Source organism: Venturia canescens, chromosome 11 (genome assembly GCF_019457755.1).
Source record: "Venturia canescens isolate UGA chromosome 11, ASM1945775v1, whole genome shotgun sequence".
In the NCBI taxonomy this organism is placed as follows: Eukaryota; Metazoa; Arthropoda; class Insecta; order Hymenoptera; family Ichneumonidae; genus Venturia; species Venturia canescens.
This window is the reverse complement of record NC_057431.1, coordinates 6058281-6344216: the sequence shown is the minus strand read 5'-3', so window position 1 is coordinate 6344216 and position 285936 is coordinate 6058281. Positions and strand designations below refer to the sequence as shown.

The 285936-nt window shown below is 44.7% G+C and overlaps 9 protein-coding genes and 1 non-coding gene across 20 annotated transcripts in view; 5 read left to right on the top strand and 5 right to left on the bottom strand.

The window, feature by feature from the left end:
• The window catches only part of LOC122418397 (coiled-coil domain-containing protein 13-like), a 4896-nt gene extending 620 nt beyond the window's left edge, over positions 1-4276 (bottom strand). Inside the window, exons 1-7 of the mRNA XM_043432570.1 lie at positions 4019-4276; positions 3499-3677; positions 3134-3371; positions 1501-1679; positions 1185-1434; positions 265-455; positions 27-161 (exon numbers count right to left, since the gene is read on the bottom strand). Of these exons, the coding sequence (XP_043288505.1) occupies positions 27-161; positions 265-455; positions 1185-1434; positions 1501-1679; positions 3134-3371; positions 3499-3677; positions 4019-4276 (1430 nt within the window). The remainder of the gene's footprint in view (positions 1-26; positions 162-264; positions 456-1184; positions 1435-1500; positions 1680-3133; positions 3372-3498; positions 3678-4018) is intronic.
• Positions 4277-5277: 1001 nt separating this feature from the next.
• Positions 5278-5350, top strand: TRNAR-CCU (transfer RNA arginine (anticodon CCU)). The gene has a single exon. It is a non-coding gene; the product is annotated as a tRNA-Arg (tRNA).
• An 809-nt stretch (positions 5351-6159) lies between these two features.
• Positions 6160-8929, bottom strand: LOC122417833 (glutamic acid-rich protein-like). The gene is made up of 4 exons (XM_043431650.1): positions 8772-8929; positions 6973-8105; positions 6744-6882; positions 6160-6627 (listed from the first exon to the last, which is right to left on the bottom strand). Exons 2-4 carry the CDS (start codon positions 8088-8090, stop codon positions 6427-6429), a joined length of 1458 nt encoding a protein of 485 aa, XP_043287585.1. The 5' UTR covers positions 8091-8105; positions 8772-8929; the 3' UTR covers positions 6160-6426.
• Positions 8930-9473: 544 nt separating this feature from the next.
• Positions 9474-89520, bottom strand: Hr3 (Hormone receptor 3). 5 transcript variants are annotated; one of them, XM_043431647.1, is made up of 10 exons: positions 52466-53222; positions 48395-48829; positions 25869-26096; positions 23057-23222; positions 22127-22353; positions 20138-20554; positions 18631-18903; positions 18312-18536; positions 17441-17779; positions 9474-15423 (listed from the first exon to the last, which is right to left on the bottom strand). In XM_043431647.1, exons 2-9 carry the CDS (start codon positions 48516-48518, stop codon positions 17520-17522), a joined length of 1920 nt encoding a protein of 639 aa, XP_043287582.1. In that variant the 5' UTR covers positions 48519-48829; positions 52466-53222; the 3' UTR covers positions 9474-15423; positions 17441-17519. The 5 variants fall into 5 exon arrangements, with proteins under 5 accessions (XP_043287582.1, XP_043287583.1, XP_043287580.1 ...); XM_043431648.1 differs by lacking the exons at positions 48395-48829; positions 52466-53222 and adding an exon at positions 88609-89520; XM_043431645.1 differs by lacking the exons at positions 48395-48829; positions 52466-53222 and adding an exon at positions 67772-69843.
• A 15486-nt stretch (positions 89521-105006) lies between these two features.
• Hdc (histidine decarboxylase) lies at positions 105007-116606 on the top strand. Of its 3 annotated transcripts, none has more exons than XM_043432672.1 (15): positions 105007-105101; positions 106697-106729; positions 108165-108451; positions 109023-109277; positions 109356-109499; positions 112804-112870; positions 112951-113113; positions 113459-113529; positions 113935-113954; positions 114075-114173; positions 114261-114481; positions 114722-114831; positions 114945-115115; positions 115466-115666; positions 116018-116606. In XM_043432672.1, exons 2-15 carry the CDS (start codon positions 106702-106704, stop codon positions 116341-116343), a joined length of 2163 nt encoding a protein of 720 aa, XP_043288607.1. In that variant the 5' UTR covers positions 105007-105101; positions 106697-106701; the 3' UTR covers positions 116344-116606. The 3 variants fall into 3 exon arrangements, with proteins under 3 accessions (XP_043288607.1, XP_043288606.1, XP_043288605.1); XM_043432671.1 differs by lacking the exon at positions 105007-105101 and adding an exon at positions 106290-106462; XM_043432670.1 differs by lacking the exon at positions 105007-105101 and adding an exon at positions 106290-106590.
• A 678-nt stretch (positions 116607-117284) lies between these two features.
• qvr (protein quiver) lies at positions 117285-138632 on the bottom strand. Of its 4 annotated transcripts, none has more exons than XM_043432676.1 (6): positions 124191-124592; positions 123622-123842; positions 123138-123264; positions 122192-122239; positions 121960-122106; positions 117285-121200 (listed from the first exon to the last, which is right to left on the bottom strand). In XM_043432676.1, exons 3-6 carry the CDS (start codon positions 123160-123162, stop codon positions 120989-120991), a joined length of 432 nt encoding a protein of 143 aa, XP_043288611.1. In that variant the 5' UTR covers positions 123163-123264; positions 123622-123842; positions 124191-124592; the 3' UTR covers positions 117285-120988. The 4 variants fall into 4 exon arrangements, with proteins under 4 accessions (XP_043288611.1, XP_043288612.1, XP_043288610.1 ...); XM_043432677.1 differs by having other exon boundaries at positions 124195-124592; XM_043432675.1 differs by having other exon boundaries at positions 124216-124592.
• On the top strand, positions 130008-133356 carry LOC122418448 (uncharacterized). Its single transcript, XM_043432674.1, has 5 exons — positions 130008-130800; positions 130873-130980; positions 131053-131418; positions 131496-131630; positions 132805-133356. The coding sequence occupies exons 1-5, from the start codon at positions 130071-130073 to the stop codon at positions 133194-133196; spliced, it is 1731 nt and encodes a 576-aa protein (XP_043288609.1). The 5' UTR covers positions 130008-130070; the 3' UTR covers positions 133197-133356.
• Positions 138507-146449, top strand: pdgy (pudgy). Its single transcript, XM_043432673.1, has 7 exons — positions 138507-138749; positions 140546-140753; positions 141357-141526; positions 142798-142984; positions 143432-143586; positions 144557-145262; positions 145338-146449. The coding sequence occupies exons 1-7, from the start codon at positions 138507-138509 to the stop codon at positions 145421-145423; spliced, it is 1755 nt and encodes a 584-aa protein (XP_043288608.1). The 3' UTR covers positions 145424-146449.
• Positions 146450-150639: 4190 nt separating this feature from the next.
• Positions 150640-235708, top strand: LOC122418047 (uncharacterized). Of its 2 annotated transcripts, XM_043432048.1 has the most exons (8): positions 151130-151145; positions 188416-188542; positions 189203-189299; positions 205240-205352; positions 214250-214363; positions 229247-229317; positions 232990-233283; positions 233474-235708. In XM_043432048.1, exons 2-8 carry the CDS (start codon positions 188536-188538, stop codon positions 233588-233590), a joined length of 813 nt encoding a protein of 270 aa, XP_043287983.1. In that variant the 5' UTR covers positions 151130-151145; positions 188416-188535; the 3' UTR covers positions 233591-235708. The 2 variants fall into 2 exon arrangements, with proteins under 2 accessions (XP_043287984.1, XP_043287983.1); XM_043432049.1 differs by lacking the exons at positions 188416-188542; positions 189203-189299 and having other exon boundaries at positions 150640-151145.
• An 8302-nt stretch (positions 235709-244010) lies between these two features.
• On the bottom strand, positions 244011-267386 carry LOC122418265 (zinc finger protein 628-like). The gene is made up of 5 exons (XM_043432399.1): positions 266605-267386; positions 263213-263311; positions 259062-259804; positions 255496-255772; positions 244011-244876 (listed from the first exon to the last, which is right to left on the bottom strand). The coding sequence occupies exons 1-5, from the start codon at positions 266819-266821 to the stop codon at positions 244623-244625; spliced, it is 1590 nt and encodes a 529-aa protein (XP_043288334.1). The 5' UTR covers positions 266822-267386; the 3' UTR covers positions 244011-244622.
• Positions 267387-285936: the final 18550 nt, after the last annotated feature.

Here is a 285936-nt window from a genome sequence, read left to right as displayed (position 1 = left end):
GAAACCCAATTTTGAGAAAAAGCAACCTGAAAGCTTGCTGGAACGTGGCTCGGGCCTGCTGCAACATTTTCTTGTAGATCTCCAAGTCCGTGGCTTTGTCGCGCTCGATCGTCGCCAACCTGCCTTTCAGCGTGAGACACTCTTCCTCGAGAAGCTCCACCCTGTTCGGACCGAGTTTTCCGCCATTTTTATTACCCCTCGAAGCCTCCAAGCGCCGAATTTTTCATTTGAAGTTTAGTTTCAACGATTTTATTGATTGCCCACCTTAACCGAAGCTTTTCAGGGTCACCGACTTCGCGTTTGGAACCCAAGTTCACCGAAGACTTGAAGCTTCTCGATCTGCAGCTGTAACCGGCCTCGAATCTTCCCGCTCCGATTCCGACTCTTTCCATCTCGAGTCTCTGCAATTTCGTCTCGAGCTTGGCACTCTTCGAACGTTCCTGGCGTAACAGCCCCTGAAATCGTCGAAAAAAACTTGAAATTCGAGTTTTTCACGACAGTTTACCGTTGAATTTCTTTTTTGTGGACTCCACGTGATTGGCCGGAAAATTCTACCCCAAAATCACCTACTCATGTCTGAATTTCGGATTTTATTTTCACCACGGAATCATCAGTTGAGTCAATTAAATTCCAACTCGCACTCATGTGCGGTTCGGAAGGGCTCGGATAAGTGGAAGATTTGAGGGCTGCTTAAATATTTTGGTCTACAGAAATGGAGTTTGTTCCATCACGACTCGATTGCCCATACGATTCTACCCCAAAAACGTATACTTATATCTCAACATTAAATATTATTTCATCTTGAAAACGCGGGTTGAAGTAATCCAAGTCCACTTCGCACTTGTGTACAGTTTGCAGGTGCCAGTGTACGGTTTACCCGTTGAGTTAATATTTTCGTTGGAAAAATTATTATGTGTCCCGTCACAAGGTGATTGGTCAGAGAATTTGACCCCGAAATCACCTACTTATGTTTGAATTTTGGATTTCATTTGACCTCGAAAATTTCAGTTAAAAAAAATGAAATTTGAGTCAGCACTTATGTACGGTCCGAAGGTGCTTCGTTCGAGTGTACATTCTGAGGGTTGATTCACTCCATTGATTTCCTTGATTTTCTATCATTCGAAGACTGAATTTTTGGAATTTCAATGGTGGAATAAAAAAATTGAAAATTCGGAATATTTAACTGTAACTCGATCGACTTCCGCTCGCTCTTTGTCGACTCGCCCGTTCAGCAGACCGACGAGTTCGAAGAGTCGCTGTCGTTCGGCTTCAGCGGCGAGGCTCAAAGTCACGTATTCGTTGGGCGAGGAATTTATCGTTTTTTGGGAGTCCCTGGGACTGTGGATCGCTGGAGGATCGTTGACGTTCGGGGGCCCGGAACCGACTTCGGCGGGATCGGCGGTTCCTCGGCGTTTTGGCTCCTCGGAACGGTTCCTGGATTTAAAAAACCAGGGAAAATTGCTCATTCGAATAGATCGGGGGATCTGGGCGGGGTCGAACCTCAAGTTTGAAATTTCGGTTTCTCGCTCCGCGAGTTTCAGTCTGAGAAGATCGAGCTGAGATTTAAGGCCTGCCAACTCGTTTTTCAGATCCTTGCACGATTCCTCGGCTTTGTTTTTCTCGTTCCTCGCGAGGCGTTCGCGCTCGCGGTACTTTTCCTCGACGGCTCCGAGCTGGGCCTGTTAAGGGGGTTTTCTGTAGTTTTTCGTATATCTGTACCGTTTCAGTATTTTAGCCAGGGACGAATGAAATTTCGGGTTCAGTCAGTGGTGGATCCTTCGCCAAAAAGTAAGTTGAAAAAATGTATTTACAATTTTTAATTAATAACTCTGACATTAATTTAGTGTGATATCTTTAAGGTATAACTAGATGGATAGCTCGACTAAAAATTATATCTGATTGGAATTTCCGTACTTCGTGATGCAATAAAAATCTGAAAAAAATTCAACAACATTTGGAAAGCTATGAACAACAATTATCAATAATAATATTGCCCAAAAGTTAATAACAAATTGTTTAAACAATTAATTATTCAATAATTTTACGGTGACGGTTTACGATTTTACGGTTTTTTTTTACGAATCAAATGTGTGTATTTTTCCGAATGCTCGTGAATTTTTTCAAAATTTTCGTGGATTTTGAAATTTCTTGAAAAAATTTTGAAAAAAATTTTGAAAAATTTGAATTTTGGATATGTTTTAGAAGACATATTCATCATCAGTTTTGAAAAGTCTCAAAGTTACTGGATCAAAAGTGTACAAATAGAGCCACTTAAAAAATTTAAAAAAGGGAATTTCAAAAATCCACGAAAATTCGGCAAAAAATGATGAGCATTCAGAAAAATGGGCACATTCGATTCGTAAAAAAAAAACAAGGGTTTACTGTAAAATTGTTAAAAAATTATTTATTTAAACAATTTATTAATAACTTTTGGGCAATATTATTATTGATAATTGTAGTTCATAACTTTCCAAATGTTGCTGAATTTTTTCATATTTTTATTGCATCACGAAGTACGGAAATTCCGATCAGGTACAATTTATCGGCTGGGCTATCCATCCAGTAATACTTTAATTAGGAAGTAAAAAATTTGCAAATTGCTTCTTCAAGAAGGTCAAAGCTTACTCTATGAGGTGCTATATTTTTCATTTTGGCTTCCTCATGGAGGAAGCTTTAAGCATTGTTCTTAAAGCTTGAGAAAGTAATTTGTTACTTTTAATTTTTTTTTACATAAAATTTTAACTCTTTTATCGACTTTTAACTTTTCCAAATTAATTTCCACAAATTAAAGCGGATTTTTCGAAAAACTCATAATTTCGTAAAATTCCTAAAATCATCAAATTTAAACCGCTCAACCGATATTTCCCAAATTCAATACCAACCTTCCTATTATGATAATCTATTTATAAAAAAAAAAATTAGTAATAAATCTTTAAATTTCCGGAAGTTAGAGCGTCGACACCCTTTTTTTAAAAATTTCAAAATTGAAAACTGGAAAAAAAAATTTTTCATCGTCACATAGCTTCCTCTATGAGGCAATTTAGACGCCCATAAAATACGATCTCACAAGCATGAACTACCTTAACGGGTTAAGGGGGTTAGTTGATAAAAAATGTCAAATTTCGATGCGTACGTTAAGGGCCTCGATGAGCCGATCGTCGTGCATTATTTTTTCGTTCAAAAGCGTAAAAGTCGTTCGAGCTTTGTTAAGGTCATTTTCCAAGATTTTAATCCTCGCCCTGGCGGCCTGGAGTTGTTTCTCGCTTTTCTGGAGCGCGAGTTCCGCTCGCCCGAGTTCCAGGCTCCGCTCTTCGATCGTCCGGCGTCTCTCCTTCTCAAGATTTCGCAAATGGACCAAATTCCTCTGTTCGCTACTCGCTGATTCCTTTGACAATGTTTTTTTTTATTTTTTTCATCCTTCTCATCGTCTCGATGAGCTTCCGAAAAAGCGATTTTCGAGTCTATTTTTTCTTACCCGTCCAATTCGACAGCGTAGACGATCCCAAAGACTGGCAACTTTGCCGATCCCCCAATTTCTCGCGCAGCTCCCCCACCGTTTGCTCCAATCGAAGAATCTGCTGCGCTCGACCTCGCCAACCCCCCCCCTCGCTCCCTCCGCGGCTCGACAACAAACTCGCGATCGTTGTCGCGCTCTCACCTAATTCGCTTCGCAGCACCTGCCTCGGACCAAAATTTCAGCTACTTTCGATCAAAGATGAAATTTATTTGTTTAAATCCAAAAAATTTGAATTTAAATTAATTTTTATTATTTTTTAACGAAAAAAAAAATATTTTTTATTAATTTTTCAAATTTTTGAAACTTGATTTGTCAAAATGTTTCATTTTTTTCAATTTTTTCGATTTCATCGAAGATTTTTAGTGCGAGGCGATATCAAGAATGATTTTTCGGTCCATGTTAAGTTTGGGGGCAAAAAAAAATAATTTTGAGCTCAAAAAAATAATTTCAAGTTTGAAAGTCGATTGAAGGAAAAATTTTCGACTTTTCTGTCGTTCGGACCTTTTGGGCTTTGTTAAGTTCCTGTCGTAAGTGCGTGCAATTGTTTTTCGTTTCGCACAGCTTCGCGTTCGCCTGTTGGAGCTTTTCCTTCAACGTTTTCATTCGATCCTCGTCTTGGGAATGATTTTCCGTCAAAGTGCTCGCGTCCGTTTGATCAACATTGGCCTCGATCGAGACGCTCTTCCGGCCTTTTTTCGACGATTCCAACGCCCTTTTCTCCTCCGCAAGTCCACTCAGCTCTGCCGATTTCGACGCCATTTCTTCTTCCCTTTTTTTTCTATCCTCCGCCCAAGCCTCTCTCGCTTCTTCCAATTCTTGACGCAAGTGTCCATTTTCGGACTCCAAATTCTGCAGGTTTTAATCAAATTTTCCTTTCGATACTGACGAAACGAAAATTCTCAAAAAAAATTCGAATCGACAAATTTGTTGCTCCTAGAAAAATTATTTTCTAAAATTTCAAAAAAATGTTTAGCATTTTTTATCGCTGGGAGCAAAAAAATATTCAATCGAATCTGCTGCTCGGTCAACAGGCTCGAAAAATAAATTGAAATTCCTGAATTTTTGAAAAAAAAACGTTCGAAGCAATTTTGTTGAAATAATCAGAGGGATTTTTAATGAAAATAGTGAATAATTTTTCAAAATTCAATGAAAACTGCAAATCGGAGTGAATTTTCGAATTTCAAGGTCGAAGCAACGTTCGAACTGGAGAATTTGAACTTTTCCATTTTTTCATTATTTATTATTAAAAAAAAAGGTCGGACCTGAATGCGATCGCGAAGGTCGATTTCGCCAGGAGATTTTGCGCCGGTGTACGGATCAGGAGCATCGAAAGTTTCCTAGTGCGAATGGGAAAGTGATAAAATCGTTAAAAGTCATAGAAAAGTGAAAAAATTTGTTTCGCACTTGAAAATATTCTCGAAACTCAATTTCCTCGTGGAGCTCCAACGAGGCAGTATTTGGAGAGTTTTTTTTCGTGGTTAAATTTTGTGCCACGCTGCCAGACATTTCCGAGAAGCGGCTGACTGCAGTCCGCGCATGCGCGCGCCACGGAAAACAGTCGAGAAGCGCCGAGACCACCGAGACGAGGAGTGGCAGCTCGCAGCTCCTCTCAAACGATAGAAAACACATTGTTTTTACTCAATTTCTTGGAAATATTTTTTTCACGAGATTTTTCAAGGGTTTTCGTCCATCCCTCAACGCTTCTTCGACTCCAGTCGAAATAACGTTATTTCAGACTTTTTATCTCTACCGATTAAATAGCCCCTGTGGCCTAATGGATAAGGCATCGGTCTCCTAAACCGGGGATTGTGGGTTCGAGTCCCACCAGGGGTAACGCACTTTTTTTCTCGTTCTGGCATTTTTTTTCTTCATCGACGAGAAATATATTTCGATGGACGATTTTCCGGTGGATTTGAAATCGATTTTCCTCGAATTTTCATGGCTCGCGAATGTTGCTGCAATCGTAAAACGCTGGGGAAATGGAAACGTTTGTGGAAGGAGTATTTTTCAGTGAAAATTTTTTTCGTCGTTTGACGCCTCGAGGGAACGTCACTGTAAAAAAATTTCTATGGTTTTTGTCTCTCTGCAGTGTATGCGCCTAGAATATTACGTTGGAAGACCATTGTCATAGCGAAAGTTGGCAATATTCGAGCCACCGCACCTCGTTTTGTGACGAGAAAACTCGAAGCTCCCTAAACCGAGTGAAAATCTTCACTCGGTTTAACGGTGAACGAGTTGGGAGTTGCCGATTTTTCAAAACTTGTATAATCAACGGTGTGCGAACTAAAATTTCGTTTTTTATTACGATTTTCCATGTATTAAACGTCAAAACCCACCGAGCCCTTTGGTAGTTGTCACAAAACTGTAAAAACGTGATTCGTGACTGAACATTTTCATTCAAGTATTTTGAGGAAGAACAAAGAATAATTGAACTGGAAAAATTCACTGAGTAAATTGAATAAAAAAGTTATGCACGAACAATTGGGTATTTGAGCCTCGATCTGAGAATCGAAAAATAAAAAGTCGTCAAACCCTCATTTTCTTTGCTAAAGTAGCGGATGTTTTCTCTAATGAACGTTGTTTATCGAAGTTTGTACGGAGAGCAGAAAGAGATTGGGGGGAGGTAATAAAAAAATCTGGAATCGAGTGCGATACAATTTCGTATCAATTTATTACCTACAAATGTGATTGCAACAGATTGTTAACAGTAATAATAATCGTTGGTGAGTCAAGGGATCGAGTACGATAATATTCGTGAAGATGAAAAAAAAACATCAATGAAAATTCAGCAACCGACAGTCCTTCACTCACAGCTTTCGTTTTCTTTCTTTCTTCGATTCTCGTGTACCTTCATGTAGTCTGTAAATGCAAAATTATTTGCCGAGGGTAGTGAGCGACGTAGAGAGCTGCTACGTCCGTTTTTGTTTTTGCCGACGCTCGTTCCGATTGTCACGTTTCCCGGCGAACATTCCGCTTTTCCTCATGGCGTGTAATTTCTTGTTTTTCGAAACAATTTCCGACCTTTTGCCCACGGATTTGGAGCCTCCTTGTGTGTACTCGACGTTTATTCTACGACCGTTTATCGTCGTATTGTGGAGTCCCAGTCCTTTCTGTTAATAAAAAAAGGAAAGTAAAATTTGATTTAATGATCGGTTGGTTCGAAAACAGAGTCCGAAGCTCCAAGAAAGCTTCTCCTCAGTTTCGATAGAATTTCTTGTTTACTGACCTGATAGTCGGTCTCGTTGGTCAACTCGACGTAGGCGATTCCCCGTGGGGTTTTACTCCCCGGTTTCATTGGAATCCTGACGTTCTCAACGGCTCCAACTTTAGTCAAAAAATGTTTTCTAACATCGTCCTCGGTAGCTCTGGAATTGAAATGTTAGAAAATAAAATTAACGCTGGATTCCTGAGGGCTTTTGGAGACAGAAAGCAAATTGATTTCTGTGCATACTCACTGGTAAGAAAGATTTCCCACGAAGAGAACAAATCGCTTTTTCTGCCCCGTCTCTTTCGCTGCTTCTGGACGGGCTTGTTTCTTCGCTGGGGGCTCAATCTTTTTTTCTTTTTTCGTGTTCTTTTGAACCGGGGGCTTTGATTCTTCTTCTTCGTCTTCTTCTTCTTCTTCCTCTTCCTCTTCTTCTTCCTCATCATCATCTTCTTCCTCTTCCTCTTCCTCCTCCTCTTCTTCTTCGTCGTCATCTTCTTCTTCGGATGCATTGGTAGCTTGGGATAGATCCATTTCTTCGTCGCTGTCCTCCTCTTCTTCAGCTTCTTCGACATCTTCTTCCTCCTCGTCATCACTTTGCTCTGGCTCTGCTTGTTTGACCATCACTTTTCTTTTGTCACCAGCTTTCTGTGATTTTTTTTTGTTTATTTTCGTTTCTGCGACTAAATTTTTGGGTTTTTCGGATACGTTTTTCTTGGGAAAATCTTTGGCTCTGCCGTTGCTGGTTTTTTTAGCAGCTTCTAACCTGACCTTTTCTTCTAACTTTTTAGACACGACGTTTTGAGAAGCGGCTTTGAGTTTACTTTGAGTTTGGGAGTGAGGTTGGTAAGTACCCTCCAAAATAGCCAGCTTTTTGACCAACACTCCCAATTTTCTCTTTGCTGTTTTTGTCAAGCTCTCGCGTGCCCTCATTACTTTAATTCTTTGCTGTATTTCTTCTGCTGTCAAATTTATATTCTCTGCTTTGAACTGTCCCTGCTGTTTACGCGCCTCTTGCCGATTTTCTTTCTTCTTCATGAACTTTGCTGCTTTCTTAGCAGCATTCGACGACGCTTCAGTCTTCTCCGACTTTGGCACAAGCTTGGACTCCGACTGCTTCTCCAGTTTCATTTGTTTTGCCTCTTTCTTAATTTTTTTTTTCTTTTCACCACCATTTTGAGATTTGGCTGCTCCTGCCGGAGCAGTCTCCTCTAATTTTTTCACAGGCTTCGCCTCCGACTGCTTTTCTAGTTTTATTTTTTTCACCTGTTTCTCTAGTTTCTTCAATCGCTCGCCCCCGTTTTGAGACTTTTCGGCTCCCGCTGTTCCAGTCTCCTCCACAGAACGCTTCTGCTTCTTTATCGCCATTGTTTCTCAAGTTTTCTGCAACGATTCAAACGATTCAGAAGCCTTGCAACGGCACAACATAGTTGAAAACCATTATTTTAGAGCAAAACTCATTTTCTCTCTTAAAAGTTGAAAAAAGATTTTTGCGACGCATACACATGCAAAATTCTTCATTCAAAAATCAAGCTCCGACTATCTAGTTTTCCAAATACTGTAATCGTCTCAGATTTTCCGATTTATTGACAGAGTATTGCTACAGGAACTTTGATCTACTAAATTACTTCTAAGAACAATTTTCACAATCCTGAATGTCATGGGAGTCAATATTAAGTAATCAAATTATAGCCCAGACTTGTAGTCCTTCAATACAGTAAAATTGTTTCGAATTATTCGATGTTTCGTGTAAAAAATCGAGGGTTAAACACGGAAAGGAAATCCAGAGAGGGAGTCGTTAAATTGTCAATTAAATGATGTTGGATTTGAGGATCCTTGATTGGGACGAAGATGATTGTGAGGCGAGTGGATACACGGATTTGTTTACGACACGTGTGGGAGGTTAGAAAAGTGTGGTACTTTGACTCGCGGCCAAGAAGCTCAAAAACACTGATGCGTAAAAAAAGTGCCGCCAAATAGCGTTGGAAAGTATTGTGCATTCGACAGGAAGAAAAACTATTAAAGTGGCAGAATTATAATAAAAATTACCGGGACAGTTGTCGAAGCACGTGTTAGCAGCAGCGGCAGCGTTGTTCCGGCGTCGATGATTCCTCTTCGAGCAATTGAGAGAGCAATGAGAGAATTTTGGAGGTTAAGTTCGTGTCGTGGCGTGCGGTGCGCGGCATTCACGGAGTTCGAAGAAAGCTGAGATGCGCGCGCCAGCGGTCGCTAAAATTTTATTCCATTTGTTTCCGACGGATTTCGTTAGATGGCAGGTCAGCGTCGCAAAACCGCGCGCGCTATTTCGTGCTTTGCGCCCTGCCAATAATTTCCCTCTAATTCACAAAGAAAGCATTGTTTGCTCGAACGTCTATGAATCGAATTCTTCCGTTTATTCAAAAGTCTAAATCTTTTTTCCCAATAATTAAATAATATCCATTCCATCGTCACCGCAAAGTTTAGTCTTCCAACGTTCTTATATCAAGCCTCCCCCAAAAGAAAGCCACGCGATTTCAATCGAACCATAAACTTTCACAATTCGTTTTCCCTGAATCGAACCTAAAATCCCGTGCTAAAATAAATCGTCCGTAAAATTTGAGTGTAGCTAAATTACACAGATGTGCGGTTGTGTTTTGTGTAAACATTTTTCTCAGGCTCGCATAAAATCATGTCATAATTTTGTTCCGCGTAATGGAGGTTAAGCACTAAAAAAAACGAGTGAATAGTCATAATAAAACACAAGTTTGTAACTGCATTTAAAAAACTGTATTTAATCGTTTTTTTTTGTTTCCAAGTGTCGACGTTACATGTGGTTATCTATTTAAACTTTAGATTATTTCTTCAATTAAATATATATATATTATGTATATATATATATATATATATATATTTATGTATGTATATATATATATATATATATATATACCGCATCGAACTCGTCGTGATATTTCGACACGCGCGGCACGTCGCGAGAGTTTCTTTTTTTCTTTATTTATTTAATTTTTTTTTCGCTAAAGGTACTTATAGTGTAAATTTTATCATCTTTTTTCTTCTTTTTTTTTTTTTCATTTCCTTGTCTCGTATGAATATTATGTTGTTTCTTTTCGTCTTTATTTTATTTTATTTAATTTTTTTGCGTATTTTTTTGTCTTCTTTTCGTTATTTTTCGTTTTTCGTCTACGTGTGTGTAGCTGCTGCACCTTGGCCTATTTACAACAAACAAATTTGAATAATCGATATCTCGATGAATAAATCCGATGATGTATATAATAATTAATAATTATAACAATAACGGGAAAAATAAAGAATAATTCATAATTAACTATTTATATTATTTAGTTGTTGTTTTGTTTGTTTATAATAATAATGATAATAATAGTAATAATAAGATAAAGTTTGACGATGCGCGACGCGACAAAACTGCCATTTTGTTTATTTTTCTTATAACGCCGGCTCAACTAGTAGAACGCGAGAGAGAGAGAGATGAAAATTCGAACGGCCGAGTCGACCGGCTCGTGTCGTGTTAGTTTTTTCTTTCTTTTTTTATTCTTGAAATTATTTATTCATTTATCGTCTACGTTCGTTTGTTCGAGATACGATTCCTCTCTCGTAATTCATTCTGGTTTTATTTTATTTTTGTGTATTTTTTTCTTCTCCTTCTTCGTTATTTAATATTATTTAAAACGAAAGCGCTTTATCCGGGAAAAAAATGCACACGCAGGCACGCAGGTACGGAGGGACACGCAGGCACGTTATCGCAACATTTTTTTCTCGAGCATCACACACGCCGCGCACGCGGCGCGCTGATGAAGGAAATAAATGGAAAATGGGAAAAGGCGGGGGAAATATTGCGCACCGATTATCTCACTCGTAATTTTCATGAAATCCCAACACCCTACGCGTTCTTCCCCCACTTTCTAATGCGCTACAGCAACAATACCCTTTTTTTCTACGATCGCCTATTTCCAATCACACCGCATTCTCACTTCCGCCGATAAAATCCCTTGTCGCGGCTCATTCCCCTGTTACTTTTGTTTTTTCTCGTTTTTTTTTATTATTATTTATTACCTTTCTTAATAATATCACAATGAGTCTGAAAATATTAGCGCTCACGCGCATCACTCGCGACCTTCATACTCGATTTTATCATTTATTTATCGAAAATTCGCACTCGCCACTATATTAATTATATTTTTATCGTTACGTTCGCTACTTCCTCTATAAATCAACATAAAAACCGTTACGCGATTATCACGCGTTCGCTAAGACAGATTTTTGCTCTCTCGCCCCCTCCCCTCTCCCCACCCTTCCTCCTACCGCGCTCCGCCGCCGTTTGTTAGTCGAACTACAACAAAAGTTGTGTCACATCCGTTTCGTATGTATTTCTCGTCCCGTCTTTTCGTCGCTGTCCTTTCGAACAAGTTCGATCCCCAAATATGCGTTGCTCTTAACAATGAATTCGAGTATGATTTTTAGAAAAAACGTTCGTAATTAGAGCGATGAAAATATGAAGTGAAGAGCGTCGTTAATTCGAGAAGTTTGTATCGAAATTTTGGAGGTTAGCTGCGAGAAAAATTCTCTCGCGGCAAGCACATTTCCAGTTGAAAAAATGTCTCGACATTCGTTCTGTCGAGAAATTTCGATAAAGTGAATTCGTTTGATGATTATGCGTGGTGTTCGTCTGGCGCGTACTTTTCTAAGTGTCTTGTTTTACAATACTGTTTTTTTTTTTTTTTTATCAATTTTCTCTTTTTTAAATATTAACTCGTGTATATAAAATTAAATATTAACATATACATGAGAATTCATGTATGTCGCTATAAAGGAGAGAAAAATCTCTAAGGCGAAAGACACGAAATAGTCGAAACGATCGAATACCACTCGTAAGAGGCAAACCCTCATTTGACTCCCTCTAGCTCACCGTCTCCTTTCCTCTTTAAATTCTATGCCTTATTGAAAATTGATTACGTATAATCAGTCCGAGAGTCGGCGAACGCAGCCGCGAAAGTGTGTTTATCCAAACGCTAAGTACGCTAAATATTAATTGATTCGCAATAATTCGCATTAACCTGTCGCGAGAGCGAACCGAGTCAATAATTTTCGGCCGACATTTTGCGAACGACCTTCCGAGCTCGGCTTGCTCGCTCTCGTTGGCGTCGAAGTTTTGTGTCAGTTTCGCGAGTGTAAATGGAGCTCCCGTAGATTTTCCGCTCTCCATCGTCTCTCGTTTCGCCAATATTTCTCCGTCATTTTTATTTCTTCGAGCCTCTGTTCATTTATCTCGTGTGTCAAAACGCGTGTTGTGTGCGTGCGTGCGTGCTTGCGTGGTCCTGCTGAAGGAGGCGTGGCTTCGCTGCGGCGGTTCGAAAAATATACAAGTCGAAATTTAGAATCTCGGTACAAAAGGCCATCATCCGCGCTACATTCACCACGCACTGTATTTTCCTCGATTTATCGATAAATCGCTTGTAACTCGACCTCCTCATTTTTCGACGATCCAATAAAAACCTTTTCACGCATATTATTTTACGACGCACTTTGTATTTCCTTACACCTTGTGTTCTCATTATCTCCGTCGCCGCCATTACCAACTTTCGCACATTCACTCGACATCGCTCTCGCGCTCCAACTCACACTCGTTATTTCAGCCCCTAAGATTTTTTATTTTATCTATTACGCGGATATAATATCTTCGTTATTTATGCAAGAAATAAATTTTCTTTTTCCATCTCTTTTACGTGTGTCATCTTGTCTCTTCGCTCGTCCTTACATATTTTTCATTAATTTTCGTCATTTTTTGTTTTTCGCATTCGTTTTTTTTTATAATCGATAGATCTCGCTACGCTTTGTTCTCTTCGTTTTTAAATTCCTCTCTGATTCTCTGTTTCTCATTTATTATACTTTTTTTTATTACAATTTATTAACGCCTATGTATTACGTCGCTTCGTGTGTTACTTTGTCGTTATTTATATTTTTATGTTAATATTATTATTATTATCATTATTATAACGCAACGGAGGGGGAGAGAGGAAGAGAGAGAGTGAGAGACTCGTGAGTTTTTCTGCCTACAGGGCTCGCGGCTGTCGGCTGTCGTCCAAGCGTGTGGTGTGTGTGCGTGTGGGTTCTGTTTCTGTTCGCAGTGTTTACTTCTGATTCTTCGGTGTTCAACCCCCGTTTTCGACGATCGAACATCTCCAGGCTCGCCGACAGTGGCCCGCATCCATTTTTTGTGTAAATTGTCGTTTTTTTTTTTTAAATATTATCTTAACATATTCGTTCGATCGGAATCGTCTCGCTCTCGCTTCGGTTCGTTTAATGCCCGCTGCGGCTCCTCGCGCAGCTCTGACAGGTACGTGTTTTGCCATTTTTCATAGTTTTCGTGTTTTCTACCGCGCTCGCACCAACACCAAATTCCGAAAACACAATTCTGCGGCGATCGATTTTTAGAAAAGGCTTTTCACTTTTTTGCATGGTCACTTAGATTTTTGGGCGAAAACAAATTTCCCCGGCATGACGCTCATGCGAGGAGACACTTTTTTTTGTTTCGAGGAAATTCGACAAAAACGACGAAGTATTCCGATCGCAGATTTGTGTCTTCGCAATCACGATTTCAATCACGAAATATAAACTTTTTCTTCTATTTTTCTACGGAGGCTGGTCAAAATTTGCGAGCTTTTTCGTTCCGATACAACTTCCCGGCGTTCGATCCACTCGCGCTTCACACGGCGAGACCACCGCGGTGATCGTTTCCCAGTTTTTATTACGTTCGTCGAATCACCTTCGACGTCTTGGTTTTTATACTTTTTTATGAGGACATTTTCGCCCGGAAAATGGCCTATTTACAATCAAAATTCGGCTCTTTTCGGAGGCACGATTTCGCGAATGTTTTTTTTAAGTGGAAAGGAAAAGGAGTGGGGGGGGCGTGCAAGGAACGTGAAATTTTGTCCGAGTGTTCGACGCTCCTCGAATAATCAGCATTCAAACAAACGCCGTATTATCCGTCAACGTTTTTAAATTCTTTATTTTTTATTTTTTATTCATATATATATATTTATATATATTATTATATAAAATGTAACTCGAAATTGTGACAATAATTTTCCTATTCGAAACGTGTGTATCGTAGAGTGTGTGTTTTTTCGTAATTTTTATTTTATTTATTTTTTCATTCGTAGAAATGAATCCCCCGTTGGTCAGTCGCGCTAATTCGTATTCCATCGTATTTTCTTATCTCGGTCGCAGCAGAAAGTGTCTCCGCGAGTGGGCGAGGCTGATAATGTAGCGTGTGTCGTTTCTACAGTTTGTGTGTTTCTCACTAATAACAAATGAATTCTATTCGTTAATGCGTTAATCGATGAAAGTTTGACACTTATTCGCGCTCGGTTGTTTCAACGGTTTCCTCATCATTCTTCGATGCTCGGAGTGTCCTTGATTTTAGTGTGTGGCGTGTGTCTGCGGTTTTCAAGTGTCAACAATAGTTTAACGGTATTTAGCGCACTCCCCGACGCGTCCTTCGCCGTCCCTTGCCGCGTGCTTTAGCCCCCCATATTTCGATCGAAATAAATCCTTCACCTTTCGTTTCTGTCCGCTTAAGCTATTTACGTCTTCGTTTATTTCTTTTATAATTTTTAATATTTTTACGTCCGTTTCTTCGTTTGTATATTTGTACGCGAGTGCAAAACATCACTTCCGGTTGTTCGGGCTCGTCTTCGTCTCCTCGCGTTTTCCTCTCGCATTCCACGATAGTATCACAAAACCTCCGGTCCTTAAAATTTCGTGGTAAAAACACAAATAATAACGATCCTCGTAAGCCTCTTTTTGAGCCGAAAAACCTCGAGGAATTTGCCCAGCAAGCTCGATTTTACGTCATTTTTTTATAACCTCCGTTGCGTTTGTGTGTCCGAACCGCGAGTGTGCCGCCAGAGTTTCGTCGTCAGTCTTCGTGAGCCTCGGGAGCAGGGCGAAGAAGGCGGGAGGGGGGGAGAATGGGAACGCTGTCGCGCGCGCGAGAAATATTTACGTATTTTTTAAGCGTGTCCGTTCCTTTTGAGGTTATGAACCTTCCTTACGTTCGTTCCTGTCGCGATATCTCCGTTTACGTCTCTCTCTTTTTAGCCCCATCTCTTTTTATATCACTATATCCAAATAAAAGCTTCGAACTAATATCTCGCCCCGCGGAGAAACACACGCACTTGCAACAGCCTCGAACAAAAACAACAGTCACGTGTCCCACGAGCAAACTTCGACGAATTCTTCGAGAACGACGATTCTGCCAATTCCTCAACGCTCCCATCATCTCGCTCCACACTCGAGACGCTTTTTCTTTTTTTATCCACTTCCTACATCTTTCTCCCCATTCCACGTACTCCCCCGGTCCTCTCCCCCTCTCTCAACCTTAATTAGTCAATAATATACTTTGTGTATGTATCATAACAACCGATAGCTCATCTATATATATACATACACACGTACCATTGTGTTTTCTCGTGTATACATATATAGATATATTAATCTTAAATTAATATATATGTGTACATATACATATACATATATATACATAAATAAATATATATTATTGTATATATATTTATATATGTATGTGTTTATATACACTTTATGTTGCTTCTCATGTATATATACTTTATATATAACAATGTTATGTTTATTTAAGGCCCAATATGTTCAATACGAAGGAAATAATCTGAAACAGAGAGAGAGATTTTGAGGTTAGGCGAGTGGTAAGTTTGAAGCTTTATTTCGATCGGTTTTCTTGTTTTTTTTTTTATACTTTTACGTACGGGGGGGAAAAAAAATTGTAAAAAATTGTATAATAACTCGTAGACATGACACGTCCTTTAAGGAGCTTCGGTACAGAAGTATAAAAACCGCCAAAATTTCCTTAGGGAAAAACAAGGTTGGGACAAGTACATTGATGCTTCCGTGTTTCCTGATCATATCACGAAAAATTTAATAAAAATTTTATTAAAAAAATGATTAAGCCAACTGTAAATAATTTCAGATATTTAAGTATTGAAAAAAAAAAACAGTACATTAAAAACAATACAAATCTGTAATTCTTTTGTATAAAAAGTAAAATAAATTCTTTTGTATAAAGTAAAGTAAAATGAAATGAAACGATGCCCCATTTTTCTTATCTTATTCTAACTAAATCAATTTTAGAAAAAATTCCATCCAAGTTACTTACAGCATTAAAATTAATGATATCAATTCGAGGCCAAGTATTTTCTAATAGAAAAAAGTTACTACTTCAGTTACTTTATTAAGAAATTGATCAAATTTGGTGATAATGTTCTTCAACATCAAGTGCGAAAACACAATTTTTTTCAAAATTTTCTTCTACATAGTTATCGAGTAATTACGTATTAAAGCAGATTTCTTATGCCCTGAATGTATACCTCAATTTGTGGAAACGCTATGCTTATAGACGTGAACTTTAGTGATCAATTACTCGATAACTGTGTAGAAGAAAAATCTTAAAAAATTTGTATTGTCAAATTTGGCACTAAAGAATATGTTGACGAAATTTTATAAAATTGTGAACTTTTTGAAATTTGTTATGTTTTTAGCATGGTTTAGCATGGCAAAATTGTATCGCCTGTACCGAAACTTCTTAAGGTCACACACTCACGAGACTGGTGCAAATTTGCAGTTCGACTTTGAAAAACTTATCAGTTTGTTCATGAATTAATGGAATTAATCTTACGAGACTTTTTGGGGGTAAAAATTCCTTAGCTATGGATTAGAATCATTGAAAAATGGAAAAATCAAGTTTTTATGTAGAAAAATGGGCAAATTGAGGAAAGGGATTTTGAAGTTTTAGACAGTTGGAATTTTCGTGGGTGTACATTTACGAGTGTGCTGTCTACGGGATAATATTGTGCAATATTATTGCACAGTGTTATTCTAGGGGCATGGAGCGCATATATAATTTAAACTCGCTCAAACTTGTGTTCAATCATTGCCCAATGTTTCAATACTATCTTTACACGCTCTTTGGTTTAAACTTTGTTATTTTTTCTGCGTAGAGGAAACCGAGGAAACTGTGCTGACTCGACGATGAAAGTAGGATTATTAATGCTCTTTTGCTACGGTTAATGCTGTTTTCATAATCGAAATTCACAACGTAGTTAAATCGAAAACGCTCGAATACAAGCGTTTGGAAATTTACTATGGTACACAGTAAAATTTGGACAGTGCCGGATTTTATTGAAAATGAGCCCATTCTGAGGGCTCCAACAAGTTTTTTAGTTTTAAGTAATAAAAATGAGTGTTTTCGATATTTTTTAAGCATGTACTTGAAAAGTAATGGACTGTTTGGATATTTTTTCAGGTTCTCGCCAGAACTGGGATCAAGATTGCGGGAACTGAGACAGCTTTGGAGATTTGATGAGAAATTTTGTGACTGGAAGTTTAAAACTTGGGGTTTTTGGGGTCGCTGATTACGAATATGCACTCAAACTGGCTGAGATCTGGCATAAAAATGAGTCTCTGAGGTTTTATTAATGAATGAAAATTCAGATAGTGGAAAAGGGAGCGTTTGCTAATATCGTAGGAACGTTAGGAAGCAGAAATTCTCGTATTTGCCAGTAGAGAAGCTGTTGGGTAACTAAAAATTGAATAGAAAAGGGGTCACCGAGGAAACGATTAAGGAGGAAAAGCTCCGATCGAATTAGGGGCTAATAAATTTGAGTGATAACCTTGACAGAGCAAGGCCCCGTATCAGTCGCGTTCCGCGTCGTCCGGGAGCGTCGGGTCGCCCTGCGCCCCGTCGGTAGTTCAGCTGTCGACGCTGAATAGCTCTTTGTGAAGGGCCGGAAATTCGAGATGCGGCTGCGATCTCTTGAACTTGGCCAGTGCGTCCATGTGCAGCTGGGATATTTCCCGAAGCTGCGGTATTTTTGCGAGCATTGCGTCACATACTGTTACGTCACCCTTTATCGGCGCTACGTGGTTGCGATCCAACTCCCACCTCAACGCTTTTATCACCGCTTGCGACAGCCTCGTTATGTCCGCCAGTCCTTTCAGTCCCGGCCGATCTGTTATAACAAGAAATCCAAAAAGACTAAAGTTTTCTCTTCTCCACATCACTTGGGATGAAATTGAGAGTTGCATTATGCACTTTATTTCAGGAACCAATTCTCGAGCTAAAAGTTAATGGAGCTAAAGTTAATGAGGCTGAAGGTTCTTTTGAGGCAGATACTGCGAAAACCGTTGGAGATAGAGCTCAGGCCCATGGGACCAAATTTGTAAACGATGAAATTTTCTAGAAAAAAGTCCCCGGCGGTTTTTTTCTATCCTCAGTACTTCAGCCTTAAAAGTTGGTCGAAGTACCTGACTTCGAAGTTTCGTGGAAACATGGCTTTCGAGGTGGTTTTCGGCTTGAATTACTGAAGATAGAAAAGCGAGGTGAAGAGCTTTTTTGTTGGAAATTTCATGCTGCACGTATTGAGTCTAATGGTCTTTTGCTCTATCTCGAGTAGTTTCATTCTTAGAGCCAATTGAAAATATGCGAATCCGATAAAAAGTAGTTTGAAAATGATAATTATTCGATTCAATCGTAATACAAACCTGGACTGAGGAGCACAGCGGCGCTGTATAACGAGAGTTCGGTCTCTGTGAGTTTGAGCTCGGCGACGTTTCTCGCAAGCTCAAAAACGCACGAAACGAGTTTCATTTCGGCGGTGTCGGTGGTATAAAACGCGTCTTGTGGTAGCATCGTGTCACCGTAAAGAACGCAGTTTTGTTGGAGATCGAGGTACCTGCTCATTCGTAAGACAGCCAATTCGAACGAACCTACAGAAGGTGTTGGTGGCGTGATTATTCGGAGTTTCGAAAATGAAGCAATAAAATTGGCTTTCTTCTTTTCACTGGGAGTGCCAAAACTTACCGGCTTTTAGAAGAACTATCTGATCGTCCTGTGTGAGCTTAAGAAAGCCCGGTACCATTTTAGCAAATTCGATAATTTGCTGAATGACCGTCGTCAATTTTTGAGCGCACTCGAGCCAGAGTTGTTCGTGCGCCATGTTTTTGTAGTAAATGAGCTTAGTGAGATCGTGAGGTCTGCGAAACGACTCTTGAATCTCGTCCGTTTTCAGCAGGCAGGTCCTCAAGTGAGCGTCTTCTATCGTCTTCGATAACAATTCGTTGAGTTCCGCCGGATCTGTAGAAATCGTTTCAATCGATCACTCATCAAAATACAATTATTCGGCAATGTCTCGCTCGCCCCTCCGCCTTTCTCCAACGAACGAACCGAATAAAAATAAGACATGGACATCGATATATTCATGATCATTATGATTATTGAGCCAAGAAGTGAATTCTAACGCGCTAAACCGCGACGACAGCCGGAAGAGAAAACGTTGTCCCTTTTCGCGCCTTTTTCGCTCGCTACGTACTTCGCAACGTTCAAAACTCAACGATAACATGTTAGTAAACAATTTGCATATAAATAGCGCACAGATATTGACAAACGTGCAAGAATTATTGCGTTCGTGTATTTTTTTGTGCTATGGTGCAGCGCAAATAGCATGGGATTAGTTGATGCGAGTATGTGCAAGGAACAAAGTGCGGTGCTGTGAAGAAGAGGCCGAGCTACGGGGCTGCGAGGTGAATGGAAAAAAAAAATTACGACTTTGCTCGAACAAGATTGTGTGCGATTTCAAGAAGCACGAGCCGACAATAAAACGAGTCACAACAAACAATAGAATCGAAAAAGCTTGTGATAATGAGACTTGGTACGGAGATAAGGGCTGAGATTATTTACGAGAATATCGTACACAGTTACGGAGTGTCGTGATCGATGGTGTTGAGTGTAAACTGGAGTGTGGACCAAATGATCAAGTGAAAAAGTCTCAGGACGTTTGTTCATCCGGTTTTCTATTAATAGGTGATAAATTGTTGAACTCGCAAGTACCAGAGAGCTGGTTGGAAGTGCAGCAAAAAGGATAAGAACCACTATTGTGGATGGGAAGTTTCCAAAAGTCCGAAGAAACGAATGCGTTGTTTCCATCGCCTCCCCCGTCCGAACTACTGAAGCTAGAGGAGTGGCGCGGGGGACTTTTTTCACGGGAATTTGATCCTCTACAAGATTGGTCCTATGGGTTTTTGCTCCATCTCCCACCGTTTTAGCAGAATTCGCGAAAAACTCGCTAACCGGAAGCTCTCATGAGAGCGCAAGTTCTTCAAGGCCTTTTGCTAGTATTTTGGACTCTCATTGTTAAAGATCCCCATTGATGGTCAACTCCCGACCCAAGATTGTTTATTTAAGCAAAAAATCGCAGCTCCCGGCCAGAGGAAAAAGGTGGGAAATAGTATCGCGGGGTTTCGTCCGCACAAAGAAGAGATGATAGAAGAAGTCATGCACGTGCAAGAGGGACACAAACGTATAATCTCACATCTCGCATGGGACATACTGGGCAGACTAGGGACATCATCGTCCTCGGTTGGGTTGTCGAGCCTCTGATGTTGACCACTGAGAAAGGTCGTAGAGTCGACGATCGTGTACGAGCCATGAGCGAGGCTCGCGAGTTCGAGGGTCGTCGTCGCCGTGTTGCTCTCTTGTTTAACCGCGACGATTCCACCGCCGCTAAGCGAAGAGCCGCTACCGGCGCCTCCCGCTGCATTCAGGCTCCCGTTATTCGAGCTACTTCCGCTTGAACCGCCGCTTCCGCTATTTCCACTACCTCCGATACCACCACCTGTTCCACCACTATTACCCCCACCCCCGCCACCACCACCACTACCCCCGTTATTATTACCCCCTCCGCCGGTACTCGTTCCGCTTCCGGTCGTCGAAGCGGACAGCGATTTTCCTAATTTCGTCGGGAGGGCACACAATTCTCATGTAGTACAACACACGCCAGGCATCGCATCCCATCATCGATACACTCGAATCAAGACATTTACTCATCGAACAAAGTGCCATTCGGTCGGACGAGAAAATCCTCGATACAATTTCTTTTCTTCATTTTAATCGTCTTCGAGCATTAAAAAAACATGAATCCACCATTTTCTCGTCCAACTACATGGACTTTGCACGATGAGCCACTGTTTTTTTTATCAGTGTCTCCTATAATCGTGGCAAACGCTCGTCGGAGAGAATCAAAATGTTATTTTTACCGTGGATTCACACTAATGTGACAGCCAGTTGAAAAAACACATTTATCCGGAAGCATTTTGCGTTGTGGATCCGAATAAAAGCTTGTCATATAAAAATGATATTAATGTTGACGCTTCAGGCAACGTTCTGCTAATTTCAACACCCTCAAATTTACTGCAACAATCATTCAAAATGGCCGATAATCCGAATTCGATAAGCCTGGATATCAAAGTTGATTGGATACTCCGAATAAATAATAAGAATGATAATAATTATCTAAAAAATTGCAGATTTTTATATCACCATTATTATTGGACGGTAATCTCAACATCTGAATTCTCTCCACGTGCTTAATCACCGTTTTGTTTTGTTTTTTCTTTTTAATCGCTGAGTTTACGTTCGATATTCTTCGCTACGATTGCTTGCAGTGCCCGAATTCATTATCGCGAAAAAAAAATAATAGAAATTAAAAGTTTGGCGCTTATGGCATTGATCGACACGCTCGCGGGTCGTGTTTTAAGATTTTTCATTCGCGACACGTGGACCGGACGGACGTGACTCGAACAGGGACAAACAACTTTCGCGGGATAACGCAATGACAAATGTTTTGTGAGATTCCGAGGAAAGCCGGGCAAAGCGGGCTACGCGAGGATGGATTTAGTGGAGTTTTAAAAAAATTTCAATCTCTTTCGTTTACACGGCGATTTGGAGTTGAAATTGAAAACTTTGGATTCAGCGGGAAATTTTGTAATGAGAAAACAAATTTATAGTCCACTTTGCTCCGGTTTTTTCGTCTGGCAGTGATGTCCAGCCGTGACCAGAAGTAGTTGGCACGCGCAGTTGCCTCGTGTTTTTTCAACGGAGTTAAAGAAATTTTGAGTTTTTTGCGAAACCTTGAAATATGCACTGGGCAAAAAGTTAGCACGGCTGTTCGCACTTTCAATTGATCTAAAAGCCTTGGAAATTTTCCATCCAGTTTCGAATACTTTTGGCCAGAGCTGCTGCAAAAAATGCTGGTTATTGGAGCAGCAGGGAACGACGAATGTTCAACGCGGTACGTCGAATGCTCGAAATATTTTGAATAAAATAAAAAATTGAAATTAGAGAAGCTGAGTGATGAGAAACAATACGAAATTAGATTTTTTTTGCGGCAGGGCATACGCGAGTGCGTTAATGAAAATTTCGGAACCGCGCGGCACTAAAGGCCCAAGTTTTTTTTTGGATCCGCGTTTGTGTAATTTTGTCAAGTCGATGTTAAAAGAGAGAAAATAAAAATATAAATTACCCGTGGTGACGACGCTCGGCAGTACACCGGCGGTGGGAGTTACGTTTGGCGTGTCCGGTGCAACAGCGTCGACCTGCGTCTGATTCGGTCGCGGGTCGTAGGCTGTCGTACTGTCGACGTAATCGGCGCTCAGCTCGTAATTCGTCATTGCCTGGTGATTGTAATAACCACCCGAGCCACCTGTGCCCGCTCCTGGCGACGAGTATTCGCTTCCACCGTACGTATAGCTGATGAACAAATTTATGGAGCCAGAGAATATAGAAAATCACCGTTTCGTTGTTTCGTTCATTCGTCATTCGTTGGACAATCGATGTACGAGTACGTCGGAATGACGAATTGAGAAAAAATGGTTGGACGTGTAAGTATATAAAGACGCGGTAGCGACTTGACGCCAAGTATTAAAAAGAAAAAGTTTGACGAGGTAGCAACGGTTCCCGATACTCAACGCTGAAACGGTCCGAGTTAGAGAAAAACTTCACAGGACCAATATCGTAGAGGACAAAATTTCGCAAAAAAAAGTTATACGAAGTATTTTTCTATCTCGATAACTGCAGCTTTGAGAGCTGAAAGCGTCATCGGACTCTTGAAATCCAATCATTTTTGCTATCAACTCCCACGCTTTAAATATCCAAGATAGAAAGGTGTCGCCGGGAAGTTATTTTTCCAAAATTTCATCCTCTACTAAATTGGTCCTGTGGACTTTTCACGTATCTCGAACCGTTTAGGCAGAAAGTCTTCTCAAACCGGAGCCGGATTTTCCAGGTTTGGAAGCTGCCCCGCGTGTAAGACGTGAGGAGACCTTTTGACGTGGGATTTGCTACTGAATTCAAATCCACACGAGTAAACTCGAGTATTCGTAACCAAATAAGCTCGGATTCAGTGGCTACAAAGAGAATAATTGTTCGGCCGTTAAATCCGGCGAATACTGACCCGCCGTTGTACGAATGATGTTGGTCGGAGCTGCTTGGAGTCTGGTGTTCAAAGACGCTGCTGTCAGGTGCAGTTTCGGACGCAGCTCTCATCTGCGCCCTGTGAAATCTGACTTCGTCCTCGACCTTTTCCCGCTGCTTCTTCGACATTCGTCCGAATTTAACGGCTGTAAGAAGAAAATGAAAATGATGAGAAGCCTTATTTCCCGGCCTCGACGATGGCTCGGTGAGTGCGAAACGAAGTTTTGCGAGCAGCGAATTTGAGCGGGAAGTTGGTGATCCGGGGGAAGGAACGAGTCCGTCGAAGAGCGAAGGGAATCGTTCGAAGGGCGCGCATAATCGCGCGAGTTCCTGTGAAAGTCTCTGGGCGCGTGGTCCATCGTCGTGTGTTGTCGTTGCGCGCGCGATCCCCCGTCGATCGGAGGAGAGAAAAGGGCGCGCATGCGCCGGCGTTCCCGAGCGCGCGCGAGACGCGGGGGAACGCGGAAGCGTTGGCTCGGTGCGAGTGACGTCAGGCGCATACGTCACGAGGGTACGAACCGCTGGTAGACGCGGCTCTGTACCGTCGTCTACCATGCGACGTGGCGCGTGAGTGTGTGTACGTGTTCCCTACAGCGCTAGTCGAAGCGACGTTGGTATCGTCGACAAGAAGAAGTGCGTTAAGGGGAGGAGTGGGAAGGTGGCTGGGGGAGACGGCAAACTCGGCCATGTGACGTCGGGTCAGCTGCGAGAGCAGCGGCAGCAGCCGCGAGAGCTTTTGTTTTGTTCCTCTTATACCGGGCTTCACAACGAATCCGGCCTCGTCTCTCTGTTTGTTTTCATTCTTCGTTTATGCGATATTGAGAGCGGAATTTACTGATTTTCCCGCAAATAAAGGTCTTCGGGAAGCTCGCCAAAGCGGCCGATCATAATCGAGAAAATATTCGTCATGTGCTGCTTCACGAAGACGCGAAGAAACAAACGAACAAACGAAAAGATGGAACGTCCAGAGGGCGTTGTAGGAAGAGAGAACAACCAGCGAGAGGCAAACGCAGCGCCTTCACGAGACACAATGGGCATGCAAAGAGAGGAGGCGAGGAAGGCGCGCGAGGAGCGACCGAGGCGAAGGGTGATCGACCGAGAGTCGAGAGAAAGAGAAACGGGCAGAGCGACAGAGAACTCGATACGACGGTATAGTGTACTACGTAAACACGCATACACACGTCCCCCCCCATGTGTGTGTGTATAAAGTTTCGGCCCCGAGAGCATGCCAGCGACGACGAGGAGCGACACCAGGAAGAGAATTGTCCGCGAGTGAGAAACAAGCTTGAGCTGCATTTTCTACATTTTTTAGTGTAACCTCGCGCGCCCCTTGCTCCTCGGAGTAAGAAGAAACTTCGGTTCGTGAAAATTTCTTCGATCGCGAACCAAGGAAAATGGTTTGTGAGAAGAAACACGCGATGCGGTTTTTCACCAATTGAAGAACTCGGCAAAGACGAGAGTCTCCGGTAAAATTAGTTTTGTAAGCTCTTCGACTAACAGAAATAACAGTTTGATATGAAGCGACCGCAAAGCAGCCAAATTCATAAACCCTTTCGGCTCTTTTCAGAACGAACACTGCTCGCTTAACGCCCAGGGAATACGAGCCCGTTAGTCGCGGTCGACGACCGAGGAACGGAGAGAGACCGAGAGCGCGGAACCTCGCCGCCGGTCCTCTTCTGTTGTACCGTTACATTCACGAAAATTTCGTGCTGCAGCACGGAGGGGAGCCGTTCAATTTTTTTCGTTCTCTGACGGATTCTCGTTAGTGCTGTCGGGCGTAATGCCAATAAGGAACATCGCGATACGAATGTACGGGCTTTGTTTTCCTTCGCCTGAGGCGAGATCCACGATAATGCGAATGAGGAAACAGATTTAGTGAGCTTAATTCGTTTTTAAGGCGTTTTTCGTTGTTTTTTGATTTTTTATTGTTACTTTTTCGTGCGTTTCAACGTTTCGAACACTTCGGCTGATATTTATCGTTGATACGTCAATCGAGGGGAACTATTTTGATGAATAATGAAGTATTTCATCAACTAACGAGAACCGAACGATTTTCATGGATATCTGGCATTCGACACCTTCCCTCGTACACTCGTCGCCCGCGATTAATCGTCCGAATGTAAAATTCAGTTCGGGATCCAGATTCAGAGCGAAAAAGTCTATCAGCGTCTTGTTGAGGGCCAATTTCGTAGAGTGTGAAATTCTTGACACGAGAGCTCGAGACAGAAAATTTTGATTTCCACAATGAAATTTGAACAGCTCGGAGTAATAGTATTTGTGCAAACTCCGGGCAGCGTTTTCCCGAGGCCTTTTTAGAGCTGAATTACCGGAGACAGAAAAGATTCTCCAGGACCTTTTTCGCAGGAAATTTGATCCTCTAAAAAATCGGTTCTATGAGTTTTTGCTCTATTTCTAACCGTTTCGGAGGTAAGTCGAAAAACATAATGGAACTTTTCGTATCGGTGTTGAATCTCAACTGAAGTTTAATTCTTTGCCACCCTATATAGGCGCGGAGATGCAAATATGTGTACAAGCGCGTATGGGGAAGCGAGGAAGATCGGAGAGAGCTCGTTCCGATAAGAACGGGTCCGAGGAAAGGGACTCGAGGCTGATAAGGGGTCGTGCACCCCGCCGGCTGCTTCCAGCATGCAGCCTGTTCTCGTCGCCGGATCGCGTTCACGCTCTTTTCCTTCGTACCGATATTTAATCGGTGTCAATAAACCGGGGCTTCTGGCCCTTCAAATGTTCCCCAGGAGGAGGTGCAATCGTTTTGAAAACGTTGAAGAACTCACCATCTCTGGACATGCCAAGCCGAAGGCACTTTTGGAGCCGGCAGTACTGACACCGGTTCCGATTGACACGATCGACCACGCAGTTCTTGTTCCTCGGACATTGATAGTTCACGACCGCGGACTGTGACCTCCTGAAGAAACCCTTGCAGCCCTCGCACGTGATAACTCCATAATGGACGCCGCTGCTCTTGTCTCCGCAAACCTTACACGGGATTATCTCGATCTGGGCTGAAAAACATTGAAAAACAACAAAACGTCAATTTTCGTCCAGATCCACACAGCCAACAAAATACACGCGAATTTACAGCAAAACTATTGAAAGACGCGGCAGCGTCTCGACGCCAAGTATTAAAAAAGCAAGTCAAGATGTGCAGCGTATCTATACTCGAGATTGCTCGATTTTCCCTGACTCGTGAATTCCACCCATTCCTCGAGAATGGGCTCGACGAACAAAACGAAATTCCCACAAGCAATGGGATTAATGCGCCCCCGACAATTTTTCCCTCCGACTTCCGGGAATCGTTTAATTTATAGTCGTTAAAACAAGGGGTTTTGAACGAACGATTGAAAATTTGCGATAGAATAAGTTGCGAGGCCGATCAGGCCGGAGAGAGATTCCTCGAATCGGAGGGTTTCCGATTCTCAAGAATCGAGTTTCGGTTTCCCAGTCGTTTCTCTCCCCGTCCCGTGTCGCCTAGACCGCGTGTGCTCTCGTCGTTGGCATCCGCGTGAACGATGATAAGTGGGAGCGATATATAGAGATAATCGAGCGGGGGGGGGGGGGGGGTATCGGGAGCGCACAATCGGAATCGGAGGCGCGGAAGGGGTGCTGGCGACGAGGTCACGCGGAGTTTTTCTGAACCGCGGGGTTTCCATCGTTAGCGCCAGCTGATCAGGGTCTGTCGTTAGTTATTGAAGGTTCATTGGGAAGCTGGGCTGTCGGGGGCTACCTCGTATAGAGTTGACCTGAACTCTCCTGTCGTCGAGTAGGATCGTGGTCGTGTTAGGGCCTCCGGGCGGCTCGGTCTGGATGGTAAGACGTCCGGTTCTCGGTTCGTTTCGTTGAGGGCTTGTGCTGTCAGCTCCCCATGTAGGTCCGTCGAACACGGACAGATTTCCCTCCATTTACGCTGATGAATGATCAGCAGGTCGTTGCATTGCGGTCTGGACTGTTGGTTGCTCCGAGCATGCGGCATATTCCGTGGGCTTCTCGTACGACGATATTTTCTTTCTTCTTTGTATATATCTCGCCTCGCTTAATATACCTTAATTCAGAGGCTTTTTTCCTCCCACCACAAGCTTCGACGACTATCGAGGGAGTTTCTTTATTTAACCGAAACGAAGCTGGTGCTCATTGACCGAACAAACTTTCGTATCTAACGCATCGATCTTTCCTCACGATAAACTTGCTGACGTCACTTTTACGGAGACGTTTTCGATGTCGTTGACCTTTGCCTCGGCCCTCCCTCTCCCTCGGTTCTTTCCTAATCGATTCCGTTTGAAATCAGCCTCGTAGATTCAGCCTTTTCAGCCAGGACGCTTTACCGCGTCACTCGTCGTAGATTACTCAATGAAATATCTATTTTCGCTAATCTATTCTAATCCGATGTCAAATATAGTCACGCGAGGCACGCGCCCGCACGCTCAATGGATCAGGCATCGAATTCCGGTGGATTTATCTAATGAATTATTCCTCCTCGTTCCTTTTATTCTTTACCGCGTTGTTCTCCGAAGCTTCGCGCGTACTACGTCCGACTTTTTTTTTGTATTCAAATTGTCAGCAGGTGTCGAATCGTCTTACGACGAGAGTCTTTCAGTCTAATTGGATCGCATTACTTTTCGTCTCGTGTTAGACGAGTTAGCAGTCGAATGTTTTATCGAGAGAGCTCGCAGTTGGATCGAAAGGAATGAAAAGTCATCGGTTGCATGTTTGCTCAGCCGATCGAGAGCGACTCGACGCGGTTTATCGCGCCTCGAGAGCTGCTTATTCGCTTCACTCGTTTCGCCAACTCATTTTTCCTCCAATGTTTATATTCCCTCGCGTTAAATATACCGGCTGCGTTCTCACTCGCGATCGTCCCTGCACTCGAGAATCCCAGAATCACTGTTTTCCTCCGGTAACCGAGAATCGAAGCTTTTTCACGCGTTTACCTCCGTCGGTAGCAGCGTCCCCGCGGCCTATAAGCTTCCCCGTCACCCTGCTCGTTTCCCTGATTTTCTGAAGCGGAATAAATAATTGACGATTAACGCCAGTAAATACAGTGCTTTCGGGGCGACGCGCAATCCCGACGGTCTCACTCCGAAAACGGCGGCGGCGCTCCTCGCTCCCGGCTCTCTCGACGCTCCGATAGCCCGAAGAGAGGAGGCGCTTGCACCGTATAGTCAAACATTACATAACCGCGAACGATGAACCCGGAGTACAGTCAGCGAAGCCGCGGAACGCGTGCGCACGCTCGCTCCCTCTCTCTCAGACGCGCGCGCGAGCTACAGACCCGGTGGCACATCTTCCCGGCACGTTTGACAGCGTTATCGCTTGTAATCGCGTTATACCGAGCAGCCGCGATACACGCTGCTGCAGCTGCATGAAATTATGTTTTCATAATTTAGAAATTAGGAATGAGGGAGGCCGAGATAAAGAGAGCGAGAGGGAGCGAGGTCGATCCAAAATCATTATTCGTAATCCGAAAGTGTCGAGAAGCTAATTCGACGAGGCGATTAACCGGATTTCGGGAGAATCTTTGCGCCCGGGGAGCTTGGGGAATTTTTTAGTATCTCGAGGTTTCCTATTCTTCAACGTCGCGGAGCCTGTTGCCGCGGCAACGTTGCCGCTTCCCAGGGTCAGACGGTGGAAGGCGACTTTTAAGGGGGTTTTCGTCCAGATTTTTCTCATTCCGTTGGATCGATGCTCGGGAGATCGCGGGGAGCGAGGAACCCGGAAGCTCGGCTCCCGCCAGGATCACGAATCCTCCCCGAGCACGAGCAGGCTCGCGAGTTGCCGAGACGGTAACGGGACTCGGAGGAAGCCGCGAGATCTCCGAGCTCGGCAACGTCCGCGAATCCCTCCTGCGCGACGGAGCGGACTTTTGAAGAAGTAAAACGACACGGATGGGGAAGCGGGCGGGAATGAGGGTCAGAGAAAAGTTGGAGCTCCTCGGATTTGTGTGCGCGGGTGCCACTTCCGACTCGACACGCGATAACGTGAACGCGAACCTCGCGCGTCCGGCTCCGGGAAAGTTTATGAAATCGAAGCGCGCAGCAGCGGCGTCGAGTGCCTTTGAGGAAACTTTTCGGGGGCTCCGCGTGTCCCGAATCTTCGAAATTCATTCCAAGGACGCGCGACTGCCGCTCTAATTGACGTTTGTTTCAACGAACCTCGAATCTCCCTCGGTCCCTCAACGAAAAATTTCACTCTCGGCTCGCGCACTCGACACTCCGAGTGCCTCGATCGGAGCTGCTTTTCGGCCAGCTGGAAAACACTCCTCGCTTTCCCTCCCTCAACGATCGCCCAGAGTTTCGAGCTCTTTTTATATCTCGCCGGTACGAAAGGCGGCGAGGATCGTTAAGGGGTCCTCCGAGTCGGAGAAACCGAGGAAGAGGCCTCGAGTCCCAGCACTTCGTATATTTAGACGCGCCCGCAGTGTTCGAGGAGCGATCACTCACACGTCACATTCGCATTGTCAGCCGCGAGAGCGAAAATGCGTTTCGGAGGGAGCCCCCGAGGCTCAAGAGAGTGCGAATCGCTCGGAGAAAGCTCCGAGATGAAGAAGCAGCGACGGTGGAACGAGGGAGCGTCGAAGAGCGAGAACGAGCGAGAAAACCGATAACAAAATCGTCCCTCGACCGTACACTTCGTTGAATGATCGATAGATCCTCCAGATACGTGAGTTTCGTTGCAAAGGGGGCCGGGGGGGTCCGAATCGAGGTCCCGAAGCGAAAGAAGCTCTCGACCCTCACCCCGAGGATTCCGGAGTACGAAGAAGCATATATCGGTGGCCCACTCTGATCTAAGAATTCACACAATTTCCCGAGCGATCTTCGTAAACACTGAATCCGCCTGCCGTTCACGTTTCTGGGGACCGCGAAAGCGTTTCGCGGGTTTTTCCGTCGTTATAAGTGCGCGTAGCCGAGCGTCGGAGAGCCGGGAGTTTGGCTAATTTGTTCCGTTTTTAAAAGACCGTCGGAACGGCGCGTAGCCCGAAGATCGGGCGTCCCATCGAGCTTTTTCCGCCTTAGTTTTAAGCGCCGAGAAGAAAATGGTTTTTTCTCTTTTCCGGAGGATTATGACGGCGGTACACAACGAGGGAGAGAGAGGAGAGCGCCAGTTCGCCCGCTCTGGCATCTCGCGATATGTCAGAGTGAAAAAATCCCCACCGCTCAACACGACGCTTCGTGGCAGGTCACTGAACTGTGCGCCACCGTCGATGATGGCCGAGTGCCTCGAATCCCCTTCCCCCTCGGCCTCCTCGCCCACCCCCCCCGGCCGGGCTCTCTCTCTCTCTCTCTTTACCCACACGATTTCTTGCCCCCAGCTTCTACGAGATACAAGCGTGTTCCCACATGTGTTAACTCCTCGTACGTGCGCGAGCGAGCACGCACACCCCCGTGCGATCCCCGATGGTGCCCGAGAGGCCACGAACCTCGCCGAGCACGTGGCGAGGCGCGCTTTTTTCAACGCGAGTTTCAATCTCTCAATAATTCCTCGACCAGACGCCTGCGGAGGGCGCTTTCGAAGTTTGGCGGTTCTACTGCAAACCTTCCGCGGGTAAGCTGACCCCCGGAGCCCGGAAATGCAGTCCGAGGCGAACCCCCGCGTCTTCCAAGGGGTCGCTTTCCACGCGGAGAAAAAAGCTTCAGGAAAAATTTTGCTCCCAGCCCCCGAATTCGACAGCGCTGGGAACCGCCCCGGACGCCTGGTCCCCTCGGCGATTTTCTCCCGAGTCGGAGTCGCAGCCTCCTGGCCGGTGGCACACGTGACACGAAGCGCGATTTTCCTTGCTTTTAATTCGCATTGAAAAATTCTCAGTGAAATATCTCACTCGAAGTTTCAATCGAACGCGAGCCTCTCCCGAGGTTTTTTATCCTCCAGCTTTTCTAGCATCTCGCTCCCGCAGTGACGCGAGGCGAATGCTCACTGCGTGGCTACTCCGACCTCCCCCCGCCCTCGCTCCCCCTCGTTGCATAACTCGCCTCTCGGACTCTCCGAGGTTGGCAACCTGCGCTCGCGTAATACTCTATAAATATAGTATTGTCATGAGGAATAAATAATTGTGCAGATCTCTCGAGCACCGACGACGACGACGTCGTGCGTGCGTGCCTCCTGCAGCAGACCGGCACGCTGCGACACCTCATTGCGAGGCCCTCGAAACTCCGCTCGCCGCGTACCCATCGCGAAGGATTGACATTGGAGCAAATGGCGAGAAAAATCGAATTTTTTGGAATTTTTTTTATTCGAATTGTACCTTAAACATTTTGGGGCTGGGTGGATTGGAATTTTAGGGGATCTCGGGAATCGCTTGGAACGAGAACAATCTTTTGATTCAGGATCAACTCGCCGGGGCTCTTCGCTTCGAAGCTTCTGAATTTCGAGTGCGCAGGGAAGCGACAGTTTTTAGTGAAAACGCACCTTTCTTTCGACCTCAACCGATCGCAAGCGCGTCCCTCATTCCCGAAACTCTCGACGCTTTCTCGATGATTTTTTTTCATTTTGGAAATGAAATTCTCGAGCGGGAGAAAGCTGGCTAGCGATACGCGCGTGCACGGCCGGGGGCAGCCGGGCCACGAGAAGTTCAGACGAGAGGGAAAGTACCGCACAATCGAATTGTGCGAACACACATTCTCGCAGGTTCGTCGCGTTACATATTCGAGTCGCGTTACTCCTCCGGTCGTCAAATGAATCATTCCTTTTCGTCTCGTACTCACAATAATTTCATTCCGTAAAAATTCGTTAAAGTCAAGCGACAAACTTGAAAAACTTTCGTCGTTGGTTTTATCAAATTTTGGCTTTTTTTCCCAATTGTAATGACAAAAAATTTGAATGTTTGCCTCGAAGAAATAAGGAATTCGGAGATTATTGAAAAACCAGGAAAGCCGAAGTACCACCGAAGCAAAATAAAGTTTCAATTCGGTAGAGGAAACAACTTTTACAACAATTTCAATGAAAAGGACGAAAAATATTGAGAATCGAGAATACTCGAGCGTGCTACTCGAGAGGAAACTGAACATTTTTATTTTATTCAAACGTAGACTGGAATCTGACACACTTTCATGGAAAATCGAACAAATCAGAAGCCGAGATACAATCAATAATAATATTTAGTCCTCCAGAGTGAGAATGATGAATCCAAATGTTTTCGAAAACCCTCAAAATCAGTTTCTTCACTAATAAAATATAGGCAGCATTCCGGACATTGCAAGTTCGCACATTTTTTTGTTTATTATCTTTCTATCGATCGTGACCTCTCGGAACTCTGCAGCAAAAAAAATCGTGGTTTTTTTCATGAATTTCGATATAGAAAATCGCGCGTCATTGAATCCCGGAGGAATTAAATAATTTTTTCCAAATCTGTGGCTCTGGGTAGCTACGAAAATTCACGTTAGTTTTCTCCTATCCACAAATAAAATAAACTCGTCACGCGGTCGCTAATAAACGAGACTCGAATTATTCATGGGAAAATCGATACAATAATAATCGATACAGAGTGTGTCAAATAATGCGAAGTTTTGGGGAACCATTACCGTGGTCCAGAGTAAATAACGCGCTGCCCTACATCAAAACTGGACACCGAGCAAATGGTGAAATGATTTGAGTTTGAGTTTATTTATTTAAAGCCTTGGTTTGCACCGTAAGGCAAGTTTGTATAAATTACATAATTTGTGTTATTGTTTACATTAATATATAAGTATAAGTTTATGCTCCTCTCTTTTGAATCAAACATAAATATGATTTAGGTTTCGTAGGATAGAAAACAAGATTGTTCTTTTGTACTTATAGCTAGTATGACAATAAGAATAAGGTCTATGCCTTAGTTTCGTATTACTGCTAGTTGAGTAATTGAAATATATCTATACATAAATTTATATAAAATTAAACTGGATTTAAAATAAGCTAGATCATTGATTTGCTGAAAATTAAGGAGACAACGTATAGCAGTCGTTTCTCTGTGCAATACGAAAAATTGTATATTTTCCTTTTTACCGCACTGAATTTTCCTCAATAACATAGCGAAAATTAACTCGTGGCACGCAGTAAAATTTCGAGCAGTCGTTTCGAGCAAATCTTTGTCGAGAAGATTTACTTTTTTTCGGACGGTGGACCTCAAGAATAAAAAAATTTGAGCAATTTCCCCGGTTCGTCGAAGCCAATTTTGGTTGTCCTACGTAGCAAAATTTGAGAGAGCTTTTCTCGGCATAAAAACTACTGTGTGCTTTAGTGAAATGTAATAAAATGGCGACACAGGCGAGCGCTGCTCCGTATAAAAGCAAATATTTCTATCAATTTATCCCAAAAATTAATAAAGTCTCTGCGTGAGAATCTGAAGAGAAGTTGTTCGGTGGGAAAAGATGGTGAGGCCGGCGAGCAGCAGCGGTGCATGGGTTTGTTGGTGTGTTTATATGCACTCGAGAAAATGTGGGTCACGGGGCTCCCGCTCGGTGACTCGTTTCTCGATCGAAGTGGGTGACTGCCGATCGATAATGTAACGTGACAACAATGGTTGTTGGTTGGTCCGAGGATCGTTGGTGACGCGTGCACGGTTAACGCTCCTTTTTCGTGTTTCCAAACATTTCGGGATCGAAAATGAGAAGAGGATGGGTGGGGGGAGGTCGATCCTTGAATCGCGATTTCTTCGAAACGAAGAGAACGGTGATTTCATTGGCGTTGGATCAGCCGCGATTTGACGCGTACTCGGCGGTGTTGGCTGCGCGGCGAGCAACAAGCGCGTGCATAAATCGCGCGGCGCGTTGTTCGGTTTCCTTAAGAGGCAACCGCGGGAATTCCCCTCGCGAGGATGTCGTAACAGTTTTGCAATAGGATCGAGTGAGAGCGAGTATTACGCGGCAGCTCTTACCGAGAGCGAAACGTTCTCGAGGCTGCTCTGCTCCCGGCTCGCCAAGATCGAGAGCTCCCCAGAAGGCCGGATTTCCTCGGGTTGAAAAAACCTTTGAATTTTCCTCGGAGCCAGCACCCGGGAGGGTTCGATCCTTCGGACAACCGCCGGAGGCTGGTTCCTCGCGAATTTTCTAGCCTAGGAAAGAGCCTACGTTTTCCTGGTGGTCAATACACGCCGCGGGTCCCGGTGTGTTTGGCGCGTCGCCGAGCGTGCATCGCCGGAAGGTTAGTAACTCTGCGAAAGACGACGGTGAACGACCGGGAGGATTTTTGCGCATGCGTCTCGCCGTACGCGCGCGGCTGACCCAGATGCACCAACGTGATTGCACCTCGGACGTTTCCGTGGAGCCTCGGCTACTTCGTTCCTTTTTTTATTCCCTTTTCTTATTACTTTTCTCTCATTCTCTCGCGGTGCACCAACGTCTACGCTGCAACATTCGTAGCCGCGCGCTCCTCTACGTATATGCAGAGGAGTTTAGGAGGAAGAGCCGCGTCGGTAGACGGGCGCCTCGCGGCTGACCCACATCGGCTCTTACCACTCGCGCTAAGCCGCCTGCCAACGCGACGCGGGGGTTGGTTAGAACGAGCGTGCACCCGCCGCTGCCACACTTTTCTCCGTTCTCTTCGTCCCCGCGAGCTCTTTCATCGCGGGGGGGGGAATTTCGTTTGAGGGAAAATGCGTTTCCGGGAGGCGCCGAGGCCTCAGGAAAGTCGATCGGTAGGAATTCATGTACCGGGGGATTTCGATCGTGGTTGGAATTTCGGTGGAGACCGCGGTGAAATTTTAGAAAGCCTGGGAGCCAAGTCTTGCGCGTTGGCGGGGCGATTATTTGGAGAATCTTGGGGAGAAAATCGGTGGAAAAAGTCGCGAGAGCGACTTTTTCGATCGAGGGCTCGGCGCGACGTTGAGGCGAGCGAGCGATCGCGTCGTTACGAAAGTTCCGCGGGAGAGTTATGCCAGGATCCCGAGGCTCTTCTGCGCGGCTCTCTTCTCCGCGTGAATTAAGGAGAAGTTGGGAGAGCGAGAAAGAGCGACGAACGCCCGAGGATCGTTGAGGAAAGTGCGGCTCGGGGGGAGCGCTCTCGCTTAGCGGAATGACAATCGCGCCCGGCGAGCGCGACACGCTGCTGTTGCGCAAGAGACGCGCAATCGAGCAAATACAAACGAGAATAAATCGAGCGGGAGGCGAATGATTCATGGTCGTTGAGGAGCGAGCCGCGTCGTCGTCGTGAAATTTCAATTTCTCTTGATAAAGTAAGGCTCCGTGGGCCAGCGGCGCGGAGGGGCTCGGCCATTCCGAGAGAAAAGTAGTTTGGCCCGGGGGAGCCTCTGCGAGAGTTTCGGAGCGAATTGCGAAACGCGTCATCGTCCTTGTCCAATTTCTAAACGTCCGCGAACATGCGCGCGCGAGTTCTTCCAATATTTTTCTCCCCGTTCGCTCGTTTGTTGTTCTTTAAGGGGTCATCGAACCCCCGGGGTCTCGCGCGGGCCGAAAGTGTCAAAACTCCGAAGCCCGCTTCGGAACTTTCGAGTCGAGAAACTCCGGCGAGGATTCTCAATAGGAGCGACTTCACCTGCGCGCCGCGTCGATGATCGCACTCAGCTCGCTGCGCTCCAAATTCTTATCGCTGTGCCAACAACGCTCATCGATCTATCGCTCGCCTTATCACCGCCTTCCTTATCGTCGCATTCACTTATCGAGGCATTTCTCCTGCTGCTTTTCCTGCTTTTCTTCAAGCGTGGAAATTCGAGCTTCCGAGTAAACGGAGCCGGCGGGCTCGCGGCTCGTTAATTCGTTAAGGCCCCAAGTTTCGCTCGCTCATTTCGAGCCGATTTCACGGGGGCCCGGGGCCCTTGAAGGGGCTTTTCGGCGCGCGGCTCCCCGCGCGCGCCACTTTCACATTTCGCGCGTGATCGTTCAAGTATCCGCGTATTGTGGCGCGCGCCCGTTTATTACGTCAACGTTCGAGCGACGCGACGACACTCCAAAACATTTTTATACGCCGCGCGCGAGCGGCGTATAAAACGTTTTTTTAAACTTTCATAAATAAACGAATCGTGCGCGTTTATTTTATCGATGATTTCGCCGATTTTAGTATGTTAAGGATATTTGGCACGGGCTTACAATGTTGCCATGCTAAGCCATGCTAAAAACATAAAAAATTTCAAAAAGTTCAGAATTTTATAAAATTTCGTCAACATATTATTTAGTGCCAAATTTGACAATACAAATTTTTTAAGATTTTTCTTCTACACAGTTATCGAGTAATTGATCACTAAAGTTCGCGTCTATAAGCATAGCCTTTCCACAAATTTAGGTATACATTCAGGGCATAAGAAATCTGCTTTAACGCGTAATTACTCGATAACTAGGAAGAAGAAAATTTTGAAAAAAATTGTGTTTTCGCACTTGATGTTGAAGAACATTATCACCAAATTTCATCAATTTCTAATTATTTAGACTTTTGTACCTCGTTAATCATGCATTGTCTTGGTATTAACGACATTTTTTATTTACATTAAATATGCATTTTTTATAAACCTGAAATACATTTTTTTTCAATTTCCAATATTTTTTACATGAAAAGTACTATAATAATCGTTTGGCAATACGTTTTTTTTTAATATGAAATATCAAGAGATTCGGCAGAGTCTCGGGACAAGTACATTGACAGGTTTATCTATATTTTATTGTATTAAAATTACATTTTCATTGCACTGAACATCTTGTGTCAAATATGAATGATTATTGTATGGAAAAATGTTTTTTTGACGTTTCTATGCTATTTCGAGGTGATGTTTTGACGTCGTGAGGTTATCTTAAAATTTTCGAAATAACATTTATTGATGAAAAATGTATATTTAATATAAAAAAAATATATTTTTTGTACACGCGGTTTTTGTACTTTTCACACAATACTACACATATTTAAAATATGAATTCTTCTCATGGAGGACCCCCCGTTGATTAAACTCGCTTGGCGTAATCCTCTCGCGTACAGCCTTCGTCTCATTACGCATTCCCGAGCTCTCTCTCTCGCGTTTCTACATACGCGCGAGCGCGCATTATTTTTATCTGAAAATATGCTGTTTCGTCGCCTCGTCGCTCCTCGCCACCGGGATTCGTGCACCGGGTTTTCATTCCTTCACAATCGCGTTAAATTTAACGCGCTTACGATTTATCGCGAATAATTCGACAACGGGAATCGTATCTCGTCTCGTACTCGTGGGAACTTAAACTTGGAAATCTCCAAATGTTGACTCTCGATCCGAAATTCCGAATTTTTGGGCAATTTTGGGCCATTTTTTCAGCAATTTTAACGCCGGAATCAACGCCCCTGCATTCGTTTTGTTTCCGATCCCAAATTTTTAAATCAATCCCTTGAAAATTCGAGGTTTCTGGTCGCGGAGGAGGAAAATTTTGAAAAAGGACGAAAAACGACTGTTTTGGGGCCCAGCCCAAGGAAATTCGCTCTCGGTCAAAGGAATCGACGATTTTTCAGTGTTTTCGAGTAAAAGTTCCTTAAAAATCGTTATCGAATCACGGCGATCGAAGTTTTGCAGCGTTTGTTTATAAATTGAAAAAAAACCTTGAAAAAAGATTTTTCCATGGTTCAACTGTTCAACGGCCGACGAAAAAAACTTTTTTAGCCTTTTCAGGTGAAAGTTTACGGCCCCGAGGATTAGGTGAGGCGAAAAATCCGTAGTCCGAGCCTCGCACTCCGCGGAGAGTTTCGTCGTGGCTGTTGACGTGGAGAGAGAGAGAGAGAGACTGTCGCGTTGGTAAATCTGGCAGCTGTGCCAAACGAAGAGTATCAAGAAAATTGAGCGCGTGCGCGAATTTTTTAAGGCGAGTTGCAAGGAGAGCGAGCGCACGAGGCTCATCGCGAAGCAGGAGAAAAAAGTGCGAAGAAGGTGCGTCGACAGCGAGAGAGAAATTCGGTGAAAATAATTAAAATGCGAGAAAACGAAACGAGCGATCTCCGGCTCGAGGCGGCGTGCGCGATAATTCCCAATTGGCGGCTCCCCCCGCGGGGACGTGGGGCGAGGGATCGGCTGAGCGGGAGACGCGATACGCTCACATTGCACATGGACCGCGCTCTCTCGAGGGGGATCGCGATGCTGGTTCCCGCTGGTTACGACCAAACAAGAGTCGATACGGCTAAACTCGCACTCGCTCTTGCTCTGTCCCTCTTTCATTATCTCGACACAAAAGGACGCACGAGCTAGGAAAATTCTCGTGAAAATGCATGCTCCAGCTCGTTCAGGGTTTCTCGCAGGCACGAAAAGTGCGGAATAAAATATTTGTTAATAAATACACAGAAATATTTGCCATCTTACGAAGCAGCGCTGCTCTGTGTCGCCGTTCTATTACATCTCACTAAAGTACATAGTAATTTTGATGCCGAGAGCAGGTCTCTCAAGGACAGTCAAAATTTGGGTCTGCGACGCTCTTACATCGAACGATGTATCGATGTGTGAATGCCACTCGTGCCTTTGAGGAAGTGCTCAAAATTGGTGAATTGGCTTCGACAAACTGGGGAAACGGCTCAAATTTTTGTATTCTTGAGGTCCACTGTCCGAAAAAAAGTAAATCTTTTCGACAAAGATTTACTTCTTTGCGGACAGTCCACCTTAATAATACTAAAACTTGAAACATTCCCGAACACAAGGTCCGCTCGTAAATTAAACGACTGCTTGAAATTTTACTTCGTGCCACTGGTTAATCTTCGTCTTTGTACACGGAGAGAAAAAAATAGTAAGAATTACTATGCTGCCACGGTATTGGGATTCTGTATCGCCCATTTTGAAGGTTTTTACCAAAAATATTGTCATTTCCAAGTAAATTCTGAATGAAGATTTTTAAATTGCGTATTTTCCTGTGACAAAGGTTTAAACTGTGCTATTTTTCCTAACATAGATCACCGAGGAAACGTTGTAAAATTTATGTTGACTCGACGATGAACTGGTAAGTGGAATTATTATGCCGTTTTGCTGTACTTGGTACTGTTTTCACAATTGAAATTTGCAGTTGGACATGGTCAAATTTGAGGAGCTCGAACACAAGCATCGATCATACGCCAAAGTGTTTAGAAATTTACTATGGTAAATAACAGAATTTCATTCGCGATTGTACGATAATATACCGGTATACGTGTATACCGATGTATTTATTTTGACATCACTCGTCAATTTTCATCGAGTCGCATCACAAAAAATTACTACGTATGTTCGAAAGAATTAATAAATATTACCGATGTAGAACCCTACTTCTATGGGACCATAGTAGTTTTTCGTATTTCAAATTTTTCATATTTTCGTATTTTCAATTTTTCGTATTGCACAGAGAAACGATTTTAAATCAATATTTGTTCGGTGTCCATTTTTGACGTAGCACAGCGCGTTATTTACTATGGACTGTGGTAATGGTTTCCCATACTTTTGCATTGTTTGACACACTCTGTATTGATTATTATTGTAATATCGGTATGGTCGACGTTACTATAAAAAAAAAGTAATTTTTCGTACAAGAGTCTCTCCGCGTGGAATATTGAACGAAAAAACGATCAAGTTTATCGTCCAAAGCATCGAAAATCATATGAAATTGAGTTTTTCTTGAGGAAGCTCTCCAAGAATCTACGAATCGCAAATTTTTACGACGCTGAACTCTGCAACGTTTAACGAAACGATAATAAAAAACATTCAATTTTCCAATTTTTCGTTCTACGAGCCATTTGCCTTTGGAAAACTCCAAAACGCAAATAACACCAAAATTGTAGAATTACGAATGTTTTCGTTCATCTCGTCGTATTTCCAGTTTTTGGTACTTTGCATCAAGACGCTGTTGCAGGATCTCCAGAGCGATGCTGACTCCAAAAATAAGAAAATTTTCGATATCCTTTCAATTTCATTTTCCACGAAGCGTTTGCTTTCGCTGTTTCGTTGAATCGTGCCAATGACGCATGAGCGAAGATTTTCTCATTCGATAGTCTCGCGAAGCGCGGTTGCACCTGCTGACTTTTCATCGCGGTGCGGTTTCCATTGGGGGGGGGGGGGGGGGGGGGGCTAAGAATCGCAATCAAGAGATTGGAGTTAGGGTTCGAGCGGGTGGTTTTTTCGGATCGTTAAAGGCTTATGTGATTAAATAAAATCCACTTATATTTCGGATGAAAAAAGTGTTCATTTATTTTTGATTGGGGGCCAGGTGCGCCGGTCGGTGTGCGAGACATTGATAGGCCGGGCGAAAGCCGTCGCGGCGCGTATGCGTCCCGCGTGTTTATCGAGCTACGCGGCGGCCGGGCACACGGACACGTCGAGAGCGTTTGTTGCGCGCCGGTTTGAGAGTGTGCGCGAGTGTGTGCGAGTGCATCGATGTGCGATGTATAAAATGAGGCTCTCGCTCGCTCGCTTCTGGCACACACTGCGGCGGGCCATAGCGAGAGCGCTGTCCCCGTCGTTTTTCTCGATCTCTCTCTTTCTGGCTTGCTTCAAAGCGAGTCGAGCTCGCGAGAGGCTTCGTCGATGTGCGTGTGTGTGTGTGTGTGTGCATCGCGGCGCATACTGCACACACATTCGAGCGCGCTCGCGCTCCCGCTCAAGAGAGAGAGACGAGAGGGTGTGGGTGAGTAGCGCTTGGTTCGCGTGCGCTTGTGTTGGCGCGAGCGTGTAACTGGGTCGCGGGTTCGACAACTTCAGCCAAGGCTGCAACAGCCAGTGGCTCTCCGTTCCTACGTTTTTAAACCTCCGCGGCGCGCTATCTTTTTCTCTTGCTCTCTTGCGGGCGAGTTACTCGCGGGACCGTAGGCTATGTAACAGCTTTTTACGCCACCGACGTTCACGCTCTTTTTTCTCTTGGCGTCCCCCCGCCCGGCTGCCTCCTTCCCGATTTCTTTCTTATTTATTCATATTCTTGCTGTCTCGGATTTAACGGCTCGGCGGCGTAGAGCCGGCACGACGTCGTTTTCCCTCGAGTCTCTCTCGCTCTGCGCGCACACACACACACACACGCACACACACAATCTCGATCCTCGTTATTTTCGTTCGATCCTCGCGCAACTCCCTTTAACGAGAGTTACTCGCTAGTGCGAATACGAGAGCTCGAGTTAGAAGTTTGTTATCAGCGAGAACGCAGTCGAGTCGTTTCTTTCTCGAGTCCCGAAGCGAGGAATTTCATTTTTTTCAAATTCTCCCTCGCAGGAGGATCTCCAATTTTGGAGATTTTGGGGAGGGGACCTCGTAACCGAATGCGGAAATTTTCTGGTTTCGTCACCGCCGCCCCGTTCCGGCCGCGGCACAAACCGAGTCGGTGCACGCGCGCATTCGGGCTTGAGTTTTTTTATTTTTCTCGTCTCGCAGCAGCCGGCCGGCGTCAATAATTTTTCCCGATGTCTCTTGATCTCTCTCGACCAGGAGAGGGAAGCTCGTTCGACGCGCGAGCGCAGCGCTTAAAAATAGCTGCAAACTGAAATTTAATAGCCGACTTAGTCGACGAGTGACGCGCCCTGCTCGCGCCTCTTCACGAGCTTCTTCAATCTTCGATAAGAAACGAAGCGAGCGAGCCACTCCGAGCGCAGCTTTTCCAAATTCCTCCTACGGAAACTCGAATCAGCCGCTCTCGCCTCTCGCGCTCCAACCCCCCCGCCCCGCGCGATCGATTTCATAATCGTTATATTAATACGAGAACATACCCCCGTCCCGCGGTTCATTCATGAGCCACGTTCTCCGCAACTGCTGCGTTTACGTTACGAAGCGTGTGCACTGGTCCCGTGGCGCGCCGCGCCGCGCCACGCCGCGACTCCCTATCTGTGTCACTCCGATCGATGCACACCGACGAACCGCTAAATGCGAGTATCGATTCGTCTCGACCCATCTCAACACAAATTTTCTCCGCCCCCACCCCAACCTTTCTCGTTTTTTTCGTCTGCCCACTGCGTATTCGCAATTTTTTTCATCTCCCCCCCCCCCCCATTTCACCCCCTTAAGGGTGTCGAAATTGGGTCGATTTTGACTTCCTAATTGAAGATATTATCACTCTAAATTAATGTCTGAGGCATTAATTCAACATTTTTTCAACCTATTTTTTGGCGATTGAAATTACGAGCCATGCATCAATTAAACGGGGATCCATCACTGGCTGAAACCCAAATTTCATTCGTCCCTGGCTAAAATACTGCGGTTTTTTTATGTCAAAACGCTTTAGAGAGCGCAATCGATCGAGAAAAAAGTGTTAATAAAGAGGCAGAAGGCTGTGACAGGAATGGGCTGAGCCAGGAAGAAACAAAATGCTAAAACAAGCAAATGTGAGGTGACGAGTCCTCACTACCAATTTCGTTCACTCTTTAACGTAATGCGGCTTAACTTCGTAAGAAGCGTTCATTCGTTATGTGGAAAGATAAAAGATTTTTTACACATGGTCTCTATAACTCCTGTGTGTTTTTCTTCATATTTAAACACATTTATCTGAGTAGCCAATAGAACGAACCCCTTAAAATTTGATATGGGTGTCGGCCGACTATCCATTTAAACTCTGTGAATTTCAAGACTTTCTTAAGAAAATCGTTTCGTGCATGAGCTACCTTAAAATCCCTCAAAACCTTTTTTTGACGGTTTACTCTCGTTTGCGTCGAGACAAAATTTTCTTGGTTCAGTGAGCAACCGAATGAAGCTGATAATGAGAAAAATTGATATAATTTAAATAATAATAATAATAATAAAGCAATTGAGTGATGACGATTGTCAATAATTTTTCCTAGTCCCATGGCCTGATGCAAAATAAGCTCAGAAATGAATTTCCTCCATTCGAATACTTCAATTTTTATAATGAGAATTCCATTTTTTGATTTTTTATTAAAAGTTTCATAAAAATTCAACGAGCACGTTTGTTGAGTTACAAAAAAATGAAAAAATCGTGGCACGTTGAAACGAATCGTCGCTCATTGTTGTTTCGAGGGATTGAAGGTGTTTCTGAGAGAATTCATGAGCTGCTGTCCGTCCTTAAAGAAAATTCGTATTTTCAGTAAGAATCTTGATGGTACCTTTCGTAACTGCAATTTTGATGCACATCGAAGTGCAATTTGTGTGTAAGAATGAAGAAAGCACTCGAACGCAAATTTTGAGTTGCAGGAAACAAAAAATTTTTTCATCCAAAGATCCAAGGATTGTGTTGAGATATGAAAAGATTTTTGGCGGGATTCGTGCGCCAGGATTTTACGGGGATCGGATTCGTTTGCCCAAATTTCCTTTGTTTTGTTCGAACTCCGCAAAGAATTTTTCAAAGACGAAAGATGAGCTTGGACGAGGCGCTCTCATTTTCTTTTCGTCGGCGTACGCGACGACGAGATCTCGCCTAACGTAACTAACATCGTGACGCAAATGCTTCTAAATGGATACGTCTAAATTAACGAACGGTGGTAATGAGCCAAGAAGGTAGCGCACGCACGCAAATGTACGCGTGTATGCACCGCGCGACGTAACGCTTTGTTTTGCTTTTTTTCCTCTGTTCTTTCCTTCCTACCCGCGAGCTAAGCTTTTCCCTCTCGCACGCTCTCTCCTTCTCGTTCTTTCTCGGGGAGGTCTCTAAACCCGATGGCCTACATACTCGATCGATGGGCCCTCCTTCGCCGGCATTGTTCGTACGCGAAGAGCTTCTTTCCAAACAGAACTAAAATATACTCGGAATCCTAAAACGAATATCGAGATAAATGAATGAAAAAAATCCCGATTACGATCGATTGAGTTTTAAAAAGAGGTTTCGTCAATGGTAAAGTTTTGGTTCCACCAGAATTTTGGCCCCTCTTGGTTCCTGAAATGAGACCCAAAAAATATCGAATTGGGACTCCAGACTTGGGGCTTGAGTCGACAAGTGCAGCTTAGAAGTCCCAACCGGGTTTTTTTTTGTACAAACTGAGTTTAAATCGACTTGAAGGGTCCTAATTGGGTCTGTGAGTCCCAATGTAGAACCTGTGACCAGTCGCATTGAATTCTCGAATGAAAAAAGTCCCATTGGGCCCTAATATGAATCTCGCTTATCCCCTTGACTCCCGAGTTCCAAATTGGGACTTTTGCTGACCCTTTAAGGTAGTTTTGCGCCTCGGCAAGCCCAAGATTGTGTTGTTTTCAAAGTAAATTGTATTTAAACAGAAATAATGGGGCTGTGGGACGTCTCTGCTCGCCCCTGACGCGGTTAGTGGGGCGTCCGGAAGTAGCGTGAGTTCCGTTTTCCCCGAGATATCGACATATCTTGCTTTAAGCGAGTCCTTGTGTGTTCCTTCTTGGTGTGTGTGTGTGTGTGTGTGTATGTGTGTGAAGAACGGAGTTTCATAAGTGAGAGAATGCGCCCGAAGAAAACGTCGTCGTCGTCGTCTTGTGTATGCGCGGGGTGAGGTCGGCCGGAAAGGGCTCCCACCGTCGGCGTGTGCATCTTCGCAATTTCAGAAACGAGCCTATCAGCTCTCACCCTCTCGCTTCTCCCCTCGTACTCGCAGCATCGAGCCAAACTCTCGCCACATGCATCAAAATATGTGGATTTCCGTGTCTGTGTGCGTGTTTGTATGTGTGTGCGTCTCTCTCTGTGTACTCGCTCTTCGCATCGATCTTCACTCGCTAGCACAGAGCAACGAGAGCTGCGACACACTCAGGAGCGCCAGAAACGCTCGCTGGCTCTTCTCAACGAGGACTCTCGTCCACATTAAAATCCGAGCGCGCATATTCACATTAAAGAAAAAAAACTGCGGACCGAGCAAAAATTTCATTTTTTTCAGTTTTCTGCTCAAAAAATTTGTCAATTTGATTCAGTGGCCGAAAACCTTCTTCGAACTGGCGAGGTGATTCTGGTCGAAAACCGAAACATTTTTCCTCACTTTTTTGTTAAGTCGTCCAAGTAACGAATTTCCTCGAGCCTCGCGTTCCGAATCATTTTTTGGCTTCTCATCCAGCGATACAGGTAAGAATTTCAGTTAAAGTGTACTCTAACAACGTTCGATCTAAGAGCTTCGATCTAATAAAAATTTTATTGTTCAGGTCGTTTTGGGCGAACTGGCCACTAGGAAAATTTTATTCACACAATTCTGTCGATGTAATGAACAAAAAAAGTGAATAAACCAAATAAATATTTATTTCCAAAGCCCTTTCCATCCCTCCTGAAGAGAAACAACGAAGAGCTTGAAAAAGAAATTCTCATCCTTTCGTCGCCCTTTCCCGGGTCACCGCAGCTTGAGTCAAGCTGAGTGCATTCCTTTCTTCAACCCCATTCCATTTCCATGTTGCCCAATCGTTTGGATCTTTTGATTGAGGGGCGAAAATTCCGGTTAGTATAAAAAGGAATTCCCAGTAATTTCCACCTTCTTCAAGGGTTCGAGACCGAATTCGATGATAAGTTAGTTTGATAAGAATGCTTCCAAGTCACCGTACGAGTTTAAGGGGGTCGTAGCGACAATAGCGGCGCACGTAGGGAGGTGCTTTTAGGTTCTCGTGAATGGAAGGAATTGGTGAATGGTTTCCGGCCGCGCGCACGGGGTCACGTGACCCCGTACGCGACGGAAAGCGTTTCGTTAGTATCGCGTGGGCGTGAGGAGGCCGCGCACGAGGGCAAAATTGTCGAGGGAAACCCTTTGTAAGTGTGAGCCGTACTTTAATTGAATATTGTTGGCAAGTGCGGGTGCGCGGGAAGCGTTAAATCCACGGTCAAAGGGAGTCGAAGCCGCGTGAGTTGCGGTCGCGGTGTGAGGTTAAGGGGGCGGGTCGATGAGATCGATTTTTAATTTCCTTATTCGTGGAGACCGCGCGGGTTCGGACATTTGCGGTGGTTTAGAATCGGCGTTGAAGGGGAGAGGCTGCCGTTAATTAAGGCGTTTCACCCGACCGGCTGCGGGGAAGCTTCGAAATAATTTTCCCACTGCAGGGAGCTTGCACAGGAATGCAGCGGCGAGTTTGTCGCTCGTTCGCGCTTACAAATTCCGTGCAGATCGTGCCCCCACCGCCGCGCGATGCACTCTCCCTACGCGAGATGCTGTTTTCTGCAGACGTTTCGTGCCTCGGGATCGATATTCAAGCTCATGCTTGCACCCCGCGAGCCCTTCCGACGACGTATTTTCCTACGCGTACAAATTAATCGAAGGGAGTGGCTTTTCCAAGCGGCGAATTCGGAAATCCTGAGTCTCCGATGAAGCCCAAAGCGTCGGCCTTCCGTTCAGAACTTTTCTCGGGTTTTCGTGTCCCTAGATATTAAGCACTAAAGTCCAAACGCTGGAACGCCACACACAAAGGGCGATCTCGCTCCCTGCTGTGCGGTCGACTCATATTGATGTCTCGACGACGACGATGACGACGACGACGATGTCCCCGGCGACACACGAGGCTTTACTTCGCCAGTTGCACACGTTCTATCGATCTACAGAGAGAGAAAGAGAGGCAGAGACAGAGAGAAGCTGATGCAAGCCAGACCGAGAGAAACCCACGCTATAGCGTGCCTTTTCCCTTCCCCTCGCCCTTCCCACATTGACGTTCAACCACCCACCCCTCCTCCAGCACCCTCACTATGGAATGAAGGAGGAAGCAGGCAAGAGAGAGAGAGAGAGAGAGAGAGTTTTAGCCTACGCCTCCCCCCCCCCCAGTCCGAAGTGCAAACCACCCTTCGAAGCTTCCTACCCTGCAGCACCCTTCCTCGCATATCTACACGGTCTTTGTCGACTCTCTTGCCTCTTGCCTCTCCCCTCGGCCGTCAAGACTTTTCAACCCTCTCTCGATCTTCATCCAACCCCGACGAAACCATTCTCTTCAACGTTCCCCTCTCTTCTCTCTCTCTCTCTCTCGAGCAGCCTTCGTGGAAATATCACGCGTATAGATGAAAATGCCTCGAAAAATGCCCGGAGCTTTAATCCTGCTCGAACCTTTCCATCTCCTCGCTCGAGTTCCTCACCGGAATGATGGATTTTCTCAGTCTTCGAAATTCTCCGACAGCTTCGCACACCGAAGCGCAGCAGGTTTTAACTTAATTAACGCGGCGCAAATTGCCGCTTTTTTAATAATCGCGATCGAAGCTACAGCGGAGCTTTGTCGCTTCGGACTCGTTCGAGGCTCTTTGTCGGGGCGTCAAGCTTTGAGTAACTTTTTTAAAGGACGAAATCCAACATTTGAATCCTGGCAGGATTCAAATTTGCAGGGAAAGCCCGAAGAACGGCTCCGCGGGGACGCTGAACGCGATCCGCAGCAGATCCGATTCCGACGAGCAACGTCGCGAGCGGCACGAAGCCGATAATTAAACTGTCAGTCGCCGTTAGCGTCAGGAGCAGCCTGATCGGCAATTCCTGCTGCGCAATTTCCGGCGGAGTTTGCGAAACCGCGAGGCGAGACGGGAGTGGAATCACTCGGACTTCCCTCCGGCTCCGCGCGTCGACGGCGTTTCAATTTTCGCCCATTTCGCGCCATCTTTTTTCGACTCGAAATGCCGAGATTCTCGAGGCCCGTCGCCGTCGCATCGTATTCTGGCTTTTGTCGCGGGTGAAAGCGCGATTTTATATGCACCGCTGAGGCAACATCGCAGCAAAAGCAGAGTTCATTGGAACCGTAAATTTTGGCTCGGGAGCGCGAACCCCTCGAATTGTGGCAACCGCGACGGAGACCGAAAGAGCGAATTCGCGGCGCCAAAGGCGAAGAAAATTCTTACGAAATTCGACGCAGCAGCAGCGCCGCGCGATATTCACATCGAAAAATCGCCACCGCGAACGCTCGTAATCCCGGAAAAAAAAAAAACCCCGAAATCTGAAGGCTCCCACATTCCGTAAAAACTCGAGTCAAAAACGAATTTTTACTCGCGCCAATCATCCGGAATCTCGCCATCCCCTTCCTCGTGCTAAAACTCACGGAAAACATTTTCACTGTGAAATTTGCAGGATGCGCGCGCGAATCGTCAACCGGTTCAGTGGGCTCTGAACCCAGCACGGTTCTCGTGCCAACTCTGCTTCGTTGTTGCTCGTTCCAGCTCTCTTGGGATTCGCTATTTTCCAGATTTTCGTATTTTCAAAATTTTCTCATTTTTAATGTTTCAGTTATTGGTTATTTTGATTTTTCCATTATTTATAATTCAAATTATTCAATTTTTATTTAAATTTTAAATTCTTTCGCATTTATAATATTTCAATTCGATATAATATTTCAATTTTTTTGAGATCCAGTCGTTAAATACTTTAATTTCTGGGTACTCCAATTCTTCAATTATTCCATTCTCCACGTTTCAATGCTCGAATTCGTAAAATTATAATCCGCAATCCATCAGTTTTTTATTTATGAATATTAAAGTGTTAAAAATAAAAATGTTTATTTGAAAAAATAGAAAATTATTCGAACTTTGCCTAATGAAATTCTCGATACTCTCTCGCAAGCCGTGATCGAAAAATCTCGTCGTTTCGCACAAATGTTTACCTTTGATGCTGCCCGAGGAGGTGTGAGGCGTTTGTGGCGTGTGTGAGGTCAGTGGTAGCGGGGATCCGGAGGAGTTCGCGGAGTGTTCCAGCTTGGAACTCACCGCGCTCCACATTTCGAACATGTTGAACGCCGTGATGACGTTCGTACTTTTCTCCTGTTAGGTTCCTGCGGGAGCAGCATGCACCTTATCCGCCTGCGTCCGTCGTCGAACATAAATAAAGTGAAACGAAACGATTTGGAGTCCGGGTGACGAGCGATTGGGTGGAGCGACACCGGAACATTTGCCAGTCGTTGTGGCGCCCGGTGCGAAGCCTCCTCGGCGTTGTTTTGTTCTCTCTCTTATTCTCTCGATTTAATTGCGCAACGCTTTCGATCTTTCGTCCACTAGGCGATTTCTGCGTTATCCGACGTTCACCGTACTTCTGGGTGGACCTGAAATTGACGTTTCCCCTTAAAAAAGTCACCCGGGAAGCTCCTCGTTCGCCATTATCGCTCGGCCCCATTTCCCTGTGTCCGCGTTACGATTTTTCCCGACGGAATTTTATCGGAAGGAAGATCGGGATGGCGGCGGGCACGCAGCGGCTCCGAAAGTTATCGAGGGCCGAAAAAAATGAGCGAAAATCGAGTCAAATCGCGAGCCATTTTCCTAAACCTTTTTCTCCCGCGTTTGAAGGTTTTTCGCGAGCAAGAAATACCTCAATGTGTGGGCTCTCGCGAGGGAGAGCGCGGAGGAGTGGGGGGCTGCGGCGAGAGTGCAAATCGCGCGGGCGAGGGGAAATAAAAAGTGGAGCGACCAAGAGCCTGCGGCGTTTTTTCGAGTGTGTGATCCGCCGTTCCCCGAGAGCGTATCGCGCGCGGGGCCCACTCGAGATTCTCGTTTACGACTCTCCCTCTCGTCGCAAGGTGCTCGAAAGATTTTCTCAGACTTGAAAAGTCCTTAATCGCAGCAATTTTTTTTGGAGAATCGAGGGGAAAAAAAAACAACAACAACAAAAAAAAAACATTTGTCGGAGCCTCGATTGCTCGCGACAAAATTCCGTGTGTTTTCAATTGTCATTTCTCCTTCATTTCCCTTCCAATCGAATCGCAGACTCTTGCATTTTATAATCGAATTCATTCCTCGTGAGCGAACGACGTCGCGCGCGTTTTGAGAGCAAAGCATAGCCCCGAGCTACGACTCGAGCCTGTTCGCGTGCGAGCCGCGCTCAGCAACGCGCGATCGTCGTCGTTCTCGAGTCCGCGATGTTACAACCATTTCGAGAGTGAAAAAAATCCGTCGAGATCCAAAGGATCGGCGATGGAAGGACAAACTCGGACGTGCGATTGTCGCTGCTCTCGGAGTCGTTTTTTTCGTGAGTCGAGGATCACGAAAATTGAACAGCTCCCTGTCGTTTGTGGCGAATTCTGTGAGAACGGTTGGAGATAGCGTAGAAAGTAATAGGACCGATATTGTAGGGAATTAAATTTCCTACAAAAAAGTCCGAATCAACATTTTTCTATCTCCGATAGTTTGTTCCTGAGAGCGCTTCGAATTTCCTTGAAAGCAGCGAAACGTTCGCAAGTTTTTTCGCCGGCGTTTCGCCACCGCGAATACCGCTTTCGGGTGGTTGCTCCTCTTTAAAGGCCGCAGTAGTATAGCTACGACAGCGTTGCAAGCTCGCGAAAGCCTGTCGCGAGACGCGCGCGGGGGGAACTGCGCTCGGCTATCGAGCGAGCCTGCTCCGAGAGCAGCACGGAAAAGGGAGAAGCGAGAGGAAGCGCGCTGGAGTTCGCATCGAGCGAGAGTTCGTTGAAAACTCTTCTACGGTTGAAACAGCCTGCTGGATCCTCACCATTCGAGGGGAGCTGCATCGTTTCTTCGCTTTTTTTATCCACCAATTCTTTGTCCCATTCTAAAATCTTTCATTTCCAATGACGTGCAATTTCTAAATACGCGGATCGATCAAATTGCCAAAATTCGCGCGCAAAATGACTGCAAAACATCCCCCCCCCCCCCCCCGCCACGTGGTTTTCTGTTTTTTATTTTTCATTTTTTCTCAATATTTTCAAAAAGACTTAACTTTTTCTTTCAATCTCTAATAACGAAATAAAAAATTATTTATTCGCCATTTTTTTGTTGGCGAAATAATTCATTTTTCAGTTATTTATGGAAAAAATTGGTAGCAATTTTGTTTGATATTTGTTTAAAACGATTTTTCGTTTGATTTTTTGATTTTTCATGGGAAATGAATTTTTTTTTTTGGACACATTTTCTGATGACATCATGAAGAATGCATTCCTCGTGAATATTCGACGAGAAAATGTGAGAAAAAGGGTCTCGAAGCTGATGAAGTTTCGAGTCGCTTAGCTTTCGCGTATTCGAAGGATTGTTTTGAAAAAAAGAGGGTCCACGGAGGGTGAAAAGCTTCGAAAAGTGGAGTATAACGTCGAGTGTAAATTCATCGCGGCAAGGGGGAGGGGTTCAGTCGGCGGTGTTGCACGTACGGACGACCCAGTTTAAAGTGGAGAGAATCGTGTTGTTTTCGAGGCAATTTCGGTTGGGCTCGCGCGAGCGGCACCTCGTGGCGAATGATTTTGCAGCGAGCGGGTAAAGCGGGTAAATAATAGGATGAAAATAGTGCGAGTTTAGTGCGATTTTTTAGCATTTACGAATTCGCATTGAATCGCGAAAAATATAAAAATTAGTAGGCTTTTGCCAACACAAAGCCGAGGGAGTTTAGAGAAAATTAGGAACTCGCGGATCCGTAAATAGGTGAGAATTCGAGGCGGCAAAATGTGGCCATCTGCCCGAGATCCGGAGGAATCGAATCGACGCTCGAGTGCGGCCGGGACGAGAAGGGGGATCGTGATTGCGAGAGCGCGGAAGCGCAACGCCGGCGATTCTCGTGCATCGCGGTACTCTCGCACTGCTCCGCGAGCGCGCTCGGTCCCCCCGCGCTTCGCGGTGGTTCGGATCGCGCGCGCAGTTGTCGCGTATGAATTATTTTCGCCGTGGGGGCATCGCATCTTATTTAGGTCGTGTACACGTACTGGCTTTCCTCGCGGCGTCGACACATCGCCCGCTCAGCGAGCCGCTGGTGCTGAGCGCGCGCTCGCTGCGATAGCGCGGCTCGTGTTTGCCTCGAGTTTAGCGAGGAGGAGCAGCAGGAGGCGGCAAATTTTCTAGCAGATTCGCAGCGTTCTTCTCGGATCACGGAAATAACTGGAGGCGAGGAGCGAGCCGGTGTGCGCGAGCGTCCACCCTCGAGCGGTCCGTCTCGCTCGCTCGCTCGCTCCGCGGAGCTTCAACCCTCGCTTTTGCTTGGCGGACTTTCTGGCGGAGAGTGCGACGGAGAAAGAGAGACGCTGCGATCGATCCGCCGGGAAAATATGTGCCAGCGGAGTCTCTCGTAGTGCCTTAACGCTCCCTCGGTTTGCGACGTGACACGTCGCCCGCGAGGATAAAAACAAGGGGAAATTTCGCTGGCGGAGATTCGACGATCGGTCCGAAGTCGAGGAGGAATTCCGACTCCGAAGAGACCGAAAATCGGCAAATTCGGATCCCCGCTTTCGGAAGTCTCGGGACGAGGACGACTCGGGGCAGCGAATCCTCGTGGGTTTTTTATCGATCGGACTCCCCGGTTGAGAACCCGCATTTTCTCGTTCACGTGCGTCGCGTATGCGCGCTCGCGCGCGCTCGCCTCGCTTATTCTGATGCGAGGGAGCCCGCGAGAGGGAAAGAGAGAAATCGAGCGAGCGAATAGGGCGCGCGATGTGTTTTTCTAGCGCGCTTTGAATGCACGAGGATAACGCCGAGTCTGCGTGGCTCGCGGGGCGCGGGTTCGGGCTCGCGGTTCTTTCGGATCGCCGAAAAGCTCCGAAGGGAGTCGCGCTTCGTTGGCGTCACGCCGGGAAAATCGGTAGGGAAAATCGGCAAGTTCCCGGTTGTTTCGGCGCGCGCGTTGGGCTTTCTCGATTTCGGGAAACGCGGAGCGAGGAAAGTGGCGCCGAGCGAGTGGCCCGCGAGCAGGACGTTTTTCCACGATCTTCCATCCGATTTCCGCCTCCTCAAGGCGATCGGAGACCAACCATAATTTCCACTGTCTTCGTCGATTCGCCGAGTTTCGCGGCACTCCGAAGGACGTCACCCTTAATAGCACTTTCCGAATCGGCAGGCCCACTCGGGACCGATCACGCGAGCGTGATTCCGCGCGCACTGTGCACACACTCCGGCGTTGAGATCCGCAATGATCCTCGGTATGCCACGAATCACCGAGCGAGGCGCGATCTCCCTGGTCTCAGGAGATCGAAAAAAAACACCACCTTAAAGATAAACCTCGTAGGAGGCCACGCGGTGGGATTGTCGCAGCAATTTAATCGCGTTTCGTGATCCAGTCACGTAAAACTGGCCGATTGCTGGGCCTTATCCGCCCGGGACACTGAAAACCGTGAACTCACAATCGCTCTCATAATCACCGACCAAACAAGCGACTAAAACGTGCACCAAGAATTCACAAATTCCGCACTTTCCACAACCTCACAAAATCCTCGACGATGATCACGTTAATCCAGAGTCTCCTTGCGAGCTATAAAAATCGGTACCGCCACGGGGCGATCGCGATCGTCAGGGGGCCCCCTTAAGTGGTCCCCGAGCTGCCTCGTTCCCGGAAAGCCCGCGCCGTCGCCAGGGGGTAGTTTATCAGAAAGGGAAAACGAGGAGCGGGCTTTGGGCCTTAAAAATCGGTTTCCGCGAGGCCTCCGAATCCGTCGTCCTCTGCGGGACACACGCGTGCACAGACCGGCCGCGTAACTCGTTCGTACCGTACTGGGGGCTAGAGAGGTAGCCGAGGGAGCGAACTCGTGCTCGACACGGTGCGGGGGTTCTTGCGCGACGCTCGCTCTGGCTTGACTGGTGCGCGCCGCGCAACACCACGGAGCCCCACCATCGCCGTCCATTTTCCCGAGAGCAGCGCGGCGTGGCCCGCCGCTCCTCGCCCTGCTCTCCGTCCAACATAGACACTCGCCCCTCTTTCCTCCTTCGAGTGTATCTTGTTCTGTTGGACGTAAAAATCGGTTGGAGGGGGCCAGGAGGGGAGCGTGCAGGAGGATGGAGTGAGAGTGAGTTGCGCTCTGTACGTAGGAGCCTCCGATTAGTGAGTGTCTTTCGAAGGTGCTCGCCGATTTGGAGGGAGAGAAAAAAAGTATAAAAAAATCGAGTCGGAGACGATTTTTCGAGCCCCCGGAACGGGGGCGGGGGCTCCGAGAGGGTTTCAAGGGGCCGGGAGGAGTGAGTCTGTGACTTGGGGTAGGTCCGGAGGGAGGGAAACCTCCTCCGGAGGTTTCTCTTCGATGGAGAAAAAAGGGGGCGACAGACACTCGCTCAGGTCTGGTGGGGGAGCGTCCAGGGGAGGAAAGTCGGGTGCTTGAATGGAGCATGGCGTATATACGAGTTGGGGAGTCAGCTCTCTGCTCCAGAGACACCATGACACACCGCCGAGGAGCCCGGACCTGTGGCGACGCGTTTAAACCACCCCCGCTACGCTGGCCAGCTACCCTCGAGGATCTTCATTCACGAGAATTTCGAACGCTCCTACGGCGGGGGCGGAAGTGCTGGAGGGGGGTGAAAAACTCTTCGCGACCCCCTCGTCGCGGGGAGGACAGCTACGGTGGCTCACTCCCGATCGCACACGGCTCGAACCAACCCTTCGTCGCCTCAATCGTGAATTATGACTGGGATCGAGCCTGGCAAAAGGATGGGAATATTGTTCGCAACGCTGGAGAGGATTCTTGCGAGTTTTTCTCCAATTCACAAACCCCTCGGTCCGCACTGTTTCGGGCTTATGTGACCAGAGGCCGGTCCGCACTTGGCTTGTTTATGGTACCCTCCACCAAGCGGTTTCCACGCACATTTTTCTACCCCGGACTCTCCCTCGCTATCGAAACACCCAGTTTTATTGGCCTCTCACTTTCTCGCTCTGGCGCTCTCTCTCTCTCTCTCTCTCTCTCTCTCGCTGCTTTCCCTAACGATTCACTCCGCAGAGCCTGGTGGCTGCTCGGGCCAGAGGTTTTCAGTGGGCTTCGAACTCTCGTGCAAATCAAATTTCGTGCCAATGCGAGCAGCGACTAGATTTTTCGAGTTTTCCCCGATCCTCAATTATTTTTGACAAGCTCTACGATATTTAGATTTTCTTTTCTTTTCATATACAAAGACGAAAATTCGTTCAGCTGAGCAATGCTTCGTTATTCAAGTAAACAAAAATTACAACTTTTTTTTTCCATTTTCATATATTTTCCTTCCACGTGAACCTATAAAAATCGGTTGAAATTGCGAAATTCTATATTTTTAGGGAGCTTGAAAAAAATGTTTCCAAAAAAGACGAAACCAGCGTCCTGTAAATATAGAACTTCGCAATTTTTTCAGGCTTCCAGAGGCTCCTATGGAAGGAAAACAAACGAAGATGGACCCATCCTTAAATTAAATATTCACATAATTTGATGTAATCAAACACGAAATTTAATAAAATAATTCGATCGAATATTCACACAATATTTCATGAAATGAATTTTGCAACCTAAAATTCTAAAAAAATATTTTCATTGATTTTCAGTGTTCAGCATTATAATTGAATCTAATATTTATGTCCTCAAACGCAATCAAATAGAAAAAAAAAACCAAAATAGAACAAAATAATAAAACCAAGATGAAAAATCTTGACATAAAATAGCAAAAAATAGACTTTATTCCTTCAAATTTTAATTTCATTTCAAATACTCGGGTTCGTCAAAGAGTCTGGGAGTCCGCAAACCGTTTGGTCTCGAATAAAAAGTGCGTTGCCATCGAACCGGACATTTATTGGCTAATAGGAACAAAAAATTGAGTACAACACAAAATTCGATGTAGTTGAACGTGGAATTTTTAAATCCACCGTCCCAGGGCGGCGTACGCGCGAGAGCACGCGGTGATCGATATCTCGGGTCGCGATCGATAGGCGGGAGGGGCTCTTATATATTGAAGTAGGAGTGCTGGTGCGGATAATATTGAACGAGGGGGTGGAGGAGCGTCCCGAGGAAGAGCCTGCTACCTGCTGGCTTGCGGTGGTGCATGCTCTCGCCTCACGGGAATATAAAGAGTCCCTTCGACAATGCCGATCCGAGGTGTTCCGGCTCTCTCTCTCTCTCTCTCTCTCTGCGTGTTTCTCTCTCGGAGTGGTACAATGAGAGCACCAGCAGCGAGCAGCCCCACCCTCTGGCTCGACAATGCCGACGTCGTCATCGTCGGGGGCGCGGGGGATGAAGAAGCGAGAGGTCGCGATAAAGAGATGCGTTTGAAAAATAATTTCCGAGTGTTTTTTGGGATCGAGACGTTTCTGGGGACAATTTGGGTGCAAAAGTGCCGAAATATCGGTTGCTAACGGCAGCTCTGGGGATATTGATTCGTGGAGAAAAACGAGGAATTCGTGGCTCTCTCACACTCTCTTGATTCGTCACGGAACGCTCAGTAACAGCGAACAGGCGTTTTCCTACCTCGTCAATAAAGAGCTGCTAGCGGTAAAAATGACCGTCACCCGATAGCGTACCGTTAGGTCTCCGGGTCTTTTGTGAATCGTCGATATACACGCGCGCGCGTTCGATCTCCGGATCGATCGAGAGGAATATCAAAAGCGTGGGAGACGTGCGAGAACGTTGCCCCCGCGGGCGGGGATTCGCTTCCGTAACCAGTTTTATTCTGTCGCTCGTTTTTTCTCGAAGGTTTTGTGTTTTTGTTGGTTTTTTGAGGAATTTCATTGAGGCGTGGTCGAGGTGGAATTTTCGGGGAAAATTATGGCAATCGAGTGAGATTCGGGACAAGGGAGATCGACGTTTCGTCCCGAATGGCACTTTTTTTTTATCGATTGGGACTAAAAGTGAGGTCGTCAGTCCCCAATTGGGCCCCGGTCTCCCTCTAGGGCCTTGGGACACTTTTCGGACCCGGCTTGGACCGAACTTGGGACTGAGGCAGGGGGACACAGTCCCAGTTGGGACTTGGTTTGGGTGTCGACTGTCCCGATGAGTTACGAGTCTTGGGAGCGAATCGCGACTTTTCGGAGGTCGCTGGGACCGTTTGGGACACTTTGGGATTCTTTTTGGAATTCTTTTTGGAGCGTTATAAAAAGCTCGAGAGAGCTTTGGGACTATTCGGGACACTTTGGAACCCTTTTAGGATACTTTCCGTATTTTTCTAATCAGAACAAGCTGATCCGTTAGGAATTGCTGGAAAACAGTAAAAAATGCTGAGCCAAGCGACATTCGCTGTGAAACGGTACTAAAATATTGAGTCATTGACTCGTCTCGTCACGAGCGATGACGATCGTCCGTTGGAAAACGTTGCTTTTTTTTTAACATCAGTTTCTCAACCGAGACGAATCGTCTCCGTTCTTTTCGTCTCCATCTCTCTCTCTATCTCAGCATGAGGCTACCGCGTCGTTTGTCCCCGGGTCTTTGGTCATCGCGGGTCGTTAGAACGAGCGGTGAGACGTTGGGAAAGGTGGGTCATTGACAGGGAGACCGCGCTCGCGAGCACGTCCTCGTCCATACTAACGCACGATTCTCTCGTAGATAACTGTAATCTGCCGAAAAAACGGACACGCCGTTGCGAGTCTCTTGACGAATATTTCAAGGCAGGCAGGCAGGCGCGTGTCTCCGAGGTTCTTGCGGTTTTTCTCGGAACATTGAACCGCTCGTCGTTGATCCTCTCCCATTTTCCATGTTTCTCTTAGCCTCTTTCTTTCTTTCCGTTTGACCAGCCTCGCGCAAGCACAGAAAAATCGTGTCAACGGCGTTGCCTCTCGACGTTCCCGGGGCCGATCGCGACGCGCTCCATTCTCCGGGCTCCTCCGGATCGTCGGCAAAACTGCAATTCCCGATGAATTTATTGTTTCTCCTCCGGCGAGAGCATTTTCGAGCGATAATTGGCTCTCGTCAGCAGTCTCTCGGTCCAATCAATCAACGCGCGGGCGCAAGCTCGTGCGGAATCGCACCTTTTTTCTTCTCATCTCGCGGGCGCCTCGAAAACCTTCGCGGTTGGGAATCATTTTTGGTGAAGGACAAAGCGGATCGCGAGCTCGGCGGGCCGAATTTGCTCAATTTTTAATCGGGCCGAGAGCACACTTTTTTCGGGACTGTCGCATTCGGGTTTGCGTTGGAAACTCGCCGGGGTCGTTAACCCACGAAACAGTTAGAGGCGCGCTCGGTTCTAACGCTTTTGTAGAAACGGCTGCTTCGTCAGCGGGCCGTTCACGGCTCGTGTGTGGATCGAGTGATTCGACCGGAAGTGGAAACCGGGCCCCCGAAGGGGGGCCCGGTTCCAAGACAAATACTCGAATCCAACGCGATTTATTCCAGCCAACGAATAGTTCGACCGATAGTCCAAACGGTGAATAATAAAAAATTGAATAAACCCCGCTATCTCGGGCCGTGGAAGGCGCGAGCGGGAGTTTATAAAGTGGGAATTCGATCGCACAAGCGGCGGGGGTCGTTGCCATTACTCGCAATATCGCCGCGCACCGCGACGCCAATCTTTCTTCTTACATTCTCGGGAGTGTCGTCGCCGTACACCCAACAGTTCGGGGTCGACGATCCAAACTGCGGAAACATCGCGCCACCGCGCGCGTAGCGCGTACTCGAGATACGCGTTTATAAACAGTCCGGATCGATGAATCACCGCGCCCGAGAATTCGCATTTAACGCTGCCAAGTTTCATAGAAAAATAGAACGATCGAGCGCGAAACTTCGGTTTCTGCGCTCCTTATCGCACCCCGGAAAAGCCCCTCGCGCCGGGGGGCATCGATGAGTCACTCAATCCAGTCCATTTTCCAATCAATTCCCTCCCTGCCCCTTCGTGTTTACTGCAATTAACGTTTCTTTCTTCTTAGCCGCTGCTTCAATCGTCGACGCTTCCTCATCCACGATTCGAAGCCCCGAGCGCGCAATTACCAAATTACTGATGCCCGATCCAGGCTCCTTAACGGCTTTTATCGAAAAAACCGAAGGCTGACTGCCTTAAGAATCGTATTTTTTTTACTTCCTAATTAAAGTTATTATCACTCTAAATTAAATAATTATTCATTCAAAATTGTAAATACATTTTTTCAACTTATCTTTTGGCTAACGAAATTACAAGCCCTTAATTAATCGGCAATTCATTGCTGACGAACCCCAAATTTCATTCGTCCCTGCCTAAAATACTGTTGTTTTTTACGTTAAAAAAACTCAAGGGGAAGTGGACCAAGAAAAAAGTTTTAATAAAAAGACAGAAGACTGTGACGGGACAGGCCAAGCCAAGAAGAAACAAAGTGCTGAGATAAGCAAATGTGAGGTTGCGAGTGCTCATTACCAATTTCGTTCAATCCTTAACGTCCCTATATTGTGTTTTTTCTTCATATTTAAGCACGTTTATCTGAATAACCAATAAGACGGACCCCTTAAAATTTGATATGCGTGTCGATCGACTACTCATTTAAACTATGAGTAAATTTCAAGACTTTGTTAAGAAAATCGTTTCGTGCCATGAGCTGCCTTAAAAAAGAGGATCCGAGCAGTTTCGTCTTGTTTCACCTCACAAACTCTCGAAACATTCCACCTCTTTATTAGAGTCCAAATCCCTTTGAATTAGTGAGAATTTAGTTGAATGAGCCAACGCTTCGTAGGGGGACGTGGAAATAATAATTTTGCCATCCAAAAAATTCTTTAGTTGCGCAATTTTTCTTTATTCCATCAAATAAATTTATTGAGTCGACAGTAAATTTTGGCGTCTTGGATTTAGGTGAATCAACATTTTTTGTTTCTTGAACTAAAAAATGAATTATTATTTTTTAATTTTCATTATTATTCATCATAGTTAAAGTTTATTCTATAAAACGAATTAAAAATTGGACCGCATCTCACGTCGCTGATTCAACTTTCGTTGTTTCTCGACTGCTCGATACGAGCATTTGGCCATGTCGTACCGTGCCCTCACTAATTGTCAGTCGAGCCGGTTTCTTTGTTACCGAATATCAATATTTTTTGACTACGATGAATTTTGCTGTACAATATTTTTGAACTAATCGATTCGCAGCGGTAATAATTTCTATGAGGAAATGAACAGTGCGTTGTTTCGAAATTTTTCTCGCTCCCTTGGCCTTTCACGAAAAAATCAACCTTGCAAGAGACTGGCCAGCTTGTGAGTGTTACAACTGAAAGGAAAATCAGGAATGACGATCATCGAGTGTCATAACCCACGTGAATATTTCAAATCGATAAATTGTCTCGATTCGTTTCTCCCGTGATATTTTGAAAGGAATTATCGGAGACAGAGTCTCCACGAAATGGTTTTTTTAGTGGAAAAACTTTGAGGATGAATTAACCGAAATTCTTGCGAATGGCGTTGGTTGTTTTTTGAATGTTTTTTTAAAAAACATTGATAAAATGTAACGTCGCACGGTCTCTGGGGCTGAACGAGCGGCCGACGAATCTTCCGAGCGTTTATGTTCGTCTAGTTCTGTTTCATAGTTCGGGGGAAAATACGAGTTTTCCCAAGACGCGGGGAGCGCCGGGCGGGTCTGTCTCTCTTGACGTCTGATGGGGGGTCGTTCAACCTGGCACATGCACGAGGCGAATCGATAAAGGCACGCGCCTCCTCGCTCTCTCTTTCTCTATTTCTGTTGGATCCGTTTTTCCCCTCGGTTTGTCGTGCGAGCGTAGTCGAAAAAGCGCGTCGTCGATGCCGCCGGATCCGGAGCCACGCGGGCTGGGGGATTCGCTCGTGGCTTTTGTTTTCAGTTTTTTTCGGCTTCGAGATTTCGTCGTTGCTGATTTGGTTGATTCCAAGGATCGATATTTTCGCTGCGTTCATTTTCTATTCGTTCGTCCGAATTGACGCTCGTTTTTTTCTTCGCCGATAAAACGTCATCGGAGTCCGCTGACGCGGCAGCACTCGGGCTCCGGAGCCTCGCCGCGGGTCAATGTACCGATAAAATTCTCGATTCTGCGACGTTCGATTGCGATTCGCCTGTAAACTTTGCTGCAAATCGGCCGGGAGTTTGGATGCGATTTTCTTGGGGTTAGAAATTCGGACCGTTCGGCGACTGGTTCCTCGCTTCGGCGCCGGTTTTACCATTACTTTTGCCGCGATTCCCGCAGGCATTTTCCCCCCGAGGTTGGTCCACTTGTGGTTTTTCGAATCCGCCGAATTTTAAGGGGCTTCCGCGTCCTCCGAGTTTCGGCGCGGATCTTCGCCGAATTTTCTTGCCCCGATTCCCGATTTTCCGAGTGGTAATTTCGCGGTGGTAAATTGTCGTGGCTGCTCGATTTTTTGCCTCCGTTGAAGCGACAGCTACGAGCGCTCGGGGCCCGGCGGTCGTAAATTAAATGGTCGGCAGTGACCCCGACAACTCTGACCGCGAGTAAATGCGGCAACCCGTTGCTCTAGGATTTTACCGTTTTTCCTGGATCGCGCGGGCTGCTCGTCGGCCTCTCGTCACGCGTCTCGGGCTCTTTCCTCTTTCTCTGTCCCCGCTGGCTCTCTTTTCTCTCCCGCGGCCGTACGGAGTGAGTTTTTATGCCTCCATTCACGCGTTCGTTAACCGTTTACAACGGGATTTTCGTGCGGCGTACGGGGAGCGATGTGTCGAAACAGGTTTGCTTTTGCTGTCGTTTGGAGAGGCTTCCGCGGCTCCAAAATCGCTCCGAATTTTCCCGAGCGTTTTCACCTCCGATTTTCCGTCTCCGGGACGGCGATCGAGCGGATTCCGGAGGCAGGAAGCTTCCCGAGCCTCTCCGATCGCTTCCTGGACCGAGCGACGCCCGAGTCTGGATAAAAGCGTTCGAGGACGATGGTGCCGCCTCCCCCGGAGGAAACTCTCAGCCTGTTTATCGGCACAAAGAGTTTCATTTTGTAACAGCCCGGAATACGGAGCTCTTCGCATCCCGCGTATCCGCCCTCGGGCCGTTCAATTGCTCCAAAGAAGCGTCTTCTCAGTTCACAGGATACACACGAAACTAACCGGAAGCGTGTGCTTCCCTCGGAGAGTTTAACCGCTCGTGAAAGCAGGGCGTTAAAAAAGCGTAGTATTTTTTCGTCTTTTGTCAGAACAAGTTCGCCAAGCGAGTAGTCTCGTGGGTCCCGAGTGTTCTCGTTCTCCTAAGAAACTCGAGCGAGTCCAGTCCGATTTCCTCGGGGAGTAAAAAGCCCCGAAAAATTTCGAAACCTTAAAAGCCTCCTGCCACTTTTTCTTATCTCAGTACCAAGCTAATTGCGCAAAAATCCGGCGTCGTGCGACCCCTTGTCACGACACGGCGATCTCGCGGTCTCGCCTCCAAGTAAGGATCGCTCTCGGCCGTTCTCTCGTTGCGGCCTCTCCGCGGTGCGCGAGGCTGCTGGACCTTCCGATTGCGACAGAATTTACCGAGCGTTTGTTGCTCGGTAGAAAGCGCGGGCCTTTTACAACGTCGTATTCTCTGCTCGCTGAGCCGCGCAACTCGCTCCCAAACATGGAAAATAAAGACGCGCGAGACAGAGACGGAGGCGAACAAAAACTGATGAAAGAGGAGAGCAAAAACGACGTTTTTTTAAGCACCTTTGGCCGGGAGTGAAAAAAAAATGTGACGGAGAAGCCGCAGTGGAAAACAATGGTGCGGGGGGGGGGGGGGGGGATGGGAGGGCAGGGAGGGAGGAGAGGAAAAAAGATGAACGTGATAAGAGCACAAATCGACGTCCTTAACTTCCAAATACGTATATATAACCCGACGACGGAGAACACTTTCCATCCTGACCTACATTCTCGCGGCGTATCGTTCCATCTCCCTCCTTGGATCGCCGGCGTGGATACTCTCTGCAGCGGAGCTGAGGTCTTTCTCGCTCTCTTGTTTTTTCCTTTTCCTCTCGTCGAGCTCGATGATCCTCCTTTTTCTTGAGCTCGGGGCCTGTTGCTCCTTTTGCAAACTGTGCAATGTGTTTCTTCATTTTTCCTCTTTTTTCGGTTGTTTTGTTTTGTTTTGTTTTTTTTTTTTTCTTCTTTTTTTCTTTCAGAGACAATAAGTTTGGAGGAAAAGAAAAAAAATAAGATGATTGTGTGAGATTCGGTTGGTGCATCGCGAGGAAGATCGGGGCACCGTGACTGCTACGGCGGAAGGAAAAATGATGAATGACCCGAATTCTTGTATCGGGAGATCGCGAAAACGCGATTGCCGGAGTGGACGTTGCGATATGTTCTCGGTGGCGTGGATCGTTGCGTGTTAGCAACTCGCTGCCATTCATGATTCGCTTCTTTGAAATGTAAACTTGTTTTCTATTGTGCTTTACTCGGTTTTATGGGGGAACGGAAACTCGGGACGGGGGCCATGCCAGGTCCTGTCACCAGGGTCCAACGTGTTGGTGGAAACTCTTCAGGGATCATTCTTTAGCGAAAGAGATTCGATCATTCGCTACTCGCTACTCGCTACGCCCAACTCACTCGCTACTCGCAACACGCTACTCGTTCACTCGCTACTCTCAACTCGCTACTCGCTCACTCGCTTACTCGCTACTCGCTTACTCGCTACTCGCTTACTCGCTACTCGCTTACTCGCTACTCGCTTACTCGCTTACTCGCTACTCGCTTACTCGCTACTCGCTTACTCGCTACTCGCTTACTCGCTACTCGCTTACTCGCTACTCGCTACTCGCTTACTCGCTACTCGCTTACTCGCTACTCGCTACTCGATTACTCGCTACTCGCTTACTCGCTACTCGTTTATTCGCTATTCGCTACTCGTTTACTCGCTACTCGTTTACTCGCTACTCGTTTACTCGCTACTCATTTACTCGCTACTCGTTTATTCGTTATTCGCTACTCGTTTACCCGTTACTCGTCCACTCGTCACTCACTACTCGCTACTCGCTCGTCCATTTTTCGCTGCACGCTCCCAGTTTCGGTGGAGATAAACCGGTAAAAAACAACACCAACAACAACCATAACGCAATCGCGAATGCGATTGTTGTCGGCAGTGTAAGCGTGTCGTAATGGGAAGTCTCTGTTCTCTCGCAACCGTACAATACATAACGCTGTGCATACCCGGTGTGTCGTTTCGCTCCGACGAGTCTCGAGGCCTCGAGTACAGCCCAGTGATAATTCCGCGGTCGCTGACACCTCGTGTACACAAACTCGATCTCGATTCGTTCAAGCCTTCAAATCGCCCGCTCGGACAATAAAATTTCTTCAATTTAACCAAAACAATATCAAAAACGATCGCAAAAAATCGTCGATTTTAATAACAATGAGAATTCAACACTCATCGACAGCTCCCATATTCCCACGGTTGAGAATCCCTGCTGCGGGGCGAGCTGGGGCAGGCGGGGGGGGGGGGGGGGGGGCGGCGGAGTCGTGGCTATACCGGGCGGCAAAAGTACACACGACACCGTTCTTCCTCCCGTTCTATTAATATTATTTCTCTTCTGCACTCTCTCCCTCCCGATTCCTCTTTCGCTCTCCTTCTCCTGACCGTTCGCTCGCTCGCTCGGTTGAACGTTCGGTCTGTTATATATAAACCTGAATATCTCTATATACGACGATAATAATCGGAGAAGCGAAGAAGAGTTTCGCGGTGGAGGAGGAGGAGGGTGAGTGAGGGAGACTCTCGCGCTGAGGAGTCGATGTCTCGTTACGAAATGCTTCGTACGCGTATATATATAGGCGGGGGAGGTCACGTGATCGTTGCTGCTTCGCTCGGAGAGTGCGTGACGAAGGAGAAAATGCGAGAGGGCGAGAGAAACCGGAGAAGAATTAATAGATCGAGGGGGAGAGATCGACGGGATTTCCGAGTCCAGCGTGCTCCGTTAGCGAGTTCTGCCATGCCGAGGGAGCTCCGGATGAACCGTGGGTAAAACAGTTTTCCCGCCGAAAGCTCCCGCCCGGAGCCCGCGCTGCGCCATCTCCCGTGGCGTCCTCGAACTCCCAGCTGCTGGCAAGCGAGCGAACCGCGGCTCTTTGCTCCCCCTCCCCCCCGCTCCACGCCGTCCTTGCAAGGCTGCGGGCCATCGAACTCTTGGCCTACTGCCTCCCAGCCCGCTGCGTACCCTCCCCGCCGGCCCCTCGGCCGCTCATCCGGAGCGACTGAGACGGAAAACTTGAACGCAACGCCCTCCGAGGATTCGAACCCGCACTCGGGGCACGAGCTGAGCGAAAAATCGACGTTTTTTTTCCTCGCGTGAGATTATCCCTGCGTCGCTCACAGCCCTGTGAAAAATTAACCTGCCTCTTCAACCCTTCCAGGATTCGAGGGCTCCCGGAATAACGCTACGGACCCGAGCCCGAGGAAAAGCCACTTTTTTCTACTAAATAAATCTCCGAGTAATGGAATTTTATGAAATATCGCTCGAAATACGACTCGAGGACAGGCTCCGCGACCAATCGGTACTCCGGAGCCGCCGCGCGGCCCTTGGAACGGGTGAAAATATAATTAACAAATGTTTTTTAAGGCTAGTCTCCCTCCCACGAAGACAAGGCAAGCGCAGCGAACCACGTGAGTGCATTCGAGATGGGGCTTCTCCCTGTCAGCAGGCACGCTTTTTCCGCTTTAAGCTTCTTAAATAACGAGAGACATCGCACGGCTCGACGATGCTCACCCTCGTGAAAAAAAATAAAAGACAATAAAACAAGCAAGTTTCACGCGATCGAAGATACTGAGGAATTTATACAAATCTTTTTTTTTAAGGTAGATCATGCCCGAAGGATCGTATTTCAGGGGGTTGAAATTCGCTCGATTTTTACTTCCCAATTAAAGATATTATTACTCTGAATTAATGTCAGAGTTATTCGTGCAAAATTGTAAATACATTTTTTCGAGTTATCTTTTGGCCGACGTAATTACAAGCCATTCGTTGAACGGGGATCCACCACTGACTCAACCCAATATTTCATTCGTCCCTAGTTAAAATTCTGCACTTTTTCATCTTTAAAATCGCTCCAGAGAGCGCAAAGGGAAACGGATCAAGATAAAAGTGTTAATAAAAAGACGGGAGGCTGGGCCAAGCCAAGAAGCAACGAAATGACGAAATAAGCAAATGTTATTGTGTACGATTTTCATAAACTTCGTAACAAGCGTTTATTCGTTAAATGGAAAAATAAACGATTTTTTAAGCACAGCACCAACAACCCTGAGTATTTTTCTTCATATTTAAGCACGTTTATCTGAATAATCAATAAATTAATATATTTTATAATAATAACGTGCGTGAGCTACCTTAAAAATGTTCCATTTCATTTCGTATTGATTGAGTTTTATTTTCAATTATTTAAATTCTGAATTTTTATTCATCATCGTCGTTATTCTTATTGAATTTGTAAAATTGATTAAAACATTTTAATAAAAAATTTAATAATTGAAGTGTCTTGCTAGTTAATTATTTCGAATAATGTTTATTTTCATGACTCGCCTTTGTGTGGAAAAACGTTTGATTCGTCTCAAGAGATTAATCCTTGAAAAATATTGTCGATTCACAAAGGAAACGGGGAGATCCCAAATGGATTTAATTCTCGGCGACGACTAACCGTAAGTGCACCGTAACGGAGAGACTCTTAATCCCCGTCATACACCGTTTCGGGGCTAATTAAAACGGCGTATCGCCCTCTCGTCCCCTCCCCTAGCCCGCGCGTTATCACGAGAACTCGTTATTACGACGCTATTACGTTCTCATCTTCGCGAGCTTATTCTTTATTCGTAGTTTCTCGAGGCTCTGCGATGGTGGAAGGAATCGACGAATTGTCAGATTGCAAAGAAAGCACTCGGAAAGTGGCCCAAAAGGGTGTTTTGGAGCACCTCAAAAATACTCCAAATGCAATAATGTTTTTTCGTGTTTTTTATTCTGTTTTTGAAGGACTTGAGAAAAAACTGGGATCCGGAGAATTTTTTTCCCCAATTTCTCACCAATAAATTGTGTTTCGATCATTTTTTCATTTTTTTCGAAAGTCTGATGCAGCGCCACAAATCTTTTTAGCTCACTTCGGCTTTTCTTGGACCGGACACCAAAAAGTTGCGCTCCGAAGTCTTCGGGGCTTTCCGCAATCACGCAATATAATGATCGAATAAAATAATTAAAGTCAAAGTAATGAAAAAAATGAAAATGAAAAAAATATTTAAAAAAATAAATAAATCGTGTAACTGAACAGTTTGTCGAACGAAATAATTCCCTTCCGGCGTATTTCCCGAGGCCCTGAGCCCAACAAAACTTCTCCTCACCCCGCGTTTCTCTGCTCTGATGTGAAATCGATGAAATCTCAATTTTACTTGAAGCTGTTTTTCCCTTCCGATTTAAAAGCCTTCTAAAATCGTCCGAAAAGAGCAAAAATTTCTGTAAAGAAAATTTCTTTGCGCGCCTTCACCGAGAGTTTGATGATTTCCGGTAAAGAAAAAACTCGAAATTTTGATATTTTTGTGTCTACTCGAAAGTCTGTGAATTGAACCCTCGCAGGAGTTTCTCCAGAGCGGAGGCTCGCTGCCACGTGGGAAGTTGTGAAGCATCGGGGATTCGTGTGGGTGCGAAGACAACGCAACATTGGATCGGCGCGTTCCCCGCTCGTCGCCCTTATTATTTAACTGTTGGGCGCGCATCAACGACGTCGGAGTGTCGGAGGGGCCCGGGGGGCGTGGGGGGGTTACGCCGGGATCGGGATAACGGTGTCGGTAACCGCGCGCCTCGGAGTACTGCGATGCTCGCTCTTCGTAGCTCGTTCGTGTTCATAGCGGTACTCTGGCACAGCCGGGAACCCGTTACTTGACCGAGAGATCCGCTACAGTGCGAGGCGGCGGCGGGGAGCCGCACCGTAATCCCCTTTTTCTGCGGCTCTCCTCGTACAATCGGCTTTTTATTCATGCGAGCCCGCACACTTTTTCATCGCGCGAAGGCACACCAATCGCTGCTTCAGGATGGATTATTGAAAACGAGCGAGACGTGGAATGAGAAAATTTATCGGATGCGTCGAGAAAGGCCTTAAAAGTCATCGGCAAAAGTCCTCGACGGCGTAGAATTGGAAAGAAAGGCTGGGCGAACGCTCAAAAGCCCATGGCGAAAGCCAGGAGCTGATAAAATAGTTTGCGAAGCCCCCGAATGAAAATTTCTCGAGGGAAGTACCTTAAAAAAGGAACCGAACGTCTGTAAATACGATAAATTGTTGGTAACCTTCCCAAAGTACTCGGCGACTGCCAGCAAGTGAGAAAATACTGTGCGAAAGCCTCGACTGACGACCCCTCGACTAGAGCACTCAAAAAAGTACCTTAAAGTGTCTAAAGGGGCACGCAAAATGTGAAATTTCTCCAACGACTCTCAGGAGTTGGCGGATTCGCTGTAAACTGTCAAAAGCCTGTAAAGTTTGCCAGTCTCAAGGATTTAAGGCATCGTACCTGTGCCAGTGATCGGAGGAGAAGCGAGTTGCGAGCTAGTGATGTCCGGGGGCTGTTGATTCTGAGTGCTAGTTGACGTTTGGCTCTGCTGTTGCTGAGCCGGTGATTGTTGTTGCGAGGACTGTTGTTGCTGGGGGCTGTTGGCAGCGACCACCGCAACCGGACTCGCCGCGCTCTCTGCCATATTTCGTTTATTTTCGTTGGCCCCCCTTAATACACCCCCACCCCTCGAGTTTCGTGCTCCTCGGAGCAGCACGGCGGGCGGTTTGTGATCACGAAGCTCGCTGCGCGATGATATCACACAGCTGCAGTGAGCGTGGTAATCGCCGGCATCTCCTGGCGCTGCTGGGGCTGCTTATCCGAGCGATATCTCGGCTTGTCCGAGTCGAGCATTTATAGAGGGACTGGAATCGTGTGCGAGGCTCGAGATCGATTGGCACGGAGCAACGGAACAGCGGATTCGAGATGGCCAATTAATCGAGCCCCGACGAGCCGAAAAAATTGATTTATTTTACAACAAATTTGACTAAAGCGATAACGACAATTCGACTAGATTACGGCGATCACGGCTCGGTTAACGCGTCGTTAATTAACGTCGATTTTCGTTTCGGCGTCTCGTGGACTCGCGCATCCCCCCACCGAATCTTTTCCCCCAATCATTTTCACGACTCCAGATCCCTTCTGAGGATTGCTCATAGTTTTACGGCTCCGAATTCGATTATCGCACGCTTCCCGAGCCCTTTTTTGTCGCTCGTTGTTGCACGTGTTGGTTGAACGTTGACAGAGGCCAGCCGTGGGAGGACTCAACGAGATTGAGACTCTTTCGAGGGGGTTTTTGGCTTGCAGAACCGAATTTATCGCCGAGCCGATTTTCGTATATAATTCGGATCCGTAATTTCGGACGATTCGATATTTCGGACAACTTTTTTCCTCGATTTTTGATATTTTTGTTGCGGAACCGAAGTCCGTGACGAATGTTGATGCTCGGTGAAAAATTTTCGAGTTTTGTTTTTTCATTCAAAAACGAAAATTCGCCATGTTACTTTCGAGGGATAATAAAAGAGTCGGGCTCCCCCCTCGCGGTTCGGTGGGATCGGGTTGGCTGAAACGACGAGTGAGGCGCCTCGAGCCTCCGCGGTTGGGTACTCGACCTTAGAGCTGAACGTACGCGCCGTACCGCGGCAGGGTGGCGAAACGACGGGACCAGGCTAGAGAGTCAATAGGTCAGTGGGGCTTGTCTATCGTCACACGGCGCTGGCAACAACCCTCCTCGCACTCCTCGTACTCCTGCTCGTTCGACAGGGAATCCCGTATTCGTATGTTCTGACTGGAGTGGATTTGAGATGAGGAGCGAGAGGGAGGCACGTGGAAAGTTCGGGCTGTTCGCGACGAAACGAAGATTGTTTTGTTTGTCAATCGATCGCTTTCCACTTTCCTCCCAGTGAGTAGGAGCAGCCTCTGTAAAAGGGATCGTGGCTGAATCGCGTTCGGGAGAGCTCGAGTCTTAAGGGAAGCTTCCGACAGGAAAAATCGATCAATAAACGGCCGTTTTTTGAGTTCGGAAAGCTCCGAATTATTTCGGCGCACTGTAAACTTTTTAAATCCTCGTTAAATATCTTTTCAGCCAGTCTTTTCACTTTTCCTTGGTCTCTCGCGTCCCGCACTCCACTAACCGCCCGCGCCCGCCCGTTTTTACCGTCCCGATACTCCCAGCCCTTTTCGTCCGACGAATTCGTCCGATTTTCACTGATTTTCGGCTACTTTTCGCGGCCCCTGTTATCGCACAGTGGAAATACTGTACAAAACGAAAAGCACAGAGAAACAGGCCGAGTTTTCGTCGCTCCTCTCCACTCGACGGAGCGATCCGCACCAATTTAACCCCCGACGAGGACTCGACGCGCACAGACACACACCCCGAAGCTCCGATTAAAACCTCCCTAGCCTCTCCCTTCTACGGACAACTATTCACCCCGAAAATTCACTCCTTTTTCTCACAACTATTTGGGAAATACCGAGGCGGGCGGAACTGACGTTTCCGTTGACGGTTCTCGCCTCCACTTACGGGGGTGTACGTTTTCGTTTTGACGCCGCTTCGTCAACCAGACCCGAGATGGCGCACCGCTACGCCCGGCGCACCGATACAACCCCCACCGCGCCCCTTCGACTTCATCCCCTCGCCTAACCCTCGACAAGGACATCTTACACTTGATCCTCCTCGAGCTGCTTTTTCCTATTCCCGAACGAGACTATCCCGTTCTCTCATTTTTTCATACAAACTTTGTCGACAGGTTTGCCATCGCCTTATTTTCTTAGAATTTTCATCCAAATTTTTCATTTTCTTATTTCAACATTTTTTCATCATTTTTCTTATTTCAGTTTCCGTGCGATTTTATAGAAAATCTTCCCCCTGCTTCTCCCCTGATTTTGCCAGTTTTTCGAACTAAATTGTTTTTCAACCCTCAATGAGATTTTTTTCAAAATTTGTTCATCTTTGCACAGCAAAATTTCAATGATTTTGATTAGAGTTATTTAAATTTTCCACATTTAAAAAACTTTTCATTTCGATTAACATTTTTTAAATTTCATTCAATTTGAGCTATTTTTTGAAATTGTACATTATGCTCAGGAGGAATCATCAAATTCTCTAAACTCAATTCAATTTTTCCAATTGAATTATATTTTTGTGGTTAAATAGAAATTTCTCAAGTTTTCAAGTCTCTATAAAAATCATCAAAATTTTCAAATTTGACGTCAACTTTTTGAATTCAAATATTTCTTCCTCGATTTGAGTTATTTTTTGAAAATTCCGCCAGCCAGGAATGATAAAAATAAGAATTTTCTTTTAATTACCACAACTGCAACGAAAATTTTCATCGTCAATTTATCCGGCGTGATTCGCTGAGGGAGTTTGAGTTCTCGATCGAATGAAAATCATTGAAATTAAACTTCGAATTTCTCATTACCGGAGTGATTTCCTTGAAGAGTTGGAAGCCGACGAGGAACGGAGAGTTTGAAAAAGCTCGGTTGCTCATCTCGTGGGAGTTGTCGGGAAGCCTCGAGATTCGGAGTGTTTTGAGTTCCTTTATATTGTGGAGCTTCGAATAAAAATGAAATCGACATGGTTTCGAGTCTAATGGACGATGAGAGAGCGAGAGCGTTGAGTGGATGGAGCTTTTGTAAATGTTGGACTCTCTTCGAGTGCTGCTTTGTTTGGATTCGTCGTGGTCGGATCTCAAAGGCGTCCTAAAAACCTAGAAAGGCTTTCCGAAAGGGATTCGTTCTGTATTTTCATTGGTCTCCACATCCGCGGAGTGGATAAAAGCTTTTTGGTTTGTCGTGAGTTTTTCGGCGTTCCGAGGTTGTTCGGTGCCTTTGGATCTTAAGGGGGAACGCAGTGAGGGTGTGTGAAAGCCTCAATTTGAGTGAAGGCGGATCCGAATCGGTCCGTCAGACTTTTCGGACTCGAAGCTCTCGTCCGAAATCTCCGTTCCGATTTCCAGCTCGTCCGTACCCGAAGGAGTGTTCTCGAGGGTGCGGACGCTTCGGATTCGTCGCTAGGTGGATTCGCCGGTTGTAAAAAGGAGCGGAAAGTGCGAGAGTGTTTCTCGGGGGCTCGGGGAACTTGACCCAGTGTGGATAAAGGCGCGTGGGGGCGGGGGGCTGCGTCCTGCTTTTATTCGTTAAGGTAGCAGGCCCCACGTGTGAGTAGTACACACCGAGGGCGATATTAGGTTTGAGTGACCTTGCGGAGAAGGTGTTCGAAGGTAGCGGCGTTCCGAGGCGATGGCGGCGTCCGCGGTGATGCTCGAGCCCTTGTGTGCGTCGTTCGGGGCGCGCGAGGCCAGCAGCTCCGCGAGCTTTTCCGGCAAGTGTAATCGCGCCTCGGTATAGTAATAAAGCAACGAGAAATTGGCGCATGCGCGCGGGGAACTCGGAGTCTTACTCCTTCGATCCGTGGAGCTCGCTATAGGACGCACCCACCCCGACGCCGGCACCCTTAGCGCTTGGGGGTTGCGCGCTGCGTGCCTTCGCCCCGACCCCCCCGCCGCGGTCGGCTCTCTCACCCACCGGCTAGAGCGCCGAATGATTTTTCGGCTTTTTCTTCATTCTTTGGCTCGAAATACAAACCCCCCTCTTGGCTCGGCGTCGATCGCTCATTATTTTACGAACTTATGCGTCCCGGAGACGGGGAAGACTCGAATGAGAAGGAAAATAAATGAAGTTGGTTGGAAGCGGCGTCCGAGGCCCGCTCGACCGTTACTTTTTCCACGCTCAGGCTCCCCGAGCTCCGACGTGGTCCGGCTCCGACGGAGAGTCGATTCGCCGCGGAGGAGCGTATCAAATAATTCAGCCGGTGGCTCTCTCCTCAGGCAACAACTTCTCAAGTGTGCACACATGTTTTCACCTCTGGGAGCGCGGCGGGCCGCGGCGTGTGTTGCCGAAACGGTACTTTTAACTGTACACCGAGTATGCGAGGAGCCTGCGGATCCGCGAGCGCTGCTCCGAGTCCTCGATTCGCCTGCGCTAGTGTTTTCGGCATCCGGGAGTTGGCCAGCGTCGTCAGCTTCCAGGAGCTCAAGGATTTCGGTCCCCGAGGCTCGCCGAACGCCGATTTCGGACGCCGAACGGAGCTGCATCAATGAAAGTACGGAGGCTCGCCGAACGGTGGTTTGGCGCGCGGGCACAAAGAAGAGGTACGAATGCGGAGAGGAGCGTCGCGTGAAAAGAAAGAAAATAAGGAGCGAGGGGAGGGGAAGCGCGGGAAAAGATAGCGGTGCCTGTTCTAGGGGAGCGTGCGTGCGAGCGAGCGATCACGTAATGTAGGCTCCTCGGCGAATGTACCGCAATACGCGCGAGCGATGCGGCGGCGTCGTTACGTCACGCAAACCGCGCGAGCGAGCTCTTTTCTTCCTCCGGTTGGATGTCGCGTACCCGAGGAGTTGCGCGCTCGCGCTTCTCTGGCCGCGGCGGCCCCGGGAGAGGGCAAGCCGAAGGCAAAAACCGGGAGAAGCGGGACGAAGAAGGACGAGAGCGGAACAAGCGGCTCGCTCGTCATCGCGAGTCGCTCTCGTCACCGCGGGGAGGGGGAAGAAGCAACGGAGGGACCGACTCGGATAACCGTTCGACGGAGAGCGAGAGAGAGAGAAAGCGCGTCGAGCCAGGCACCGTTGAAGCCGGGAAAGGACAGCCGCGTACGCCGGCTCGCGTGCAACTTCGCCTGCCCCTGAGCGCGCGCTCGTCGAGGAAACTCTGGGTCACCCGGTCGCCGGGAGTTCGTCTACCTCCGCTATCCCGACGAACATAAACATCGAAACTTCCCTTCCTAATCCCAACTTCGAGGGAGTCGCGCCTCCGCGCCTCTCTCCCGAGAAGTTTCCCTTCGCTTGTCCCGCTCCAGGAAGCGGTCTCGCAACAGACGCTCCGAGAGCAAATACCGTTACGCCGAATCCTGCCCCCACGCATGCGCGATAAGACGCTCGCTCTCGAGCGCAGCCTCTTGCCGTCGCATTTTCCTTCTTCGCCTTCTTCGCCAGCCTCCCAACAATTCCGCAAATATAAATTTGATAAAGCTCCTTCCCTGTCGACTCGCCCACAATCATTCTTCCGCGGCCACCAACAAAAAAACCCTCATCCAGCCCGAGGCTACTTCCACTCAAACTTCTTTCTCCCGCCCCCTTAAACAGCGACGTTTGTCTCGCGATAATACTCGTAGCGGTAAATCGCCTTATGGGCCAGTGCCTCCCCCGGCCCCGCGCCAGCTCCCCCTCCCCGCCGCTCACTCACGACCACACTCTCGCGCGCATGCGCACTGGCACAGCCGGCCGCGAGAGGCCTTAGCCTCCGGAGCATCGCGTCCGGGTTCAGGGCCACTCGAATCAACTCTTTATTTGCCCGTATTTACGCAATTTTTTGCTTCAACGCCAGCGCCCCCCCCGCCAATGGACTCGCGAGTGTGGCGGCCGAGTTATGAACTAGCGCCGAGGACCCCAGCGCCCTCTCAGGGCTTTTTGGGAAGCTGCGCAGTCCCGAGAGCCTTGGAGTCGCTGAGGGTTTGACCTTGTTTACAAAAAAATTGTGTTTATGGAAAAATTGATGAAATTTAGACGAAATGGGGTCGGAGACCCTGGCTGAGTCTCGGCCCCACTTTAAGCCCCTTCGGAACTATTTTCCGAGCAACAAAATCCCGAAACTACTCACTTTCGAATCCTCTATCGATGGACATGCTTAGTTTCAAGAAACTAGAAAAATATGGGATCGAATTTTTTCTGTGACATTTCAACTAAGACCAAGTCGTGAGGTTCGATTATTTTTTCAAGGCTTTTTGAGTTTCATATTAAAAATAGTGCTTAAAGCAGCTGACAATAGGGCCCGCTGGGTTACATTTTACTGAGCAGTTTTAAGGTAGGTTTATTTTCTTAGGAAACTTAATTTTTAAAATCTCAATTCTCTGGTTCACTGGCCAGGTTCAGGAGTTGTAGGGAATTCGATAAAAGAATTAACTCGCGAGGGGTTAAGGTCTGGGGCTTTGGGTCTCGGGGGTGAGTAGAGGTCGTCGACCTTAGTTGGCCTTCCTTTATGTGAAGGTAGTTTCTCCTCTTTCGCTAGTTTAAGGGTTAACGATCTCCGGGGCTATTCGGTCACGAGAACTTCGCATTTGTTCGCAAGTTCAATGGCGATTACGAGGACGTCGCTGGCTCCGTTCTCACTCGGCTGAATCGCCTCGAAATCCTTCGTTCTAATCTCAATGACTGTTAGCTCGTTCGAGTCGAAGTTGCTTCGCAAGGATGAGAAGGATTAGAAAAGTGCGTCGAAGCCGGCCGGCGGGTCCTTGACTCTTAAATCGCGTCTAGCGAACAGCGGAAGGGGCTCGGGCGGGCTCATATTAAGGCGGTGTTTCGTCGCGCGGTGCTATAAATACTCGCGTAGAAGAAAAAACGTGTCCGCAGGTATAAAAAGGCTCCGAAAGTTGGTTCGAGTTCGGCGGGCGATGGTGCGAGCAGCGTCGTGGCCAGCACACGCGGCCCGGGTCATTGTCCTCGGAGAGCCCTTGCCCAAAGCTCCAAGGCGAGTGTTCTCGCGTGTGCACGATTCCGCCGGAGCTGACTCGCAACTCATTGCTGCCTTTCCTGCGCGGACTCCCTGAATTTCAGAGTTTTCGGGATTCTCATCTCGCTGGAGGTCCAGAAAAATGTGAGGCATCAAGGCCTCGGGTGCACTTGCGGCGCCCGCAAAAACGTGATTTTCTTCATTTTTTTTCGACAAGAAAATAAATGTTTATTGAAAAGCTGTGAGCGACCTTCATTAGCACGTACGTTCGTGTACGCGTACGATTTTTTTCATCGGTAAATTGCCCAAAATGGCCCAGCTCCAGCTGTATTCGTGCAGAACTTTTTTTAAGCACTAGTGGACGCGATAACTAAAAAACTATCGATCCGATCCCTACGAAATTTATATCACTCATTTATTATGATAGAAGCTTGTGCCTGGACGGAAGATTCGTAAAAATGTTGATTTTATAAAAAATCGCGACAGTTTTAACAAACAACATTTTTTTCGAGCTCCTAAATTTTCGGTATTTTGCTACTATTTTTGTTTTTTACAACGAAATACGAAATCCTTCGTTCAGGCCCTAGCTACTGGCCTTCGTTTGGGATACCCATAGCTACGAACCTGATGCTCCGATGAATATTCTTCAGACATTGTACTTGATCTAATAAAAAACAATTTTCGATTTTTCCGCCCATCGCAAGTGTACTTAAGGCCTTAAGGAGGGCGGATCATCGCGACGATACAATGTTGCCATGCTAGACAACGTTAAAAATATGAAGAAATTCAAAATTATAGGATTTTTAAAAAATTTTATAAATCTATTCTTTCAAAATATATGAGACGATATGAATTTTTTTAGATTTTTTTACCACGTAGCTCTCGAGCAATTGAGCACTCAAGTTCACGTGTATAAGCATAGAGTTAACACAAATATCGGAGTTTCAACAATATCAAAACGGGAAAGGAAAATATTTTTAAATTGTTCCCAAGTTATTCCAGCGGAACTGATTTCAGGAAACCACAATGCAGCAGATATCCTTTCATTGCTTTGCTTCCTTGAAGCTCTTTCTCTTGCATGCAGAGATTAGCTGTCAAACACCAAGCCCGAACATTTACAATACCTTTGTCAGGATTAAATTCGGGTAGAATAATTTCTGGAGAATCAAAGGGAGGGTTTTGAATGGATTGAATTAACTCCATCGTGTTCTTATTTTTATTTTCGAACAAAATTTTCCATTGATATTCGAAAGAATTTTCATTCTGTTGAGAAGTCTGATTTTGAAAAGATACTTGAGAGGTTGATGGTTCTACGTCCCTCGGTAATCCCACTTCTGATGTAGGAGAAGAACGTAAATTCATACGATCTTGTAGAGTTTTGCGTGAGGGACGCATCATTAAACTTTTATTATTTTATAATATAAATGTAATTAAAGTAATATAGATTTTTTATGTCAAGTCTCTTCGCCATCTTTTCATTGACTGCTCTTTCCTTCTTCATCTGTCTTCTTGATCGATTCTCAAAAATAATAGAAAACCTCATCTCTCCGCCAAGATCATGCGTCCCTCACGCAAAACTCTACAATATCGTATGAATTTACGTTCTTCTCCGACACTTATACATCTCGTGCACGGAGAGAAAATTTCATTAAAAACTACTACGGTGCCATAGAAGTAGGGTTCTATATCGGTAATATTTATTAATTCTTACGAACATACGTAGTAATTTTTTGTGAAGCGACTCGATGAAAATTGACGAGTGATGTCAAAATAAATACATCGGTACACACGTATACCGGTATATTATCGTACAATCGCGAATGAAATTCTGTTATTTACCATAGTAAATTTCTAAACATTTGGCGTGTGATCGATGCTCGTGTTCGAGCTCCTCAAATTTGACCATGTTCAACTGTAAATTTCAATTGTGAAGACAGTACCAAGAATATCAAAACGGCACAATAATTCTACTTTCCAGTTCATCGTCGAGTCAGCATAAATTTTACAACGTTTACTCGGTGAACTATGTTAGAAAAAAATAGAGCACAGTTTAAACCTTTTTGTCACAGGAAAATACGCAATTAAAAAATTTTCATTCAGAATTTACTTGGAAATGACAAAATTTTTGGTAAAAACTTTCAAAATGGGCGACATAGAACCCCAATACCATGCCAGCATATAATAATCCTTACTATTTTGTTTTCTCTCCGTGTGCATAAGAAGTTCGATTGAACGCTCAATCTTTCGATAACGACGTGGTAAAAAAATTTGAAAAAAATTGTATTTGTATACTCGATGCCAAAGAACGTTATCACCAAATTTTATCAAATTCTCATTATTTTGATTTTGTTAACCGCCCTCCTCAACCGGACTGTTAAGGATATATTGCACAGGCGATACAATGTTGCCATGCTAAACCATGCTAAAAACATAAAAAAATTCAAAATGATCAGAATTTTATAAAATTTGGTGAACATATTCTTTAGTGCCAAATTTGACAATACAAATTTTTTAAGATTTTTCTTCTGTACAGTTATCGAGTAATTGATCACTAAAGTTCACGTGTATAAGCATAGCGTTTCCATATATATAGGTATACATTCCGGGCATAAGAAATCTGCTTTAATGCGTAATTACTTGATAACTAAACAGAAGAAAATTTTGAAAAAATTTGTGTTTTCGCACTTGATGTTGAAGAACATAATCACCAAATTTGATCAATTTCTAATTATTTCGACTTTTGTATAATTCACCCTTAATCATGCGAATCTATCGGTCGATACTCCCCCCCCCCCCCCCGTCGCTGAGGGAAGCGGGGGCGAATAACAGGACGTTGGAAGAAAAAATCATTAGGAAAGCGAGCGAGGTTATTAGACTGGGAATTTCTCACGTAACTGCGCCGCGATGATAATTAATGGGTGCCCCACCGCGCGTAGAAAAAAAAACAAGCGAACGGCTAACGAGCGTGACTATCAATGACCCTCGCGCGCGCTCCTCGCTAATTATTATTCAATATGCGCAGCGTGCTGCGATCAGTAGCGTGCTCGCTCGCGATATTCGTGATACAAATGAGCGCAGTTATGATCGTATTTCTGTTATTATCGTCGAGGAGGCTTTACGTTTTATCGCAAATTCATTTCGAAGAACGTTACAAGCTGCTTTTGCTTCACGTTCGAGGGAGCTCAACCTTCCGCTGCTCTCTCGCTTCCGCTAAATTTTTATTATTAACTCGTGATCGCGCGCACGTTGACCGTGAATTTTCGACGATTCGTCATCGAACGTGCGAACGCCCGGAGTCTAGGGACTCCACGAGGGCCCTGTCCATCTTCCCTGGGAGCAACGTCCTCGCATTATCGAAATGCGATATCCTTCTGGTTCCCTTGCCGATCTCCCGGGCTCTTTCACGCCCTCGGCTCGGATCCTCTCCCTCTCTCTTTCTTTTTTCTCTCACTCTCTCTTTTCGTTCCTTTATTCTCTTTTCGAGTCTCTTTTCTTCTCTTCCTGAGTCTCTCTCTCTCTGTCTCATCGCCCGCTCTTGTTTCCTTTACTGCATTTTAACTTACGTTTTGGCTCATTTTTCATTTTATTTTACTCAACTTTGTTTTATAATTTTTAATATTTTATTTTATTTTCTTATACTCTCTTTGTCAATGGCTCCATTGCTTGAACTTCATACCGAAAGAAATTTATCTTATCAATTCAAAATCTCCCTCTTTTCCCAGTTATATTTCATTTTATTTTCTTTCTATTTTGTTAAAGAGTTTCGGTACAGGCAATACAATGTTGCCATGCTAAACCATGCTAAAAACATAAAAAATTTCAAAAAGTTTAGAATTTTATAAAATTTGGTGAACATATTCTTTAGTGCCAAATTTGGCAATACAAATTTTTTAAGATTTTTCTTCTACACAGTTATCGAGTAATTGATCACTAAAGTTCACGTGTATAAGCATAGCGTTTTCATATATATAGGTATACATTCCGGGCATAAGAAATCTGCTTTAATGCGTAATTACTCGATAACTAAGTAGAAGAAAATTTTGAAAAAAATTGTGTTTTTGCACTTGATGTTGAACAACATTATCACCAAGTTTGATCAATTTCTTAATATTTAGACTTTTGTACCGAAACTCCTTAAGGATATATTGCACAGGCGATACAATGTTGCCATGCTAAACCATGCTAAAAACATAAAAAAATTCAAAATGATCAGAATTTTATAAAATTTGGTGAACATATTCTTTAGTGCCAAATTTGACAATACAAATTTTTTAAGATTTTTCTTCTGTACAGTTATCGAGTAATTGATCACTAAAGTTCACGTGTATAAGCATAGCGTTTCCATATATATAGGTATACATTCCGGGCATAAGAAATCTGCTTTAATGCGTAATTACTCGATAACTAAACAGAAGAAAATTTTGAAAAAATTTGTGTTTTCGCACTTGATGTTGAAGAACATTATCACCAAATTTGATCAATTTCTAATTATTTCGACTTTTGTATGATTCACCCTTAATATCGTATCGATCTCTCACTAGAATACTCCAAACTCTGTTCTCTGTCTTTACTCTCAGTTGGTATTTTGACTATTTTATTTGTGTCTTACACTGTATAATGCTCCACTTTACTGAGCTTCTTTGCTCACGTCTGCGCTCTATTTTTATTCCTAGTTACATTTTATTTATTTATATTTTAGTTTATTTTTCTTTCTATTTTGTTTGTATCGTAAAAAAATGCCACTGCATTATTCTTTCGTCTTGCGGCCTTTAGCGTGCTTAAACGAAAATATACAATCAATCAATCAATCTTTTTCTCTCTTAGCTACACTTGGGGCTGTGTTATCAAGCAAGTGTATGAAACATAAATTCTATTATTGCATTTATTTTATGATTTATTATTATTTTACCCTTAATTGTATTTCGATAGTTGCTAAGAGTTTGGTTGATTTGGAATGGACTGTACGATTCTATGATTTTCGATTTTGTATGATTTCGTACGTCTCATTATTTCCTTCCGTTTGGATTTTCATTTATGATTGTCTATTTTCATTTAATGTTCGTTGTAAATGGCTTGGTTGCCTAAAAGTCGATACTGAGGCAAATACTTGTTATCAAATTTCAAAAAAAATAATCTCTCTCTCTTAATTACTTGAATTTGTGTATCATTAGCGGTTCAGCGAGCACGATTGCAGTACCAGCGTATGAGACGTTCGAGACTCGATTATTATTTCATTATTTTATGATTTAGTGTAATTTACTCCTATTTTGTATTTCGGTAGTTAGCTAATCGTATGATTTCGTATGATTTCGTTCGACTCATCACCTGCTTTTGTTTATTTCATTGTATTTTGAGCCATCTCTGTATTATTTTTCATTCGATTTACTTTATTTTGTTACGATTTATCGTATTTAATGTGATTTTGAAAAATTTTCTTAGCAAATGGCTCAATCACTTAGAACTTGATACCAAGGCAAATATCTTATCAAATCCCTCTTTCTCTCTTCTCGTTTCTTTGTCTCCCCTTCTCGTGTCTTTTCTCATCGTTTCTCTCAGTCCTCTCGTACGGTGACTTTGAGTCGTACAGAGGAGGCGGTAAGGTGAGGATTTCTCCGAGGCAAGGACGCTCTCGTCCGAAGCTTAAGAGTCTCTCGTAGAAGCTAGAAAAGTTTGTATGCACAGAGAGAGAGAGAGAGAGAGAAGGAAAGCATCAATGGAAACTGAAATCCCGTGAGAAAAGGGCCCAGGAAGAGGTCTGCTGGGCAGAAGGGAGCTAAGAAAAGTTGGGAGGCGGGCGGGCTCGGTGATGTATTTTTTGGTAAAGCCTCTCTCGCTGGTTCGGTTTTCAACGCAGGCCAAGAGAGAGAGCGAGAGAGAAGATGCGCGAGTCTCGGAGCTGGCATAAGACGACGAAGGCACCTGCGGTCGACGACCCTCGGAGAGAGCGAGAGCTCCTATCGAATACCTCGGGGGCACACGGGAGGCTCCGAGCGCAGGGAGCAGCGCGAGCGTTCAACGAGGCGACAATGCTCCTCGCACCCGGTCCGAATATCCCGCGCGTCGGCGATGGCACGAGAAAAAGGATGATCAAGAGTTTTACGAGGGGCCTGCGATCTCCCGGCTGCCAGGAGTTACCGGGGGGACGCTAATGCGGGGGAAACCTCGCGCTTTCCTGGAGCCCGACGACCGTAAAAATCGGATTGTTTGATCCGAAATATTCGGATGTTAATTTTGGTCAAATTCGATTGGAAATGTTTATTGGAAACTTGGGGAACTTGCAAAGGCCCGAAGCTCGAGAATTCCCGTCGATGCGAGCCTGTGGTCCACGGGGACGCGTCACACAGCAGGCCCCCGCACCACCCTCTTCGTGACTTCAATGAGCGTTAAGCGAGAGCTGCTTACGGCACTCTCGGCGCGTCTCTCTACCTCTCTCACATCCAGAGATCGACTCTCCTCGTCCGTGTAGATTGAAACGTGCGCGAGAGCACGTACCGGGACGCGCGGGGAGACGAAGATGCACGAGCGCCGCCAGCGCTCGCGAGATTAACAAGCCCGGAGAATCCTCAAGCCCGAACACGAGAATGAGAAAATGAGAGACGGAGCGAGAGACGACGGCCAACCGGCGGCCGATCACTGAGCAAAGACTCACCTCCCGAGACAGAAAACAGCTGGTAAGTTGAACCAGCCACGAGTTCAATGACTGCGAGGGATCGCTAGCGAGCCTCGATATGCACACAACGCTCTTGTGAGACGCGAGCGCTTGTCCGGCGAGCGAGGGCTCGTCATCGTGTCATTTTCGTCTTTTTCCCTCTCCCTTTGTCCCCCTCTGGCCCCCTCTTTCTTTCTCTCCCTCGGTTTCATTAAGGGCTCTACCTTAATTGGACGCCCAAGAAAAAAACTATTTTCGCGATTTTTTTTCAACGGTGTAAATTATTAAAATTGATATTAAAAGTGTTGGGCTTGAAAAATGCACTCTTAGAATACACTAAGGATTTATTTTATTTTTATTTCACTCAGATTTCGTACAGAAAAACGGGGGAGAAGATGGGCCCATAAAACATGGGCGCCGTTGATAAATCTCTGGAACGGATGATCGGAGGAAAAGAAAATTGGTTTTGGATTTAGGAGGTAGCGCGGGTCATACGATTTTTTATTATTTCTGGACAAATTTTCGAAATTCGTAGGACATGCGCTGCAGCTGCGGTCACATAGAACACGTGGTAAAGTACACTTGAATGGCTCGGATTGTTATGAAATTTTAGTATGATATTTTGAAGTATGAATACTCTCGAAAAATGCGATAAAGAAAAAATCGATTTTTTGAAAATTCTGTTAGGGTAGACCCCTTAAAAGGTAATTACGTGAGTTATTGACACCGAGGAAATATTTGGAATGGAATTTTTTTCTTGTGATTAGACTGGATGAAAAATCATTGAAAATCGACGAAAAATAGTCGGTTGATGAATCGCGTTGGGCAGTTTTACGACAGCGCGATACGAGCAACCACTTAAAATCTCCGTGACTCGCAATTATTGTTCGGGAAACTCGTGTTAAAAGGTGCTTGCGCAGCGCTGACTCTGGACTATCGTCCAAGCGTGAGCTCTCGCACCTTCTTCGACTCGCTTGTAATAAACGGAAGGCGAAACTCTTAAGGAGACGGGGAGCAGGCAGAATGGTCGGAAAATCAATTTTGTTTGGTGAATCCAAATAAATGGAGAATCGATGAAAAAATTTTGGAAAAATCGATTTTTTATTCGGGATTCGAGGCAGGAAAATTTGTACGTGGAAACGAGCTCTGTGCCTCGACGACGTTGTGAAGCTTTAGAATAGTTTGACTCGAAACACGTTTTTGGGTGAAATTCGTACGGAATTTCCGATCAGTTCGTTAAAACATTTTTTATCGACGCCCTTTTGCTGTCAAAAATCGAACCTTTCTGTCCAAACACTCGCCAATGATGAAAATAAAGATTTTTCAAAATCCTGACGAACTTCACGAGCTACGAGTGTCTGAAATAAGAATTTTTTTTTCGTCAAAAACTTGTCGGAAAATGATTATTTTATAAAATTTCCTTCGACACGAAAAAAATTATGGAAAAATTAATTTTCTGGGGCTGTTATAACCCCTTAAGGTTTGAAGGTGGTTCGAACCCCTTAAAGCCGATCGCTAAGGTTTTTTTCCTCGCCGACAGACCTGGCACGAGGCTTCTGTACAAAAAGCCAACAATTTCGCGTGGAAGTTTGCCAGGTCGGTTTCTGGGCTTCGATGGCTTTAGCGCGATCCAACATTTCGCAGGAGTGGCTTGGTTCAGTGGCGTTAATTAGGTTGAAAGGAAGCTAAGCGAGAGGAGTACAGGTTCACACACAGTTGCGAAATCGTTTTCCGACGATCTCGTGAGTATTAACGGACTCGCGGGTTAACGGGTACGTCGCGGTTGCCTCTCGAATGCGCCTAATTCTGACGCGAAGCTCCGGAGCCGCATCAAGTTGAAGGTGGGGGACAAAATTTTCGAAAAACTCGAAAGTTGCACTCGAGAAATCATCGGCAGAAATAAAGCCCTTGAAAAGAAGGCTTTTGATGAGCGAATTTGATAAATGTGTTCGATGAACCAAGAAAATTCATCGAACGAAGAAATCGAACCAAGAAAATCTACCGACGAAGAAATCGAACCGAGAAAATTCATGGAAACAAGAAAATTCATCGAACGAAGAAATCGAACCAAGAAAATCCATCGAACCAAGAAAATTCATCGAACGAAGAAATCGAACCAAGAAAATCCACCGACGAAGAAATCGAACCAAGAAAATGCATCGAACGAAGAAATCGAACCAAGAAAATTCATCAAACGAAGAAATCGAACCAAGAAAATCCATCGAACCAAGAAAATCCACCGAACGAAGAAATCGAATCAAGAAAATGCATCGAACGAAGAAATCGAACCAAGAAAACTCATCGAACGAAGAAATCGAACCAAGAAAACCCATCGAACGAAGAAATCGAACCAAGAAATCCGTCGGATGTGAAAAATGAAAAATAAAAAAAAAGAAAATCCATCGAACCCGCTAATCGGATTCGTAACGGTAAAAAGTGCGATCGAACCTCGCGACGCAGCGACGAGTCCCACTACGAGCTCGTTATTTGGGTATCTTTGCTCACGAACTTCCGGCAGCGAAGCGAAGGATAGTTCGAGCTCGAGTCGTTGGAGCGTGAACCAAGGAGGCTTGTCTCAGTGTAAGGACTCGGCGTAATGCAAGAGTATCGCTATACAGATATAGAACCGGTCCTCGTACGAACCACCAAAATCCAATCTTGTGAGCCGTCACGCTGAGCTACCAAGTAATCTCGCAGTGCCGACAGAGAAGTTCACGTGGAGTTTCCCGACCCCTCGCGTGACATTCGACGAAATGAATAATTGAGGGACGATCTTTCTCCATTTCTTACTACATCAAGCCAAGAAATGTACAACGATTTGCAATTTTCAAAAAACAAATTGGACAATTCTCAAAAATTTGTTATTTTTTTTCACTGCGATTCCAATCCAATGCCCTTTGACCGCATTTTTAAGAACATCGGTCAAAACGTTTGGATGAAAAAAGAGAAAACATCAATTACGAAAGAATTTTGTTTTTTATCTCTCAATTTTTGGAAAAAAATTAAAAAATGAATAAAAAACGAAGTTCCCCGGTCCAAATTTTTTTAATGAGGCAGCCAAAATACTCGGGTGAAAGAAACATCAATTAAGAGGCTCGGAAAATGTTTGGATGAGAAAATAAAAAAATCAATTGCAAATGAATTTCGTATCTTTTCTCCATTTTTGAAAAAAAAAAATTGAAAAAACAATGAAGTATGCCGTTCCATCTCGGTACCTGCGACGTTCATCGAAAAAAATTGTGAGAAAAGCCCTCGAGGTTCGATTACCCCGCCAAAGAGTGAAAAAAGGCGAAGAAAACATGGCCGAATTTGAGTTAATAAAATTCGGATCCGTAAACTGTGCGTTTCGGCAGGCCCTGAGAACGGGGTGGGGGGTGAGGTGGTGTCTTGTAAAAAGCTCCCAATCTCGGTGTCCCCGAGCCCCATAAATCGGGGGTGTGTCTAGCAAGGGATTTGGCGGATCATAAAGCCAGCGGATTTGCTAAAGGTCACGGGGGGTCATTGGCGTTCTCCAGCGTCGCCTTATCTCACGCCACATCTTTATGCGTTCGACAAACGCGCGGAGAGAGATAGAGAGAGAGAGAGGGAACGCGAGATACGCGATGTGATTGTTCGGAGAGGACTGCGCGGCTCATATCCTGGACGCGGATTAAGCAGCGAGATCCGCAGCGATTTGAAACTCAATCTGCGCCCGAGGGAGAGACTCGCGGGGCCTGCGGAAGGGGGATGATTCGGTGGGAGGCCGAAAGAGTGTAGTCTTTAGTTGATTATTACGGTCGCGAGGTTTCGTCGGAGGCAAAAAAAAAAGAAGGAAAGGGAAGAAGCTCGAACAAAGGGGGGCCCCGGCTACGGGGGGAGGGGGGGGGGGGGGGTCAGTGAGTTCCGTACCGGTTTTCGGAGCTCTTTTCTCTTATTCCGGGATGCTGCCAGCGGACTTTCACCTCCGCTCATGAGAATAACAATGGCAATGAAATTAAGGATGAAAAACGTCAGGGGCGGGGGCGCGGTGGAGAGGCGTGGAGGGGGGGGGGGGGGGAGGAAAGTGGAAGGAGCACAGGTACGTTGACGAAAACACAATCGTCGTCGTTTCCTTATGAGGGGAGCCGAAATAATTGAGTGGGCAGAGAATTGCAGGGATCCGAAATGCGAAATTCGGCGCCGAATTATGTCTCCCAGGTAACTGCGGGCCTCGTTCGCGACCTTCGACGACGGGAAGTGAAATTCTCGCAGATTTTCTCGGAGCCGATCCCACGTGGGGGGACTTCCGGGACGGGGGAACCGAGCACGTGGCCTCCGAAACTCTCCTGGGACGAGATTTCTAAGGCTCTCCACCAACCAACGAACTCTTCCCCCCGCAAATCTTTCTGCTCGCACTCCCGAGAGGCTTTTTAGCTCAGAATGCTTTTCCTCAGCGTAAGAGACGGGAAAAATGTGGTTGTCGCTACTCTAGATTCCTCGCTTATTTACCTGCGGGCCGTCCACGCGCACGCACCCAATCAAACGTCCGTACAAACGCGGTGAGCTCGGTGCGCGCGAGTGTGTTTCTCCTCGTGTGTGGATACGGAACCCGGGTTCGTTGACCCCGGTCTTTTGTTCGTGGCCGAACCGGGAAGCCGCGAGAGAGACTCTCGCGCTCTGCCGGGCTCTCGCTCCGACGCTGGCTTCTCCCTTTCTCTCTCTTTTTCTCGCTCCTTTTCGGGGGGAGAGAGAGAGAGAGAAAGAGCGCTCAACATTTGTGAGGCTCGCTCGTATCGTGCGGCAAAAGCCTCGAAAAACCGGCGCTCCCCCCGCTCCCCCCCCCCCTCCCTCCCTCCTTCTCTGGAAGGAACCGAAACTTACTCGGTTGGGTAATCGATCGTAACGCACCAAGGTCTTTGCCACCTGCCAGAAAGGCCCCGGCTCTGTATCGGCACGCCACACGCTTCCGCGGGAACGCATACCTCACAAAAGGGCGTTATTTTCGAGGGATCGGACACTCACGAATGTCAATCGTCGAAATGATTTTTTTATGAGAAGAACAATAAATCTGGGAAGCTCGCTCGGTTAGCGACGAGGTTTTCATCATTTTTCACGAATTCCGGCACGCTCGGGTGCTCTCACAAATACAACTTTGAACGATCGAACCAAAGTAATTAAGAGAATTCGGATATTTTACTTGCGGTTTTCGGTTATAAAATTCTAGCAAGCTTTTACAACTTTTATAATCAATTCGAGTGAGTCCCTAGAGAAGCTTAGCTTCGAATCGTCGAGCAAGGTTCCCACTGTGGGTTTTTCGCCATATCTTGAAAAAGGGTTTTCAGTTTTTTAACAATAACTCGCCTCCCCTTTGAGATACGGGAATTTTGAAGAGGCACTTTCTTCTCGCTTTTTTGACGCTCCACAATTAAGGTCTCTTGCGTTTTTGACCCATCGCTCATCCCCTCCGAGATATCGGTCGAGAAACGAGTCCCTTCCGCTTTGCGGATCAGATTCGAGGCTCCGGGGTGGACGCACGGCCACAGTTAGTCTTTCGGCCAAGCCGGCCTCCGACAAAAGCTGTCCCAGCTCATCCTCGTCCTCCGATACTCGCGGATACGGAATTATCGCAGCTGTCCACCTTCGGTGTGTTACTGACCCCGAGTGACCCTGCGATCGCGATCCACCGCAGCTCTTTACGTCGCCGCGTTACTCCCCGTGCATATGGAACGGGGGCTCGGGGAAGCCGCGAAGCAGAAGGGCGCATCGCTGCTATTACCTTCCGCAAAAATTTATTTATTCAAACGTGTGGCGAGCGAGTAGAGCCGCGAGTCTCTCTTTATACTTGAGCGCCCCACGCCAACGACCTTTCTCGCTGGATCGATGCTCGCTCGATTCGAACACGACGACGCCAATCCCGAGGGCCGAGGAACCATTTTTTTACCGATTTTTTCAACCCCTCCATTTTTTAACGACGCTTTATTTCATCGACGACGAATTTTGCTCCTCCGAGCTCCTCCAGCAGCTCCGCAATCTTCCATTATCGCGGGGCGACTCCGCAGGACAGAAGGAAAAAAATAACGAGCTCGGTGAGTCGCCCGAGCAGCCTCTAACGGAAGATCGTCTGCAAACCCGTTCCTTTTCGCGACGCTCGAGTGCACGCTCAGAACGGTAAAAACAAAACGCTCCTAACGACCATTTAACGAGGAGAACGATCGAAGACGGCCGCACCGGACACGAACCTCGGAATCGATTTTTTTACGAAGTCATCCTTTTCTCCGATTTTTCGACCACCGAGCCTCCTTAACGGGATTAACGTCGAGAGCTTTCGTTTGGAGAAATTTCACAAACTGACGAATTTCTCCACTTTCCTGCTCGTGACGTGCCAAAACACACTCGATTTGGCGTCGATGCTTACAAGGAAATTGGCTCCTGACATTCAAATAATTTTTCATTGTTTCATAGTTTTCGAGCAAACGGATGAATACAATTTTTATTTATTTGCTTCTATTCGTTTGTTTATTTATTCAATATTTATTGTGAATCTTGATACTTGGAACTTATTGTGCGAACAAATATTTGATTGTCATTCGTCGTTTGACGATTTTTCTGGCAACGCGATCGTGTGGCCTCGCGCCGTTGAAAATTGTTTTTTTAATATTTTATTTTGAAAAGTTTCAATATTTATCGATTATTAAACTTTTCAGAATCCTAAGTTTCAACGTTTTCCTCCATTTTTAAAATTCCTTTCAAGAATTTCCAAACCCTCCGAAAAATATGAAAATTTCTACGCTTCGAATCGGCAACATTCGGAATTACCGAAATCTAAAAACTAGTCAAGCCAAAAATTCCGAAATAAAAATTCTCCAACTTTTAAAAACCGCAAGTTCCAATTTTTCCCCATTTTTCGAATTTCTTCCAATACATTCGCCCTCCTCCAAGTGTCAAACCCTGAAAATTCAAGGAAACCGTTCAACATTGTCACCGTTTTCAAGCCTCCGCAAACCCTGCGACAAAACTCCACTAAAAAATCGATTCCGACTCCATCAGGAGTCCCCATCTCGGTACGACGTCGCATCGCCTTAAAGGGGTCGGGCCCAGTCTCAAAAAGTATCGAGAAGCCCACAAATTAGTCGACTCCCTCCAAAAAAAAGCTCCAGAAAAAAACGAGCTTGAGTGGACTCACCTCTAATAGTGCTGGGCATGATGTCCGCAATCGCATATCCTGGTATCCACTAAAATCAGCTGCAACACTCTTGCACATTCGTCACGATAAAACCCACGTACGAATGCATGCAATTAAAATCATGAAATCGATGAAAAAAAGGCCTTCGAAAGGTGGTTGTAAAAAAGGTCGAAGGGCACACAGCACTTGGTATTAAGTCGAGAGGTCGAAGGAGGCGAAGGGCTTGCCCGAGAGCTTTTCTCAGTCAGAGGCGCTTCCACCGCATTTTGAATGGGCTGTGGAGGGTGTTTGTGAGGCAAAAAATCATGGGCGAGGGTTCGAGGGTGATTTTCGAGGTGGAGGAAGACGAGGATCGAGGAGGTTGGGGTCGCGGTTGTTTAGAGGGTGAGGAGAGAGTGGCTGGGAGTTAAGGAGGTTCGGGGGCCCGTTGACATGGCTCGTTTTCGCGGTCACTCGCGCACTCGCACTGTCACTTCGCGTGGGTATTTTTGCTGGTGAGGAGGCGAAAGAAAATGGTCGAATTTTCAAAACCCCTGGTGGAATTTCGAGCGTTTGTCACAGTGTCAAAAAGCTGGGTTGTAAGTAAGTAAGGGGGGGGGGGGACTTTCCACTTTTTCTTTGCGGACGTTCGAGCGGAGCAGAGTCACGAGGAGCCACGTGCTTGCGTCAAAGCCCTCGGGCTTTTCCCCTCCTCAAAATGCCACGACAGATTGAATTTTTTTGAAAATCCACATCGAGGCCCCTGGTCACAACGAAAAAATCCTTTTCACGAAACTTCTCCAGGAGAGGTAACAGCGACGACACGCCCGATGAAAAATTCACAAGAGAAATGAGGATTTTAGTGCTTTCTCAGAGTCCGCGGCCCGAGGAGAGACAACGCAACGCGCGCGGCGGCTCTCTCGCGAGAGTTTCGGAGGTCCGGTGGTGGTGGTCGGTGAGTGACTCTACCGTGGCTCACGGTAAAGAGATCTACAGGTGCTCGTCCCTCTTCCGTCGCCCTTTCCCCTCCCCAGGCTTCCTCCTCCTTCTCCGGCCCCCTCCCTCGCTCTCTCGCTTTTTCTCTCTCGTCAACCCTCTCGGGCTACCCGGTGCAACTAGTCCGACGTCCCCCCGTCCTGGCGTGCTTGGCTACTATTTCAACTCGACGGCGCGCGCGAGTCTATCGCGGGTTTGTCCCTCAGCTTTGAAAAAGCCTCGACAGTTAAGGCAGTTCATGGGGGAAGCAATTTTTCTGTCAAATTTTAAGGGGTTCCTCTCATTGCTTCTTGAGATAAACGTGCTTAAGGAGGGTGGATCGCGACGATACAGTGTTGCCATGCTAAACCATGTTGAATACATTAAAAATTTAAAAATTATAAGAATTTCATAAAATTTGGTAAATATATTCTTTGAAAGGATATAAAAAAATATACATTTTTTTAGATTTTTCTACCACATAGCTCTCGAGTAATTCAACACTAAAGTTCACGTGTATAAGCATAGAGTTTACATATGTACAGTCATACATCTCGTGCATAAGAACTTGGATTTAACGCTCAATTATTCGATAACCATGTGGTAAAAAAATTTGAAAAAAATTGTATTTGTATACTTGATGCCAAAGAATGTTAACACCAAATTTTATCAAATTCTGATTATTTTCATTTCGTGATCCACCCTCCTTAAATATGAGGAAAAATACACAGGGTTTTAGGGACTGTGCTTATGAGGATGCAAAAGCGGTTCGTACTAGTCAATGGAGAGCCTTTGACGGAAAAATCGATTTTTTTTTTATTATCTTATTGCAACATCTCGAGAGTTCTTTACTTTATGGCCAGGAATCTACGATTCGATGTAAGTTAGAAAAAAACATTTTTTTTCCAGTTTTATTGTTACTCAAAACTGAGACCGCGTTTTTCTCGAAACTGTGTTTTCAAAGTCGGTTGTCAAAAGTTCTCGAAAACTACTCGCAACCGATCTTGATGAAATTTTACACAGGTCTTCGAAATACAATTAACGAGGACTTGGACGAAGGATTATCTTTTTTTCAATCACAACTGTTAAAAAAACAAAATGCTGAGCAAATTTTACCAAAATTCGCATTTTTTTGTAAAAAGGTCTGCCAAAAATCCAATTTTCACTTTTTTTCCTTCGTCCAAATTCCAGTTTATGGTCTTGATTAAAACACAAATTTTTTTTTTCACTTCACATGATCCTGTCGCGAGTTCTACTGTCAACGCGGACGCACCTTTTTTCCGAGGGGCCACCGGAAATGACGTCACAATGCCGGAGTTTTTAATATTTTCCTTTGAAAATTTCAGAATTTTTTCTTCAAACGCATATCTTAAAAACAGTAAAAAGTTTGAATAAAATATTTCATTTTTCATATTAAAAAGAAATTGTTGAAAATAGACCTTTTTTCCCCCCGATTAAACCCATGTAACCCCTTAAGAAATCTTGTAATGATTTTTCAATGGTAAATAATATTCAAGTTCACTTCATTACGAAAAGAATTTTATGCAGAGTTATTGACACGACTCGCGGTAGTGCAGTGTGAAAAAAAGTCCCATAGAGCATTGTACAAATGTTTACATTTATAATAATAATAAACGTTTTTTATGATTAACGTCTGATATAAAAATACATGAAATTTTCAGTTATACAGGCTTCGTTGAAATTTCACAGAGATTAAGTTTCAAGCTTGGTCAATATAATATACAAAAAAATTAGAGTGCCATCTGAAATGGAGCCTAGTGCTTATACATCCTTAACAAATCGTTTATTTTTCCATGTAACGAATAAACCCTTCTTACGAAGATAAGAAAACGCACACGATAACATTGAAGTATGTAACGAAGGTCTGGGAAAAAATTCGAGACGATTGTCTTAACAGTGACAAAGATGTATTACCTTAAGGGGGTTGGATCACGAAATCAAAATAGTCAGAATGTGATGAAATTTGGTGATAACATTCTTTGGCATCAACATATACACGTGAACTTTAATGTTCAGTTACTCGAGAGCTAGAAAAATCTAAAAAAATTATATTGTCATATATATTTTTAAAGACTACATTTACCAAATTTTATGAAATTCTTATAATTTTGAAATTTTTTATGTTTTTAACATGGTTTAACATGACAGCATTGTATCGTCGTGATCCAACCTCCTTAAAAATTGAATAAAATTGGTGATGGGGACTCGTGAGCTCGCATTTGCTGATTTCAGCATTTTGTTTCTTCTGGGCTTGGCCCATTCGTGTCACAGTCTTCTGTCTTTTTATTAACACTTTTTTTCTTGATCCATTTCCCTTTTCGCTCTCCAAAGCGATTTTTGAGATGAAAAACTGCAGTATTTTAGCCAGGGACGAATAAAATGTTGCGTTGAGTCAGTGATGGATCCCGGCTTAACAAATGGCTTGTAATTTCATTCGCCAAAAAATAAGTTGAAAAAATGTATTTACAATTTTGAATGAATAACTCTGACATTAATTTAGAGTGATAAAAGCTTTAATTAGGAAGTAAAAATCGAGCCAATTTAGACACCCTTAAAATACGATCCTGCGGGCATGAACTACCTCAATGAGTTTGCTCGAAAATTGGTCGACAGAAGCTTCTTCGTAGTCAAATTCCAATTTCTCCAAATGTTTATTCAGCCAAGTAAAAAGTGCTCGCTCGATAACAGCGAGTCAAGAGAAACCCCCTGGCGACACGGTTGTTCGCGATCTTCGAAAAATTGACGCTCCGCGCTGCAACGAATCGGTGAGCTCGGCATCAAGAAAACATCGGAACTATATAAAATTCAATAAAATTCAATAAATTGTTAACAAAAACGAAAAAAATAAAAAAATAAAAAAAAATGAAAAAAAAATGAAATTAAACGATAAAATTCGTTCAGTTAACCGAATGTCAACGTCGTGAGCGCGTCAGTATAAAAGATGAGGTAGGCGGCGTGGACGTTTGAGTGTGCAAAGCGGGTCGTTGACCGCAGGAGAGCAGGAGTCCGAAAAGCTTGCAGCGAGTCGGTATTGGCCGGGTCCTTGGCCAAGTATTTTCGGCAGTTTGATTAGCGCGGACTAATCGGGAGGGAAGGGCACGTTTGGAATGGGCGAGTGGGGATGAAAGACAATGCGATGGAGGCTGAGTGACATTGACCCGGTTGGGGCTGGCGAAGCGGTCCGGAAGATTGGCAAGGGGGTCTGCGGAGGCGAAACGATTCTGAGGACGAATCGTCGGTGTTTGGATGTTGAGGCTAAGAATAAAGTGGTTGTGAGAGGTCGAACCGAGCTCGGCGGAGGGCGCTCGGGGCAGGATTAAAAATGTCTTTTTAGTTCGATTTCTTCAACGCATTCGTGAATGCGTTGACGTTTCCTAGGCGCTGTGCGTTTCGCGTCCCGTCCCCCGAACCTTTTCTGGCGTACACGCACGCGTTTTATGCTCGTACGTGCGAGCGAGCGAGCGGCGCTCGCTCGCGGCAATTTCGGAGATTGTTGACCCCGGCGTTCCCGCTCGAGCGGTGGATTCTCGCCGAGGAGCGGGGGCGCTTTAACCTCCCGAATTTCCAACCTGACTCAAGCCGTTTTTCAGCGAGATTCCACCGCGCAGGCACAGCGTCACTTGGCCTATGAATAACTGTGAAAAAAACGCTGCGATCCTCGTTCAGAGCCCATTTTCGAGCAGTTCAATAAAGCGGCATTTCCAGCGATGCGTGTAAGGTCCCACCGGCTCTCAAAACCTCCCATCAAAGCCTCCAAGGTCAACGAACTCTCGTCGCGTTATCGCCCCGTCATCGCTATTGGAACATCGCGTACGCACCTCGCCCGGGCCCCCACAATCCAATCGATCGGCTATGAGAAAAACTATCGACTGCGACCAACTATCGGAATCGAGCGTTCTCCATCTTCCTTGGAAGGAAGAGGAAGCAAAGAGTCGTCAGAGGCAAAAACTTCTCACTCGATTATATTTTATCCTCGCCAGGTTACGAGTGTGCTAACTTTAATACAAATTCCATTTCGAATTAACTGAAGTTCAATTAACGGTTATAAATCAAATTTTTAATGTAAATATAAATACGAAATATTCATTAGAAAATTAAACAAAAATTCATTTTATTCGTTTTTTTTCTTTTTCGTTTCATTTCGAAATTTTTTAAAACTCAAATTGGAAATATAACAACGAAGTATCAATAAAAAAGTTAAACGAAAATTAATTTTATTCATTTTTTTCGTTTCTTTTCGAATTTTTTAAAAATAAAATTCAAATGGAAATATAAAAACGAAACATTCATTTAAAAATTCAGCAAAGATTAGCTTTTTTTTCGTTCTTTTTTGCTTCTTTGTTTCTTTTCAAAATTTTTACAAAATCAAAATAAACATCTGAATACGAAAATGAAATATTGATTAAAAAATTCAACAAAAATGATTTTTCTTTTTCTTTATTTCTAATTCCGAGAGAAACTCAGAAGACACAAATTGAATAATTATTCTGTATTTTTTATGCGAAGGTTACGATCATTTTGCAAAGTTCACGTCAATCAGTCACGAAAATAAGCAAAGTTTGTTTCCTCGGAAGAGATTTGTTTTTCCATCGATATTATTCATGCCCCAGGAATAACCAATGAAAAAAAAAAAAATAAAAAAAAAAACAAAGCGAATACAATGAAATAAAATAAATGTGAAGAAAAAATAAAAATGAATCAGACGAGAAACAGATTTTTATGAAATTCTCATTTATTTAAGCCCCGGAAAATAAAAATAATGAAGAGAGCAGCACAAATGAAAATAAATATAAATTTAAATAAAGATAAAAAAATAAAATAAATTAGAGGGAGCGAGACAGCAGGACGAGGGGCGAGGAGTGGGGGGAAACGGGCCCCTCGAAGAGAGCTCACGGCCAAACGTGAATATTCCGATGGTCGTTGACCCCTCGGGTTCGGTCTTTGGCGCCAAACTGTGCGCCATCATCATCTTTATTTCCCGACATCTCAGCACTTTGCGCGCACCTCGTACTTGGCCTTTCGTTTTTCCTTGGTTCGCTCCCCCCCTCCTTCCTCCCTAATTTATTTTTATTTCTTTATTTTAATAACAAAAATATTCGTATTTAAGGTGGCTCCAGGGCCTCAGGTATTTATAGACCTCGAAACCCGAGCGCGGGCTTCTTTGCCTAGGCTTTTGACACTTTTGTGCATTTTCGAGGAAACGTTGAACCCGGCGAGTCGTCCGTGGGCATTTAAACTCACTCGTCATCTTCCACTGGGTTGTCAGACTGCCTCTGACGTTTCTCAACGTCTCATCAGTCCCACCCGACCGAGATTGACGAACCTCCCTTTTGCTGGGATTCAAGGGAAATTGGAAGTTTGAATCTAGCGAAAAGTACTCGAGGCAACCGGATATCCAGGGTGCTTTGGACTCGCAGCGTTTTTTCGTCGACTCAACGCTGCGGTTCGAGCAAGCTTCGATATGTCGAACAACCAAATTGTGAAATTAAAAAAATTGGTTTTTCGGTTGGAGAATAATAAAATATTCGAAATTCTTATTTCCGATCGAGGATTTAACAGATTATGGGATTAAGGTATCTTGTCGTTTATTTCTCTTTTAAGCATTCGGTAACCCTGTTTTTGGTCTTTTTATTATTTTAATTCTCTATTAAATGTTCGATAACCTGACCTGAAGTATCGCCAACCTATTCGCATGCACTTTGACTCAACTGTTATTTAAAATTAGTTATTTGTAAAGTATTCGGGTTCGTGAAAGGAACACCTTAACCGAATATTCCTTCTTTGAATTCGCATCAACTCGAAAATACATATTTCGATAGTTATCACTTCGAATGGAATTTTAACAGACCATCCGAGTGTCAAAAGTTCATATTTTCCAGTGCAAAATGGAGTTCGATTTTCGAGTTGAAAATCGAGGTTGTTTTATACAGACAGACCAGAATTTAGAGTATGAAAAAATCGAAAGTGAGTTTTTCGAGTCTATAAAACTTGGATACGCAGAATAGGCGATGGCTCGAAACGGCGAAAGTCAAAATGGCGATGTTTGAAATTGGAGATCACCGGTCTGAGTGAGTGAGTGATTGAGACGCCTGTTTTTTCAGCCCCGCTGCATTTCTTTATTTTGGTCCCTCTTTCAGTATTTCAGCCTCTCAGTAATATTCCCTCTTTCGTTATAATATTTTCGAATAGTGACTATTCACAATATTGCTGTAGTAATTTATTAAAATGGAAAGAGTGATAGTCGAATTTTCGGAAAATCGATATTCCAGTCGTTAAGGAGTTTCGGTACAGGCGATACAATGTTGCCATGCTAATCCATGCTAAAAAAATTTAAAAATTCAAAAAGTTCAGAATTTTATAAAATTTGGTGAACATATTCTTTAGTGCCAAATTTAACGACACAAATTTTTTAAGATTTTTCTTCTACACAGTTATCGAGTAATTGATCACTAAAGTTTACGTGTATAAGCATAGTGTTTCCATATACATAGGTATACATTCCGGGCATGAGAAATCTGCTTTAATGCGTAATTACTCGATAACTAAGTAGAAGAAAATTTTGAAAAAATTTGAGTTTTCGCACTTGATGTTGAAGAACATTATCACCAAATTTGATCAATTTCTTAATATTTTGACTTCTGTACCGAAACTCCTTAAGGAGGGTGGACCGCGACGATACAATGCTGCCATGCTAAACCACGTTAAAAATATGAAGAATTTCATAAAATTTGGTAAATCTATTCTTTCCAAATCTATGAGACAATATACATTTTATTAAATTTTTCTACCACATAGCTCTCGAGTAATTGAACACTAAAGTTCACGTGTATAAGCACAGAGTTTACATCAGTTGTACATCTCGTGGATAAGAACTTCGATTTAAGGAGTTTCGGTACAGAAGTCTAAATATTAAGAAATTGATGAAATTTGGTGATAATATTCTTCAACATCAAGTGCTCGAAAACACGAATTTTTTCAAAATTTTCTTCTACTCAGTTATCGAGTAATTACGCATTAAAGCAGATTTCTTATGTACGGAATGTATACCTATATATATGGAAACGCTATGCTTATCCACGTCAACTTTAGTGATCAATAACTGGATAACTGTGTAGAAGAAAAACCTTAAAAAATTAGTATTGTCAAATTTGGCACTAAACAATATGTTGACGAAATTTTATAAAATTGTGAACTTTTTGAAATTTTTTATGTTTTTAGCATGGTTTAGCGCGGCAAGATTGTATCGCCTGTACCGAAACGCCTTAACGCTCAATTATTCGATAACCGCGTGGTAAAAAAATTTGAAAAAAATTGTATTTGTGTACACTCGATGGCAAAGAATGTTACGAGCAAATTTGATAGAATTCTGATCATTTTGATTTCGTGCTCGACCCTCCTTGAGGGCGTTACATATTATTTTCGATGTAAAAGTGCCTCGAACCTTGTCGTTTCTACTTTATTTATGAGCGGCATTAAAAGCTCTCCGGAATTGATTTGTCTCCGTATGATATACTTCGAGCTTTATAAGCTCGAGATTTGAGCTGTTTTCGTCGTTCTAAAATAGCGCGAGTCAAAATTTCGATATTTGCGTGATTCTAAAATTTGATCCCGGCCCTCCGAGCGAGTGAGGCAGCTTGTGTGTGGCCTCTCAGGCTGCCCGAGGTTCTCGTTCGTATATCTCATATACGGTGTGCATAGCGCATATAAAATGTTGGTGAACGCGTCCCAGCGCCGTTAACTTTGATATAGCAGGCTCGCGGCCGGACTGGCCACAAGGTGAATGAACTTTGATCGATTCGATCGCGCCTGCAGAGAGTTTCGTTCGCTCTCATCGAGAGGTCGTCCGAGCCGGGGAGGGGGGAGGCCACGAGGGCTCGGAAAGGCTCGGAAAAGTGTTTTTCAGTGGTTTTTCGATTCGTTGGAGTCGGACTTGGCCGCGGAGAAAATTGGCCTCGGCCAGGGCGCCCGGGCGCCCTGGACCGAGGCAACGAGAGCGCGCCCTAGCGGCGAAGAAACTTGCAGCCCGCCTCGAGGCAGCTTCCGATCGCCGGGGCTGGAGCAGAGTCAAGAACCTCTCGGTCCGACGAGTGTCGATCGGGCGCTCAAGGATGGTTGAACGAACTGATGCTCGCGCGAGGAGACTCCGGAGCTCCGCTCAAGGGGACTCGAGCCCGGAATCCTTCGCCGCGCGCCGGCGGAGCGCGCGCGGGGAAACCGGCATCCTCCGCAGCCCCACTCGAGTCCCGCTCCCTTCATCGCCGACTCGAAACGACCACGAGAAAAGCAGGGACCACGGACAACGGTAAAATCTTGTACCGCTTCGTACTGGCTCGCGAACTGGGCTATTGCGAAACTCACGACACCGCGGAGCGATTCTACTCGCCTGGTGACGGAGAACTCAAGAACCGAGACAAAGCGCGAGCCTGCACTCGGGCTTAGCTGTAAATAAAACTCCCTGGGATGGGCATCCCCCTTAAATTTATTGCTACCGAACTCTGCTGAGGAACCTGCTTTCTCTCTCTCTCTCTCTCTCTCTCTCTCTCTCTCTCTCTCTCTCTCTCTCTCTCTCTCTCTCTCTCTCTCTCTCTCTCTCTAAGTGTTATTGTTTAAGTGCTAGTTTAAGTTTAGTTTAAGTCCATTTTTTGTTCATTTTATGTTATCTTATTTCGTTCAAATTACTTTGTTTTTTCACTCTATTTTAAGTTTATTCTTATTTTATATCGCCTGCATTTTGTATTTTTCGTTCAAAGCATCTACGGCCAATAATGTGGCACCACTATTTTTTTTTTTCTACTATTTAGCCCTATGGATTACTTTCCGCGGCTTAATAAACTAATCAATCAATCAATCAATCTCTCTCTGTCGCGATTTGTCCATTACTTCTCTCAGAAATAATAATATTCCTCCTTCAATTAACATTGCGAGCTTAATGCTAACTCCTTATTAGCGCACATAGACTTAGTTAAAGCTAATACTACTGTCAATTTTTATCACATTATCGCTGTTTGTGAAACATGGCTTCATCCTCTTGTATCTAATGATCTTATCAACCTCGAAAATGAGTATCCCTCACTTATTTTTCTCAGCATTTGTCTCTGTACAGGACATTCTTTGGCTTTTCTTGCGTCAGTAGTGCTTTTGCGTTTTTTGTGCCTTAAGCTGCAAATCATTGTTCCAACACTGATTCTTTTGTATTTTCATTTATTATTTTTTTCCTTTTTTTTATTGTTTATCTTTTTTGCTTGCTTATTGCTACACTCTTTCTATAATTTGTTTTGAACTGCGTTATTCGTTTATTTATTTTTGTTTATTTCATATGATTTATAATATTTTATTTTGTTACTCTTCTTCTGAGTTTATTTTAAGTTTATCTTAAGTTTGTTTTTAAGTTTATTGTACTTGTAGCCTTTTGTCACTTTTTGTGTTTTGTTTGCCTTCCGTAGGCATTCTGCTTTGTTATTTTTTGCCCAATGGTTCTTCCGTGGCATAATAAAATTCTCAATCAATCAATCAATCAATCTCTTCTTTTTTTCAATATGAGATGACTCGTGCTCACTTGTATTGATTTTAGAATTTTCCATTCTTACAATTACAGCAGCCTCTTTCGTTGTTTTGGTTATTTTATATACGAAGAGACCTTAATACGAATACTTCGGATGAATTTGCTAGAAAAATTTGCTGTTTTGTAGCAGCGCTGTTCTACATCGCCATTCTATTACATTTCACCAAATTGCATATTGTAATTTTGATGCCGAAAGCAGTTATCTCTTATTCTATTATGTACGAGAGGCTAAATTTAGGTCTGCGACATTCTTACATCGAACGATGTGCATCGATATCTGAATGTCACACGGAGTAGTAAGAATTACTAGTTTTTACCAAAAATATTGTCATTTCCAAGTGAATTCTGAATAAACATTTTTAAATTGCGTACTTTTCTGTGACAAAGGTTTAAACTGTGCTCTATTTTTTCCTAACATAGTTCACCAAGGAAACGTTGTAAAATTTATGTTGACTCGATGGTGAACTGTCAAGTTGAATTATTATCCCGTTTTGCTATACTTGGTACTGTTTTCACAATTGAAATTCACAGTTGAACATAGTCAAATTTGAGGAGCTCGAACACAAGCATCGATCATACGCCAAAGTGTTTAGAAATTTATTATGGCAAATAACAGAATTTCATTCGCGATTGTACGATAATATACCGGTATACACGTGTACCGATGTATTTATTTTGACATCACTCGTCAATTTTCATCGAGTCGCTTCACAAAAAATTACTACGTATGTTCGTAAGAATTAATAAATATTACCGATATAGAGCCCTGCTTCTATGGCACCGTAGTAGTTTTTAGTGAAATTTTCTCTGCGTGCACTCGTAATTGGACTGAACAAATGGCTTTGAAATTTTGCTATGTTATTGAGCAAAATTCAGTGCGGTAAATGGGAAAATATGAAACTATGCAATTATTCGTATAGCAGAGATAAACGACTGCTATGTTATCTCCTAAATTTTCATCAAATCATTTCATTATTTACTATGTTTTTAATCAAAATTCGCTCGGTGTCCATTTTTGATATAGTACAATGCGTTATTTACTACGAATTGTGGTAATGGTTCCCCAAAATTTTTCATTATTTAACAGACTCTGTAGCGATTATTATTATAATATCGATGTGGTCCGACTTTACTATAAAAACATAGAAATTTTTTCTATAAAAGTCTCTCCGTGTACGACTTACTTCGCTTGCATTTCGTTTATTACATTTTTTACTTATAAGTTTTGTTTATTTTATTAACAGAGATTAAGAGAAGAAGCTTAACTATATTTTTGTGGTTAAAATTCTATTTTTTATTAAACTTTTATTTTCTTTTGTTTTTCTTTTCTTTTTTGTCTTTCATCCATGTATACTTGCGCAGAATTTGCGATAATTATTTTGTTATTTTTATTTTTGTACTATTATTTTTGTTATCATTTATGGGTTCACAGCTGTGTTCACCTCTTTTTTCATTATTTATCATTAAGTTCTAACTGCCTCAGAGACACCTTCTAAGGCATGAATATATCAATCAATCTCTCTTTCTCTCTCTCTCGCTAAAATCTTTCTGTTTTTGTTTCGAACCGTGCTTATTTGTTTATTTGTTTATTTATTTATATTTTTTACATGATTTTCACATTTTATTTTCGTTTTCTTGTTATTTCTCTTGAGTTTATTTTTATTTTAGTTTTTAAGTATATTGCTTTATATAGATTAATTTGATTCTCTGTTTTGCGTTTGTTTGCCTTACGTTGGCCTCTTGTTTTGTTATATTTTTTGGCCAATAGTTTTTCCGTGGCACAACAAAGATTCTCATTGATTAATTCATGAATTCTCGGTGGCTTTTCAATCGATACAATATTCGCCGAGTGTGGCGCTCCGCTTTGGCCAGATTGAGGAATTTTGGGGGAGTTGCCGGACGATTTTTTGGGAAAATCGTCGGGACAAAATTGAAGCGAAATTTTTGAGGGGATTTTCAGGAATGTCGGGGAGCAAATTTCAGGCGAAGGGGACAAATTGAGGCGAAATTTTCGGGCAAATTTTCAGGCGATTTTTTGACGCGGAGCAGTTTAGGGCTCCAAACACCGGGCGAGGCTCCCACGAGGTTCGATCCCAACCGCGCGTATTTACGCTCGCACGTTTTAGCACCGCTTTCGTATTTTCGAGTCCCGTGTAATTGGCACTTAACACCAGCTCGAGTAGCGGTACGCGCGCGCGGCCCTGCTCAGCCTCGTGCCCGAAACTCCCGACAGGCGATCGGGGCACGCTTGCGTTCCTTCCAATTCTAATATTAATTAATTTCGAATTTAATTCAAATTTTAATTCACCCCATTCGATCCCCAGCTCCCGAAAATCCGCGCTCCGAAAAACCATTCTTTTCTCGATCCTCGAACGAGTCTTGACTCGAGCCTGCGAAGCCGCTCGCCGGTGCAGCCGAGAGGTGGAAATAATCCGCGGCGAGCCCCCGCGGCCATTAACGGTACATCCGCATAACGCGCCGTAACGTATGAACATAACGTTAAATCTCTGACGAGTCGAGTTTTATTCACACTATTATTGAAAAAACATTGGAATTTTATTGAACTTCGGAATTTTTCTTCCTTCAATTAAACTTCGGGTAAGCAGGCGTCCTCTGCTTTAGGAAGTCAAAAATATCGATTCGGCAATGTTTTTAGGATGGACGGAAACGACTCACGGTAGCGAACTTTTCGGTATAGTTTTAAGGATATTTCAAGAGCACGCGGAAACATTTTTTTCGTGTGAGAAATACTCATTTGTAGACGGCTTAAGCGTGCACTCTGATCGTCCAAGTTTCTTAGCTGCGTACAATGTGGAGATCGCAAATGTGTGAAACGAAAATCCCGAATTTTTATTCCATTTTTTTACGTTTTCGTCTTTCCACATGAACCTAGAAAAAACCGGAAAAATTGCGAAATTCTATATTTTTAAGGAGTTTGAAAAAAAAACGCTTCTAAAAAAGAGTTTCACTTCGACCCGTAAATATAAAATTTCGCAATTTTTTCGGGTTCTTATACGTTCACGTGGAAGAAAAATACATGAAAATGGGGAAAAAGTGTGAATTTTTGTTGCAGACAAAATTACTTTTCCGAAAGCAATCGATTTTTTCGGCTTTCTAAAGCAGGACCCCCTTAATTGAAATTCCGAAATTTTCTTCCTCCCATTAAATTTCGCTTAAACGACTCAATTCTCCCTCTTTTTTTCCACCTTTTTGATAATAAAATTAGTTTTATTAGAAAAATATGTGCCTGGAGCCTGCTCCTCGCTCGAGCGCTGATGCAGGAACCGCGGAATGTTGACGGGCTCGTCGGGGGTGTACGGTAAATCGTGCTGCTCCCGCCTCGCCGACGTAACAGATTGCGCGACTCGCTTTGCTCCCCTCGTTCTTTATCCCGTGACCGTGGCCGCGTACGACATTCGAATACGGATTTTATGCCCAATTGAATAAACGTTGAAGATTGATGAGCGTTAAAATTTGGTAAAAATTTTTAATTTTCTCAAATTAGTAAAATTTTTCTTGTCTAGTGATCTCGAGTCGAAATTCTTGGCTCGCGGGACACTTTTGACTCGATATTTCAACGAATTTAACGTCAAGAAACCGCGAAACATTTATTCGTGTTTGAAAAAAATTCGATTTTCATGATTTCGAGGATTTAGAAAAATTTTACAATTCATTTTCTTCGATTCACTGGAAACGTAAAAATTTTTACGAAGCAACCATTTTTTTCCTCCATTTAGCACGAATTTGGCAAGATTTTCTTACCGGTTTACTGAAAATCAGAAGATTTTCAAAAATTTCAAATTTTTTTGTATTTTTCCATCAATTTTTTTCTGCTAACGCGAAATCGATTCCGAATTCACAGTTGCGCACGTGCGCTGCATATCGAGCTGGCTTATTCGAACGAGACGCATCATTTATTCTGCAGCAATAATGCGGTACTTTTATAAACGTCAGATATAGACGAGATCGTCAGGTTCAGTCGAGTTCCGAAGAGCCTCGGCAGGCGACGCCACGAAGCGGCTGTAGCGAGTGGCGCCATCGCTCGGGCGAAATTTTTGATCAACTTTTCTTATTTTTCACATTTTTTGAAAATTCAACTAACCAGAATGACTTTTTCTGGAAATTTTCCTTACATTTTCAGGCGTCTCTAAACTGTCCCTGTAACTGGTCCTTGCCTCGATGCTATTTTTCAGGAATCGCCAAAATTTTGGAAATTTTCATTCATATGCAAATTTTGTAGCCAAAATCGAATGCTAGAATTGTGTTTTTGTGCCTCTTATGGATTCGCTACTTTGTAATTCAGGTGCTCGATCAGTTGCTTCCGTAAAAGTGTAATTACTATTAAAACTATCAAATAATTTAAAAAATTACAGTGACCTCGAAAATTATGACCGTTATCGATTTTTATTGGTTTTTATTAATTTTTTTTTATTATCCGTTGATTGAACAAAAAATCAATTGTAGGAAAATATTATTTTAGTTATAGGGGATAAAGTAGAATTTCACGTGTCGTATTTTGTGCGCTGATTTCTCAATGCACTGGAATACGTTTCAATGCCCCGAAGCTTAAAAAATTACCATCATCCAATAAAATTATACATTATTGTGGCGTTCTATTATAATTTTATTATTAATTTAAATTCATTAAATTATTTTTTATCTAAAATTTTTAAATTATTTAAATTGAATTATTATGTAAAAAAGAATTGAATCATCAGTTAAATAAGTCATGTAAATTATTTAATTGAAATTAATATTACGTTAATATTTTTTTATTTTTAATAAAAGTTGTCAATCTGGCAACTTACCAACGACAGTGAAGTAGTGGAGGCAATAAAATAAGCATTTCAATGTAAAGAAAAGGAATTTAAATTCAAAATGTTAATTTTAAGAATTGAAATTGAAATATTTTAAAATTATTCATTTTTCTTGGGTAGAAAAGAATTTTGGTAAAAATGTTTCTGGTAAAGATGCAAGTGTGCTGGTGGAAACGAGCGAGAGAGTGCGCCACGCGGACCCGTCGGTCGATGGTGCCACCTTCCGGAGTGTTTGCGGACTTCCCAGTCGAAAATCGAACCGCACCGACGTTCGAGCGAGACCAAAATTTGTAAAAAACTTGAAAAAAAAAAATAGTCAAAGAAAATATTGAAAAGCCTTCAGTCACTTTTAACTGCAAGTAAAAAAACTCGCTCGGACACGAAGCCGGGAACGAAAGTAGCGAAATCCAGAGTTACCGCGCCGGAGACAAAGAGCCTGCAATTATTTGCGGAAGAGACTGAATGCAGTGAATTTATTTTCATGAGCAGGAGAATATTCTCAGGAGCGTTTTCAATCAAGGAGAAGAATGAGGCTGGTGTGGAGCGAGGGATTTTCTCCTTTTTATTTAGGTTAAGAAGTACGCCGGAAGATTGAAGAAATATTTCGGTTTTCGGATCAATAAAAAGGTCCTTTTAAGGGGGATTGTTCGATCGGGAGGGTGTTTGGAAGTCATTAGATCCGAAAGGAGGTGACACGAGCCACTGTTTGTCTCCGACTGAATACCTCTTTCTTTCAATTTCAATCGCATCCCCGTAAATCTTGATTGAAGCGAGTTAAGGAAGGCCGAACAGCCGAGAACTCGGTCTCCCCCCCCCCGCCGGTGAGTGCGCTCCGGCGATGTCTTCCGACGTCCTTTCTCGTGCTCGATTCCCATGGGATCGTAAAACGCTCGCAGTGCCCCGCGCGATATTCTCCTCCGGGAATCTCAGCCGGGAGAGGGAACGCTTGCGCGCGACAAATTCTCCACCCCCGTCCTCGGGGATGATGTTCGGAGTATATAAAAGACGCCACTTGTTGAGCGGTGCCTTCGTACCGTGACAACACCGTAGGTATCACTGCAAGCCCACGCAGCACCGTCCAAACGAGCCGAGACACCTGTGCGAGGTCCTCCGATCAACGGTTTCAAGCCCCGAAACAGGTGAGCAAAGTTTGAACGATTTCGGACCACTTTTCGGACGATTCGGCGACTTCGGATGCCGAAATTTCGACAAATTTTTCGAGAAAATTCGCAATAAAAGGGCGGGCTAATTCCGCGAGTGTTTCGAGCACTCTTAAGGCAGGTGCTCTGACGCGAGAGCTCGCGGGGACGGAGCCAGGGGGAAGGAAATAAAAATACTCGTCGATGAGCCGCGGTGAAAGTAAGCCGCGGAAATTAGAAAAGTCGGAAGCGGATGGGGACGGACGTCGCTGAGCTTTTAATAATATCGACAGTCCCCTTCTTATTTTCGAGATCCGCGTCCGCGGCGTGTTCGAAGCTTCCGGAATGTGCGAGTCCCCCGATACTCGGGGATTTCATAGTCGGCGTGTTTTTTTTCTCATCCTCGTTAAGCGGCTCGATAAAAGTGTTGATGAGAAAGCTCGGGGAGTTTCTTCGGAAACGTCGTTCGGGGTGCTGCGTGGGTGGCTCGCGGGCGGGCGCGGGCAAACGCGTGTCTCTGTCAGCGGGAGTAATGCGCCGGGAAAATCGCTCCGAACTTTGCCGGGGGTTGTTAACCGCTAGGAGGATTTCGGTGTTTCGGCAAAATTCACTTTGCAACTTCGGAGTTTCCGCGTCCGCGCTAGTTACCCCGCTCCTTCCGGCTCTTCGCGGAAACCGGAAGAGTGTCGGGGCCACTCTCCTCAAAATTTTGCCGCCCTTGGAGTCGCCGTTGGCGGAAAAAAATTCGGCATTTCGGCGTCCGATTTCAAACCCCGAAACCGTTCGATTACACCCTCCTCTGGCAATCGGATTCGGTACGACGCTCAAAACGCGACCCGAAGAAGGTCGAAAATCCGCTCTCCCTGTGCACTCCCCAATCCTGTTAAGCGTCTTTGCCAAACGAAGCGAAATCGTAGCGCACCTCCGGGTCAAGTTGCCTCCCAACACGAGCTCCCCACCGATCCACGTTTTCTCGCGAGGGAGCGGAAAAAATCGCGACTCGTTAATCCGGGGGGCGAGGCAGAAGCTATTTGGTTCTAGGCCATTACGAGCCTTGTCACACTAGCCTAATAAGCCATACAAAGAAAGAGGGAGAAAGAGAGAGCAAAGGAACGAGATATGACGGACGATCGATGCGTGAAGCCTTAAAAAACGAGCGTCGCTTGACCGAACGTTGGAGCGAGTTTCTCGCGAGCGGGAGGCGAGTCCCGAGTTCGTCCCCGCGTCAAAGTGCCTCGGTTCTCCAGCGCTAGGTCACCGGATCGAGGGCTCCTGGGCCAGTTCTTCAAGGGCTTTGCGGTTTCCGTACTTTTCCCGTTTTTCGACCTCCTGAGGACCGCGGCCCACATGCGAATCAAAAGGTGCGACCGAAACTTCGAAATTTGGCTGCTGTGAGTCCGGGAAAAGGGGCGAGAGCGAGCGCGCGCGATCATCCGAATTGTAGTCGAGCGAGCGAATTTCGGAACCGAATTGGCTCGACGGTCATCACGTGAGCGTCCGAATTTTTCCGCCTCCCCGCCCCCCGCTTCGCCGGCAACTCATTTCCCCCTAAAACTCCGGAGACTGATAAATTTTTGTTTTTTTTTCTGTTCCAGCGAACATGGATCTCGAGGATTATCGCCGACACGGTAAGTCCGAACGCACTCGCTCCATTCGCTATTTCGGCGACAAAAATACTCGCAAATTTGCTTTTTACGGGCGCGGATCGAGGGCGCGATCCAACCTCGTTTCGACCCTTTTTTCCCCACCGACTCGGTGATTTCTCCAGCTTTTATTCACGCAGAAAAAAAACTCTTTAAGGACCGACACACATTTCAGAGCGAAATTGACAGTAAAGCTCGTTACAGTAAATTCGAATATAAATTCTTGCGTTTGCTTCTCATCGGAAGAGATGAAATTCGTTCCGGTAAGGAAATCACGTTTATCCTCGTGCGGCCCCGTCCAGTTTATCGAACACGGGGCAACCCCGCCTCAATTTGTCCAACTTTACACGAGGATAAACGAGACATGGAAGAACTTTCGAAGCGGCGCGCGAGCCCCTGTTAACGCTCCCGGAACATTCTCGCCTCTCGCTTTATCCTTAACGCGATAAAATAAACGAGCCCGATGAACAAAACTGTTCGATCTCCTGCTTTTCAACCCCGCTTTATGGCGCTTGTTTCGGGTCGCCCCTCCTGCTGGGGAACAATTTACATTTGAGACTTTGATCGAATGGCTCGTTGAAATAAAAAATCTGGGCATCCCATCAAATCCGGTTAAACGAAAATGTTGTCAAATCAATTATTTTTTTATTGAATTGTAAATTATTTTATTATTTGAATTAAATGATTTATTCTCATCGAAAAACCCACTGGATCAACGGAGCCGAATAATATTTTTTCGAACTGATTTTAATGGACGAACTAAACGCATTCGAGTGGACGATATTTTTGTGGGAACAACAATTTGTTTAACAAAATTATCAAAATTCCTCGTAGAAACGACAATTTTGGACAGACAATTTCAAGTCCACAGTTTCAACTGAGGCGAACAGAATCTGAGCATTTATTTTGTGAAATGAAATGAAAATCTTCATTATTTTTGCATTTTGAATGAAAAAGTCAAGAATTTTTGACCTCTTTTTTTTCAAATCGATTTTCTTTAATGTTTCTGCACTTGGATAAGCAGATTATCGCTAGTAGAGGTGTCCTCATTATCTGAACTTTTCAGAACACTGGTTATGAACTCTTTTCTTCCTCTAAGTTTTTCCAAGATGGCGGTTTTTGAAAACAGCATGATGTAAACTTCCATGATTTTTTTCTCGAAAAGTATCAACTTGACAAAAGAATTTTATACGACGAAAAGTGTTTAGAATCATGCGAAGAATGCGTGTAAAATTTTTCAGAATTTTTGAAATTTTTCAAAAAAAAAAGTAAAATTTGAAAAATTTAAAAATAGCTAGAAAAATTTTGAAAAAAAGCCACACGAAAAATCGGCGAAAAATTCGATCATTTTCTCTTTTTTTTTCTCATTTTTCACAACTTATTTGAGCGTCCTGACAATGATCCCGATTTGGCGATGCAGGAAAGGAAATGGTCGATTACATCGCCGACTATCTTTCGACGATAAGAACGCGGCGCGTTTACCCGGCCGTGTCGCCTGGATACTTGAGAAACATGATGCCGATTTCGGCCCCCGTCGAAGGCGAACCTTGGGAAAACATTTTCGAGGACATCGAGAGATGCATTATGCCCGGCGTCACCCACTGGCAGAGCCCTCACATGCACGCTTATTTTCCGGCCCTCAATTCCCCGGCGAGTCTCCTCGCTGACATGCTCGCCGACGCGATCAACTGTTTGGGCTTTACTTGGGTAATTTAAGGCTCCAAACACTCGGTTTTTCGATTTTTATTGAAAAAAGTGAAAAAGAAGGAAAATGAAGGAAAAGTCGAGAAAAAATTTCTTAAATTCTCACACTCCGTTGCTCCGAACTCTTTTGTTTTTTTAACCTACGAAAAAAGCTTCGAGTCCTGCTTACATTGAGCTGCAAACGCTCATTTTTTGAATTTTCACTAAAGAATAAAAAAACCAATGAGAAATGACGGAAAATCCGAAAAAAAATCGTTAAATATCAAATTTTGTTGTTTCGAGTACAGCTGTGATTTGATTTTTGGATTTTCATTGAGAAAAGTAAAAAAAAAAGGAAAATGAAGGAAAAATCGAGAAAAAATTTCTTAAATTCTCACACTTCGTTGCTCCAAATTCTTCAGTTCTTTTTTAACCTACGAAAAATGCTTCGAGTCCTGCCTGCATTGAGCTGCAAAAGCTAATTTTTCAAATTTTTCCCAAAAAATAAAAAAACCAATGAAAAATGGAGAAAAAATGGTAAAATCTCAAATTTTGTTCTCTCAAATTCAAACTTTTGTGAATGGACGCGTAAAAGGCATCGAGTCCCGCGTGCACCGAACTGGAGACGATCGTGATGAATTGGCTGGGCAAAATGATCGGTTTGCCGGAGGATTTTTTGCACCGTTCCGAGGGCTGCGGGGGCGGCGTGATCCAGACGACGGCGAGCGAGGCAACGCTCGTTTGTTTGCTGGCTGCGAGGACCCGGGCGATCAGAGACATTCAGCAGAACGAGCCGGAAGCTTTGCCGACTGAAATCAACTCTCGGCTGGTCGCCTACTGCTCCGACCAGGTGATTTGACCGGCGGTCACCCTTAAAAAGCCCTTTCCCTTGCTGAAGCTACGAAAAGCTCAAAATTTTCGTTTCCAGGCCCATTCGAGCGTGGAAAAAGCTGGTTTGATCGGCCTCGTCCGCATGAGGTACATCGAGTCCGACGAGGACTTGAGCATGCGAGGGGAAACGCTGGTCGAGGCCTTGGCCCGGGACCGGGAGGACGGCCTCGTGCCCTTCTTCGTGAGTGAATCAATTTTTCCATTTTACGACGCTATTTCCCCTCATTTAAGGGGTTTACGCTAATTATGGACGGCCAAAAAAAATACTGTTTTCACGAATTTTTTTGAACGGTATAAACTACAAAAATGGATATAAAAAGTGTTGGGCTTAAAAAATACACTCTTAAGATACACAAAAAAATTTTTTTCATTTTTATTTCACTCGGTTCTCGTACAGAAAAGTGGGCCAGAAGACAGGTTCGAAAAACATCGGTGTACGCCGATGATTAATTCTCTGGAACGGATGATCGGAGAAAAATAAAATTGGTTTTGGATTTAGGAGGCAAATGGCCGTAGCGCGGGCTGCACACGATTTTTAATTTTTTCAAAAATGACAAAGTTTCGTAGTTTTTGGAAAAAACTACGGAAAGCACGTTTTTTCAATTGTTTTTTGCAGAAGAAAAATAATTCTGCTCGATATTTCAAAATTCGGGGATTTTGGATTTTGAGATTTTATCAAGGAGCCGTCGAAAAACGTAATTTTTAGAGAAACACGTTTAAACAAAGGCAGATGAAATTTCTTTATGAAATTTTAAAAAATGCAATAAACAAGAAATGGATTTTTCAAATATTCTAATTAGGGCAGAGCCCTTAAAAATGAAGGCACGAGCGAGCTCGAAGAAAGCTCCGAAGCCACGAGCATCTGGCCGAGCTTTCTTTATGAGCTTCTTTTCAAATAAATTGATGACGAGACACAAGTCCGCGGGGGAGAAATAAAATCAAATACCCATGAGAAAAGAAACGCGGAACATCCCCGCCAATCGTCTTAGCTGTCGACTCGTAAATTCCCAATTTACTTCGTCCCTCAAGATTTTCTCGTATTTTTACTTTTAATTATTGTTCAAGCTTCCCCCTTAAAAGCCGATTAAATTGGCTCCCTCGTAACGCATTCTCGTGCTTCAAACTTCCCACTTTTATTTATCCACATTCACGATACACTGAAATTCATTGAAAAACCGTGAAGCAGCCTTCCTCATTTAATTCTCTGATTAAGGGGCACTGCAACAACCTCAAAAAAATAATTTTTTCCTACATTTTTTTCTGCTCAACAAGAGCTCAGAAAATAATGATTTTCCGGGGAGTCTTCAACCTTAAATTTTAAGTAGTTCGATCGTTCTATGACTAGTCAAGTCAACTACTTTATGTTGATTAATTTCAAGTCTAAATTATTAATCAAATAAATAAACACTTGCATTCAGAATATTTTTATGACAAAATTGTAATATAAAATGCTTCAAAAATATCATAAAAGGTCAAATATAAATTTGAGCAACTTCAACGTGCCTAGTTAATGATCGAGTCGCTACCAGTGACACTTTGGATGCACAAAACCTAGGCAACATTTTTATTGTGCAAAAGAATGTTTATCTCGTGTAATGCCACCGAGAAAAAGGAATGTTCAATTCGTTGAAAAAAGCGAAGTTACTAGACGAATGAAAGCACGTGAGTCAGTCTAAAAAATAAATTTTTTGAAATTCCCGCGATTCCCGAATTTTCCCCAAGTTCAAGTTTTTTCATGTTTTCTTTGTTAGAAAATGTTTTTCTTCTAAAGAAACGGAATCTGTGATAAATTTTCTTGACGATACGAACTTTTCCGGAGCTCGAGCACCGTACAATTTTTTCGCAATTAATATTATTGCGAGTTCCCCCTTAAGGTGCGGTGTTAAAAACTCAAAAACACTAACGGTCAAAATAAGAGTGATAAAAAACATTTAAGGTAACTCCTGTACTGCATGCTAGTCAAATGAATGCTAAATTTTTAAAACGCTTTTAGACCAAGTTCAACGTACCGATTAAACTTATTGTCAGTAGATATGTATTCAAGCATGTTTTGTTAACGTGAAAAGATATTTAAAATGATAGTTTTGCAAAACTATCAACTGACAGATGCAAATTTCCATGATGACACATTTTCACAGGTTTTTTTCAAAGAATCATCTGTATTTTTTAACCGATTTTATTATTTAATCAAGTCTCAATTTGTTTCTCAACTGATCCTTTACGAATTCACCGCTTAGATTTTCCTTTAAGGGGTTTCGGTACAGAAGTCTAAATATTAAGGATTTGATCAAATTTGATGATAATGTTCTTCAACATCAAGTGCGAAAACACGAATTTTTTCAAAATTTTCTTCTACTCAGTTATCGAGTAATTACGCATTAAAGCAGATTTCTTATGCCCTGTATGTATACCTAAATTTGTGAAAAGGCTATGCTTATAGACGTCAACTTTAGTGATCAATAACACGATAACTGTGTAGAAGAAAAATCTTAAAAAATTAGTATTGTCAAATTTGGCACTAAAGAATATGTTGACGAAATTTTATAAAATTGTGAACTTTTGAAATTTTTTATGTTTTTAGCATGGTTTAGCATGGCAACATTGTATCGCCTGTACCGAAACTCCTTAAACTCATTCCTTCAGAAATTATGAATGAACAAGTTTTTTCACTCAATTAACAATTAGCTGCAACAGTGAAACGATCGAGTTAAAAAAAACAACTACATGGTGAATTCACAGAGGACTAGTTGATGAACAAAATAATACTTGTTGCAATAAAATCGATGAAAAAAGGGAGATAATTATTTGAAAAATACCAGTGAAAATATGTCAGCGTGGAAATTCGCATTAATCAGTTGATGCTTTTGCAAACCTAGCGTTTTTTATATTTTTACATCTTAAGGAGGGTGGAGAGCGACGATACAATGTTGCCATGCTAAACCATGTTAAATACATAAAAAATTTCAAAATAATAAGAATTTAATAAAATTTGGTCAACACATTCTTTAGTGCCAAATTCGACAATACAAATTTTTTAAGATTTTTCTTCTGTACAGTTATCGAGTAATTGCATCACTAAAGTTCACGTGTACAAGCATAGCGTTTCCATATACATAGATATACATTCCGGGCATAAGAAATCTGCTTTAATGCGTAATTACTCGATAACTAAGCAAAAGAAAATTTTGAAAAAAATGGTGTCTTCGCACACTTGACGTTGAAGAACATTATCACGAAATTTGATCAATTTCTTATAATTTTGACCAATGTAGCCACCCTCCTTGATAAAATATGCTGTAATACAAATCCACTAACAATAAATTTAATCGGTACGTTAATTTTGGTCTAAAAAGGTTTTGAAAATTTTGGCAATCATTTGACTAGCATGCAGTACACGAGTTAGCTTAAGAATGACGTAACCATTGCTCCGAAGTCCTCCATTGAATCGAAGCGAGAAGTATCGTGAGCTCCAAACGTGTTTTCAGGTGTGCGCGACCCTGGGAACGACCGGGGCTTGTTCCTTCGACAACCTGCAGGAGATAGGTCCAATTTGTAAGCCTGAAAAATTGCTCTTGTACGAGTCGTCAGGCAGCCGCTCGGTTGGTCTTCCAATTTGTTGTTTCTTTGCTCAGGTGAGAGGAACGGTCTTTGGTTGCACATCGACGCCGCTTACGCCGGAAGCGCGTTCGTCTGTCCGGAGTTTCGGGGCTGGTTGCAGGGCGTCGAGTTCGCTGATTCGTTGGCCTTCAATCCGAGCAAGTGGCTCATGGTTCATTTCGATTGTACGGCCATGTGGTGAGAATTCGTGGAAAAATTTTCCAGTCAAAAGTAGAAGAAAAAAACACTTTTGTCTTTAAAATCCTCGGAGCATCGCGACTCCTCGCTTCCCCCATTTTCTCCGCCATTTTTCTTACCCCCTCCTCCTTCTTATTCTAATTTCCGACGAAGAAAATTGGCTAACTCGTCACTGGCTTTGAGTCGCGATCGATCTCGATCCTGCAGCAATCGATCTGCAGCGATTCATCGCCTCCTCCCCCCTCCGGATATTATTTCCGTCGTCGTTGTCATCGTAGGAAATCCGTTTATCCGACCTCCTCGAAATATCGAATGAGCCACCGCTTGAGAGCAATCTCTTTTCAGGGTGAGGAACAGCCAGTCCCTCCATCGGACCTTCAACGTTGATCCTCTCTACTTGAAACACGAGAACTCAGGTGAGAGATTTTTTCTCATTTTTTATATTTTTTCGTACTCGATATTCGCGACTGCCAATTCTTCGGCGAGTCGGGCTCCTTTGAGGCGTTTTGTACACTTGGAATCGCCGAAAAAACCCGATTTTCTTGACTTTTTTTCGACAAGGGAATAAATGTTTATTGAAATTTTATTTCGAGTTCAATTTTATTTTAAGAAAGTTTACTTTTGTTACATAATTCTTTTATCCAACGAAATACGAAATCCTTCGTCCAGGCTCTGGCTATTATTGTAATAAATAAGGGGTTAAACATCGTATGCATCGGATTAGTTAAGTTTTTTAGTCATGATTCAACAATTTTCAACAAAAAAGAATTTTCGTTTTTTCCCCCATCATAAGGCCTTAAAATCGTAACCTTTGTTTTCAGGTCTTGCTATCGACTACATGGTGAGAAAATATTTTTGGAAATTTCCATCGATTTTTAAATGGAAGAAAAAAATGATTTTTTTGAGCCTTCGACTGCTGGGGGGAGTCGAAAATTCATAAAAAATTTGCCAACCTTTTCAGCACTGGCAAATCCCGCTTTCCAAGAGATTTCGTGCCCTCAAGCTCTGGTTCGTCATCAGAAATTACGGAATCACGGGCCTCCAGAAACACATACGCGAGGTGAGTAAAAACCGACTGGACAGCAGCCAAATCGAATGGTTTTTCAACCACTTTTTGGACCTTTTATTTTTTCATTTTTACTCGAAGGGCGTCAGACTCGCTCAGAAGTTCGAAGCCCTCGTCCTCGGGGACGCCAGGTTCGAGATACCCGCGACGAGACACCTCGGCATGGTCGTTTTTCGACTCAGAGGCGACAATTCGCTCACCGAAAAATTACTGAAAAAAATGAACACTCGCGGACGCGTTCACTGCGTACCCGCTGCTCTTCATGGAAAATACGTCATCAGATTCACCGTCACCTCCACGCAGTAAGCGAAATCTGAAAAAATTGTACGAGCTTCTCCCAACACCAGTTTCCATGGAGTTTGAACCTTCAAAAGATTCTAAAAAATCGAAATTTTTGAAGAATTTTGAAAAAAATGGATTTTTTGAAAAAAATTTGAAATAAAAATTGAATTTTTTGGGCTTGAAATTTTTTTCTCGGGGCCCGAACACTGGGGGCGGGCGATCAATATTTTCGGTCTCACAATCCTTTGAATGATTCGCAGTACGACGAACGAGGACATTTTGCGCGACTGGGCGGAAATACGGAACACGGCGAGTGAGATTCTCGCTGACACGAGCGGATCCCCGATAAGAGTAAAAGTCTCGTTAGCAGGTTAATTATCAATCGAAAAATGAAATTTCGTTTTCCGACGCTAAAGTTTCACGTTTTCATCGACATTTGGGAAAACGATTTTTTTTTTAATTTTCAAACCTTTTTCATTCAAGAGACTCGCCAGAAGAACGAAAACTTCGGATCGAGTCTGCTCCTAGCGAATTCTCCGATGTCTCCGAAAATCGTGAATGGCAGTTTTGCCGCGATTTACGACACGGCCGACGTCTTCAACGACTGCATGAAAACTTTTGGCCAACTTCGCCTCGAGGCCCGAGACAGTCCAGGTTTTGAAATTTTCCATTTTTTCAGCCCCCGAGCCCGCCCTGGGTCTGGAGACCCCGATTGTTGCAACGAACACCGAGAAATTGTCTAATCCGGGGTTCCGGAAAATCGACTTCTTGGGGATTTCTTTTCGGCCTTTTTGTCCTTTAATTTCTGTCGCTTTCGTCGCGATTCCGTCAACTGGAACTTTCGATGAATTTTCTAATTATTCGGAACCGATTCCAACCGATTTTTTCCTGTAAAATCTGGCTCGATTTTCCCCTGGCTCGGAGATTGAAAAATGAGGAAATGAGAATGAGAAAATGCATTTTCCGTGGAAAACCCAAAAAGTTACTTTTTCAAACGTTTTCAGCAATGAGGCGACGCATCCGGGGTATTCTCATGTCAGGAAAACAATTTTCCCTCGATTCTCGGATGGATCTAGTTCAGGGTTACGTTTCTTGTGCTCGGCCGCTTTCCGAGCCGGCGAGCACCTTGCCGCTCATGAAAGAGGACGAAGATTTTTGTCCCGGGACCGAGTCAAGTTTGAGCCTCGACACGGACACGACGATCGGTGAGTGGGGAGTTTCGTTTTCACAACACGTTATCGCAATTTTCTAAATTTTATTAATTTTTCAATTTTTCTTCAAAATATTCACTTCTGCGATTTTTCGACGGCCAATTTTTTCACATTATCAATTCTCCGTTCCTCCGAATCGTCGATTGTTTTGAAATTTTTACTTAACATTTTTGTCCACGCTTCCAAACACTTTTCGAATAAATTTTCCAACAAAACTCCGTTCTTCGTTCCCCCACGTGGGAACAAATTCAAGCATGTTTTCCGATTCCTCGGAGTCGAAATGCCACCAAAATTCGCTCCGTTCGAGAGCGACGTTCGGGCCAATAAATCGAGTTTTTTTTTCAGGGGACTCGACGACAAGTTTGACGGGGCATTCTGAGTCGATGGTCGACGACGGGGTCGTTGAAAAGGTCGGCCAAACGTCTCGGAAGGTAAACACACCGACGGAAAACAACGTCGTGAACGGTTTGATCGGCGAGAGGGATTTTCCTCCGGAAAGGCCGATAATTTCGAAGAGCGAGACGATCGGAGCGATAAGCAGTTTGTCGAGCGAACCACCTGCGGGCCAGCGGGCCGAGGAGCCGATCGACTCCGAGCTGAGCAAGAGCGAGCTGTTTAAGGAGAACGGCGGCAGCATGTGTCGGAAGTGCGGACACTACAAACAGCAGTAATGCGATTTTTTCGTTGGAAATTCCTCACGGGCTTACTTACCTTATCCAACCAGACGTTTATTGTTGACCTAACAGAAGAGAGAGAACTAAACAAAATAAAGAAACAAGACACTCGACTCGATGCTCGTTCCAGGTCTTAGGTGTGTAGAACACGAAATCTCTTGATTATACTCGACGATGTTATTCTCTGAGAAAAACTAATGTCGGAGGGGGAGCTAATGTAATTAAATTAAAATGAGAATAAACGTTACGAGAGACTCGTTTATGGGTTTATTTTTTGATGCCTTTTTCTCGCTGATTTTAGCATCGATAGTTAATTTCATCGATTGCATGCTATTGGCCAGAAAATTTTACCCCTGAATCATGTACTCATGTTTGTATTTTGGATTTTTTTTTCAACTCGAAAACTGTATTTGAAAAGGTGGTTGGTGGTGGGCGATGCGAAGCAGGGAGAAATGTGTCACTTTTTTCGAATCGAATTTTCCCGCCAAATTGGGAACGATCGTTAATTTAGTTATCACCACGTGATTGGCCAGGAATTTTCACCCCAAAATCTGCTACTTATGTCTGCATTTCCGAATTCATTTTCACCTCGAAAACCGCACGTTAAACCATCAGATCCCGAAAACGTTCGACCAGCTTATCCCGACGTTTTTCGATCCAAAGACGCAAAAGATTCCCCTCGACTTAAAAAATCGTTTATCCAGTCGCTTTTTCGCCAAAATCTCACGTTGTTTCCCAGGAACAATGTCAAATCGAAATCTACAAAAAAAAAAAAAAAATTATAAAAAACAGGAAAAACTCAATTTTCTGTGATCCGCAAAACCAAAATTCCAATCCCACGTTGCAGCGATATTTTATATACTGAATAAAACCAACCACCGTCCCTGAAGGGGCTCGGAACCAGGAGTAGGTTGTCAGGGCAAAAAAAAATCGAGTTCTCAGTTTCTCCACTCGTCTTATTCCCTCGAGACATAAACTTTAATACGATCGATGATATGACATGAGTTTCGCTGCTTGCAGCATAGCGTAGTATCGACAACAGGGCGAGTGAGCAAAAGTATCTCGTCCACTCTTACAATTTCCATTATTCTAAGAACCCATGATAACAAGGAGACATAAAAAAAAAAAAAAAAAAAAAAAAATCCGAATAAACTCAAAGAATAATTAAAACACTTAAAAAATCTATTCGATCTTAAAACTAATGATATTCCGCACTAGAGAAATAATTCCGTCGATCAAATCGGCGATTCGTACATTTTCAAATCATTTTTTTTTTTTTTTTTTTTTTTTTTTTTTTTCCATTTCAATATTCGTCTCATCACCGTGCGTTAACGATATTTCGTTTCCTCCTCTTTTTCCCCCGGGTACACATGTACGTAACGTGTGAGATCGACGTTCGAGTGAGCACTGTTACAAGCGAGGTGAGCGTCGTTTCATTCGTCTTGCTCTAATGGCTGATATAACAGAACGCGATCTCAGTAGCGAGAGGATGTTCGTCAGGGCGTTGAAAAATCCGGAGGACCGAGGGTCTTCGTCGTAAGAGTGATCCTGGGGGAGCACAATTACGAAAAAATCCACGATGCCCCACGATTTTGCCGCTCTGAGAATAAACTCTCTGCGAAAGATAAAATTTCTTCAACGACTCCTCAACAATTGCATACAATTTATCTCAGTTTTTCATCACATTTCTACGATTTTGTAACTCTGACATAATGATTATAATTATTTATATTCTCGTATTATATTATAATATCACATTATAATATAACATTACGTTATAAATATAACATTATAACATTATAATTTTGAATATAACGTAATATTATAATGATAATAATTATTAATATTTTCAAATTATATTATAATATTACATTATAAAAAAAATATTATTACATAGTAAATATAACATAGTAACGTTGTAATATTAAATATAACGTAATATTATAATGATGATAATTATTAATATTTTCATTCAATTATAATTGAATGCAATATCATAAATATAACATAACAACACAATGATATTGTAATATTAAAAATATAATGTGATATTATAACGACAATAATAATTATAATGATAATAACGTTATTGTAGCTCGATTATCAGCTAAGAAGAAAGTTTACAATGGGAAAAAATTTACGCGACGAGATTTTTTTTCATTAGTCCCAAGCATGCTCCCTCCGAAGCCCAGCATGTGTCATGACCTCGTCACCGATTATAACAGACTTTTTTTTGTTTTTTCTTTCATCCTCTCCCTTTGTTTTCATCGATCTTCCAACAATTTTACAATTTGGATGCTGCGCGAGACACTCATTATGGTGGGTGCAACACACACATTTTCCATTATACATTGAGATTTTTCTAAAGGTAAAAAACATTTGCACTTACGTAATAATGCTTACGTAAAACGATCAATTAATCGTTCATCAAGATATATATATAGAATGTATGTCATAATAATAATGCCAATAATGGACAATAATAATAATAATAACAACAATAATAATAATGATGATAATAATAATATAAAAAGCTTTCTTGCTCGGCTGCCAACACCCAAGGAGATGTCACGACGATGTTTCTCGTTACCGTCAACATTTTTTTTCGTTTTGTTTCGTTTTTTTTTGTAGTTTTTTTTTTTTTTTTTTTTTTTTTTCAAATTGTAGTATTAAACCTCACATGGCACGTGGATTGTCATTCTGGCTGCGAGGTCAATCGATCGGATGTTTTATATTGAGATGGAAAAAGAAACAAAATTTTTTTAAACAATTAAAAAAAAAAAATTTGATGAGGAAACAAAGCTCAATTCGATGTTAGAGCAAAAAAGGTCGATCGAGTAGTCACAGAGGTGAGTAGAGTGAAATTTGATGGAGTTAATAAGAAAAAAGCAAATTTCGTAGTATATGAGACCCGATGAAATTGGCCTCGCAGTCTCGAGTGCGAAAATGAACAAATGACGCGACACATGCCGCATGGCTTGCCAAAGGAACCTCGTGCCATAATATTTCATCAGCAGATAACGCTCAAGCGCGAAGTTGGTTTGGCAAAAGGCTTTGGATTAGAAAAGCCTTTCTGTGAGGACACGAGCGTTCAGCTCGATCTCGAGGCCGGTGATCCAGGACTCCAGGGGGGGCCTCTCGATCGGTCCCAAAACCTACGAGGATCGAACTGAAGGCTCACGCAGTGCTTTTTTTTTTAGTTGGTTGCTTTATTGCGATTCGATTGCCTGTTTTTGGGATGGAAGGTGGGGTTCGATGGTCGCCCAGCCAACGAGCAGCTCCTTCGGTTAAAAACGCTGCAAAGGACAATTTTTTTTAAATTTTTTTAATTTTTTTTTTTTAGTTTTCTGAAAACTGAGAACAATTGAAGGTTTTTGAAGGTTGTTCTTGCTCTTTTTGACGGGTTTGCTCGGTGGCTGAACGGCCGAGTCTGGAAGTTTAATAAAGAGACAGAGCACCATGTAGAACAGTGTTTAGAAGAGCGATCGAGTTTTCATGCAGATTCGTGCCAACGTTCTCGCAAAAAAGATCGTCGATAGGTGAAAAATTGGGGATTTCGGCGCTTCGCTGTTGCTGGGTGCTTGAAACATGCACCGGGGCATGCACGCTCTCATCTTGCTCACTAATAAAAATCCTCGGGTGCGGACGGTTGATGAAAAATTTGTAAAAATGAAGCTGCTAACACTCAGACATTCGCTACCGGGAAATTCATTCGGGGACTCTGGGGACATTGCCACGGTGCGCACAACCACAAACCGTCGAGGAATAAAGAAAATCACGTGCACGGAGATCGACATACGGGTCAGCGAGTCCGAAAGGAGGAGAAAACAGTCCCGAGAGGGACTTGGGACTTTGGTGGACGAATTGGTAGAAATCAAGTCCCAAAAAATCTATTTTTTTTCGAAGGAGTCCTGAAAAAAGCCCTCGCTTGATCCGTCAAGTCTCAACTCCCAAACGGGACTTTTCTTACTTTTCTAGGGCCCTTTTTGGGCCTCAATCGTTCACCGGAGTCTCAAGTCCCAGATGGGACTATTTTTCAACTTTTTCATGTCTTTTTTCTCTAAAACTGACCCTTGACCAGAGTCCCCGTTCTAACCCAGTGAGAAGAAAAGTCCCATTTGGGCCCTACCTGCCCACTCACGTTCCAAGTCCCAAATACCACCTTTTTTTACTTTCTCACGATTTACCCCCCAATCGGGACCGTCTCTGGGACCTCCTCCAGGGTCTCGCTGATCCCTCAGGGTCCCAATTCCCCCTCGCTCAGTCCCCTCCCTCGGTGCCTCCCCCAGAACAAAAAAAGTCGTCACAACCTCCTTCCGACTCGATTCTACGCTCGTGTCAACTCCCATCTAATAAATTGAACTCTATCTACGTGTGTGGGTTACCCAGCGATCACATTAACTCGTGCCCCCACCCCCCCCCATAAAGCCCCATCCACAAATGAAAGTCTCCTTCGTTCGTGGACTTTTGATCGGTGCACTGCTACGAGACATTCAGTGAATATCGTTTAAAAATACAGCTTAACAGCGAGTGGTTTGGAGAAAGAGTCGCGGACTATTGTCTCATTACGGCAATGTTATTCAACCCCCGCAGCTAGTGAATTTCACAACCTACTAAGCAAGCCGGGAGAGTGTGCGACTCCTCAGGATGACAGAGGCGATAGAAAGAGGATTGTTGATAAAAGTAGGAACAGAACTGTGGCGGAACACGAGGATCGGGATACTCGATTGCACATATCTTCCTCACAGAAGCACATGTGACCAGTGCCGGTACTTTCCATCATGCACACGTGGTCCACCATGAATAAGTTTATCTGTAGTTGTGACGTGCACGTTCGACGCACGCTCTCGAAACCTGGAAACGAAAAAATGACTTTTTAGGCTACTGACCTGCGCACTTTTCAGGGGCTCCCTCCACAGAGAAGCTTTTTCTTTCTTCATCGGTATTTACTCACTGCAATGCTCGAAATTCTCGAACTTTCGGATCAGTATTTTGGCGAATTTTTCAGGAATTTTACAAAATTTTGAAAACACACTTGAACTCAAATTCGTGGCTTTACTGGGAAGAGGTTTTGAGCCGGGAAATTAAGGATTGGAAGGAAGCTGAGATTTTGGAAAACTTTTCGGAGCTTTCGAAAAGCTTTTTCTCAGTTTTTGTGAATTTTAAAAAATTAAAAAGCCGAAGAAGTTTTGGAGAATTCAGGGGGCTTTTTGCCAAAGGCCGAGTCACGGGATGAAAAATTGGATGGGAGTGCGAGGTATGAAAAACGTTTCGATATTGGCCGAAATAGTTTGCACGGTTTTTGAAGATTTTACGAACGTTTTGACACAATGAAGAATTTCAAATTCCACGTGGGGCTCGAGCTTTCAAAAACGTTACCGAGATCTTTGAAAATTATTCAAAATCCAATGAACTTTCGGTACAAACTTGAGTCAATTTTTTTGACATTATTTCATCGAGTGAATCCAAGCTTGTGGAACAAAAAATCAAAGATTTTGTTTAATTCTATCCAAGCAGCCACAAAGTACAAAAATTTCGATGAAATCGAGCGACCTCACCAGGTCGAAAAAGCTCCTCATCGTTTATTCGTAAAGCAAGAATTTATTGACTCACGTGACTTGGCATTCCGGACCATTTTAACGCAGCATCCGTTGCAGGTCATGAGAGGTGGCTGGTCCCTGGGCAGAGCAGTGTAATTGAAGGGATCCTTGCATCTTAGATCGGTCCACGAGTCGCACTCGTAGCAGTAGACTGAGCGGGCTGTCGGGTGTTTTCAATTATTTGATTAAACTTCGATCTTGCATCGCATTTGGAATTTTCCTTTGAAACGGGGGGCTCAACTTACTCTGGCATTCGGCGTTACAGACGTTCGCAACCGCGAGTATAATCGCCGCTGCAAAAACAAAGCATCCAATATTTCGACAGAGACAGTTGGTGATCGTTCATGTTCTAAAATCCTACGATAAAAATCGCTCACGGAATCTGCACGCAGCTGCAATCGTCGCGCAAACAATTTTGAAAATCATTTTTATCGAATTAAAAAATCTAGTCGAATCAAACTTTTGAATTTTTTTCTCTCATTTTTTTGTGGTCTTTATTTTGTTTTCTCTAATGAAAAAAAAAACGGTCCACGATAAAATCGCTTCCGATAAAGTTTTAACTCCCAACCAATCGGCTTCGAACCGTGCCCAGGTCGAGCTGGGCGTTCATGATTTCAACTGTGTTTTTCGAAGTGAAAATAAAGTCGAAAACGCATACATGAGTATATGATTTCGGGGTAAAATTGCCTGGCGAATTACATGGAATTAATTAAATTAAGGATCGATTGTAAACTCTCGAGGAAATTCGACGTGAAAAAATGGATTTTCATTTTCTCCGAGCTGAATTTCGTCCGTCCGAATTTGCAGCAGTCTAATTTGCCCGAAATAACGGAAAGTTGTATGGAAAACACTTTTCGCTAAGAATTTGCGGCCGGTGCAGGGTCCCGGGAGCGAGTATCCGAGGAAAAATGTCTCCAAACCGTAAAGTATTCTAAATCAGCATGAAACAAGTGCAAACGATCTTGAGATCGTCGGGCGCCAAAGCGGTCTGATCATATCTAAAAGAATCTACTTCTCGTTCATGGGTATCTACGGACTCACCGTTCCGGGTGAACCTGCTTAATGGGAAGCTCGTTTATAAAGTAATGAATGATTGAATAATTGAGGCAGCAGGGAAGAGGCCGAGTCTACGGGGCTGGAATAAAATATCGATTTTTTAAAGTCGAGTGTTCGACCGAGGGGTTGGCTCACCGGCGATGATGTAGTCCGGCTCCATGGTCGGCGGCTCGGCCAGTCCGATTGCAGCGTTCCCGCGTTCAGCTGTTGTCCGCCGTCATGGGGAGTTTCGGCCGCGGGGTTGAGGAGCGTCTCCGGTTTCCTGGGGATGGCGCAAGGCAGACATGAAAAGCGAAAGTGCTTTGGCGTTAAGAGTCCGACAAAGGAGGCTGCGGGGATGCGGAGTGAGCGGGTTGGGGAAGTTGTTGGCAGCGATTCTTCACTCGGATAGGATTCTTGGCTCGGGTTCGGGGGCTCGGTCGACCAGGTATTTCGGTCCGCGATCGCGCCGGGGAGTGAGACGCGACGGCGGGAAAAACGGCGTCGGGGTTTTGCGCCAGAAAAATCGAGAGTTGCGTGTCGTCCGCGTGCGTCTCCGAAGGGCTTCGCGGTGGCGCGCATTAGTTGCGCAATCTCCCGTTGGCGAGTGACCTCCGGAGGCGGAGGGTGGGCAAATTACCTTTCGATTGTTCCAAGTCGTCGCCGAGTTGACGCGGAGCTCGTAATCTTCTTTGGGGAAGCTTCCTAAGCGTCGAGCTTGCGGAGGCGCGGGGCCGAAGCTCGTGCGGAGTGTTCCGCTCGCGTGAGGAATCCGCGGGGCTTGTCGAGCCTCATTCTCGGCCGGGAGCCTCCTCGGGGGCGCGGCAAGACGAGGAACCTCTTCCCCTGGGAGGAGGCCTCCTGGAAAGCAAAGGAGATTGTCGCTCGAGAGAAAACGCTCGCGGCGGAGAAGCGGCGCGGGGACTGGCCGCACGCGATCCGCTGACGTTCCACGGGCCCGCACCCGGGCCTCGGGAACCAGGCCAAAAGTACGAGCGAGTCCACGTCGCCTGGCGAGCCGACGTGCAAACGAGGCCGCTGCGCGGCTCGTTTGCATTTCATCGATTCGACCTGGTCCCGAGGAACCTCGCGGCCTCAAAGCTCGTGCCAGTTGGCTCACGGTGCTCCCTCGTCCCCGACGCTGCTGCTGCCCTCCGAGCCGCCATCGGAGTGAGTTTCGACGCGAGCTTTTCACTGACGGTTACTCACGCACATGAGCGTTTATTTAACTAACGTTAGAATCTGACGACGCCTGGCTTCCCTGTCGAAACGATCGAGCGGAGAGCCAACTTCTCAGTTTTATTTTTGCGGCCACCAACGACGATGCTCCGCGCTCACTGCACTGCCACTGCGGATCCACTTATGCTCGCTGCTCCACTGCCACCTCCGCCGCGAGAGCCCCGACGAAGAGCGCGGGGGCCGCGGAACCACTCGGCATTTCCGACTTGCGCGAACCTCGAGACTCCCTTAAATCTCTTGTCTTTTCTCCTTCCCTTTACGCCCAATGTTTATCCTGATTTTGTGCCCTCCAAAGCCTGTCGAAGTTACGACCGAGAGGAAATACTCGAGAACGCACGAGGACGCCAGCCCACCTGCCACTGGCTTCCACGCAACGCCACCGCATTCGCGCCCTCCTGCTGTACTACGATCAATACACGACGACTCTCTCCTTCCCTTCAAACGACCATGCGCCTCCCCCTTTCCCAATCCCTCCCCCGCACAGCGACAAGCGAGTCGCGATCATTCGAATTTCAACTCTTCCGTACTCACCCAGCTTGCATCCTACTTCCGGAAAGCTTTTCCTATACTTTACCTCCATCTCCACCTCCCCCAAACTCCCTTTCGAGGACTTTTACTTTCGAGGAACCAAACGCACTGGGGAAACCACCGTTTTTATTGACAATCCAGCCAGAGTGCTGGGAGGAAATGAAATGAGAAAAATCGAGAAAGTTTAACGTATAGCTCATGCACGGAAGGATTTTCACAAGAAATATACTTGAAATTTACGCAGAGCTTAAATGCATCGTCGACTGACACGCGTATCAAATTTTAAGGGATTCGTCTTATTGATTATTCAGATAAACGCGCTTAAATACGAAGGAAAATACACAGGGTTATAGGGACCGTGCTTAAAGAGGTTGGATCACGAAATCAAAATAATGAGAATGCGATCAAATTTGGTGACAACATTCTTTGACATCGAGTATACAAATACAATTTTTTTCCATATTTTTCACCGCATGGCTATCGAATAATTGAGCGCCAAATCGAAATTCTTATGCACGAGATGTATAACTTTATATATGTAAACTCTATGTTTATACACGTGAACTTAGTGTTCAATTACTCGAGAGCTAGAGAAATCTAAAAAAATTATATTCTCATATATATTTTTAAAGAATACATTTACCAAATTTTATGAAATTCTTATAATTTTGAAATTTTTTATGCTTTCAACGTAGTTTAGCATGGCAACGTTGTATCGTCGCGATCCAACCTCCTTAAAGAATCGTTTATTTTTTCATATAAGAAATGAACGCTTTTTACGAAGTTTATGACAAACGTTCACAATAACAACGAAGAATATAACGAAGGTCTGGGAAAAAATTCGAGACGATTGTCTCACTAGTAATAAAGATATATTGCCTTAAAGATTAAACGAAATTTTTGATGAGCACTCGCAACGTCATATTTGCTTATTTCAGCATTTTGTTTATGCTGGGCTCGGCTCATTCCTGTCACAGCCTTTTGTTTTTTTATTTTAACACTATTTTCTTGATCCATTTCCCTTTGCGTTTTCCATTTGCGTTCTCTAAAGCGATTTTTCATATGCACTGTACTACTATTTTTACATCATAATCAACAACGTATTAGTGAAATTAATAAAAGCGAATAGTTAACGATATTATTTATTTGATGATTCGAACAATTCATACAAAATGTTGACACGAGCGAATGTTAAGGTAATTTCTGTCCATAAGTGTGAGAAAAAGGAATATTTGATTCTCATTCTCGTTATCAAAATCAGAATTGCAGTTTTTACGTACACAGAATATTACATTTTTACTGGCACACCTTCAGTGGGCCCATTCAGAGGACTTATGTACGTCGACACATGTGTTAGCCAACCCCATACCACTGTTGGCCTACTTAGCTCACACTGCTTTTTTTTTAGCAATAAAACGTTCTACTAGCAAATTATAGCGATAATTGAGAAAAATACTATGCAAAATTGTAGTTCAAAGTATGAAAATTCGTGTAGAGGATTATTCTAATAATTGGAACAAAATTCGAGGCTGTAAGTAAATTAAAATTTGATGATAAACTATCGAGAAAATTTGGTTTGAAAAAAAAAATGATTTTGTATGTTTGACAATTATTTTGAAGTTTGCTGCTGCCAATTGGCATTCCAACTGTCGATTTTTCTGAGGAAAATGGAATCATCTGATGAATGGATTTGTTGAATGGATGAATGGAAAATCGTTTTGTATTCTCTTCTTCTTGCCACATTTCCAATTGATAATTAGAATCCAAAATGTTTAAAATTCTGAATCAAACTGCCTCAGGCATGGAAAAAATTATGAGAAATCCTTAGCAACGATCGAAGCTGGAAAAATGTCACAAAGAGAAGACTCGTAAATGCGACGTTTCAGGGGCTCGTTTTCACAACACCTGGTCGCTGGGAGGTGTAAAAATACTTCACAATGCACGTTTATTCAGGGCAGGATCTAATTAATACAAAAAAAATCATATTTCCGTTCTTTTTTTCATGACACATTGATTATAATAATTTTTATATTCACTACGTCGTAAGGAACATCAAAATAATATTTTGTCAAGTTTTCATTAATAAATATCAAGAAATGAGCTATTGGCAGCGAATCTTCGGAGATACTCGAAAAAAAAATTTTTTTTTTTCCTCTTCAAAGAACATCCTTCAATAGTTCCAGTATCATAAAATATGGTACCTGTCCAAATTTCAGGCCTTTAAAATATTTTTTAGAGGCTGTGCATCGCGATTCTTTGTTTTTGACTCTTACAACTCGCGGACGGGTCAATGTAGGATGATTCTCAAAACGGGTTTTTGTAGGAAATCGAATGCTCTATGAAAAAGGTCTCTTGTCGTTTCGTGATAAATCTACTCTTTCGACCATTATTCACTGTCAAAGTTGAGCAAATAGTAAATTTTTTATTTTCCCCCTTTTCCAGCGAAACTGTTAGATTTATCATAGTACATTGCACCAACTTTTTTCAAGATCACGTCATTCTCATAAAAAAATTCAGATTGTCATAAATTAATAATTTGCCGGCTTCCAAACTGCGTGTAATTCATCGTTGGATCGTCAGAAAAGAAAAATTAAAAATAACTTCATCCCTCGACACAAGTGTCTGCAGGAACGTCGATTTTTTCTCAAAATTAATTTTTCACTTTTTCACAACACTCAGGAGTCGAAAAACAAATATTTTTTCTCAAAAAACTTTGAAAAACGTTGCAGAAAACTAGACAAAAAAGTCGAAAAATGGTTAATTGTCGAGAAAAAAAAAAATATTTTTCTTTGTTTACAGTTCCGAAAACGATTTCACGGACGAGCAGCAGCGAATGAGAATTGAGTAGTGAGCGATTTGGTGTGTGCAGCGATAAACATTGCGGATCGTAAATAACAGAGAGAAAGGTTAATAAAGGGGGCACAGCAAAATGAGCGTTAATAATGATCAAGCATTGGAATTGGTAGTTTGTCAAAGACGGTTGAAGAGCGTTGAATTTCCGTTTGTTGTTTACTCGAGGGAATGCGAATCCACGAAATTGAAATGTCGTTGGATTTGCAATCGGGAGGAGAGTGACAGATCGTTAAATCGGTGCCGATCGTGCGTCGCGGAATTTTAACGATGTTGGAGCTCCGTGGAGCATTGTTTTTTCGAGATTATTGAGTGGCTCGAGAAAGTGAGTGAACAGGCTCGATCCCACGGGCCGTCGATCGGACGAGAAACGTCACGAAAACAAAAGACTTTTCGTCAGTCCGCGTTACGAATGAGTTGATTCCAGATCGCGGTGACGTTCCTTGGGCTCCCATTTTCCGAATCATGATACGATGGGTCTTCGTCCTCTGTCTCGGTGCCTCCGGTTTCCTCGCAACAACAGGACAGCGAGTTGGACGCAACCAACAATACCCGAGCAACACTTTCCGAAACGGTAATAAAACTCATTCCCGAAAGCTCGAGTCTACTTTTTGTTTTAACTTTTTAAGGTGTAACGAGATTAAAGAAAAAATGTCAAGCTGACGAGAGGCCTCGAACTGCTAATTTTAATCTCGATCCACCGAGTCAATTCGTAAGACGATTGTTAGTTGAGGAGCTTCGGCACGATCGGCAAAATGTTGGCCGACACCCTCCGATCTTTGGCAGCCCGTGATCCACCGGAAGTGCCGTCCGATTTCCGCTCGTACCGATCACACGGTGAATGAGAATTTTCCGGACGGAGTGCTCGGAACGAGGCTGACAAGTTGCCGCGAAGCTTGCAGACCACTTCCGGTATCCGAAGCCGAACTTCGTCCGTAGGGTGAAACCTGTTTCCCGGTCCCTTTTCGGCGAAATCGGATCCGGCCAAATCGGCGTTTTGCTTGTGAACGAAGGATTGTACCGAAGCTCCTTAAATAAGTGGATTAAGCGTGTTTGTAAGATTGCGAATGGGAAGAAAGTAAAAGACTGGGAGAGAGCAACACGGGATTTATGGGCCGAAGAGTAAAGATGTGAGGAATGTGATTTGATGCAGATGCAAACGCGTCTCTAGGCAATTCGTCGTCTGCTGGGAGTGGGTCTGTAAATAAGACGCCACCGCGGAAAATCGGGGGCATTCCGAAGTGTCCGGGTATGAGGAAGGCTTGGAGAGAGATACGGGATGAGATAGCGGCGTTGCGGAAGAGTATTGAGCCGTTGACGACGTCGAGTAACTCGAGCACGATGTTCAAGCAAAGTAGCAAGGTCATGACGAGGCAGTACGTTAGCCTGGTAGGTGACTTGCGTTTCATAAAGGCCGAGCTGCAATACATAAAGCATCAGACGCACGTGTTGTGGGAGAACATATCGGATGCTCGGCGGGATCACAAACGGATGAGCAAGCCGTTGTGGTGGATAGCGAACAACATGACGGACGTGCAGCAGTCGATGGAGAAGACGCAGATGTATCTGGGGGAGTTTCAGCGAACGCACAGTACGACGGCGACCCGTTTGGAGGTGGTTGCGGATAGGCTGAACGACGTGACGGCGCTGACGACTTCGCTGCAGCAGACGAGCGCGGATGTGGGTGACCTGAAGCAGGGCTACATCCAGGGAACGAGTAAGATCAGCGGGGAGATCGACGGGGTCAAGGAAATGGTGCGTTTGTTGGGCCACGGGGTGCACGAGACGAGGGAGCTGGTGGTATCGGGGGTCGGGAGGTTGGACCAGTCGATGGGAGCGGGCCACGCTTACTTGGCGTCGAACTTGTCGGACATGAGTTCCCAGCTGATGGCGCAGAACTCGAATCTGGCTGGGTTGGGGCACAAGATGCAGGAGATGAGGCAGGCGGTGTACGAGATCTCTGAGAAGAAGGTCGGCATGTGGAACATGTTGCTGAAGGTATCACAGACGATGAGCGATGTCAGTGCGACAACGCTGAAGATCGACGGGGCCTTGGGTTCGGGCCTGATGGACCTGCAGCTGAAGATCAACGACGTGAATAATCTCGTGCGGGTGCTCGGATCGAGCGTCAGTTACGTCCAGTCCGACGTCGTACAGGTGAAAGCCAAGCTGAGAAACATCACGCGGCTCATCAAGAGAAAATTCTCATCCGGGGCCACGGGCAGCTCCGTCGAGGAGCAGGACTACCAGGACGATACGTTCCCGCCGCCGCAGCCGGCAACGACCGGCTTGTCGACCGAGTACTCCGGATTGCCAACGCTCCCGCCACTGCCAGGCCTGCCGACGTCCCCGTCCCCGGTAACGCCGTACCCGACGATCCCGATATTCTCTCCATTCCCGCCGGTCTACCAGCCGGGCAATGTATTCCCGGGCATCCACGAGCCCGGAATAGGGACAACGGTCCCCCGACCCATGTGGCCGCTGCCCCCACCCGCGCCAAACGGCGCTCCGGTCGGGTCAATCGACCTTATACAAGAGCTTCCCTGGGGCCCCTACGGACCTGGAATCCCGATCGGTTTCTCTAACCGGTTCTCCGGTCATTGCACTTGCAAGTGTCCGTGTCCGTGCGTCTGCCCGATATTGAATCAGGAAACGACAGGCCACTTGAACCCCTACAACACCACGCCCTGGACAGCTGACCTCAGCGGAGGTTCCAATAACAGTATCAGGAAAGATTGCTACTGCTTGTGCACCTGCCCCTGTCCGGGATCCTTCGTCGCACCGATCGCACCTCCAGTATCTGCAGGAAGCAACGTCCCTGGCGTCAACCCGATCCCCCACTTCCCAACGTACCCCCAAGTACCCCCGAAGCCCCACGATACCCTCCTGTTCGATTTGCTCAACGAGCTGCTCAGAGGCCACATGCTCATACGCGAAGATATCAGCCAGATGAGGCTCAGCTTCAAGGCCGACCTGGATGAGATGAGGCACCTCATCCTCGAGCAGACTGGCCAGTCCTTTGAATATATCCTCCAAGTGATGCAGACCAATAACGACAGCCACATTAAATTCGTAACCGAAAAATGGAAAATTTTGGAGTCGATGTACTCAGAGCTCCGCATTGAGGCAGAAAGGGTCGCTGTCACCCTGGAGGTCTTGTATGTCAACTTTATACAATTCCACACTGAGTTTAGAGAAATACGTACGTATGATAATGTACAGACGGATAAATAGATGACGACGGATGCTTATACCGCATTTTATGTGGACCCAGTGGCTAACAACAATCTCTCGAGCGATCGTCTTTCCGGCTATCCCCCCATTGCGACGCGACCACCCTCCTACTCGTCAGGACATCAGCTACCGGATTTCGGTTCACCTGGTCAGGAACCATCCTAACTTCACATTTATCCGTTTGATCAGCCTCTCGTTAGACTTTGCTTCCTTTCTCCAGGTCCCAGCCACCATGGCTACTCGCCTAAGACGGGAGGCAAAAAAGCCGATTCTCTGGGTCTGCAACCACCGCCTGGATCTCGGCCCGAAAACTCTCCGGATGGGGAGACCAACCGGACGGACGCTGCGGACCTAGAACCGAAGTCCCGGATGCTTCCGGTCCGTCTTGACGACCATCAAAGAGTTCCAAACCCGGCTGGATCGAGGGCCGTCGAAGGAGGCAGGAAAGACCTGAGCAGTGAGGGCTGCATCATCATCGCCGATTGCTTCGGCATTGCTGGTCCTTGGTCACCGCTTTTCATCGCGATGAGAGCTCCCTATTCTGACGGCGAAGTTGCCCTCCAGGGCAACGAGGAACCTCTTGGTGGTAAATATCTCTAGCTGACGTCCAGTTGAGCGAAAGCGTTTTTGTAGAACACTCTTTCCACAATGTCGGTCATTTAGTGCTGAAAAATCGTTGGGGAATTTGGAACACGATGGCTTCACCGGGCCGGAGAATGCACAGCAATGGGCTCTTCACACTTCACGACTTTTTTCAACAACACATCGACGACCAACTGATGAGCATCTTCCAAACAAGTGAGTTTCCTTATTAAGGTAGGAATCTCGCCAGGGTAACGTCCGAAAGTTGACAGCAGCGAGTGCTGGCAAAATTGTCAAAGTTGGAAAAAATCGATAGAAAGTCACCCGGCGAGACGACTACCTCGAACCAAAGTTTGGGTGAGGATAAAATATTGGAATGACTGAAATTTCGAGCAGTCTGTTAGACCAGCATTCGAAATAAACACTATCGAAATACATATTTTCGAGTAAATACGAATTCTAAGAAAGAATATCCGATTAAGGAGGTTAAAAACATTTAAAAAATCAATATTATAAGAATTTAATAAAATTTGGTAAATGTATTTAAAAATATATGCGACAATATACATTTTTTTAGATTTTTCTACTATACAGCTCTCGATGAGTAATTGAACACTAAAGTTCACGTGTATAAGCATAGAATTTACACATATACAGTTATACATTTCGTGCATAAGAACTTCGATTTAGCGCTGAATTATTCGATAACGATGTGATAAAAAATTTTGAAAAGAATTGTATTTGTATACTCGATGCCAAAGAACGTTATCACCAAATTTTATCACATTCTGATTATTCTGATTTCGTGATCCTCCCTCTTTAAGGAGGGTGGCTAGCGACGATACAATGTTGCCATGCTAAACCATGTTAAATACATTAAAAATTTCAAAATGATAAGAATTTAATAAAATTTGGTGAACATATTCTTTAGTGCCAAATTTAACAATACAATTTTTTAAAGATTTTTTTCTGTACAGTTATCGAGTAATTGATCACTAAAGTTCACGTGTACAAGCATAGCGTTTCCATATATATAGATATACATTCAGGGCATAAGAAATCAGCTTTAATACGTAATTACTCGATAACTAAGCAAAAGAAAATTTTGATAAAATTGTGTCTTCGCATTTGGTGTTGAAGAACATTATCACTAAATTTGATCAATTTCTTATAATTTTGACGAATGTAGCCACCCTCCTTAAACACGTAATCTACTAAATAGTAGTCGACCGGAAATAAGAATTTCGAATTACTTATTGCTCTCCAATCTGATATTACAACATTTAAAATATCGAAATACGGACCGTTCTACAATTTTTGTTTATTTAACATATTGAAGCCTACCCCAAAGTTTCTTCACGAAGGTTGGACCGGCTTGATAACTTTCCAGGTAAGCGTCGACCAGGGAGAAACCGTCGGAAACGGCGCAGGCGACCGCGACCTTATCGGTATCCCCAGAGGCCGTTAATACCGGGATTGCACTATATCCGGCCGCCGGTAATGCAGAGCTCCATCATATCAGCAGTCGGTTCCCCGGACGGGATGTTGATACACAAACTGCCGTGGATACCGAGCGAGTCGCTGGAGCATCTTCCTCCGAGGATAACGATGCCGAGGATCGATAATTTGCCTTACAGCATGTCGTACATCGACGAGAGAGGTAATTCGGTCAACATCAACATCAACCGACGGAATAATCCGGTGGCAGGAAAGCCGAGAGCGGCCAGATCCTCGGAGGGAGAGAACCCGAACCTGCGTCGATGTCTTATGGGGGAAAAATGAAGGAAAAACGGCATTAAGGGGGCGGGAGGGGGAATACAAAGCTCTTGGACAACTAATTTGAAATAATCGCCGACTTTTTTTGGAATTCAATGTTATCGCGATGACGTTCGGGGCTTTGTGTATTCGAATTTGTGACCTATCAATAAAAGCTCCATTCGTACATGTCGTTCGCCATGATTCGTTATCGATGAGCCCCATCCCTCGATAAATGATCGAGTCAAAAATTTCTGGTGGTTCATGCCGACAAGCGGAGCTTTCGGACCTAACTTGATGAGCCGATGGAGCGCGTGCACCGGGCACGTAATCCCCCGAGGAAATTGGTAATCCGAATCTAATTAAAGCTCAAAGTGGTACTACTGTTGAGCAAACGCGAGGGTTTTGTTTGCTAAAACAGAGGATTCGATTGAAAAGCACACGTGACAGGCATGCGATTCGGATGAGTGGAGACGCCGACAACTCGCCTGGTGATCACCAGCCGAACGATAAATTTTCGTGGTGTTTTAATCGGCGCACTAATTTCATGAATAAAACGAACCGAATCGAACTTTCGTGCTCGTTTAAATCATCGTGATTTTCCTGCTTTCGTTATCTCGATCGATTTACTGTCCGAATACATTCGCCGAATTCAACTTCCACGCGGACGCACTTCGTAGGACGACGCCGAACGCAGGTGGCGTTCCTCGCAGAGTTTTTCGGATCCGAAGAAATTCGGACTCTTCCAGACCATCCTGAGTCTCGGTAGAGACTTTTCAATACAAATTACGACCAATTTGTTGGTCACTTGAAACCCCCCCTCGAATGAACTTTGACGTCCGAATTCCTACCAGGACAAAACTCACTTTCTCCAATGAAAAATTGATACTAATCGAGCTGCTTACGGACCGAACGATCTTTTTTTCACCCACCAAACGAGGATAACATCGCCCCTCAATTACCAATTACCACCAGTTTATCAAACAAAATAGCCCAAAAATGAGCATCCGAACTAATTGCAAGTGCCCCCGATCTCCAGCTCGCGTTTTACCACCGCTCATCCGGCCGGCCTCCCCGTCATAGCGCCCAGAATTATTTGTCGCTAGCAAATTGACGCTCGTCTCGAAGCACGCTACGCTCGCATGCTCACCACAAAACTCCATACGCGAACACCAAACATTCGATTCTATTAGCCAACGAGTGTTTGCCATTTGTCTAACCAAGCGTTCCAAGACTGACTAATTATCGGGAAGCTTCCAACCTCCGAAGGAATTTGTCATTTTTACGCGCCCGGAAATTCTGCAGAATTTTCGAAAAATCGAATTTTTTTGTCAAAAGTGGAAAAAAAAATTTTATTGACTTCTCGGTCTCCCGCGACGACGCGTCAAAACTTTAAACGCGTTTTTCTCGAAATCCCTTTCTCTATAACGCCACGCAGCATAATTCCAACAATTTTCATGATTTTTTTTTGAATTTTTAAAATTATCGTTAAAATGTGATTTTGAAGGAAAATTCGCATCGAATCTCTTCATTCTAACACTCGCCAATAAAACACAAAAATAAATATTTTCATTTTAACCCAAAACTTTCGGATTTTCGATTTTTCGACTATTTTCTGAGATTCGACTCGAAATAAATTGGCATCGCTTTGACTTTGTTTTGACTCGACACGTTGTCGAGGCTTCCGCATTCAATTTCTTCCCCCAACACTTGTCCATTTTACAATTTTCCATTTTGAAACTTATCGCACGAGATCAAAGGTTACGCTCGAATGTTTCTGTGCTGAATGCTTTCGAAATTTCCATTTATTGATCGATTTTCTGTCAAGTCATTTGACTTTTGTTCAGGAGTATATTTTGATCAGATTTTTCCATGAGTTTTCAACAAAGTTCATGAGAATGATATCATTTTAGAGAATTAAGGCCTTCATACACCTGCAGCGAGCGAAAAAATGTGACTTTCATGATTTTTTATCGACAAGAAAATAAATGTTTATTGAAAGACTGTAAACGACATTCGTTAGTACATATTTTCGTGTACTTGTGCAACTTTTTTCGTCGAAAAATTTCTTAAAATGGCGCAACTCCAGATGTATTCCAGCAGCACCTTTTTTGAGCACTCGTGGACATGATAACCAAAAAACTAGTGATGCGATCCATACGAAATTTATACCACTTATTTATTATAATAATAGCTTAGGCCTGGACGAAGGATTTGCAAAAATAGTGATTTTAAAAAAGAATGGCGACAGTTTCGACAAAAAATTCGTTTTTTGAGGTACTAAATTTTCGGTTCTTCGTTACAATTCTTGTTTTCCAACAAAATACGAAATCTTTTGTCCAGGCACTAGCTATTATTGTAATAAATAAGTGGTGTAAATTTCGTATGAATCGGATTAATATTTTTAATTTTTATTTGATTTAAAAAAAAAACGATTGAATGGGAATGTTCTTCAGAAATTGTACTCGAAGAATACCTAATAAAAAAATGGTCCATTTTTCTGCCCATCACAAGTGTAAGCCCTTAACGATTCGCAAATATTTTCGATTGGAAACGCGACGTTCCTCGGGCAGCGAATGAACTTTTGTCTCAGCTTCCTTTTCAGCATTTCGTCACGAAATTTTAGTTCGAATATTTATTTCCTCGTTGAGTTTAAGGGGCGATGAAAACACGATGACAAATATTAATGAACCGAACCGCATGCTGATCGCGTTTCAAACGTTCGCGATTGGAGTGCGGTCCCGATGCGGCAACGTGCAACGAGTTCGAAAGTCCCGGACGATAAAATCGCTCCAATGTTTATATGCACCTCCGCTGCGATGCGAGGCGAGATCAAAGTACAGGAAAGCTACGAGCTCGCGTGTGGAAGCCGACGAACGAGCGAATATTTATCCGCAAGCGGGGAAGACCAGGCAACCTGCTTCGGACGATTATATTATTCAACCAGTTTCACGACTCGCTCATACCGAGTTTTTACGAATAGCCCCGTTCCCGGAGAGCACGCAACAGAAACACCGTTTCTCGCGGATTTTATCTGTGCTTGGATTTGCGTCCTTTATTTTTTTCTCCGCATCCTCCGCTCTCATCGTTATTCATAATCTCGCAGAATATTTATGGGGCACTCTAGGCCAAATCGATCACTTTTCAACCCGGCCTTTTTCGATTTGGAAAAAAAAAAAAATTTTCAGAATTTTTTCCATTTTTTTACCCACCCAAAAATAGTTATGAGTTTTAAAAAGTGGGACTTTTTTTCAAGATTTTTCTACTTTTCGAATTTAGATAAAAAACGAACATTTTTCGATGATTTTTTATTTTTATTTTTCTCCATAACAAACTATTTTCCATTACAAATATTTTTTATCACTTTGATAATTTCAGAGAACTTGTTGAATATGTCAAAGTTTCTTATAGAGAAAAGGAAAAATATTCGAAATGGCAATCATCCAAAAATCTGAGGCTTTTTATCGAAATTCTCAAAAAAAAACGTTGAAGATGGATTTGTATGACCTTTTGATATTTCTTTCTGGGAAGTACATTCGAAGACAAAACTTAAAAAAAAACTTTAAAAAAAATGGCACTTTGAATAAAAATTATGCCATTTTTTTGAAAAACTCATAACTATTTTTGGTTGGGGGAAAAAAATTTGATAAAATTATGAAAAATTTCTTTGGTATAGCAGAAAAAGATGAAAAAGTTTCCGCCAAACCAATATGCAAATATCAATATTCATAAGACGATTTTACTAGTCCAGAATTCCCGCGAGGTCACGCTAGAAATCTGAAGAAATCAGGCATTTCAAAAACTGCAAGAGCGTCGATGAAAAATGGCGATTTTTCTATTAAAATTTGGCAAAAATTATAAAATTGAATAATCTCAAAACGATCAAGATGTTTGATGCTCGTTAAAAAAGTGCCAAAATCCCGAAAAAAGTGACTCGAAAGCCGAAGAATTATTCGTCGTTTTTCTTTCGTTGAGAATCTCGCGGAAAATTTGGCTCGAAATTGAACGAATGCGAAGTGACACGAGCCCTGGTATCTCAGTGATGAGAAGCAGTGATTTTTGTAGATGAAATTTCGAAAAAATTGGAAAATTGAAAAAGTTGTCTAAAAACTTTAAAACAATGAGAATTCACTCGTCAACTTTATTCTATTTTGCGTTCTCATTCAGGTTGGGAAAAATGAATCTTTCAAATGTAAAATCCTCGAGAGCGTAACGTTTAATGAGCTCAAGCTCGAAGTCTAGTTTCCGTATTATCGCGGCGGCTTTTGTTTTCTCCAAGTGTTGCGAAGGTCAGCAAAGTGTTGCAATGGCAAGTGGCGAGTAGCGAGAGGTAAAAATGTTGTTGGGTTTTTGGCCTCCGCGGCGTCTCTCGCTCGCCGTTAATTCATCGTCACGTACGCTCCGACGTCGTGGCATGGTGGGGTAACTCGTTGATATCTGTTAGCTTTAAAGTCGTCTCGGGTTTCGCTGGAAAAGTGTCAGTTCACTGGTCGAACCGTCGGAGCTCGGGATCGCCGTCGGTTTCTTCATTTCTGTCGAATTTCACTTGATCTTATTTCCTGGCGAGTTTCTTTTTGGTTGATTTTTTCGCGAATTCATTTTCATTAGCTTTCAAGGGGAATCCGCTTTTATTATCTTCGGCGTTTTTTTACAGACACGAGTCCGGCCGAGGATCGTCCGGGGAGGATCGCAGTCGTCCTTGATCGGAGTTCGCGATCGCCGGAGGCGCTCTGGCTACGAATTATATTTTTCGTCGATTTTCGTCGAAAGTACGAGGAGCTTCCGTCAGGCCACGCGGAAACTGGTGGGCAGTGAAAGTTGATTATTACGAGGGCAGACGAGAATCGCGTGTCCGAGGTTCGCCCGCGCGAAGGTTCATCTTCCGGGTGAGTTGTGACGGGGACGATCGTCTTGAAATTCGGTGGGAAAATTCGCTCGCGAGAGATTCTTTTCAGCTGGCTGAAAGCCTTTGTTCCCCTGGCGTCGTGGTGATTTTAATGAGCTCGAAACGTTTCTAATCGGCGTTTTAAAGCGATAAGGAGTGGCGTGTTGTCGCCCAATTAGTCGAGTATTGAATGGAGTCACAAAAGTGTCGACACTTATGGATATAAGCGTGTCTGGGAGAGCGGAGTAGTTCGCGCAGCGCTCTTTTTCGCTCGAAAATTTTATCTGGCGTTATCGGAGTTCGAGGGGGGCGCCAGGCGGCGTCGAGAGAGGCCTTAAAAGCCGGGACTTTGTTGCAGAAATCGTGAAAATGAGCTGCTGATCGTCCGGGAGGCTTTGCTTTGTGGACAGAAGTAAGAGTAAAAGTCCGAATTTTCTTACCGACCCTCGGCGATGGCGAGCCTCGCACGTGGCTCGGGACGCCTCGCTCTGACCCTGGAGCACGCCGCCACCAAGTTCTTCGCCGCCAAAGCCTCCAGGCAGCTTTCCCAGGCTGCGACCAAGTGCAAGATTCTCGAGGGCAGCAACGGCGAGCGAATTTTCACCTCGCCCCACGCCAACGTCCAAATTCCCCCGGAAACGATCCCCCAGTTCGTCTGGAAAAATGTTCACTCCAATTCGAACAAGGTCGCACTCGTAAGTACCGAGCCACTCGCTCTCAACCAAAACACAACATTGAATGAGAAAATATGCAAAAACTAGGCAACTCACAAGCACTTTTCTTTGCCAACTCATTATCACGTTTATCATTAATTGTATTATAAGGCAGAATCTGCTCGCTCGTCGTTCCAAGTTTATCGTCGCTGTCACTCACTTCTATTTTTTCTCCCCATGCTCGTTCCGAACTTTGGAATTTCAATTTTATCGCAATAATCTAACGCAATTAAATAACGAGCGAGCTTATCGCCCACTAAAGTAAACAATCACGACCTAACGAAACGTTGCGAAACCTCCGAGATATTTGAATCTAAAGTACAAAAATATATGCAAAACCTAAAGACGAAAAATATCAACGATAAAAATATGAAATGTAGAAATAATTGAAAAAAACGAGAAAATACGAACAACAAGAAATTTTTAATACCGTAAATCCAAGAAAAACAAATTCAAGACATCGCGAATTCGAAAATACAAAAATATGTGAATACGAAAATAAAAATATGTAGAATATGAAAATGAAGAAAAAAAATGTTTAATAATTGATGTATTGAAATCCAAATTACAGGAATATGTGAATGTGTGAAAATGAAACAGGGGGGTATGGGGCAAAGTGGCCCACTTAAGGAATTTAACGAGTTTTGTCGGGTAGCACATGGTCATTTACTTATTTTTATGTCCCCAAACTGATTCCACCTCCTTATTGCTCGAATTTTGAAAAAAAAAATTTTTGGGGCAAAGTGGCCACCCCCTCAAATTGACTGTTCTCGCATGGAACATTGAAGGATGCGATAAAACGAAAAGAAACGAGGCATAGTACGAAGCCTCCTTCGATGGGATGAAAAAAAAATTAGTCAGAATACTTCGATAAATTTTGCCAAATTTTTTTTCATGCTGAAAATGAATATCCAGCCCACTTTATCAGATAATAAACGATCTTTCGACTATTGTTGAGTCTTAAAACTCCTTGTTCATCCTCTTTTTCCTCATTTGGTCGAGAAAATTTTTTGGGGCAAAGTGGCCACCCTCTTCGTACGAACCCTCCTTCGATGGGATGAAAAAAGAATTAGTCGGAATACTTCGATAAATTTTGCCATTACCAGTGGCAAAAGCCCGTTCTTGTTGGGGGCAAATCGTCGGAAAACCGCCATTATCACGAGTCTGTCGTATCGCGCAAATCTAGTGAGTAAGAAAAAAGAGATCATCAGAAAAGAAAAATTCTTATCTGCGGCGGACGTTGCGTGTATTTTCTGCGATCAACTTTATTCGCATTCCTCCAAAGATTGAATTCGCTGCGAAACATGCCTAAAATGGGCGCACACCTTGTGTGCAGGTGTTGATGAAGATGAAGTCCATTATAAGTACGATTTTTGTCAATTAAAATAAAATAGACATTTATCAGTAATTCGCAAAATGATTCTCACCCTCTGCCTCAAATAGCTATCAATTTCTCAAAAAACATAGAATTCTCACTGATTCTGTGCCCCGCCAAGAATCGGAATTGCGTGAGTGGCCACTTTGCCCCAGAATTCAAAAATGCCCCAAAAAAGTGGGTGGCCACTTTACCCCATGTTCCCCTATAGGAAATGCAAGAATTCAAAAAATTCATAAAAGTTATTAAAAATAAACAAAAGTAAATCCAAAATATCAATATTCCAAGTGCAAAACTACGTAAAAACGAAAATGGAAAAAATCTAATAAAAAATCTAAATTTAAGGAGAGAAATGCAATGTACAGAAATGTTTCCATCTTTTATTTCACTGTCTGACCGTCAGGAATGTGGAATCACAGGAAGAAAGTATACGTACGCTCAATCTCGTGACGCTGCCAATTACGTTGCGAGAAGTTTGCACAGTTTGGGTCTCCAGGAAGGCGACATTGTTGCTCTAATATCGCCCAATGCTCCGGAAAGTGCGATAGCTTTTTTGGGTGTTCTGGAAGCAGGGATGGCCGTCACGACTATAAATCCTTCTTACACAGTCGGTGAGTCAAGTTTTTTGTCACTTTTCTCGTCAAGATTTCCAAGTTTTCGGGAATTTTTCATTTTACTTTTTCCGGATTTATTTTTCGATAAGAGACTCGTCAAAGGCTTGAGGGATTTTATTTTTACTGAATTTATCGAAGTTGTTGAAAAATAAAATGTTAAAAAGGTGAAGATTCTGTAAAACAAATCATTTGAGAAGAAATTTTGAGGGATTTTTCGTTTGTCCGAATGTCAAATGATTTTCGAAACTATTTTAACAGAAAATAGTGGAAAGAGTTTCAAGCTGGTTAATTCCTAGAGGATTTTTGTTCGATAGCAAAGTTTATAAATTTCAATGTAATGAGATCTTCGTTTTCTAACATGTGTAAAGAGGCTGAATATTAACTTTGTTGTGACGAGGTCGCAGGTTGGTTTTTTTGTTATTATTATGACTGAGCTCCCTGACATAAACCTGTTATGAAAGATAGAAAGAATGAGAGGCTCGGGGCAAGGCGATTGAGACCAGTTCAAAGATCGTTCTCGTTGAGGGGTCCGCGTATGCCTGGGAGATTATTAAGAGCCACGAAACAACATGTGCAGTAGGAGGATTTTAAACTTTACAGAGGAGATGAAGAAGCAATTGACAGATTCGAGGGCCAAGGCGGTTATAACGTCGGCGGAAATAGCTCGCGGGGTGCTCATAGCAGCCGAAAGTGCGTTGCCTTCGGACGCGCATAAGATTGTGATCGAGGATGGAACGTGTGAAATTCCGGAAGGAACAATACCATTCAAGGTACGGTTTCCGGAGAAATACCCTGATAAAAGTCCCAAAAACCTTGGTGTTCAGGAATTAGCGAGGTTTCGGTGCCGGCGAACGCTCCCGGGATCGAGCGCTCGCCCCACCGCGGGCGTCGCTAGCTTGCGGGCGCGGGAATTTGGGAAACGCGAGAGGGCTTTTCGTGCTCTAGTTCTCACGCTCTCGCGGGGGGTCAGCACGTACTGGACACGCAATTCGGGCGCGATCGACGGGACGTGTGGCGCATGCCCACGGCGCGTCTTCATCGATCTCCATATTGATTCATTGTCTTTGATCCGGTCGTACAGCGTGCTGACGTGCTCCGTAGTCTTCGTCCTTCTTTTCGACCACATCTCTAATTTCGGCTTCTCTTTCTAAAAATATTGTGCTCATCGCATTCGGGACATTATCGGGTACAATCGGACACGGTTTTCGGGACCCTTTTACAAAGGATTCCTCCTATATTTCGGGATTATCTTTCGGGCAAGCGCGAGCACGCGTCGGCTGTCTTTCGGCATCGTCGAACGCGTGTTCGACGACGACGACCGGGTCACTTCTCACTTGTTACTCCTCACCGGGCCAATTATTCATTGTCGGGATATTCCTTTATTGTTCTTTTCATCATCACCATCAAATAAAGAGCCATCTTTTTACACATTTTACACCGAGCTGCATTGCGTCATTTATTTTCCCACCAACACCAGATCTTCAGGCAACACTTGGAAAAAACGTAAAAAAAAGGCAAGAGGCCGAAATGGGACTTTTTTTCCCCTCACTCGGGTCGAACCAAGACTTTTGTTAGGGGTCATTTGCAAAAAGAACCTAGAAAAAGCAAAAAAAAGTCCCCACGGGGTCTTGGGCCTAGAGTGGTCGAGTGAGACCCGAATTGAGGCCCAAATGGGACTTTCCCCTCACTCGGTTCGAACCGCATCTCTTATCAAGCGTCCTATAAAAAAGGTGCCCAAAAAATAAAAGTTCCCATTGGTACTTGGGACTCAAGCGGTCCAGTGAGGCCCAAATTGAGGCCCAAATGGGCCTTTCCCCCCACTCGATTCCAACCGTGACCTTTGTCAAAGCTCCTTCGCAGACAAGATAATTATTTGGGACTCAAAGTCCCAGTTTGGGACTTAATTTGGGTCTGACTCGGTCACTCAAGTCCCAAATCCCAATTGGGACTGTTTTTTAAACATTTTTTTCAGTTTTACCGATCCATTAGGGTGATGCCTCTCCAGAAATTTCTCAATTCGCTAGCAATTGATTTTCTTCAGGATTTGGTGACTCGAGGCAGGACATTGCCGAAGCTCGCCGAGGAGAACTGGAGCCCTGATAACCTCGCCGTTTTGCCGTACTCGAGCGGAACGACCGGCCTGCCGAAAGGGGTCGAGCTTACGCACAGAAATCTCGTGGCCGATATGGTCATGGTCGACAAGAGTTTGGAAATGAGCACAGCAGAGAGTGAGTGGCGTTCGGGACACTGAGCCGAGGGGGACCGATAAACGGGGCCAAGTCGCCACGCGACCTCTGATTATTGCATCGCGTTCCAAAGCCTCTTAGAAGCCACACGCCCTCGCGTTGATGCTGCTCCGTCATCGCGCAGACGGTCAAAGTCCTTCCGCATCAACGAAGCCGCGATTATTTGCCGCACCCTTTCTCGCTTGCGTCACGAGACCGGAGGCTCGCTTTTATTATTCTTTTTATCTCCATTCGATTGCTGATTAACGTCGCCGGCTGCGCTGAACCATTTGTGCTGATAAAAACACTCGACGAATTCCGGCGCTTTCGGTTCCGCGCTCGATCTCGGCTCCGACGGTTTCCCGAGCTCCGAAAGTTTGGAAATTTTTTAAAGCCTCCCAAACTTCGAATTCCCCTCGAAAAAGAAATATCGAATGAACCTTTTTTCAGATCAAGAGCCAGGCGTGATTCCAGCGTTCCTACCGTTTTTTCACATCTACGGAATGAACGTACTCATGCTGCCAAGATTGCAACTCGGCTCGAAGCTCGTCACGATGCCGAGATTCACTCCTGACATATTCCTTAACGTATTGGACCACCACCAGGTAATCAAGGGCTCTAGAAAATCTTATGAATTCTGTCAAAACTAAAAGTTTGAAAAAAATTTCAATCGTGATGAATAATTGAATTTTCATATTTTATATTCAATAATTGTGTCAATTTTTTAATCGAATTCATTTAATGCTTGATCCATTCAGTTGATTTTCAATGATGCATCAACGACTGTATTGATTTAGCCAATTTTTTTATTATTTCACTCTCTACCGAATTACTGAATAATTCAATTTGACAATTAATTTTATGTTTGATAAATTTGCTTAATTCATTTATTGAATTAACTCGTTGCTAGATTCTTTGAGTTCATTTTCAATGAATACTAAACAGTTAAATTAATTCGTTGATATCATTTTTCATAAATTTAATGAATTTTATAATTGAATTGATACATCAGTCAACCCATTCAATGAATTTTCAATGATTGATTCACGATTTCGTTTATTTAGTGAATCCTCCAAATTATTTAATCCCCAATAATTAGTGAATAATAAGATTGCTTCAGCAATTCTATTCTTAATAAATTGAATCAATTCAATTTAATTAAAAAAATGACTTTTAATGATTTCATTGAACTAAAATAATAGTTAATCATTATAATCAATAAATTAACGAATGAAAAATTTTTGAAAATCAAAACAAATAAATGATTAAATTTAAATTGATATTATTTGAATTTAGTTTATTAGTTAATTCGTTCTGTTTCGATGATGAATTTTCGATGATTGATGATTCCATTAACAGAGTGAATGTTTTCAACGATTCTTTTCAACTTCCGCCAACTGATTGATAATGAAATTCAATAAATTCAAGTATCGAATAATTAAAAAATGATTGAATTTCGTAGAAACATGAAATATTCGAATGAGAAGTTGGCAGAATCGAAAAGTAGATTTTGTCCCAGGATTGAAAGCGATTTACTTTTTTTTTTTTTCATTGTCGCTGCTCGGCTGAGCGAAGTGCACGCACCTGTTCTGCGTGCCCCCGATCGTTTTATTCCTGGGTGCATCTCCGCTCGTCCAGAAGAAGCACCTCGAGGCGATGGTGTCGATATTCAGTGGGGCTGCGCCGCTCGCGGAGTCGGACGTTGAGAGAGTTTACAAAAAATTTGGCATGTCGAACGAGAGTTTGAACTTCCTGCAGGGCTACGGAATGACGGAATGTTCGGGGGTGACTTTTTTCGAGTCGTCGAACAGCAAGTACGCGAGCATCGGCCAGCCGATAAGCTGCAGCGAGGCGAGGCTCGTGGACCCGTTGACGGGCCAGGACATTGCAACGCCCGGGCAAACCGGGGAGCTCTGGCTCCGGGGACCGCACATAATGAGGGCGTACAGCAACAACCCGGAGGCGACGACCGAGACGGTCGTCGAGGGTTGGCTCAAGACCGGCGACATCGCGTACTTCGACCAGGATCACGATTTCTTCATCACCGACAGGCTCAAGGAGCTCGTCAAGGTCAAGGGTTTCCAGGTGCCTCCGGCCGAGCTCGAGGCCATTCTCCGGACCCATCCGGACGTGGAGGACGCGGCTGTCGTCGGGATCCCGGACGCGAGGTCGGGGGAGGTTCCGAAGGCTTTCGTCCTGAGGAAAGAGGGCGCGGTTCTCAGCGAGGAGCAAGTCCAGCGATTCGTAATTGGCAAGGTGGCCGAGTACAAGGAGCTCAGAGGTCGGTTCCCACTCATTTTCTCCAGGGATACTTTTTTCCAGTGAAATCCTCAAAAACTTCATTTCAAACCTCCAGGTGGTGTGACCTTCGTCGAATCGATTCCCCGGAACCCTTCGGGCAAGATTCTCCGCATGAAGCTCAAGGAATTGTACGGGAAGTGAGGACGAGCCAGGCTCATAAAAATCTGTAAATTTATCCTTCGTCGATTCGGAGCTTCGATTTCCGCCGGATCCGTCGAGTCGTCCCGGCTCCTCCAGACGCCAATTTCCCCGTGTAAATATTCATGCCAAATATGAAAATGTATTTTTTCCAAAAGCAAGCGAATCGGGTCGCCCCCGCGTCTTATTTTCCTCCGCGAATCGTTTTCTCTCCTAAATTCTACAAGAGAAAAAGCCACCTTTTCTCTTCCATATCGAGACAATGTTGCCGGATTTTCTGGAGCGACCATAAGATGCACTTGGAACATATGCGACCGAGCGTTTCCCCAACCGCTGGCGAGCAACACACAAAGACTTCCCGAGCTTCAGACGAGAAATGAAAATGATAATAAAAATAGGAGATAAAAGAAAAAACGGTATGAAAGAAGGAAAAGTAAGAAAAACGAAAAAATAAACAACAAAAACGGAAAGAAAAACGAAGAGAAGAGAAAAACGATGATAAAAAGGAGCATAAACATCGCGCGGGTGGATGAGCGAGCGAGACAAGCGTGTGACAAAGTATGCGTTACATACGAGAGGGAAATAGGCAACCCGGGGGCGAAAAGATGCCAGAAAAAAAGAGTATGAAGAAGACAAAAAAGTACAGAAACCGAGCGACTGCGGGATGGGGAGGGGAACATGAGAAAACGGAACGACGTTTGCCTCCAGGCGAAATGAGAACACGCCATGGATATGTGCCAGAGAGACAAGAGGAAAATATGAAGCTGCTCCCACCAGGAAAAGTGTTAAGATGAAATAAAGAATAAAATCACTCTATGAGAAACCGGAAATAATCCAAATATTTAAGCGTCTTATTTAGCTGCTGTGATTTTTGAGTCTGGATTCCCGAGGTCCATTCTGAGCCAAAACGGAGCTCAAAAAATAACTGAGATCTTATCTAACTCGATTTTGTGTTCGACTGTGGGGAGTGCGTTTTGAAAAATGGCTATTTTTGCATTTTTTGACCCTCAATAAATGTTTGATCGTTGATTTTCATTGAAATTTATTCCGAGGCTTCCCCGTGTGACGAAAGGAATCTTTTACTCCGAGGAAGAGCGAGCTTTCAAATTCCTTTCACTTTTCGACCTTTTTTTCTTTTGATGCTCACAACGGACAGGAAATTCAGAGATTTCGAGTGACTAAGCTTCCTCGACTCTGGGAGACCGCGCCATCGAAGTCCAGGTGGAAAACAGCATGAAAGATTGAAGCAAAATTCGAAAGTTGAGAAAAAAATAAATCAAAAAAACATTTGAAACAACGAAAAGTCGTAAGATTTGAAAATTCAGTGTGGAAAACTAGAAATTATAATTCCCTCCAACATTCTGAGACGAATTGCTGGAAGAAAAATGAAATGAAAAGAATTTTGAGAAAAAATGAAGAAAGTTTGACTCGAAAATTGCCCTGAACACGGTTTAGGGAATCTTCGTAAGCAACAAAATGAAAGCGTGGAAAATTTTGGGGCTCCAGCAGTCTCCATTCGAAGTTTGGATTGACAGGTCCGAGAGACGAAAAATATTTAACGACGACGACGAGTCGGACGGGTCAGTTGGCCGGAAAAGGGGCGGGGGAGGGGGCAGTTGAAAAATGGAAAATCACGGGCGGTTGGAGGATGAATGTGACGTGCTTACACAGAGATAAAGCGTAAACGAGTCGTTATCGTGTCGAGAGCAGAATTGCCAGGGCAGCTCTCGAGCGGGCTGCTCTCGAGGGTGGCTCGACAAGGCAGCAGCAGCAGCAGCAGGTAGAATGACGAATTTTCCGTCGGGGCAGAGGGGAAGCCGAGGTTGGAGCTTTGCCTCCCGGATTCCCCCGGAAATGGAGAGACTCGTGCGAGGTGGCTCGTAATTTCCGGAGCACTCGCTCTACTCTCTCGCTGCAACGGGGCATTTGGAAAAAGGAAAGGTGCGGAGGACGCACACAGATGCACAGTAAATAAAAGAAAAGAAAAATGAGGGACAAATCCAGAAGCTTTTCACAGAGACACCTTGAAATTTAACTCTTTGGCAATTGGCCGCTGGACGCGAATGGCGAACGAGCGAAAAGGTTTTGTCGTTGCTGCCAGGGGATCTGGGACTGACAAATGCCTTCAATTTTCCGATGCTCTCGCGAGAATGAAAGCCGAGATATACTGTAATAAGAAAAAGGAAAAAGAACGCTGAGCTCGAGGCCTTTGTGTTAATGAAATTTATGAAAGAGCAGTCGGATTAAATGTCCTGGGAATAGAATAAAGGGGGGAGGAAAAGGCACTGTGGAGAAGGCGAGTTCGGCACGTGGGGAACTGGGGAAGAGAGTTGCCGAGAGTGTACAAGGCCTGACGCTTTTCCTGCTCGAGCCAGCATTTTCTCACTTTTCTTAACTCGAGTCCACATCTTGTTCCTTCTTTTTTAATCGAATCAATGCCGGAGTGCTTTTATGTTCGAATAATGAGGGTGAAAAATAATAAAAGGAGCAGGAAAAGAATGAAGCGTTGCAAGAAGAAGGCAGGGAGGAGGAGGCCTGAAGAAAATGGGAGGAGAACGCTTGGGAAGGGCAGGAAGGGCGAGGCACGTCGACGGGTCGTATCGGTAGCTAGGGAAAAAAGGTGACGGGCCGGAGGGGCGAAGGTACTTTGAAAGGAGCTTGGGTGTTCGCATAATAAAATCGTTCCTCGAGGAAAATGGAAAGTGCCAGATTTCCTGGCGGCTTCGCGTAACAACTTTAATATTTCGTGTCCTTTGGAGAGAGCAAGATTTATTCGACAAAGTTCCGAGGGGGAATGGAGCGTTGGACTTTTTGACGAGTCAGAATATTCCGCGGAGTTGGTGTGGATTTTTTTCAGGCTCCTGCTTTAAAATCGAATAAACCATTTTTTCATGCACGCACGTTCTGTATCAGCCTCGCGGTCAGAAAATAGAGCGTTGATTGGAACGTCGAGTCGAGCCTCGTCGACGAACGGTCCTGCTGCGTCATTGCAGGAACTACAGTTTTGCTGCAGTTGCAAAAAAACAGAAAGAGTAGAAAAGGGGAGTTGAAAAATAAAGAAGCGAAATAAAAATACTCGTTTTGCCGCATCAAATTGGTGTATGAAAACGCGCGGGATCTATGGGGCCATTGGGTTTCCCTTGCGACGTGAGAAATTTCAATTAAAAATATTCTTCGGTCTCTTCCCCCCGATTTTTTTTCAACCCGTTTACCGATTCGTCACCGACGCCATTTTTTGCTCGATTTTATTGCCCATTTTTTCCTCTGGTGCCTTAACCGACGTATATCTAGAATTATCTACACCCTGCGCTACGGGGCTGTCCAGCAGTCGTGCGTCTGCACGAACCAGCCCCTCGTCGTGGCTGTGCCACGACGATTAGTCTTTCTCTTTCAATTTTATTCCTAATACTGCGAAAATAAATCGCTGTATATCGATCGTTTTATTGGGAGTCCCTGGAAACGATTCCGTCTTTTTTCATTGCCGGGATATTCCGATTAATTGAAAAATAGCACTGGCTGCGTTGACAGAGCCAAAGAAAATGCCTGAAAATCGTTGCCTGCATGGCTCTCGCTAGTGAGGTATTCATTCCACCGATGCTCAGGGCTAACCCAGTGAAAATAGGACCAAATATGAAAGGACCATTTTTGTAGAGCACTAAATTTCCTACAAAAAAGTCCCCAGCGAAACTTTTCCATCATCAGTTATTTCGTCTGTAGAGTGGGTTAAGCGAATACACTAAAATCGTCCACTTCGCATGGCTCCTGGAATACAGACGTTTTTAGATTAGCTCCCAAACTTAAAGTAACAAAGATACGTAAATGCAGCTGGGGACTTTTTTTTAGAGGATTTTACGACCTACCAGATTGGTCCTATGAAGTTTTTCTCTATCTCCAACCGTTGAGGCGCCATACGCGTTACCAGAATGTCTTCCAACGTTGATAGCTGATAACTAGTGAAGTGCGTCCGACAAGCTTTGCTAGACTCTTTAACTCATTCTTTTTTCTTCAATTTTCATTCCCATTTGAAAATCCATTACGAGGGATAGAAAAAATTGAAAAATAAAGTAGGCGCTCCAGATGACTCTGCAAAAAAGTCAACAAGATTTCCGTCGGCAGGTTCAACTTACAATTACTCTCAAGCAAGCATACTCCGGTAATTAAAATAAGTCCTGAACAGCCGGAGGCGCAGGTATAATTCCATTACGAAATATTCCATCAAGACATAAGTACATGAGTGCGCATATATCTATAGCTCCGGTGTATGTACGCGGGACTGAAGCTTATGAGAGCATCTTTGCTCTCGCTACCGCGTCTCGAGTCTCGACTTATCTGTGTCTCCGTCATAATGAAGCTTCAATGAATGGAAAAACTTTAGTGAATTCCTCCGAGATACCGGAATACTTTCTGGCTTCTCTCGTTCCCTCTGCCTGTTGAAATTGCTATGAAAAAACTAATAATCTCAAAGACTGAACAATTTCACCGTCACCGTTGTGCCGGCAATAAGGGCAGTTTCCCCGCTGCGACCTTTTCAAAGCGTTCGCTTTATAAGTAGCCAAGACGAGAGAAAGTAACATCGTCAAACTTTCTAATTACCCTTGATAACATGAATAATTCTTTGAGTCTGCTGCATGGATGATATCAATAACGGAAAGAGGTAATTCATCATAAATTAGTACCGCAGTAAGATGTCGAAACGAAACATTAAGGTGGCTCAACATAATGGGATATCATTCCACCGAGTTATTCTTCAGCTCATTTGCTTTGCTAATGAAGCCACGAGCACCAGCCCCCCTCACGGGCCAATGATAATCGCTCCGATCCTTTTCCAACACAATGTTATTTGTCTCGTCGTCGCATTCCCGGCCAGATATTCATCAACTTGATGTTTTTACTTCGTTTTTCGATCTCTTATTTGTTCGACTTGTCTCAGGCTCTTGAAAGAATATCGTCGTAGAGCAAACCTAACACTTTGTCGTAATGCTCCCTCGCCTCTTTCTCTCTCTCTCTCTCGCAGTCTCTCCTCCCTTTCTTTCTTTCCCAGTGGAAAAGTCTCGGCTGGTAGTTTTTCATTGCGAAAAGGGGGTGGCTGGAGTGAGACCGCGCGCGCGACCCAGACTTATCCCTTCCATCTTCCATGGTTTTCGCGGGTGCAAGGGGTTGGGGGTTGGGATGCGCGGCCCGAGGGGGGGGGGGGGGGGGGGGGCACTGGTATACACAATTTCTGTCTCCCCTGGCGCCTGCCGGCCGCGGTGCGCGCGGGCTACACCCATGAGTGAGAGGGAGAAGAAGAGCAACGGCGACGTCGAGCTCCGCGCGAGTCAGTCGTCCGCGCACCCTCTGACGGAGAGGGTGGCTCGCAAATTCGCTTACGAAAAGGTCTCGAGACGGGCTCACTCATAAACCGAGCCGCCGATTTATCTCGCGCCCACAGATCGTCGGTGCTTCATTCTCGATCGGACCCTGAATCGCGTCTCCGGAGACACTCGTTCGCTGGGGGGGTTGCAAAAATTTCTAAAATCTCGGTGTGTCAGTGTGTGGTTCGAAAAATAAATGAAGCGATAATAAATAACAAGAAAAAAGGGTTTTTTTACGATCGAGTCGATCGCCGTCGATCCACGCCCGGAAAATAATCTCCCATGAAAATATTGAATTTCGATAAATTGCCTGGCCATCGGACGAAGCATCGTGATATTCGGACGAGCGCAGCAGCTGATCAAAACCGGACGTAAGTAACGTTTTTGTTCAACGATAAAGCGAGCGAGAGTTCGACGTTATTGGCCCTCCTAAATTTCTCTCAGTCGATCAAAACCAAAATCGAACTCCCCAGCCCCGTCAAGTGATGAAATACACGCTTGGAAAGTCTGTGGATCAAAAAATCCTTGCAAAAGCTCATCAAGCGAGCAGCAGCAGCCGCAGCAACCGCTCGTTTGTTTGCGCTTTTTCGCTCGTGTTTTTTTCCCGCGGCATGTCGCTCATGCACACAGGCACGTGTGCATAAAACTCCGAGCGACGCCCTGCCCTGCCACCGAAACGTTGGAACTGGAGAACATCGTTTTTTTGTACGGCACGTAAAAGCGAGCAATTTCGGACTGCAGGCGACCAATTTTTTGGATCAACAATCACGGAAAATTGAATTTCGGGCTTCAACAGTTTTACCTTGCAAAATTACAGACTCGCGAGTAACTCGACGAAGAAAAATGCACGAAAAGTCTGCACTTTTTCTGTCTTTCATTCCTTCCAAATAAAAGCCATTTTCCACGAATTACACGCTCCGAATTTCCTCACTATTTGTAACTAAGCATTCAACTATTTCTTCTAAATCGTAGAGAGAAAAACGGAATTTTGATTTAGCAAGTTTCGCTCCGGCACGTAAATGGGCATGGTTAGAACAGCCGAATGGCAGCGTCAAAACGATAAAGCTCGATCGTAAAGTTTCCTCGGTCGTGACACTTTTTTTTCTCCTTTTTTCTCTCTCTCTCTCTCTCTCTCTCTCGGCGAGCGTGACGGATCTTTATATAAGGCGTGTGTGTGTGTTTTTTTTTCTTTTTTTTCGGTTTTCTTTTTATACCCAAGTCTTTGTACATGGAGCTAGAAGGACAGTGGCTATCGGAGCTGCTGGCTCGATCCAGGAGAGCGAGGGGTAGCGACGAGGTGCTCAGAGCTTTGAGGAAAAAATTCGATTTCTCTTGCGGTACGTGCATGGCTCGCGATCCAGCGCAGCCTCTTCAATCTCTCGATTTAAATAGTTTTTCTTTTACATTTTATATCGATTAACCTCCGGCGCTGCGAATCGAAGCGACTCGACTAAAAGCGAGCTCTCAAAATGGATTAATTAGTGTTTTGACTTTTAACTTGATTTTTCGTTTTTATTTCTCACTCAAATTATTTCATTTTTGACAATTTTTATTTTCTTGAAAAAAATCGAGCTTTCAGCTTGCAAATTAACGAATAATTTGATTTCTGCAATTCCAAATTGATTTTTCATTTTGATTTTTAATCTAATTTATTGATTTTTTCTTCAAATTTTGTTCAATTTTGATTTTATTTTCGTCAAAAATCGATCTTTTATTACAATAATAAATGGATAATTCGACTTTTTGACTTTGGAGTAGATTTTGAATTTCAATTTCAATTTATTTCCAATTAAGGAGGGTGGATCACCAAATCAAAATAATCAGAATTTGATAAAATTTGGTGATAACATTCTTTGACATCCAGTATACAAATACAATTTTTTCAAATTTTTTTACCACCTGGTTATCGAATAGTTGAGCGTTAAATCGAAGTTATCATGCACGACATGTATAACTGTATATATATAAACTCTGTGCTTATACACGTGAACTTTAGTGTTGAATTACTCGAGAGCTATGTGGTAGAAAAATCTAAAAAAATTTACTTTGTCTTATATATTTTTGAAGAAAAGATTTACGAAATTTTATGAAATTCTTATAATTTTGAAATGCTTAATACTTCTGTCATGGTTTAGCATGGCAACATTGTATCGTCGCGATCCACCCTCTTCTTAAAATTACCATTTTTTCCGAATAAAATGAAAATTCGTGTATTTTCTTGAATTTTCGTTTATAAAATGTTATTAAATTCGTTGTACTTTGGGTCTGAGTAACTTTCAAAGGATTCAGGTGGCTTGGGGGTTTCGACAGCAGGTCGAAGCACGAGGTTTCGAGTCCGAGTTTTTGATCGATGACCGCCCCCCCGATGATTCGTGATCCAATGATTTCGTTGGTTGTATTATCAAAAAAGGACTTTTCCAAGAGTTTTCGAGGATTGACTTTTGCGATGGGATGAAATGGCTGGCTCGAGACTAAGGTCGAAGAAGCAAGGTGACGAGGGTCCAATAATAGATGAAGAATAGGGTGGTTCGGAGTGGAGCAAGCGAAGGAGAGGAGAGTTGGGAAGCGATGGGTCGAGAGGGAGGGAGGATTAGTCCCAGGATGTGTGGGAGGGTTGAAGGTTCATTGGGATATAGTGGCTCGGAGCTCGATCAATTTGTATGTCCAGGGATGGCACGTGAGTAAAATGTGATAATCGTTAAGTCAGAAAAATGGAAGAAGAGGGTGGGCGAAGGGACGGGAAATAAGAGCCGGACGATTATTTGGGCTGAGTTCCCATCGAGCGAGACAAATAATAAATAATAATAAAGCCCTCGCCCTCTCGTTGCTTGGGTTGTATGCGAGCTGGATTTGGGTCTCTATCCTCTTGAGAAATGCGAGCGATATTAAAGGAATAAGGTGTAAGACGATTCAATGGTTTGCCAGGAGGTTTTGCCAGGGTGGGGGGCAAAGTATGAGCCAGACGAGAATTGAATGTTGGGTAGTCCCGCTCCGGTCTCTTTCTCCCCCATCCTTGCCTCTTCTTCTCGCTCGTTGTCATTCTGGCTCACGTATTTCTCGGCGCTTTCGTTGTTAGTATGGATAAGGTAAGCTGCTCCGGGAAATAAGCTCTCTGTGCGTACGTTTGAAAGAGGCTTTTCCGCCGGGGTTTGGGGGTGAGTCTCGAGACGTACACGAAACAGGGAATGAAATCAAGGGTCGCGGAGGTCTCTCACTGCTTTTAAGGGGAGCTTGTTATTTGCTTTTTTCTATTTTTTTTTTTTTTTTTTTTTTTTTTTTTATTCCATTTCTACTAGGAATCGTAGCGTATTCAGTGATTCGTTCACTGTGTAAATATGAGGAGCGGAACGTATCGAAGTGAATAGGAAAAAGCTTCTAATAAGAATTTATATCCGGAGGGATGAACCGAACGAGTTTTCTCGGTGCATCGCGTGGTTGAAAGTGTGCACATGTGAGACACACACCGGAGGCCGTTGCGCTCGGCAGCTCTTGAGAAAAAGAGAGACGCCGACACATGCAGAGAGGGAAAATGAGGGCGAGGGGGCGGGGGGCGGGGGGGGGGGGGGGGGCTCGTGTTTACCCCTTTTAACGTCGAGTGCTCCGGTGAGAGGAGGAATGACGAGTCGGAGGGAAAGAAACATGGACTGGTGGCTCGGGAAAGTGCGGAGGGAAAGGGAGGCAGATAATGCCAAGTGGCTGCTCGTTGTTTTTTCCCCTCTTTTTGCCTCAAAGCTCTGCGCTCGTGTAATGTTTCCTTTCTCTCTTCACATGCGCGCGAGCTTTTTCTCTTATCTGCTTGTTTTTTGCTTTGTTCCTCCGCTCTCGGCCGGTGTGCAGTGTACTCGGAAAAGTAACGAGCTTCGAGCCAGCAACGAGAGACACGTGCTCCAACCTCGAAACTCTACCGATTAGGAGCTCAAGCCGTTTTGCCTTGGGGCGGCCCCCCCGGCATCTCTCGCGGGCCCTTCGTTTACAAAAAGTGTCCTCCACGCACTCGAGATTTTTCTCCTCCCTCGCACCCCTCGCGCCGCGCGTCTTTTTGCGCCATTTTTAATTCGCGAGGATTTCGTTTGTTTTTCTCATTTACTCGGGGGCCAACACACACACACACACACACCGGATGCGATCCCAAATTCGTTGACGAAAATACACCGTGAAAATGATGAGCGATCCAGGGAATGAGGATGAAATTTTTAAATAAAAGCACAAATCGTTTCAAATGCACTTGATTTTTGTTTAAAAGACATTGGAAAAATACAAGAGAAAAGCTCCCCCCACCGATTGACTGTCCAATAAACGAGCCCCCCCCCCCCCCCCCCCCCGCCCCATCAGAATGGGAACTTCCGAGTCCGGATCAGAACGCAAATAACGAATCGCGTCAGTGATTATATACAGGGGAAGAGCGAGCCTCGTTACGTACACGTAGGAGGCAGTCGGCACACAGACGGGGAGCTTTCGAACTGAACGCGAAGTAATCTCGCATTAGCATAATCTCTCGCGGCTGAGAGGAGCTTTTTGGGAGGGTTCTGTTGCCTCTCAACCCGTTCTGGGTGGCGGTGTGCGCGAAGCGCGTTGGGTAATTCTCATTCGCTCGAGTAGACTGTGTTCGCTGGAGCTTTATCCGGCAACGGTCGCGAGAGCTTTGCTTTCCGGGGGCGGGGGGAAATCCGGAATGTTCCCATCCTGGGCTGTTCGATGCTGCTCTTTCCGTAACGGTCGCTTCACATATTCTTGAGAATCCAACGCCAGATTAAGCCCCAAATCGAACGAACAAGCCCCCGCCGCGCAGCAACACACTCGCCCCCGATAACGAGTCGGCGGCGCGTTCTAATCGCTGGAGAAGAGCGCGCTCAATGAGAGCTAAGTAATTAGATGATCAACGACCTTGAGGCTTTCGAATACCCCGCAAATGTAGACTCCAATGACGTCACTACACTCGCAAAGCCCCTTAAGCCAGATCCACCTTTTTGCAAGCTCTTTTTCTACCCTCAACCCCCCCCCCCCCACCCCCTGCCCCGACCGCCCCCGCAAGCCTCAATATCTCGTCGGATCTTTTGCTGTTTGATATTTCTCGATCCGAGAGCGTAGCACCGAGCCTTGAAAGGCTCAAGGGCCACAATTCCGTTCCCTGGGAAATGCATTGTGGCGTGCGAGTTAATTAGTTAATTAAGCCAGCACGAGCCCGAAGGGGTTTTATGGAAAAGAAGCAACCGTTACGTTCTCCGGTTGCAGGAGCAAGCTTTTTTACAATTAAATACGATAATAACGCGGATGAAATATCGGCGGAAAGAGTGTCAGTCAAGCTTCGTTAACGAAAAATAAAAAGATTCTCTGGAGTTTCTACCCCCACGCCCCCCCCCAACGAGATTCATGACGAATCGATAACGAGGCCGAATAATACGTCGTTAAACATGCAAACGCACGCACTCAACATACATTCGCATTAAGTATTTCAACTCACGTAACTTTCGGGTAAACAGAGTTAATAAATTGTTTGCCACGTTTGGTTTACCGGCCATTCTCGGGCTGCTGGCCTTTCCTCTCTCTCTCTCTCTTTCCCTCTTGCTCCATCGCTGGCTGCCCTGCTCGAATCTCGTCTCGTTGGCACTCTATTCAATTAATTAATAAATAGGATTCTCGTTTTCAATTTTCCTACCGCAGTGCACACATTGGAGAACAAATCTGGAGTTTGTAATCCCTCGGTTTATGCTGGCATAACGAACAATTAAAGCAAACATGACTCACCCCCCCGTTGGCTGTTCATATTTGCTCGTACATTCTCGCACTGGATCAACAACGACAAATGAAAAGAGGCAGGCTAATGCTGCACTGGCCGAGAGACCAGAAATGCTGAAAAATGATGATCGTCGATGACGAAACATCCGACGAGGCCTCTCCTACTCGAGTTAGTTGCTGAATTTAATGTCCCCGGAATGCCCATGCCGTTATTCAACCTCGTCTACCAGCCCGGTCACAGTTTCGAAGTGCACACAGAGAAGCCGGCGTCTCGAGTTTCCTGAGCTCCCCTTCCCCAGGGAGGAGGCGATGCAGCCTCGTCTCGTCTTGGCTCTTGTGTATCTCGTGTCAGTGTGGCGGAGAACCGGTTGCACGGTAATTTCGACCTCCGATAGGCTTAGCCAACGTTTACAGACCTAAGACTCGTGTAAATTATTCCCAAGCTTAATAGAGCCGAGTATAACGTATATTGTGTGTGTGTGTGTGTGAATGGTGGGGGGGATATGCACTGAATGTGTATATATAATCAGGGATGATATGAGACAACAGAAGGGATTATGTCAACTGACCTGAATACGTTGACAGGAAAATGGTCGTGTGAAAATGACCATGAATAATGGAGCTTCAAGGTGGATTTCAATGTTCGGTGTGTTGCCGAGCAGTCATTTGCACTCATTAAGAGGGAAAAGATGTTTATTCTAATGGGATTCGCATAAACAATGAACGCCTGCATCAGCTCTGACTGCTTGATTCCGGTGGTCAATGGAAAGGGGAGAAACAGCCTCCTGCAATGGCGGGTTAATGCTCGGGTCCATTGGCGCAATACGCTCTCGTCGGTGCTGCTGCTTCTAATGGATAATGATCCGTGAGTCCAATTCACACGAGCAACTGCTCGTTCCTCCTTTCATATGGCTTAAATTCCTGAGTGGCTGATGGCCGAGGCCGTCCTACTCTCTCTCTCTCTCGTAAAGGTGCACACGAGCCGCACTATCGCCACGTACGAGCATCTATACGCAGACAGGCTGATGGCTCGAGCCGCGGAGGGCGTAAAATTCGTGTCCAGACCAGCTCCGCTTTCCCTTCTCACTTGGACATGCGTTTGAACTTCGTCCCATGTACAGGGTGTTACTCGGTTTATGGCTCGACACCGGAAATCCAGTTGGGAAACGAAATTTGAGTCGGCAAATCGGGCCTTTATGTCGATAGAAGCGTCCACCACTCGAACGGTTAGAGCTAGACTAAAATTCCAAAAGCCATTTTAAAGAGCGAAAAATTTGCTAGAAAAATGATGTCGGCGAGATTTTTCTACCTCCAGTACTTTAGTCTCCAACGCCCATCGAAAAATGCCTAGTTAGTTGAAGCCTTTCTTTTGTTGCGTATTTTGTCCTAGCCTCCCAGGCCTAAACTACACATAATGGAAGATTGTAGTCACAAGCTTTTTTGTAGAAAATTTGATGCTCTACAAAATTGGTCCCATGACTTTTTATCGTAGCTCCAACCGTTTCGACGGAAATCGTCGTAAAGCAACGATCACCCATCATAAAAAGTGTAGTTTGACGAACAAAACGTTACCGAGACTCCGTGACTCCTGAGACACCCAATATAACTGTACAGCCATGCACATATGTGCACACTCGCGAGGATCTGAGCGAGTGGTACCGGAGTGTAGTGCGGATCGGAGCAGCAACGAGATGAACGTGTATGTACATCGTATAAAGCCGAAGCACCGATCTTCATCAAAAGCCTCGTGGGATGCCCATCGATTCGCACAAATAGGCCGGAGTGAACGACGCGACGTAACACAGAGCTCGATCCGTAATACCTCATTTGAAAAAAGCACAATCATAGCGAAGAAATTCTGTTAAAGTCCAACGAATTGGTGGCTTTTGATGAATTCATTTTCGCATCCATTCGCTTATTCACCTCTATTTTTTAACAAAAGCTTATTTTTACTCACAATATTATGCTCTCCTGATAAGAGTCTCATGCAGGCGGAAAACAAAAAAGAGATTGAATTTATATGGAGAGGGATAAAAATGGGGGAGAGAGAATGCTCATTCGCTTTTTGTCGTATTTATGGGCTCGTTCTACTTTTACTTTTGTGTCTGTCATACGTTCTTTATCTCACGGGGCTCTCTCGCTCGCATATTTGTTCGGACGAGAGAACATTGCAAAGTTTCCAAGCAGCCTCGCGACTGGCCAATTGTTCGGAGTGGAACGTACATGAAGCGTGTCTGAATAAAACAAAAAAGGGAGGAAAAAAGGAGGCCCGGAGGAGGAGGAGGCTGGGACGGGGGGAGGGCGCTGTATACATTGACGTCGACGTTTCACTCTGCGAAGGCATTCATTCGGCGAAATTAAAAGGTCTTTCCTACGCACCTGTTCTCGCTCCAAAGCGAACAAAAATTCTTTTTTGTCGCTTTGTTGAAATCTCCGCTGCAGCTTCGCATGGCCCCATAAATATCGAAGGGCCTCACACTAAAAAGTGTGCTCTTGGGAATGAAAAACGGATGCTGGAAAAATTAACATTATAAGCCCCCGTACAAGGCACTTTCCATTCGTTTGAAAAGTCTCCTTTGTGCCACTTTTTTCACCCCTCCTGACACAAGCTTGCCTACCCTCGTTTGCAGTGCTCAACGAGGAGCTTCGATCGTTGCAAGCCTCGAAATGATTCAACGAATAACTTTGAAGAGAAACATAACGAATTGAGCTCGTTCATCACATTATCCCAGGCATTTCGAGCCTTCAATTTCACATAGAATTTTTTAGCCCTCAAGCCTCTGAATAATTGTACGAATAGTTGCTCTTCGTTCCCAGCAGGAGCTTTTCATTGCACTTGATTCTAGTGACTTTTTCGTCAGGTGAAGCGTCGATCAATATTCATCAGTTGCCCGGGAACTTTGTTAATCGCGAACAAAAGTTTGAAAACGAGTGAACGATGAGGGGGTTTCCGGAGGGAGCAGCAAAATTGACAAATGCACGGATTCGTTTTATTGCAAAACTCTACAAACGATAAAACGACAATCGTCGCGATGCCAGAAGCCGGAACGACGTCATTTTCTATTGTGATTATGGAAGCGTTTAGAACTCCGAGTTCCCGGGGGACTAAAAAAAACCGAAGAATGAGAGCGCAGCCAAGGAAATGGGGGTTTTGAGGACAAATGATGATGAAAAGGGCGAGTCTCGGGAAGCGAGATGAGCGCAGATTATGAGCCAGTACAGAGCCACAGCTCGGCCATTATTTAATCCTCCGCTGCCTTTGTAACGTCAAATATGCCGGGCGTTAGAATACGGAGACGTTGAACTTCCGACGCGTTGCGGAATAAAAGAGGCGAGCAGCTTAATCGTGTGTCAAAGATGAGTTGGCAAAGCTCGAACGTTTCAACGGCGAGTACAACGTTGTCTCGCGGCTGACCACTCGCTCGTTTTTAACTCGCTCACCAGAGACAGAAAAATCCTCAGCACCGGAGACTCCTGAGGATTTATCTTTTTAATTAATTTCAGAGAAGCCAGGGTAGGAAACATCAGCGTCATTCTCAGCCCCACCTTGGCTCATCCTGACTCAACATCGGACGAGAAAACTTGCCAGAATTAACGGACTTTTAATTCGACGTCTATGTCTGGCCTCTGAACCTCTCTTCGCGAATAACTTAATAAATTGTCGCTCACGACAGACTGCGAGGCAGAAGATGAAGGAGAGAGAAAAGGGGATGAAAAATTGTTGAGCCACTGGCGAGAATTTGTCTGCAATTCTTTCGCCTGTCACGTCGATTATGAGCTATGAACGAGTCGGGAGATAAATCGGCGTAATAAAACCGATGAGGATTAAACTTCATCGACGATCGAACCATTTTTTCGTCGATTCTTTCAAAATTCTGGTGACCCGGAAGTTCATTTTCTACTTAAAAGGTTGTCAGTTACTGCTCTAAGGATTTTCGGAGCTCCCCGGAGGCTCTCGAGCCAGTGGAGAGGCCAGGGATGATGGATCTGCCAAGGACCCTGACCTTGGAGTACTCCGGGGTCGTTTACACCCCCGGAAGGTATTTTGGCCGAAAAAAAAGTCGCCGAATTCGAAAGATTCTTCGGAATCTACCTCCGAAGAGTTTTTTCCTTCTCGGAGAATTTCGTGCCCGGACTTTCACACTCGACCGATGACGAGCTCGGTGCGACGCCTCCCCGGCACTCACTTTCCCGTAAAAATGCAAAGCTCCGAGTTTGAGAGCGGCGAAGCGAAAAAAACGGGCCGAAATAGTCTCCGCCCCGTCGCCAGGGCTCTCAAGATGAATCACTTGATATGCGCCCTGATGTATTTGGCTAAATAATTCAAGACGCCGGCCCCTTTTTCCGCACTCTGAAACGTCCCTTTAAGGTACCGGGACGCTTTTCACTTTCCCTCACCTCCGGGCGCGCATTATCCTGGAATTCGGCATTGTAAAATTCACGAGGATGAATTTTTTGCTGTCCGATTTAAGTAGTGATAAGAAAAAGAGCGATTTGCAGCTCCTTTTTCTCCAATCTAGTGCGAAAACTATTGAAAAAGCTAAAATTCGGTTTTTCGGCGACTTTGGAATTCGGCGATTTTTTTTCGGCGTTCCCCCGATCCCTGTCCGAAGTTACCAGCGTTATGAAAAGGAGCCCGGGGAGCACCTCCTTTTCCTCAGGTCCAGCAAAAATGACTGAAAAATTCTCTTCCCCGGCGTTTTTATTCTCGGCATTTTCCCTCTTCGGCAACATCCTGCGGACTAAGATTGAGACTCGAGTGAAGATAAAAGCGATTTTGTGAGCTAACAAAGCTTTCAGTGTCGCATTATCCGGAGTAATTCCCAAGATGCGAGTATGAGGAGGCATGGCAATTCGTAGATTGTAAAATCCCGAGTAAAAGTTTTGTCTTATCCGAAAGAGCTCAGCGGCGCGACTCCCCTGAGCCTGTTCCCCAGGCCGACTCTCCTCGGGCGAGAGGATTCACGAGCCGGGAAGGGGGCATTAGCTCGAGTGACGATTGCGCGCTCTCCTGGGAGAATTTTGCTGCCCCTCCTCGGCTCGCGCGCGGGCGACGGAGCCGAAGATCTTGCTACGAAAGTGCTCAAGACGGGGCGACGTTTCTCGCCTCTCTCGCTTATCATTTTCGTCACTCAGCCGGAGAACGAGATGGAAAATCCGATGCAGGGGAGCCGAGAGATCAAAGCTCGAACGAGCGGCTCTATGTGGGCTCGCCGAGAGAGAGAGAGAGAGAGAGAGGCAAGGAGAGTAACGAAGTAACAGGTTGGAGCTTTGCCGATGTGTGTGTGACTGTTGAGCGCCGAGTCCCGTTTGCTTATGAATGAAAATTCGAGATCACACACAGGGAGTGTTGGCGTGCCAGCGAGGAGAGCTTTAGACGCGCGAGTATCTGCTGAATTTCATCCTTTTCGTCGTGGAAGCGGGCGGGAGGGAGATTTCTGGCCGCGATACACAATTCACTTTGTCAATTAATCCGGCAGCCCTCCGGGGCTTGATTTAATCTTTAAATGGAATTAATTCTCTCCGTGCAACCGCCCCACGTTCGCACTCCTCCCCCAGCATGCACTGCACTCCCGAACATCGCAATCGTCGCCTTAATCAATTCACAAAAGCTCCGCTTGTCTTTCCCACTTGTTAATGGACCGCGGCTCCCCCCCCCCGAAACGGGGCTAATTGGGAGAAACACCTGAATTATGAAAACCCAAGTTTCCATTCCTCGAGCCAGCAGCGAACGCTGCTCATCAGACTTCGAGACGGGGGAAATCTGCTTTCGAGATTCCCAGCTACTTTTCCCTCCAAAATAAAACAATATCAACGCTTTATTTTCTATCAAAAAGAATTGAAAAATTCACGAAAGTTCGTTCCTTCGTACCAAAAATAAGAAGAAAGTGAGATCACATTTTGGGGACGCTCGCGACCAAAAAATAGAAGCAGATAAAAAGATTTTTTTTATTTTCGATCAAAAAGCCGAAGGAATATTCGCAAAGCAGAATTCTCGTCAATTCGGATAAACCGAAATTTATTTAAAAAAAATGAAAAATTCTTTTTTCCACTGTTCAATGTGATTTTCGCAGATTTACCATCTATTCTCAAATAAACTGGATATCTGCTATCGATTTTAATCAGAATGAATGTTCATCGAAGCTGAGACGTCCCTAAGAAAATTGAGCGAAGAATTTGTTGATAAAAGGCGTAAATTCCGCGCGGCCAAAAATCCGAGTGATTTGTGCTTTTCCGAAAAGCCATTTGCCGCATTTTCTTCTTCACTCGGCATCTCGGATGTCTCGAATTCTTGCGATGAGAATTTTCTAGAAACAGAGCAGTGGGAGCAGGGCCGAGGAGAGAGAGAGAGAACGGCATGTCGGTGCAGCAGCTCGAAAATAGTGGAGCTTGATATCCGACAATGCACAGGAAAACGAATGAGGCACGTAATGCCTCGTTAGGTTGAGCAAGGGAGTGAAATAGAACGCGGCGAAATGAATAAAGGCGCTCGTGGAGAGAGGAGCCAAAAGTCGTTTTGGCAGGAGAGTTTTAAAAAATGAAATAAAATAGTGGCCACGAGAAAAAGGTCGACGAGCTTCGTTGTTGGGAATGCTCGACGGCGGGGAGGGGGAAGTTTATTCCGAGAGCGTGGAATATAAACGATATTTCGATACGTACTTTTCGAGATATGCTCTCGGGCACGATTTTCCGGAGGTGCAGAGCATTGGAGGAGAAATGCCATTGTGAAAATGGAGCGGGGGCTGCGAGGGCTGCACAAGAGCGCATCGAGCGGCGTATCCCCCCCGAAATGCCTACTTTTTAACCTTTCCGTAGCTCCTCGAAAACGTGCGGGATATCAGAGCGATGAAGCGTCTTCCCGTATAGCTCGTTCGAGCTTAGAAAAATCGTTATCACACCACTTTTCGTGAGCCCGGTACATCCAAAATTTATTCACTGGCGATGACGCCAGAATAAAAGTCCATTATATTTCGGTACCGAAGGCGGGGTCCTCGCTCGAGAACACCGGAAATTTAAGTTCTCAATTTATTTCATTAAACGTAGAAAACAAAATGCGTCGAGATTTTCTCGAAAATGGGAAATGAAAATTTCGAGGGTTTTTCATTCTTCGTTTGTTTCAATTCAGAAGAAAAATTCATTTTAAATCAAGAATTAGATATTAGATAAGAAGATTTTTATTTCTATTATTAAATCGGAAAAAAACTATAAAATTTTTGTTTATTATATTTTTTGTAATTTTATCATTTTTTGTTGCATACGGTTGAAAAACTTGTGTCCAAAGTTGCCCGATGCACGCTTAAGACGGCTCCAACAGCCTCCATTGTCAGCCGGCAAAGTAGTTTCCGTATCACCCGATAAATTCAAATACCGAAGCGATCGTGGCTTCTCTCCTTCGCCCCGCGCTTTTATACGTACGTACAGCGACAGAAAATCGTTAAGGACGTAGAGAAAGAGAGAAGAAGAAAGTGGGTTGAGAGGGTGAGAGGAAGTGGCCGGGAGGGTGGTGACCGGTTTCGAGGCCGGTGAATCCGGACGTTCCCACAGTCGAGAATCCTCCTCAGTTTAGGAGAGTGTCCGTGGGTCCATGAGCGGAGAAACTTGAATCGAATAATGAGGCCGTCAGTCGACGGGTTCGTCGCGTTTTTTTTCTGACGTCGCGCCCACTGCCTGGTGCAGCAAGGGGAAGGAAAGTCCGACGGAAGTAGAAACGGTCAATGCAGGTCAGACGTTCGAGCTCGTTTATATCTGCTCTTTGGGAAGGGAGCTGGTGAGCCTCCCTTCAAAGTTGGCCGCCTCGAAGCGAATCTCGACATTGATAAAGAGGAGCAGCTCGAGTGGAGCAGCGATATCTCTAATTCCACGCTCGAACGCGCGCGCTCCTTCGCAACATTACAAAACGCCTACATGGGTGGCTGGGGCTGGAGCGCGAGACGGAGGGGGGGACGCTGTACAAATACTCGAAACAGGAAAAGCCTCGCTGTGTGCATGGGCTTATGACAAGTTGTGAGAGACTCCTCGATGTACGCAGGCTTTTGCACGAGTGCATTGTCGAACTCGAGCAGACGAGGACGAGAGCGTGTGCTGTGCACCGACCTATGGGGCGCTCTCTCCCCTCCCCCCCCCCCCCCCCCCCCCCCCCCCCCCCCTTAAAACCCCTCGCTATACTCACCCCATGAAATACGAGAATAACAGCCGCTGGAACAAGTGCAGAAGAAGACCTGACCCGAGTCTTACTCCCTCGGCTTAATTCCTCCTCTTAAATGTCCACCGCATCGATAAACCCGAGGAGACAAGCCTTTTGCTGGGAATCGTGCCGTGGGAGAACAATGCCCTCGATATATACGAGGTGAAAAGCTGGATCGTACACTTGCCAGAAGCGCTCGTGCACGTCGTCAAGGAGCCTAGAATCCCTCCCCGCGCTCTCTCACTCTCTCTGGTTTTCCCTTGTCTGCTCGTACATCATGACACGTTGCTCCAAGTAGTTTTGAACGAAGATATAGTCAGGGGTGCTTATAGATATAGAGACCGAGTTGGGAGAAGGCTGCACCAACTTTGCTCTACTGAAAGTTTGGCCCTTGTGGCGTCGCAGGATATTCAGCCAGTTTGCGGTCGAGAGGGACACGTGGTGTATAGTGATCAGGGAGATAACACGGCAGGCAGCGGTTCGAACGCTTTCTTCTGGAGTTTCTCAAAGTTTTTTTCCTCCAGCTGACCGCTGCGAGCCTCCCCCTCCGTTTTCTCGTGGTGCGTGGTTCGATGCTTCTTCTCGTTGTAAATTATTACACGTGTTTGCAAACAAGGGACAACTCTTTTCGTGACGGATTACAAGCTCTTCGGAGGCTCCTTCCCTCGGACTGTGGAACTGTGGACTTGGGGCTGGAAATTTATCACGAACCTTCGGGAGACGCTGCTGGCTAACAGTCCGTGAGAATTATTTTCCATTATTTATTTATGGGAAAGATCCCGGGGCTCGGTATGATAATGTTGGGCTGGGATACCCATTTATGGAATATGAAGGAGCACAACTCCGGGTGGGAACGCTCGGAGACCCTTGGAAGAATAAATCGACGATAACGAAATGCTCCTCTCAATGTAGGGCGCAGGAACCACACGACGCTCGAATTGTCCGTGGAAAAAGCAGAGAAAAGAGGAAAAATGGAATTTTTCTCAACCACCCCCCCCCCCTCCCTCCCTCCCTCGCTCCTTCCCTTCGGACGTTTCCTCCTACTCTTGGTAAACTAACGGCGGTCAGATAGCTTATTCACCCTGGCTGGGGGATAAACTGGTAATTGAAGAAAGAGGAAAATCCTCTCGAAGCCTAACCCTCACTGTTGCAAAAGTCCTTGGAGACTGGTACTGTATGGAATTTCGATAGAATGTACCGGGTGTCCTGAATCTACTCGAAGAGTGAGCGAACGTTTGGGAGGAATCTGGAAACAGGAGTGTCCAGGGATGCTGTTCCTGCAGATATTTTTTCTAACGAGAATCGACTTTCTCCCGAGAGGCAACTTCCATCGCTCATACCTCCGAAACGGCTGAAGATAGAGCAAAAGTTCAAAGGACCTATTTTCAAGAGAATTCAATTTCCTGAAAAAAAGTCCCAGGCTACATTTTTCTGTCTCCAATATTTTAGCCCAGGTAGCCGAAGAAGCTTGGGCACGTGAAAAAGACGCGTGAAAAAATTACCCCACTTTCCGTGACTCCTGACAACCAAACTAACAGAGTTATAGAAAAGTTGTTCAAATATTTTTTGTAGAAAATTCGATTCTCTACAACTTTGCTCCCATGAGCTTCTACCCTATCTCCAACGGTTTCGGCAGTACGTGCCATAACAGACCGAACTTCGGTCACCCGGTAGATGTTCGTCTCAGTTTTGCGCTACGTGTACGCTATTCCTTCATCTTCTTCGCCGTCCAAGGAAAATATCTATCTATTTGTGTGAACGTGAAAGAGAGAAAGAGAGAGAGAGAGAAAGAGAGAGTGGTTTGAGCATTCTCGAGATTGAAAATTCCCGTGGGTAGGAAGGCCCGTCTCGTTTGAAAGAGTGCGAGCGAGCCAGAGATGAATAGGGTGAAAGAGACGGCGCAGTGGATCCGGCAGTGGCAGGTCAGACCGCGAGAGCTTGGCGTACTTGAGCCAGGGCAAACAACTCCGCGAGGTATCTCGGTGCCGGGTACAAGCATCACGCGCCGATCCGCGTAGCTCTTGCCGGGGCATGGCATGTTTTCCGGCGGCTTGGGTGACGAGACAAGAAGGTCGATCGTATCACAGTCTCCCGGAGCAGGTGGTCTGCAAGGTGAGAGGACAAAGCTGCTTAAAAATAATCCTGATAACTGCAATGGCAAAAAGTGGTAGCTGCCTCGACCGATAAGTCGACGAAACGGAAGAAAATTTACAATCCCCAGGCCTCCGAGGTCCTCTAGGATGTGGGTAACGATCGAAGCCACCAGCAGGCCGCGCGATTTATTATTAAACCGCGATATTTTTCGCGCCCGCGCAGGCGCCCGGTTCCCCAGCGTATTTCTATCTTCCAGGTATTTAAAGAAGCTGCGTCTTAATCCAGAGCTCAACGACTATTTACGGCACAGATCAATTAGCGCTTCATTTATTCCCGGGTTGGAATATCGTGCAAAAGGACGTCGCCAGGGATCTGGGGAAGGAGAAAAACGACGGAGCGAGAAGGGGCAGAATTAAGGGGCTTCCGAGCCCGTTTTTCGCCGGTGTCTTCTCTACCGACTCCTCTCCGTGTTAGTGAACATACAAAGTGATTAATAGCCGTGATTAATTGGAGGAAAAGCTCGAAGGTGGAGGTCGCCGACACACGCTTGCCGAGCTCCCAGCAAAATGAAGCTTTCCATCCGAAAAGTGAGCTTTCCGGGTCCTTCGGGACCCTCGTCCAGGTCGGCGGGTGGAGGCTCAGGCAGGTCGAGTTCGATTGCGACTTTTGGGCAGTGCTTTAAGGGCTCTTTCCCGAGTGTCTTCGTCCAAATAAATTATTCAGTGAGAGAGCCCTCGCGTAGATTTGACAGGTGTCAAGTTCGATAAACGGCTTTTCATAAAGCACCTGTCGAGGGCCGGCAGAATAATGCATGCCGATCTCTCGGAGGAGGAGGACCGAAGTAGTGACATTGTTTCCACAAGGAGGAGAGGAAACGTCTCGAGAGCAGCATAAGACGATCCCGTCCACGAGTATTGTTATTATATCGTTGGGTGCAGCTGTCAGATCCCGTTGGGGCGAGTTGCATCCTCTCGGTTGCTCGTTTCCCGTCCCCCACCTCGAGCTTCTTCCAGCTCTATCTCATCATCTGTTTCGTTGATTCCCATTATACTGTCAGACAACAAACCTCCCTGGAGCTTCGCTCTTCTCGCATTAGGCGAAGCTCCAGGGATCAGAGTCTTGAATCACGATTAAACTGGAGACTTTGATTCGAGGATGAAAAGGGTATGTGGGGGGGGGGGGGGGGGGAAGTGTTATGGAAAGGAGGAGCCCGCGGCGTCGAGACGCCGAATTCAATCGAGTGGATCGCGCCAGATCCGACGGATCCGAGCAATCAATCATCCTCGCTAAGCCCCGACGATCCCAGTCGCCTCGTTTTTTTACTCGAAGCATCTGCACCCGGATAAAAAGGAGCCCAAGCTTGGGGTCCTTCCTAAGGGAACGGAAAGCTGCGAAACGATTGACTGGAACCTCCCGAAAATGACTGGGAGCTTTTATCTCGCCAGGACAGCATCCTGGCCCTGAGCCCTTCCTCAAACGATATTAAAATGAGCAACAAAGCTACGCGGGCTCTTCCACCATTTTTAAACCTACGTGGGCTGCCGCGAGGACTCGAGAAACCTGGACGACTCTTGACGCAACAAGAACGAGGAAGAACCCCGAGTGGACCGGGGACGAGAGCCCGGAAGAGCGAGCAGAGCTCGCCGAAGACGCAATCTCAAAGTTGCCGAATGGAAGATTACTTCGAGGATCTCTCCGGGTCTCCACGTCCACGTCAAATACCACGACAAACTTCCCCCTTGTACAGAGGCCATTCGAGATTAAGCCGGAATGGAAATTGCAGCGAAAAAGAAACTGCGATGGGAGAACAAACCTGGAAGTGAAAATTCGACCCAGCTGCGACAGCACGGCGACGATGCTGCGCGCTGAGTTAATGACGATTCTCGCTAATGACTGTGCGCATTGCAATTAGAGGCTCCCAGCAGTTAGCGACGATGATTATTCGCTCCAGACTCGCCTGCGAAACCCCCCGCGAGGAATATTATTATTAATAATAATGACGAAATTACTTGATATCAGAAGCACGAGCGAGAAATTTGCTGCACGATTAATAAACCGAATATCCACGCCGCGTTATTTTCAAGTACGAAAAAATGCGCACGAGAGTGCCGCAATTTTGCTTCCCCCGTAAACTTCCCACAGAATTTTACATTCCTTCTGGAAAAGTTGGGAAAGCGAAAAATAAGAGGAAAAAGGTGGACGAAGGAGGAAAAAGAAGGCAAAGTAGCTCGCGCTTGTGTTTCCCTGCGCGAGAGGGGCCCAGCCACTGCGAGTGAGCCAAACTCTCTTGTGCAGCCTGCCTTCGAACAACTTTTACCTACTTTAAAGTTGGCTCCTTCCGCCACTGGCGCACTTCCGTTGGCCCAAACGAACCCCGGGTTTGCACACTCCCCTCGATATACCTCCACGTATGGGAGCTTTTATTCAAAATAACATTTGTTTTTTTCTCACTTCTCATGAAACTTTGTTCAACTCGTTTCACCCCAGAATACCCTAGAAAAATGAGCATCCAGCTCCGGATTATTCGCCGAGAGCTGAAAGCCCATTTTCTCCAAAACTCCGGCCGAATATCGGAGCCGAAAACTGTCTTTTACTTCAAGGTAAAACAGCCGAAATAATGCTGCTTACCGACTTGTCTTTTGAAAACTAAACACAGAAAAGTTCTTCCAGAGTTAGTCGTGGACACTCGCAATTTCTAACGGTCAAGAAATAGGGGAAAAAAACTTCATTTGGTGATCCGAAAACCCGAATTCGGGCCACCGAATAAAACGATTTTTCGGATCAACTTCGATCGGACATTTCTTCTGCCCGTTCAGGGTTCGAACTTCCACAGCTCGAAAATTTGATGGCGAAAAGTCGTTTTTTCGACGATGTGCCGATTTACCTTTCCCACAACTTTCCCTTAATTTTTATTCTTCGGTTTTTGTGATTTTTAAACAAAACTGAAGCTTGCAGGATTCGTCCCATGGCAGGGCGTATCAAACCATTAATACGCAAAACGACAATTTTGGACACGCAATTTCAAGTACACAGTTTTAAGTGAGGAACAAAAGATAAGTTATTCAAAATCTCGTGAATTGTTTAGAAAAGTGTTTAGAAAAGAATACGTGTGAATTTTTTCAGAATTTTTGAAATTTTTCAAAGTTGTTAAAATTGAAAAGTTCAAAAATCGCTAGAAAATTTTTGAAAAAAATCACACGTGTTCTTTGGATGATTCTAAATACTTTGCGTACCGTAATATTTTTTTGTTAAGTTGATACTTTTCGAGAAAAAAAATCCTGAAAATTTACGTCACGCCGTTTCGCAAAAACCGCCATCCTGGAAGAACTGAGAGAGAAAAAAGAATTCATAGCCAGTGTTCTGGAAAGGTCAGATATTAAGTTCATCAAGTGCAGCAACAACAACGAAAATCGATTTGAAAGAAAAAAACCCCAAAAATTCTTGACTTTTCAACTCAAAACGCAAAAATAATAATAAATTTGATTTAATTTTTTTTCATTCCTCAGTTAAAACAGTGTACTTGAAATTGCGTATTAAGAATTATCGTTTTGCGCATTAATCGGTCAGGATCCTGGAAAAGGGTCAATTTTATTGAAATTTCATGCAAATAATTTGAAATTTGAATATTTTTTTGGTCGCAGTCAATTTCCCCACGTGTTTGGGCCTCGGTGAGCCAAAGCTTTGGAAACTTCGTGAAAAAGTGTTCATTTGCGTACGAACGGATAGCAGGAGTGCGCACGATTAAGGGAGGTTGAAAAAGCTGTGTAAATGACACCGAAAATTGGGGGAGCGAAGAGTATTTAATGAAAAACTCATTTGGAAGTGAGTGCTTTGGAAGGAGAGTTGCGTAATGCGAATCGAAAAACGTTTGGTTCGTTACAGCGAGTCTCATTATAATTAAAAGAAGTTTCAGTGCATTTTTCTCGCTCGTTTTTCCCGGGACGTTCGCATCGTCGTATGTATTCCGTTTGATTGAGAAAAAGGAAGAAAATTTGAGGTATCGAAAGGCGGATTTATTCGCAGAGGGAGCGTCGCTCGCCGCGAGGTTTGCTCTGACGAATTAATCGTAATTTTCTTTTGTCAAGAAGCAGCGCGAAAATTCATTCGCGAAATAATAAAAGCTCCCTTTTTTCTATCCCGTGTTGGAGATAAAAGAGAAAAAGGTGGATGCTTTCGGCTGAAAGTTCGCGTAGGGAAATAAAAACGAGAGGGAGAGCCCAGCCGAGCGAAATGACTCGATGCTTTTTCTGCTTTTTCCCCTGTGATGGAGAGTGGTAACGCTCGTACATCGGTCCTACAGTGATAGAGTTTCGCACCGTTCGGCTTGCTGACCGTTGCCTTGTCCCACACCCCAGCTCGTCGCAGTGGAAAAAGCTCTCGGGAAAATGGGACCACTATTTCGACCCGACTGCCTCTCGCTCCTTTCCTTTTATCTCATCAAACGTCGAAACCCGTGCGCGATCTTGCACTCCTCGCGGCCTCAACCTCCCCAGTTATTTATAAAATATAATTTTCCCAAATTCTGCCAAAAATAGCCCAAATTATTTCGAGTGTGTCCAAATTATTTCCAGGTTTGCCCAAACTTTTCCAGAAATCCGTTGCCCTTTGAGGGCATTCCAAGTGATTTACAAGAAAGCTTTCCCTCGAGGAACCTTTCCAAGGGAATTTTTTGTTTCCAATGAAAACGAGCAGTCCGAGCTTTTTCTCGTGTTAGTTTGCCCCATTCGGATTTATCGACGCAGCGAGGAGGAGTTCGTTAAGGCGATGACGAAATCTGACCTTGAGAAGGAAGACTGTGATTGGCAGCGACTCCCTCGTGGCACTTTGGCCCGAGCGCCCGAGAGGCTTGTCTCAAACTTTTTTCGAGTTGGCAGAGCTGCTCTCCGGGGCTGTGTACAAGTGTAAGGAATCCGAGGCTAAGTTTTGAAATTTAAGTACGACGCCTGCGGGAGCCATGAGGAGGTTTCTCGGATCTTCCGATCGAGGCAGGGCAGTGCACCGAGACGCGGCACTCGTGGATCCACGGGCTGAATTTTTCTGCGAAAAATAACCTCCGACGTCTCTGTTCCTCCAGAGAGCTTTTATTTTTCTCGGTATTAGAAAAGGGCCGAAGATAAATTAGACTCGCTTACTTTTCCTCGCTCCTACCCAGCTCCCTTGTTCTCCTGTATTTTGACAGTAATTGAAACGTATTCTGCACCAGCGCCCTCCGCTAACTCGACTCCGCCAACTTTTAGCTTCCCCCAGCCCCTCGGCCGCCCTCCGAATATTATTTATCTCGCTTTTTTATTCTCACGCGTATATAACGAGACACGTTGAAAAAGCGTTTACGTTTCGGCATATTTCATTGGACCGGTTCGCTCTTCGTCTGCCGACCCCGGCCTCGGGGGCCAATTTTTTAAAATCCTTCCAAACTCAATCCCACAAGCTTTGGCATCGAGTCGTTTATCGAATTTAAATTCGTGGCACGAACCAAAAAACTGGGATTACCTTTTAAAAACGGTGGAAAAACCATTTGGAGGATTTCCGTTCAATGAAAATTTTCAATATTTTCATAACCCCGAGCATGATCCAAAGTGAAAAACAAAATCGTTGCAAACGTCCTCGGTTGATATTTTTGTTGATTGAAGAAATAGTTATTTATGCCAATCCCTAAATTTTTTTTTTTATATGAATTAACTAAACTAGTGGAACCAAATTTTCTGTTCAAAGAACTCGAAACATTTGTTCATTTCTACTTAATTCAAATACACTTTTATGATTTTTATTATTACTCGTTGAGAATGATAAACACTTTGCAAATCGAATCATGCTGCTCGGTTCAATATAACTCGGAATTCGTTGAAATCTGTATCATTTCAATGCAGCTTAACAAAATCTCATCGATGACGAACCGAATGAATTGTCTACACAAATTTCTACCTTGAACGAAAGTTCTAGCAACAAAATATGGCGTTCGAGCAACCCAAATATCGCCTTACATAACCCTCAATTTCGTTAACCCCGCAGTCGCTATTTATTTGAATTATCTAAAATTTTTATCTAAATTTGAGTTATCTAAATTTTATGAAATTTAACAAATATATTTGTCTAAAAATTTAACAAAATTGTCAAAAATTTAACAAATATTTTGTCTCAAATATTTGTTAAATTATTAAATATTTGAGTAAAAATTTACACCAAATACTAATAAATAACATTAAACATTTTAGTGAAATTTAACAGTTTTCAAGTGTTCCAACCAAACTTTTTTTTCAGCGCAGTCGGAGAATTAAGGGAGGGGGTGCAAGTTGGAGGGAGGAAAGTCAGGGTTCGAGAACGAGCGAAACAAAAAGGACAAAACGTTTGGGTTCGTTGGGAAGAGGCTGGATGCGGAGAGCTCTGGGAAAGAGAATGAAAGATAATGGAGTGAGCGAAAAGGGGGTGAGGAAAGATCGAGGCGAGAAGCTCTGGCGGGCGGATGAAAAGAGCGGGAAACGGAGCATCGCTCTATTGAATATCCGAGTCAATTTAGGGAGGAATTGAAGGTCGGAGAAGCGAGCGAAAGCGTTGACGAAAGAGAAGCGAGCGAAGCAGATGAATAGCGTGAGCAAACATTTTCGGAGTATTTATTTGGTGGGATCGGGAGACGCGCGTCCGCGTGCGGGGATCGATCGAGCGCGTCGGTGCTTTTGTTCGTCTTTATTTATGGAGTTAAAGTGTTGCGTATGCAGAGGCCCGGCGGTCGTCGTTGCTGCGAGGAAAGGCTGAAAAATTTGTCAGCGAGTTTTGAGGAGCTTCGGGGTTGCCGGGGGATCGCGACTCGTGCGTCAAGTTCTTCACCAACGATGCATTCTCGTCGTGAATCTTCCTCGCCCTCTCGTCACCGGGGGATGCGCGCGATAATAAAACCTATTCTTGCTGGTTCACGCTCGAACGAAACTCAATGCGGATTTTTCGCGTCTCTCATTCTCTGGGCGTGGGTGCGGAACTGCGCGCGGAAATACGAGAGAAATACTCGGCACATAAATACCTCGACGCGTGCACACAGCCGAGCCACTAACTTTTCTATCGTTTTTGCCTCGGAACTTTCTTATACCGAGTCTTGCGCAAATTCAACCCCCCACGAACCAACTGAATCGGAGAGGAAACGAGAAAGAAAAATAATACGAACGTTACTGCCAATCACACTTTTTTCCCCTTTTTTATCACTCACCCGGTGTCTATGAGTTTTAGGCTCGAGGCGCTTTCCCATAGAACTGCACTGCTCTCTCAAAATTTATATTCTACCCCACCCCCCTCCCCTGATCTTCCATTCTTTTTCCCATCGCTGCTCTTTGTCACACAACAATTATGCGAGCCTTCATCATCCTCTGCATAGACTCACCTACCTTAATACTCCTTCCAAACGAATTGAAAATTCAAATATGAAAGTGCTAAGTCAGCCAATCTTTTTGCTGAGTGTCCAGAAATAATTCAGCTCTCTCTCTCTCTCTTGAGATATATTTTAATTATTATTTAACCTGAGCGTGCATATTATTTTAGCGCCCATTTTGTTTCTGGGAGAAAGTTCATTTTTCTACAATATTTTCTTCTTTTTGTGAATTTTTTTTTCATTCTTTCTGAATCGAGCTTTATTTTGCTACGGTTTCATTCAAAATGTGCACGAAATGATTTTGTTAAGAAAGTCTTGAAATTTACACAGAGTTTAAATAGCCAGTCGACTGACACGTATAGCAAATTTTAAGGGGTTCGCCTTATTGATTATTTAGATAAACGTGTTTAAATATGGAGAAAAATACACAGGGCACTGTGCTTAAAAAATCGTTTATTTTTCCATGTAACGAATAAACGCTTCTAACGAAGTTTATGAAAACGTAAACAACAACAATGACGTATGTAACGAAGGTCTGGGAAAAAATTCGAGACGATTGTCTTACCAGTGATAAATATTACCTTAAAGATTGCACGAAATTGGTAACGAGGACTCGTGATCTCACATTTGCTTACTTCAGCATTTTGTTTATTCTGAGCTTGGCTCATTCCTGTCACAGCCTTCTGTCTTTTTATTAACACTTTTTTCTTGATCCATTTCCCTTTGTGTTTTCCCTTTGCGCTCTCTGAAGCGATTTTTAACATAAAAAACTAGTATTTTAGCCAGGGACGAATGAAATTTCGGGTTCAGTCAGTGATGGACCCCCTTAATGGCCTGTAGTTCCATTAGTCATAAAATAAGTTGAAAAAATGTATTTACAATTTCGAATTAATAACTTTGACATGAATTTAGAGTGTAATGTCTTTAACTGGGAAATAATAATCGAGCCAATTTAGACACTCATAAAATACGATCCCACGGGCATGATCTACCTTAATTTTGTTGTGATTTTATTATCTTGGGTCAAGTTTTATTTGCCTTCGAGGCTAGGACTCAATATGTCAAATAACTAAATTGTAGAACGGTCGCTACTTCGAAATTTTAAAAGTTGTAATATTGGATTGAATAAAAATAAGTAATTCTAAAAACAAAATGCTTTGTCGGATTTTTTGATTCGTATTTACTCGAAAATATATGTTTCGATGGTTTTCATTTCGAATGGAATTTTAACATAATAATTTAATTAATTAATTAATTAATAAGAATTTAACATAATAAGAGTGTCAAAAATCATATTTTCAAATTCAAAATGCAGAGTAGTTGTTTCAACGAAAAGGCCAAAGTCAAAATGGCGGTTTGAAATCGGAGATCAGCGATCTGAGTAAGTGAGCAAGAAGAGGCCGCGTGTACTTTGAGCTTCGTTCCGTTCCTTTATTTCGATCCGTCGACTTTCCAACGTTTCGTTATTTCAGCCCCAGTAATATTTAGTCTCTCGTTATTAAATTTTCGAAATTGTGAATGTTCACCGAGATTTAAGCTGTTCGAAATTTCAGTAATTCTACCATTTTATCCCCACGCGCATCGGAGTTGATCAGGACGAAATTTGGCCACATTTTCATTCTCGATGTCCACAATTAAATTTCCTGGCACGCTCTGGTTTTTCGGATCGCATTTATCTTGAGAGTCTCCTCCATCAATAATGAATTGCACGATTTTGAGTCTTTAGAAAAAGACTTTTCATACAACGAGCTCGTTTTTTCAACGCTTTTTGTCAAAGTCACTTTTTTCCAGTTTCATTTGCCTCGTCAACTTGATCGATCACAATCTCTCACATTTTCCCTCGTTTTTTGCCCGTCTCTATTTCTCTCTTGCGCCGCTATCATTATCTTACGCTAATTAACTCCAGAACCGTTCCGCCGCTTTCCCGGAGTCTCTCTCCGACTTTCTTTCTCATCCGAGTCCAACTGAGCCAAATGGCTTTTCTAGATTTTGAAATAAACGTCAAGTTAGCCACGCTTGGTTGGGCTAACAAGCCCTTTGCCGGAGGCTTGAGTGGAGTCTGCGGCGCCGCATTCGGTGTGCACCGCAGCGTGCATATTCTGCCAGAGACTCGAGATTGTATTCGTTCTCGACAATAATTCTCTAGTCAAAAAAATGGCGTGGAATAGTTCGAGGAGTGAAAGAAGCTGCTCGTAAGGAAAGAGCTGCTTCCCAAGACTCGGAGTTGGACCGAGTCCTCTAAAAACCCCCTTTCTCAAGTGTTTCTCACCGCCTCTCCGATCTCGTGTGTATCCGTAGTTTCGGAGAGCTTTTCGGCGCGGAGCCCGCGGCCAGATGGAGCGAGGCGGAGAGACAAAGCTGTGGATTTCTTCGGAGCGAGTGGCCTCCGATTCTGGGCGAACGACTCGCCCCACTGGCTGCGAATTTCGTGCGAAGCTTCGGCTCCTCAGCCGCAGAGACGCGTCCGAATTTCGTGGCCGAGCTTTTCATTACCGAAAAACTGAAATCGGCCAGGCGAAGGGAGCTTTCGCGGGAGCTTTTCGGGGCTCTTCGATTCGCTTATCCCTCCCGAAACATCCGATTAACAAAGCCGCCTCGACGAGGAGAAATCGGAAGATCCGAAAGCAGCTACGGAGCTTTTTACCGAATTCGCTCCCCGGACCACGTCCGAGCCCCTAAATCAACTCGTTCGACTCCCTCGCAGGAGTCTGCGGACATTATTCTAATGGGAATATCACGCGAGATGTGTCCTTCTCGCTATTAGTCTTCGATGTGCGCGGACGATGTCAGGACAGAGAGAGGAGTTTAAGTCTCGCAGCAGCCGGTGTAACGGTGCAGTCAGTCGGAACTGGGTCAGCCGCATATATCAAACGAAAGCGTGATTCCCCCCGCCCCCCTTTTATTTGCATGTAGGAGGCGAGGGCTGATAAATTTTGCGCGGACGCTGCCGCCCTCCGGCCCCTTCGTCCCCCGGGCCGTGCGTAACGCTCCATTCAAATTAACCTCAACAATAACGACCCTTTCCAAGTCCCCTGCTTCCGAATTTCACGCTAATTTTCAATCGTCCCTTCCCCGAGGACGAGCCTCGGGAATTCCGAGGCCGAAAAGCCTGAGCCGGAACTGTTGCCCTTCCGGGAGCTTTTCCTGAGCCTGCGTGTGCCCTTGCGGGGTCGCGGGGAGAGTTTCCGGTCGGGAGAAGCAGCCGAAGGCGGGAAACCCCCCGATGGAAAGCCGCTTCGACAATTTTCCCATTTTCCCCTGCATCGAAAATCCCTTAAACCGACTCAGCGAGGAGCTTTTTTCTTAAAATCCCAACCCAAAGCCCTTCCAGGCTTTTCCCGGGTCCTGCCGCCGAGGCTCGACTTCGGATGGGGCGACGAGCCGACGAAGAATCCGCATTTCCGTTCCCCCCCCCCTCGAGTCGAGGCTCGAGAGTTATTTCCCCGGTTAAATAAACGTCGGAGGACAGAGGATATAAAAAGGAGTGTATGGATCGGTGCAGAAACAGCCGACTTTATGGGAGCGAAGGTACTGCACTAGGGCGAGTTTCGTCGAGTGAGTACGAGAGTTAAACTTGATGGTAGTTTCTTAACGGGTATCGGATGCTGGCTCCTATAACCGGGTGTTAACTCAGTCTCTCTCGCTCTCTCTCTCTCTCTCTCTCTCTTCACCAGAGTACTAAAAGGACTCTTGTATACAGTTATGGAGAATGGGCGGCGGGGGGGGGGGGGGGGGGGGCGTACGGACGAGGACGGAAAGTCGATATCGTCTTACGTCGGTTATGGAGCCTGGGGCTGTTTCAGCCCCGTAGACTTCCGCCAATTCGAGCCAGCGTTACGATCCCTTTCGAAGGGGGGGGCGAGTGAACATAAACGAGCAAACACACGCGTCTAAATATCTGGAAGCGATGAGTTTCGAGGAGGTTTGCAAAATTCTGGGGATTCGTTAACTTTTATGGTGGGTTGCCCCGCGGTTTGCGTTCATTACATAGTCGCTCGATTATGGTCATAGTGAGCTTTCGATTTGGATCGCAGCCATCCAGCTCGTTTTGCTTCCCATATAAAGAGGCTGTTGCAGCAGAAGCTCGTTATAATGCTTTATATTTATATGCATGGGGCATGAATGTGGGAGGTTATACGGGATGATGGAAGCAAGTATTTGCCCGAGTACTTGTTCCCTCGCATCGCTAAATTATACATTTACTTGTAATACACGAATTTATATCTGCACGGAGAGAGCGCGTTTGTATTACGTCGCTGGAGGTACGTGTGCAGAGAGGGCGAGGGCAAAAGGGATGCGCACCGCACGCTCGTGCACTCCCGAATGACGTGTGTGTATGGAAATGTGTCGTGAGGTCAGCATCCGAGTGTTCGGCTCGTACGTGTCTCAAACACCCCCCGCCATCCATGCCTCTTGCATTATACATCTCTGTATATTCATTTTAATACGTCCACGTACATGTGCACTAGGGTGGCGCAAAAACATCGACTGTTTTTTTTTTTTTTTTTTTCAGGATCTCCTATGAAAATATGTTAATTTAACATGTTTCAAGAGCCCCCTACAACAGTCAGGTGAAAAAAAATTTTCTTAAAGGTCGCACAAGACTTTTAAGAACTCCAAAAATAGACAAAATTTGACTTTTTTTATTTGAAAAATTTTTTTACTCGATACAGCGAAATTTTGTACCGAAAAAACCAATGAGTTTCGGACATTTTCAACTCAAAATATTCATTTTAAAAGGTCGCACGAAATTCATTTCAATTTTTATATACTTAAATTTGATTGTTTCGAGCGACCTTTAAATATTCATATTGATTATCAATTTGAATTTTGAGTTACAATTAGTTGGATAATCGATGAAAATGCACTACGGAACGGAGGAAAAATCGTATATAACAATGTAGGTAATAGGCCAGAAACACGGAAATTTTTTTACCGGCATAGCAAACCGTGTTTGAGCCTGCGCTATTTTTGCTTTCATTCAATTATAAAGTACTTGTTCGCAAACAATAATTCGAAGTATTTTTGTTGGTAAAATCTACTTGATAATTATTAAAACAAATTGTTCGAAACATCACTCAGTATTGTACCAAATTCACTCATTATGAGAGTCAATAAATGTTTTGATTAAACAGGCATGCTCTATTCATAATTACATTTTCTCTGCTAACTAGTTCTCGTAATTGTTTGAATTATTTAAATAAAAATATCGACCTATTGTAAAATCATACCTCGTTACGTCAGATTTTTCCTCCATCTCATTGTGTATTTCTAACCATTATCTTACTTATTGAAAGTGAAAATTAAAATGAATAATCGATATAAATATTTAAAGGTCTCTCGAAGCATCGAAAGCAAAGCATATAAAAGATGAAATTAATTACGAGCGACCTTTTAAAATGAATATTTTGAGTTAAAAATTTCAGAAACTCGTTGGTTTTTTCTGGACAATATTTCGGTGTATCGAGCAAAAAAATTTTTTAAATAAATAAATTCAAATTTCTACTATTTTTGGAATTTTTAAAAATCTTGAGCGACCTTTAAAAATTTTTTTGTTGACTTGATTTTTGGAGGGGGCTCTTGAAACATGATAAATTAACATATTTTCATAGGAGACGCTGAAAAAAAATAGTCCATTTTTTTGCGCCACCCTAATATGCACGTGTATGTACGAAGTTGTCTGCCTCGCATTTCCAACGGTGCTCGACCAGATCCATGCGCCGTTCTTGTCTCTTGGGTACGCAATATCCTCTCTCTTTTTTCTCTCTTTCTTGCTTTAACTTTCTTGCTTTCTTTGTCTTTATCTTCCTCGGCTTCTCTGGGTCGCTCCCTTTTCTTGGCTTCTCTTATAGTCTCTCCTCGGTTTCTCGATCCTTCCATTTTTTTTGTTACCATGTTTTAGTTAATCGAGTCTTGAGCTACTACACTTTGTGTGTTTATGTACCACTTTGCTTTATTATTTTATTATTTTTATCTCTTTGTTTTCGTATACTTATTGTCACTGATAATTTGAAGATTTCTTTAGTGAATGCTGCATAAATATTTTCCAGGGCTAACATAAAATAGCGATCAATCTCTTTCCTCTTTTTAGTCACTCCCTCTCTGCACTGAGCGAAAAAATTATTGAATTTTTTTTATTTATTTGTTGAATCAAGACAATCACTGTTGATTCGAAAACATATTTTCATGGATCTATTACTTCATTATATTAAGCTCTTATTCAATAGTATCAATTACATGCATGATAGATTTGATTAAATTTTTATTGATTGGATTAATTACATTTATCACATTGAAAACATTAGATTATTTGAATCTACAAAACGACTTCAATACGAAATTGCTTTTTTCGAACAAATTATTTTCTTGCAATGAATTCATCATTATTTTGGTTCTAAAAATATTTTTATTAAAATAATTAATCTAATTGTTACTATTAAATAAGAGTTTAATATAATGAAGTGAAAATATGTTTTCAAATTAACAGTGATTGTCATGGTTCAACAAATGAATAATCGAAATAATACTTTTCGCAACTTGTATAATTCCTTTTTCAATTTATATCTAACTGTAAAAGGTATCGGTATAATGAAAATTATGAAAAAGCTATAACTGATCGGTATCGAATCCCCATGCAGGTAGAAATTTTTCTTCGATTAAAATGGTTTCAGATACGTACCATAAACTGTGATGACCATCATCACGAGCAGTGAAAAATAATTTTGCAACTGATAACATAATATAGTTCAAATACATAAACAATATAATATAGTTAAACTCATGGTTCATAAAAAGAGTGAGTGCTTCCTTCAAAAGCATGCATGTTTTGAATCATAAAATGTGTCATTGATTCAAACTACATATTACATATAACTGATAAAAAAATTGTTAGATTAAAGCAACTACTGTTGTTGCAACAAAAATTTACGAAATTGACTGAAATAAATTAACCAAGTAAATATATGAGAGAACCCATCTAACATGTTTTACCGAATAATGAAATAAATGATTATTTCGCTTCAAAACTACATTTTATTGGTTCTAGTAATTTTTTTTTTTTTTTTTTTTTTTTTTTTTTTTTTTTTCAGTGTACGTATTCATACGAAATATTCGTATAAAAGTCTCTCCGTGTTCCTTTCTACTGATTCATCTGTACCACTTGTACTGGAAAAACATTGTCCACAGGCCTCTAAAGCACAATAAAATATCATCATCATCATCGTCTCTTCCACTCTTTCTGTGTCTCTCTGTGTTCGTCTTTGCCTCTCCTGTCTTGTTTTCTCTCTCGAGATCATATACATGCGCGCAGGCAGGATGAAGGTGTAGGACATCTCGTCGACTCGTCGTACAGAAAGCTTACGGAGTACTTGGATATGCATGCAAATTTGCTCGCACACTTTTGCTCGACGCGAGGGCCAGCCCGGCCCGGATCTCCTCGGCGGGCTCTCGTCCCCGTGAGATATTTCGCAATTTACTTTTCCGGTGCGGGGATGCACGGGTTTTTGTGAGGGCGCAATACACCGATGGGAAATAATTCCGTTCGGTCGCATCTGCCGGAGGGATTTCGGGGGTGAATTTGTCTTGACGGTTTTGTGTCGTTTCGGGCTGCTCGAAGGGTTTCACAAGAAACCTTCGGGCAGAAGGTTCCTTGCGAAACCTCCGCGTCTGATTTGTTCTGGTGGTGAGGCACGTTTAATGAAAAGCGCCAGAAATGAACGCTCTTCGAGGAGGCTCGTCGGCGAAAATCTCCAGCCACTTCCTGGGTCCCGTCCAAAGGTTCGGGAGGCCGCGGAACTCGAATGTTAGCCACAGACACAAAGCTCTACTTGCGCCGAGTGCGTTGCGTCCGCGTTGTACGCAGTCAGATTCGAGTTTCGGAGGCTGCGGCTGCACCGAGCAACGAGATGGAGGCGAGCACGGCGAGCGGGGGGAGCAGGCCGCTTGGCCCTGCGACAAGCGTTATGCAGGCAAGCAGCAGAGTCCGCTTGAAATGCAAATGTTTGCCACCGGCGCAATTAAGGTCCTCGGCTCCCTCTCGACTCCCCTGGGAGTCGAGGCGCAAACGCCCGCGGAGAAGACGGAGCTCGCCGCGACGCTTGCCACCGGCGAGCCGAGAAAGAGCCTCCGACCTGGGGAGACCCGAGCGGACTCTTCCACGGCGCGGCATCCGCCTCGCCAATCAAGAGAATCCGCTCGCTCCCTCCTCGGCCTGAATAAATTGGCAAATTCATTACCTCGGATGAACGCGAGATGAGCCGGAGCCTGGATTTCGCCGCCCCGGCGAGCCGCCCCTCACGGCTGCGTCTCCCGCCCCCGGCCACCCGCCCCGGTTATCCGGAACGCAATCAAAACTCCTATTCAGAGTCCTCGTCGAAGGACCTGAAGTCGCCGGACCAGGAACGAGAGCACAGTCTTCGGACACCCTCGCCCCGACCGAGCCACCGGCAGGACACCGGTCCCAGGTCGCCGAAGAGCCCCCGTCCGAACCCGGAGAAATCGGCTCTTCTGCAGGGACGGCATTCGAGCCTCAAGGGAGCAACGCCGCCTGGATTTCCATCACAAAGACAGCGTCGGAGACTCCTCGGCGTTTTACACGCCAAGAGGCCCCCCCCCCCCCCAGACCCGAGAGCCTCCGGCGAATGCCACTGGAATATGCATGCGTCCCGGAGACACTTGGCAAAGCATCCTCCGCAGCCTGGCAACTCCCGCGCGCCTCGCTTTCCTTTGATTCCATCCACGTAGCGCCGAGCCCGGCGCGCGTCGCCCTTCGCTGTTCTATCTTACCAACCTTCGAAGATATTTCGGCCGCCCCTCCTCGCTTCTCGCTCTCCAGAAGCACGGAACCGCGCCGCGTATTCAACGCGACATCCGCCACCCTCGACCACCGGCTGGATCCCTGCCGAGGAAGACGAACCCCCTGGCGGCTTCGCCCTTTCAACACTCGCGGCCAGACCCACTCACAGCCACGAACTTCTCTCTGCAACCCGAGCGAGATGAAAACCTCCGAGAAACCAGCCCGACGCCGAATCATCCCGGAGAGAAGCCTCCGCGTCTCTCCTCCTCTGGGGGATTCCCCCGTCTCGCCAGGCCACTCACCTCCCTCATTCACCATTCAAACCTCATTCTCTTTCATATACTCCAACAGCGAGTAAAACCATTCGGACGAGGATCGACCTGAGCAGCTAGCTTCCTTCACCGAGACCCGACCCGCTCTCTCGTTTTTTATCCATTTTCAGCTTCCCCCGAGCAACCTCCGACTCGTCATTTGAGGCAGCTTCTGATCGAACTAACGAACAGCTGTGGATAGTACTAACGCAACGACGAAAATACTCGGATTTCAAGACCTCGGAATTCCACGTTTTTGGATAAACTTAGGGAAACAGCTTTCCGAATTTACTTCACAAATTGCCGAAATTTTGTAAGATTATGAAAATTGATTTTAAAAAAATATGAAAAAAACAAGATTTTGGGAGAATCTTATCATTCTTGCTTACTCATAGAGAGGAAGCTATGTGACGATGAACATTTTTTTTCCAGTTTTCAATGTCAAAGTACTCAAAGTGTCCCGAAACATCGAAAAATCATATCTAGAAAAAATGCCCGGATGTGTGTGTGCGTGTGTGTATGTTGTGGCACTGCAAAGTTCAAATGCTTATAACTCGAAAACGATTTGAGATAGAGAGCTACCGTTTTGCATAGATGTTAATCTGAACACGCTCTTCATTCTCTGATAATTTTGTGAGAATTTGAAAAAAAATACGAACCCTAGGACGTTTTGAAATTTTGAAAAGAAGGCTGTCGACGCTCTAACTTCCGGAAATTTTAAGATTTATTGCTAATTTTTTATTTATAAATAGATTATCATAATAGGAAGGTTGGTATTGAATTTGGGAAATATCGGTTGAGCGGTTTAAATTTTATGATTTTTTGAATTTTACGAAATTATAAGTTTTTCGAAAAATCCGCTTTAATTTTTGGGAATTAATTTGGAAAAGTTAAAAGTCGATAAATATGGTAAAATTTTATTTAAAAAAAGATTAAAAATAAGAAATTGCTTTCTCAAGCTTTTAGAACAATGCTTGAAGCTTCCTCTACGAGGAAGCCAAAATGAAAAATCTAGCACCTCGTAGAGTAAGCTTTGAGCATCGTGCATCTTGACCATCTTGAGGAAGCAATTTGGAAATTTCAATTTCCAGCTTTTTTCTACTTCTTGACTCAAGGAGTCGATGCTCATTCTGTTGGAACTACAGTCGAAAAAAAAATTTTTTAAAACATTTTTACGCTCCTCTCGTAGCAGGTAAAGGCAATGACAATAGGACATAAAATAAAGTAAAATAAGCTTCTCCTTTTCTCCGCTTCCAGGCGCTACATGGAACGTCGATGAGCATCCTCATAGACAGCACACATCAATGGAGGCATTTTTAATAATGTTTTTTTATGAGGAACGTTGAATAGGATATTTCACAGCATGTAAAAAAATATATCAAACTGCATGTTTATGATATATTTCGTAAAAAGTAAATGAGAAGAGTCAATATTTATTCATAAAAATGGAATGTAAATTTTATAATTCAATTTTAATAATCGTCCCTTTTCATCTGTTTTTCAAGCGTCTAAAAGGCCATCCGCCATATTGGATTCCGACCTGACTTCACTCCGATAGTAAACAATCTAGATTCTTATCGTGCGCTCTGTGTTATTTTGAAATTTTACAAGTTATTATGCACGTTTGTGGACTTTTATCATTCATTTGATTAAAATCGCATCATGGAAGACGGTTTTGTGAGAGCAGAAAGTACAAATCTACCAATGATAAATACCTTCATGGTGGCGATGAACCCACAATTTTTGTGGCATTTTTACACTTGTATTATTGCATTCAGGCACGAGACACCAATGATATACCACTATAATTCATTATTTTTACAAATCTTGTTGCTTGGTCTTTCGCAATCGTATTGTTTACTAACGCAGTGACGTCACAAACCGAAACAACATGGCGGCTAGCGTTTCCGCGCGAAAATTGAAAATCACAAATAAAAAATAGTTTTTAAAACACTTTTCGGTCTTGTAAAATAAAAATAAAAATTCTACTGGTTTATTACGATCTCTGGATTATTTCAAAATAGTTTTCAAAAAAGGTGTAATACCCTATTTCAAAATATATAATCTCGAACTCGATCTCCGAGAACAGATACTCTAGTTCGGTTTGGGAGCAACTAGTGCTCGGCATTTTAATAAGGAATTTATATTTATTTAGTACATGAATTATTGAATAGAAATTTGGTGACGACGGAATATAAATATTGGGATTTTTCCAGTTTCAATTATTTATTAAATGTTCGATAACCTGATCTAAAATTTCGCCATCTATTCGCACGCACTTTTACTCAACTGTCATTTAAAATGGGGTTCGTGAAAGAAGTACCTTAAATGAAGTCAAGTGCCTTCGAAATAGGCTCAAAATTTCGACTCGGGACGTTCGTTCATGTCCGAGAAACAGTTTCGTCGGTTATTTCTATAGTGTATAAAAAAGGATGCGAAAAGTTGGTTTGTTTTCGTGGAATTTTTTCAACCCCGACGAGTGTCCAAAGTTATGAATATTTAATGAGTTTTTGGTTGTGACTAGCTTCGTAGTTTGCTTAATACGAGTCGAAAATCGGTCCGAAATGGATGAAATTTGAGGAGGCTCATCCCCGAGTCGACTCTCTTTGTGGATTCGATAAGCTTGGAGAAAAGGCTTTGAAACAACGGTCGGCGGTGGTGCGCGGTGAAAGTCGATAACAGTGACAGGTGACACAGTGGCCAGGAGGCTGGTAAGCCGCACTCGGTGAGGTTAGAGGGGCCGGGAAATTGGCCAGACACCTCGGAGCCGGTGCGAGGAGGTTGTTCGGCGTGACAGTTGAGACGGGGCGGCTGGAAGGGGCCGGGGATCCGAATCGAGGCTGGGAGTGTATCTCTCGCTGGATTTATCGAGCAGCGAGTTTCGTTGGGTTTAACTTTTTGACGTTTTTCTATTTGCGGAGGTAGCGGCGGCTTAATTCGCGCGGAGCATGTGTCCGAGGTGTCCGTATTGAAGCGAGGCGCTTCTCGGAGCTTGAAATTGCCGCTGGGCAAAATCGGACTTCCGGAAGTGGCCTCCGGAGCAGGCTTTCGCCCCTGGACTTTGGTTAGGTCGGCTTCGGGCCCCCCAAATATTATGCTCGAACGGTCTCGACGGAGCCTCGTCCGAGTGAACGTGGTTGGGAATCCGAGCCTGAAGATCGAGGAAACCTCGCTCACTGTCGCCAATGAATTTCTCCTGGATTTTCACAAACTCGCGAGCGACGTAACGACCCCCAAGTCCCCCCTCCTTAACGGAGACTCGAGCAGGTTTTAACGGATTGACATTTTCGAAGCCAGATCTCGGGCCTGTGCAACGACCAACCCCACCGAATCTACTGGCGCACTTCCGACCTCCATTTTCCACGAATTTCCGGTTACATCGCGTTCAAGGCTGCCCTTAACACGATGCGGGAACCCTTCTGGTGAGCTTTTTTCACATTCTCGTATCAGAGTCAATATAAAGCTGATCGTTTTGTTGCAACGGATCCGAATTCCGTGAGCTCAGCCTCTACGTCGTCGTCGACGAGCCGAACTTCATGTTGACCGAATTCAGCGAGGACAGCATCGACCGGAAAAGTCGTAGAGGAGCTTCCGCTAACGGTTCTCCAATTAGCCCGAACGGGGAGGAAACTCCTGATGGGATTTCCAACGAATACGATGTCAGCTCCCTCCTTAAAGAAGGGGACGATTCTTCGAACTGTGTCGTCCTCTCGGACCCTGAGATCTTGAGAGTAACTGAGCAAACTGACGATTTTCGTGTTGATAGAAAAATGTGTAAAGAAAGTGGATTCTGCTGAACCAGAATGTGGCTGATTGAAAGATTTATTCGTTGAGTCTCAAATGATCTGTGGATTCGGACGAATCGAGTGAACATTATCGACGAATTAACCTGATCGGAAATTCATTTGGGGATCGAGTCATTTTTTCATTGGAGCACCGAATCGGGGCGAGGCAATTTTCGTTGTCGATAAAAGATTTGTTGATTCAACGCTGTTTTAATTGCAGTTAAAAATATTTATTGGAGTCATCAAATTGGGGGGTTCGAATCAATCAAACATTTGGTTGGACCAGCGAGCTTCAATTTGTTCACCACCATATTCGTTGGTCCATTTGAAATTCTTGTTTTTCATTTAAAAAACATTTTTTTATTTGCGAAAAAATTGAAGCGGAAGTTCCTCGCTCTAACCAAATATTTGATTGATTAAAACCCCCAATTCGTTGGCTCCAATGAATATTTTCGAGTGCAACGAAAATTGCGTTGAATCGAAGAAATTCCCTCACCACGATTCGCTTCTCCAACGACAAAAATAAATACAAAAAAAATTATTTTTATTTTTTTTTTCGCCAAAAACAAATTTCCAAATTTACTCAAATCTCAATAACGAAATTAAACAATTTCCAATCGTCGGACGACCGAACGAGTGAATTCGTTTCAATGAGATCTCGTTGGCTCGACACCAAAGTTCCCCAAAGTTGGCTCGAGCATCGATTGAGAATAATCTGAGAAAAATTTCGTAGCTCTCGTCGAGTTTAATACTTTGCTTAAATCCTGCTTCAAAAAGTCAAAAAAATCGATTCTTTTCTTACTTATTTTTCTTATTTTTTGCTTACTTATTTTTTTTTTTTTTTTCATTTATCTTATTAATGCTTAATTTTATTATTACTATTACTATTAAGGGGGGACTCACAAAAAGTCACAAAAAACGATTGTTTTCGGGAATGTTTTTAGAATAAGCGGAAATAACTCATCACAGCGAACTTTTCGGTATCATTTCGAGGATATTTTTCAAGAGCACAAAAACATTTTTTTCCCGTAAGAAATACTAGTTTGTGCGTGGCTTATGCTTAAAGTCTCACACTCGAAGTTTCTCAGCTCCGTGCAATGTGGATATCGTAATCGTCGTTTGCAGCAAAAATTCCAAATTTTCATTCCATTTTCATCCATTTTCCTTCCACACGAGTCTACAAAACCCCGAAAAAATATATAAAAATTCAATATTTTTAGCGACTCTGAGAAAAAAAAAACGTTTCTGAAGAATCACAATACGACTTCAACGTGCTGCAAAAAATGGCCACAAACAATCCATTTTTCGACTCCCCAAAGCAGCACCACAAAAGCTAAAATAATTTCGTTTCAACTCAAGAGAAAATCCTTGACGATTTCCAGTGTGTATTCGAGCCCCAAGGGCTCGTCGAGGACGAAACGAGCTACGAATTTTTGACGAGTAGGACTCGAGCGACGTTTACCAAGGGGAAGGAATTGGCGAGGAAACAATTTGAGCTCTTAATGAAAGGTGCGTGGAAATGTCGTATTGAAATTGCAGAGAAAAATCGTCGTAGATGAATAATGGCGGAGAAAGGGGGGGGGGGGGGGGGGGTGATTTGTTAAGCATTCATTCGAGAGCATTGCCTCTGCTCGGAGCCCCAGTAATATGTGTTTCCGTACAAATGTGTTTTGTTGCCCGGAGAGCCCCGTGAGGAATGGGAATTTTCTTGATTTTTTTTCTTCCCTCTTCGGTGAGCTGGCTGGCTCGGTTTTCGGTATTTCTTGGAGGATAGTTACGAGCTTTCCCGAGGCGGGAGAAGCGGCGTCTGCCTTCCTCGCTTGCCAGAGTCTCCAGGACAAATACGAATTCGCAGAGCTGTCGGGAAATTGCTTTCGCAACGTTCCCAAACGTATATACGTTTCCCGTAAATTTTGGAGTCCGCCCTGGCGTGCGACGTGTGGCTACAATTCGTACAAAATTTATTATTCAATCCCACCTTTTAGAACGCTCCGTCCCCGCGCCCACGCTCTTCGACGACTCCATTGTTCCAGGGGAAGTTGGAAAATGCTGCGGGACGATTCGCGAGGAGCGACGTCCCAACAGCCGACTCGAGGAGCTCGCGCTAACCAATTTACGACCAATTATTCCACCGCCTAATCAATCGCTTCCTCTCTTTTCTCGTTGCAGGCTGCTCCCCACTCGCGAAACCGACGGAGACGCCGCGCGGAGAAACGAAGAGAATAAACTCTGCCGAAACCAGCAGCAGAGGAGGCCCGACCAAGATGTGAGCATTTCTGACCAGCCCCGATACATCCACAAAGCTTTATTCGCCCTCGAGCGTGACGAAAAATGCTCGCGACTGTTGCTCCTTCGAATAGCGAAAATTGAAGATTTTCCCGGATGAAAAAAGCCTCGAGAAGAAAGCGGAACTCACCTCCAGGTAGCTCCCCCGATTTAAGGGGGGATCCTGCTTTAGAAAATCAAAGAAATTTTTAGGATTGACGGAAACAACTCACCGTAGCGATTCCGTGTACTTTCAAGGATATTTCAGGAGTAGAAAAACACTTTTTTCGTGTGAGGAATACCTATTCGTACGTGGCTTATGCGCAAAGTCTCATTGTCGAAGTTTTTCAGGTGCGCACAATGTGGGCATCGTAATTATCGTCTGCGACAAAAATTCCGAATTTTCATTCCATTCTCACATATTTTCCTTCCACACGAACCTATAAAAATCGAAAAAAATTGGGAAATTATATTTTTAGGGAGTTCCAATACAGAATTTTGCAATTTTTTAGGCCTTTCATACTTTCGTATGGAAGGAAAATACATGAAAATGGAAAAAAAAATTTGGAATTCTTGTTGCAATCGATGCCACCTGAGAAACTTCGACAATGAGACTCTGCGCGTAAGCCACGTGTACAAATGGATATTTATAACATGAAAAAAATGTTTTCGTACTTTCGAGTTATCCTTAAAACCCCATCGAAACGCTACAGTGACTTCCATCCTAAAAGCGTTTCCGAAACAATCGATTTTCCGTCGTTCTAAAGCAGGACAAGCAACTGCGGATTCCCCGGTTCAGGAAGCGCGCGTTCCCAGCGTCGGGTGGCCACTGATCGCTATTACGGATGCTCTGAAACCCTTACTTCCAGTGGGGCTATTAAAAACCATGGGAAATGCCCGGCGCCAATAAAAGGAGCGAAATAAAAGCATAAACTCGGTGAAATTTAAAGTTCATTAACGAGCTGCAGCTGATTGTAAGATAAACACAAGTGACGAGGGAGCTTCAAAGTTTTCCTGATCTTTTCCACGGTTTTTCATCCGCACCCCTCCATTTTATCGCTCGCCCCATGCAAAGCCTCTTTCCCCAAGGACTCTCGACCCAGAATGCCCTGACATTCGCTCCTCTCGCGAATCTCTAGCCGGGTTTGAGAGCCTCTCTGACAGAGCTTCCAAGAGAATGGTCAGTCATCTCGTCGTTGTCGAGGCGTTAACCATCCAGCCTGAAATTGCGGCCTAGAGAGGCCTTTGTGTCTTGGTGTCTGTGCGCACTCACACACGGCCTCGCCTCACCCGTCCTCGTGTCTCGTCCTGGCCACGCAAATGGTATAAACCACACAGCGACCGCAGCCCAGACACACAATCGCCTGGGACCACCACCCCCGACAATTACAGCCGCTTTGCCTTGGCGCTTTCATTACTTGCTGTTATTTCAACTCGGCCGTTTTACACCTTCGTTTATTTCGTCGTTACGATACGATTCGGGGCGCACAAAGGATTCGAAGGGACGTCGAGTCCTTGAGGATATTCGTATTCATTTCTCCGGGAGACTCTTGGAACTCACTCGCGATGGGAAATGAGGACGAGGATGGTCGAATTGTCCTTTGAGGGTTTCTGGATCTTTTCGAAGTGGGGGGAAAATTCTTTGGGACGAAAAAAGGATCGAGAATTTGGGTTGTAGTGAAGGTGGAGGAAGGGTTTTAGGATTGTTGAAAAATGGCTGGGAACCTTTCGAAACTGAAGAAATTATCGTAAAACTCTTTTGAAAGTTGAACAGTTTTTTTTATTATTTATTCTGATCGGTGCAATATTTTTGAAAATAAAACATTGGTTGGAAGGGCTTTTTTGAAGTTTGTTGGTCCTCGTGAAATGATTGAAAACATTGGAAATGAAGTAAGCATCGAAAAAGTATTTCGGAAGCTCGTCAATTCTTTAGAACCTGAAAATGTGTTGGAAAAGTGAAAAAAAATCAGCGGAAAGGGCTCATCAAAGTTCGCTCATCCTCCAAAAGGGACGCGAAATTTTTTCGAATTGAAAAACCCACCTGAAAAGTCTTTGGAAACCTCGCTGATCGTTTCAAGCCCGGAAAAGCCCGAAAACGGTTTCTACGCATCCTCGAAAATTCCTGCCCATTTTCAAGAGCCAGTAAACACCGATGAAAAGTGCCAAAAAAATGAGAAAAATTGAGAACCGAATGAGCGTTAGGCGAATCGATAGCGAGGCCAAATTGATGAGTTTCGTTTATGGAGTCGCCACCGCGGGATAGTAAAAGAGGGCGCGCTGGGATTATGAAAAAATCAAATGAAAACAATGGAGGGGGTTGTCATCATTTTAATTTAATTGGGAGAGGAGCCTGTCAGATCGAATGAGAAGAAAGAGTCAATGGGCGAGGGGCGAGGGGGGGGGGGGGGGGGGGATGGCCAATTAAAAAGAGCTCTCGTTGAGTGTGTCGGTGGCTCGGCGTTAATCCCGGCTCGTAAAGCCTCGTTGGGAGCTCGCGTGTAATTTTCCTCTCCCAGACGCGCAGCGTGAAGGGGAAAAAGAAAAAAGTGTAAAAAAAATGGCATTGCCGAGGGGTCAATGAGCACTGACTTTTATTTTCGGTCCAATAAGCCTGCGGATCGAGCACGCGGAAGATTGAGCGTTACAAATGAACCCGAAATTCCGCAGTGTGTTGGCGGCTGGATCCGAATTTATGAGAAAATCGCTCGGGGCTCGATTGCTCATTCGACTTTTTAAAGTGCTAATCCAAAGCCTTATTCGGATCGTGTTTTTCAGCTGTAAACACGAATCGTGGCCATTTGGCCACGTGGAACGGATGCGGAGACGAAAAGGGGAGGAGAAATTCAGTTTCCGAGCCGAAATCGTCGCTCCGAATTCGATCGCACTTGAAACTTATAAAATGCAGTTTATAGTCGATCTCGGGGCGTTTTTCTCCGCCGGAAAAAGCACCCGAACGCTTTGTCTGGCGTACGGACGGCCTGGCCGAACGGCAAGGAAACGCGCAGGGCTCTTGGGTCTCGTTACTCGAGGAAAAATGGAGCCATTTTGCGGCGGTTCCGCTCCAACGCCCGTTTGGCTCTCCGCCCCCTCGGAGCGAAGAAGCGAGAACGAAAAGCTCGTTTTTCTTTATTTTCACTCCGAAAAGCGTCTCAAAGCTGCGGCACGGGTCAGCGGATCCGGAAAAGCGTTTGTGCTGCACCTTCCTCTCGGCTCATCGACCAACGCTATTTTATTGGCCCTTTTTCGCGAATCATATTCGCTCGTTTATCTCAACGAAAATGAGCGATCTTCGCGTCCGAATTTTCCGACCGCTTTTCCACGAGCCGCTTTTTTTTATTGAGCGCCACTGCCGACGTGCACTTTCCACGATCCGCACGTCCTAACGCGCCTCCATAAGCATATCTCAGCGGGGATATCCGCCCACGCAATTGCCCGACGTCGTTTCTGAAATCCTCGCGAAAAGTACGATCCGAACGCGCTCGGAATCCTCGCCTCGTGACTCTTCGACCGTCCCCATTCGTTTCCCCGAGCTTTTCCATCCCTTTTCACTCCCTCAGCCCACGCCAATCCCCAACGAATTTATTGAGACCGGATCGAACGATAAGTTACCGATCCGAAAATCGCTACGGAAAAACTAAACAATTCGGATCGCGATCCCGCTCCGGCTCAACCGAAAAACCATTTTTTCATCAATCTACGAGCATGTGGAGTAAAATCACAGGAAGGGTGACGATTCGATGTTCTTTTAATGCAAAATTTATCGAGACGAACAATTAGCGAGGGATTTGAACGGCCCAGGAAAACTCATCGGCCAAAAAACCGTTTTCGGACAGCAAATTGCCGAGAAATTCTTTTTTTTTCTTCGTTTCTGTAGTATATTAGAATCTGAAGAAAAGTGAACGAATTTGTCTACGAAAAAGTTTGTTCGGAGCCTCCGAATTCGATGGAAATCGGAACTGGCATCGGAGAAAGAAAATTTCGGCAAAAATTTTTTGCATTCTCGAAAGCAGTTTCTCTCGGCATTTTCGGGCTGATAAAATCTCGTTCAAGGGCTTTTGAGAGCGCGCGAGAAGGCGGCCAAGGCGAATTGGACCGCGAGGCAGAAAAGCTCGTACATTTGGCCCGATGGGTCGAGAAAAGGCGAGCAGCAACAACGGCAGCTGCAGTTAAAGTTGGAGCATTGTAAGTCAGCCAACAGCTCGGTCCACACGATCGCAGCGCAAGCGAATAATCGAACAAACACGGTGGCTGGCTAATCTACCGGGAGATTGAGGCGACGAGAGTACGAGAGTAAAATTTGTACGAGAAAATCGAAGCTTTAAAATCGATTGGTACAAATTTGTGGAAAAACATTGTCAATTCCGTTGGCATTTTTGTTTGGAATTGGAAAGCAACTCATCGCTGGATGTTCATTTGATTTTTTGGATCTTTCTAAAGCTCGAAGAACCTGTCGAATTTTCTTCGATTTTCAAAGCAAGTTTTAAGGACTCTGACCATTTCAAACTCCCTAAAAAATCTATTTCGATGGTTTTTTTCTCCATAAATTTATATTATTCATTTTGATAAATTTATTATTCTATAAAAATTCATTTGAAAATTGTTACACTTAACGCCTTACGTACGTGCAGCAGTGCCTAAAACGCGCTTGAAGAAAAACTGTTTTTTAAAAGATAGCAATAAAAATAAATAAAAATAATTTTCACACATCGTTTATTAGTATTTAAACTTTGTAAAAAAATTTTTTTCATTTTTTTTTTCAAAAATTACAACATAAAAAATGACGTTTTTTGAAGCACTACGAAGCAAAAGTTGCTCCACCACGGTCTGCATCATTTCTTCTCGAAATGTTGACAGATTCCCAGAACGTAAAAAAATTTTTGTCAAATAAAGTTGTATCCGTCTAGCCGGATTTTGGAAATTCGAAAAATTTGGCAATTTACGGCAGTTTAAAAGTGTGCATTTCGTGTCGTAAATGTTACACTTTAATTATCTTCACAACATTTTTAAACCACAATATCGAAAATCCAACTTGACAGACTTCAGAGAAAACAATTTCGAATATTTTTTAAAAAAGTATCAAAAACCATTAAAAACTGTACGAGTTATCATGCAGACCGTGTCAAGAAAAGTATAGTTTTGAGGAAAACACATTTGAGTTTCGGGCTCTCCTTGGGCAGTCACGTTTTCTACAAAAACTTTCGATCAATAGTCAATTTTTACAATCGACTTCCACAGAAATGCGCCTAAAACTGTAGCGAATAATAATCCGTAAAAAAAAAATCGATTTTTCGAAAATTCTGCACGTATTCGTAAGCCCTTAAGAACTGCTTATAAATTTTGCTACTTTTTCGAAGAAAGTAACAAAAAAAATTACTTTTTCGAAAGCTTCCAAGTGAAAATGGTGAGAAAGGAGGTTGAGCAACACCCCGAAAAATCCGAAATTACTGTACTCCTCGATTCCCCATTTTTCTGTTTCTCTGTGCCTTTCTCTCCGCATGGGGTATCTCGAAACGTCGATTTCGCCGCAGGATATCGACGAATCTTGCACGAGTTTTGCAGGCTGATGAGGTGGGTGAGCTCAAAAGGAGTGAGAGGGAGAGTTAAGGGGGGGGGGGCAAAAGCTTTTTTTCTCTGGCGTTGTTACGGCGCAGAAATTGCTGGAGCAAAGTTCAAAGGCCACTACAAAACGCGATGTAATTTCCAATTAACCTTTTTTATTTGCATGTGAAGAACGCCCTTCGACCTATACCTCCCCCCACTCACTTTCCAACGTTCTCCGACGAGCGAAACAGCTTCCTGCGTAATTACATTTTCTCCTCTTTTCCGCTCAACCGGCTTCCAACTTGTCACGTTATCCGGTCAACCAATTATCTGTACATGGCGTTTTTTCTTCCTCAAATATCATAGAAAAAATGTTCGAACGCGAATCGTAACGAGCGATATTTGTGAGGCCGATTCGATCTCGTTGGTATTCAAATGAAACGACTCATTAGCGTTTGGAACTGTCGACAATTTCGCCTCGAGCTCTCGTTCAGTCGCATAATTGTGTAAATGACAAAAATATCGATGTGACGATAAAAATAATTTTTGCACAATTATAAAAAATAAAAATGTAAGTAAAAAATGATGGTTGTGATTATTTGGTGCAGCTGTTCGACAAATGAAATTTCTTACTTTTTACAACTCTTCGAGGCTTTCGGACACGATAAGTTGCGCCGAAAACTCTGGTTTTCAGAGACGAAAGATGTTTTTTTTATTTTTCAATAAATTTTGGATACTTTTGGAGACTGGAACGCAGCCCTCCATTTTCCGTCGTGAAACTCAGCTTCGAGGAGCCGTTAACCCCAAGAGCAGAATTCCCGACATTTTTCAAGCGCCCTATCGACGTCCCGGTACTTTTTCACCGAAGACCCGAAGCTCAGGCCTCCAGGAACGCGGAAAATGAATTTATCCAACAATTTTCCAGCAGGCTGCGTCTCTTCATGCATATTCGGAGTGAGCAGCAACTAAAAATGAATTCCATTTGAAAGGCGCACCGGAGCCAAGACACTAATATGATTTTAGTACGTTGGTAGAATTACCCGGAGGAATGCGCGCATTTCGTACCAGCGACTTGGATCCGTCTCCGTGGCGCTCCTGCTTCACAGACATGCATGCGACTATCCCTTGAGTTTACACCCGACTGCTTCCCGCCAGAGCACTAAACAGAATAGTACACATTGCTGATGCGGAAACTTCCGCGAGGAGTTTCATGCCCAGGAAGTGCATGGAGGATCCAGGGCTTGGTTTCCTCCCTCCGAGGAGTTTCCTTCGGCGGGGAAGGTTTCTTCGAGAAGAAAGAGAATAAATGGGAAACGAAGGAGGAAAAAGATGGGGGAAAAGCCCTTGGGAGATGCTTCGATTTCAAGGTCGACTCCTGGCGACCGGAAGCTCCGACGAGACTGTGGAGCGAGAAAATCTTCGCCACGGAGACAAAAGAGGGCGCGAAACGGTGGAAAACGAGATGCTCGAGCACCTGGCGAAGGACCCGGAGCTGGTGCGAACTCGGAGCCTGCAACGAGCCCAACTCGCCTCCGCTGTAAGACGCGATGTATGCCAATGTCCCGCGTTATCACTCCTCAGCTTTGTTCTCCCTCAAGCCTCGTGAGAATACACGCGACCAGAACATCCTGACTCGCTAACCCGGCCACGGAAACTGCCAAGACCTCGAGCTCAATCGAGTTTATGGCCAATGGACCTCGCAACGTTTGTGCACAAAAGCACTTCGAATAAAGAAAAAAACGTTTGTAAACTTCATCAAAATATTGGGAAGTTTCATTAAATTTTTTCAAATTCAATAAAGTTTTACAAATTTTATTAAAATTTAATAAATTTCATGAATTTTATAACGATTTCGTGAATTTTGTTTAAATAAATATTAAACTCCATGAATTAAAATAAAACAATAAGTAAAATTTATAAATTTCATTAAAATGGACAAAAATAAAATCAATTTCATCAAATAAAATGAATTTTGTTCATGAAATTCAATAAAATCAAATAATTTTTAATATTGATAAAATTTATAACGATTTAATGAATTTTCTTCTAATATACGTTAAACTTTATGAATTTCATTAAAATAAAAAGTAAATTTGCTAAATTTTATTGAATAAAATGAACCTTGTCCATGAAATTCAATAAAATCAAATTGGAATATCAACAAAATTGTTCTCTAAATTTTCATTGAAATTTAAGGAGTTTCGGTACAGGCGACACAATGTTGCCATGCTAAACCATGCTAAAAACATAAAAAATTACAAAAAGTTCAGAATTTTATAAAATTCGGTGAACACATTCTTTAGTGCCAAAATTTGACAGTACAAATTTTTTAAGATTGTTCTTCTACACAGTTATCGAGTAATTGATCGCTAAAGTTCCGGGCATAAGAAATCTGCTTTAATTACTCGATAACTAAGTAGAAGAAAATTTTGAAAAAATTTGTCTTTTCGCACTTGACGTTGAAGAGCATTATCACCAAATTTGATTAATATCTTAATAATTAGACTTCTGTACCGAAATTCCTTAATGAAAAATATTTCAAAAATAAAAAAAAAAAATTTTCTCATTTTTAGTAACAAAAAATCGTTTATTTCAAATTGAATAAAAAATTGATAATCAACCAGAAGGAGGCCCAGCTCGATTCAGGACTTCCGGTCGCCTGCATTTATTTGTGGACGATACAAAGTGGCAGATCGAAGCCGTTAGAAGGAAAACAGCGTTTATTTAGCCATGCACGAGGCTCCGCTGGACCGAGCCCACTCGGCGAGCCACTCGGTCTCATCTCTCTTCGCAATTTCAGCACGGACGTCACATTTATTGGGGGATCGTGCTCCTCCGAATATCCGTGTATATAACTCCTGAAAGCGGACGGTAAGCGATAAGAGTCTCAGGGCTCTGATTACACGAATGTGAAAAGTATGGGCTCGGGAGACCGGGGAGCGAAAAGGTCTGCAGGAAAAGCTTGCTCCCAGACGGGCAAGCGAATCCCAAGACTCTGGATCCCGAGAAGGAGAAACAAAAAGTGGGACCAAGAGAGGGGGAGAGAGAGAGGAAGAGAAACTAAGAAATTGAAAGAGCGTGAGCAGAGAGAAAAGGACGGGGAACGAAGAGACAAAATGGGAGAGCAATCAAGAGAGGGGGGGGAGAAAATAAGGGCGAGGGAGGGGGCGACTTGTGTGTATGCGTCGATGGAAGGAACGGAGCGAAGCTCGGGTCCGAGGGTGCCTAATCCATCGATAGATCAGGGTTACTGTCGAGGAAACGTGCCCCAGTGGTCACGTCGGCCTCGACTCGGTTCTCCGGGGTGTTCATCGCCGTCGTTTTTGCACGGAGGCCTATAAATCGGGGATTCCTGACTTGTATATTTTTAATTTACTTTGCCCCGGAGAGCGCGGAGAGCTCGAAGTCGAAGGGCAGCTCCCGAAGGAGCTTGATTCGAGTTGATTAAAAAATGTTGTCCGGAGAGTGGGAAAAGCTGGTTGATAACGCGGGGGGATGGAGAAATTTGGAAGAATGGCTAAATCAGGAGCGGATTCGTTCACTGCATGGATATTTTCCCGGGGCTTTGAAACCTCCCGGAAAATCGATCGCGAGCTTTCCCCTTAAAAAAGCTCCGCGGCCACAGTCGTCGCAACATCGGGATTTTCATCGACCGGAAGTCCTCCACGTAACTATAGCGTTGGGAACGCGAACCGGAACGGAGGGCTGGGGGTGCTTCGGGATCGAGGGACCCGAAATCATGACCGGAACGCTCCCAATCGGCGCGCACTCTCTCGGACTCGTTTTTCCCAGGGAAATCCGCGAGCCGGAAGTGACGCGAGCAGCCAACGAGACTCGCGTTTCTAGTTACCATCCGCACACGCGAACATTGTTGGAATATCGATTTTCCGGGGAGTTGAACACTCGAGGCGGAGCGTGGCGGAAGCTCTCCTCGACCCTCCCAGCCCCTGCTGGCTCGCTCTCTTTTCGAAGGCGCTACAAAAGTATGCAAGCCGCAAAAGTCAAGTGCGATCCATCCGCCGAGCGGAAGGACTCCTGCCTCCGCGATGCTAATGGCTTTCCGTTTATTCTCTGAGCGCCCACATTTCAGCAGCGCCGATGAGAAGCTTGCCGGGTTGATGAAAACCGAGAGGAACGCAGGCGGGCTTCGAGCGGCCAAAAACGGAGCGGCAGATGCGCCGATGAATCGGCGAATATTGGAAGCTCGCAAGAGGTTCCTCGGAGTCCGAAGAACCGCTTCGTCGCAGCTTTAACTCTCTCGACTTCCGCTGCCCTGGCCCTCGATCCGCTTCCTCCTGCCGAAGCTTTTTTCGCACTCGACCCACTCGAAGGACGAGCTCTCTCGACCCTCTATGAAATCGGAGCCAGCAAAACTACCCGCAGCTTCGCTGCATCCCAGAAGCGAAAGATCCCCAGGTAAAAACGCGACGGCGGGATCACGAGCCACCGGAAACTTGGTGCCGGCTCGCTTAATTGAGACACCCGAGACCCTGCACGGAGAACAACTCCGGGCTGATGAACGCGGACGAAAGTTAAGGGGAGTCTCTCAAGAAACCGGAGAGAGACTGAAAGATTTATTGATTGAGTTTATTGAGCCAAGCATGAGTTAAAACACAGCGACAATAGAGGAGTTGGCAAGAAAACAGAAAAAAAAATGCTGAAAATTGAATTTTGCAAATAGCTTCCTCAAGATGCTCAAGATATTTTTCATTTTGGCTTCTTCATAGAGGAAGCATCAAGCATTGTTCTAAAAGCTTCAGAAAGCAATTTGTTATTTTTAATTTTTTTTAAATAAAGTTTTAACTTATTTATCGATTTTTAACTTTTACTATTGGAATATGAGCAAAAATAATCCATCAGCATAATAATAAAACTTGATATTAAACAATACACATGAGAGCGTGCTCGCAGTCCTATAAGTTTGTTTATATAACGAATATACAGATCAAGAAAGAGGTCGACACGAGGCCCTTTGTCGTTAGAGTCAGAGTCACTTTTTCGACCACTGCAACGCTCAGTTAATCGATAGATCTCCTAGAGTAAAGTTCATTGAATAAAATATATAATTGCTCTGCTTAAACTTTGTGCCATTTATTTCGAAGCCTGCTTCCATAATCCAATATTTACTAATTAATTTTCAAAAATTAATGCGGATTTTTCGAAAAACTCATAATTTCGTAAAATTCCAAAGATCATAAAATTTAAACCGCTCAACCGATATTTCCCAAATTCGATACCAACCTTCCTATTATGATAATCTATTTATAAATAAAAAATTAGTAATAAATCATTAAATTTCCGAAAGTTAGAGCGTCGACACCCTTTTTTTAAATATTTCAAAACGTCGTAGGATTCGTATTTTTTTTCAAATTCTCACAAAATTATCAGAGAATGAAGAGCTTGTTCAGATTAACATCTATGCAAAACGGTAGCCCTGTATCTCAAATCGTTTTCGAGTTATAAGCGTTTGAATTTTACAGTGCCATAACACACACACACACACACACACATACACACATCCGAACATTTTTTCTAGATATGATTTTTCGATGTTTTTGAACACTTTGAGCACATTGACATTGAAAACTGGAAGAAGAAAATGTTCATCGTCACATAGCTTCCTTTATGAGGAAGCAAAATGACAGAAGAAACGCAACGTGAAAAAGAAATAAAATAAGATATTACATATGAAATATAAAAAGTAACGTATAACAAATAAACATAAAATATGAAATCGCAAGGAACAAGGATTATAATGACAGAAAGCCTTAAAGATAAAAAGTAGTAGATTGGATAATTGATAAATATATAAATACAAATAAAAAATAATATAATAGAAATAAAAAATAAATAATAATAATAATAAGTAACAATAGTAATGATAGTAAAAATAAAATTAAGCATGGTGTACAATGATAAGAACGCAGTAAAAATTATAACTTGTGAATAAAGTAATAATGCATGAGGGGGACAGGGATGGTAACGAGAGAAAAAAAATGAAAAAGAGAAAGAGAGAGCGATTTTTTTTTATTTCATAAGATGTATTTGCCTCGGTATCGACTTTTATGTAACTAAGCCATTTGCAATGAAAACTTAACAATGTAAAGAAAATTACCACGAATCATAAAAAAATAAAGGTAACGTGAAATGAAAATAAACCAACATAAGTAGAAATAAAATATGCGTAACAGGAGCAGGTAAAACAAGTCGTAGGGAATCGTACAAAATCGAAAATCATACAATCGTACAGTCCATACTAAATCGACCAAACTCTTAACAACAATCAAAATACAATTAAGGGTAAAATAATACTAAATCATAAATAATAAATTTGGTAACACTCGAGTTCATGTTTCATACACTTACGTAATAACACAACCCCAAGTGCAGCTGCACCTTAAAATATAATTAAATACATAGAACAAATAACTTCGAGAAAGAGAGAAAGATAATTTTATTTAGCTTTTAGCTATAAAATTAAAATTACATTCATCTTCATTTCTTACAAAAAACATTGTCTTCGATCGCTCATTTTATCTTATCTTTCATCCGATTATTTTGCCCACATTATCGGTCATTTCTCAAAGCCTTTCAGCGTGGCTTCTTCTTTCACCGCAATCGATTATTAATTCATTATTTTTTATTATTTTTATCAATTTTTTAATTATTTTCTTATTATTCATTTTAATTTAAATAACTTAATTTAATCAATTTAATTATAATTATAATTTAATTAATTTAATTAACTGAAAAATTGTACTATTTGTTAATTTTTGCATTATCGTTTCGTTAATCTTTGCATCGTTTAGATTCTTTTCCTGACCTCTCCTGTTGTATCTATCACTTGCTCCATTATATTCTCTCGTATCTGCTAAATATTCAGGACTCAATTTCTTTGAATTTTATAAATTAAGGATATATTGCACAGGCGATACAATGTTGCCATGCTAAACCATGCTAAAAACATAAAAAAATTCAAAATGATCAGAATTTTATAAAATTTGGTGAACATATTCTTTAGTGCCAAATTTGACAATACAAATTTTTTAAGATTTTTCTTCTGTACAGTTATCGAGTAATTGATCACTAAAGTTCACGTGTATAAACATAGCGTTTCCGGGCATAAGAAATCTGCTTTAATGCGTAATTACTTGATAACTAAACAGAAGAAAATTTTGAAAAAATTTGAGTTTTCGCACTTGATGTTGAAGAACATTATCACCAAATTTGATCAATTTCTAATTATTTCGACTTTTGTATCATTCACCCTTAAGACACAACCGTTAACGTGCAGCCTCTGTCCAGTCGTCATGAAATGAAAAACTTCCAGGATCCCTCTTATCCCGGTGAACGTTTTCGCTAATAAAATTATTCCCATTTCTCTATTTTGAATTTTTTAAATCGCCTCCATGCATTCTTCATTGTAGCTCAACGTAACGGTCCCACAGTTGTTAAAATGCGGTTGAATTGTCGCTTTGTACACGGTTTTTCTTGGACGTACCGAAACGTTTATTTTCAAAGGAAAAAAGAGAGGAGAGAGAGAGAGAGAAATGAAGAAATTGAAAGAGACAGAGACGAGGCTGGATGAGGTGCGCCTAGACGAGGCTGCCAGGCGAGCAGGAGAACGACGAGAAGTTGCTCTCAGCGTGCTAGGACGTTACATGAGACTGGAAGACTAATTGAGCGAGGGGGTGAAGCAATAAGGGATGAGGTTTGTAAGAAAGATGAGCGGAGAGGCAGGAGGCTGGGGATTGGGACGAGCACCGAAGTTCAGCCCCCGCGGATTTTCACCGAGTCCCAGGAACACCGTGAACGTCTCCGCCCAAGGAAAAAGGGAGCGAGGGAGCGCCGGAGGGTCTCGCGCGAGACCCAGCAAAGTGCGCCTGAAGTCGAGGGGGGCCGAGCTAATGTACCTGCGAGACTTGTAATTACCTCGTGACTGTTGCTAATCGAGTATTCTCGAATGTACGAACCCCGGGCATCGACGACTTCTCGGGCGCGTTTGCGTCATCGTCGAAGCGACTCCGACTCACTCGCGGCTCGAAACCAACTTGAGGCAGCACTTTTCCATCAGTTTACGTGCGTTTCAACTCTCTCTCTCGGGGCGCATCTCTATTCGTATTTTGGGGGCTAAATTTAAGTGGAATTTCGAAATAACCGACTCGGTTTAACGTCCTTGCAACTCTCAATTTTTATAATCCAACTCGCAGTCTCGTTCCCGGTGCAGCTCGTCGCAGGGATGGAGTTTCGAGCGTGGGAATCGAGATGATGTGAATTCGAGATTGGCAACTCGATTGACATTTTTTTTAATTTTCTTCAATCGGGAAAAAAATTAGAAAAAATTATTTTAAAGAAAACCTGTTTTTATAAAAGATAGCAATAGAAATTAATTAAAATAATTTTTACACATTATTTATTAGTATTTAAACTTTGTGAAAAAATTTATTTCATTTTTTTCAAAAATTACGACATAAAAAATCACGTTTTTTGAAGCACTACGAAACAAAAGTTGCTCCACGGCCTGCATCATTTCTTCTCGAAATTTTGATGGATCCGCAAAACGTAAAAAAATTCGTGTTAAATAAAGTTGTAGTTTTAGTCTGTCGAGTCGGATTTTTGAAATTCGAAAATCTAGCAATTTACCGCAGTTTTAAAAAGTGCGCATTTTCGGTCGCAAATGTCACACTTTAATTGTTCACAACATTTTTTAATCACGATATGGAGAATCCGACTTGACGGACTCCGGAGAAAACAATTTCGAATATTTTTAAAAAAAGTATCAAACCCATTAAAAACTGTACGAGTTATCATGCAGAGCGTGCCAGAAAAAGTAGTTTTGAGAAAAACGCATTTAGAGTTTAGGGCTCTCGTTTTCTAAAACAACTTTCGATCAATAGTCAATTTTTACAATCAACTTCCACAAAAATGCGCCCAAAATTATTGATAATAATAATCTGTAAAAAAAAATCGATTTTTCGAAAGTTCCGGAGGTGTGTCTAAGGCCTTAAAAAATTCGACAAAAAACAATTAAAATTTACGAATTTCTCGAAAACCGAAGTGAGTTTTTCAACGAAATGAAAGTCACGATTTTTCATTCAGATTTCACGTTCAATCGAATAAAAACAAAAATTAGTCTCTTTTCGAGTAATCAAATGAAAGAATTTCCATGGAAATGGAATGGAAAATCCTCATCGAAAAAAAAAACTGAAAATCTTTCATTAAAATACAATGAAATAAGAATTTAAAAAAAAAAAATAAAAAAATAAAAAAATAATCGAATTTTTTTTTCCCTTCAATTTACTTCGGGAGTCCCCAGAAACCGTTAGAACGCGAAAAAAAGCGAGTTCGTGATGCAGAAAGCTACTTTATGGCACGAGAGCGAGGAGGAAGAGACTTTGACCGAATCGCGTTAATGCGACTGTGGAATCTACGAGTCAGGGATGAAAAAAAGGAGAGAGAGAAAGAGAAAGTCGCCCGTCTCGATTGGATATCGAGAGAACACTCGTCCCGGTAATCTCCGGCTCTCATCACTCATCCATTCTTCGATTCGAGAGTAAAAAAGTCTTTTTCTCCTTGCTTCGATTGTCATAGCTCGAATGAAAAATCTATTTTTCTCTCCCTCTCGGTTTCTCTCCGTCTCTGAGGATAAAACCAAGCCCATTATTAACGTCGATCGTTAGCGATTCTTTGCGACGATTCATTCGGCCGTCAGTAGCACAAAGGCAAGCTCGCCAATCCGCCTCCCTCCGGCCCTCCGTTTCGGGGCTCCAGGAGCCTTTGAAGCCTCCGAATTCCTCGGGATCGGACCAATCCGAGTGTCCCCAGGGTGCAATTTTTTCGTCGCTCTTTCCCACTGACTTTCAGGCTCGATTCGCTTCCGAAAACTCCCAAGAAATCGAGGAAGGCTTTCGACACTCGAACGTCGTCGGAGCGCGTGTACGCGCCCATATTTGAGCCTCCGGATCCATTATGCAACTGACAGATGTGCTCAGAGGACCGCCGCATGTTTTCAGCCCTTTGAACCCCGGCCCCGGTGACACTTGCGCTTCGAATTGCCTCGAATATTCGAAGCTGCTCGAGCGCCGATTCCCATTCGAAAGAAGCACCTCCGGCGAACAGAGAGCTAGGTCGGAAAACGTTTTCTGCTTCGACACGCTCTCGAGCTGTCAAAACTCTTGCTCCTCGCGCTGAAACGACCTTTCAAGCCATTTTTTCATACTCGGATTACTAAAAACCCAAATTTTTGAATCTTCACAAAAATCTGACGTCTTACAATCCGTCAGAAATAAATCGATTGGATATTTGCAGGCTGAAAAGTTCGCCAGATCCGGGAGTGTAATAAAAATCTTCGACTCTCCGGGGGAGCTTATTTACAGTGATTTTCAATTGGCGTGTTGCAGAACCTCCGGACTCAAGACGGGGAACGATGTGAGAGAGTCGTCCGGCGAAGAGCCGAAGCGGAGCGAGGGTCGTCTCGACGAAATCACGAACACTTGGAAGGACGTTAAGCGGGGTAAGGATGCGGTGCGAGTCTCTCGATCCGAGGGTAAATTCCATCCCCGGAATTTCCTTTCGTCATTTTATTTCCGCGCGAATTGCAACATTTCTGGCTTCGTAGCTTACCGCGAAATTCATCAAAATCCGCGTGAATAACGAGACTCGACGAAATGAATTTCGCTGTGGAAGCGAGTCGCCCTAATCAAAGGGGGGGCGTCAAAGAACGAGATTCCTCGGGGGTTTGGATGGGGAATGAAAGTTTTTTTCATTTGTATAAAATGGAAGGCTTATCAATCACGTGTCGGGGCGAAATGAAGCTCGAGGGTCCGAAAGAGACACAAAAGGATTCGAAAGAAAAAGCTGAGTAAGTATAAAACGGCTGTGCTGGATGAAAAGGGGGGAGAGAAGAGAGAAAAAATAAAATAAAAGCGAAGGGAAAATTCTTTTCGCGAATCCACCGCGGCGAGAGTCGTTCTACCGAAGACAAAGCAACTTTGATCGCCCTGTGAAGAGTGGCGAGGTACAGAAGGGGAGAAAAAACGGTGGACGAGGATCGCCCCGGTCGATCCTCAACCGCAGACGAGAGTCCGTGATGAAAGTGGCGAGAGTCGAAAGGCTTGTCGCCCCAAATATGACGCTCCTTTCGCAGGGTGAACAAACATGTCGAGGCGGGGGACGAAAAAAATGCGAACTGAAGTGCAACAGGCCGGATATTTTAATGGAAAATTCCTGGAGTCGTCGATCGAGCCGGAAGAAATAAAAAAATGGAAAAATGGTGCTGCAGAGAAAAATGAAAAAATCTCGTCCTGTACGAAGTAACGAGAGGAAAAAAGCTGATCGAGAGCTCGAAAATCCTTCGCCCTGTAAACCCTCGGTAAATTCTTCGAGGATCTGCTTAGCGCTCGGGGGATAAATTGAAGGACTTGTGGAGAGCGAACTTGACGCTACTTCAGACTTCGAATATTTAAAAAACTTGCACTTTTTCCTGACCGCGAAGTTTCGAAATTCAGGCTCTTTATCATTTTTCTTCATCGAACTTTTCTGCTGCCTCGGTCACTGGTTTTTTTTTACTTACCAAGAGAAGTCACTTCAACGCGAAATGAAATGGCGAGAAAGGGACAGAAGTGGAGAGACGATGACCACGATGATGATAAATAAATTTAAATAATTTTAAATATTGAAAAAACTCAAGTGTCCACTAATTAACCTCAATCCAGCAAAAAAATACTCATGCTAATACCGAGGTAATGAGGCAATGAGGTTAAGCTTTTCCAATGTTGCATAGCACACGCACACACACATGCACACACACAATTAAGGCGATCATCGGGCTTTAAAGTAGCTCGAAATGAAGGTAAAGTCTAATTTCAAGCCTTAAAGTAGGTAAACCTCAAGCTCATGTAAATGTGAATTCAAATTCACATTTCGAAGAGAAACGTGAGAAAACGTAAGGGAGAATATACTTGTGGTAGAAAAATGAAAAAATAATGAATCGAGAGAAAAATATAAAAAAAAAACTCGAAGATATAAAAAAATTGAGGGGCCAAATCAAGGCGAAAGATGAAGCTTTCTCCACTCTTGCTCTCAAACACCTAAAAATCTACCGGAACCCTTGAAATAAAAAAAAAAACAAATTTTTTTAATCTCGGGACAAAGCCCATCAAAAATTAGTGAAGTTTTTCTTCATCACTGCAATTTCGATCGAACGCACCTCGACAGCTTCTTTTGAAAATATATCAGTTAAAAATAAAAATTAGGAATTCCCTTAGAAATTCTCCCCTTTGCAATATTGTTTTTCAAAATTTCTCCACTTTCTTCCTTTCCCCAATGTTTTTTGTTCTTTTTTTTTCAATTTTTCAAGTACTCCCATTTTTATTCCTTTTTTCCAAAAAATCAAGCGAATTCAGTGCGATTGAAATCGAGAGAGCGAGAGAGAGAGAGAGAGAGAAAGCGAAACGGAGGAGCGAATCGGCACGACAGTTTGAGCGATAACGAGGCATAAAAGCGTGAGATTAAAAGCCGATTAATGACGCTCGTGGTTTGATCTCGATGACTATTCTCGCTCGAGTCGAGAGCATCGGAGGCTCGATTGCAGCACGCTGGGGGAGGGGGGGGGGGGTCGATAGCGAGATGTAAAATCCATGTTCCTCGATCCAGTGGTTTTAGGAGCATCGGAAAAGTCCCTTCGATTTGTGGCATCGTATCGAGCTATCAAAGTTTGAGTTTCCGTTCGGTTGATCACGGAGGAGCGAGTTTGCGAGCGCGCTAGCTGCCAGGGAGGGGTGAGCATCTGTCCACGATAAAGAGGGGCGGGGTGCGAGTAATTGGGCCGGTTGTTGCAGCTGCGCTAATGAAGCAGCTCGCGCAGGTTAATTAATTAATGGAAATTCGCGGGCGGGTGTACACGCACCAGGAAGTTGGCAGATGAATAATGGAGGGCGCGGGAAGCTATGAATTCGAAGGGAAATTGGGGCGGGAGCGATTTTTCACGAGGCGCGCGAAAATAAAAGGGGCGGGAAAAAAAAGGTGTCAAGGCCGCCGAGAAAGACACGCTCGAGAATTGGAAATTCTGCGTGGATTGCCCTCCCCGAGATTCGCGTCCCCCCGATTTGCCTTGTTTTAATCCCCCCGGCCCCGGGGCCGATAAACACCGCGGAGAGAAACGAAGCGCTCGGGACTGCGGGACGCGCATATACGCGCGCGTGTGTACATTATTACGCGGAACCGTGCTCCGGGCCAGGAGCAGCCTGCGGTCGTGAAAATTTAATTAAAACACGTCCGACCTCCAAAGCCCGATGGAAACGAGCTCCGCGCGAACATATGCGTGCACCTGAAAGTATGAACACAACGCAAACCCCGCTGCGAGCGCCAGCGAGATCACCGCGGCCTCGGGAATCCTTTGAAAAACGTACTCGCGAGTTAACACCACTCCGCAGGAAACACACCGCGCAGATACACCCTCCCGCTGTGCTTTTTCTTATCCTCCCATTCTACGGACACTTTTATTTCGAGCTTTTGCCCCTCGAGGTCCCCCTTAATCTTGGACGCTTTGCGCTAATTTTTTTCCCGCCGACTTTATAAAAGGACCTTTTTTTTCCGAGTAAGCATTCACAAAGAGCACCCGCGGAGATGCAGCGAAGGGAATTTTTGAATAGAAGCCAGAATTTTCATTTGAAAAGTATAAGTGAAAAAAAAAAAAAAAAAAAAAAAAAAAACATGCGCATTTTCTTTCATTCGTGATGACAAAAATTCTGTTGAAACTCGGTAAGAAATTTTTTTATTAAACTTGTAAATATTTTATTACAATCGCTACTATTTTAGAGAGTGAAATTCCGTCGTCAACTGAATAACGCTCAAATAACTTTGATTTTTAATCAATTTTTTCGAATAATCACAACTTTGAAGGGATTATAGAAATTATTAAAAAATTTTACGTTCAATAATGATCGAATATTCGTTGAAAGGAAATTTCATGAAAATTATCAGTGAGAATGAATTTATTAAAAAAAAAATATATTCCTTGGAAAAAAGTAAATGATTAAGGTGCCTGAGAAAAGTTCGGTTTGGAGTAGCATGAAGGAACGAAAGGAGCGTTTCGATCGAAAGCAGTGTGAAATAATGGGCAGTACTGGCGTGTATGTTAGGTCAATAAGGAGCCTGGGAATGATTACTCCACTGGAGTGGGGAACAACCGGTCAGCAGAATCGGAGCGGTGTGGCCCAGCTCTGTTGTACTCGATATAAAATATGCATGCATTTCGGCTTGTATATACAGATATTTACAGCGACAATAGAAGCGACGGGAGAGAGAGAGAGTTTTGGCTCGTCCGTTTTAGCAGGGCAATAGGGAGGCGTACAACGCTCGAATTCCCGAAGGGATCCCGCAAGCGTCCCATAAATATGTATGCTGAGAGCGGTTTCTACCCGTTTTCCGGATATAGGAAAGCATCGTGGCTGCACGTTCAAACATCTCGTGCTTCGTGCGTGCTCCATCTCATACACTAACGTGCGCAGCTCTCTTCGCTCCCCCCCCCCCCCCTCCCTTTGTCATTTCACTATTTGTCTCTCCCCTCTCTCTCTCTCTCTCTCTCTCTCTCTCTCTCTCTCTCTCTCTCTCTCTCTCTCTGAGAGAGAGAGAGTTTAGTTTAAGGCTTGTATTTGTAATTTTTATTGCCTAAAAGTTTTTACTAAGGCATAATAAATATCATCATCATCTCTCTCTCTCTCTCTCTCTCTCTCTCTCTCTCTCTCTCTCTCTCTCTCTCTCTCTCTCTCTCTGCAGTACTCAGCGTCCGTGAGACATTTTTATGCGTTGAGGTGTGAGCTCATTACACTGTATTTTATTTCATTTAATTGTAAGTTTATATAAGTTCAAAAATATGTTTATATAATTTTAAATAAGTTATAATGTTATTAAATAAGTTGATATAATTTCATATATTTGTATCATTTGTATTACGGAAGAGGCGGTTTATACTTCGTGTTCCATACTTATTACTGCACCAATTTATTATACGTGTGTATTTCTTATGATGTATTAGTCGGATGGAGATTTGACTCGCCATCCTTTTATTTTACTCTCATTTCTTCACATATTCCTGAATTGTTGTTTTATTATGATCTTGTATATGGCTTCATTACCTAAAAGTAGACACTAAGGCAAATACACAAATCAAATCAAACCTCTCTCTCTCTCTCTCTCTCTCTCTCTCCCTCTTAAAGGATTGTACTTATACTAATTCCATTGTTCTTCTTTTTCCATATAATTTTGCTTGACTCCACTGGACATAATATAATACTATAATAATAATAATAATAATAATCTGAATAATTATTATGATAAGATAATAACTATAATAATATCAATAAAAACGTTATAATTTTTTATGTACAAATGTAACAGGCATAACTTAGCAAGTGCTTGATTGTATTATGCATTAGACAGTCTTCTCCTCTTGCTTTATAGTCACTATGTTAAGCTTCATTGATTGTGATTGATTAGTGGATAAGGAATGATACTAATTACATATATTCTGTACTCGCTCATTGCCTAGAAGTGTAAACTAAGGCGATAGTAATAAATATATTAATATCAATATATCTTGTAGTTCGGCCGTTCTATGACTAGTCAATTTTGCAACTACTCTGTGTTGATTAGTTTCAAGTCTAAATTATAATAAAATTAATAAACACTCTCACACTGAGAAAAATCCCCACAAAGCTGTAAAAACAGGGCATTTGTGCTCCGGTATTAAAAAAGTCAAAATGCAAATAACCCAAAAAGCAAAGTACAAATGTATTTTCACCTCTAATTTAAAGTTTAATCTTTATTCGTAATCGTAAGCTCGAGGTAATATAAAGCAAAATATTTGAAACATTGAAAAATGTGGTAAAACCTCATAATGTAAAGTATGCTATATAAATAATATTTGGCAGTTTGTAATAGGCTAAACGCCTCAATGCAAATAAACTCATTATCGTTATCTCTATCACTTACATCGAGAATATTTTTGTCACAATAATGTAACAAAATGCTTTTAAAATATCACAAAAGATGGAATTTACCCTTCAACTTGACTAGTTAATGATCGAGTCTGTACCGCGATGACACTTTACATACACATAACCGAGGCAACATTTTTATTGTGCGAAAGAAAGTTTATATCGGTGTATTCATTAAGGAGGGTGGATCACGAAATTAACCCTAGAACGCATGACTGGGGTGTGAGCACACCCCACGCGAACTTCAAACTACGCTCCCGTCCTAACAAGCCACATTATCGACTGATTATCGACGGATTTTTTGATATATAAATTCAATTGAAATTAGTTTTATCGTACATCATTCTTTTCGTTATAAAAAAACGAAGAAAATGGTGTAGGATAAAGTCAGTTTAGCATCGTAGGACCGGATTTATAAGCAGAAAAAGATTGGGGTGCGTTCAAACCCCGGTCATGAGGTTGAGGGTATGAAAAAAGGCACATGAGGTGTAGGGTTAAAATAATGAGAATTTGATCAAATTTGGTGATAACATTCTTTGACATCGAGTATACACATACAATTTTTTTCCATTTTTTTTTTACCACGTGGTCATCGAATAATTGAGCGTTCAATCGAACTTATGAGATGTATAACTTTACATATGTAAACTGTATACTTACATACGTGAACTTTAGTGTTCAATTACTCGAGAGCTCTGTAGTAGAAAAATCTAAAAAAATGTTACATCGTCTTATATATTTTGAAAGAATAGATTTACCAAATTTTTTGAAATTCTTATCATTATGAAATTCTTAATATTTTTAACACTCTTTAGCATGGCAAAATTGTATCGTCGCGATCCAGCCTCCTTAATATTTTCGTATCTGCTTACTTTTACTGTAATTTTACCTTATTTTGTCTGTTACTTATTCTCGCATTGCTTTTCTCAAATCGATCTCGCCAGTTTTTTGGCTTTCGTATTCTCCTATTTTGCTCAACGGAACGTGTTCCGCTGCATAAATAAAATCAATCAATCTCTCTCTCTCTCTCTCTCTCTCTCCGAATCTCTCGTTTTCTCCCTCTTCCCCGAAAATATATCGTAAGCGAGCTTCGCTCAGAGGGGGCGCTCTTCGACACGATTTGGCCTGGCCGCTCGTATCATTGCGGAGGCAAAGCATGCACGGGACAACTCGGAACGATAATTATTCCGAAGCCGTTTCGTTGTCCGATCGATCGAAACTGGGCCACTGCCGCGACCATAGGAGCGAGTACACGCAGCGCACGAAACCGCCCTTCGCATTATTCGTATTCCGCCGGTCGCCGCATATTCAGCCCTCCAGACACACTGCCGTAGAACCGCTCTGCGGCGAGCCAGCTGGCCCAATTGCCGGAACGTGGACGGATCCGGCACCAACCGGTTTTACACCCTCTGGCCGAGCGGCCTGAGGATCAACTTTTAAACCGCAGAGAAATGACGCGGGCTGTGAGCCAAACTCATTTTATCCCTCGATGTACTCCCGAGCCGCGATCCACTTCGCTTGGAACTGGTGCCGGTGAAAAACCACTTGGATTCATGGACGAATTGACATCTTCGAGAAATCTGCTGGGACGAAGATAAAAGTTTGGTCGTCGAGCTGCGAGTTTAGCTCGCTCGACGAGCACTTCGTCGCTCGAATTATTTTTGGTTGGAGCATTCGAGGCGGCAAGTTTCTTCAATGGCCGCGCTTCAATTTCATGATTTTTTCCACAAAAACATTTTTTGTTCGATCAAAATTTTGAATTTTTTCGGTTAAAAATAAAATTTGATTTTCAGGAAATGTTTGTTTTTTTTTTCTGAAAAGAAATTTTTCAACTTGTTCGAATCTCGACGATTGAATGAACCGAGCGTCAATGCTTCGGACGATTCCCCGAGGGAATGAGTTCGTTAAAACGAAATTTAGTCGCCCCACGACCATACATTTTTTCAGCAGCAAACCGAAGCTTCCTTGGTTGCCCAATCGCTTGAATCAAAATTTCCGAATAATTTTCTTCCCCCCCTGAGGACCACTTGGCTGCCCTCGTCGCGAGCCATTTCGGTAGGGCGAGTCGAAATTTCATTGGATAAAAAAAACCATCCGCTTCGAGAGCGTATGAAAACGTAAGTCGCTGTGCAGGCCCGGCGATGCGATTGGGAGAATAAAGATGAAAGATTCGAAGCGTCGATCGTCAGTGTTGAATGATCCGAAATTTTGCGACGGCAACGACCTTTCCCGGGGGAATATCCGAGGCTACAACGTTTATGAGAGCGAAGATATGAGGCGCGTTGAAGATAAGGGCGAAAATAATCGGATGCACAGCGTCGTTCCGGCGGGCGTCGAGAGAAAAAGGGAGAAAAAACGCAGCGGGGATGAAGGCGAAAAGGAGAGGAAGACGGCGATAGAAGGGGAGAGAAAAGTTTACGAGAACACCGCCCATCGGTTCAACCATCCCGGAAGTAGGTCGAGCTTCGTACTTTTCTTCTCAGCTCGGATATATTCGCCTTCCGTGAGTGCGCTACTCGCCGTCATTTTTATCCCCGAAAGTAGGCTTAATAATTCTCGGAAATTTTGCTAATAAAGCTCAAACGAATGGGAAGAACGTCGGGCACCCGAAAACCTCTGGACTGAGGGACTAAAAGCTTCAAAATCGTTAGAAAAATCGATACCGAAATTGCTATGAGAATAAAAAAAAAAAAAAATTTTCAAATTGCTTCCTCAAGATGGTCAAGGTGCACGGCAAATTTTAATTTGCTGCATTTTTTTGTATACAAGGAAATAATGTATTGTCTCAACCTTCTTTTCTTTGTTTAAATTCATAAAAAAAAAAAAAACTAAATGACGAGCCATAAAAAAAAAACAATTTGGAACTTTCAATTTTCATCGTTTTTCTATTTACATTGAAATTAAATAATTCCGACAACTTTGCTGGAAAGTATAGAGGAAGTAAAAACTTATACACGATATCTTACAAAACTTTCAAAAATTCAAGCGGTTAGACGATTTTTTGAAAAACTCATATTTTCGTAAAATTCTAAAAATCATAAAATTTAAACCGCTCAACCGATATTCCCCAAATTCAATACCAACCTTCCTATTATGATAATCTATTTATAAAAAAAAAAATTATTAATTAACGGTTAATATCTCAAACCGTTTCCGAGTTATGAGCTTTTAATTTTGCAGTGCCATAACACACACGTTCGGACATTTTTTCTAGATATGATTTTTCGATGTTTTGGGACATTTTGAGCACAATGACATTGAAAACTGGAAAAAAAAAATGTTCACCATCACATAGCTTCCTCTATGAGGAAGCAAAATCGTCACAAAAATATTTTCGTTCAATTTGTTTTTATTTTAATTTTGATTTGAATAATTCGAGTCCTGACGTCACGTTTGTCGTTTCTGTTCGCAGCGCTGAGCCTGCTGTGCGTCAAGACTTTTTCGTCGAACGCAGCGATGCTGGAGGCGCCGCCGGGTAGTCGTGAGGACCTGGTGGAAGCAGCGAGAACCCCTTGCACGCCGACAGGTACATTTGCGAGAGTTTTTCGACGCCGGAGGAGAGCGTGAGTGAGAGGAGGCGGCAAGCTCGAGGATTTCGGAAGATCCGAAAAAAGCATCCCGAAATCCCGGCTCTTCGTGTCTCCCCCAATCTCCTTCGCGTCTTTCCCATTCATACACGCACTTGACGCGCAGCACACGAGCAGCATAGTAATAAACACGCCTGACAGCGGCACGTTCATTTTCACGTGCATCGTCTCAGGCCATCCCGCGACACGTGGAAATGCTTTCTGGGCCCATCGATCACGCAATTTTGGCTCCGTCACGTAACCGCGGAGTTCAGAATCTTTATCCACGAGCCATTCCATTCGGAAGGCTCCGAAGTCTCGCTCTCGCAAACGACCCAACAACTGCGACGAGTTCTTCGATCTTTTCCAGTGCATCTGAACACTTGAACTTTAATTCCTTACCAGCAAGAAAAATAAGGCCTCCGCAGCAGCTCAGCGAGGATTTCGTTGAATCGAATAAATTTTTTGAAAAATTAAAAACCTGCAAAAAATACAAAACTTCAATTCCCATTTAAAACTAAAACTTCGAACGAAGATAAATAAAAATTCTAAAACAAGATATAAAAATATATTAAAATCGTAAAAACCGAATCCATTTCGCAAAAAAAAACGCAAAAAAATTGTCTCCGCCCTCGAAATTTCAGCATTTTCCATTCTCCCCAAAGATCGCCAAAAAAAAACCACCGAAAATCTCGCTTCTCGTTCAACCCCTTTACAAAAACGTCGAAGCCTCTGAGAAGCTTTTTTCGGGAGCACTATTTCCGGACATTCGTCCTGGAAGCCCGATATGCTTCAGCGTAGGATCGAAGGGTAGGCGCCGAGGTGGCGCGTCTCTGCGGCGTCGTCCCCCTCCCGGGGCTCCGTTACATCTGCCCCAGCGAAGGTTTCATCCCCTCGAAATTTTCTTTGCGCTCGCTCCCTCTGTCTTGTCCTGGTTCCCAGCATCTCCATTATCGTTCCTCAGGAGACTGTAGGTCTCACCAGAGACTGAGGAGGGAGATACTCGAGGGAGTGTATGGTCGTGTAAAAATATTGCGTGAAAGCCAAAGCGAATCGGGGTCGTCGGGGGCAGTGGCGGGGGGGGGGGGGGGGGGGGGGTGTTCCGACCGGACGTTTTATCTCGACGTTGTTTTGACAGGTTGCGATATCCGGTAGCGAGTAAAAGCAGCTCCGTTCTCTTTTCACCTCGGCATAGCTGGCCCTCGTTTATTATCGGAGGCGAGGGACGACGGCTGACTAATGGACCGAAGGATTCCTCGGTGCGCGTGGTTCTTCACGCGGGAATGTCCTTCGTTGGAGGGCTCGCCGGGGGCTGCTTGTCCTCGAATTAACTGGCTCTTCGGCTCCTCGAATTAACCGTTTTTCTCCAATTTTCGTAGTCCGGCGGGTCCTGCGGGGGGGAGGTTCCGGAATTTTTCTCCGTCCCCGTCAGAGGAGCGCTCGGGGAGTAGCACGGTCATAAAATCGAGGAGCGAAAGGGCTCGAGGCACGGAAAGGAAAATATATCATCGGCAACCTATCGATTTTCCGCTGTAACGATGATGTATTTTCTTTCCTTTTCCGCAGCAGCCCCCCCCCCCCCCCCCCCGACCCCAGGCCCCCCGCCTTGTCTCTTGACAACGCGTGACCCCGTGAACTCTCGACATTGGATATGCATGAGCTTCTCTGAGACACGATTAAAGTACGATTATGTAGGAGAGAGAGAGAGAGAGAGAGGCTCGAGTCAAGTTCACCGAACGCTTAATCGGATTTCGCTTGAGCAGGGATCCCAATTTATCCATCGATTACATGACATTTTTCCGGCACTCCCCGCAGGAAGAGACAGCCACTTTGTTTCTGTCCAGGAAAATTTTTTGTGAGTGAATTATCGCGTTGTTGGTTTATTTTGGTCTCGTTATCCACGGGTTATCAGGATCCGGGTGAATTTACACAATTTTATCTGACGCTTATCCTCGTTTACCATCAGGAATAACTACTTCGTCAACCCCTCCAGCCTCGACGAATAATAAACTGGAAAAACACGTCGATTCCACAGCCACATCGGATGCAGCAGTGCAACCGCGCCGCTATCGCTTCGAGAGAAATAACCAGCGTCGCCCGGGGCCGGGCGACGAACCGTTAAGCAGTATCTACCTGCGTCCGATTATCGAAATTCTCGGCTATTTCGAAAGAGAGAAAAGAGAAAAACAAGCATGGACAGAAAAAAAATTAAAATAAAAGAAATAGTAAAAAATGGGCGACTGTACGAAAACAAAAAGAAAAATATATAAACGAAGTAATTCGCACACTCCGGCTCCGATTTCGCGTCCATGACGATCACGAGGAAAATAATTATTGAATAATCATCCGCCCAAATATAATAGAAATGAATTTTTTTAAATAAAACCAAACGAATGCGAATTTAAGTCCATAAACAAAAGATTAATGAATTAATGAAAACTTCATTAAGGTCGTTCCCCTACGACAGCCTCAACCAAAAGTTGCATCCATCTGCATATTAAAAGGGTTGATAATTCGTTCGGATCGTAATCAATAACTTTGTAAAGAGCCTATATATGTACTCGGTGCCAGCCGATATAGTACAAATATAATTTGCTTTCGTAAAATTTATTCTAAAAGTATTTTTGATCTGACATCGCGAGTAAATTTTTTGACGGAACTATCCGGGCTACGCTTCAACACACAGAAAAGGTTGCCTATACAGACGACACTCGCTTGTTCGCTTGCAAAATATATCGCATGCAGCCTAAACCTTCGTACTTCTTGAGACTGTATCTGTCAAACTAGATAGTCAATCACCTTGATTTTTTTTCACAAAATCTGTGTTATCCTGCTCTAGCTCCTCCTCGTTTTTTATAAACTTCCTAATTTTATTACTAGCGGTAGAATTAATAATGTGCTGTTTGCCTAGGCATGGTCCATATGTTACGTGTTAATTGAGTCAACTTCACTTGCATATATCTCGGGTTCGGGATGGTGAAACTTGTTAAAATTTTATAGAGGTGTTGTTCATACGTCAAACAATACGTATGTCAAATTTAAATAATTTCCTAATTTAACTGTCTCGTGGAGGAACCACCTTAAAGCCCTAGCTATGTGCATGGGGCACTAGAATAGTAAAAAGCATAACCATGTTTGAGAACAAAAAAAAATTAAAGCAGACAACGCGAAAGATAACAAAATGGAAAAAAAATGGTGACAGCCTACTGACAATAGTCCGTCGAGCGTAACATAACTTACAATAAAGTATGATAAAGTAAAATAAAGAAATATACATAAATTTTGAGACGCAGAGCTTGAAACAATAGTAAATTTTTGAAGTCCGGTGTCTCGCTGAGTTATCCTACGTTCAAAGGATATGAAACTATGAAATAACGAAAGATTATTTAAAAAATAAGGTAACGACAAAGAAGCAAAGAAAATTGGTGACAATTTTGATTTGAAAAATTAGAAAAAATAGTAAACTTAAACTTAAACTTAAGGTTCGCTAGGTCAAAAAGAAAAATAGACTGCAAAGCAGAAATAAAAGCAAGGCTAATAAACAGAGAAGTGAAAATAGAAATTTGTCACGTGAAACTGAGAGAGAAACGTCCCCAGTTTCGTTGGTCGTGTGGTTTCGTAATTGCGAATCGTTATACCGATCTCGATGTCCATGAATCCGAAAATATGATCGTTCAGCCAGGGGGCTACATTATTCAACAAGTAAACGTGAATAAATTGAGTCCCCTTGTGCTCTCCCCCGTGGCAGGATTATTTCTCCGGAGAATAAATGGCACGGAACACAAACTGGAATTGAAAGCGTTCGCAGAGTGATTTCGCGCGCCGGGCTGGCAGTGGCACGCTCACAAAAAGCACGTTGCGAAATTCAATCGACTTTAGGTACGCATCGCTTAAAACGGACGCTTGCGATCGAGATTTTGAGAAGCTTCGGGAGCTGCGAGTGTGCTAAGGAAATTTAATGCAACGAGAAACAACGAAAATGCTCGTAAACCTCCGCAGTTTTTGGCGCTTTTATGAAATGAAAAAATTTATGACGATTTTTATGAAATCGTTCCCCCGCTTGCACGCTTCGGATTTTTCAGTCGCTGTAATTACCGAGGTTTCGAACCTCCTGAAACTCAAGAAAAGCTGATTTCGACGGGGAGTTTCTTGGCGGAAAAACGCACGAGCGAATAATGAGCTCGCATGCATGTTCGACTCTCCAGCAACGAACGTATCCAATGTCAACTCAAATTGGCTCTGCTCTCCTGCTCCGCCTCCTCGTCTAACGAGCTTCCCTCGAGTTGTTTCACCTCGTCAAAACTCGCACTGTGCGGCAACCAGGGTCCTTGATAATGATTACAAAATTGCTGCCTTCCGGAGAGGAATTCGCTGCGGGAAGCAGCAACAAAAAATCTCGATTTCACTAACTTTTTTGTGAGAAAAATTCGACAAAATCGACGAGTCGGTTCAAATCTGTTTCCAAGGTAGCGAGCAGGCTGGAGGACGAAGCAGATTTTTCATCCTCATCAACCCCCTCGAAACATAATTGAATAATGATACTAAAATAACATTGAATCACTATGAAAATAAAATTACGATGGAAATGTCAGTGAGACAAACATTTTTTAAACCAAATATCAAAACAATGTAACGAGAATGAAAACCATCAAATTCAAATGTAAATTAAACAATAAAAGCCGAAATCTCGTGCGACAATTTGCTTGGGGCTGCGACGAAGCCCTCATTGTTAAGGCCCTACATGCTTAGGGCCTTAATTCGCAGGCCCGATCGGGCCCCGGTCGGAATGCCACGCTTTTTAGACTAGGTCCTCAGGAGGTAAATAATTAAGGGAATGAGCAAAATAAAAATGAGAATAAAAGTGAAGTAAAAATGAGAATAAAATAAAATTCAAGATAATAAAATTAATCGGCTAGTAAAGAATTAAAAAATGCTGGAAATTTTAAAAATGCTAGATTTTTCATTTTGGCTTCCTCGTAGAGGAAGCTTCAAGCATTGTTCTAAAAGCTTGAGAAAGCAATTTGTTATTTTTAATCTTTTTTTAAATAAAATTTTAACTTATTTATCGACTTTCAACTTGTCCAAATTAATTTCCAAAATTTAAAGCGGATTTTTCGAAAAACTCATAATTTCGTGAAATTCAAAAAATCATAAAATTTAAACCGCTCAACCGATATTTCCCAAATTCAATACCAACCTTCCTATTACGATAATCTATTTATAAAAAAAAAATGATTAATAAATCTTAAAATTTTCGAAAGTTAGAACGTCGACACCCTTTTTATGAAAATTTCAAAACCTCGTAGAATTCGTATTTTTTTACGAATTCTAACAAAATTATCAGAGAACGAAGAGCTTGTTAAGATTATGCATAAAACGGTAGCCCTGTATCCCAAATCGTTATCGAGTTTTATAACGCTTATGCGTTTGAATTTTGCAGTGCCATAACACACACACACACACACACACACACACACACACACACACACACACACACACACACACACACACACACACACACACACATCCGGACATTTTTTCTGGATATGATTTTTTGATGTTTTTGGACATTTTGAGTACATTGACATTGAAAACTGGAAAAAAAAAATGTCTATCGTCACATAGCTTCCTATGAGGAAGCGAAATGAAACTAAAATAATAAAATTTAAAAAATATTCATTACGAAATTAAAACTAAAATGCAAATAAAACGAAATAATAATAAAAATAAAAAAATGTAAATAAATAAAAATGAGAGAACAAAAGCCAGAACAGTTGGAATAAAAAAGTCCGAAAAAAAATGTGATTCACCATTCCAAAAGGTGAGTCAAGTGTCTATTAACCCAGTGCGTGCGTGTGCAGTGCTCGAGTCCGTAATACAGCTCGCGTATCCGAAGGAGGCTTATTGATTGAGAGGATTAGTTCGACGTGCTTGAGAAGTGAAGAGGATGCGAGTGATCAGAGGAAGAGTAGGAGGAGGAGGATTGAGCGATAATGCGGACAAAGGCCGAGTCCCACAGAGCATAAGACCAAACGCCACTCAATATGCATTCGGGTTTGGATCACCGATTCATTTGGCGATTGGGACTGGAAGCGAGGAGGCTGATCAGTTTCCCTCCTTTTTCCCTGCTCCCTGGGGGAAGCGACGACAAAGATGTTTGTACGTCGCTCCTTCTCCGGTCCTCTTTCTGTGGGGCTCTTGAGCGCGTTGCTCCATGAATTATTTAGCGTCGTCGAAGTGGCCCTCGTGAGAGGAGGCGCCCGCGCGGAGCTTCGTATTTGCCCTCAAACCTCGAGCCAAACCGGCCTGGCCCTCCCGAGCTGGCTATTCGAGCATCATCGGGCTCCGCTGTGCTCTACTTCATTTCGCCTTCACCCTCTCGTAACCTGGTTATCGAGATACGCTGCTCGATGCTTTTTGATCGAAAACATTGGAATTTCGGGGGCGGACGATTTTCTCACGGTCCTTGGAGGGGGCACGGGGTTCGGGGCACGAGGATTTCGCCGATAATTCGATGGGGATGGCAGAGGAAAGTAGCAGATTCGTGTCATCACTGCGTTAGGAATCTCGAAAGGGTTTTGAATTGAAAATTCAATTAATAAGAAAAATGGAGGGCTTTCTCACGAAAAGCTTTTACGCCCGTCTTGGGTGGGGCTTGGAGTGCGATAAATTTATTATTTTACGGGGAAAGAGCCCTCGAGAGTGACGACAGAATGGGTGGGGGGTTGATGGAGGTGGGGATCGCGGGAATAAGACGAAGAAATAAACTCTTACGAAGCTCGCAGTGCCTCTGGGCGGTAGTGAATAATGATTGGGAGCTTCGCATCGGTGGGAAAAGACGAAAAAATGGGAAAGCCTGGGAAAGGAGTTGGAAGAAATGTCGAGAATTAGCATAATTCGATATATTTCATGGGGAAGCAATTAGAAGAAATGGAATAAAAATGGATGGCGAAAATGGGGATTTCTCATTCGATATTCCGTTAATTGAAAATTCATTTTTTTATCGTTTTATCAACCCTCCCCAACGAACCGACTCAAAGCTTTTTTTCGTATACCAGCGAATCCTTTCCCCGGAGTAATCATTAGTTGGCTGATTTAATCTCCTCGTAATTTAATGCTGAATGTATATACTAAGTGAGGCTCGAGTCATAAACTCTGACTCTGACGGTTCTCTCGCGTGAAACGGGAATTCCCTTTCAAACATGAACCCCCTTCTCAATGCAATATTGATTCGATTTCACAACGCGTATAGCGCTTACCCTTAGCCAAGTATTCATATATGGATAGACCTGCTCGCACACATGTCCTCTCGTCGAGTGGGAAATCTCTCGCTCTCTCTTAGTCTCTCTGCTTCTCTCTCTCTTCACTTTCTGGCTCTCTCTCCTTCTCTCGGTCTCGCTCTCTGTGTCTCTTTATCTGTCTCCCTGTCGGCAGAAGCTCGCTCGAGATTTGCATATGGAATTACAAGGCGTACCGCGGCTCCCGCAGCCCTGCAGGGCGCCGCCAATCTCCACTCTCGTCATCGCCCGCTCGCGCGTCACGCGCTCGGATCTACCCCCGACCACGAAATTTCATTACTTTTTTTTTCTAGCCCGCCCCGCTCTGCCCTTCGCGGCCCGCACATGCTTTTCCGTCTGTTTTCTATGACGTAGAAAAATGTGTATCAAAATACTCCGACGTCGCATTCGCTTTCGCTTATCTCCCGCATCTTTCCATTCCTTTTCAAACTATTTCTTCCTCTCTTCTCTTTTTTAGTGCTCAGGAAACAATGGCTACGTTGGGGGCTTTCGGAGCTGGAAACCGGCGCGAGCTCGGGGCTCCCGAGGGACGAAAACCAAAAATTTATTGATCGCAGAATAAAAACACTTTTTAACAACTCGAACGCAAGCAACAAAAAAAAACAATGCTTCTCTCTAGTTTTTCAGCTTCGTGTTCCACAGAATTCTAGAGAATTCGTTTTTTGTATTTTTTTCATTGACAATATTACAAATTACTATCTGTTTCGTGGGCAACGTTCAGATAGTCGTGTTGTGACATTTAACTTCAGCTTCGGTCTTCTTATTTCGTTGGTTCGATCGAGAACTTTGCGAGCCAGTGAATTCGCATGTTTTTACGAGTCTTTTTGTGTATTTTCTGGTAATATTTCTGTGTCATATTTGCTCGAAGTTCCCCATAATTGTATCCCATTCGTCCATGTGGGTTTGAGCACTGCTTTGTTATTATCGAGAATAAAAACAACAGAATTTTGTCATTAGAATGCAAATTGAAAAAATGTTAACAAGAATAAAAGTTTGAAAGGAAATTTCGTTGGAAAAAGGAGGGTTTTCTCGATGGCATTCGGAGCAAGAATCCGCGGGCGATCCATCAGACAGGGAAGAAAAGTCCTTCGAGAAGTTCAATGTTAATCCTCAATTTAGCGGGATCTGGAAATCGAATGAGCGGATCGACGTCGCGAGGGAGGGAAAACGAAAAAAATGTTTCCGGAGCAGCTCGATCTCGAGAAGGATTTTCGCTCACTTGTTTTTCCGTGCGAGCAGCTTGGGAACGAAATTTCATGAGAAATCGTCGTACTCGAGGAGCTCCAAGTGCGACGGGGCTCGAGCATCAGCTTTTTTAGCACTCGCCGACCCACCACCATCCCAGTCTCTCTCTCTCTCTCTCTCTCGCTCTCGTTGAATGTAAATCGGCCCGCCGCGTACTTTCGAATCGGGAATGTGCTTGATTCGCGTCATTAGACGCTGCGACCGAGCTGAACAGATTCAGTTTAAATATTGGAGTTTCCATCAGAAATTGAAGCTCGCGACGGCCGTTTTCTCTTCGTCAGACGCGACGACGTTTCAATGAAACCCGAGCGAAAGAGAGAAGCGAATGAAATATTATTCATCTCACTAATACCGAGATAAAATACCAGAAACTTTGGTCGTTTTGCTCGAATGGAAATCCTCTTGAGTACTCGACTCAAACACTCCAAAATCCAGACATTAACCCTCGAACTGCTGTACCATTCGGTGCGAATTCGCACGAGCAAAATTTCTGTTGATAAAAAGCACTCGAAATTGCTGTTTTTTAACGGAGTTTTTTCGCTTCCTGGAATTGGGAGGTCCGTTAAACCAATTGCAGGTGATTGGGCAGGAAATTTTACCCCAAAATCATGCACTTATGTCCGCATTTTGGTTCGATGTTGAGGGAGAGATGGTGAGTTGAAACGACGAAATGACGTTTCGTGATTTCTGAGGTTCCGGCATGAGTTTGAGCTTTCGGGGCTTGATTTTGAAAGTTTTTGAGGTCCTTCGAGTCTCAAGGTGATCAAGGAGGTGAAAATATGGGAAAACGAGCATTCGCGGGGTCGAGGGATCTGAGGAAGCGGGCAAAGCGACGTCGGAGGTCGCTCGCTCGCTCGTAACGTAAAATTGCACATATTTGGACTGGCGGATGTATTTTCAGGTCGGGGCTGAGGCTTGGTTGAAGCAAGTGGACAAAAAAGCGGAATCCCTGGGGCGAGCTGTGTACGGGGGCGGTTCCGATTGCTCACGACCGCAGAGTGCATAGCAATCGTCGATTCTCTCTCGCTCGTTCGCCTCCCATTTCTCCGTAGGATCCGAGAGCAAAACGTCGCTTAACGAGCAAAACGTTTTGTGCCACCTACAATCGCCAGGGGGCGACGGGGCCGGGCGCGGGAGCGAGGGAGCGAGAGAGACTCAAAGTTTGCTAACGTTTGCGCGATTATAGTGCCGCGGGCTTTGCACTCGCTCGAAGAATGAAAATCGATTGCTGCGGCGAGAGCAGCGAGCGCGGGACCAAAATAAAAGCAAATTCCTGACGAGCGCGAGTGAAACTCGTCCTCACGTCAGTAATCAACGTCGAGCGATTATCTTTTTCTTCTTTCCTCTCCCAAAACGCTTGCTCTGTTGCACCGACTTATTCGCCGATACCTCGATCCAGAGGAATCTCAACGATGTGAAAGCGAGTCAATGGACAGTCTTTGAGCATGTTTTTTCAATGAAATTACCACGGACAATCGTATGTAGCACAATATTATTAAGAAATTTTTTAATGATTTTTTAATGATAAATAATATTCAAGTTCATTTCATTGCGAAAAGGATTTTATGCAGAATTATTGACACGACTCGCGCTCGTGCAGTGTGAAAAGTTTACGTCTGACAACGTCGGACGTAGTCAATTGACAGCTGAGGTTAGAGCTTAGGGTAACCTCAAAAAAGTTCCATAAAGCATTGTACAAGTGTTTACTTTTACAGGTTGTGCGACGTGGCTACGCAACTTCACGGGATCATGTAATCCTGAGTTTCCGTGAGCATGTGTCGTCTTTAACTTTATATTTCTAATTCAGAAGTCCGTTGCCCCCCTTTTTTTAACGAATCGTTAAAATCCCCAGGGTTCAATGCAAATAATAGACGTTTTTTAAATCATCAAAAAGGTCTGATATAAAAATACATTAAATTTTGAGTTATACAGGCTTCGGTGTCATTGTGGCTATAGATGACACGTAAAATTGAGCTCTTTTCGACTTGAAATATTTCGATCAACTAGTCGGTAAGAGACCTTGAAATTTCAGAGAGATTAACTTTTAAGCTTGGGCTATAACATACAAAAAAATTAGAGTGTCATCTGAAAGGAAGTTGAGGCCGTACAGTGATTTTTTTTACCCAAAAGTTATGACCTGTACCTTTCAAAAGTTAGGCCAGTTTACAGTTTGGCAATGCTGCATATACACTTTAAAGAAGAGTTGGGAAAAAAAAGACGAAAAACTGGTGAAAGCTTAGTCGAAAACACGTACAGTAACGATCCTAGACTCAAAAAACTGCGCGGGAAACAGATTATTATTGATATAATCTCAGCAAATCTTCTAATAAATCTGAAAAAATTGACATTATACAGCAACCCTCGCTCATGCTGCCCAACAAATTTCATATTTTTGGCACCATTTTTAACGGAGATATCACTGAATGACGTCCACAATTGATTCCAAATTGTTATTGATTTTTCTCAGCAACGACGCTCCTAAACTGTGTGAAAATTTAACTGATTTTTTTTTTTACACTTCACTTTATAAGATGCAATCGGTTTAAAAGCGATGACATCATTTTCGTTCTAATGCCTCAACTCCCTTAAGGTAGAACGGTACCCCTTTCCGGGCCAGGCGGTGAGAGACTCCTATGCCATGGAAAGCCTCTCGTCTTACCAACTGCACGTGAATTTAGTTTCTGCTTTTCAATTAACATGAAAAAATCATAATTGTGTACTTTTATATGAAAAAATAACTATTTCAACCATAATATTCCTAATTTTGGCAAAAAAAAGCTTCTTACGTTTTATGCTTCAAAATATCGAACATTTGCTTTGACAGCAACAATGCAGGATTATGCTTTCAGTTTTTGACCAGAAGAGGGAGACAAATTTCGTTTATTCATTTTATTTTGCACACTGCGGATAAACGGTGCGGTGAAATCACTGCAAATTTAGCGAGAGTTATTTCGACAGTTGGTTCATCGACTGGTGTCCGTTTCATCAAAAAGTGCCTCTTTCAACAGTCGTTTTTCAATGTTTTTCTGCGTTTTTTACCGCTTTTCCATAAGATCAAATGTAAAAAAGTAAATCGATTTTCTCAGAAACGGTATGCTCGAACCCGTTGAAATTCCGAGAGGAAATAGTTTGCACACTTTCCAACGTATCTACCAATTTGCATAAAAATCCCTCTTTTTTGATACACGTTAGCGTTCCACCTTGAAAAATGGAATGAAAAAGGGGAAAAACTGTTGCAGCGAGTTAGTTCGACGAAAATCTCGGTAAAAAATCGCGAGGCAAGAAAACCGGACGAAAGTGATTCAAGTCCGGGCATTTCCGGTCGAGAAACTCGGTTGTTTTTTTCGTAAGCCTCCGCACCCCTGAAAGCGGTGTTCGATGGAGAAGCGAATTTGCAGCTTTTTTCGCTCTTTTGTTCCAGCGAATAATTAAGTTTGTGCGAACAAGGCCCCCGCTTTTTTCGTCCCCGTTGTTTTTCCCTTCTTTCACTTTTCTCTTGTCCGCGAGGGGCAAAATGTGTGTTCGTTGAGATAAAAGGCACGAGAGAATCGATAATAACGTGACCGTCACTCTCTTCCATCGAGAGTCAAAATTCGCTTCTTTCTCTCAGCTAGCTCGCTCTCACTCGCCCTCTCCCCCGGCCTTCCCCTCGCCGTGTTCCAACTGCTTCGATAAATATTGGAAAACCGAGAGCGCTCGTTCGACAAGCTAGACAAAACCTCCGTTTTTCCGGTTCGCACGAGCGAGTGCGAGGAAAAGTGAGGGAACGAGGCCGAGGATTCTCGTTCCTGCGACGTCGTTTTTTCTCCCAAGGCACGAAAACCTTCTTTTTAAGCCCTTCTCCCCCCGCCCCTGGCCAGAGTTCCAATTTCCTATTGAGACTCGTGCGCGACAAGATTTATCGAAGCAATTCGACCCAATGTTTCAATTTTTATCGCCCCTCGTTCGAGAGCCTCGTATACTCGAGCCATTTTTCCACCTGCAATTATCTCCGACAAAATATATTTTCCTCCTTTATTTCAAACGACGCTAAACGCGTACGCTCCAAACTGTGTTTACCGAGCACCACGAGAAACCCAAGTCCATTACTAGAGAAAAGGAGCGAGTACCGCGGGAGCCCTCGAGCCTCTAGGCCGAAAAGCATCATCAAAATTCCGTCACATCCTCCCCTTAAGAGAAACCATTTCAATCTGCCAACGTGATTTATTCCATTTTTGCTCTGTTTCAATTAAAAATTAACTTCCGACTCGCAAGTCTTGTATTTTCGTTGAATGGACTTACGGTGTAACCAAATCGAAGAAAATCTGACGATTTTATTATTTTTCAATGATTTTTTACTCGTTGTTTGAGTGAAATTTTTTCATTTTGTTTTCGCTTTCATCTCGATTGCTGAATTTTTGTGTTTCGTTGATACGTTTTCTGTTTTATTTTTAACTAAATAGGTCCTAGGTTTTCCATTTTCTTTCCAAATACGTTTTAGTTTGAATTTTTATTAAAAATTATCAATATCTGTGTTTTATTTTCTTACTTCAGATAATTTATTTTACGAAATAAGAGTAATAAAACCAAAGAAAATTACTGTAAACAAAAATTTATTGGCACTTTGATAAACATTTTGTCATTTTTCATTTCCCACAATTTCCATTCAAACCTCATCACATTCATTAATCTCGCGAGTGAGCAAACGTTTTATCCCCACGTGTCAGCCCGTTTCAAAAAAGCTTTGATTCAGTCGGGAAAAAAAAGTGCGAGAAAAAGTGAGAGGCTGGTAGACTCGCCTGGGAATGAAAGTACAGAGTAGAAAATTTTTGTCGCCTCTTTCAGATCGTTTTTCCCATCCGTTTGTGCGCGTCCTAATATATAGAAATATGTATGAATAGCCTTAAGTGGAAATGTTATTGCGCGACTATGTTGAAATAACGCTCTTGTATTTCGCGTACCGTCTGTAGGGAACGAGCTTGGCAGATGCTGGGGAGGTTGAAATATACCTCGAGCGATATTCCCCTGGCATCGAGGAGCCACGTATACCATACCCTCGGCCTTTAAAAGCTCTCCCCCTTCGGATTCTCTCGATCTCTCCATTATTGGTGTATCTCGAAAGACGGGGGCGGGGTGGGGGTAAATATTGCTTGAAATCGAGAGCGTCACTTGTCTCCTTCCATTTGGAGAACGTTCGACTTCTTTGATGTCTCTTCGATCTTTGTCCTCTTGGCGAAGCTTCGCAGCGAGGCTTTATAAGCTTCTCCGCGGGTGCTGTCTGCATGGGTTTCGAGACGGTTTTCCGACGTCACGGGAGGGGGTCAATATCGCTTTTGTGAGGAGGGGACGAGATCGGATGTGCCAAGAAATGATTGGCAGCCCTTCGCTCGCGAGTTGCTTCAACTAATTTAACTTCAAGCCATGAAAATGGAGTTAAACTGTGCACGTTTCCGGTGTTTATAACTTCGGGTATAGAAATTTACGGTCGCGAGTGATTCGCTGGGGGGGAGGCTGCCAGGGACCGGAAATTTTGCTTTTTTCATTCCCCCCCCCCCCAAGGACCTTTTTACTCCTCGTCATTGCCCCTGACGTCAGAGAGCTTTGGGAAGCTCCAACGGAGTCTCGGACAACTCGGTAGAGTCCGCATTCCTCGGAGAAAAAGCACTGAAACGTCGCAATCCTCAAGCGAGATTTCGTGCTTCGTTGCTCCTGCTGCACCGAGATTCCTGATGGCCAATTTTACGAGGTCGAACCACCACGTCCAACACCTTTTTTCATTACTTTCGTCTCGTTTCAAGAGAACCCGAAGCTCGAGAAGCGACGGGAGATTCCAGCAACGATTCCCAAGCCCCCAATCGCCGAAAATCTTTCGCACCCGAATTAAGACTCGAATCGCTTTCGCTCCTCAAAACTCTATTTTCCTTCTAAACTATGTGTGCGAATAAAAATTGGAGTTGAAAACCCTCAAAGGACGATTCAAGCATTGTAAAAGAGAAAAAAATCGACAAGCGTTAAAACAAAAATGAAAATACATCGAAAGATGGTTTACTTCAGAGAAGAAAATTGTGAAAAACTAAAAAACTGAAAAACAGCATGAGAATAAGAACGAAAAATCGATCGGTCCAGCAAACCTGCTTGGACAAATCTCCGCCTTAAATTCAACTGTACATACTTGAAAAAATATTTAATTTCGTTGTTTCTCTGAAGACTGGCAAAAAGCTATCTAAAAAAAATCGAATTTCCACGTCCCTGGGGTTTCTCCATTCCCAGATGTCCGAGCCCTCTTTTGAGGTTTCTAAGAAGCTTTTTCTTTGTTTCCAGATCTGGACACGATGCTGTACGGTTACACGAACAGCATTTACGTACTGGATCACACCCCGGAGTCTCTGCCGGTGAGTAAAAACAATCAAAATCGAATGGCGAAAAAAAATAAAAATAAACAAAAATCGTTTTATCCGATTGGGTAATCGATTCTTGAAATCGAGCTCGGTTTTCAAATTTTTGGCACGTTAACGCCTCCCCCCCCCCCTTCCCCTTTTCTGGAGGTGCTGGAGCGTGATTCGGTCGTTAAGGGTGAAAAAAAAAACAGCGAGCAGCAGGATCTCAATTAATCTAATTAGTGTACACGAGCAACGGGCTTGGGGGAAGGGGGGGGGGGGGGGGGTTGAACGATAATTGGACCGAGAATCGGGGGCTCGAAGACTAATACCCACGTTCGTACCGATTCACTCGGACGTGAAACGCGAATCGTTGCGGAATCGACGAGACTGGGGCAAAACGGGGTACATGAAAAAACTAAATTTTTTTCTCCGCTCTTCGGACTTTGTGATTTTTTTTCCAAAAGCAAAAAAATAATCGAATTCTTTCAAAAGGTTCTTCGTTTTTTATTACTTTATTCAATTTTATTGAGAAAAAAAAATTCTAATTTATTTTCGTTTTTTTTTTTTTTAATACTTTTGTTCGTTACACCTAAATTCCTTAACGAGCATTCAAGGTGCGTCGAACTGGAATTGCAGGGAAAACAAGTTTCACAAAATTATTGTCAAAAAGTGTATTTTGTCGAGAAAAGAAATGTTTGTTTTTCGTCAAAAGTTGCACAACGTGGCAGCAATACATTGGTTGATGTTTGAGAGCAAGAAACAGCGGATGGTCCTGAAACTTCTTCAAAGTTCGATGTTTCCTTAGGTGGCTCGTTTTGCCTCGGTTTCCCTTAAACGCTTGTGAGGTAACAAGCATTAGATACAGTTATGAAAGCGCGTTCGGGAGTCACAGCTGCCGGCGTTTTATCGACTCTGTGAGCTTCAGGGTGTGGGAGAGGAGGCGGGGGGGGGGGGGGCTCCCCCCCGAGGGAGCCCCCCCCCCTCGGCTTCCCTCCCGTTCTACCCTTTCGTTGTTGGCTACGTGGGGCGATCGAGTTGGCTTAATTGCACCCGAGAATCGATATTCTCGCTTCGTTTTAATAATGGCATCGAGAAAGCTCGTTGGGGGAGGAGGCCGCGAGTGTGTTTCGTTGGAATCCGAAGCAGGTCAAATGTGCGGGGGTTCGAGGGCGGATGTCATCGGCTGCGGGGCGGGGGGAGGGGGGGGGGGCGGCGGCATCCTGGTCCAGAGGGGAACGTTTTTGAACTGGACTCCTGGGGAACGAAGGTCGGGGTTGCAGGGGATCCTGGGGGGGACTTGGGGGTACTTCTGAGGGTGTTTTTACCCCCCGATGGGCCCTGGACCCTCCTGGGGGAAGATTCGTTCGAGTTTCTTCGACTTCCTGGACAGGGTGGACTTTTTTCTTGACTCCAGATCCGGAAACCCTCTGACGGGGGCGAGGACACCGAGAAAAGGGGGGGGGCGAAAAGCAGACAGGGAAAAATGCATGCTTCTTTCATTCGCTTGCACTCGTCCCAACGGAAAATGCCGGAGGGACGGAAAGAGTGAAAATAAAAAAATGGAGCCAGACAAGGAAACTCCCTCGACGGTTCCTTCGCGCCCTCCTACGCTCGTTAAGAGAATAATACCGACGAGCACCGTGTTTGAGACTTCCGAACCCCCCCACGACCGACTCCCACCGAGAAAAGATTCTTCTTTCGAGACTCCCAACATCATACGAATTAAAGTGGACCCTTGTGAAGCCTTCGCCCTCACTACTCTGCACCAACCTCCCCACCTCCGAGAAATAACATTTTGCTTCTCTTTTTCCGACACTTGACACCCTCGAATGCTCACTATTTTTAGCGAATAATCTCGAAAAGTTCAAGTTTTTTTTTCAAACTCCAAGAATCTTGATGTAAAATTATATTTAAACTTTTCAATAAATAATGAAATTGAAACTGGAGTAAACTGATCAAATTTCGAAAATTTATGAATCGATTTGTTGAAAAAAAATAAAATTTTAAATTGATATAATTAAAAAAGTAATTTATTGATGAATTTTTTAAATTTCATTATCAAATTATGAATATTCATGATGAATTTACGATTCCGCATGTACCCTCATCTAGGGATTATTCACTATGAAAACGTCATTGAAAAAATTCGTAAGCTACCTTGTCGACTACCTTTGAGGTCGCTCTTTTCAATGGTGTCATTAAAAGTTGGCAAAGATCCTTTTTTTTTATTCGGTTTTTGCAAAATAAAGCAAAAAAGTAGCAATTTTATAGGTCCGTTTTTGTTTTAATCGTGCATAAATCGTGTCCTCGATGTTTGTACTTTCGAAGTATGTGCTTGGTTTTTTTCCTTACCACTGCAAATAAACGGTGAAATTGCTGAAATAAAATGTCTAATTTTCAGGGTGTTCAAATTTTGTGCTGAGAACGGGTATTTTAGAGTTGCTATTAGTTTTACAAAATTAATTTGTTTAAACAATCTTTGACATAAAATGAAAATTTTCAAAAATGATTAATTACGAGAAATAATGCATTGGTAATATGTTGCCACTACACGATCGAACAAATTATTTATGAAAATATTTATTAAATTTTTTAAATTAATCAACGTCAAAAGATCCAAATTCCATTTTTTACATTCAAAATTTTTTGTTTTTTATTCTTATTCAACATTTTCATTTCCAATTGATAAATTTCGTAAAGCACGTAATAAAAGTACAAAAAAATTTAATCGACACAGATGAAGAACGAGGTTTTTCCATTGATTTGAAAAACCAGCCCTCAAAGCCAATCATGGAAATAAATTTCGGATTGATAATCAGTCGATTATTTATTCGGCAGCGTGTGAAATGAAATTTCATTGATTATCGTAATAATTCATAAGATTTTTTATGAGAAGCGAGTGCGGTGATTATGCGTAGAAATAGCATATGCACGAGGTTGATTAAGGGGGCAGCATATCAGTGTGACGGGCTGAAAAATAAGGTATTTTTTATGATTTTTTTTTTTAACGGCTCGATCGAATTATTTGAAATTTTGTGTATTAATTATTGAAGTAATGAAGTATACGAGGAATTGTTTTTCTAATTTTTCCACATTTTATTAAGCAGAGGAGCGCCCGCAAAATGGCGTCTAAAGAAAAAAGACTCCCCGTCGGTTGACAGCACAAGTGTGCCACAGCAAGCATCTGAAACGAAGAATTCAAAAATATCATTAAATTATGACAGCACAGCTATCGCAGCATCGTAGAAAATTTGAAAATTTCGATTAGAAAGAACAAGGCCCCCGTTTAAAAAAAATCGAATTCTGCACAAAAATTTTTCAGTAAATTGTTAATAAAAAACAAAGCAAACAATTGAAAAAAAAAAAAAACTCTACGATGCGACGACAGCGAGAAGTCTTCTGAAGAGAATCCATTTTGAATGAAGTCGATTGGACAAAATTTGACAGACTTATGTGCTGACAACCATGTCAAGAAACGTGCTTTCGAAAAAAACGCGCTTAAAGTTTCGAGAGGATAAAATTGAATAAATATAAAACAAGTTCTTACCGATCAGTCTCCTGTCCGTGGACCATAAAGAAGCTCTTTGCGCCCAAGCCCTTTTTTCTCACCCTGCCATTCCCCCTTAAAACGGGATCGGGGGCGTGAGTCGATATTAAAATGAATTTCATTAATTTGGCCGACAGGACATGGACATGCTGCAGCTTTTTGCATCGCCCGCAGGTCGAGCCCTGGTGACAGGTGACAATCGTTCATCGACAACGTCGTCGAGAACGCGAGGAGGATCGAGCTCGTCGACCTCGTTGTCGCGCGAGTCCTCACTGAGAGGAAAGAAGTCGAGGAGGGCTTCGAGTACGGTCAGTCTTCCAACGCCGCCACCCCGACAGCGTAAATCGAGTGCCGAACTGTACAAAGAGGCTGTCGAGATACTGGGTCTCACGTGTTCCTTAACTGACAGCTGTCGTTGCCTCGATTGTCAGGTAAATCAAGGAGGAAAATGTGACGTGAAAAATGCCAAGAAAAAACGGGACGGGTTGGAGGATTTTTCAAAAAATTTCGTTTTTTAGGTCGCTCAGTATTCCCCGGGTCTGCCGGACCCGGCGCGTGCACCGGGGGGTTTGAGGGGCTTGTTTAATAAGGAGAGTAATCGATCGTGGACTTTTGTTGCAGAGCAACTATTTCGACTGTGACGACGACTGCGGTGACGCGAGAACGGAGCTGGCAGCGGGCACGCCGATCCTGTTGGACCACGCGCTAACTCACCCGCTGACCTGTTCCATTCAGTAGCGAAGAGGCGTTCGAGACAGGATCGCGAAGGCGGAGGAAGAAAAAAAAGGGATAAATTGGAAGGCCTACGAATAAGGAGAAAGCCGACGCAGCAGAGCGACGATCCCCTCGGATCGAGCATCGATTCATAGAAATAAATTTCTTCCATTTTTTTCCTTTCATTCGCTAAAAACTATTTTCCTCGTTGTGGTACAGGCGAAGGAGAAAACAAAATCGAAGCTCTGCCGCGAGCGAGCGTTAAATGCATGTATAAATGTCTTTCGAATTCCTTTTTCATAAAACAAAAACGTTCACTAATGGAGCTCCCGCAATTTTTGTACATAGAGTGTACGACGCGTGTTACTATTTACAACGCCAAATTTTGACGATATTATTCAAAAGATAAAAATGACTTAAATTGTATTAATGAAACAACTCGTGCCAAAAATCCCGCCAAAATTATCGGTCGCCGCGATCGAACGTACCTACGATAGCGATAATTTATGAAGCAGAACGTACCAGCACGTAAGGTGCTTTACTTTTGAACGCTGGAGCCTTGCACCGCATCGAAAACGAGCCCAAAAATGTTAAATTTCAAAAACTAAAAATTTCTTTTCGCTTACCTCGATTTTTCACCATCAAACACTCCACGAAACTCATCAAACTCCACGCCATTCTCTTCCTTGTAAAAAAACGAAGAGAATCGACTATAATAAAAGCAAATTATCACGCCAAACGAGCGTTTTATACTGTCGGAAAGATCGCAACAGTTTTCGAGCTCGCTGCAGGGCTCCGCGCTCGAAAAATAGTCCGTAAGGCTCTTCGGAGGTTATGTTCAAACGCTCCACGCAACTCGAGAGGCATGCGTATGTATAGCCGTTATTTACGGAATTGTCGTACTTTAGATCGCGCTAAATGACGAATAATAAATAATAATAATTAAAACTAATTACAATGATAAAGAAAATAGTGAATTAAAGAAGCGTAAAGTAACGATAAAATGAATCTACTCGTTATGAATTTATTACAGGATTTTATTAACGCGAACTTATTTGTATAAACGTATGCGTAACGAGTATGCGAGGAAGTGAACGAATCGTTTAAGAGAAAGAGATAAAGTAATGGAGAAGACGAAAATGTGACAGTTTTGTCGGTGGAATGATCGGTCTACGCGAAACTGAGCGAAGGGGCGGGGAGAGAGAAAAATAGTGTGACAACGACGAACGAAGCGGTAAACGAGGTTAGCCCTGAGTGACGTATGCTTCCGCGGCGTCTGCGAATGTCTCCCGAAAGTTCCGAGCCGACCGTTGGTTCATGTTTCTGGGGTGGGGGGTGAAGTAGTAACCCCCAAAGATAACAAAAAAAATCAAAGGATCGAAAGTGCCAAAAACGTTGAGAGTCAAAAGCAAAACAAAAACATTCGCAGTGGCTAAATGTGCGTGTGTGCCTGCGTGCGCGAGTGTGCGAGGTTAGAATACGTAATCGCTGCGAGTATAAAACAAGCGCGTGAGAAAGTCTCATAAAATAAGGAAAAAATCATTGTCACAACATTAGGAAATATATCGCGAGTCATGCGAGAATGCGAGAGCGGACTAAACGTAACTGCATCAGAGATCATTTCTTAAGCTTAGATAGAGAAAATACTCGATCGCTGCTCGCGCCGAGCGATCTGTGCCCGAGGACAGGCTTGAGAAAAATTGTGCAAAAAAAGAAAAAAAACGAGATCGAAGGAGGATTTTGGTGGGAAGCAAGCGCGTCCGAAAGTCAGCCGCGAGTCAACTTCTGTGTCCTCGATCTACTTAGATCGACTCTATACTCATCCACGAAAGTAAACGCGCAGTAAAATTAGTCTCTAATTAAATAATATATATTTTAACGTCAAGTACACGAAGCGACGTATTTGAGGGAAAAAAACGAGAGAGAGAGAGAGAGAGAGAGGGGAAAAGAGTGGAAGAAGAAAAAAGCAAACCCTGCCTTGCCGTCAGTCGTAATGAAGGTTGATATTAATTAAACGAAAAAAAATAAAAAGCGTCATATATAAATACGAGAAAAAAAGCATACACGAAAGAAAAATAGAACGCGAGCTCTCACATTATAATTACAAATTATACCGTTCAATAAATTTTGTTTGTCGTTTTACTCGCCTCGATTTCTTGCACATATTTCTCTCGACCTTGAACTTTGACCCTTTCACAGCGCCGTTGCCACGAAGACGAAAAAAGCTTTGTTTTTCAAACTGAATTTCGATTCTCCGGCAGTGTTGATTCTCGAGGATTAAAAATTAGCTCGAGTCTCCGAATTTTAATGGGAAATAGACGTGACGATGCGTCCCTTCTTTTTTTCTTTTTTTTTTCGAGAACCACCGCAACACCGAGGCACCTGCGTGGGCCGCAGATCGATTGCCGCTTTTTTTTTTCTTATTTAATCGGGACTGCGGAGCTGGTTCGGACACTTGGGAAATCACGCGTCACGCCATCTCGGAACCAACGATCTCAACCGCGCTCTTCGTTACCGACCGAGTAGTTTCGGGAATCGAAGTTATCGGCCGATGCTTCTAATTTTTTTTTAACTCGCATATGGTAAACAGAATTTCCAGGAGCGATTTTATCCAATTTCACCTGGCGGACTCGGGCAAAGCTCCCTACAAATGTCCACTCGGATTCCTCGCGCAAAAAAGTTTTTCCAAATGGACAAACATTGCTCTTTTCGAGTTACAATATTTCTTTTGGAACAACTTGAAAAAGTGCGCATGATAAAACGACCTGAATAACCAAAAACTTGAGAAGAATTGTTTTCTTCTCTTTACTCGTCGACAAAGTCGACTTCTGCCCGACCCGGTGGATTCTTCCTCGGATTGACTCCACCAGCACCGACACCCGATAAAGCAGGTGCCTGCACAGCTCGCGTTTCCCGATGCCCCGAAAACCTTTGAATTTCGATAAATCGAGAGCGAATTTGAACAAAACTAAAATTTTCATCACTCCGGCTGAAGAAGTGACGAATCCCAAAGTGTTTCTTTCTCGTACTAAACAGCCTTCGAGCCCCAGTCGGCAAAGCCGATCGCAAAAGTATCTATATGTTTCGTCGAAAACACGAAGTAGCTCGAGCGCCAACGAATGCACGAATATTCCCTGTCGAATCGACGAGCGATTAGAGACGCATGAACGCAAAGGGAATACAAATTTTGAACACGAGTAAAAATTTTTTGAAAAATTTTGTAAAAAAGGATGAAAAAATTCGAGTTTGACACGGCGAAAAAAAATTGACATCAACAATGATCAACTTCGTCTGTTTTCTCAGCGCCTCGCCACATTTCTTCGCACGCAGATTCCCCACCTGAAAAATAACACAGCGTCGTTTAATCGAGCAACGAAAAGCACTTCGGCCTCGTCTAAGATGACGACGAGCGCGATGAAACGCTGGAAAATTTAGGAAGGAAAAAAATGCTTGCGAACAACGAAAAAAAACGAACGCAATATCTTTCGTTTTACGTCGTGAATTTGGGCATTGGAAATCTCAGTTGGATGAGGCCAGCATCGCAGCGAAAGAGGTCAAGTCGAGGCTCCTCCTGCCCCTGTGACCCTCGTACAAGTCGCCATTTTTCTTCAGAGAACGTGCGTTGAAGCATCGACGCGCGATTCGGTGTTTTCCGGAGACAAAAGTAGCCGGAAAACATGAGCGGCCGGCAGATGGCGCCACGAACTCTACCGGCCTCCTGCGAGCCTGGTACGAGGCGAAATTTTTCTTGAGCAAGGCTAACAAGCTCGCAGGAACGTAGGAACCTGCCGACTGCAGCGCGACCCCACAACGACGAGACTCGCTCGACGACAAAGGGTATCAGAAAAACGGAAGCGAGAGAACGACGCCGCCTCCTCGAACGCTCTGCGCTCCGCGTACCGACCGAGCTACGCTCCGACTTTAGCGCGTAGGTTTAGTTCCTTATTTCGTGGCTGAGGGGCGAGGAATTTGGGGCTTGAAAAATTGATTAAATTTTCGACATTTTTCAGGACACGAACTAGAATTTGAATTTTCATATTTTTACATTTATTTCGGGAATTTTTGAGGAAAGGAAATTTACTGGGGATTTGAAATTTTACAAATTTCGCAAAATTTTTTTCAAATTCTGCAGGAAAATCGACTTCCGAAAATTCTTTTTTCACAGACGCCGAACGAAAAGGACTTTTGTGAGAGTGCGTGACTGAATTATTTCGACTCCAGCTCTCAAAAAAACGAATTTCGAAGCTCGCCCTCTCGTTTCGGCAGAATCTACGTATCGAACGGTGAATAAAAAGCAGCTGGAAGTTTGAAGGAACGTTAGAAAAGCGAATAAAACAACAAATTGACACGAAGAAATAACTGAAATGGAGGAAAAGCACGAGCTGCAAATACCGAACACAATTTTTCCGCTTAACTGGCATTGACAACTTTTCATTGCAATTTATTCATTGTTCGACAAAAATTCCAAATAACTTTTCAACCAAAAAAGCCCAAAACATCGATTTCTTTCTCTCATAAATAAAAATTCGCAAAAAATTCATTTTTCCCTTCCCCCAGCCAAGGGAACAAAACCCCCGCGATTTTTCCTCCCCCCTCAATTCGTTCGGCCCCCAAACTTAATTCCGTCACCGAGCGAGGTTTCGCCGCAGCGCCAAGTCGGCGGTGAGATCCGCGAGAGGGCACCGGCAGTGAGAGAATCGAGGCCGAGCCAGGGCTCGGGCTCGTTCGTCCTCGTCGTCATAGAGGCGAGTGAATTTCCTCTTTTTATTTGAGATGAAAAAGATGAGGAACGGTTCGAGGGAGGTCGCCGGGGTGCATGGGAAATTCATCGGAGGGCGGGGGACATCGAGAAGCATTCTCAGGTCGGGGGAGCACGTCGAGCTCATTTAAAATGTCGTGGTATCGGTCGGTGGTGTTGGCAAAGTGTCGAGGGAACTATCGACGGTTGGCTGGAGACGGAGAGCGAGTGGAAAGCGCTTTCCGTAATATGCCAAGTTATAGGTATGAATGTGGGCTCGGATATGAGCAGGGAAAGATGGGAACGGGACAGTTTGATGCCGCTCATCTCGGCGAAGAGGTTCCCCAGGGTACCCGGGCTCCGGATGCACATTGGCCTCGCTGGCTCTCTCGCTCCTCGGTTATTTCTCTTTCTGCGTCATCGGAGGCGGGCTTGGATGCAAATTCAATTGGAGGGACAGATGCTGTTACCGCGGATGGGAGCGTGTGCGGGGAAGGAGGCTATCCGGTGATAGGAGAGCGGGGCCGGGCACTTACGGCGGTGTCCTTTGCCAGGGGGAGGAATAAAAGGGGCGAGTTTTTCGATCGTTGGAACCGAATGCCTAGGAGAGGTTGTCTCTTAAGCGGGAAAGTAAAAGTTGGAGCAAGTTTTGTGGCGGTTTGAGGCCGGGAGTCGCCGGGCCCTGGGGAGGTCGGCTCCTGTCGCGAGGTATCGAATACCGAGGGGGCGGGGGCTCCGGGAAGCTTTGCAAATTCACGAGGAGTGATCGGCTCGTCGGATGGAGGAAGCCCGGGGGCTCCCCCGCGGAGGAAATGACCTGGGGAAGCGCCGGCGGGTCCCCGGACGGAGAGGCGACAGCGGAGGCGTCGGTCCGCGCGACGCGCAGAATACTTAAACCGCATTTTTTCCGGCCGCCGGGGAGGTTCCATTTTCACTGTTTGCGGAGTGTGTTCGACGTCGGGAACGTTTCGCATAAAGTATTCGTAGCCGTCGATCGCGCGAAGCGCTCCTCAAACTGAGTTACGAGAGTACGTGGCGCGCGAGGTACGGCTCGCCTATATTTGCCCCACCTCCGGAGGATCGCTCGTATATTTGAGGCTGGGAAAGCCTCGGTGACACCGGCTCCCGTGGACCCTCGGGATCGCTCCCCAGCCCCGTCTCCGGAGGAGGAAGAACGTCCGAAGCAGCCCGGGCGAAGATCGTTGGCAAATGCGTTTAAGGAGGAAGGAAATAGGCAAATTGGAGGCAATTTCATTTGCGCTTGCTCGCTCCCGCCCTCGGAACGTAACGAAATTCGTTTCGAATGAGAGCTATTGAGTTACGAGGGCGACTTTCGAGCTGGAGATGCGAGCCGATCGAGTTCGCCGCTCCGGAGACGGCGCGCGATCAATTATAAAAGCACGTGAGCAGAGTCCGAGGCGCGGCTGCGGCGCGGAGCAATTTAACGTGCGAAGATAAAAGAACCGCGAGCCCGGGGGAGGGGCGAGTCGCTCTCTTTTCCTCGAGGCCGATCGCGCGACGAGGGAGCTCATCAATGATGCAGTCGGAGGCGATATACCGAGGCCCGCACCGCACTGGAGGGATTTCGCGACCTGGACAAGTCCGCGGGTCCTCGGGGCTCCATTTCCTCGAGAAAAGGAGCTCGAATGATCGCTTACGCTCTCTTCGAGTCTTCCACGAGGATAAACATCGATTCGGGAGCCCGCCGGAGGGACCTCGTCACTTATTCAAGCCGGATAATGAACCGGCCTCTCCCGGGAGCGTCGTCAACGCCTCGGAGCCTCCCGCCATCGATCAAGCCCACGAGCAGAGCCGAGTTCAACTCCTTAATTGATTTTTTAATAGCGACTTCACCGGCGAACCACCGGCGCTCGGAAAGCCCTTTAAGGACGGGAGCCGCGGTGACGATCGACGAGGAAACCCGACGACACCGCCGGCAAACGAGACGCACGAGCCCCGGAGCCGCTCTCTCGAAAGAGCGACGATTAATCCTCGCCGTTTTATTAACTCGGTCCGGCAGCCGAGATACGTCGAAGCCGAGCGACAGGACTCTCGGCTGAGTAATCGCACTGGCGCGTGCCGAGGGCTCCTTCAACCCCGAAGGAATGCCATTTGTTTCATCCCCCGGCAGCACAGAGACGTTCTCGGGATGCTCATCGCCCTCGGCCACGCCGAATGTCGCCGAGCGGCAACTCTATCTCCCCGCATCCCGCGCCCGGGATCAGCCGCCTCCGCTGGAAGCTCCATCGAGAGCTGGAAAGCGAATCAAGCTCGCGGGGGCGACGATCAACCTAATTATTCGGCGACGTCACCTTCGGCTAGCGCTTTCATTTTTCTATTTTTCCGCGAGCAGCCCCCCGGGGGCGGAAAGCTTTGCCGGGACCCGAGGACAAAAGGCTAATTCATCGGTGGCGTTAACGAACGTCAGCACTCGTCGGCTGTCAAATTCACCTGAAAGCCTCCTGCAGCCGCCCCCAAACCTGGCTGCTAATCTACCCGCTAAAAAATTCCATTAGCCCGATCCCTGTGCGCGGATAAACGCTCCCAACGCCGGACGCGTAATTGAAAATTGACGCTGCGCTTTTTCTTCCTCTTTTTAATAACCCCCCCCGGCGGGCGTACACGCGACAGCTTTTCCCCTCGATTTTACCTCCCGACTTCAACGTTTGACATACTCGATCCCCCTGGACGACGCGACTCGACGCGCTGACCTTCCACCTCCGTTTATCGGTCACCGGAATCCTCCGGATCCGGCCTCAACCCCCCACCCTGCTCGAGGGCCAGGAATTCTTCCAACATTCGCCACCACCCGGGCATGGGAATCTCACCGCGCCCCCCGCGACCACCCCGCAACGTTTTTCCTCGAGGCGAACCCTCCGTGCTTGTAAATAATATGAAAACCGCGGCGGCGTCTCCTTTTTATGGAGTCGGTGGAACGGCATGTATGGATCCAGCCAGCCGAAACTGCCTGCCACCGACCATACTCGCTTCCATATTTCAAAACTACCCGGCCCTCGACCGAGGCCTCGTGAATATCTTAATACTGTCATAAGCTCCGACCTACGTATGCGTAATACCGAAAGACCAATCTTCCCACCCCCCTCGAAGCCCCTTAAAGCCGCGACTCGGTTCTGCGTCTTCCAACTGGTGCTTTGCCATGCGATCTGGGCCGAGTGACGCAATATTGACGACGCAGGATTCCACGTCACTGTCCGCAACCTCCCCGAGTCCTCGGAGGAGCTCGCCCGACGCATGCAACAAATCCAGGAAATCGAAAAAACCTCTACATGGATTCTGGCTCCGAATTATTCCGGAGAAAAGCTCTTTTCGGAGGCAGGCCCAGCGTGGCCGGGGAAGCTGGACGAAAAATACTCGCTTCCGCGGGGTCTTCCGGACGTCGGGACGGTCCTGAGAATCCGTTGGAAAGACAGCGAGAGTTTGAGCAAGTCCGAAACCCTCGCCTGGACTCCGGGTCCGAAAATCCCCAGGCAAAAAGTTTCTTCGGAGTTGGAGCTTTACCCTGTGAAAAATCTGGCTTCCAGGATGTTTACCGAGTCGTCGCGACGCTCCCGAGGAATCCGTTGGAAAGCGTGGGAGCGTCCGGAGCTCGAAATAGCGAATCGAGTGTAATCCAGGGCGACGGCAATTTCGGATGTGTATTCGGCGAATAACGGTGATCGGCGTTCAATCAGTTAATAACTCGAGGATCATTTTCACGAGGCTCGTTGACAGAGGCCAGGATCACCAGCTCAATTTGCGAGCGTCATTAAAGGGGGTTTTAACACGATTCGATGGATAATATTCGATGAGCGATTCGTGGCGAAATAGTTGAGTGAGCGGGGAGAGCGATCAGGAAATAATGGATGGAGGAGCGATTTTTACGACGGGATACTTGAGCGTTGGTAAATCGAGGCGAGGTACTAAGCCGGTCTTTGAGGGGTGTAATCTCTCCCGGTATTCGGGCCGGGGGCGGGGGCAATTCAATAACGCGAGTCTCTATTAAAGCGCGATGCCCATTAGCGAGTGGAAAATTGCCGGGTTGGATTGATTCTCGGGATCCCTTTGCATTCCTGCGCGTCCGATTCTCCGTGGCGGAGCGACCAATCGGTTAATCCCCCTCTAAATCGCCTCAGACGCGTATACACACAATGTACACTAGCATATGTCCCCGTCCAAGGGGAAGAGAGAGAGGGAGAGCGAGGGAGAGAGGAAAATTCGCTTCGAGCCGAATTGCCTCGGCTGCTGCTCGCTCGCTCTCTCCCTGTGTGTCTCTCGACGGGCTCAATTAATCTTAGCCAGAATGCAATAACTGTCCAATCTGCTCCCGTGGCTGCGTCATTCGGTGTCGTCCCCGCCGAATCCTCGAGTTCGCCTGGGGAAGCCTCGTTACGGACTTTGCCGAGGTAAACATCACAGGGTTGAACTGCCCCAATCCGCGAGTGGTTGGTGGAGTAGAAATTGGAAAATTAGTAAAATATGGAAAAATTTCGGACGCCGAAACGCCCGAATTCGGAGTGTTTATTCAGCTTTTTATTCGGATCTTCGTTCGCCTCGATAACTTTCCTTTCTTTTCCTTCGTTCTTTCAACTTTTTCGGTCTTTCATTTGAGCTCGCTCGGGAGAAAATGGCTCGAGCGAGAATCCGATTTACCGCGCGCATACTGACACACATGCGAACGTTTAGAGGCTGGAAAATCTCGAGCTCGCCTCTCCGAAATGAGGAGTCGTGGAATGTGCAAGCAAGGAGGAAGCCACCCGGCGGCCTGCTGGGGCGAGAAATCGAGGGTGCAAAGCATCCGCAAGCCCACCCCTGGAAGCAGCCCGATCCTAGAGAAAATATATTGGATCGTTAGGATCGGGCAGTTTGCTTAACTGGCGCTCAACTCCCCGCCACAAGGCTCAAGCTTTTCCAAAATTACTGCCAACCCAAGAGCCCTCTCTCTTTCTCTGTTGGCCGGCGCCCCAGCGGCATCCTCCCGGTAATGAATTTTCAAGAGTCATTTGTTTTTCGAGACGATCAAACGACCTGCCACCCTCGTATTTATCCCGCAGCGTCTTTTTTCACCTCCATTTTTTATCAATTGACTCGTCCGCGCCGTAAAGTGGGTTTTCTACTGAAAAAAGTGGAGAAACCGTTTTTTTTTTTTCAATCTTCCAGAATATCGATATTCGTATTGAGCCCGAGCGAGCGAAAATTGGAGAATTTCCCTCTAAAAGTTCCCGAACAAATGCAAAATTTACTTCGCCCTTTCGAATGAGACGGAAGCGCAACTAATCGGTCACAGCGTTCGGATGAATCGGGCAGAAAAAAGATGTTGCCGGCGCTTTGATCGCGCGAGTAGCACCGCCCGTCGGTGATTCCATCCTCGGAATAACCGTGCGCCGAGGAACGAAGAGAAGTGAAAAAAAGGCGGTGCGCAGCGGAGCCTTTAAAATAGCAATTTGGGGGCACACAGAGAGGAAAATGTTTTCTTCATTCGGTCTGCGGAGTAGGCAAAATGTATGTAAAACAGAGTTGGCGGGATGCAAATTCGAGGGAGGAACGACGAGAGTGAGGAGCGACGGAGGATCCTCTTCCGGGGGAGGGCGGCCCGGGACGCGAGCAAATTTATGTGCATGCAAATAATGTATTACGAAAGTGCGGGCAGAAAGTAGCGAGTGGAAAGTGGATCGAAGGGTGTGATGGAGCAATGACTTGAACAACGAATACAAATGGTAACAGCGTTTATTGTTTATAATAATGACAATAATATTAATAGCGAGGACTAATTACAATAATTACATAATAATCAATGATGAAACAATAAGTAGATGGAGGGAGAGAGGGAGAGAAAAGGTTGGCTGACACTCGCAGTGTCCCACCTCCAGGAGCTTTGTCTCGAGTCTTCCCCCGCCTCTTCGCCCTTCTTTTATTTATTTTCGCTTCTTTTAATATGTTTACATATAATTGATGTTTATACACGTACGTAATTTAAGCTAAGAACGATACGAGGCTCGAAGATGATCGGCTCTATTTACAAGCTTTTTTCATTCGGTTTTTTTGGGACACCGATCCGGCGGGGGTCTTGATCGGTGGTTGATTTCCGAAGCGATTTTTTGCCGATTGTTGCCGACGACTCGACCCGGCTGACGCTCAATATACATAAAGCTTCGATTCCTTTTCCTCGGCTGCTCGCTTCCGGTGATGAGAGAAAACCGTGCGGAGGCGATTCGGGCCCTCGGAATCGCTCGCCTCCGCCGGTTTCTTTCGCAATCGGCGGCACGAGGGGTCCGGGAATAATGGATTTTTGGATAATTGCAACTCAGTCCCAGCGCAGTCTTACTGGAGGAGGGTTTGACTCGGCGTCGAGAGGTTGCTCGGCGTCACGGCCACGGTCGCCCGGTGCGTCGTCGTCCCGATCTCCGCGTGCTGCGTCTCCCGGTGCCTCCGGAGATCGACCTTCCGCTGGAACGCTCGGCCGCAGAGGTCGCACGCGAATGGCTTGAATCCCGTGTGCTTCCTCGAGTGCGTTATGAGATTGCTGCTCTGCGAAAACGCCTTTCCGCACACCTGACACTTGTGCGGCTTCTCACCTGGGGAAACAACATTTTGGAAGGTTAGCGACACCCTCGCAGACAGACATTTTGGGGATTCGTCCGGGGAGCGATTTGCCGAAAAAACTGTGCAGTCCAATTTTTTGACGTTTAATCAACTAATTTATATGTGACGACGAAACGTCAAGGTTGATGGGTGACGGCTACGTGATTTTTCCAGCAACTATATTTTTCGAAAATTTCAAAAGACGATACATGCTTGAAAACAATAATTTTTATTATTTTAGAAATATGATTGGTAAAGAACCAACATTTTTATACAATTTTATTATTAAACGAACGTTTGACGAGTTCATTTTGACTAGCGTGGTGCAGCAGCTGCCGCTGCTGTCGATGTCACGAGTTTACTGTCCAAACTAGTATTGCAGTGGAGAAAAATGAAAAAATGAACGATCAAAAAGTTTACCAGGATAAAAATCGTCGTTTTTGAAAAATTTACAAAAAAAACGTGGCGAAGCTAACGAGCGACAAAAATATGGCCAAAAGGTCGAACTGACGTCACATGATGCGATCGTACATTGAATGCAGCGTTGTCAGACGTTACTGATCCATTTGTCGTGTAATCCGAATGATTTTTTGTTAGATATTTTTTCATATTTCAGCCGATTTTCAATGGTAAGCTTTAGAAACTAAAATACTCATGTATTCTTGAATATCCACGAAACACAACGATCGATTTTTTTTTTTTTGCGAAATCTTGGATATAACTAACGAAAAAATTCAATAACTTTTCACGTGTGCACGACTTTCGTACGCCGGAGTGATAAGCGTCAGAGAAAAGTCGATATTCAATAATTAATTTGCTGCTAAACCACACACGGTAACTAGCGTCGAAATTTTGCAAATCTATCCAGTACGTAATAATTTTTGCCTACCAAAAGTATCATCGCGTAATCTTGGACAGCGAAAATTCACCCATCTACCTTAATCAGTTATAATTTAAAGTAGTTCGGTCGTTCGATAAGGTACGATGAAGCTCCAACTTTGCGATATTTTTCAACATTTCGTTACATTCTTATGATATGGAATATTCCCAGTCTAAGTGTTTATTTATTTAATTGATAATTTAGAGTTGAAATTAATCAACATAAGGCAGTTGAAAACTTGACTTTTCATTTTATCACTTTATCAGTAAATAAGCTTCACCGATTCAACAAATTGAATTCCTTCCCCCCGATTGTCAATCCACCAACAGACTTTCCTCTCAATAAATACATTTTTTCATTCCCTAAATAAATTATCATAAGTTCGAGCGAGCAAAAAACTCAAAATGGCTTCACCAAAAGCATTTGTTTCGAGTGTCAAAACCGAAGACAAACTTGGCTCGAAGAGCCTCAACGATTCGGCACCAGCCGAACAGTCGTACCGAGAACCCCAAAATATTCGCCCAACCTCGATCGAGTTTGACGAGCAAATGTTTATTCCCAATGTCTTCGGTTAAATCCGAGTGTTCCAACGAAGATATCGAGTTTCGAGATTCTCCGAATGGACCAAAGAGCCAGAGGGGTCTCGGGTCGGGGGGGGGGGGGGGGGAGGGGGGGTGGAAAGTTAATTCGAAAGAGTTTGTCAGAGTGTTGCGAGGGTTGGGATTGGAACGCTGCAACACTCCATGAGAATCGCAGCATCAGGAAAAGAGATAAAAGTGCTGATAAAAAGGGGGAGGAATGGTGAAGTCGGTTGGGGGGTTCGGTGGTATCGGAGATGCGGGGCACGCCCGGTCAAGATTTCCTCCCAAGCGAGAATCTCAGCGAGGAGTTCGGGGGGAGCCCAGTTTCGTTGTAGAGCTCGAGGGAGGAGGAGGCCGGGGAGGGGGTTGGTCGTATATTCGTTGGGAGGGTGTTCGGTGGTGGGGTTTTCCGCAGGATGTGAGAGAAAGAGGCTCGGGGCGGGGGTTGGTTGGTCTCATGTCGGAATAAAGGGAGAACTCTGATTGGTGGCTCGGGGCGGCTCCAGCCCCGAAAGTTGGCATGGCAACCGCGGATATAGCCCGGCGGTGGAGCAGGCTCTCGTTCTCGGTCTCTTTCTCTCCGAGAGAGCGGAATAAGCGACCTCGGCGTCGAGTGCATTCGTCCTGGGCCGGGGCGGGGGTGGGGAAAAAGAGGGAGGAAAATAGCTGATGGACTCGCGGCTTCCGGGAGCCGGAATGAAGGGCGAGGGGGGGGGGGGGGCAGATTTTTTTCTAGGAACGGATCTATTCGCTGCTGGGGAAAGAGCACTCGCTAATGGCCACTGCGAATAGCCTCCCCAGCCCGAGAGCTTTCGGCACAACAGAGCTTTCCCTCGACTTGAGAGAAGGTGGGGATGTTCGGATATGCTGGATCCGTAAACAACTCGTTAAACGGAAGTTCAATCTCGTTGCGCCCTGTGGAAACCGGCTCGTTGGAACTCTCGATTCGAACATCGATCGAAGCCCCTTAAGAGATCCCACTCGCCGGCGAGTATTTTCCCTGAGGATATAGACGCTGCGAAATCAGAGCTGGTGGCTCCCCTGGAAGGCGATACGAAAAGCTCGATTTCCTCCAGCCTCGTCAGAGCCGCAGCAGCAACCGTCATCGGCCTCGAGAAGGCTCCGCCGAAAGAACCTGCCGAATCCAGCTCCCATAATCCCAATCTCGAAAGTTACAATCTGTGAGAGCTCGACGCGAGCGTGTATCGAATTACCATTACGGATGGGCGCTTTCACGGCGAGGATAGCGGATGAGAGGCGAGGCGCAAGCGCCGCGACGGGGAAGCAGCGAAAAGAAAGAGCTGAGCAGCACGCTGCCTGAGGAAGAAAATCATTCGTACGTGAGAGACCGAGTCTGCGAGGGAGTCCGCCTCGCTGTGTGCGTCTCCGTCGATGTGCTCAAGCTCGCAGGGAGCTTTCAGGAATTTACGGGCTCGTAAAAATCAAGAACCGTCCGAAGCTCGCACCGAGGTTGCCCTATCGTCTTTATCCCCTCGCTCCTCCGCCTCCGCCCTGGCTAATGCTCTCCGCTCCTCCGCCCCCCCCCCCCCCCCCACCCCCGTCGCTCCTCTCTTTATTTTCCTCTTCACGAGTCTCCCAGCGAAACTATTCCATGCACGTACTCTCAGGCCCTCTACATATATGAGTATCACGAGAAAAGCTCCGAGCTTACATCCCTCCTGGTGGATTATACATGAGCGAGGCGATGTGCAGATAGGACGAGAGCACTTTCGGCTGCACCGGGTGCGAGAGAGGAAGCTGAATAATGCTGCATCGCGAGCATGTGCCGCTGGAAAAGTGCCTCGTCGAAGAGCTCGTCCAGGATGCCGATCCTGGAGCGTCGTCGAGGCGCAGCTGCTTCTTGATGTCATCGTGAACGCGGATCATCGAAGCCCGGAGAGCCCCGAGGGGAAGAAGATCTGGGGGGGGGGGGGGAGGGTTGAGAACCGCTGAGACTTAAGACGCCATTACAGCCCTTGGGAGGCTCGCCGACGCCGCCGCCCCTAAAACTATATTAAACTCGGAGAAATCTTGAGGGTCCCGCGTGGCCTCCTCTCGCCCCGTTGTTGGAGGCAGCCTCTCGCCCTTGAAGTCGTCGGATCCCACGGCGGAGCGAGGATCCTCACCCGAGCGAGGCTCCGCACTGGAAGTGCCGCGCCATCAACTCCTCGGGGCAAAAGCGAGGGCCGGAGGAAGAGGAAGCGAATAAAAAAAGGCCGGACGGGAGTTTGATAGCTTCTCGGAGCGCCGCCGGTCCAGGGAGGCTGTGAAATCGCGCTCAGCGCGGAGCAGCCCCGTGGAATATTGAGGGAGGGCATTTTTCGCCGGGAATAAGAGGCAAACGGTTCTTCGGGGACGAGTTTGCGGATCGCGTCAACAGCCGTGATTACACGGAGGATTAATGTGTCCCGGCGTGCCAACGGCGAATTAGTTAAGAGGATCCCCGCGGTGAATTTCGCTCCGTACTCGGCGCGAGCCTTCCTCGCTGACGGATTGATCGAGGCGCGAGCTGATTAATAAATCTCGAATTAGCGCAGCCCCTCGGGCTCGACGAGCCACTTGCCGGAGGAGGATGAGCCCTCCGCGGAGACGAGTCGCTCGTCGCCGTTGCGCGTCCGGGATTGAGCCCGCTCCGACGCCCGTCGGCGGGTCTCGTCGACGCCCCGGACCCCCAGGATTTCACTCTCTCGCTCCTCGATCGACGCTCGATGAAGGATCCTGCAAGGGCGAAGCAAGAAACGAGCACGAACCGGACCGCTCCGGCCCGAAGGCATTGATTTCTGGCCCCCGCCTCTCCACCGCCCGCGTCCGAGCCTCCTGGGCTTCTCCGATCAGAATCCCCGCGCGAGAGGATTTCCTCCCTCCCTCGCCGAAGATCCGAGGCGACGGTACGGACGAAGGGAAAACTTACAAATGTCTGTCGCTCCTCGAGCGAACGCGCCCTCCCCCAGGCCCGAGGAAAAATGAGGGAGAACGTCTCATCTCATATTTCACCCGGAGGACAGCCAGGATTTTCTTATTCCATGTTGGAAACTCCGTGCCAGGATTACGCGAGGATATCAATCAGGCGGGAGCCGAGCGAGAGTCGCGTCGACGGATGTCCAACACCGACGTTCCATGGGCGAGTCCAGCGAGTGGGATTTTCCACCGCGAGGATGGAGCCGGACCCAGCAGCCTCCGAGGCAGCAACATTCGAAGGTAAGCAGGTTCGCGCACCTGGAGCTTCGTCCCTCCAGGTCTTAATTAACGGACATTCGAGCCGAGGGCATCTGGTTAGTTGTGCACCGTTGGCGAGTTTGATCTCCGGGTCCCCGAGGACCCGAATTATTCCCTGTGACATAATATGAACGAACGAAGCGTTTCCGCATAAAATGGAAGAGCCCTGGGAGCGGGTCCGCGTGTCCGTGTCCCTCGGACTCGGGGCTTGTGCAGCGCGATGTCATCAGCAGGCATGTCGGCATCGCCAGGATTAAGCGAAGCTCTGCCAGGAGGTGAACTCGTGTACGACGCGGAAAAGTGATTCGGCAGCGAGTGTGCGTCGTGCCATGGGCAACATTGGCCGACTCTCTGGTCCCAGCGGCCTCCCAAGAGCCCACGAGCGTGTATACGCCGATCGAATAGCCCAACATTCGTCCGGATGCAGCTTACTGGCTCTCGTTATGGAGCGACGGGAGAACTCCGAATGGGAATGAAATGCGTCGCCGACCGGTTACGTGTCGGAATCGAGCAACTGCGGAAACGCGCTTCTGGGGTCTGGGGAATTTGCGGTAGACGCTGCTCCACCAGCCGGCCTCGATGCGTCGCACTCCCTCGCCCGGACAACCCCCCAGGTAATGTTTTGCACTGAACTGATACGCGACGAGCGTCCACCCGCTCGTCCGCCAATTCAGGCTCTGCTAATCGAGTCTCCGGCTTCCTCTCCATCGATATTTATTTACTTAGATTTTTCCGGAGTTTGCAGAACCCGAGCTTGCAGGGATGCAGGAGGCCTGCAGGCGTCCTGGACCGCCAGGTGTCCTGCAGCAAACCGAATTCGAAGTGGCAGAGGGAGTTGATGATTCTTCAAATGAGAGAAGACCCCCCATCGAAGACGAAGATCCGAGTCAGGGATGAAGAAAGCATGAGCGAAGTAATGGGATACCGGGAGCTAAGTAGTTTAGCTCCCCGGGAGTCAGGACGACTCCGGGGAAAAGCATCGGGATCTCCCCCCCCCCCCCCCCCCGTTCGGCGATCAAGCCGGAATGGATGGCTATTAAATTATTACGGCGTCGATCACATTTAGGAATCGTGACAAATCCGATCTCGTCTGACCCGGAGACCACCGCGGATAAGTACCAACCTACCCCGAAGCCGAGACGTCTAATGTTTCACGAACAAATTGACGAACAAGATTGTGGGGCGGTGGCTTTCCGCGGATCCAACGCACACGCTCGGCAGTCCTTCTCCGCGCGGGGACTCGTATACGTGGAGAATAATCCAGGCTGAGAGATATGAGGGGGTTGAAGGATGACGCGCTGGTGGCACGTCGATATCCCTGGAAATTTAATCATGACTGGAGCCAGCGCTGCTCGCTCCCATCGCCGACCTCTTCGTCTACGATAGCGCGATAGCAGCCTCTTCTCCCGGAGCGTTATATACGCCGGGATGAAATTTGCATGCTCATCGTGTACCGGCTCGGGTGTAGCGGTCCATAACTATACATCGGTGTAACTAATATTCCAGGGAATGTACAGCTGCTTGTTTTTCGACGGGTGGATCCTGCTGGAGCTTTCTGCAAAGGGATCAGAGTTCACCGGCCCCGAGAGGAGGTCTTCGAGACAAAAATTCACTTTTCCAGCTCGATCCTGGTGGACGAGATGCCATCGATTGGTCCCCGAGCTCCGGGAAGTGGCGGAGGTCGGGGGCACCCGGTTAACGAGGTGTAATGAGCCGCGTCGAGGAATCGTGCAAGGGTGTGCGCGACGGGTTATGGGGTTACCCCGGCCTCCGAGTTTAAAGAGCTTAAAGGGATGTTGCGGCGGGCAAACGTGTGCGGGGGGTCGCCGCCAAGTCAGCCGGAAACCGCTAATAGCCCCTGGAGCTCGGTGCTGCGGAGACTCGCAGGGGATGTTGCGCGAGGAAGAGCAGGGGCTCTTAAGGTGGCGCTTCCGATCGTCCTTCCAGTCCGGGGCCGGCCACTCCGGGAGGTCTCTTCACAAAGTTGTTCAAGGATTCTGCGGCATCGCGAAGCGGAGCTGGACGAAGGTGCGCAGCGAAAACTGGTCAAGCGACGGGGCGAAACGGACTCCGGGGCTGGCTCCGTCCGTTTTAATTTGGAGGTGCGAGCGACGATCTTCCCCTTGCTGATGCGTCGGATAAAAGAGGTGTCGAGGGTCGTTGAACGCCCGCGGTAACCGGCGGAGCGAGTGACGAGTCGCAAACAGCTCTCACTTCTGCAGCCACTTGCCCAGCCTCAGCGGTCCGCCGGGTCGGTTCGACGACAGAGCAAGCCCGAGACACAAAGAACCGCGAACCGAACAGGTTGTGTTTGCTCTGCAAACAGAGAGGGCGAGAGTTCGCCCCGGCGCTGCGTTCTGATGCACAATGAATCCCTTGCCCGGCGTGCAGGGCTGCTTTGATCGATAACAAAGCCGAGTGACGGGGGACGGAGCTCTCGGACGGACGTCAAGGATCCCGGCACTTGCCGGCCACCAGGACTGCCTCCAGAACCAGTCCCGGGTCCCGCGTACCCGCGCTGCCAATTCTCCCAATTAGCCTGATGAAGAAAAATATTGTTGGTGCACTTTGCCACCACCGGGTGTGAGAGGGACGCGCGAGAGGCGTTCGAGTGTTGGTTCAACGATTCAATATCCAGATGGAAGAGCACCCGGGGAACTTCACTATTTTCATTTTGGCATACGGCGTCCTGGTTGAATCAACCACTCGTCGCTCCGTCGCTTTATTCCTGCTGCCACATGCCTCGACGCCGCGGCATTTAAGGACGCAGGCCAAGCGCTTCGGCGTCCGAATCATGCTGGGAATTATACGATCCTGGCTGCGGCGGACCTTCCTCGAGCCTCCGTCATCCGGGCGATCCAGGGAAGTACAACCCAACGGTAGGTTCGCATAAAAGTGACTAAATCGTAGGAGCTTCTGCTCCGTTCAATCAAAACTTTAATTTCAGGCTGGCATCCGTGCTCGTGGAAGTTAACCGGGTCTGCAAGCCAGACGCTGGTGCACGAACAATATTTGCGAAGCTCTTACTCGGCAGAGCGCTTCTGGGTTTCAGAGAGCGACGTAGAGTTCCCCTTGGCAGAGAGCCGTGTTCACCGAAGGGGCAAGCCCACCTACCCACCTAATAATGATTTTACGTAACGCCACACGCCGTTCCCCGGGGAAGCGTCTCGCAACAGTGGAAGCTCGTTGGTGCCGCACCCTCGGCTTGCACATGGCCCGCAACACGCTCCGCGCGCGTCTCCGTCCCTTTTGAGTTCTGGCACAGTGTCCTCGACCGGTGGAGTCTGATTATCATTAGGAGCTGGGTTAGCGTCGGGCTCGAGAGCGACCTCGCTCGTTTTCGTCCCCGGAGCGGGATGGAGCGAAAGTGTTGCGTGCGGCTGACGAATCCGTGGATCAAAGACCGGGGCGCGGGCCGGAGGCCGGAGAGCGAAGAGTGGAAAAGCAGCCGGTGGATGCCGCCGTGGAGGCAACTTTTTGGCCGTTCATCAACTATTGATCGACGCGATGCCATCGAATGGTGCTTGAGGAGGACGACGACAAGAGAAACGCCGGTAAAACAAGTCCCAGAAGGTCCGAGACAACCGCCGATGCGACAATGACCGTTCAAAGCTCGTGCCAAAGTGGAGCGTGTCACGGGATATTAGAGCCCGGAGAAAGAGCGCCGGGTTTATGCAACTCCGGTGAATTTTTCATGGCCCCTCGCTGAATAATGAATTAAGTGAGCGGAGGGCCGGCGTTGGGCGGATCTCGAGAGGCTCGACCGGCGGTGTCTCGTCTCCCGAGTTCGGACCTCGTTCAACCGGAGAAATATCCGCTCGCCAGAGGTCCCATAGGTTGTTAGGAGCAGCTCCGGCCCGATGGGACGAGCAGGAGCGAAGTGACCATCACTTTCTCGAGGCTCTTTTGTCAGCCTCGTGCGCCTACCCTGCTCATCCTTTCCTCAGCGATGCGGGGATGAAAGAGATGGCGAGGAGGCTCCGAAAAATTACGAGCGCACGCGGAGAAACCGAAGGGCAGCCTCCGCAGGGCTTTGCCAAGAAACTCGTCGAGCGTTTGCTTTCTCGTATCTCGGAGAATCCTCGCGAAGAAGCCCCTCTCACTCGGGGGAGAGGACAAGGTGATAATTTGATAAGACATCGGGAAGAGAATAGTGCAGGAAAGCGAGAGAGCGTTGCCATGGCGACGCGATACCATCCTCAGCAGCGGAGCGAGAGCCTTCTGCCTCTCCGGCAACCCCTCACTCTCCCTCTCGAGAAAACGAACCCTCGTCCCCCTCGCAGCCTCACCCCTCCCCGCCCTCCTTGCGCTTTTCCTCTTGCCGTATGCCAACGGAAGAAGCAAAAGCTCCTTGACGCTAACCCTGCTCTATCAACTTGGGACACCCCAAGTGTCAAGTGTCCCACCCTCGCGCTTCTCCTCTTCCGACCATTTTTACCTCGGCCATCTTCAGCCCTCGGCTCTCTCGCTCCGCGTGTTTTTTCCCACTGTGGATAGAGGTATCGAAGACAAACACCGAGTCACTGGAGACTCCACCTGCCTCTCTGTCGTATAACACTTTGCGAGCTGAGCTTTCGTACGAGATTCCTGAGGATTCTCTATTTTCAATCGTTCACTCATTTTATCGATTCGCCGATGTTTACTGGCTCCGCGTTCAACACGAAAATTTGAGCTTTTATGAAAATATGGAAATGCACTGTTCTCGCTGTTTTATCGCGTCCAGCACGCTAAATCGAGCTTCCATTTTACCACATCAACGACTTTCAACTGTCGGACAATGCACGATCGAAGCGAGAGTTTTCTGCTGTAAAAACTTGCGATTAAAACGGAGCTTTTGGAAAAAGAATTCTCGAAAATATAAGCTCGCGTTACTAAAAACGTGGAGCTCCTCTCAATAACGAGGATTTCATCGATTCCGAAGGCACATTTCTTTTCCAAAGGGAAGCCGCATCGGGAGAGTTTTATACTTAAAAAAAAAAAACTCGAAGTGCGACAGTAAGAATAAAAAAATTCGTCAACTCGCAGTATCCTCAAAACTGCTAAAGTTATTTTAAAACTAAGCCATAAATTTTGAAAATTTTCGTAAACATTTGAAAGCTGAAATTCACTCCAGTATTAAAAAAAAAACGGAGTGAAAAAAACCCCTAATTCGTTCAATCCCGCGAGCAAGTGCACGATGATAATGGTTTCGAGCAAAGTGCTGGCACTCGAGTCGTGTTATGTAAAAAATAATAAACGTGGGCTCCGAGCGATTGAGATTTCCGCCTTATTCCCACGGCTGACAGGGGGCTGATCGAGGATAATTCGTCGGGTAGTAAAAATCTATTTGAAGATTGGGGCTAGCACATGAGCATCAGGGAATATTATTGTCCCGTGGAGCAGAGAGTAAGAGAAGGCGAGAGCGAGAGAGAGAAATTGTGAAAAGGACCCTGCCCTCGTGGGCGCTACTGTTACAGATCGTGGCAAGGGCGAAGGGCGCATTACGATTATTACCGTGGCGCGGGATGAGCTCGTGCCACGCAGCAACAGCAACATCGAGCCCCTTCTTCCCCTGTTCAATGTGCCCGCGCGAGTCGCAGTGAATTTTTGGTAGTGCTGTGCCACACGCCACATGTGTTCTCGGATAAATTTACGTGCTGGTGGGCGCACTGACTTGGTCCAGACGGTCGAGTGCATTATTTATCGTATTGTATATGTGGGAGAGGAGTCCGAGGGTGGGGAACGAGAAGCTCTGTTAATTGATCATTCCGCAATGCCGTTTTCCAGCTCGCTTGCAGCCCCCCCCCCCCCCCCTCCCTCAATTATCTTCTAACCTCTCCGAGAATGTCTTGACTCGGGTATCGATTTTGTCTGCTTGTTTACCCGGATTAGGTGGCACACGAATAGACGAAGACTCGTTCGTTCAATTGAATTTTACATCGTCAAAAGGACTCACCTGTGTGGATGTACGTGTGCTTCTTCATGTCACTCTTCTGGTGGAATCTCTTGCCGCAAAATTGACATGGATATGGCCTCGTGTCCGAATGGATGAGCAGGTGAGTGCTGAGCGTACTCGACCGCTTGAACGCCTTGCCACACTGCTTGCACTCGAACACCTTCTCCGCAGAATGGACCGCCCTGTGCTGCGTCAAACTTATCTCGTGGCCAAAGGTCTTGTTGCACAACTCGCAGGCGAACGGGCGCTTCCCGTTGTGCGATCTTCTCGCGTGGACCTTCAACATAGGGGAGCATCGCGGCAATGAGATTCGGAAGCACGCGCTTCAGGAAATACTGGGAGCTGGGACTGACTTGGACGAATTCGCCGGGGGAGCTATTTTCGAACGGATTTTTCTCGGCAGTTTTATAGCGATGCTTAATTTAAGGTAAATCCTCTGTACTGCATGCTAGTCAAATGAGTGCTGAATTTTCAAAAAGCTTTTAGACCAAGTTAAACATACCGATTAAACTTACTGTTAGTAGATACGTATTCAAGCATGTTTTATTAACGTGAAAAAATATTTAAAATGATAGTTTTGCAAAACTATCAACTGACGGATGCAAATTTCCACGATGAGACATTTTCACAAGTATTTTTCAAATAAACATTTGTATGCTTTAACCGATTTTATTGCACCAAGTCTCATTTTGTTACTCAACTGATCTTCTACGAATTCACCACGTAGAGATTTTCCTTTAAACTCATTCCTGAGAGAAATTATGAATGTAAAAGTTTTTTCACTTAACGAACAATCAGCTGCAACGGTGAAACAATCAAGTTAAAAAAACAACCACATGGTGGATTCATAGAGGACCAGTTGACGAACAAAATGAGACTTGTTGCAATAAAATCGATGAAAAAACCGAGATAATTCTTTGAAAAATACCAGTGAAAATGTGTCAGCGTGGAAATTTGCATTTATCAGTTGATGCTTTTGCAAAACTAGCATTTTTAATATTTTTACATCTTAATAAGATATGCTGTAATACTAACAGTACATTTAATCGGTACGTTAAACTTGGTCTAAAAGCGTTTTGAAAATTTAGCACTCATTTGACTAGCATGCAGTACAGGAGTTACCTTAATCAATGTCGTGTGATCTACCCGGAAATCGTGCACTTATGTCAGCGTCCCTAGCGCACATTTCGACCCGAAAACTTTGGTTGAAATCGTGATTTTATTTTAGTTACGAATGTCGTCGAAAGCATTTTTTTTCGGATGATTTTTCCTAGGCAGTTTATAATCGATGATTTATTTCATCACTCCTACATTATTGGGCGGACAATTTTACCCCAAAATCAACTACTCGTGTCCGCACTTGAAGTAGTTCGGCTGTTCTATCACTAGTCAAGTTTGCAACTACTTCATGTTCGTTCATTCAAAGTCTAAATTATTCATGAAATTAATAAACACTCACATTGAGAAAAATCCCCACAGAGTAGGGGAGAGGGGCAAAAAACGGGATACTCGAAAAATGAGAGAAATTTTTTTGTCGGTTTTTTTTTCAATTTTTATACTAGTCCGAAAAGAACACGAAACATATTTTTTCCAAAATATCTTGTTTTTTTTTTTTAAGTTTGTTTTTTTTTCAAATTCTCTTTTTTTTACATCACTTCCAAAGTAAAAACGTTTTTGCACAGATATACAAAAAGTATTTGTATAACTGCGATTACTGCTTCGCAGATTATATGTTTGCGGATCATCATGTGTGGTTAAGGAGGGTGGATCACGAAATCAAAATAATCAGAATTTGATCAAATTTGGTGATAACATTCTTTGGCATCAAGTATACAAATACAATTTTTTTCCAATTTTTTTACCACTTGGTTATCGAATAACTGAGCGTTAAATCGAAGTTCTTATGCACAAGATGTATAACTGTATGTAAACTCTATGCTTATACACGTGAACTTTAGTGTTCAATTACTCGAGAGCTATGTGATAGAAAAATCTAAAAAAATTTATATTGTCTTACATATCTTTAAAGAATACATTTACCAAATTTTTATTAAATTCTTATCATTTTGAAATTCTTAATATTTTTAACATGGTTTAGCATGGCACATTGTATCGTCGCGATCCACCCTCCTTAAACCTGCACATGAACAATGTGCCCACTCCGCACAATTTTGGCACTGAATCCACGATTCAGTGGACAAAGAATACAAATTTTGACAAAATAAACATTGCCAATCTTCGTTATTATTCGTATCATTAATTTTAAATTGAATTACAGAGGGTGCGTTCTACGTACGTTTGAGCGCTGTAAGCGCTGAGATCGCTTTCAACGCTCACAGCGGTAAGTCGGAAGCACTCGATTGCGGGTGCAAAATGCACCGAAGGTGCATTGAATTAAAATCATAGTAAAAAATAATTTCATGAGTTTTTGAGGGATACCCCGCCTCGGATTTTTTTTTTTTTTTTTTTTTTTTTTGAAAATTGAAAAGAATTCCAGTACATTTCTTAGTTTTTGGTAGTAAAAAATAGACAGAGCTTCCCAAACTTCTGAAAAGTTCAATATATAAAGCAAAACACGTAAAACATTGAAAAATGTGGTGAAACTTTATAATGTAATCCATGCTTTATAAATAATTTGACAATTTGTAATAGGCTAATCGGCCTAATGCAAATAAACTCGTTATCATTATCACTTACATCGAGAATATTTTTATCACAAGAATGTAATAAAATGCTTTAAAAATATCACAAAAGATGAAATTTATGCTTCAACTTGACTAGTTAATGATTGACTCGGTACCGGTGACACTTTAAAAACGCATAACCTAGGCAACATTTTCATTGTGCGAAAAAAGTTTATATCGGTCTAATGCCATCGAGAAAAAGGAATGATGAAAGCTACTGGACGAATGAAAGCGCGCGAGTCAGTCTGAAAAATAAATTTGATGAAATTCCGGCGATTCCTGAATTTGGCTGAAGTTCAATCAGCTCTGTTACCAGCAGTTCAACGTGACGACTGACATCCACTTTCGACGGGTCGAAAACTCAAGTATTTTCATGTTTTCTTTATCAAAAGCCTCGTAAGGTAATGTTTTGTTTTAAAGAATGGGAATCTGTGATAAATTATCTTCGCGATATAAACTTTTCCGAAGCTCGAACACCGCACAATGTTTTCACAATTAATACAATTGCGAGTTCTCCCTTAAGGTACTGTGTTAAAAACTCGAAATAGTAAATGAAATAATTCGAAATTTATCCGGAACTGCTCTCATCGTCATCGGAGGCCTTAAACCGCGTCATTAACCGCAAAAAAAAAGTGGCGCTTCCACTAAACTCCAGTTCCAAGATTCCAAGTAAACTCTTCTTGCCCCCTTGCGATCGATCCTCCATTAAATTAGCACCACAAGCCCAAGAAACTCTGCCCTCGAATACCCTACATTCTGCATTCTGCTTCGTATCTTCCCCCCCGAAAGGGCGACTAGAAATCATGGAATCTCCATTCGCACCTGCGTGCTCTCGGGACGCGTGTTCGCGGTTGAAAGGTTAACAGAAGTTGGTCGCCTTACCTCGAGGCCGTGAGGGGTGCTGAACATCTTGTCGCACTTGACGCAGCTGTAGACATCGCCCAGGGGATGAGGATGATGGAGACCGTGAGGCGTGTGGCCGGAGTGAAGTGCCGGATGAGCAGGATGAACGGTACGCAGAAGGGGATGAAGATGAGGGGGTAGAAGGTGATGAGGGAGAAGCTGGGGGTGGAGATAGGAAAGCGGATGATGAGGATGAGGAGGGAGGAGGCCGGCGGTGCCCTGGAGATGGAGCGGAGGGTAGAGGATCGCGGCGGAGGCTGCCGGAGCATGGTGAGAAGTAGGCCCGGCAGGGTGGACGCTATTGGTGGATGAGTCTCGAGCCGGTGACGAGGAACCCTGCTGACGATGATGATGGTGATGGTGGTGATGGTGGTTGTGATGGGCGGAGGGTGGATCGGGCCTGAGGAGCGCGGAGACGCTGAAACTGTCGCCGGACCGTCTCACCGGTTGATGAAAGTTCGGCGGGGTTCCCCGGCTGATGGAAGTCGGCGAGGGCGTCGAGTTCGACCGGGGCGGACTCGAAATACTGGCCTCGCGCTCGTCCTCGTCCCCGACCTCCTCCACGTCCACGTCGATCTCCTCCTCGACCTCGACGTCGATCTCCGCATCACGGTTCCCCACGGAGGTCGTCGGAGACTCGGGACAGACCGAGTGCCCCGATGGGGATGGACTCCTCGTCGATGGCGAGCCGACCAGGCGACCCACTCCGAACGACAAACGCTCTGGAAATTCGACAATTTTCAAGTTCGCTCCAGCTCTCTTCGTACCAGAATTCAATTGTTGCTCAAGAAGTGAAGCATTTTTTTTCAACCTTTCCATTTTTTATGCTCTTTCAAACAGGAATTACAAAAATCGTGGAATTTTCGACAAATTTTTTTCTTTTTTGTACGTTTTTACAATTTTCAAAATTTCATTTTATTCCTCTCTTTTTCCGTATGCTTTTGTATAATGCACTTTCGGGAAGCTAAAAATCCAATTTTCCAAATCTAGCACAGTTTCGAGTAATAAAATTACAAAAAATGATCCGAAGAGTTTGAGAAAAAAATTCTTCTTTTCTTCTTCTTCTTTGAAAAAGTATGATTTCCATTTTCAAAAATTCCGATGAAACCAAAATTAAAAAATTCTCGTCGCCCTGACTTCAAAAACTTGACTATTATTTTCAAACCTCCTCAAAAATTCCAGCATCTTTCTAGAATCTTGAATAATTATAAAAACTTTCTAAAAATTCTTCTCACTCGCTTCGTTCAGTCCCGATCCGGTCTCGTCCAACGTACAAATTCCGTCGTTCAATTTTATTAAAATTCGTATCGATTTGGCGCGGGGGGGAAGGAAATTCTTCCCCATTCGATGGAACAGGGAACGTGGATCATCGGCCACGATCCCTGTGGATTAAGGCTTGGAAAGAGCAGCGACGTGGCGTCGAGAACAATGCACTCGGCTCGTTGCGTAGCGGCCCTCGCCCTCATGAGTGCGTCGATGAGAAGTGCTTCCCCCCCCCCCCCCCCCCCATCGCGATCGGGGGTTATTGTGAATGATATTTATAATCCGTGTGGGCGAGGAAGGGGCACGTGCGCGGGAGTGTATTACGAGAGCTCGTGGATAATCGCATTTAAGGGCCCTCGACCGAGGTCCATTGAGACGAGCAGGTCCGGAGATGATTCTTTGATTTGTTTGGAGTTATGAAAAGCGCGGGGTGTCGGTGCAGGGTGGGTGGGTGGGGGGGTCCAAAAGTCGGGGGCAAAAAGATCACGCGGCCGAGAATCTTCGTTCTGTTTTTCCCGGGCTTTTTGTCGCCTGCATTATGAGATTGAGGCTCGCGAGAGCGGTTCGGCGGAAGTGGGAGCCAGCAGATGGTGCACCCGGGCGAGGGGGACGCCGGAGAATGGCGTGGCTAGGAAGCGCAATGAGAAGCTTGCTTACGCAAACCGAGAGGCGCACAGGCTGGGAAGGGAGCTCCGGAATGCGCTAAAAACGCGACTGGGAAGAACGGTGAAAGGAAGAAAAAGCTTTCTCGGTGCGTGGCCGTTGCTCCTCGGCCAGATGGCGGAGCTCGAGACGCGGGCAAAAGCCTTTTCCCTGGGTCCGGGTGCCCCGGCGGCAGGCCGGATTTCGCCAGATTCTCAGCTCTCGCCGCGAAGCCTCTTTTTTTTCAACCTCGAATATATTCTTGCGCGCTACACGGGAATTAACGAATGAGAGAGAGAGAGAGAGAGAGCGTTTCGAGGAGTGAGAAACGCCGGAGCGGCCGGGGCACGGGGGGGGGGGGGGGCAACAATTAGATCGAGTTAACGGACGACTTTAATCCTCTGTCGTCCATCAGTCGTTTGCTGCGTAGTGATCTGCCGCTATTAAAGCGCCGTTATGCACTTAAGGCTTTTCCCTTTCGCTCGCGCGGTTCCCGACTCGCTCCAGTCTTTCCTCCCATTTTTTCTGGTAATTCGGGCCTCCGAAACTCGCGGAAGGAGGAAATTAGAGAGGAGGAAAAGCAACCCCTTCGTCGGCGATCGATGCGCGGCAAAGTGTCGCAAGGGCGAGGAGTCGAGCGGCCACGAGGAGGGCGGACCTCGCCGAAAGCCCAGGACAAAAGGAGCCCGGAAAAACGGTCTTTAACTCCAAAGCCCAAGGCCCGACGAGCGCCCTTCTCTCACAAACGCCGAACCGTCACGTCCGAAAGGCACTCAACCGCCCTCGCCCCTCGAACGGTCACGTGCTGCTGCCGCCACTGCCACGAGGTGGTGCCGCTAAGCGACGTATGTGGGAGCGTTTAACATGACAAGACGTTACTAATTCAGGGAGGTGGACTCACCGCGCGCGCGACCGGGATCAGAGACGGAGCGAGAGAGAAGCCGAGAGAAAGAGTACAAAGGGACCGACCGAATCCCTGTGTGTTGCGCCTCTAATCTGCTCCAATTGGGGTGACGGCGCAGCGGAGGGCTCGCGGGGGAGGCACGCAAAGACGCGGCGAGCTCGAGCCTCTCGCTCTCTCTCTCCGCGGCCCGAAACCTTGGACAAACGACGGAGAAGGAGAAAGAACGATGGAAGCCTGCAGACGCGTGCTACCATTTATCCCAATCATCGGACACAACCGGTCGTACGTACTTAATGACTGATAAATATAAAAAACGTCATCGTCATCCGGGTCCGCATAGGAAACCCTGCTCTCCCTCTCCCGCTGTGAAGCGGCTCCTATCGCGACGTTACTGCCTCGCACCCGCTGCCCGCGGCTCCAATTTAAGTTGGGAACTCGTCCTCCACCTACGGGAGACCCTCGTTCAGTCGCGAGGTCGACACGATTCCTCGCTTTTCACCCGCAAACCTCGTTCTTCACCAGCCAGATTTCGGACGCGTGTTCCTGGGTTCGGACGCTTTTTTCTCGGGGGTTTTACATCCGGTGGGGAAACTATCACCACCGTGTTGTTGGGCGGAACATTTTACCCCGGAATCATCTACTTATGTTTGCATTTTCGACTTTATTTTCAGCTCGAAAACTTCGGATGAATGACGAAGCTCCGAGTCACGGAAAACAAATATGTGGAATTGTTTTAGTGACTTTTTCTCGGTAGTTTGGCGACAATGCTCGATTTTGCTGCCGCCACTCGATGGGGCAGGGAAATTAAGGTGCTCCTTTCACCTTGAAAACTTCAATTGAAATCACGAAATCCGAAGTTCAAGGAAAAACATTTTTCTCATAATTTTCCAATATTTTCTCCATTCTTTCCGTGTGGACGTGAGCATCTTGGATAAAAAAAAAAATTTTAACACAGAAATCGAGTCCATCCTTAAGAATTGTGAGCCTCGAATTTGATGGTTCGCAACAATTTACGAGCCCAAACAAGCAAGATTCCCAGCGAAGGGGAATAATTTTCGACAGCAATAAGCAAATTCCCAAAACCCTGAGCAAGCAGTCACTAAAAATGATTTTCCGAGTATTTTTTCCCTCCAATTAATCCAAAATTCCAATAAATGCCCAGGCCCACCGGACGAAACGAAAACCCACAAAAAAGGAGAGCAAAACAGAAATCGAGTCGACAAAATAGTGGAATAATCCTTCATCCCCGAAATTCTGAGTTCCCAGTAAATTTTCCTCCAATTTCGTCCCTCCCCCGAAGACCTTGATGATCGTTACATACCTGCATTGTTTTTCCGGAGTGTTGGAAGCGTCGTGATATCATTGACGTTGCCAAAAGGTGCCCAGAGCCTTGGAAAAACGAGTCTGACGTTGCATCCGTCTGAAAAATCGAAAACGAGGGTTCCTGCATGAGTCCATTATCTTTATTTCCATTGCTCCTTCGAAAGATTCATGGCTGTTGGCGGGGGGGAGGAACATCTCAAGCAGAGGAGCAAGTCATGCTTGGCGGGGGTGTCTTGGAGGGGGGAATTACGTATTCACCTTGCGTGGCAGAGATCAGCCCTCGACAAGAGCGTCTTTATTAGAAAGGAGTCTCCGGGCTGCTCGATTTATCAAAGCAGCGAGTCGGGGTCGCCCTTTTTTTCGATTTTTTTCTCGAGGGTGACGGCGAAGGGCTGAGGCAAAATGGCTGCTCGAATCCGGCGGCGTTGGATCGGGAATAAAAAAATTTTCAATGAGCCAGGTGCGGCCTCCGGGAGAATCCGCGGCTCTGCTTAACGGAGCGTAATCCAAGCGGCGGAGGAAAATAAAGACGCGGCGTGGGGAATTGAAAGAAAAAGAAAAAAAAAAAAAACAATTTAAAAAAAACAAAAGAAAACAAGAAGGAGGGAGGAGAGCGGAAAAGTGCCTTAATCCGGCAATAGAGTCCGACGGGATAATCCCCGAGCGATAGCCGCGAGCTGGGAGCGTGCACCGCGCGCTTCAGCAGCGCAGTTTGTATGCGCTCACAGATTAGCTCAGTTTAAAAGGTGTGCAGGCGAGAAAAAGAGAGCGGTGCACCGCAAAGCTATCTCCGGACGGATTATCGAGGGAATAAATCATATTTTCACGCTGAACGCAAACCGCGCGAGGATCGCGGTGTGATAACGGACGACGACGACGACGACGCGGAGGTCGGCCATGCCAGAGCCTGAGACACCTGGATGGCCCGACGTCGATGGAGATAAGTCCGGAGCAGTGTCAGCGAAATTCTTTGGCAATGACGAGACTTCGATTTACGGGGATTTAACAACGAAATGGGGACTCCGGAGCTCGGAAGGTTTTGGACGAGGACCACGAGATGTTGGACCAAAAGTTAGGCTCGTGGAGCCTGATGGGTCCCTTGAAAAAACTCGAAAAAGACCGACTTGGGACTCGAAAGAAAAGCAAATTTCTCCAAATGAGTTTGGACGAGCTGATTCGTGACTCGTGACCTGCTCCCGTCCAGTCGTTATCGATTAAAAATATTGCATTCGGGACACCGAGTCCCAGTTTGGGACTCGTGACGTCCCGTCCAGTCCTAATCGACCAAAAAAATGTGCATCTGAGACTCGTGACGTCACATCCGGTCATAATCGACTAAAAAAAATTACATTCGGGACAAAAGGTCCCAACTTGGGACTCGTGACGTCCCATCCAATCTTAATCGACCAAAAAGACGTGCATTTGGGACTTGTGACGTCCCATCCAGTTTTAATCGACCAAAAAATGTGCATTCGGGACTCGTGACGTCCCATCCGTTCATATAACCGACTAAAAAACTTAGCATTCGGGACACAAAGTCCCAATCCCCGATTGCTGTAATCGAATCCGGATAATCTCGCGTTCGAAAGTCCCGTTTCTAACTGAATTTCATTGTCGCTTAAATCCCAAGTGCCAAATGCCAATTCTCTGTTTTTTTTTTTTTTTTTTTTCCACTTTCAAGGTTCCGGAGCAACAGTTCTGAGTCAAAGTCGAAGGGTTGAGTCGCAAAGTTTGGGAAAGCGGAGGATGATCCGGGCGGAGTGCGTGACGAGCGGGCATTTAACTCGCGTTATCTCAAATTAAATGCGACTCTGTTCGGCCGCAGGTAAACGAAGCTAGTGGCGGAGGAGAGATTCTCGATCGCTTATCCCGGGACAGGGAGAGCCGGTATTGTGTGCGTATCGCTTAGCCTCGCTATCGGAAAGATCGTAAATCTATAAATCGTAAATCCAGCGTGATTTCTGCGGGGCTTTTGGCCGCCGGGAGGCAGAGGGACGGTGACGCATGTTCCAAAAGCTTAAAAAGCGAGGATAAAAAATGTGTATCTCAAAGGTGCGTTTCCCCGGCGGTTAGAGAATTTTCTCTCTCCCCTCGAGCGAGTCGCAAGAGCGATAAGAATATTAATTACGCGACGATGAAGCCGCCTCGTCGTCGAATTTGAAAACGTTGATCTAGCGACTAATCGCGACGTACGAGACGATCGAGGCTGCGATATGCTATCGATGAGAGAATCCTCACGAAAAAAAGTCGCTCAAAATAAATCTGTGGCTGGACACGCAGTACTTGAGAAAGAAAATATTCGTCACCGCGATTAGATTCGCTCGCAGCGACGCATCGAGCCGGAAATAGATCGTGACCGAGTCCCCCCCCCCCCTTAAGCTCGAAATCGAACGCAGTCGAGATTCTTTTGGAAGGCAACCGGACGGTGAGCCCCGATCAGGTGTTCCAGGGGAGGAAACATCGGACGTCGTTCACCTGGCAATTACAGCGGTTTAAACCCCTTAATAGACTCCCCGGCTCGAGCTCCGTGCGATCGCGACGGGCCGTCAGTCCTATTAGCTGATGGATTTCAACCCTCCCGCTTCGGAGGATTGTTACAACAAACGTCGAGCAGGCGAGGCTCGCCTCCCCTCGAGCCCTTCGCCTTCACCTGTTGAACCGCTTAAAGCGACCGAATCCTACCTCCGCTACGCACCTGTACACGCGCGAGTCTCTGGGCCTCGGAATTTGACGATCGCCTTCTAAAATCCCCCAGCGATCTGCACAAAATTTCCACAAATTTATTCCAACCACTTTGGCAGGAATTTACCCCCCGGAGCCCTCCTTAACGACGGATCTGTCTCCGCGGTGCTTCTCAACCTCGAAAGCCTCGTTCCAGTGACCTTGGCGGAGTCGAGAAAACAAAAAATCGGTCCCGATCACCTGGGGGATGGGGTCAAGCCCCCAGGAACGTCGTCCCGAGCTCGCCCCGTGTTTCTGGGCGTTTGTTAAGCGAATGAGTACGTTCTTTGACGCCGGGGAATGCTAGCAATCAGGGTGGCGAGGCAAAAAGCTGGCGACTGGAGTCCCGTCGCGATCGGAAGGTGGGAAAAGAGGCTTTTGGCGATGCAGGTGCTGCAAGCTTCGCCGGGCGTGGAGCTATCGATGTCGGGACGAGGGGGTGCTCCGGAGGGACGGAGGATGCAACCCTTTGCATCCCTCGGGCCTAATAGGCAGGTAATGGAAGGCTTGATGACAGGGAGTGCGACGCGGAAGGGTACGGGAGCGGATCGATGGCGAGTAAAGAGGATTTTTAGGCAAAAGTTTCTCCGAGGATCGCAGGGGAGGCTGGCCAGCTCGATTGTTTTTAAAATCTACAAAAATAAGGAGAAAGTCCTTAAGGGGACGTACCACTGGGCTCGATGGGTAGCTGCGTTTGTTCCTGATGGTTGTCGTTGTTGTTGTTGTTGTTGTTCGTCTCGTGTTGATGGGACTGTTGATGAGCGTGGGAGGCGGGTGGTTGTTTGGGTTTGACGACGCGAAATGCCGAGGCCTCGGCGACCCCGCGTCGGGAGAAGTCGAGCGGTCCGACGCCAACGGGCGAGTGTTGTTGCTGAACTTCCATCATTTTTCAGGTGCCAGGGAAGCGCTGAGAGTTCCTCGGAGCTGGGGACGAGCTGGGGAGCCTGCTCACGGGCCCGGGGCTCGTCGGGACCGCATGCGGGACGAGGACGTCGGCAAGCTCGGGCGACCCGGACCTCGGTATTCGGGGCTGAGGCTTTCACCGCGGTATCACAGCACCGAACGAGCGAAGGTCATCGCGTCGCGGGCACTGGCTTCCTGGCCCGGAGGCCCTCGCCCTGGGCGTCCTGGACACTAGCACTGTCGGCGAGAGCCGCCGACGAAGAACCGAATACACCGAGCAACGCGACCGAATTTCCAGCGGATCGCTGTCCCGCGATCGAGCACAGGGAGACCAAAATCCTCCGAAGATGAGGAAGCACGGAGCCGGGGACGTGTCAAGCTCGACTGCAGTTAAGGCCTCTCTCCAGCCGGAGCTCGGTGCTCGCGCGAGCCGAAGTATACACGCGCGCGCGATCGTTTTCTCTCTCTCTCTCTCTCTCTCTCCAGCTGGAGCAGCGATCCCTGTGCGAGCGCGTACAACTCCCGAAGTGAACTTGTGCCGAGTAAACCTTTCGTTTGCTGGAGGAGCGAATGGAAGCTCCGGCTCGAGAGAGAGGGTAAAGCGTTTCCAGGATGGGGGGGGGGGCAGAATCCCGTCGACGGGAGGGAGCGAGACGGCAGCGCCGGCGGAGAAGCCGCGGGAGAGAGACGAGGGAGCCGAGTGTGTGCGAGCCAGATACGCGAGTGGAGCGCGTGGACGACAGAAACACAAGGCAATCTCGGGGATTTCGTCGGAGGCCACGCCCCCCGAGTCGCTTGGTAGCCGCCCCTGCGCCCGTCCCCCGCTCCCGCCGCCTCCGATTCCCGATCGCCTCGCAACCTCGCTTTCCCAGCTTCCCCCCCCCCCCCCCCCCCCCCGCCGACCCGCGACCGTGGCGAAAGCTCCGCGCTGCATCGCGAGCTTTTCCGTCCGCGGATCGCTCCTGTCTGCATGTGTCTGTTTACGTTACACCTTCCGATAGCCAGCGGGGAGGAAGGGCCCCTCCGTCAGGACGGCGTTCCCCCTCGTCGCTGCATCCTTTCAATTTTCATCTTCCAACTACTTTTTAATCGCGATTCCACCATCGATCACTCTCCACTTTTATCCTGCGCCACCCACTCGTCCTCGCCGCATCAGATTTCAATGAAAACACTTGCGCTCCTGCCTTAAGAATTGGTCTACGAACCGTTGATCAATCCTCCTTCGATGGAAAACTGTCCTTCCACCCCCGAACCCTACCCCCCTGCCCCCGACGGGGTCTAACCTCCCCCGACCCCGATTGCCCCGACCCCGAATCCCCGAGCCGCCTCCCTCGAGCCTTAAACTCATCGCGCGCTATTTTCCGGACCGTATCGCCTCGCGATGTCTATCGAATCGCGAACGCATCGAACGAGCTTTTCATTACAAGCGACCGCTCGCTCGCTGTGCGCGAACACGTTTTCACTATCCCCGCCAGCAGGAGGCCAAAGTTCAGACCACCGACGTGTTCACCGTCCCCTGGCCTCGCCACCTACCATCGCGGACACTTTCAACCCCCGTGTTTATTCATTTCGATGTACATTCCCAGCCCCCAGCCAACTCCAACCCCCCCCCCCTCCTCCGCCCCCCGGACCCGCGGCCACGGCCATTTCCAATCCCACCATTCCGTGTCTGTACACGTAGGCATTTGTTCTACTTGGGAACGACGCACGGGACTTGTTTCTGGTTTACCGTCCCATCCAGTGGTAACACCACACTTTGGAGCAGCCTCCCCCCCCCCCCCCCACTCGGCCCTCGACGGCGTTCCTCCTTCTTAGGTAGTAATACAAAATATTTCTGCTTCTCGTGCCTTAATGGAGAAGACAAACCCTCATCGTGTCCCAATTCAAATTGAGGGATCGATGGACAAAGTTATATTTCTTGGGGGAAATTGTGTAGTAACTCACGATATGGTGGAAACAAGTTCAAGGTCGACGGGTCAACTTTGTAAGGAGGGTTTTTGGAACTCATTTTTGTTGGGACTTTTGGGGCTGGAGTTTTTTTTTTTTTTTTTTTTTTTAATGTTGATCATACCCGGGGGATCGTATTTTATCGGGGGATAAATTTGGTCGATTTTTAATTCGTGGTTAAAGATGTTATTAATGTGAATTAATTCAAGTGATTTTTTGGCGAATGGGATTACAAGCCGTTAAGGGAATCTGTCATTGAGCGAACCCAAAATTTCAATCGTCCGTGGCTAAAATACTGTAGTTTTTTTTTTGTTAAAAATTAAATTAGAGAGTGGAAAGGGAAAAGGATGAAAAAGTGTTAATAACGAGACAGAATATCGTGACAGGAATAAGCCAAGCCAAGAAGAAACGAAATTCGGAAATTAAGCAAATGTGAGGTTACGAGTGCTCATTTTAGCAATTACGCTCAATCTTTAAGGCAGCTCATACACGAAATGATTTTTTTAAGAAAGTCTTGATACTTACACAGACTTCAGATGTGTAGTCGATTGACACGCGTATCAAATTTTAAGGGGTTCGTCTTATTGGTTATTCACATAAACGCGTCTAAGTATGAAGAAAAATACACGCAGGGTTAGAGAAACTGTGCTTAAAAATTCGTTTATTTTTCCATACAACAAATGAACGGTTCTTACGAAGCTTATGAAAAAAGTACACTGTAACAATTAAATGTATAATAAAGGTTCGGAAAAAAATTCGAAAGGATTGTCTTACTAATAATAAAGATATTTTTGTGCTCTCTGAAGCGATTTTTAACATGAAAAACCACAGTATTTTGACCAGGGACGAATGAAATTTGGGGCTCAGTCGAATTATTTCGATATTTCGAATTAATAACTTTGACGTTAATTTAAAGTGATTATATCCTTAATTAAGGAAATAAAAATTGATCCAATTTAGACATCCATAAAGTACGAACCTTCAGGCATGATCTACCTTAATTGAAACGAGGCTTTTGGTATTTTTTGGCTAAAATGTCGAAATTATTAAATTTCATCCAATTTTTTCGGGTTTTTTTTCTCCTCCGTTCGTTTTTATTAGAAAAATGTCTTTTTCCTTAGTACATTTTTACGAATTTTCCTCTCAATTTCGTGCCCCTTTTTACCGAAGCTTTTGATTTCGAATTTGAGTTTTTTGCTTGCCATTCGAATCTCAATTTTGCCGGAGCAAAAATCTTTCGTTTCTTCCTCCTTTTTGTGCCTCTCTTCAAAACTTTTACCCTCGAAAGAACTGTGGCGCGTGGTGGATGCACCGAAATTCTCTGTTTTAACTAGCCTTTCGTCCAATCACGATGAAGATGCACCCGACGACGAGCCGTTTTTTCTTTTCGTTTGAATCACGCAATCGCGAGGCTCCCCTAACTGCGACATGATTTTCTTATCAGCCACTCGCGCCTCTGGCTTATCAAATTCGTGTTTGAAAACGATAAATCCAGGCGAGCCGCAGTCGATATTCAAAAGAGGGGGAGCGAGCGAGAGTTAATCAGGAAATTAATCGTGGCGCGTCGTCAACGCGCGTCGGCACACCACCAACACGCGAGAAAATAACTCCCGACGATTCGCTTCCATTTCCGCGCAAATGTCACTTTTCTATTTATATGAAAATGTGTAAAGAAATCGAAATTATTGATTCGAACTATTGTTAGCATAAACCTGACGGCGGGCGCGACACGCATTTCGCTTGCATCGATCCCATCGAACCCCCTCGAACTCGACCAATCGAACGTCCACGGTGCGATGCGCTGCGGCCAAATGAAGCTCCAATTCGGCAGGTTCCTCATTCGACGACGATTTCGAAAGATAAACTAAGCTCGAGCGAAATTGGCGATCGGAAAATATAAATTTCAAGGGTTTTCAAAAACGAGGCTTCTCGCAAGAAAAATTCCAAGTTTAGCGCTTTCGAAAACGAAAAGTCAGATCGATTTTTGTTCGTTATATATGTTGAACAATATTTTCATATAAATTATAAATTAAACGTGATTGACGCGAAGAAAATAATGTCGAAAACAATTTCGATTATTAAAAATCATTCAAATTGGAGAAACGATTTGAAGAAATGTACAAAGCTCTTTGAAACAAAATTAAATTCCAACAATTTTCACACTCTGCGAGACTACTTTAGCTGGAAATTTGAAAAAAAATTATTCAAACGTTGGAAAAACAAAATTCGAACCTCTTTTTACGTCGCTCAAGACCTTGGAGCTTGACAAAAAAACGTTTTTCAAAGCCTCACTCAACAGGAAAATCACACGATTCCTTGGGCTTCAAAAAGTCCAAAAAACTCGATTGTTATCGTCGCTGAAATTTGGCTTTTTCCTGAAAAATGTTCTTCGCTACTTTCCCGGCGAGGCATGAGCTTTGAGGAGGTAAAAGTGTTGGGATTCCATGTCACTGAGAATGTAAAAAAATGAGTAAAAGAATGGATTTACCGGGAAAAAGAGCGTCGAACGTTTCGACGAATCTTGGCGATTCCTCGGCGGGAGCACAAAGCCTCCTCGAATATGAGGAAGCAAAGATAATCGTAGAGATGGTTGAGCAAATTTAATCAAGATTTCACTACATATCGGGCCGAGGATCGCTTCCGCTGCGGGGGGGGGGGCGAGTGGAAAAGGAACGAGGCAGAAAGTAGCGAGTGCGGATAAGAATATCGATGCGATTTTAATCTCGCGGGAGTGTGACTGACCTGGCAAAAGTTGCAGCGAAACGTGGAGCGAGAGACGCGTGTCAGTGTTTCGGTTCGATGACACCGCGCGCGCGCGGCCGGTAGGAATGAAAAAAAACGAGAAAATTTCTTTTCGTGTTTTGTTTTGTCGCGGGGAGTGAAATTTCAAAAAAATCTTTTCGTCCCGAGAAAAAAATTGGGGGACCCTCGAACGGGGGACCCGACGATGTTCGGCAGCTCGACGCCTTGGGGGGGGGCGGAAAACCACCTTAAATTGGAGCCTCGCGCTCCTGGACTCGGCCAGGTCGCTGGGCGCCGTCCCGGAGCTTGTTTGCCAGGGCGAGTCGGTGCCGGGGCGTGATTTACGGGCCCCTGCGATGCCTAATCCGCCGGAGCGAAGTCCTTTGCTTACACAATCGAAGGAAATCTGTGTGCAGACATTTATCGGCGGACGGGCCCAAAAACCGACTTTTCCGGCCAGTTTTCCCCCGCGGTCGACTCCCCATCGCTTTTTTCCACGATCTTCTCTCCGCGCGTTCGGAGGAACGGGAATACTGCGACTCGACGCTCGATTATCTCGAGGAGAGATTAAATTTAAATTCTCCAATAATAACAACCGAGGGGACGACGAACCAGTCACGAATAATCTTTATTGCACTTTTTTCTCATTCGTTTTCCAACGGATTTTTTCTTCTCGCCACTTTCGCCTCCAATTTTTTCCACGCTTCGGATCGAAGCTCCCTCGACAATAGTCGCAGTCGGAATTAAGGGAGAATATGAGTGGGACGGGTTCAAAAATGGGCTATTTTTTGGGACTTTTTTTTTAAAAAAACGACTCGATCAAATTATTTGAAATTTTGTGTATTAATTATTGAAGTAATGAAGAATACGAGGCATTTTTTAAATAATTTTAAATCAATTTTTTATTAATTTTTTATAATTTTTTATAAAAAAGATTCCCCGGCGGTTGACAGCACGAGTACCACGGCAAGCATCTGAAATGGAAAATTCGAAAAGATTATTAAATCATGACATCACAGGTGTATCGTGGCATCGTAAGAAATTTGAAAATTCCGATGAGAAAGAACGTGGCGCCCATTTGAAAAAAAAAATCGAATTTTACACAAAAACTTTGCGCAGTCAATTCTTAATAAAAAAGCAAAGTAAACAATTTTAAAAAAAACTCTACTATGCGACCATAGCGAGAAGTATTCTCAACAGAATCCATTTAGAATGAACTCGATTGGACAAAATTTAACACATTTATGCTGTCAACTCTTAATTCCACACTGATACTCCCCCTTAAAAATATTCGAGTCCATTAGCAGTTTCGAGAACGCAAAAAAAAAAAAAAAAATTTTCCAACATTTTCGTCAAAATGCCAGCCCTTCGAAAATGCCCCAAAATTCAACTAAATTTCCTTCAACGTTTTTATTTTCCGCGTAGCTTATTTCGACGCAGAAAAAAAAGCGAAAAAATATCGAAAATAAGCAAATCGAGTTCCGCTGCTCCATTCATTCGACTGATTCCTTTCAAGGCCACTACTACGATCGTCATCTTCGAGCACGATCCTCCGGGCGATTATGTTGGCGCCACGGAATAAAATAAGCACATCGCAATAACAAAATAACGAGAGCGAGCGAGAACGCCTGACGAAAGCGTGTTCGAGGTTGATTCGGAGGTCCGTCGCGGACCCGGTGCCTCTCGCGCCAGCGGGGCGGGGGCGTCACGAGCAGTGACTCACGCTCTCGAGGGGGAGCCAACTTATTAGTGATTGTCTTTACCAATTGGGAATCATATGTGGGTGAGACTCATCAGCTCGTATATAGAGATACAAATCTGTGAAGCGAGTCGCTTCGTCTCTCGATTAATTTGCTTTTCGCCCCCCTCCACATTCCCCGGAAAATAGTGGACCCAAAGTTTTTTAAAATTGGGCTTAAAATGCTCGGGAAAAATCGATGGGAGATGAGGGTTCGAGCGACGTTTGAAAGACAATTTTATTTTGAGTTGAGTAAGCTCGGTGGTGGGCTGGGAAATTCGATGGGGAAAATGGCACAAGGATTTGAGCGAAGGACGGAGGAACTCGTTTTTAGGGCTTTCGATTTAAAAGTTGTGGGAAAACATTTTTAGGGGAATTTTTAGCCATTCCTTGGTAAGAAAATCTTCAATTTTTTAATCAAATCATCCATGTTTGGAGGTTTTATGAAAATTTGGATAATTTGCGAAAAAGATTATTGATTTTTTATTGTTTGGGGGTCTTCTTCCTTGGGTAGGGAAAACAAAGATTTTCGGAACGAAATGGTCAAGGCTTCAAGCTTTCACCAAAATTTGGAGAATTTTCTTAAAAATATTGATTCATTTTTGCTCACTTTTGGATCTAAAGTTCGCTCTTTCAAAAACTGCACTGACGAGTTTAATGATCAAATTAATTTAATTCAATTGGATTATTAAATTAATTTACTTTAATATATTTCAATTTATATCATTTATTTATTATTCAATTCAATATAATTCAATTCACAAAATAAGAAAAATATAATTTTCGATAAATTATGCTAAAATCAACGACCCAAAATGACAATTACTGAAAAAAATCATTAGAAAAAACGATCAAATACAAAATAATAAGTGAATAAGCAGAGTAAAATAATAAATTCCAATGATAAAATAATTGTACAAAAAAATTTGATAATAATTTCAAAAAGTGCAAACCTGTATCGAAACATTTTTCAAATATCTTCAAACCAAAAAATGTAACTTCAACAATAAATTCGAGTTGAATATCAGTTTGGATGATCACTTTAAAAAGTTTGAAATTGGAATAGAAAGAAAAGTAAAAAAATGCTGAAAATTAAAATTTGCAAATTGCTTCCTCAACATAGTCAAGATGCATCTTGAGCACCGTGCATCTTTTTTTTTGTATACAAGGAAATAACGTATTTTCTCTACCTTCTTTTACGAACATAAATTTATCTCTTCGTTTAAATCCTTAAAAAAAAAAAACTGAATGACGAGCCATCGGAAAAAACAGTTTGCAACTTTCAATTTTCATCGTTTTTCTATTTACATTGAAATTAAATAATTCCGACAACTTTGCTGGAAAGTATAGAGGAAGTACAGACTTGTACACAATATCTTAAAAAATTTCCAAAAATTCAAGCGGTTAGACGATCTTTTGAAAAATTCATATTTTCGTAAAATTCAAAAAATCATAAAATTTAAACCGCTCAACCGATATTCCCCAAATTCAGTACCAACCTTTCCACTATGATAGTCTATTTATAAAAAAAAAAATTATTAATAAATCTTAAAATTTTCGAAAGTTAGAGCGTCGACGCCCTTTTTATGAAAATTTCAGAAGGTCGTAGGATTCGTAATTTTTAACAGATTCTTAAAAAATTATCAGAGAATGAAGAGCTCGTATAGATTAACATCTGTGCAAAACGGTAGCCCTGTATTTCAAACCGTTTCCGAGTTATAAGCGTTTTAATTTTGCACTGCCATAACATACACACATACACACACACATCCGGACATTTTTTCTAGATATGATTTTCCGATGTTTCGGGAAATTTTGAGCACATTGACATTGAAAACTGGAAAAAGAAATTTTTCATCGTCACAAAGCTTCCTCTATGAGGAAGCAAAATAAAAAAAAGAAATTTGTTTAAATTAGATAATTGAGAAAAGAAATTGAACCAACTAGAAAGAATAAAATTTAAAAAAAATGGTAAATTCGATCGAAAGTCACGGGCTCATCGAAGGAGGTAGAGCGGCATCGAGTCACTTCGGGGGAAGTGAAGGGGCCGCGGCGGGCGAGTGAAAGTCGAGGGGTTGGGAGCGAGCGCGACGGAGGAGTTGGTGCTCGTGTCCTGTAAAATGAGGAGGATCGTGGAGATAAATGCGCGCGTAAATGTATTTACGGAGGGCGGGATGATCGGGGCCGTTAATTGAGGAGTCGAGAGGGCATGAGCGGCGTGTATGGAGAGTTGTTTTACGTGCGGGGAAGTGCGAGGATCGGGAGCGCATATGGGGCGCTGCGGGTGAGCAAACGAGCGGCGATAAAAGTGATCTGGACAATTGACTGGGCCGATAAATAAAAATAAAAAAGGAATTCCAGATCGAATGAATTGCGACGCGGACTCGGAGGATCGATGTTAATAAATCGGTAATTGAATGAAAGAGTGAAATTATTAAGGAGCGGGGGAGGCTCGTCTTGAGCTCGGCCGCTTGTCAGAGGCGCTGGAGAGTCGAAAACTCTCGAAGAAGCGATTGCGATCCCATTGCTTCCTTCCTGGTGGCTCGACATCCTTCGGACTCGTCCATATGGGCCCTCCGGTTCGTCGTGCTCCCGGGTGCGAGTCGGTGAATTAACGCGAGGACAAACGAGCGTGACCGCTTCGCCGCGCGCTTTCCGCGTCGTTTCCCCGCGCCCTCGAGGACGCCAAACGTCCGCAAAACCCCGACACTCGCGCCCCTTCCTTCCTCAGGAGGGAAAACACTTCGAGAGAGATAAATGAGAAGGAAAAGGGCGCAAGTACCATCCGCGGAACATCAGCGAGCCCGAGCCCGCCGCCTCGACGACTCTCGACTCCTCAGGAACCCGAGAACAGTACGCACAGCAACGAACCCTTCACCCTTCGACAGGGACGCGCAGGGGGAGCGCGCTCCCCCCTGCAGGGGAGAACCCCTGCTTAATCCCCCTCGATCTATAGACATATGCCAAGAGAGAATATCAAGAGCGAAAAAGAGAGCGAGAAAACCTGCCTGGAACTCCCCCTTAACCGAGACTCTCGACTCCCTGCGGGCTGATATTTAGGACCGATATTCATTAGCAGTTTCACGCGGTGCGGCTCGTGATCAACTCTCCCGAAGCCGAGCGTGTGTGGGTGCTTGATTTATATCTGCGCGGACGAGCACACTTTCACTGCGAGCATTTTCCTTATTTTCTGGGGCAGAGACTGACGGCATTGCTCATTCCTTCGGACCCCCGCGATGCTGCTAAATTTTACTACTTTTTTCCTCAATTTTTTCAATCATTTTAACCCCTCGATTAACCGGCGGTGCGATCGAAGATGCGGACGAAACTCAAATTCCAGTGAAGCACTCAAAACCGCTTTCAAACGAGCTTTTCTCGAGGGATGACCGCATCAAATATTCGTTCCGTCAGTACGACAGGATTGGGCGGAAAATTTGACCCCGAAATCAACTAGTTATGTCTGTATTTAAGGTAGTTTGTGCACGAAACGATTTTCTTGAGAAAGTCTTCATTTTTACGCAGAGTTTAAGCGAGCAGTCGACTGACGAGCTTATCACATTTCAAAGGCTTCGTCGTATTGGTTATTTAGACAAACGTGTTTAAATAGGAGAAAAATACGCAGGGTTATGGACACTGTGCTTAAAAAATCGTTCATTTTTCCATATTACGAATGAACGCGTCTTACGAAGATTATGGCAAACGTACACAATGACAACGAAGTATGTAACGAAGGTCTGGGAAAAAATTCGAGACGATTGTCTTGCTAGATAATAATAATATATTACCTTAAAGATCGAACGAAATTGTTAATAAGCACTCGTACAACTTCAAACTTGCTTATATCAAAATTTTGTTTCTTCTTGGCTCAGCCCATTCGCGTCACAGCCTCCTGTCTTTTTATTAATACTTTTTTCTTTATCCATTTCCCTTTGAATTTTCCTTTGCGCTCTTTTTTTTTATTTTTTATTTTTTTTTTAATTTTTATTTTATTTTAAATTATTTTATAATTTAATTTTAAACATAAAAAACTGCAGTATTTTGGCCAGGGACGAATGAAATTTGGGGTTCAGTGGGTGATTCGACCGATTAATTAAGGGCTTGTAATTCCATTCGCGAAAAGATAAGTTGAAAAAATGTATTTACAATTTCGAATTAGTTAATCTGACATTAGTTTAACGCGATTATACCCTTAATTAAGGAGTAAAAATTGATCCAATTTGGACAACCGTAAAATACTTCGGGCACGATCTACCTTAAAATCTCATTTTCACCTCGATATCGTGAGTCTAAATCACGCAATGACGTGCAGCAAAACAGGGACATTCGAAATCACTTTTCTAGACCATTTTCCTCAGCACTTTATCGTTGGAGGCTAGTTTCGTAACGCGGAGAAAGAAAAGGCCGGGAAATTCAACCCCGAAATTGTTAACTCGCATGTTTTCTTCTTCGATATTATTTTCCCCTCGAAAAAGTCAGTTGAAATAATGAAATTTCATTTCACTTCGTTTTAGGATCGAGTAATTTCCGAGCTGATGCTGCGCAGCTGGGTAGCGGAGAATCGATCATCGTTTTGAAGTTTTCTTATGAAATTATCGATTTGAATAAGTGCGGAGGAGTCCCGGGAGGGGAGTTTGAACTTTTCGTCAAAAATATTTCATCCCAAGGTCCTTCAGTGCTCGTGCGACGATTTCGAGCGCACAGTTCCGGGGGATCGTAATATTGGAAGCTTCTCGTGCTCGAAAATACTCGAGGCTCGCCTCGAGTTTGTGGAGGTTGGTCGAATGGATAAGTAAATTAGTGGCTCGCCGAGTGGACGTTCTCGTCTACAAACCGGGCGGTTCGTGGCTCGTGACTCTTTGAAAAAATCCGTGGAAACTCATCGAAGAATTTTAAGCTATCTGGACCGAGGGAACGACCTGAAAAACCGGGACAAAAAGTTCCTTTGCGAAGCTCACTGCACGTATGAGCATTCCCCAGGCAGTTACGTCAGAAGCCGAATCACAGAAAGGAAGAAAAAACAAAGAAGCTCATGGAGAGATTGCCTCGCGTCCTTCATCGAGCATTTATGGTGCCACGAAAAATATTTAAAAATTTGTGCCCATAACAATAATACAAAAATAGAAAAAATTCAAAAAAAAAAAAATAATTAAAAAAAGCATTTTTAGCGAGTTTAGCAAATTAGTATTTTTCACATGAAAAAAATTTTTTTGTACTTTTTAAATGTCCTTGAATCGATTTTTTCGCCCGTCTAAAGCAGAATCCCCCCTTAATAGTAACAGCAGTAATAAAATTAAGCATTAATAAGCAATATTAAAAAAATAAGTAAGCAAAAAATAAGCAAGACATTTATTATCAGTAAGCATTGGGAAAAAAGGCAAACACATACTGCGAAAGTACAAACCATCGAGGACACGATTAAGGCACTTTATTTTAAAAAAATCGTTACTTTTTTGATTTATTTTGGAAAAACCGAAGAGCGACTTGAAAACAGTCGACGAAGGCAGCTCACGAATTTTTCCAACGACCTGTTCATAGTGAATAATCCCCTAGAAACCCCTTAACGTTTCTGGGCGTTTTCGAAAAATAATCAATCGAACAAAAGTGTGGGACCTTAAAGAAGCGTAGCGGAGAAACGAAATTTCGCAAAAAATCGGGCAAAGTCTAGCAAAAGCGAAAATTCGAATTTTTATTATTTTCAACGTTCGGAACGTGAATATTGACGCTCCAAAAATCCAAAACATCCGAAGCTCGACTCTCGTTCGTAGCGCTCATGCCAAAAAGTGAATAAGAGTTTCGATGTGAAGAAATAAGAAAAGTTTGCTGCGGAATACGATTGCGAGGAGGTCGCCAGCGGGAGTAAAACGTAAGATTAGAGACGGAGAGGGCGAGAGAGAGAAAAGAAGAGTCAGACGAGAGAGGCATATCCGGTTGGCTTAGATTGACTCGGCGCCAAGCGCTGCGCGTATATTACGCTGCCGGAATTAAATGATTATTGTGTTAGATGGAGGGTTTGCTGGGCTCGCTCTGAGCGGGGACTCGAGTGGGGGGGCGGCGAGAGAGATTGCTCCGAATAAGTTTATTTTGGTTGTTGGTTTGTCGGGCGCGTGTAGAATTGGAGCCCGCATCGAGGTTTTTATTGTCAGTTGGTCGGGGAGCCGCACCTATCACGAGGATGACGCTCCGAGAGACAAAAGCCCGAAGAGAGAGAGAGAGAGAGAGCGAGGGAGCATCGGCCGGTCGGTCCGGCGAGGCGCGCGTCGTCGAAGCATACAAACCAATTTGACGATCCAAGAGGTTGGCTCGTTCTCGGGGGCGGGAAGGAGGGAGTCAGAAAGCGGGGCAAAACGATTAATTTTTGTAAAGCAGGCTGCGAGGCTCGTCAAAGGCCGACGAGGCGTTTGCGGGCCAGCAGAAGCGCGGAGTCCGAAAGATGAAAGGAAAAAGCGGCTCCGCGGAGAAGGGCTGCCAGGAATCCAGGGTCGTCGGCGCACCGATCAGCCGATCGGGAAAGTTCGACCTCCCGGGCTTCGGCCCCTTCCGCTTCGGCGACTTATCGCTTTTTCTCATCCGCGGATCTCGGCTCCGGGTCCCTCGGGGGCGGAAAGATGCCGGAAGGTTGACGCGCGGAACTCGCCCGGGGCTCGGGACGAAGGAGATCAAACGCGGAGCTCCGCTGGCTCATCTGAATTGATAATTCGCCCGTCAGCATATCAAAGACCGAGGCGAAGGCCGCCCTCCAACCCCGGATATCTCGGACGGGGACACAAACCTTCAGATTCGGAGGGACCGATCGTGAGAAAATCCGCAGCCCCGCGAGCTCGCTCGAAGAACGCGTCGGGAGACGCGCTATCGGTCGTTCGCCAATTTCTCGGACACGTCCGTCGACCCCCGGCGCTATCGGGCGCCGCTCACTGCGCGCGATAACGAGTCCGATCGACTCATCCGATTGGCAAAGTTTCCGCGGGAAACCGCGCGAAAAGCGATCGCTATCGCGGAGCCAATCGCTCCGGAATTCTCATCAGATTACTCCCGCGGAGGAGCCTCTCCCGAGCCCCGGAGCGAGCTCGATCGAGCGGCGCCGATCCCCGAGGCCAAAAATCCGATCCGAAACGTCCGAATTCCTGGAGCGCCGGATCCGCGGCGCCCCTCCGGGAGTCGGAAGGACCTCCGGGCGGCATCCCGAAGGGCTCGCTACCCGGAGGAGCTTCCCCGCCGCCGAAAAAATCGGATCGCGGTCCAAGGCCGAAGTCCGCGGTCCGTCAATGAGCTCCGTTGATCCGCGCGCGATCCGCCTCCGATCGGACAGCGTCGCGGACGTTTGTGAATGATTTTAGAATGAGTAATGCGCACAAGGCGATCGCCGAAGAGTCGTCAAAGAGGGGCAGAGTCGGCGGGTCAAACGACGTCGGTCAAGTCCCACTTCCTTCCCCATTGACCCTGCTCGTTGCTCTCTTCTCTCAATCTCAACTCGCTCCGCGCTGACTCATCCTCACGAGCGTCTTCTGCTCCGCAGTTCTCGCTCGTCTCCGATTTCCGTTTTCTCAGATCGCGATCCGATTTCTCTCGATCGGATAACGCCAGCGTCGTTGCTTCGCCCCCTTAAAGCCTTTTGGTCCTTTCCCAAGCGCCGATTCCTTTGTCCCCGGACTGTTTTCCCGCCCGAACACAAAAACGGACGGTGCGCATCGATCCACCGAGTGTCCGGGGGCACCTTCGGCCTCTTACTCTTCGCTGACCACCGAAAAAATTGGACAGGGAACAGCACCGAACACACACTCCGACGAGCCACGTTGCCCAAACTCGATTCAATGAAAACGGGAGCCACTAATTGTAAGAAACACCGATTGCTCACCTTCCTCGCCTGATTATTATACGAATTCGACCACCCTCCACGGAGCAGCGAGAGACCAACGAGAATCGCATCTTCCAGCCTCCCCGGGCCCCTCCATTTATACTCCAATTCAATTTCACTTCATTCGCTTACACTCCGCGCTCTAATAAAACGCCTTCGTCTCTCAATCGGGCCTCAATTCTTTTACACTCATTCAACATCCAAATCGTGCAGTCGTCGAGTTCAATCACTTTAGAGCTCGACGATCATGTTTATAAATAGCTCTGGCGATTCATTATTTTTTTCTCCTTTTCTTCGAAATTATCAGATCTAGGATTTTTTATCTTAAACGAAAAAAATATTAAAAGAGAAATAATAATTAATAATCGAAGCTAAACGTTTTAGCATTTCGTGAAAAAATTCATTCTTCGCCAGATTTTCATACAATTTTATTGCTTCGAGCTTCTCACGTGCTTCAGACTCCCACGAAACTCGACTCGATTCTGGCTTGTCAGAAATTTCTCCTTGGTCACCGTTTAACTTCATGTTTTAGACAACAATTTAGTAACACGAAATAAAAGTAATAAATGAAAATCATTTTTCGTGTAAAATTCCATCAAGTTGAATAAATTTTTTTGATTTATCATATTTACAATTGATTGTGTCAATTGACAAATTATTAATGAAGTTTTATAAGGAATAATCATTAAATTAACCCATTTTATTTTTAAATTGACTCTTTCGGAATCTGGCATTTTTTTGTAATATTAAATCAAAGTTTTTTATATTTTTCCGTTTTGAATCAAAGACTCAAGAGTTTTTGACGTTTTTCAAAAAATTGTCAAAATTCAAAAATTCAAAAATGGCTAGAAAATCTTTGAAAAAATTCCACTCATTCTTTCGAGGATTCTAAACACTTTTCGTTCGATAACACTTTTTCGTTGAGTTGATACTTTTCGAGAAAAAAAATCCCGAAAATTTACATCACGCCGTTTCGCAAAAACCACCATTTTGGAAAAGCTGAGTGGGGGAAAAGAGTTCATGACCAGTGTTCTGGAAAGGTCAGACATCAGGGACACCTCTGCTGGCAATAATAAGGTTATTCGAGTGCAGCAACAATGACGAAAATCGATTTGAAAGAAAGAAGACGTCAAAAATTCTTGACTTTTTAATTAAAAACGCAAAAATAATAAACACTTTGATTCAATTTTACAAAATAAATGCCAGATTCTGTAAGAGCGTCCTCGAAAGCCCCGTGCATGAGATTTCGAATAATTTTTCTCCCATTCCTCAGTCAAAACCTCGTACTTGAAATCGCCTGTCCAAAACTGTAGTTTTGTGCACTATTAATAAAAATAACCATCAAAAGAAGCAACTCCACAATAAAAACACGAGTTCATGATTAATAATTCCTACAAAAAGTGTTTACCCATCGAGCTCATAACCAACATCAACATCGAATCTAACATTCCTTCCCAAACTTGTTATTCAATAAGAAATGTGAGCTCTTCAAAAAGCCCACAAAAGCCTGAATTCCTCCTCCCAATTACCAGTAATAAAAGTTCACATTAAACCTGAAAATTCAATAAATCATTCGCCATCATTGAATCACCGAAGTTCACCGTCTTCGACCCAATTCCCTCAACAGTTCGTTCCCTCAAAAATCACTATTCAAAAAAAAAAAAATCCAAAAAATCACTATTAAAAAAAAAACCCTTCAAAATCATGATGCGAGATGCAGCAAGAAAATGAAGAAAATTGAGACTCGCCGTGTCCCGGCGCGATATCCACCGTCGAATACGCTCCGCAGTTCGAGGGTGCCCGAGCTCCAGCCCGCTCGTGCGGCTCGCCCATGTTTGTCGAGCAATCAAGCCCAATCATTAACCCCCTGTAAGCTTCAACGTAGTTGGCAGTCTCGTTCCAGGCGCTTCGGGCTTACGAGCATTATACCATTTACTAATAATACATAAATATGTGGTATGCCTACGTGTGGCGAAAAGTACATAAAGATAGACGAGGACGACGAGGAAGATCATGCTGCGACATTGGAATCGACGACTCGTGGACAGGAAGCCACCTAATCAGGGGTAGTGAGTGGCAAATAGGGGCGCGGTGTAACGCGCGTTTTATATCCAATGCCACAAATGTTATATGGAGCTCTGAAGGAAGGGGGGGGGGGGGGGGGAATATCCTGTGGGATTTCGATACAAAGTATCAGTGGATCCATTTTTTTTCTAGAGTGCGTGTGAGCTTGACAAACGCTGGGAAAAATTTTTCTATCAATTTCGTTCCTGTAATTACGATTATTCGTGCTGACTTGCTTGGAGGGGGAAGCTCGACGAGGGATTTCGAGAAAAAAGTTTGGCTCGTTAATTGAAAAGTTGATGAATTTTTTCGTTGGGTTTGGTACGAAAAGGAATAGAAAAATGTTGGGCTTTGGGATTTAAAAAGGTGAAAATTAAAAAAGAATTTCGAAAATGGTGAAGACGTGATTTTTGTTACTCGTTGAAGAAGGGTAAAAAGGGTTGTAAATTTGACGAGAGAAATCGGAGCGTCGGGGATGATTAAAAAAATGTCGTCCAAAAAATTCTGATAAGCCCCACAAGAAGAATTGGAGTACTGAAAAAAAAAGTTGAATTGCTCTAAAATTGAGAAAAGTGACGAGAAACTCGAGGGGTGGTCAAAACAATTGGAGTAATTATAAAGTCGTGAAAAAAAGGAAGTTCAATGAATTTTCAAGTACGAAGGGTTGAGCGATTTTGAAAAATGGTAGAAAAAAATGGTGAGATTTGATAAAAGTGAGAAGGAAAAATGTGAATTGTAAGGGAATTGAGAATTCGTCGATTCTCCAACAGAGTCTATAACCTGCGGACAAAAACATCATCGAAGAGGCAGATAACGTCGCTAGATTTATTAGCGTCCTTCAGGCTCACCGATCTCAAGTCCTTAAAGGTCGTACTTCTCGCTAAGCCAATCGCGCTAATGATCTTTAATTAAATTAATCCGATGAATAATAGGCGGCAAAGACAGGACGCTGGGGACTGTGGGAATGGGAGAGGAGGAAGAGCTCGAGTGTATATGAGAAGAGGGAAATCGTTCCGAAGATATTCTCTGAGGGATGAGAGCTTTGAGGAGCGTCGACAGCTCGCTGACAGCCTGGGGAGGCAATAAAGTCACAGTTAATTATCTCACGCACGTAGACACCGAATAATGAGGTTATTTGGTGTAAAGTTGAAACATAAATATCATTTATTTTACATCCCGATGGGGCGAAAAAATGTCGGACTTTGGAAGGCGATCGAGTTGAGTCGGAACGATTTTTCATTAAATTTATCGAGTCAGTTATATTGTTATTTTATTCTAGTTTAACTCTCATTAAATTTTCTACATTAAATTCCAATTTTTATTTTAATTTCGCTTATTTTCATTCAAATTTGATATTTCCTTTGAATTTTCATCAAGTTTTGATTTCATGTGAATTATTAATTTGAATATCAGTATAATTTTCAATTGGAATTCATCTTTGTTTTAATTTAACCTTATTTTCGATTCGATTTGGATTTAATATTAATTTCATTCTCGATTTTAATTTTTGTTCATATTCAATTGAATTTCGTAATGAAAATCGTTAAAAAAATTGGGCCCTCGGTCGAGTTCACGAGTGAACATGGCGAAGTTAAATTTCGCAACGTTTTCATATGCCACTCGTAACGAGGGTTTGTACAGCAATCGAATTACGATGATTCACTGGATTTTCCGGGGTCCTTTGCCTCCGCGCGAGAGGTCTAGAGGTGGGTAAGAAGTATCCACGTATATTTGATGCTCGGGGAGAAAGAAAAAGGGGAAGGAGACGTTTAAAAATGGTAGGAATATCAGTCTCGAAGTACGTGGTGTTCGGGGCAGCCACTTATTTTCTTTAACAAAGGGCCGAACCGCGTCGTGGCAGGAGGTCCGAGAGACAATTTCTGTCTTGAAGGGAGCCGAGTTTAGTTGCTTCGTTTTAAAAGCTCCTGTGAGTAAGGAAAAGTGGAAAAGGATTCCGTTGGAAGAGTCTTTCATTTCGTGCTCTCGGGGTCGGGGTGGGGGGGGGTGGGGGCGCGGTAGGGAAGTTAATAAGAGGTGCGAAGGAGACTCGAAACGGTTCGAGGTAGGGGGAAAGTGCGAGTGGAACCACGAGAGATAATAATAAGCCTGGTAATTCGGAGTTTGACGAGACTCCGGTGAACTTTTCTCCCAACCACGAGCCGTCTCATTCTTATTTTTATTCCTTTTAAGTTCCTTCGCAAACCGAGCGTTGGAGTGTAACGGGCCTCATTTTCGTTGCTTTATCGTCCAGCGGATGTCTCCCCAGGCTGTCGGGATATGCAATTAAAAAAGCGAGGGCGCAGGAGCCACCGAAAGCTTTTCCAGGAGCGCGGCCCGGGCTGGCGGGGGGGGCTAGAGAAAAATTGGAGAAGTTAGCGGAGAATAAAAAATCTTTGAGCACTGATTATATTCCGAGATGAAGGAGGCCTCGCGGGATTCGTCGGAGCTCGGGGCCGGGGCCGACAAAGAAGGGTGCGGCCCCGTCAATGTCCACGTGAGCTGCTTCCGCTTCGCTTTCCGCGTCCGCGGCATTACTCCGGGGCGCGAAAGCACACATAAGCAGGCTCTCCACTTTGATATTAATTCGTTCTCTCTAATTATCGTTTGACGAGGGCAGTGCCGGGGAATCACGTGGCCCTGTGTCCCCGGCGAGGTTGAGGGTGCGCCGCGGGGGGACTCCATTGATTTTTCAAACATCGGGACGTTCCCGGGCGCGATTGTCACCGAGGAAGCGCTCCGTCGCCGTCGCCGATCC

Coding starts and splice junctions, on each gene's coding strand:
- LOC122417833 (XM_043431650.1), bottom strand. CDS start 8,090: ATGGCGATAAAGAAGCAGAAGCGTTCTGTGGAGGAGACTGGAACAGCG. Junction 6,883..6,972: donor GTGGGAAATCTTTCTTACCA/GTGAGTATGCAC, acceptor TTTCAATTCCAG/AGCTACCGAGGACGATGTTA. Junction 6,628..6,743: donor CCAACGAGACCGACTATCAG/GTCAGTAAACAA, acceptor TTTTATTAACAG/AAAGGACTGGGACTCCACAA.
- Hr3 (XM_043431645.1), bottom strand. CDS start 67,955: ATGGCAGAGAGCGCGGCGAGTCCGGTTGCGGTGGTCGCTGCCAACAGC. Junction 22,354..23,056: donor CATCATTCGTACAACGGCGG/GTCAGTATTCGC, acceptor TTTGTTCATCAG/CTATACGTACGGTGGAAGCG. Junction 20,555..22,126: donor GCCGAGCGTCGTCACCACGG/GTAATTTATATT, acceptor CGACGAAATTAG/GAAAATCGCTGTCCGCTTCG.
- Hdc (XM_043432672.1), top strand. CDS start 106,702: ATGGATCTCGAGGATTATCGCCGACACG. Junction 112,871..112,950: donor GCAGGAGATAGGTCCAATTT/GTAAGCCTGAAA, acceptor TTCTTTGCTCAG/GTGAGAGGAACGGTCTTTGG. Junction 113,114..113,458: donor TTCGATTGTACGGCCATGTG/GTGAGAATTCGT, acceptor ATCTCTTTTCAG/GGTGAGGAACAGCCAGTCCC.
- qvr (XM_043432678.1), bottom strand. CDS start 123,162: ATGGAGCCGGACTACATCATCGCCG. Junction 122,240..123,137: donor GCCGGACTACATCATCGCCG/GTGAGCCAACCC, acceptor TTGTTTTTGCAG/CGGCGATTATACTCGCGGTT. Junction 121,201..121,959: donor GGTCCGGAATGCCAAGTCAC/GTGAGTCAATAA, acceptor TTTCGTTTCCAG/GTTTCGAGAGCGTGCGTCGA.
- LOC122418448 (XM_043432674.1), top strand. CDS start 130,071: ATGTGGCCGCTGCCCCCACCCGCGCCAAACGGCGCTCCGGTCGGGTCA. Junction 130,801..130,872: donor CACTGAGTTTAGAGAAATAC/GTACGTATGATA, acceptor ATGTGGACCCAG/TGGCTAACAACAATCTCTCG. Junction 131,419..131,495: donor CAACGAGGAACCTCTTGGTG/GTAAATATCTCT, acceptor TCGGTCATTTAG/TGCTGAAAAATCGTTGGGGA.
- pdgy (XM_043432673.1), top strand. CDS start 138,507: ATGGCGAGCCTCGCACGTGGCTCGGGACGCCTCGCTCTGACCCTGGAG. Junction 140,754..141,356: donor AAATCCTTCTTACACAGTCG/GTGAGTCAAGTT, acceptor TAAACTTTACAG/AGGAGATGAAGAAGCAATTG. Junction 143,587..144,556: donor ACGTATTGGACCACCACCAG/GTAATCAAGGGC, acceptor GGCTGAGCGAAG/TGCACGCACCTGTTCTGCGT.
- LOC122418047 (XM_043432048.1), top strand. Junction 214,364..229,246: donor AACCCCTTGCACGCCGACAG/GTACATTTGCGA, acceptor CTTTGTTTCCAG/ATCTGGACACGATGCTGTAC. Junction 229,318..232,989: donor ACACCCCGGAGTCTCTGCCG/GTGAGTAAAAAC, acceptor TTTGGCCGACAG/GACATGGACATGCTGCAGCT.
- LOC122418265 (XM_043432399.1), bottom strand. CDS start 266,821: ATGATGGAAGTTCAGCAACAACACTCGCCCGTTGGCGTCGGACCGCTC. Junction 255,773..259,061: donor GCACCCCTCACGGCCTCGAG/GTAAGGCGACCA, acceptor CCTATGTTGAAG/GTCCACGCGAGAAGATCGCA. Junction 244,877..255,495: donor GCACACGTACATCCACACAG/GTGAGTCCTTTT, acceptor TTGTTTCCCCAG/GTGAGAAGCCGCACAAGTGT.